This window comes from Tauraco erythrolophus, chromosome 2, assembly GCF_009769465.1.
Source record: "Tauraco erythrolophus isolate bTauEry1 chromosome 2, bTauEry1.pri, whole genome shotgun sequence".
In the NCBI taxonomy this organism is placed as follows: domain Eukaryota; kingdom Metazoa; phylum Chordata; class Aves; order Musophagiformes; family Musophagidae; genus Tauraco; species Tauraco erythrolophus.
Window position 1 is genome coordinate 58,677,472 of NC_141466.1, and position 288,358 is coordinate 58,965,829.

At 38.2% G+C, this 288,358-nt stretch overlaps 2 protein-coding genes across 4 annotated transcripts; one reads left to right on the plus strand and one right to left on the minus strand.

The window, feature by feature from the left end:
- Positions 1 to 26,596: 26,596 nt before the first annotated feature.
- On the minus strand, positions 26,597 to 216,472 carry NBAS (NBAS subunit of NRZ tethering complex). The gene is made up of 52 exons (XM_086631399.1): positions 216,344 to 216,472; positions 211,610 to 211,664; positions 210,944 to 210,980; positions 209,666 to 209,743; positions 208,524 to 208,571; positions 207,361 to 207,404; positions 206,805 to 206,938; positions 205,927 to 206,060; positions 205,712 to 205,810; positions 198,012 to 198,158; positions 197,145 to 197,202; positions 192,513 to 192,641; positions 188,486 to 188,549; positions 185,802 to 185,995; positions 184,448 to 184,705; positions 183,556 to 183,681; positions 182,251 to 182,402; positions 181,253 to 181,387; positions 180,916 to 180,994; positions 180,068 to 180,172; positions 179,633 to 179,769; positions 162,596 to 162,679; positions 161,788 to 161,941; positions 159,077 to 159,262; positions 157,888 to 158,061; positions 156,775 to 156,908; positions 155,984 to 156,046; positions 155,318 to 155,440; positions 154,457 to 154,559; positions 151,924 to 152,147; positions 148,322 to 148,434; positions 145,476 to 145,589; positions 138,377 to 138,490; positions 136,984 to 137,141; positions 134,904 to 134,996; positions 127,454 to 127,621; positions 126,746 to 126,859; positions 126,375 to 126,498; positions 121,076 to 121,152; positions 120,414 to 120,551; positions 104,014 to 104,243; positions 93,225 to 93,335; positions 87,497 to 87,747; positions 85,358 to 85,692; positions 76,546 to 76,764; positions 76,096 to 76,298; positions 68,743 to 68,832; positions 66,272 to 66,467; positions 48,872 to 49,011; positions 42,749 to 42,893; positions 36,306 to 36,434; positions 26,597 to 27,268 (listed from the first exon to the last, which is right to left on the minus strand). The coding sequence occupies exons 1-52, from the start codon at positions 216,449 to 216,451 to the stop codon at positions 26,993 to 26,995; spliced, it is 7,104 nt and encodes a 2,367-aa protein (XP_086487525.1). The 5' UTR covers positions 216,452 to 216,472; the 3' UTR covers positions 26,597 to 26,992.
- A 1,841-nt stretch (positions 216,473 to 218,313) lies between these two features.
- DDX1 (DEAD-box helicase 1) lies at positions 218,314 to 238,797 on the plus strand. 3 transcript variants are annotated; one of them, XM_086631400.1, is made up of 26 exons: positions 218,314 to 218,364; positions 220,221 to 220,272; positions 221,228 to 221,291; positions 222,005 to 222,034; positions 222,289 to 222,385; positions 223,897 to 223,944; positions 224,094 to 224,177; positions 225,103 to 225,186; positions 225,629 to 225,705; positions 226,982 to 227,054; positions 227,170 to 227,246; positions 228,058 to 228,172; positions 228,663 to 228,801; positions 229,817 to 229,877; positions 231,506 to 231,604; positions 232,308 to 232,397; positions 232,986 to 233,174; positions 234,269 to 234,320; positions 234,779 to 234,925; positions 235,668 to 235,759; positions 236,329 to 236,401; positions 236,852 to 236,924; positions 237,046 to 237,088; positions 237,282 to 237,377; positions 238,042 to 238,162; positions 238,473 to 238,797. In XM_086631400.1, exons 1-26 carry the CDS (start codon positions 218,349 to 218,351, stop codon positions 238,601 to 238,603), a joined length of 2,223 nt encoding a protein of 740 aa, XP_086487526.1. In that variant the 5' UTR covers positions 218,314 to 218,348; the 3' UTR covers positions 238,604 to 238,797. The 3 variants fall into 3 exon arrangements, with proteins under 3 accessions (XP_086487526.1, XP_086487527.1, XP_009986501.1); XM_086631401.1 differs by lacking the exon at positions 223,897 to 223,944; XM_009988199.2 differs by lacking the exon at positions 218,314 to 218,364 and having other exon boundaries at positions 220,220 to 220,272.
- Positions 238,798 to 288,358: the final 49,561 nt, after the last annotated feature.

Below are 288,358 nucleotides of genomic sequence, written 5' to 3' on the forward strand. Positions count from 1 at the left end.
AGTTTGATGCTACGGAATTGCTTCAGTGTCAAAGAAAAGGTCTCTTTCTACTAAATATTAACAAATGCATCTCTTGAAGTTATGGCAGTAATAGTTTCTTTCTGTGTCTTAGCTTGCATCTCAAAGTAAATCTTATATTCTGGATCTCTCTCAGTTATAAAACTGTAATAACACACCCTGATTTTAGTGAGCAATGAAATCTCTAAATGGAAACAAGCATGTAAATAAATCGCATGAGTACAGGTAATATAACATGAAAGCATGATGGTTTTTATTTCAGTTGATAAAATCATATCAAGTAGACAAAATAATTCAAGAAGTAGCTTTGAAAACTGTCCATGTAAATTATGATAGGAGAGGGATTGTGCTTGAAAAAGGAACACCTTCTGTCTGACTGTCATGGTTTGATGTGTGTGTGGGGGGTGGTTCTGGTGGCAGGAGAGGGGTTTTGCTCCCTGCGACCTCCCCGGTTTTGGATCCGGGTTAGGCTTAGTTCTGGCCACCGGATCAGACTGCCATCCCCCTCGGGGTTGAGCCAATAGGGCGCCTCTGCGAATTGCCCTATTTAAGTCAGGACAAAGGAAACGGAAAAGGTGCTTTGCCCAGGATCGAGCAGAGACAGGAGGAGGGCACTGCCCCCGCTCCCTGGCTCCCGGCCGGGCAGCTGCCTGCGTCGGGCCGGCGCCGCCCACGGAGGATGGCGGCAGCGGAGCCAGCTGGGGAACTCGGGGGCACCCCACTCCCAGGGTGCCCACTGGGCTGAGTTCACCTGGAGAGGACTGAGATCTGAGAGAAACAGCCGCATCGACAGCAGGTCAGTGAGGATGGAGAGGGAGGAGGTATGCGGGAGCCGAGTTTCCCCTGCGGCTGATGGTGAGATAGCAGGCGGCCCCCCTGCAACCAGGACAGCCTCGGTGGAGCAGAGACCCACTCGCAGCCCGTGGGGAGAAGATGCCTGAGCCTGAGGATGGTCGTGTTGGGGTGCACGACAAGGCAGAGAGGCATCTGGAGTCTGCGTGACGACCCACGCCGGAGCGAGTGGCTACAACTCCCTAAGTACCCGAGACTGTGGTAAAGCCCACACTGGGGCAATCTGTGGGGAAGGATTGTTTCCAGTGGGCTGGACTCACGCTGGAGAAGTCTGTGGATTTTTCCTCGTGGGTAGGGGATCCATTGGAGCAGGGGAAAAGGGTGTAAGGACTCCTTCTCCTTTAAGAAAGAAGCAGCAGTAACAGCACGGAATGAACTGACCTGCACTCCCCCAGTCCCTGCCCCCTGTGCTGCTGGAGGGAGGAGGTAGAGGCGGGAGGAAAAGGAAAGGGGGGGGGAAGGTGTCGGTTTTAAGATCTGGTTTTGTTTCTTTCTGTCCTCTCGAGTAATCAGTTTTTGTTTCCCTTTGTCCTTCTAAGTAATCATTAATAAACTCTTTTGCTTTGAGAAAGCCCTGTCTGGTTTGCCCGGGACCATGGTTGGTGGGTGCTCCCTCTGTTCTTGTCTCAACCCTCAGTCCCTTTGTTCTTTTTTCCCTCTCCTCTCTACTTTACTGGAGAAGGAGAGACTGTGTGAGTTTTAGTTGCTAGATCAGCCTAAAACCACGACACTGACTTTTCATGTGAGTAACAGTGCCTGGCAGTGTAGACTGAAGCCTACATGCCTAGATCTATACCTATGCACAGAAAGGCACTGAGTCTAAGACGGCATTCAATTAGATTTAGGATATAGAGGAAAGAAGTTTGGAAATCAGCTTGTCTAACAAGATGCTACTTGTTACTCCTTGCATTTACTGAAGAAACTTGTATCCTAGTTTTACTAAACGTTCATCATTTGTGAGAGAGAAGACCAATAAAAATATTAAAAGGTTAGAGAAATCACTTTTTTCTAACTATTTGTTCAAGTGGTTAATTACGTCTACTGTTAAAAACAAAATCTGCGTGACTAAGTCAAATCCTTTGAGGTATTGATATTTCTACCCTTCTCTGAAAAAATAAAACCTTTTCAGCACTCCCTGTTCTCTACTTAGAAGAGGTCTGTCCCCAACAACCAAGCCAGCTCATAGTCTTCTTTTACAGAGCCTTCAGCTGCTGAAGTCTCTCACCATAAGACATTTTTATAGTTATGAATCAGTTCTACCTTCTCACAAATTTTATTGCATTTGTGAAGACCTAAGTGACAAATCCATTGACTTAGCAATGCCAGACAAAGATTACCTTCTTATTCTACATACTACTATCCTTGTCCAGCATCCAAGGATCAAGTTAGCCTTTTTGACCACAGTACTTTGCACTGCAAGGTCCTGCCAATATGCTAACGAACTGCTTTCTAGGAACATCATCTTTTAATGTGACCTTATAAGTGGGATTTACCTCTGGATTATGACACCCAAACATTGCTCTCTACATAGATTTATATGTGCGAGTTAGAATCGTGATTCAGTTCAAGATGAAGATATCTACATTTAGATGCCATCATACAGATTTGCACAACAGCACTAGAAAGTTTATTCAGCAAGTATCACATTTACTGAGATATATGTCAGATTCTCAAAAGACACTTAAAATTTGAGACAATGTTTTCAAATACTTTTGTCTGCAAAAGAGAAATGCAGCACTGCATTTACCTGAAAAATCCCTCAAAACAAACGACTGACAATGCATATGACTTGCATTTAAAACTTCTTTTAAAGATACTATTCAAAGCAGTCTGTGGTAAAATAGCCTAGAAAAGAGGAGGGCAATTATTCCACCAGGTGACTCCACCAGCCAGAGTACTGTCACCACTTCATTGTTGGATGAAGGTTGGGGAGAAGCTGTCTTGTGAATCAAACCCTTCATTTCAATTAAGAATGGGGTGGATGATCTACTTGGGGATATGGTTTAATGGGGATTAGGGATGGTTGGACTCGATGATCTCTAAGGTCTTTTCCAACCTAGAAATCTATGAATCTATGAATCGTTCATAGAAGTGCCTGAAGAACACTGGAAACACTTCATCTAGTGAAAAATTGGACATTTTATGTGATAATACATATTATTAGAAACTTGATAAATTGAAGAAAACCTAAATATATTTCAGGTTTCTTATACCCATTGCAAAAAATATACTCTATGTAGAAGAAAACATTGCTGCCTTGCTTGACTTTATTGCGTGTAATCAACTCAGCCCTGGAAACAGGAACTTCCAGCCAAATGATTCTTTGTTCAACTTATTCATGGAAGACTGAGTCTGTCTAACACTTACTTTGTCTCCTTTCATGCTGCTATTTTAAGACACTTGTGGCTGTCCCAGATAGTTGCTGGCTGGCAGAATTAGTGCCCTCAAGGGAAGATGAACAATTCCAATTTTACAACCATTTTTGGCTGAAGCACCAGACTAGGACACTGCTTTTTTTCAGAAACAAGACTTTTAGTTTTAAATCATTCATATAACTGCTGGCTTGGCTCCAGGATTTTCTTTTCTTCACCTTCTTTGATTTGTGAGAAAGAATTGATGACCAAGAGGATCCCCTGGATATTCCTTTTGCAACATCCCTGAAGTCATGTAATTAGTTCCAGTATAAGATTTTTTTTCTTTCTACAGATGGCAACTTGAGCTTACAAATGTCCCTTGCACAATTTCATTTGCATGCACTCCAGACAAATATGCAATACAACAGTAAATCAGATTCTTGCTGAACACTTTTCCACTAGGCTCTCTTCATAGGGAATAGACTTTCTCTTCTTACTCTTCCAAGAGAATCTTTACTTAGATATATCTGTGCCTGGTCCACCTTACAGAAATACCAGGGAAGTTTTTAGGCAGACTCAACAGTAGTTTGGAATGGTGTCAGAGGTTTGGGGTTTTTTATTATTATGTATGTATTGTGCACTCAATATATGAACAGTGCATATATATGAACATCTGACCTGGGTGCTATTGGTAGCAAATACAAATAAGGAGTAAATGGTACATGTGCAATGCACATCTCCAGTAGCAATTTTTTCTTCTCCTGCAAAAGAATCCGTGGGACTGACTTCCCTTTTCTGTCTATCCTGCCTACCTTGAATTATTTCCTTGTGGCACAGACACCAGCAGATGACGTATTTGTGCAGAAAGCCAGTATAATGGACCTTCAGGCTCTGCTGGGACCTCCTGCTACAGCCACAGTCAGATAATTAATAAGAAGTCCCTGTCTTACGTGGTAGAGCTAAAGGGGAGCTTTTGGGCAGCACAGGCTCATTTACATGTAGCTTATACTCCATTTTAAAAGAATAAATCTGATTCTCTTAAACCTTTCTGAATCAGTAAATTTAAACTGCTGACAGCAAAAGTAATTGCTATATGTAGATTAAATCCAACAGTTTGTAAAGTTCAACTCCATTTCCCAGCTCCATTTTCCACAACGTAAGCATTCCTGCAGATCTACATGTCGTTGCACAGATGGTCTCTCCAAAAAAGACAACAACAAAAACTACTCATTGTTATACGTTTCTGGTGCCAAGACATACAGAAGGTTTATATGCCACTGCGGAAAGGTAAGACTGAAGTAAGGCTGTTTCTCAGGTAATAAAATAATCTTTTATTTCATCTCCTCTTTCACAAGGGTAGCTGTTACCCTGAATCTCACTAGGTGTTCAATGGACAATAAAAAGGAAACTTTCTTTCCAGAAGCATCAGCACTTTTAACTAGTTTGTTAAACTAAACACATTTCTCGTGACCATTCTTGCCTTCTCTAACCTGTCCAAACTCAGGTACATCAAGGCCGCAGCAATCTGAGGAGAGACATAGCTGATAGCTCTGTATTCAGAGGAGCTGAGACGGGTTATTTCTCCGCATGGGACATAGCCCTGTTGCTCAGGGACAGGCAGGCTTTAGTCTCAGTTATTAAAAGCTCTGATTTCAAAAGCACTCCTGTCAAGACAGCACATACTTTTACAAATCTAATCCTCATTCAAGTCTGAAATCGAGATAAGTATCTCCTGCTTAATGCAGCACTCTTATCTATTGGGACAGACGAGCTGTCCCAGTAAGTCTGAAGAGTTTTCGTGAACGTGAATAAACTGGTGTTACAACCCAGACTGGGAAGAGGTTTCAGAGCGTGCTTTCTGTGCTCCCATAGCTAAGTCTCGCAAACCCCTTGTTTCACCAGAACAGCCTCTGTGAGCACGGACATCCACTATGCAGCTGTCCTCTTCTTTAACATTTGCACACCTGGAAGCTTTTGGAGATGCTTACCATCACAGAGGCACACAGCCAAACTAGCTGTTGCGCTGAGGTGCCCAGCTGACAGGGAGAAAAGCTGGAGAGCATCACTTCAAGGTGCCAGATAGCTCTGGCCAGCCGAAGGCACTGCCTCCTTACCCCCAGCCGTGGACGCATCACTGGCAGCCTCTCAGCATGCTACTCAGCTTTCCTCTCCTCTTTCACCAAACCAATTAAACCAATTAACTTCTAACTGCTTTTGTTCCTCTCAAATCACACATACAGCTCTACAGCTATTCCACAATGCTCAGCGAGTCCCTGGAGTTTTCTGTATTTTGGTTTAACAGTTTTGTCAGGGCCTGCCTGTGATGAGACCCATCAGTACGTTGGCCACGTGATTTCTCCATATTGTGGGAAACGTGCTCATTGCATACAGAGCATCGTTCCTCCCTTGGCAGATGAGGCTGATGTTCTGTGCACACAGCAAGCGGCACTTATGGCAGCATAATTAAAAAAAAAAAATAGCCACAGAAAACTTTGTAGTACAGGTGAGTTCAGAGCGCAGGCAGAGATATGGTGACATCAAACAGTCACAAAGATCCCTGAAGATGTCAGTGGCCATTTTTAGCTGCTTTCATCTCCAATAACATCAGGACCAAAGTCCTTCTTGACACATTTTTCTGTGCTTCTACTCATACATTTTTTTTTTTTTAAATAAATCTGTAGAAGTATGTTCATATAAAGTAGTAGCGTGGCTATTTCAGAGCCTACTTTGTCAGCTTAAAACTACTATTTCTTTCATTTCCAGCAGAAAGCCTGAATTCTGCAAGCACTGTCGATAGGGTCCCTCTCCATTTAACAATAAAAATTCACCAGTAAGAAACCAAATGCTAAACTGTGACTTCTTTGTCACACAAACTCTAATTGTTCCTCCCTGGAAGAGGTAATTCATTGATCAACAACAGCAGGTTGAGGGGGCAGCAGGTGAGAAGGTGGCATTTATGGATGGTCGATCCACACTCATCTCTGTATTCTGTGACTCTTTCCAACCTGATGGCAGACAAAAAAAAAAAAACCACAAACACAAAGGCATGTCCCCCTCTGCAATATCTGCTAATCTAATGCTTATGGGTTTCGAGGATGCAAAAGGGAATATTCAATTAACATACTTTTATTATTTTTTCTGGCAAGTGTTGAACTTTTGAATCCTGTATTTAACACATTGTGGACGACAACCACTCATCGTTAGCTGCAGAGCTCCGTGCACTCTCTGAGCCACACTGTGCTCACGTCCTCAGCCTTGGCTACAGCCGTCCAACCTGACCGATGTAGTCAGTCTTCAGGAAAAGCTACACCCAAGACACTCATCTTTGCAGCAGACACGTCCCACCCAAGATCACTGGAAAGCTTATGGAGGGCATTGCAGTAGTCTCAGCGCTCCAAGAAAACTGTGATTTGTGCTTATGGACCACTAACTCTTACAAGTGTGTGTATATGTACATATACAACACACAGAGTAAAGATTTCTAATCAATCAAATATGTCAGTTGCATAACCAAGATCCAGAAAACTCCTATATTGGCCATAGTTTGTAGACAGTTTTCAGGTTTTCTTGTTTAAAGTCCTCTCCACAAAAATGTTCATAGGATATCTGTAATAAGACTTGTTCGGAACACTTTTTTTTCTCTGTTGGGTTACACTGATACACAGATAGACCCAAGGACGCACTTGAAGTGGCTGTGAATAAAAAACTGTGTCTATGGGGCAGGAAACACACACCAAAAATGGTAAAAACACACAGTATCATGTGCTTGAGGTGCTGAATCTTTTTACGTGTCACCAGGCAACATGAGAGGAGAATCAAGCTGGGCTTGCACATCCCAGGTTGGTTTGTGGGCTAGGAGAGAGCACTAACATTTTTTCTGTTTGTTTAGTGAAAAGTTCTGAGTTGGAAACTGGAGAGAGATTTGCCCTTGCACACCTTACGGCATCTGTAAAAACTGTTACCATCACCTACATTTCAGTCAGTTCCAGCTTTTTGTTCCAATGTTTGTAGGAATACAGAAATATACGTTATTATAAATAGCAACTAACAACACATTCAATGTTCAGAAACATCAGAGCTTATCTTTGCAGAAGTCAATGGATGCAACAGTTTTTTTCAACTGAAAGTTCAAGACATGATGAATATAAGAGAAAATGCATGGAGAATATTAAAGAACAATTTTTAATTATTTTATCTGTCCCAATAACAACCACTTTACTGTGTTAAAAGCCATTAAGTATCTCACTAAAAAGAAGAAGAGGAAAATCTTTAATTCAAAATCTTATCATCATTCCTGCAGGTAGAGAAAAGCAAATTGGAAAATGCCAGAAACATTACTAAATCTTAACTTCACATTAAGAGTGATGAAAATTGATCCTTCAAGTCTCCCTTACTTTTTTTTTTCCCCCAGAGTACACAGAGTATAATTTCTTCATGTAAAATACAAATTAGTCTATTTTAAAGTTTACAGGGAAAAAAATATCTACGAATTCATAAATATATCCAAGAACAGGAGACTGAAGTTCTGCCTTATTTCAAATAATTTTATGAAATTGGGCAGAAAACAAATTCTAAATAAATAAAATTAAAAAAAACACCCAAAATTTTAATAAAGCACTTTGTATCATTGATGATACGGCATTTGAATAATTCTTAATGTTGATACAAAAGCAACCAAAATTTTTTTGTAAACTTTTGGAATAAAGCTTATATTCATTTTTAAACTATTTTAAAAGATTATTTGAAAGAGTCATCAAAGCAACCCTTTTCAATGAAAAGTTTCTATTTCAATATTTCAAGCTAAGGTAAAAATATGGTTCAGCTAGCTAGCTTTGTCTGTCATCTGTCTAGATTTCAAAAAACTTCTACCAGGCCATCTTAAAAATCCCAGTTTCCCAGACAGTTCCTCTCTGTTGCTTTCTCTTGTAACTTGATTCTTCAAAGTCTGACATCAAGGTTTTTGTGGTGTGAGGGTTTTTTTTCCTTTTTGTTTGACTGGTGAAAATACTTCTCTTTTAGCTAAAACCTGCTTTTAGCTAAACTTAGCTAAAACCTGCTTTTCATGTTACTGGTACTTTAAATTATGTGTGTGTTTGTATCTTTGTTTAGCCGCATCATTATACATACACATATATATATAATTTTATGAGATTACAAAATTAGTTACAAATAAAACATAATAGGTTATTTATGTTTTTAATAGCATCAACATTTATTTTGTATTTTATCTTGTGGGAATGATAAAATAAATAAGCATAGCCAAATCGAAGCCACTGTCATTACAAGACCACAGCTTTTACCAGCCATAATACCATGGGTGTTAATATACTAGACTTTCAGCAGCAGAAAGGAGGTGGACGTGGACCTAAGTGATGAAGATTAATTTTCTCCTTGAATCCTCACTGATCATTTTGCTTTGTTAGACATTCAGATTCCACTGTAATGAAGGAAGGATGACAGAAGGATGACTACATTTTTTCAATACAATCTCTAATCAAGACCCCATCTCAAAGTAATAAAGACTTTACTTTCAGGAAAATAATGGAGGTATTTTTGTGAAAGTATTTCACAGCTTTGACAGCCAAACTTCTACTTGTCTACAATAAGTTGTTTAAACATTTTATTTAAAGGAATGCAATTATTTTTCAGGTTTCCTGAAGGATGGAGGAAGAACCAGAGAAATCTGAATGCGCTTAGATCATCAGAAATAATTGGACTGAGTATGAGCCATCAACTTAAGCATGTAATTGCAAAGATAACAAGAAAGCACAACTAATGAGATGAGATTACTAAATAGTCATAGCTGACTTATATTTTCATTCCAGGCAAAGGGATTGGACTTGCAACCAGACAAAGAGCATCAAGGTAATTAAATGCCTGTGATATCAGCTGCAAGTTTGCTTCTCCAAACCAACAGCGTTTTTACTAGAATCCAGCAAATCGCTAAGAACCAGGAATGAAACAGCTGGGGGCTGCAGAATCGTGTTGCCATGGAAACCACTGCAGGTGCATGGTCCAAGGAATAATAAACCCCTGATTTTTAGAGTTTATATATATATTAAAAAAAAAAAAAGGAAGAAAGGAAAAGAAAACACAGAGTGAAATAAATATCAGAAACCAAGGGCATTGCAAACACTTTTGAAAGGGGGACAGAATAGTATTGTTAAATGTGATCTGTCAGAAAGAACATTGCAAAGGATAAACGGATTTAGCTGAAAGATATCTCAGTGTATAAGTATGCCAGAAAAAGGAAGAAGAAAACAGAACTAAACAAAACAAAAATACAAACACCAGAGGGCACTGAAACAGAAATAAAATCTACTACAGGTCACTGAGTTCAGAAGAAACAGCAGAAGAAAAAGAACAGTTCAGATATTGATGTGAGAATCAGGACCTCTTGGATTGCCTAACATAGTTCTATTTTTTTGTGTCAAATATAATTTGAACATCAAATCTCCACCTATACAACACACAGACCAGCCTTTTCCAGAATAAGAGCTCATCTATGTACAGCATAAAGTAAGTCTGATGGATTTGATTTTAAAAGGTATTTAGAGTCCTGAAACTGTAGTTGGTGGGATTTGCTCAGCCCCCAACAGGCTGAGCACTTAATTTACATTCACGTCAGTGGAACTGAGGTACCCCAAGCCCACCTTGCCTGTCTGAGGACTAATGGCATCCTAAATTTTCTCTACAGTCAAGTGAGGGGGATGTGTAGCTCTAAGATTGACTCAACCAATGCAGATTTGAATTGTGTTTTTCTCTCAAGAGATGCCACAGGACGCATTATCAATGACATTTTTAAGTCTATATTTATCCATGTAGCTTCCTATTTGTAGAGTTTATGAGTAAAATGAAGAATGTGATGTAGAGTGATCTCACCCCAGGCTCAGAACACTCGTGCAAAAGAGAAGTGTCAGAAGACCATGATGTTTGCAATCCCATACATGGTGATGATTTCTCCATATGATAGCTACACACTGCTCTCCACAGAGCAACGAGAAGTAGGTTGTAGAGGTGGAAGATTCAGTTATCAAGAACACTGATGACAAGGTTTGTGATTCTAGTAAGAATCCTCTGGTGACTCTTTTGAATAGGGGGAGGGGGGAAAGGCAGTTTTATAAAGCATCTTAAGAGGAAATCCAGGGACACGACAACTGTTATGGCACAACGACATGCTGATAACCTAGAGAGAGGTTCTGGAGGCAAAATACATGGGGCACTAAAGACCAGGAACTGCATGACAGCATCCCCTGATTTTATCCCTTAGCGGATAAGCATCCAGAAGGTGAATCATAATGCAAAGCTGAAAAATTAGATTAAGTTATTAAAACCTGTGTACCTTCAAAGAAAGAATAGAACGAAGGATGGCAAAACTCAAATAGGAAAATATTTTGACTAGACTTGAACAAAGAGAGTATCCTTTAAATAGAACCCAAAAATTTGGGAAACTGAATGAAGTATACACATACAACTACACAGAGATTAGAAAACTTAAGTAACCAAACCAACAACAACCAAAAAAAACACCCCACAACACCAAAATCCAAAACTACAGCTATATTAGCCAGCATGCTTGGTTTTCATACATACATTCACTTAATCAGCATATTAAAAAATACAAGCTCTTCTCCTCCAAATCCATTATGTAGGGGTTCATCTCAAAAGGAACACTGCATAAAAATAAGATCGCTGTTTTTGAGTTACAAATGAAAGCCAAAAGAATTTTGCAGCTATAACAGAGATTGTTTAAGTACATCATCCTAAAGGTTGAAAAGATGGCCAAATTTTGCCCAAACAGAAACTAAGACTAGACAGCTGACAGCGATGAACCTTAAGGTTATGGAAGCTGCTAGAAATAAGATGTTTAGAATTGTGTCCAAACAAGGAAGTAGAAAAGAAACAAATTCTGGAAGAAAAATCAGGGCAAGCAAAAAAATGTTGAGGAAAATGTTGCTTAAGGCATCAAAACAAATAGTAACTATTATTTCAGAGGAGAAGTAGAAAGCCAGTAGAAAACCTGACAAGAGTGTCTCTAGAACAACTAGATGATCAAGGTGTAAAAGAAGTATTCAGAAAAGATACAGCTATAGCAGAAGAGCTATACAAGTTCCTTGTAGCTGCGCTTATCATGAAAGATATTCAAGTAGGGGACAGAGGTTTCATGGAACAACAGACCAGTAAGGCTAGTGTTTGTATCACACAAATGCACACTTGAAAACATTAAAAACAATGCAGTTAATAGACATACAGATAAATATCAAGTATTGGGGAAAATTACAGTATCTGAATAAATATCGAAGTTTTACTTATGTTGTTCAATTGATTTACACCCCAAGATTTTTTATTTTTCTCTGTAGAAAAACAAAATGATTTCTTCACAAGTAGATATCTACACAGTAGATGTCTAATATTGGGTGCCGGAAAATTGTCTTATCAATTAGATGGGAGACTAAAAGAGAGGGAAATTTAAAAAAAAAAAAAAAAAAGACATGAGTAAGTGGTGAGTTATCTCAATATAGGGTTGATCTTTGCAGTCTAGGAACTGATGGTAGGACTTTTATGGTACTTCAAACGATCTAGGCAAGATCATCATAACACAGCAGAATTTTCAGAGTACCAAAATCCTGAATGCGAAAAGCTGCAGGAGAATCTTGTAATACTGAACAACTGATGATATAACAGCCAGTAAAACTGAGTTCTGAGAAATATGAATCAATGTATCCATTCATAATTACGGACTGTGAATTAGACATTACTAATCAGGAAGAAGATTCCATTAGGGAGCACAAGAAATGGAAATTTGCTGCAACAAATTTGATCAGAAAAAAAAACAAAAAGAAAAATCAGAGGTAACTCACATGCAGAGATGTGGATTTCTATGTGTGACAGAGGCAAAAAGAATATTGGTGTGGTAGCCAAAAGCAAAGAGAGGAGCAAAACCAAGCGAGAGATATAATAGACAATTAATTTTATAAGAGAAAAAAAACCCAACAAATACAGCATTCTTTAACAAAGGAAAGTAAATAACAGATGATGAGAAGAACTGAAATATTCAGTGCCTTTTTGCTCCAATATTCCTAAGAAAAATTCAGCATGACTAGATACTCAACACAATCAGCATTTGTAACTGGCAATAGTAAAACAAGCCTAAGCAATAAAAGACTTTGCTAAAGATAAGTGAAATACAGTCAAGGCAGCTAAGTCTCATGAAAATTTACACTATGTATTTAAGAAATAAGCCAAAGTAACCTCCAAATCATTAATGATTATCTTCAAGAACTCAAGGAAGGTAAGAGATATTCCAGAGTTAAAAAGTACTTGCCTTTAAATGAAAAGAAGTAAAAATACATCAATCACTAAGGAACTGAAGATCAAACTTTGATATCTGAAAGTGGAAAAAATATGAAACAATTATTTTGTAAGCTAGTAGATGATACTAACATGACAAGCAATATAAAAACGGATGGTCTAAAATGCATGGTGTCACACTAATCAAATTCACTTCCCTGACAAGGCTACCAGACTAGTGGGAAGAAGTTTAACATATATGCCATGCCTTTAGTAAAGCTTCTGGCATTTGACATTTAAATAGGAAAATTAAAGATACATCGTTTAGACAAAGTTAATATTAAATGCCTGCACACCAATTGAAAATAATAAGAAAACAACAAGTTCATAGAATAATTACTAAAGTTACTTTTAGCCTGGAAAGGTGAGAGATGAAATGGAAGATCTGTCATAGGTTTTGAATTATACTTTGAATTTCCAGTAGTGATATGGTTGATAGAGCAGAAACAATTTGAGGATGCTGCAAATGCCTTAAAGATTCTCAAGGACATGGTTAAAGCCTCTTATCAATGAAATATCATGAAATTTAACAAAAAAGATAGTACACCTGAGGAAGAAGAATTAAAGTCATAAATACAAAAAAATGAGAATAACTGTTTACACAACATCAGTGCAGAAATGTAGTTGGGGTTACAGTAAAACACAAAGAAAATGATATGAGAACATGAGTACAGAGCAAAAATGATTCTGGACTGAAGGTAGAGAAGCATTGTGTGAAGGTCATGAAAAGTAGCTATTCCATTCTGCAAAGTGTTGAAAAGGCCATAACTATGGTACAATATTTCAAGTAAAATTTGACAAAACAAGGAGAAAGCAAAGGAGGTGTTCTAAAAAATGAGAGGGAGATAAAAGATATAATTATTTCCTTTTTTTTTTCTATTTGTTTAAACTAGAGAAGACTATTTTAAAAGTCTTTCAAAATATAAAAGGTCATAATAATGAAGGAGGCAGCATTGAGATATTCTCCAAAATGCTAATAGTTGATTTGAGAAAGGGATGGTTTTCCATTACAATTTTAGGAAAATTAAACAAAACAAAGCTTTCCAACATGATGACAGTCAAGTACTAGGACTAATTATCTGTGGAGAGTACCTAGTATAGCTTCTAATTTGGGCTTTATTATTGTCAAATCACTGCTTGAAACAGAGTGGCAGGGTAAATATCCAATAATGGGGAGCCTAGTTTCTGTCTGTTGTCCCTGGATTGACTTTCTCAGCATTGAAGATGTTTGACCCGGTTTCTCTTTAGGTAATGACTGGGATGAAAAAGGATTGATTTCTGCAGGGAATTTATTTGTACTACCTATCTGCAATTCTTACTTACAAGGGGCTGTGAGAGATATTTTTAAAATAACGAACTTTAAGGGCAAGAATTGGCTATATGCTAAATGCATCAGACTGAGTTCTTCCCACGATAACTCTGAAAATAGCACAGCAGCAGAATGGTAGTAGATACAGTGTGTCCCTTCCACGGGAGTTAAAAAGGGCACTGTCTTTCCCAGGTTTTGCATTCTTGATAGCAGATTTCATTACCTCAGCTAAGCATTTTGCACTGTTATGTCAAATAAGATACCACACTATCCATGAAAACTTGGATTTGAAGTCAGAGAAAATAATATCTCAAAGTCCAAGTGCAGCTATGAGGAAAAGGCTCATAGCAGAGACAGGTGCATCTTCATGATGCATAAGGATAAAATGATACTTAGTCTGAGCTAGAATTTTTAAAAGATATTAAAAAGGAAAAAGTTTTTCCCAAATTTTGCAAAAACAAATGAGGCAAAACAAAGGAACTGCTTTGTACTGGAAGCTGGGCTACATAGTTTCTAGAAAGATGACGATGATGATGGGGAAGGTAGGATAGCTAACAGGATTACAGAAATGGAAATATACACAGCTGAAGGAGGGCAAAAATCCAGGAAACTCCCTGCCCACAGGTCAAGGGGCTTCACATTCTGCATCGCAGAAATGTAACAGGACTACGACATGGACTTGTATGTTCGGTATCAAGGGGTTTTAAGAAATCTCTCCCATAGAAAATTATTCCCTGTTAGGGATAAGCCTCTATATTAGGTGCTTTCAGACAGATGGGAGGACTGGGGGCAGGAATATCAAGCATGTCTATTTTGGCTTCCATAGAGTAAAGAACTCTATAATGGGGCACAATCTGACACTGGGTGTCCTTTCTGCCTGCATTTTGGGAAACCAACCAAGTTAGAAGATCTCTAATCATAATAGCGTGGGGCTGCGCTTGAAAAGGCATTAACTCATAAGCCACATAGGTAGCCCAAAAGAAAAATCTGAATATAAGGCCCTGCGTCATCCTCTGTCCAAGGTCTCCCGACATTGGCCCAGCTGAAAAATCTCAGGAGAAAAATCTCATGGCAGTTAATATGCTGTTTGAAAGCCCTCTGGAGCCCCATTATAATGAGACCTCTAGCCTTTGTCTCTCTCCTAACCGTACTCTTCACCACCAGCATACTCAAGGGCCTGGCTGAGCCGCAGCCATGGGTCCTCAGGCGGTCCAAATGAAAAAGTTCTCCAGGGATAACTCTGTCTGCTGCCTACCTCTTCCCTGGGCAGCCTCTCCTTGGCTTCCCTCTAGCCACAGTTCCAGAAATGGGGTATTTCAGTGCTGCACCACTGCCCTACACACTTTGGGACCCAAGCCTCTCTCCCTCTAGCTGAGGCTCAGGTCTCTGCCGAGGATCATCCACACCTGTGACTTCAGACTTACAGAAATCACCAGATCTAGGCAGGAAAGGACAAGTCAGAACAGTGTTTTGTTAACCTGGCCATCTCCACAGGAACAGGAGACGCTATGTGCACCCTCTAAAAGATAAGCTTTAACTCATCTTTTCATTGGCAACCTAGATACAGAAGGTTGGACAAGCCCTATCACTTCGAACAGGTTAAGAAGAAGCACCATACGGAGTTAGTTTCAGGCCAGACAGAAATCACTGCCTAATGAAAGCACGGAGCTAATGCATCTGTGTAACACCATCTAATTATTGGCAGATAGATTATTTCACAGTATTCTCCCAGGCTGAGTCATAAAGGATTCACAAACACGCTTTAGGATACAATCTGTGAATTCATAGCACTGGGGTCTGAAGCTCTATTCATTTTATTCTGAACATCTGTAAAGGAGATTTTTGCTGCTATACACAGGGATATCTATGGCATTTACATATCACAGATTCTGATGCACTTCTATCACCATCTTGTCTCCCTCTTGCAAAAAATTAAAACAGCTTTAGCTAAGTAATCCAGGAGCAAAACAATAGCATGTATTGGGCTTTTAAATCCTTTTAGTCAAATGAATAGATTAATTAAAAATACTAGAAGCTCAGAAAAGTACCAGGTTTTGGTAAGCAGTCTAGAGAATAAAACTCATGCAAAAACAGCCCCTGGAATATTCGAAACCAGAAAAATCAGCAAAAATCTAAGCACGTCTGGAAGTAACTCAAATAGAAAAAACAGGCTATATTTGTCCATTTAATTTTCTGTCAAAAATGGCTGAAATAGTTCTAAAAAGAGCTACTTGCTTCCATTCTTTCAGGCCCATCATCTTTGAAGCCCTTATACGGTTTACACTGATGCTATGGTTAAAAGGCAAAGCAGAACAACTGAGCACCCATAAATGACATAACCACACTATCATTCAGAAATTAAAGGTTATGTTTACATAAAAATAATTTCTCTCTCTATAATCCATCTGCTCTCCACTTAATGCTTCAACTTCTTAAAACGAGGTTAAAAGATTAGCCAAAGGCCCTGCTCTTTCTTCTGGCAGATCTCTGGAGGGAGCATCCAGTGTCTGGCTAGGGTTACGTTTCCTAGGGCCTGCTCTAAAAGAGAGGAGCAGACTGGTCCAGCAGCAAAGTGTCTGAACAACCGCCTTCTTTTCACTCATAAACTCTACAAATAGGAAGCTACGTAGATAAGCGTAGTCTGAGTAAAAATGGCATTGATAAGGCATCCTGTAGAGTCACTGCAAAGAGAGAACACCATCCAAATCTTGTTTGGTTCAGTCAGTCTTAGAGCTACATAGCCTCGCCACTAGGCTGTAGGATTAAGTCGCTCCGAAGAGGATGTTTCCAAAAGTGACTACCAAAAATATGGTAATAAACTTACAGTTTTGATACAAAGAATTCAACTCAATTCAGGTTGCTTAAGTTTTGGTAATGTCACAGTATATGACTGTACATCCCTGGGTTTATAGAAGTAGTAACAACTGTTAAAATTCACCAGGCCAACGGGGAAAAATCTTGGCAGACTGCAAAAGAGCAAGCAACCACAACATCCTCCTGCCTCTACCCCACGGTTCGCTTTATATAGCTCATCATGCAAACCACTAACTGCAAACAGGCAAGGGAAATTTCATCCCATAAGGTCAACGTCTCAAAGCTGGAAAAGCTGCCAGCTCCAAGAACTGAAAGCTAACATGCTTGACACCAAACACTCCCAAAACATTGTTTTCCACACTAATGCCAAATACTATCCTTTAATAGAGGGGAGGGCTCTCAGGCCCAGGGTTAAGCTAATCCCATCAGCAAAGTAGGGCTTTGTGATGTTGGCTGTCAACCACCGTCTCCCACACATGGTGGTGAGACACTTCTCCATAATCTTCAGTGGCAGCTCTGTAAACACTGGAGGCTGTGTTACTCAAATTTTTCCTAGGGGTGCCAGGAATTATACCACACTTTTGCCCACAATTATGCTGCTGCTTTGACTGTGGATATTCCTCTGAGTTTGTAGATTTGAAATTTGGTGGAGCACATGGGTGTCTTAAGACTACAAAATCCAGCTTGCTGATATCTGCCCATGGCAGGGAGGTTGGAACTAGATGATCTTTGAGGTCCCTTCCAACTCTAACTATTCTATGATTCTATGATCTGTCCACCTGCAGATTTAATCTTTAATTATTGAACTGTGATCAAAACCAGAAGCTGAAACTAGCAGCTACATTAAGTAACATGGTAATGAAAAGAGATCCTCCCAAATAAGTTAGTTGGTACTAATTGGTTTTCTCTCAGGACAGATTACATCCATAGGACAATAGATCAGACTGGTATTGAAAGCCAAGAAGAATATTTACTGTGTATCATCAGAGGCCTCTCCCAACAGCACAGAAGAGCATCACACCCTTGATAAAAATCTCAAATGCCACAAAATACCATGAAAAACAAACAAGAAGGATGCAGAACATTGCCAGTGTCTTTGGTCACAGCAACAGCAGGGAATTTAACACAGATAGGTGATTTTACTCCCCTTTTCGTTCCTCTGTTGATAGTCCTAAGGACCTTGAGCCTTTTCCAATAGGTGCTGGATACATTGAGATCAGTGAGCATCTGAGCAAACAAGGAAACACTTTAGAAGGTGCTCCCTGCATTTCAGGCCTGAAGTTTAACAGACTGAGCTGCAGCTACTTGTACCTTGCTGTCTGTAGAAGAGTCTGACAGTTTTCAGGGGGGTTACTCTACCCTAAAGCCAAAACTAAGACATCAGCATAAGCATCACTTGTGTTCTCTTTCCTTACTTCTCCAACTTTTCAGCTTACAGGATGGAAAAAGCAACTTTTTAAGTCAATAACACTCACCACATTTAAAGCAGGATCCTGCAGTACAGAGACATTATCAGAAATACCAACTATTTTTAGAGGCCTCATGTGGGCAACCGAAAAGTATTTTATTAGCATTTCATGAAATTAGATGTAAATGTGTTAAAAAGCTCCTGCAGCTAGTAAAGTGCTAAGTGCAAAAGTTACTTTTCCTTTACCCTTTCCTTTTTCAATACTGCCAATTTTATACATAAATATGATTATGGAATGAGAAGAAAAAAAAAGGAACTACTCTTTCCGGCTTCAGAAAGGACTGATGGCTTTATGATGACTTCTGCAAACTAATCTACAAGTCAAAATCATGTCTTTTCCTCTGTTTTCACTCCTAAAATATTGTTTGACTCTTACTGAAATCTGAAGAAAAACCCTATTTTCCACATCCCTTCCTGAAAGGCACTGAGAAAAGAAGTTCCGAAATAGTGTCCTGTTCATTTCTAAATAGAGATGCTCTTAAAGCTGTCACTGATGCCTTCATTTTCTTTGAAAGAAAGAGTCAGATTGCCCAGATCCAGGGCATAAACAGAGCACTGACATTTAACCAGAGGCAGTGTATCCTTCCTAGCCTGTCTATTTTTCCCTGCTAATTGGCACATAAGACCAAACTTTTGTTTGAGCTAAGAATCATTAGATCAAGGTTGTGAAAGAAACAATCCCAATTTGGTGAACAAAATGAAAAAAAAAGACATCTTCAACCTGGTGTGGTTCATGTTGATAAGGCCAAGCAGATGTTGAGTAGAATCTATGCAAAGATTGTGCATGTGTTATTATGATGTCTTCACTGCTTATTTTCTCTAAGCACATCATCTTTAAAGCATTGTGTAAATATGCTATTGCAGGGTCATACAGGTGCAGTGCTTTCACAGTGTGAGTCTTTACTGAGGCCTCCAGGGACTACCACCATAAGAAATACTGTCCTCTAAAAGCAAAATGATCTGAAGAAATCAACAGTTAATTAAAAACCCTGGAGTTCTAATTACAAATGGTGGCTTGCAGTCCCCTTCATTTGTTTACCTTTGCTCATTGCTCATATCTATCAGCAAGATACATACTAAGCAAGATTCCTTTCCAGATCAAAGCCCTCACACTCTAAAATTGTATGTGTTACATAAAATAATTTAGAATATCTCACAATCAGTCTGATCTGTCTGGTGTGGTCATGCCAGTTGTTTTTCCATCATTATGAACAAAGAAAAAAACCTAACCATACCACTTAATGTTTACCTAGGAGTTTTCTTCCTCTGGAGATCTATCAAGTCATTGAAGAGATATAGATTATACCTGGATATGAAGCTAATGAAACCCCAAAACTTAAATCTTCAGATATCCTGAATCTTGAACCATCTCAAACTGGACTTTACTTCATATGGGAAGCCATATCTCACAATCACTTTTAGTTTTTTCATCCATTTATGTCTAGTAATTTTGAACAGTTTCAGCCAAAGACTGAAAAAATGCATCTTGGGAACATTTTTGTTACAGAACAGCTGCAGCACTTACAGCTCCAAAGTCCAAAATGTTCTAGGCTAGGTTTTGCTCCACTTTTCTCTGCAATGTCTTTACCAGAAATAACATTTAAAGCAGCACTATGACAAACATTCATTAAGAGCTTAAATGAATGGAACAGGTCACAAAAAAAACACTTTCAGGACTGGACCTGAAATTCCACTACGATTCCCTTTTCAAGATTATATAGGATATTGTCTATATATATTTCACATATAGATGATTGAAAGTTGCGTTCAGATACTGTTGTGTCTTTTTTCTTCTATAGCCAGAACCAGTGCAGATGGTACTACCAGATTAATTAAAATCACCCCTTGGTTTCATTTGCAGTTTGTCTTCTGCATTGTTCTCCCATTTAGACTAAACTCCTTCTGCTTATTTGTTTTCAAGCATTACTTTTTATTTTTAAACAGCATACATCTGCTTTGCTCATTAGAATAAATATTTCACATGCACATTACGTAGATAAAGATTCTCACAGAAAAAAGCTGTCATGCGGTTTTCTGTATCTGGGTTGCAAAGGACATTGGACTCAGAGCTCTGTGTGAAGCTGGTTTCCCTGTTACTGTAAGCAAGGGAAGCCTCGGAGGGCAGACCAAGAGGACATTCAGTGACAGAGTCAGCTCAGCTTGGCAGAAGATGCTGATTTCAGAGGGAAAAGAATAAACGTGAAGTAGAGAATTAAGTTTTAATGGTAATCACATTTTTTATGTTAAGATTTATATATACCGACTTTCACCACTAAGTCTTGTATCCAAGTCCAAGTGGAGACCAGCGACGAGTGGTGTTCCTCAGGTGTTGGTATTGGAGTCGCTGCTGTTTAACATCTTTGTTGGTGACATGAACAGTGGGATTGAGTGCATCTCCTCAGTAAATTTGCTGCCGACAAATTTGCTGACAAGCTGTGTGGCATGCTCAACACACTGGAGGGAAGGGCATTGGTTGAGAGACAGCAATGTGTGCTTGCAGCCCAGAAAGTCAACCGTATCCTGGGCTGCACCTAAAGAAGCGTGGCCAGCAGGTCGAGGGAGGTGATTCTGCCCCTCTACTCTGCTCTTGTGAGACGCCCACCTGGAATACTGCATTCGGCTCTGGAGTCCCCAACACAAGAAGGACATGGAGCTGCTGGAGCGAGCCCAGAGGAGAGACACAAAGATGATCCGAGGGCTGGAACACCTCTGCTATGAAGACAGGCTGAGAGAGTTGGGGCTGTTCAGCCTGGAGAAGGCTCCAGGGTGATCTTATAGCAGCCTTCCAGTACCTGAAGTGGGCCTACAAGAAAGCTGGAGAGGGACTTTTTACAAGGTTGTTTAGTGATGGGACAAGGTGTAATGGCTGAAAAACTGAAAGAGGGCAAATTTAGATTAGATATAAAGAAGAAAATCTTCACTCCGAGGGTGGTGAGGCACTGGAACAGGTTGCCCAGAAAACTTGTAGATGCCCCATCCCTGGAAGTGTTCAAGACCAGGTTGGATTAGGCTTTGAGCAACCTGATCTAGGGGAAGGTGTCCCTGCCCATGGCGGGGGGTTGGAACTAGATGATCTTTAAGGTCCCTTCCAACCCAAATCATTCTATGACTTAAAAATTTCCACTAACTGTCATGTATCTGGTATTGATAAGCGATATAGGAAGCTGGAATTTGGAAATGACATGGCTGTGCAACAGGGAAGCTGTTGGGGTCTCTGCCATCCCTTCCCAGGAAGCTTCAGAAAACAGTCTCTATTTTCAGGTAGAAATGCTGACCAGGTTTTCAGACCTAGCTATGACTGAGCTGGACAAACCCCAGACTTTATCTTCTGTTTGCACAGCTTATGTTTCCTATGAAGGTTCAGTCAACATGATAAAATACCCCGCTTTGTTCAAATAGCACAGTCATTAACATGAGCACCGAGCCATCCTCTTTGTTAGCCAATCCCAAAGCAAGTGAAAAAGCCTGACATATGAAATTTATTACTATAAGAAGAAATCAAAGCAAATAAGGTTTTCATGTTTCTGAATGTCACGGTAGTCAGGTTTAGAGAGGCATTTTTTTCCCTATAGTCTGTGCTGTTATAATTACTTACTGAAGATACTGGTTGGAGTTAAAAAGTAACTCTCCTAAGCACTAAGGAAAGATAAGACTCTGTACATCTGTTGCTAAAGTCTTCCTGCTCTACGATGGGATGCTCATTTACTCGTGAAACTCAGTACTTCATCTCTACATAGAGCAACAGAGCATCACTGAGGACAAACATGAAAGTTTAAGGCACTCAGCTTTTGTGGAGAATGGAACCACATCAGCAGTGGATTTAACCAAGCTAAAAGAGAGCACCTGTTTCTGACCATCCACAGGACCTTTATCTACTCTTCTGCTTTTATATGTATGCCTCATCTTCAGCAAAGTCAGCTAGCTGTTTTCAAGTGCAGGCAGTTGCTAAAGAGACTCAGGTTTACTATTTTCTCTGTCTACAAAAGGCGACCAACGATAGAGGTGTCAAAGAGCGCTGATGAAGACAAGTTTTGGAGAAAGAACGAGGGCTGGATGAGAAACTGTTGAAAGTCTTTGTGAAACATACTGTCTCGGTCATCAACTGGTAAACAGACTTCAATCTGTAACTATGATGATGTACATGAGAAAAATGTTCTTAGAATAAATGGTAAAAAACATATAAAGTAACGCAATCTCAGATGACTGCTGTCAATGTGTAAAGAGAACTCAGAGTCAAATCAAATAATCCTTCACATACACTACCTCAAGTGCTCAGTAACAGTTAAATAATCAAAATGAAAAACGCTTTTATACCACTAGATGAACCTTTGGTGTGTCTGCAACGTTTGATACAAGGCATGGCTCTGCTCCTCCCTTCCATGTCTCAAAAAATATACTGAAAGAGATACAGAGCTAAATAAAGAGGCTGACCAAAGGGTATCAAGAAATAACTAAGTATGCTAGGATTCAAGAGGTTGGAAAAGATACAACTAACACTGGGTGTATTAGAAGTCTGTAAAAACAGAGGGGTGAACAGTGATTTAATTTTTCAGGTTTTTTTTCTGATATAAGAAGTAGAGTCATCACTTGAAAACAAATGAAAGATGAAAACACATAAATAATGGACATGGCTCTCCTGATAGATAAGTTTATGACAAGCTGGGCATATAGATCAAGTCATACAACCTTGAAGTGAGACAAGTCTTGGGGTTTTACTGAAAATGTGCACTCTTTTTGAAAAATACTAGAATTTAGGAACTCAGAAATTTTTAAGTAGGAAATATAGCAGACATGGTAGGCAATGCTACAATAATAAATCGATTTGAAGGTGGAACACTTCTAGTTTTGTGTTCATTCCCTTCCTCCAGAAGCTCTATCATCAATCAGTAGGATAAGCCAGCAAGGTGTTAGATGTTACTTGCTGTGTGTTTTGCAGTGAAATATGACCCTAGGGAATTCCTTGCCTTGGCCCCCTTTTTCACTTACTTCAGTTGCTGTGGCTGTTTTGATGTTGCCCTGCCCTTGGATTTGCTCTTCATCTACAGCCTCCTTGTTTGGTACTGACCTGCTGACAGATGAAAGGTAAAATCTTCAGCTCCTACATGGTCTACTGTGATCCTCTGCTGCTGCATAGGCAACGCAATCTTTAGGAGGAGCCAGCTGGGCGGTGACTCACCACTGTTCTCAGGAGCAAACCACCCAAGGAGACACTTAGCACCCTGTTTTGTGGGTAACAGGGGCACAGCGACCGTCTGCATACCATTTAGTGAAATCTGACCTTGCACAGAATACTTGCCCAGTTTGCTGGGATTTGAAGAGGAAGTAGAGGTAAATACAAGAAACTTGGAAAATGATTGTGTTTTTGCAAGTGTAGGAATTCTTACCCATATGATGAAGGTATCCATATTCTATGGCCATTCTCTCAAAGCGTCTTTTCACAGTGCAGAATGTCAAAACCAATAAATCACAGAAAGAATCATTATACAAGGAAAATATCTGAATCAGATGTAGCCTCCCCACTCATCGAATTGCACTGTTTATAAATACAAAAGTGTCTACTCTGCATCTGTTGCAATGATGTACTGTATCCACTTGCTATTTCCAGAAATTGTGAGTTATGATCTTTCTTCCCTAATCTCTGGTTCTACTTATCCAAGAGAAAGGTGATATATTTCCTGCTTTGGTACATCTACCATGCAGCAAAAAGCTCCTCAAAGAAGCAAATGCTATCGGTGTTTTTCAGGCAAAGAGGATTAATTGCACTAGGATGTATTGCTCCTGGAGACACAACTGAACTCTTTAAAATTCATCTACTTTTGGAAGCACAAGCATCTCTAGAACAGGGTCTTGTTTTTGGTAAAAAAAACCCCATCAGATCTGAACAGATCCCAGCTGCAAATCAAACAAACTGATGAAAGTGAACAGTCTCAAGTGCCAGTTCAGCTCTTTTGTGATAGTTGTTTTGGGTTTTTTTTTGGTCTTAAGTACTATTAATAATACCAAGGTGAATTTTTTAACCTTAAAAACCCTTCCTCCTCCAGAAAAAAAAGAAAAAAACAAACCAAACCAAACCAACCAACCAACCAAAAAACCCACCCAAAGCAATACAATGACAGTTGCTAGTGTATCTTGGTCACTCTCAGAGCCACAAGCATTATCCTGCTGTACAGAAGATGCTAAAGGGCTGGCAGTGGGATATACATATCCTTGTTATGTGCATCTTCTTTCACCTTTTTTTTTACTTAAACTTTATTTGGAACATACACTAATGTAGGCTGATCATTTTGGATGTGTATACTAAAACCGTTCCTTATACATAGAAGTTTGGAATACAGATTAAATCAGGAGTAGTCCTGGCTGCAAGGAAAACATTCTTCATGGATTTGTAATGCCAGTGAAACGGAAAATGGACAGAAGATCAGTAACACTCATTAGAGCTTTATCTACAGGTCAGTTCTAAAGTGACACTAAACAGAAACTTTTCATGATGCTGAATGAAAATCTAGCACTGAGCTTACTGACCTGAGAACAAAACACGCAGACAGACCAAAAAGCTCCATCGTGAAGTACAGAAATATCTTCTACAGAATAATCCGAAGTTTTCTTGCTGGAGGTATATCTTGTGGTTTGCCTGCATCTACTGATTTCCAGCTACATTACCTTTTTTAAGTTTTTCCTTTCTTTTCTTTTCAGTTCCAATATATGTTGCTTTACTTGTCTGGGATTCTTGAGACTTCTAACACAAGAGAACAGAATTAAGGCAATATAGCTGAATTATACCAATTTGAATGTGATATGTATGTCCATATCCCACCATACAGGTGGGATAACCTTCCTGAAGCACAGCTGGGACCAACAAGCATAAAGAATAAGTTAACAATCCAAAGAATTAAAGCATTGTTAAAAATCTCCCTGAGAATCCCACGTAAGATAGGAAATAAGGCTAACATCTGAACAATTTTCACAGTCAGTAAAGGCTGATAAAACAAAGCTGTTCCTAAGTCAAAGACAATGTTAAAAAGAGTCAGTTTTGGTTCCACAAAATGTCATCACCCATTTCTAAATCCTTAAGTCTCGGAAAGAACTCAGTAATACAAATTTGTTATGAAACAGCTACTTCAAGCTTTTTATCCACTCTTCTTCCTTCTTTATGATTTAGGCTGACATTTAGGAAAAAGGAGAATTTTAGAACTTACTGTCTCAATAATAGTCAGCTTGTTACTATACTGTGTAATGAAGGGGCTGGCTATCCCAAAAAGCAGAAAGCTCAGATAAGAGTGTTATTACTGAAGCATAGAGCAACTGCACCTGAATTGGATCTCTCTGTTGCCAAATTTTGACTGAATATAACCAGTGTCAATGGAATCCATCACCAGTGTCTGTACTGAAGGCATGGTACAGACAGCTAAATTACCTATGAACTGCAATCACCACACTAGAACTGAGTGTTCTTTTGGGTTTTGTTTGTTTTGAGGAGGGAAGGCTACAGGGGGATACAACACCTACAAGCAGGTTATCAAGATGATGGAGCCAAGCTCTTTGCAGTATGCATGGTGGGAAGATGGAAGACAACTGGCGGAAGCTAAAATGAGAAAGGTTCAAACAAGAAGATAAATGTAAAAAGCTTCTCAACATGGGGATGGCCAAGCAGTGGGGCATTCATCCTTGGAGGCTTTCAAAACCTAACTGAATATAGCCCTGAGCAACCTGTTCCAACAATAAAAGAACCCTGCCTTGAGGAAGAGGTTTGACTGCATCACCTCCGGAGACTGCTTCCAACCTGTATTACCCTATGGATGCTATAGTGTGTAATGCTTCTGTACATGATTACATCAAAATTAGATCTGAATACAAGATTAGGCAAAAGATTTACAGATTAATTTTAACAACAAATTCCTATAAACACATGGAAACATCAAACACTTCTGGTAATGCAGTGAAATAAACAGACAGTCCCCTTGTTAAAAAAAAAAACAAACAACCAACTCTGAAAACAATCAGAAATACTTCACCTTATTAAGACAAAGACATTTGGAAATAAATACACTTATGTAACTTTTCAGAACTCAGGAAAAATGTAAGTAAAATACTTTGAAAGTGCATTCACAAAAGGTATCAACAAATGTTTAGGATTTGAGATGGGCTTTCTCAAATTGTGGAGAAAAATACCTCAAAGACTAGAACTGTCTGCAAGCAAAGAAAAGTTTGGCTTGTCCTTATGAATAAACATCACTAAGGAGAGACAGTAATTTCAGAAAAAGGGTCTGAAGAAAGAAAATATTTATCTGTCTAAAAGGAAGAAAGAAGAGAGACTACAATAAATGCAAAATATTTTACTTATCGCAAACAAAAGCTGTGGCAGCAACATTGCACAATACCAAATTTTAAAGTTTTGAAATTCTCAGAAATTACTCTTCATTGTGAATTTTTTTTCCTCCATATACCTTTACAATTATATTTTTACATTAGTTTTACGCTATGACAAGAGTAAATTACTTACAGAAATTAAGACAAATAGTATATAATCTGTCATCTTACTAATGTTTCGTTTGTATGTCACAGAGTGTAATCATTTAACACTTTTCTCTGATCTGAAAAGGACCATCAGATTCAATGCTTGCTAGTCATGTAACAGAATGATATGGTCCACACCAAACATTTTTTTAAACTATTACAAGTATATGTTAAGTCACTGTAACTGTGCTGTTTGTATTTTCTACAAAATGCAGGTAATAACTGACTTTGTTACTTCACTAGAACAACAATTTCTCCCTTCTGTGTAAGATCTCCAGTAAAAAGGCAGACAAATGCATAAATCCAACATTTTTAGATCCAATGCTGAATAGTCTGGAGGGCAGTCGTAAAAGTCCTGAGTGCAGGATGAGTCCCTCGATGAGACATCAAGAGGGACCCAGCCTCTGCGTTGAAACCTGCTTCTTTAAGTTGTTTCGCTATTTCCTCTACATCCCAGCCTCCTTCTCCCTGGTTAGCCAGTAAGTGGTCAATAAGGCGAGGATAGAAGGCAGTGGATATGCACTTCACCACTAACTTGGCATTGAGGAGCAAGGAAAGTATTTCAGCATCACAGCTAGAATCATCAACCTGTGAAGAAAGAAAAATCTGAGGTAATTAAAGATTAATTACCAGATACATTCATCAACCAAAACATGTCGTGGCTGTCATAACTGCACAGAGTGACCTTGAAAGCCAGATGGGTATTCTGTATGGATTGACAACAGGGATACATACTTTGCTTATGTTAGAATATGCAAAGGTGTATCTTTAATACTTTCTATCACGTTAATACAAACATCTGACCTGTACAAAGTTAAGGAATAAGGACATTTAACAACCTGGCTAGGATTACATGAAGAGCTTTATAGACTTTTCACAGGTTCTCAGCCCTAGTGCAGAATGGACCACACCATCTACCTCCATACCAAAAATGACACTCCGAGACAGGTCAGAGCAGAATATATTAAATGTTGGTAATTTTTATTAGTGTGATATGTTACATTTCATCTATTAATATAACAGGCAACATTCTCAGACTCAACCATATTTTCCAGAGTTTCAGCACTCACAGCAAAGATTATATTTTCAGAAGAATACAACTTCTATTTTGAAAGATTTGAAGTACAGAGCTGCTACCTCTGAGACATCTTTGATGCCTTAGAAAAATGTGGTGACTTGATATGCAAGAGCAGATATTCTCTTGAAAATCTTGTCTGTAGCTTTACAAAAAACACTACGGAATGCATTAAATTCTATTTCAGTTAATTTTGTGATGCCTTTCCTAGGTACCTTGAAATGCAGTGTTGTCTTAATCAGCTTAAGCGTCTTACCACTTCAAGAAGTGCAATAAAACAAATAGATACAACTGAAAAAAAAAACCAGCCAAAGAATGGGTAGACGATAGTCAGTTTTCAAAGACTGCATCTTATCAAGTTACAAATAAACTAATCAGATTTTGCTACATTTACAAAACAACTTCTCAGTTTAAAACAATCTGTCTGTTTAACCTCTCTTTCACGTTCCATAAAAATGATGTGCTATCATACGTGGCTGGTACCAAGGTACCAGCGAGTAATAAAGATCCTGTGATCCAGTGATTTGGTACCCTTGAAGACTAATTCAACTACTACTGTTGTATGACCACATGACGCGACTACTATATACCAAGAGATTTGGCACTGACACTTGACAGTTGAAATTAAGCAATGTTAAATCTAATTAGTATAAATAAACACTGAACCCTGATTCTTTTCAGGACACTATTTAAAGCTTCCTTGTCTCTTCATTTTAATTCAAGCTAAAACAGTGCATAGCTTTGCTTCCTCATGTTCATGTGCAATGGGCTGCATCCATCCCTTGCCCACACCACTGCCCATACAAGCACACTGCAACAGGCACTTTTACTTATAACCCAATTCTCTGTCCCATGAAGTTTCCACAGCTTGGTGTCGTCAGCAAAGGATCCCACTGTCTATGTCACTGACAAAGATGTTAAACAGCACTGGCCCCAATATCAACTCCTGAGGAACACCACTCGTCACTGGCCTCCACTTGGACATCAGGTTGTTGACCACAACTCTTTGAGTGCGACCATCGAATGGTTCATCTGTCAAGTCCATGTCTCTCCAATTTACAGACAAACCAATCTAGTAGATTCAGATTCAGAGTAAATAAAAGGAAATAGCTGGGTTTTTTTTACACTGTTGAACTCTCTGGCAAATGATACTGCAGACTGTAAAAGCTCATCCAAATTTAAGGACAACCAGGCCAAAACTGTTGAAGAAAACCACTGGCAGTTACTTAGTACACAAATACACACTGCTGAAAATACTTGGAAGTTTGGAGAGTAATATCTCAGAAAAAAAAGCCCACGCATTTTCCCTATCCTTACTGTTTGCTAGCCCTGTAATTCTTCCCTCTGTTGGAGCCGGGATACTGCTCCAGATGGACTTTTGATCCTCAAACTTTTGCCTTTTAAAAAATATTAATTCAAAATAACCTTAAGGGTTATTTTTGTTTGTCAATGATGTCAATCAAATTTGAAACGTTTAAATTAGCACAGATTGGCTGCAAGTATATACTTCCAGCATGCACACCAAACATTAGCCTACAGTAGCCACTAAGTCTCTAAACGGCCCTGTATTTTCTTTTTTAAAATCATTTTTTTGACAAGACTTGTAAACAACAGAGCAAAATCCAACAAGACAATTACTGAAAAGCAACCTTACTATCCTACTGTTAAAAAGTCAGTGCTTCTGGGCACACAGCAGGTTAGGATCTTATTAATGAGTCACTTCTGATCTGCCTGCATATGCAGAGTCCTTCCTATCCCAAGATCCTAACTAAATCTTAAAACACTGGTTCCAGCAAAGTATCTAGTTGATCCCAGAAACACTGTTCCAGTGATATGGGATGCAGCTGACTGCAGTTTCAGCAAGTCTCAGAGGTGCAGGTAGCTTCTGCACAAATGACTACAAAATCACTTTCCATATTGTGTGAACATGTGAATAAACTATAAATGACAATAATGACAAACTCAGTGTATATACAATGGAGAAAAATCATTATGCCTATCTAGACTTCCATGCTGAGGGTGTTAAATTTTTCATTAGTGTAAAACCTGTTACTTCAGGAAGGCTTAAATGGGAAAATATTTTTTTGTATCCTTCAGTAGGATTTGACAAAGCAGATTTAATGTGGTGCCTACACACAATGCACACGTGGACAAGTAGAAGAACTAACGGAGATAATTGTGCTAAGGAGAGGAAATAATGACTTATTTTCCTTGACTTACGTATCTATTTAGGCATTGTCTGAAATCTACATTCAAGATGTAGGAATCAAGTGGTACCTCTGATGACTAGCTCTCTCCTTTAGGCTGTGATGATCAATACCTTTCTCTGCTAGAGACATGCATATCCATCTAGAAAGCGAGACAGAATAGCAACAGAATTGCAACAGATGCACTCATAATTTCCACTGAAGCAATTCTACAGCACTCTGCTTCAAACAGGGCTTATATATTTTATGAAATGTCTCTTTAATGCAGGATTTATAAACGGATCTGCATCTACAAATGGAAAAGTTTCCATCAACGGAAGTGAGGATCTACTTGCATTCTGTTTCCACAAATCCTAACCTCTTTCTGCACATCTTCAGCAGGCTGGGAGAAGCCTTATCCCAGACTACTAAGCACTGCTCTTAGAGAGGACGTGGGATTCAGGCTGTTTCTCTAAGGCCCTTGGCGAAGGATCCGAACATGAAGCAGTTGTACAGCCTGTGCTCACCCCTGCGCTGACGGCTGTATTTCTGACTCAGAATGGCAGTTTGTGTCTTGCACTGAACTCGGTGCTGTCAGTGCATAATTAGTAAGGGTTAAGCACGCCTGCCTGGGGCTGTGCCATCAGCAAACTAACGTTAGGAACTGCAAATGGGCTCAGGCTTGAGGCACTCAGCTCCGCCAAGGCAGCAGGTCCCCTGGGCAAAAACAGAGACAGGGAGCCTGCAAATTTTAAGAAAGCTCTTGTGTGAAATCGGTGGAGGAAGATCAGTTTTGCCACAGGTGCCTTCTGATGGACTCAGAAGAGGAACTTGAGGCATCTAGAAGGCTTTACTGATACATCACTGAGGCCTCCATAAATTCATGCAACCATGAATGCAAGAATTTTGTGGATCTGCTCTCCAAAACCAAGGACACATAGTAGCATCCAGTATTTTTTCCACTTGCTAGTAGAGCCTACATGGACATTGCACCTATACTTGCTATGATGCTGCGTATCCAAAAAAAAAATAATCTCTCCTGCTGTGAGAATTTCAGATAAGCAAGAGCAGGTCAGTTGGTATCTTTTGCCTAACTAAGGGGCAAGTCAGGGTCTCGGCAATTCCCTGTCAGCATTATTTGTGCAGGTGTCTAGAGGTTCTGGTATTAGCAATAAGGCAATATTTCACCCATAACTTATGCATTATAAAATCTATGTGTTATGAAATATGGATACTAATGGAGGGATAAGAGCTTCTGATGACATAAAGCAGAAAAGAACTGAACTTGCTATTTCCCAGAGTATTAACTCTCCAATGCTACTGGAGGTAAAAATGCCTTTCATTTTACTCCTAAATGGAGTCTATAGCTATAGGGCAAATAAATAAAGGGAGAAGAAGACAGAGAGATATTAAAAAACCCTAGACAAATAAACTAGAGAGAGATATTTTACCATAATCACTGTTAGCTTATATACACATAATTTAACAACATTTCTTTTAGAAGTTAAACCACGCCAAGTGAGTAGCCATAAATGGCATAAGACACTGGAGAACACTGGAGCTTCCATTATTTCACACATTCTTTATGATTTTTCGTATTACATTTTTCAATAAATCATGTTGCAGAGGTAGTCTCAGTACGTCATTATTGAAAGTACAGTATGTAAACTGAGCTAAGTTATTACTTCAGATTAACAGAAAACATTTTTGAGTCCCAGTTTCTATTAAAGCCTTGGTTGAAGAAATATTTGCACTGATTATATTAATTCCCATTTGTTAGCTGTTTTAACAATGTAACTACCAACAGGCAATGGAATATTTACCTGCTCTGTTGGAAGTATAAAAATCAGTCTTAATCTTTGAAAGACAACCAACTGAACAGACAACACTGAAATTATTCTCAAAAAACAATCTGACTCGTACCGACAAACTCTAAGGCCTACTGGCAGTAATAAACTTATTTAAGTAAACTGATTTTTAAAATTATTCACACACCACACAACACAGAGGAAGAATAGTTATTTCTGTTATCCAAAAAAGACAAGTGGCAGTTTATAAAAAGATACACAATAAAAAGAGAGGTCTGCAATTTCCAAAAAGCTTACACAAAATCTTGGTTGTTTTATTACAAGCAAAAGCTACACAATTCCTAGTATCAGCACTTCAGCATCATCCTTAACTGTAAACATCCATAAAGCTGTCAGCAACATACAACAAATGGCTAACTAATACATCGTATCAGCAAGCAAGTGCTGTATTTTTCTCACAGCCATGTTTGTGAGCTGTGTTAGCACTATGTCAGGGAATCAATAGCTATGATTTCCCTTTGCCAGATGTTATTTGTCCTTTTCCTGTTTAATGTAAGCAGAAATGGGCTTCCTATGAAAATTCATTAAGAATTCTACAAAAAACCAGTCCAAATACGGGTTTTAAAAAGCAAAAAACAGGCATACAAAATTATAGTGAATAAACAACACTGACATAGCTACGCAATATATGCACTTTTGGTACACCACCAACTAATGCAATCATACGAGATGAATATAAAACAAGGAGTAAGAGTTAGTTTTCTAAACAATGTAAGAACAGCTTTTAAATTCAGCATGGTACTCTTTTGTACTAGTTGCTTTTCTAATGCTGCCAGTGAAATGTCACATTCAAGGTACTGAATAAACTCTATGCCTGATGTAATGAAGGCCATAGTTAAATTATCGTTGACTTAAGATGAAACATTAGACCAAAGCTAAATGCTTTGAAATTCTAGGTTATGCAGTGCTCTTACAGAACTATGTGCTCAAATGAGTACTGAATTTAGAAGGAAAAATTAGAAACAGCTTATCAAGCTGCCTCTTGCATAAGAAGGTCAAAAAGAGTATTATTTTAGCCATGAACAGGTGTACAAAGCACTTTATATTAGTAAGGAGATAATATAGTTCCTGGCCCTAAAACTTCAATATAATGTAATCAACCTAAAGTGTAGAAAATTGAAAGGCGTATCACACTAGACAGAAAAGGTCAATTAAGAGAGCAATACAATTAGCAGCTATTCAGAAAGCGCCACTGCACAGCACTGTGCTTTAAAAACAGTTAAATAAAACGGACACAAATTCCTGCTGGCGAGTTTCAGAGCTAGACACTTACACAGCAGCTTTCATGTATTAACAAAAAAGTCAATTTTAAAAGGTTAACAAGAACATACAGATGAGAAAGTGCATGCATATATCGGATCCCGATTGCTTTTCTATGAGATCATCTCGTTTAAAAACAGTTACAAAAAACCCTTGCTTCACAGACAGAAAAACTAAAATTGCAGGTGGTAAAAAAAAACCCTATCGAAATACGAATATACTATTGTTTTGGTGGTTAACATTTATAAAATTACATTTTGTGGATATGCTGGGTTTGCGTGAAGGAGTTCTGGTGGCAAGAGAGGGGATTTGCTCCCTGCGACTTCCCTGGTTTCAGAACCGGGTCAGACCCAGATCGGACCCTCATCCCTCTCAGGCTGGGGTTGAACCAATCGATGCCCTATTTAAGTTGGGACAAAGGAACCGGAAAAGGTGTTTTGCCTGGGAGTGAGGAGAGAAGGGAGGAGGGTGCTGCCCCCGCTTCCTGGCTCCTGGCCGGGTGCTGCGCACGCCGGGCCAGCACCACCCACTGAGGATGGCGGCGGCGGAGCCGCTGGGGAACTCGGGGAGCGCCCCGCTTCCGGTGTGCCCACTGGGCAGAGTTCACCCAGAGAGGACTGAGATCTGAGAGAAACGGCCACAGAGACACCAGGTCAGTGAAGATGGAATGGGAGGAGGTATGCCAAAGCTGAGTTTCCCCTGCAACCTTTGGTGAGACGGCAGGCAGCCCCGCTGCAGCCAGGACAGACTGGGTGGAGCAGAGACCCACTCGCAGCCCGTGGAGGAGCCCACGTCAGAGAAGAGATACCTGAGCCTGAGAGAGGTTGTGGAGCATGGGACGCACAACAAGGTAGAGAGGCATCTAAAGTCTGTAGGACCACCCACACCGGAGTGAGTGGCAACAGCTCCCTAAGAATCCAAGACTGTGGTAAAATCCCGCACTGGAGCAATCCGATGGGGAAGGATTGCATCCTGCGGGTAGGACTCACGCTGGAAAAGTTTGTGGATTTTCCTTGTGAGTAGGGGATCCACTGCAGCCAGGGAAAAGGGTGAAAGGACTCCTCCCCTCTTCTAAGAAAGGAGCGGCAGTAACAACATGGGATGAACTGAGCTGTCCCCCTGCGCCGCTGAGGGAGGAGGTAGAGCCGGAAAGAAAAGGAAAAGGCGAGGGAAGGTGTTGTTTTTTTAAGATCTGGCTTTTGTTTCTCTTTATCCTCTCAAGTAACTGTTAATAAATTGGATTGTTTTGTTCCCAAGTCGAGTCTGTTTTGCCCGGGACCATGGCTGATGGGTGTTCCCTCTGTTCTTGTCTCGACCCTCAGTCCTTTTATTATATTTTTCTCCTCTCCACTTTACTGAGGGGAGGAGTAAGAGAGCAGCTGTGTGGAGTTTAGTGCCAGAGCGGCCTAAACCATGACAGTGGAAAATTCAGAAAATTTGTGGCTCATTTGTACAAAGAAAAGGGAATAGGAACACTTTTATAAAAAACAGTGGTTCTTTGCTTAGAATGCAAAACTCAATTAGGAAATACTCCAAATTCATACTGGATACTAAATATGACATTGGAATTTTGATACAAGCAGATGTGTATTACATATTATATGCCCTGCCACCTTCTATGCAACCATTTTAAACGTTCATAGAGAACACGTTAAAAAAGCTAGTCCTTTTGAAGGAAAATTAGCAACATCTGAGATTGAGCATATGCTTCCAGATCTATTGCTTCGCTGACAGGTCTTCACCGCTGTCCTCTGGAGTCCTCCTGAAGGGCAAGGATTTATCTCCTTCTCAAGCTATCCAAAGGATGCAAAAAGAGGAACTGCTGGAATACAATGTGCAGCATAAGAAGGAAAGACACAGCACATGAGGAGGATTAAATAAGGAGGAGACTTAAGGGAAAATCCTGGGAAGAGCAGGATGCAGAACATCTTTCCTAGGGAACAGAGGACGGTGTGAGAGTAGGGGACGGGATTGCACCCTTTGTTGGAAGCTTTGTTGCAATTAATACAACTAGAGCAGAGAGGCTGCCCTAGAGGGCTCCTGCAGAAATGAGGGAAGGTTTGCCTACTTTGTGTGTCACAGAAAAAAGTTATAATATCAATCTGAATTCCTACAAATAACACTTTTAAGGCTTTTGTGTTTTGTTGATGCTTATTTTAAAAAGATATACACAGTTCCATATGTTTCCTTATGGGCAGTTTCATTTTGAACTAGCATATGGGAAATTTATCATCAATTATTACTTATATTGTAATACACAACCAAGAACTCCCTAAGATACGGTCCAGAATTTGGAAATATTAAAGATGTGGTTTTCTTACCTAAATATTCTAATTCTGGAAACATTCAATGCAGTTAATTCAGCCAGACAGGAAAGCCATTCCCTTTCATACAAAGGTCTCAGACAATACCTCCCTTCTCTTTTGTGGTAGAATGCTAGATTGTAGACCACAGCTAACATAAAATCCAAGACAGTCAGTTTGTACATGCACAAGCTCAATTAGGAGCTTGAAGAAGTTTTAAACTCAGCTCAGTTTTCAGAGAAAAAGATAAAAGATGTTATAATGCTTTTGTCTAGGAGACTAGCTTTCATCTTTTTAGGTGTTCCTTCTTAACTGAAAAGCAAATACAAAAGACAAAAAGAGTAATGTAACTTTATATAACAATTGAAAAATATACAGTAATGTCTTTCAGTTCTTGTCCAAAGAGAAAAAGACAGTATTGAAGTTTTTTCTCCAGACACTTCACTGTAGTATCGAATAAAACCTGTTTAGAATTCCCTGAAAGTCCCCAAACATACCATCTTGCATTTTAACCTTTCTACAACGAAACCAGTGGTGTAACAGCTCTCCACGTGTATATGAACAGACTGCCAAGTTTGTCAGAACCAAGCTAACTCAGCTGATGTACTATTATCATTACAAAAAAATCCCAAAGTGCTAGAATATGAACACAGAAATAACAATCTACTTCGTATAACAGAATAGTTTCTGTTCCACCACACTGACTTAAAATAGCATACTAGGTAATTTAATGAAAGTGCTATGAGTTTTAATCACCTCAAGCATGTATAAAAGATCTTACCAGCCCTACGTTAACTGCTCACTGTGGACACAATAGCTGCGGAAAATCTTAATAATGATAAGGGTTTCAATAGTCTCTGCTTACCATATGAACATAAAAGAGCTAATTTATTACCTCAAACTCTGAAAAGTGGTTAATTCAACTACTCATACCTTAGCAACAGCTGTTATCTGCTCCAGTGCCACAGCATGAAGATCTTGATCTTTGCTTTCTACCAGCAGTTTCAGGGATGGCAGCAGGAGGGACTGGTTAAGCAGCAACAAACATAATTCTTTTATACACTGAAAACACAAGTAAACTCATTCAGTGAGATCTCCGGATATACTAACATCATTGTTCACACTAAAATTCACGAAAATTCTATGTCAAATGAAAATGAAAACCAAACTTTTAAAACAAATTAACTCCCTTTTGGAAATAACCCTCTGGAAACTTAGCAGGACAAGTTTTTTTTTTAAAATGTAGAATACAGGGTTGTAAGTGCAACATTTGTTACTTTGAGACAAGGAAGTTACTGAATCATCGTTACAACCTGGAATTTTACTAAAAGAACAACAGAGCAAACACAGCTCTCTGTGGGACTAATATACTTGAGCTTACTGAAATACTGCAAAGTACAGGAAGAAACTTAACAGACACCGGTGACGTTTCTGTAACTCCATTATGCAATCATAAAAGTGGAACAAAATAAAGAGGAAATAACAGTACATACCAGAGTTCAACATCATAAAGCTCTGTTGCAAAATCTTTCCAAATTTTATACAAATCGTTACACACGACTAAAGCATAGCATGTTAATTTTTCTTCATTCATTTAATTTCTCATATTTTATGATATAGGACAAATTTAGCATCATAAATCATCTGCAAGAAGAAGCTGGCCAGAGAAATATCTTTAGAATAAAAGAAACAACAATCTACTGTGCATTTCCAAAGCTCTACCTTGGCCTTTTGTTGAAAATAAATACTTAAATAATTAAAATTCTCCTGCATGTAACTTGTGTTTTTGTTTTTCCTCAACATTGTAGTGATTTATTTATTGATACATCAAAAAGCACTTAGGCTAACAAATTTTGTTATAAACCAAATTATAACTTCCCGTTCTCTTTTTGTCATTTCCAAGAATTTTGGTCACTTGTCACAACCGCTTCCCTATGAGGCACAACGTCAGACATATTCCAGATTCCAGGAAAACTTACACTAAGTGCTCTGGGTACGATAGTCATCTTGAAAATGATATCCAGCTCTTAGAGGTGCTCTCTGTTTCACTCCAACATTTAGAGAGCAATTGTCAAAGGAGCTCATCAGCTAAATATTAAGTTGGAAGAATGCAAGTAATTTTTTTTCTTTTTTACATCTTTTGAAGCTTAATGACAAGTGTAACTATTTGATCACCGAAACACAACTACACTTTTAGCAGCAGCATGTTTTTAGTAGCTGTGAACCCAAAAGCCTAAAAATGATTTGAAGATGAAGAGATGTTAAATGCTTCAATTGTGACGTATGGCAGAGACACGTGGCCTTGCCTGGCACAGGGAGCTCTCTGGCTGCATGTTGCTCAGTCTTTTCTAAACGTACACCTTCAAGAAACACTACCACCTAGAAGGATATATTCTATCACACTGAGCTCGGAGTCACTGAGGCAAGGCTTGTTCTCTCACCCAGACTTATTCCTCTAAAATCGTGTTCTGTACTGCTACTGATGATGTTTTCAGTGAAAGGTATGATGTAAGATCAAGTAATAAGATGATCAAATAAATACATTACACTTTGCCTGATCAGTCATATGCTTATTAAACTTCTGATAATTTCATATTCCACTGAATTTCCTTTGAGCAGTATGCCTGGCATACGAGCAAACTTACTGAATGCAAAGAAAGCTTCACACTATATGTCGCCCTTTCTTGAAAAGGTGTATCCACAGCAATAAATGCAACTTATGATCAGAAAAATAAATTCTGAGAGTCGTAAGATACACAACCTGAACAAATCAGCAATTTTACCATGCCTGGTAACTTCTTCTGCCTGAAAGGCTCTCAACTAACCGGAGAAGTAGTGCAACAAGAAATGACCCATAATTATAAAAAGGCTCTCTAAAAGAACCTCAAATCATAGTTTGGGGTTGTGGGAAGAAGAAAAGGAAACTAAGTAAACTGTAAAACATAACTATGTACTGTACATTTGTAAAGCAACAGGGTAGGGATACAAAATGTGTAGAGGTTGAATCAGAGTTTGCTGTCTCAGCGAGCTACTTTAAAATACAGAAAAAAATGTATCTCTTAGCAAGCAGATGCAATAATACAGATATTTGCTGTTTCCAAAGCAATAACATTTAACTCAGATGATATGCCAGCATTTTGTTCTCTTCTTAGATGCCTCACTATTTTACTCTAGTACTGGTTACACATTCCAATGGGATGTGTTCTAAGACAATCTGCTTTGGTCACCACAAAAGCATAAAGGCCTCCACATTAAGAAAACACATGCTTAGCTATCCAATTAACTCCTGTTCATCTTACATTAGCAGACTTTGAAGCCAAAGGTCATTAGATTTCAGGTAGGTACCAGTCAGACGGCTTGAGTTAACTTTGTGAGCGATAACGTGTCTAGCAGGAATATTCACTCTTGCCTACAAAATTTATCATCTCTCTTGAAGAAGTATACAATCCAACAATCAATTTTACTTACTGTCAAAATATCATGCCTTATGCTAAAATTTGAAACGCTATAAGTTAAACTCAATTGATTCTCATTACATCTTTCTTTGCAAAAAGAGAGTTTTATTAGCTTCTGTTCCATCTAAAAATATCTGCACAATAAAATCATTCCCCTCTTGATGTCTGATAAGCTAATACATACACTGCACTCCTTCAGTCTTCCACTTCAAAGTATTCTCATCTGTGCACTAATTTTTGTAGGTTTTCTTTTTTGCCTCTCATTTTTCAGCATCCTCCATAGCAACTATGCTAACAGGGTGTTTTACTTTAATGCCAGTCTCACTAGTGGTTTATGGAGATCATAGAATCATAGAATGGGTACTTCTTATCCACTCTTCTTCACTTGATCTCTCTCAGAAGGTAAGACTCCACTGCCTCTGGTTTCCTGGTACACTTAGGATACAACATCATGATTAATGACATGCTAATACGAAAAAGCGAGTAACAAAAAGTTAAGAAAGTCAAAGTGTTAAATATCTTTTTTGCTTCAATTCTTATTAAAAGATCTCAGGCAAATGAACAATTGACAATAATAATGGGTGAGACTTCAGCATTTAAAATTCAGTCTCAAATAAAAAAGATATTTCTGGGGCTGAAAAATTCACCTGTGAACACCTAAAGAAATAATATAAATCAAGTTAAGGGACATCACCCTTGAGAACATGACAGGTTACAGGAGACTGGAAAAGAAAATAAAGTCTGTCTTTCAGACATGGAAGAAAGCAGGCATGCAAGGGGAAAAGTACTATGGACCTATGACACACTCCAAGTCCATGAAAACCATCAAAACATACACTGATAAAACAAAAACATTGTACAGAAAGTTGTTCCCAAAGGTCCCTGCAACAGGTTCTGTAGTAATAAATAAGGCCATCACTACGGCATATTTTAAGTTTAGCAACACTTTCAAAATATGACATGAAACACTGTCAGAGGCACCAGGGAAATAAGGTGTTGGATAGTGCGGTCCAACCTACAAAGCCTTGGAGTGGCCTCCATCCCTTTTCCCACAGGGACTGGACAACTTGCCAAGCAGATCAGAGGGGGTATGATGCTACCTGAGAGAGGGACAAGGGAAGCCCTACATCAGAATCTGGATTACCATGATTCAGCTGAAACTTCTGAAAGATAACTTTTGTCTTCTATCTAGTTATGCAGCTATCAATGGTTCACTGTAACACCAGTGAGCCATATAAAATGGATTTCATGGAAGTGTTTTGGGTTCAGTATTATTCTGTATTTTCATGGACAGCTTGAAGGGCTGGATGAGTACAAGCAGGCTTGTGTCTGGAGAGGCTGAAAGCAGACTGAAGGGCAGCATTTAAATTCAAAATTATCTGAACAAATCTATCAGAGACAACTGTGAATGAAGAAAAACTTATAAAGCAAACTCCTATATAAAAAATGGGAACAACTAGCTACGGAAATAGGAAAAAAGAGATCAACTGGCTGCTATATTTTTCTAGCAGATAAGCATCTTATGGCCACCAGGACCCCAGGGTGATTACAGATAAAAGACTAGATGCTTTCTCTCATTTAGGTGCTTATGTTAACTGACAAAGGATCCACAGGTTGATAGAAAAACATGAGATAGTCAGAGTAGTCACACTTTAACAGCTATTGAAGGGAGAAGGATTTGCCCCTTTCTAAAGAAATTAATCAGTGAGTGCAGGAGATGTTAGACAGTCCAAACACATGTGCATTCCAAGGAAATAAAACTATGCTTATTTTGACTAAGAGGAATGGAAAAAATCTACCCCCTGAATAATGCAAACAAACAAACAAACCAACCATACAGAGATATGAAAATTAAAGCTATGCAACTCCCTAAAAGACATTAAAAAAGAACCTGGCTGTAAAAAACTAGAGAGACCAGCAGTAGGTGGAATAAATGAACAGAGAAATCTTTCTGATTACATCCAAAGAAACAGCTTTTCTAATTTCTAGACCATCATGACTTGAAGTTAAACGTTTTTTCCATCACAACCTTTGGACATCATTCTAGGTCTCTGTTCTTAATCAGTGTATTTATTGAAATGTGAAGTCATCTAAACAGGTTAACTGTCAGTAATCAGATTTTCATCTTATTCAGCCATGCACTCTCAACTCTCTAATTTGTGCACTTAAGTACCATGGCTGTGCATACAAATTAGTTACTTAAGTTTATCCATGTCATCCCCCTCTTCACAGAGACTTAAGGCAACATAACCTGTGTTTGTACGTAACTGTACTATTACACATTTTAGTGCAACTCTTGTTCCTGTACAGCATTCTAGTCATAAAAAAAAAAGGTATTTTACATTGGTAAAGCTATTCTGAAGACCAGCGTATCTTCATACTGTATCTGTATATTCACACCTACACAGAAGGCTCTTCCAGCATCCTGTAGCTCAAAAAAGGCAGGCACCTTCAACCAAAGCTGCCATCCAATACTAAAATTGTGTATAAATAAGGACTTGTTATGGAATTCCAGAAAAAGTTTACTCAGTTAAGAGAACTGAGCAAACCATGACCCAGTCTTAAGCAGAACTCTTGGGAAACTGACTGCCGTACAACAGCGACCCTCGGTGGGATTTGCCTTCCTGCTTCATTGAGGTGAGTTAGAAAATTCTACTTTGAAAGTTTGACTCCTTCTGTGCATGAATAAGATCACAAGTTTACAAGCTATGACGTGCCACTCAATGGCTTGTAAAGAAAAGCTACCTATACTTACGCCAGTCCCAGGGATAGGGAAACCTGTCTTCCACCAAAATTTTTGATGGAATGAATTAATTAATAGATGTATTTACCATTTCAGCTTACTGACATCTTCTGGAACCATGTTTTACATAGATTTTGAACTCGACTCAGATCAGTCTGTTTGACTATTTAAAAAAAACCCCAACATTCCACTTGTCTGTATTTTAATCAGAATGAGCTATTTCTATTCTGCTTCTGGTCTTAACATCAGTCGTTTTCTGCAACAGACTGTGATTGCATGAAGATGATTATAAGGGATTAATCAGCCTACTAAAAATATGCACATGACTAAAGTCGTGTGAAGTTTATTAAGCATTTCTCAAATCTGTCTTCATTAGTATATAATGTTTACGTACAAAACACTTCAATACAAGAATCTCTTAAGTATGAAATTATTGAAGTATGCATACATAGTTAAGTAAGACAGAACATCATGATTATTACAAAGCAATTATCTATGTATTAGGTTTTTTCTCCATCAATACATTTTTCAAGGATTCCTCGCTGTATCTTCATGCATTTATCGGTGAGAAAATTACTGATTATTTAACTAACAGCTTTTGCCACACTAATGCCAATGACAACACATTATTAAAGCCTTTCTATAAATACTTCAAAGAATAATTTACACTGGAACAGATCTCTAAAGGTCAGCTAATCCAACTAGCCCCCACTCAAAGCAAGTCCAACAAGATCAAGTTGCCCATGACACGATCCAGTCAAGTTCTGAATACTTCCAAGGACAGAGATTCTGTGTCTCTTCCAGACATCCACTTATTCTAATGTTTCACCACTTCAATGGTGAAAAACATTTTCCTTGTATGTAATCAGAGTTTCTGATGACGTAACTTGTCTCTATTGCCTCTTGTCCTATCACTGAGCATCTCTGAGAAGAGGCTGGCTCCATCTCTACATGTTTCCTCATTCGCATATTTAGAGACAGCAATTTGATCTCCCTCAGTCATCTCTTTTAAGACAGAATGAAGTCAATTCTCTCAGCCTCTCTGCATTTATTGTGCTCCAGCCCCCTGATCATATTGTGAGATCTCCTTCAGGCTTGATTCAGTATGGCAACATCTTTCTTGTAGCTGGGATGCCAAAACAAGACTCATATCCACAATACCCAAAGTTAAAACTTACCTCAACAGGGAGCATGTGCTTTGTCTCATACAAAGAACGGCAGATTTTCAAAATTTCATTTCCTGTGTTTTCCTTTTCCTCAGGTGGGCATCTCTGTAGCATAACAGTCCCCAGTTTCACCCAGGGATTATCATTCATGCATGATCTGCCCAGAAAAACACAGAGATGTATATAGAATATAAATATACACACCCCCACCATTTTCTGTACGCAGCTTTGTTTTTTTTTTCCCAGGTGGGTTTGTGGTTTTTTTTTGTGAAGTAGAGTACAAACTCATGAAAGAGAGAGGAAAAAGTTTTGAGACAAGTTACTATCCTGATGCCATCATTCTTTCAATGCAACAAAGAAGTTTAAAGTACTTTGAATTATAACGTGCTATTATAACCCCTGAGGAATCATGTACCAGATAAAGATTTATCAAATTGGAATAGCATAGGAACAACTTCTCCTGGCTTTATACCGCCTGATTTCCCAAGCAGAATGGTATCGAGCAAGGGGTGACAGGAATCCAGCATTCCTAATTTTGCCTGCTTTGATCACATTCTAGCAGCATCTGTCCCTCAAGTAACTGTCTATTGCTTCTGAGTGGAGAAAACATTTCCAAGATTTTTATTTTAATTTTCAGGTCCAACAAGTACAATCCAAACTAAACTTTTTTTATAGCCCATTCAAACAAGGTAGAAGAGTGAAAGTACATGCATCTGTACTTGTTAGTAGATATAGATGTAGACACATTTGTTTTATATATTTAAAATGTTCCACACAGAACTTCACACAGTGTCACCATTACGCAGTCAGCAGACAGTAGATACAAGTAAATTTTATCATGCATGATGGCAAAGGCAACGTGTACTATAGAGTTTTGTGGCTGAAACATTCCTTGGCCTACAGCCGCTATTTGCTAGCTCACGGAGATGCCTGGCTGCTTTTGTTGGTGATGGGTGTACTTGCTAGGACTGGATGTGACAGAAACAGGTAGCAGACCAGCGCTTTTAAATGATAGCGTGAAGCGTAACCCTGGAACACATCCACACTGCCACTTTCCTAATGCGAATTAAGTTACTGCATTTCAATCCCCATCTACAATGAGCCAAAACCATGAAAAATCACAGCTTAAATCGTGATCATATTAAGCCACAGTAACACAACCAGTATGTTCATCTGTGCATAAACTTAGGAAGGAACAAAAGGTGGCTTAAAAACCACCCTATCAATCTCTTTGGCCATTAATCAGCATCCCAAAGATAGGGGTAACTTTTCATTTTAGCTTGAAGAAAAAAAAAAAAGGGAAAAAAAAGAAAAACAAAACAAACAAAAAAAATCACAGCAAGACCAAATTTGGCAGGTTGGTCTTACAATTTAGTGTCAATTAAGATACTCACTCAGCACATGTGGGAAGGAGTAGCAAAGTGCTGTCAGTGTTGCTTCTCAAATATATTATTTAGTAGCTATTGTTGAAAATAACACATTAAAATCACCATAAATGGAGTCTGTATGTTGGACTGATGTATACCAATAGGTCTGCCAACTCTGGAGAGGACAACCACCAATATCTAATATTTCATATATAAAAACTCTCTCCTGCTCATCTTCCATTTTCCAAAGTACACACTGTAAACAAATAAAACCAGCTCCACATGAAGCTGACATTATATCCTAACATGAAAACCAGACAGAGATGCTAGGAGTGGGTATTTCTGAATGAAAACTAAACAGAAGTCATTATTCCTTCTGACAACTTAATTGAGCATTTCCATTAGTCACGGTCACTGAGCAAAGGGCTACCACAAGTCTGGCTGGGAACAGCGGAGCTCCTCCTCTCCTCTCCTTCCAACCTGATGGGTCGAACCCAAAGATGCCAGCTTATTCAACAAGCAGAACATGATGCACTTAATCTATGAACACTCAGTAAGGTCAGAAGATGAAAAAAACCCTGCAACTCCATCTTTGACACTGGTTAAATTGATAGCTCCTGCTATGTGATCCATCTCTTGCTTAGAGGCATGGAGAGTCATAATGAATTTCCATTTTTATAGCTGCTGCCTCCAGAGAACATTAAGAAAACTTGTAAGAATTTCCCATTAGAAAAAGAAAACAAAAATCACACTACGAAACACAGAAGTTAGAAATAATCAGAAAGATGCAAGGCCACAAGGTTTAGTTATTTAAGTAAATTATCATATATATACTTTAAACATATAAAGCTTTTCTCAACATAATTCCTTTTAATTACTTCAAATAACTTGTGTGATCTATTAACGAATACTCATTGTCTGTCATCTCTATATAAAAACAAGATTCAGTTACCAAAAATCTGACACCTACAGCTAGTATTCCGTTTTCTTCTCGCCTGAATTTTACCTTAGTTCAGCTATGGTTAAAAAAACCTCAGTTACTTCCTAACATGAAGTGAACATGAAAAAAGTAATTCTTTCAAAAACTCAGCATGAATGCTTTTTTTTTTTTTTCGCCCAGAGTCAAAAGAGGGAAATTTTGGATTAAGTTAAAAACAGAAAGGTGAACTAAGCTATTGAGTTGCTAAAAGTTGGTCTTTTTGACTTCCAAAACACCTTATCAATATTTTAAAAAAATATAAAAAACTGCCTTTTTGCAGCAAGTTCCAAAGGACTGCAGAGCTTCAGGTACTGTCAATCATTTTTTAAAAAACCATCTTTATGAAGTGCTTAAAATGACATCTGAATGTAAGACACGCAGACGGAAAAGCATGCATGCATAACAAGGGTATGAAAATAAAATTTTAAAAAGTATACGGTTTTGAGTGCTGACTGAAACAACCGAGCTACTTCCTCTGTTTTCTCACAGTCAACATATCATATTATGATATGAAGAGAATCATATCTGCAGGTGAATAACGAGCATTATTCTAGCTGGAGTGTTTTAAAATACAAGAACTGAAAGAAAACATTAAAAAGAACAGATTTTTCATGAACAGATAGGTCATAAATTCTTTAAAAAAAAAAAGGCTACTAAAAAAACCCTAGACTTCAGTTCTTTTACTTCTTCCTTTTGAGCCTTTGCAGAATGTAAATTGTATTTTCTAGCTTTATATTCAACTATAAATATTAGATATTTACTTTTAGGCTGAGAACCAACATTCTTAGTATTCAGATGACTCAGACTTAAATTCCCCAGATCCTGCACATATCGTCACATTGGCAGTAAACAATCAGTTAGCAACAACCACCCTTTCCTGAAGCAGAGAAGGAAAAAGTAAGTAAATATTAAACAAAAATCTTAACACATATGGTTAACTAATTGGCTTAACTGCTCACAGTTTTCCTCTTCACCCAATAATTTCTTAATACAACTTGTTTTAAATTGAGATTGTTGCAAACCTCAATAACAAAACAGTTCCTGTTTCTTACTCCAACCCAGTCATCAAGGTAGATTTTTCAGGAACACAATTTCAGGAACATATACATATATACATAAAAAAAAAACCACCTTAGGCTAGGAAGCATATTTGAATGCTGTTAACATGGAGATATGCAACAGAGGCAGAAGAGGGAAGAATGAGCGATGCAAGAAGAGAAGAGAAGACCACAGAGCAGAACAGAACATGCTTGCAGTAGCCTTCCCAGAGATGTAGAGATGTGCGTATGACAGTGACCGTCAATGACAACAGGGAGGGAGAGAAGGGAAGGTTCGGGTAAAGGTGGAAAGTACCAAAGATTTTTTTGATTGTTGCTGGACTTCCTACTCACAGCACAGCCTCTGCTGCCTGGCTGCCGTGAATAATTCCAGGATTTACAAAGTCAAATAATACAAATCAATAAAAACCAAAATAATAAAAATGTAAACTATTCCAGCACGCTATATATAACAAGAGGCATTTGGGGGGGTGTGGAGGGGACAGGAATAAATCTGACAAGAGTTTATGATATTAATCCTGTCTCATATCAAGGAATAAAAAAAGAGAGCTGCACCTATGTTTTAAAACCAATCACAGTTGAGGTGGTGGGACTGAGGGTGGAAGGAGGACAGAAATTCATTTCAAGAGCACTATTAGCTGTTAAGACAGGTGATTTTAGTTCACTGAAATTCATTTTAATGACAGCACACTGATTATAAAAGTCAAAATTTGAGAACGTTTCTACACACCAAATATACCATTTCTGTAGACAAAAGAAAGAAATGCACATTTTAGTTTTATATAAAATGTGTAATTACATGGCCTAGATTTAAATTTAGGTTAAGTCCTTATAACAAGTACTTAATGCTTGTTCTTCAGACTTGTTAAAAAAACAGAACAAAAAACCAAAGCACCCCAAGGAATAAAAAAAAACAAACACAGAACTCCAAAATATATTTGACTAAGCCAATACAACTAAGAGGAAAAAAATATAATTTACAAAAAGGGCTCATAACTATGATCATGCTGTCTACCATTAAAATATCATGTAGGTTTTTTGAAAGCACTAGAAATGAGCTACGAAGGACTTTCAAGCCACCATGGGTATTCCTGCTGACACAGGATTTATAAAGTACTTAATCAGTCTTGCAAGCACTGTTAGTAACAGAAATGAAAGTGATAATAAAAAGGAAACAATGGAATATAAACACAGACAGAACCCAGGGAATGAAAACGCTCCCCTTTGATATATTATTCTATCAAGACAACTCTTAGTAGAGAAGGGAAAACTGAACCATCATTGACTTACTCAAACAAATAAATAAATAAATACATACATACATAATAAGTGAAACCAGACATGTAATATTCCTACTGAGAAAAGAAACAAGAGAAAAAGAGGGAAGGAGGCAGAAGGAGAACTACATCTCTACCACTTCTTTCAAGATGCAGCCTCAGTTGTCTTTTCCCCAAGCAAAACACTGCTAAGGCAGGGAAAAGAAAAGATTAGATGATTTTTTTCCACCCTTCAAGCTAGCAGAGAGAACTGAAGAATCAAACAACTGTGGCAGCCATACCCTGTGTCCACCACTCAAAAAAAAAAAGTCAAAAACTAAACCAAACAAAATTGTTTTCTATACTATCAACACAATTGCTTGCTCTGCTAATTAATTTTTCTTTTAATTTTTTGGTTGTCTAGAGTTTCAGGCAAACTCAAGAAAATCTAGCAAATCTGAATTACTCTTTATTTCTCCAGAGATAATGACTGTCAATTTAGTACTGAGTTTAGTAAACCAGTTTGGAGTCTGCACTGTACATCACATTTACAAGAGTCAAATGTTCTCCATAAAACCAGTATAAGTGGCTATTATTAGCGAAAGAGAAGGGGGCAATTTTCTCATGAAGGCATTCCAAAGTCTCCTGGCAAAGTAAAAGTAGCAGAGACAGTGAACAATAGTAATAAGAAAAATTATTAAATCAATCAATCAATAAATCTAATCACAGAACAAAATTTGCTGTTTGGTTTTATCATAAAGTCTCAAGACACCAGCTGGTCAGCCTCACCTTCCCAGTTCCTGGGAAGATGAAGCAAATCCTCCTGGAAACATTCAATAAATTCAATATTTCAATAAATACCTATTCTGACAGGTGCACTGCTTAAGTTTTAAATAATTATTTTCATTTTAAATTGTAGGGCTAGGATATGTCTGCCCCAGTATACATGCTCTACTTTTGGATACTTTATTCAGTGACAGAAATAATAGGTAGTAGATCTAGAAAAGAGAAGCAGCGTTGCTTGGTACCATTATCCTCATAGACCTCCTGCAGACTGTCTGCCATAGACATCTGAACATTAACTTTCAAAGGTTTCTCTGCAAGTTTAACTTTGAATAGAAAAAACAGTCAGAACTTTCTATTCCTCTTTATGGATTTTGTACAAACTGCCAAAAAAAAGAGCAAAACTCATAACTTGAACTTTAAGGTAGATAGAAAACACTCCTGTGCAATGGTTCAGGCAATAAAATGGTTTTCTGCCTCCTCCATGATGCTACATATGTATATATATTTTTCACAAGAAACTGATTGATTCAATTATGCTTTAAATAAATCATTTATTTTTCCCATGATGATCCTTTCCGAAGGTCATACTCCTCTTAGCCATGTTCGAATTCATTGACTGAAAACTACATATTATCAAACAAGCAGACTTAGAACTCTCTTGTTACATGATTGTTTGAAGAAATGCTCACCTGTTGCTCATGTCCATCGGTGGCCAAGCCTGAAGAAGTAAAACCAAGTGCTGAAACTCAGATGGACTGTGACTAGATTCCAGAAGTCCAAGGAAGAGATTATACCTCTTTTCTTCATTTTCAATATCTGTTATCTCTACCTGAAAAAAACAAACAACAAACCAACCAACAGATATTATTTTATTTTTAGGGTTTTTTTTTAAGATATCAATGATTTAAAAGCAATCAACTATCTGTGAAGGATGTCACTGTTGTAAAACAATGCAGGAACACAGTGAATGTAATTTTCCCAGAAACTCCTTGACTTACCTCTCATTTTCAATTACATCTGAATAAAACAGGAGAGCATAGAGACATTGGGGAATGACTTAGGTATATGTTCCTAAAACACTGTAACCCATCACAAGTACATTCATTGATTAGTTCAGAGGATCTTACCTCTGTGTTCTTCAAACAACCAGAAATGCCTTCAATTTCCTTTTCTCAATATATAGAATCATAGAATGGTTTTGGTTGGAAGGGACCTTAAAGATCATCTAGTTCTAATGTACAGTATGTTTATATAGAGATATATATACACACACAAATATGTATTTTTAAAGAACGGGTATACATAGTGCTTCCCTAATATATATTACTCTCACTCACCTATGAAAACTCAACAGTTTTATCTGAATTTACAGCATCTAATCTTTTCTCCCACAGGAAAGAGCCCTGAAAGATGATTGTAAATTAATTTACCCAGTGAAGAACATTTGCTGACAAGTACTGTAATATTTCTTTGTAGAGGTGTTTGAACCTAAGAAAAACAAAACCCCACACCTCATCAGCCAGCCACCAGACAACTCTTATCTCAGGAAAAGTGTTCATCTAAGTTTAAAACTTGCAGTTTCTTCCAGGACTTGAAATAACTTCAGTTGATGACATGTTCTTTTACAGATAATTACTGCTTGCAGTTTGCATGCTAAAAAAGTACAAGGTAAAAGGTCTGACTGTTGAAGGAAGGTTGCTATAAATGAGAACCAACTTGCTACTAAATGAGAAGCAGCTTCTGTTTAAAAGTTTGGCTATCACACTAGGAGGGCTTTCACAAATTGAATAGCTATTCGTTGTCTAACTGATATACAAAAGTTCTTGCAGTTTAAAAATAATTTGTTACAATAACAAGGTAGCCTCCTCTGCGTTATTAAGGTATTCTAACACTGAATTTTTATTCCAAAGCTTGAAAAGTTCCAGGATATCAAACACTTCAGTTTCATCTTATAATTCCACTGAAGATACACAGCATTAACTGTTAACTTTTCAGCTCCAGTAGTTCTAAGACATCAAACATGGACAAAGTTTTCCTTAGTTTTACAGCTACTCTAAAAGATTAAAGATCACATTCCTATCTTTTCAAAGTGACTCTGATACATCAAGGACAAATTTTTCAAAAGAGGTTGGAAAACAAAGATTACTGGTGTATTTACTGAGTTGCCTACATAATTTGTGACTTTAAAATATTTAGTGTTGAAAAACTGTTTGCTCTGTCTCCAGGGTACATCTGAAAGCACCGTATACTAAACCCTTTTAGACAGTGAAAAAATATTTCTGAGATCTGTCCATGTAAAATACTTTCCTGTACTGCAAATGTCACATAGCAGACATCAGTTAGCCAATAGTAATATCCCTAAATTCCATCTACACATGTCAATATAAAATACTATAATCTTCAATATTTAAATGACAAGGCTTTGAGAAGGGAGAAAAAGGTAAAAGGGACACAAAACATGCTACCCTCTAAGGATCAAAAATATTTAGCAATTTAGCAAATTATGTACTATCTAGACAACAGAAGCCTCGCATTGCTTCATCTGTCCCCAAACTCCTTTTTCAGACAACTAGCTCTTGAAATATTTAAACCAAGTAAGTAGCATTCTGGATGGGCCACTGAGTACATTTTAGTATAGTTGCACCACCAGCATGTTACTTCAAAACACAGACTAAATTTTCAGATCTTTCTAATGATAACCATAAGAATGGCAAGAAATGGCACAGAATATATTAACAGATGAGAAAAGCTGTCACAGAAATTGAGTCATTAGTAGCAGAGACTAGATGAGAGTAGGTCAGACATCCTATTCAACACGAACTGAATTCCAATAATTCTGCCTAATAATGCATCCTTACAAAATCGGGTTTATTATTTTTTTTAACTAGGTTAATTAATCTAACACTATAATGTTGTGTTTTGGATAGTTACATCCTTGCAACATGACTACCTATAACAAAACAGACATTAATATGATCAAAGTAAATCAGAAGAATTAATTTTCTATTCTTAAACATGGTGTGCATTTACATTTCTTTCTATAACGGCCCTTTTCAAGTTACCTACGTTTCCCACTAAGAGAAATAAAAATAAAATGAACTTTCTGTAGTGTTAATTAGTTATAGCTTTTAAGAAAACTATTGCAAATTCAGTTTTTATATGGCATTTTAAACGCATGTCACTTCCATTTACGGTGAAACAGGTGAGATTAGAAAGTAGTGACATCCTGTATTAATATGCACACCTTTTAAGAGGGCACGTAGAGATCTAAAGTTGTAGCACTAATGTTAATGAAAGAGCAACAAATGGAAAATACCAAAGTATTGACAGGTAGATGATAAGTATGATTACTTTCCAAAAAATGACTAGTGTTATCCTACCTTAAACTCCTCACCCCTCCATCTTTTACATCCTAGCTATTTTCCCTTCTTCAAAGTACCTTCTGCTGCCTCTATCAGTCATCCCTATACGCCACATACATCTGCGTTTCAAGTATGTTTTCGGCATTATTTCACTCCTGTGACAACGTAGTTGTTAAAATAACTTTTTCTTTGAAAATGAAAAGCCAAGATTCAGATGTAAACCCATGGTTTAACACCACAAATGCCTGACTGTGTGACAATAGTCACACAATCAACTGCATCAGGAACATTCTTCAAAAGTATTCCTGAGTTGAAAACATCACCAAACACACACTGATTCTGCAAAGATTGTGTACACACTTCACCTTGATACGTAGTCCCACTGGCTTAAATAAGATTGCACAATGTCTAAGATTGTACCTTCTGAGAAGCAGCTGTATTTAACTCCAATGTATATGCCTTTACACAATCAAGATGATTGACATCTATTTGCCCACTAGCATCACTAGAAAAATCCTAACAAGCAGAAGATCAACACCATGTATCAAAACCACAGATAATAAAACATTTAAAAATTTAATTTCAAGGAATTGTTATTTCTGCAAAACAATGAGACTGTTTGAAGTTAAATATCAGCAAAGTCGCAATATCATCTGCTATGAAGTAAATCAAAGCACTTGCCTTAACTTCTGCACTGCTTTGTAGTTTGAATGACAAGATACCTTGCCCTCTCTCTAATTCTTTCCTTATAATTCTCTAGAAATAGAAGTTACAATAGAATCACAAAAACAGTGATAGTTCCTTGCTACACAAAAGAGATACTTTGAAGCAGCAAATTGAAATGATTTTTTTTTTAACTTATACTTACAATATATATGTTTGTGTATATACATAAAGAACATAGGTTTTCCTCTGCGTTGTCTCCTCTTTGCAAGGCTGAGGGAGAGCATAGTGAGGAAGCAGCCACCTCACACAGCAGAAACAGAGCACGTTCTGTGTTAAAACGTAGAAATTTCATCTTAACAGAGGTGAAAGCTAGCTCAGATGAAGTTACCATGGTTAGTTAAGCCTGTTGTTTTGTTGTAGTAACACAGCAAAAAGATTAAAAATTCCACTTTTAACTGAACCTCTTCTTTGCAGTGACTCTGAATGATCTATTCAGATCACTCTGAATGTTGTAATGCAACAAGGCATTGCAGTTTTACCAGTATGACCATTTTTAAACCACAGTAATGAGATGCTATAACTCAGCTTCCCACCCCTTCCCTTTTTCCTATTTTTTTTTAAACAAAACCCAAAAACATCCTTCTAAAATATTCAAAGGCTATGAAAAGATAACCTGCCATGAACGGCTGAGAGTCATGATAGCACAAGTGCTTGCAGAGAAGAATGTTGTCACTAAACAGAATAATGAGGTCTATAGCAAGGCTGTAAAGAGTATACTTGAACTTCGGATGATCCCAAAAGAATATGAAAAAAAAAAAAAAAAAAAAGGCAAGGAAAAGGAAAGCACGGACTTTCAGTTTTAGCAACAGATTTGCTCAATTGTGTCTCAATTTTCCCTAGTTTCATGCCTTCTCTTTGGCAGTAGAACACAACTGGCTTCATGTTTTTCATTAAAATGAAAGGCTGCACAAATATTTACCACAATGGGAAAGTCAATTAGAGTAATTAATTTTAGAAATTATACTCATAACACATTATAAAATGAAATACAAATAAAGTAAAACCAAACCTTATGTTAAACTGTTAAATTACAGAATTTCATTATCAATGAGGGACTACATAATTTTAACATCAAGAATATGCAAACATCTGCATATGCTAACGTTCCTTAAAAAAAAAAAACAAACCAAGGAAATTTAAAAAGCAAAATACAGGCTACACAAACAGCACTGAGTGTTGCTTAAAACTGCGTTAGATACTACCAGCTGTCTGAACCAGAGCAAACTCCTCTTAATCTCATGTTCTCCTCTTCAGCACTTTGCTTTTACATCTTTTCCTAGTCTCTCCTGTTATTAGTTAGCAGTGGTTAGGATGGCCCATAAAGTAGTCCTGACTCATCCCATATTATTGCTGCTTAATAAAGGCAAAAATCAGTTCATATTTCTCAAGTATTAACCAAGACAGAAAATTAACCACATTTCTGAATGGGAGTGCAAACTACAGCCTCGGTATGTAGCAGCTATGATATGCCATAAGCTAAAAGTCAGACTCCCTTTTTATCTGAGATATACTATTTTATGTGTCTTTGCGCACCGCCAGACAATATACTTCATTGAATTACATGGTTGCAGCTATCAAAACAGCTATTTTTCCTTAAGTAGTTATGGTCTGCTTACAGTTGCACACACTTAACATAACGTATGTTGAATCCCCCGCCATCTTACAGGGACAATTGTGAAAGAAATGTGTTAAGAAACAGTGTTAAGAAAACTAAAACACTGCTGAAAAATTTATTGCTGCAGTCCACTTCTTTATCAAAAAAATGGCCAAAACATCTCAGTTCTGACATAATTTTGCTAGTAGGAAGTTACATCAGACAAGATTCCTACAAATATTTTAAAACATTTGGTTTTATGTAAAAAGCACATGAACTATTTGGGTATGGGTGCTTTTACTGCCAAAGTATAATGATAAAAGGAATCTGGCAGTTGGTTGAGACACTTGTAATCTCTTCAACAGTACATTATCTGAGCAAAAACATACCCTTTATCTGACTTCAGCCATCCTGAGCAAACTTGGAAAGCATGTTCTTTATATCCAGTGCTAAAATAAAAACTTAATGCACTTACAATCCTTCCTCAAATAAAACCCCAAACTGCTCTGCCCGAGGATAAAATCTTTCAAAGATTTATATAGTTCTCTTCCCTCACAGATAAGATCCTATTAGATGCCCAAAATCTTGAAATCACTTAACATGCTTTATCCACTTTCAATGCACAAAATTTTGACTCATCATCTTGTTCCACGAATTTCTTATTGCTTTATAGATACTCAGTCACGTGGCACACATGAAGGAGTCCAAATATGATAAGTTCCCTCAAAAGTTTGTTCTGTGGCTTTTAGAAACCTAGTGTTTTATAAAAACTGTACGATGATACACTTGAAGAATAATAAGGTTAAATAAAGCTGTGGACATCATACATGACTGATAAAAAAACCTTTGGCATGGCCGTCCACAGGATCAGTTGTTTAGTTCAGTACATTTTCTTACTCTTGAAAGTGAAGTTAGTTTAAAATCACTAGTGACAGCAACAGTTGAATGTTTATATATCTAAATTGTATCCCTGAGGCATAGATATCCACTATATTCTCCTATATATATATCCACTATATTCTCCTAATCCTAAAGGACAGAGACACCTGATAAGAGTAGTAAATGCTTTATTGCTAAAGCTCTATATTTTGAGAATCTGGCACTGATCAACTTGGCTGATAACTTAGAGAGTTTTGTTTGAGAAATGGAAATACCAATAAAAAGATCCAGCAATCCAATCCTCTCCTTCCATTGAGATAAAATACAAAACATTGGCCATTTACATACAAGAACGGTGAGCAGGAAAAGTAATGCAGACAGATGTCTTCCTCCTTCCACCCAATGAAATATGTTCTGCAAATTACATTTTTTACTCCCTTTGAGCATGGTGGAGTCATGGTTTTCATCAGCAGATTTTGTTAACTACTAATGTTCTAAAGAAATAATTGATAAAAGTGTTTGTAGACAAAGAATTGAAATGTGGAAATCAGAGCAATATTTTCCTTCATTATAATTGCTTGTTTACTGAGAAAAGCTACACTTGTGCTTAAAATCAACTCCTTATACTAAAGACAGAGACAGAGACATTTGTGGTTTCCAAGAGTTGTAACCAAAACTCTATCAATTTATGTGATTATAAAATTAATTTTATTACATCCAACTGTAAATGTAAATGTTTCAAAATATGTTCATGTTCCTCACTGCAGCATAAATTTGAATTAATATGGCATTGAAAATAGAAACACTAAGCAGGCATTTGAGTAGTCACTTATTCCTACAATACATTTTAATTTGTCAGGACTCCCTTGTAAAACGCACTACGTTTTTTTTTTTATCTTCCTCTCCTGCCCCTCCCTGCCCCCAAGTTCTAGTGGTAGAGAATTCATCTATGCTGCATTTTAAAATAATAGGCAGATCTGACATGAAATATTTTATTCAGATTGGAGACAGGGAATGCTGATGCTAAAATTTGCTTCCTCTCATTAAACAGGGCTTAACATTGTTTATAAGCAATGACTGAAAGGATTGATAACAATTTGATAGAATTTCTGTAATTGCCATTTTGGTGTGCTGTTCACGGCACAAAAATACAACAGTCTTGTCTTGAGGAGTTTACAATCTAATCAGCTAAATCAGCAACGAAAGTACTGCCCTTCCTACACAGACAGGGTTGGTCACTGAAGAACTTAATCTTCCCATTTTGTGGGTCAACCTGTAGTCCTTCGTGCCCTATTATGCTGGTATCTGTGCGGCTACTGCACAAACAAGGCTGTAGAGCTAAAAGCTTGTTACGAAGGACATATAAAATTACAAACTAAGCTTGTCTACACAGAGCTGTTGTCAGTTCCTATTTCTAACTAAACCCCTCTGACTACTCAGAGATGAGGAAAACACTGGAGTGAATTTCATATATGTTTTCCCTTTTCCTGTTCTTCCTTCTACGTCTGTGTTCTGGCCACTGTTGGACACAGGATGCTGGGCTGGATTGGACCTTGATCTGAACCGGTATTGACATTTTTATATACTCACACACCAATTAAAATTCACCTTATAAAACCAAACTGGGCCCACAATAATTTGTTACGTGCAGTTTCCAAGTGGAATTGAGGGAACATAGGGACTCAAGCAAGCTTACCATTTTCAATATGTGAAATGTGTACTGTCACAAGGTAGCTGAATAGGAGTCAATGAGGTCAAGCGAAAGTTGCTTCTCAAAGATACATTTTAGACACTTCACCTCTAACTTAGTATCTCCTTTAAAGTTCTTTCCCAGTATCTATGGAAATTCTGAAGTTTAAACAATAATGTTATATAGCACCTCTCACTCTATGTCCTAGCACCATATTGCCATGTACAGAGTTAAAGACAATTAAGAACACATTTATACAGAACTAGTTTTTATATACTTTAAATATTCATGATTTTTTTAGAATTAAATTCAAAAGATTTCTTAGAAAAAGGAATATTGCCAAATGATGACTACAAGGCACTGATGTAATCTGTTTCCTTATGGAGCATTAAGTCTTAGCACTGCACTTACTTCCTATTTTTGGAAAGCCTTTTTTGGAAAGCCAATAAAAACTTTTGAGAAAACCTATCAAAAGTGTGGTTTAGATTATAAAAGTGTTAGTTCACTCACACCACTGTTGGATAAGAAAAGTGCAATTTAAAAAGCTCATACATACAACTAAATTGTAAATCTGGCAAGTTGAAAGCTTTCCCGTGCACTAACTTCCATAAAAAAATTTTGTATGCCAATATGTGTTATTTGAGAAGTCTGTCTTTCCTTTAGCACAGATGAGTTTTACCTTCTCAAAAATGTATTCCAAATATATTCTCCTCATGGCAGAGGAAGCTGTCAGTTTTAAATGAGACTTTTTCATCTTACTTTCCCCATCTGACCAAGGTCATATGTGGATAATCCTACTTTCAATCCATTTTGGATCTTGGTAAATGGAAACGTATTACGTGGTAGTAAGTCACAGATGAGAGATGGTAACTTTTTAAAAATCATTCTACTGGATTCACAAATGTCCCCAAATAATGATGGAATTTAGTCCTATTTTATGAAAAAACACTGTAGGAAAAACATGTTCTAGTTTGGAGCCTGGACCAATGCTGTAGATTAAATTCCCTTTTTTGAAAGAAGCATTTTTGAAGCTATGCTTAGGCAGTTTTCCCACCTAATACAAAGGCAACAGCTTTATTAAGGAACATCCACCTAAAAAAACCCCAACAAATGAAAACCAACAAAAAACACTGGCCATGTTCAAATTACTGTTGATTTCCATTACTAGGGGGAATATAACCTGAGTCAGTGATGCAAAGGTCTACCTCACATCTCCCCTCCATTTGAGTTTAAGATCAACAAGGAGACAGGAATTCTTGGTGGAGCATTTTCCAAGCCGTGAACTCACAAAGAGAACACAGGCTGCTTTGGAAAAAACAGTCACTGCCTAACAGACCAGAAAGGAGTGCCTGCTATAAGAACAATCTTAGAGCAATCGATACAAAATTAAAACTGAAGCCCAGAGTTTTGCCTGACAAACTCTGTGCTCACAATCCATACCTTCTACTCCAAAGGAGGGAGAACCCTGAGGTCAGGCTTTCTTGCACTTTCCCCCAAAGCTGGGCTTCACATATTAAAAATTATTATGAATACGAGTACGGACCACACATGAAAGCCTGGTGCACACAGGGATGCGCATAATCTCACAGGTCAAACCCTGCTCAAAATGAAGCCAGTGAACAGGATAAGCAAGTTATGGGATTCAAGTTTAAAAACAAATCAATCAGAAGCCTACTGGTGATGAATTAAACAAAGGTTCAGCCACATGTTGAGTTGCGTGTCTTGTAGACATACCCAAGAACTTTTTTCTTCTGATTTATATATTGTTTAATTCTTTATCTGCTTGGTATGCAGATCACTAACACTAAGAAATGCATGTAGATTCAGTAAACACAAATGCATTGCCTAATGCATAAAAATGCATAACTCATGCAGAAAATCCATTCATTAGTATTCTACAGGAGACTATGTTCTAATCTGCAAATACATCTCAGCATAGAGAAAACCTCTGAAGACTGTACATAGATTTTGACAGAAAGATAAGAGTAAATAAAGAAATAATTACGCATTTGATAGATTTACATAGCTAGCAAGCTAAACCTGAAAGAGGCAGGATTAACACACGTAATTTAAAATGTATACGGACTAGGTGTCAGTTAGTAGGTAAAAATTAGGATCTATGTAAATCATAGCTAAAACTAACATCTGTGCAACACAAAGGACTTAAAAACATGGAAGTCATTTTACTTGTATGTGCCAGCAACTAATCGCTGTTTCGTATTTCATAATCTATGCATAATATAGACACTCTGCATTTAGAACAGAAAAGGGTGTTGGAAGATGCAGCCTGGAAATGACAAGATCTTAATCCTTAAATATTATTTTTAATTTTAAACTGTTAAAGTAGTATCAGTCATTTCCCCCACACCTTGTGCAAGTGGCTCTTCGATTTACCTTTTCCGATCATCGCTACCATCAAGAAGCAGTGCATGCACAAGCTCCCAGTATTCACCTGTATGTACAACCAGTGTCTTGATAATCAAAGTCTGCAATTCTTGCTAATAGAGGGAAAATGATTTTAAAAGCTGTTTTTATGTAAAAGAAAACTTGTCAAAATTAATCTTTCCAAAATGTCATACTGCAGATAAGCTAAACTCACAAAGTAAAAGATGCATTTTTAAACAGAACAATTCACAATAAACTAAGATACCTTCTTTTAGGAACAACAGGTTGTTGATGTTGACCCCAATTCTAAGTCATGTTTCAGTACTACTATTTTCAGTTAAAAAAAAAGAAAAGAAAAGAAAAACTTAAATTTTTAATGTAAAATTCCTGTATTTTTTATCCATATTTATGACCTAGACCAGCAGCACTTAAGGTAGTAACTGGATGGATACCACAAAATTATTTAAGCTGTTAAAACTGAAATAAACGAGTAGCTCTGTTGCAGCCATAAAAACAATCAGAAGAAGGTAGGGCAGCATCATGCAACTGTCACACTAAATGGCATTACGTAAGCACAGCAACTGGCCATTTTCCTTTTGACTTGATGTAGCGAAAGTCTTAGCAGTCACAGTCATCATAGCTGAGTCACTATGCAATAATAGCCACAATATGGAAAAAATCCCTCACTCTCTCAACCACCATGAACTATCAGAAACTACTATGAAGTAAGAACTATTTTAAGAATACCTGAGAGGGGTTTCTCAGATGATACAGAGTTCACAGACCTCTAAATAAAAAGCATCACCTAGCAAGATGGTTGATGGCATAAGATAAGACTGTTTGAAAAAAAAGGATGGCATTAACTGACCATCATAGTTATGAATATCAAATACTCATTTAAGATATTAACATAATAACACCTAAAGAAAAAGTTTTACAATTTATTTCTATTTTCAAAAGGCTTTTAACAACATCCCTGACTAGAAACCACTGAAGAACTTGATCTGCTAACAGGAACAAAACCAAAAAACCACAAACAAAAAGCCAGTTTATGATCAAATGGTAAAGGTAAAATGTAGAATTTCTCATGATTTTATGATTGCTCATTTGCTTATACAAACTAAATGATGTTTCTGGAGGACTCCAAGCATTGAACAGACAATACCACACACAAAGGAGATAGCTTATGTTCGTCAAGGACACTGTAGAAAGAAACCTCCGATTGACTTTAAAAAAATCTAGAGTAAGTAAATGACCATATGACGGCAAATAAAACGTAACAATGGTAAAGCCATCACATTTTAAAATATGGTATATTAGCCTCATCGAGTCAAAACAGGAACAAGAGCCTCACTGAATGAAATTCAGAGACCTCTGGGTAACGTACAGCTGAAGTCAAGAGAGCAATCAAGGTGTTGGGATGCATAAGCAGGGACTGTTAATGTCCACAAGTATATCACATTCACTTCTCCAATTACCTCCTTTCAGAAGGTATACTGCATATCACAGTGCACTCTGAGGTAGAGGGGAGAACAGTTACAGACGTAGATAACACTGTAGATAACATGACTGAAATTGTTTACTTAGATTGAGTAAACAACAGAATAAGGAAAAAAGTGATGAAGTACCTGAAACAGAGCAGGGACTTGGATTTTCTGCATGTTGCTGTCCTATAAAACATATAACACTATCACATACCAAATCATATAAAGAGGTAAAAATAAATATTAAAAAAAAAAATCCTTCTAAAGTTTCAAAACGCTTAGCACTCAATGCTGTATGGCGGACCAATGTCAAGTATTTAGCAAGAGACACTCAAGGATGAATCACAGTTCATCCACCAATTTCTTTGCAACGTAATAATAGAACTCTGAACACATCACTAATGAGCTCTTGATTTTCCTGAAACTGAAGACAGAAGCAGAATATGCAAGGTTTAAACCATTCTCCACTTATACCTTCATTACAAAAGACCTATTACAAAAAGTGAATTATCCCCCATGAATCTACTCCAGAGCATTCTTATCCTCCTCTGAAGCAACTGCTGCTATCCACAGAACACCATGGCACCCAGGGCTCACGTTTGAAACCATCATGTTCACTCCAGCTATACTGCTTTTCTTTCCACTTTGTCTTATCTATTTTACTTGCGTAGCTAATGGAAAATATTTCATTCGTATCTTAAAGTATTTAATTAATCATAGATGCTACAATTTACGTTCCTTGAAAAAAATACATTTCACATGTTCTCATATGGATAAATCGCATCTTCAAGGAACGGAAATTAGTGTTTTAAAATATTAATTAAACTTTAAATTAAATTTCTTAAACTTAATTTTTATGCATTACTGGTAGAGAAATAATGTCTCTAGAATTATAAACAATATCATAACAAATTTACTTAAAGTTGATAGGACCATAAATCTTTTTTCTAATTAAGCATTTTTCACAAATAAAAAAAGGCTGAGGATTAAACAGATACAGCTCCTTCACTTATATTTTGCCAGATCAAGCTAAATACACATCATTGTTACCTCATAAATGACTTCAACAAAATTACTTGGGAATTCTTAAATTCTTAAATCTCACTGTGCTTTCCAAATCCCTATGTTTAAATCTCTCTGACACCAGCAGAGGCAATGGGAAAAAGTTGAAAATCACGGGACATTATTTCCTTTGAGACCTTTCTTCATGAAGTCATATGAAGAGACATATCATGTAAACAGATTCATATTTTTCACATACTGGAGGAAGATAAACAAAAAAGCAATAGAGGCTTGACAGCCATGCCCAAGTTCTCAGAACGTCGTTATGTTAACGTAGACATTATTAAAGTTGCCGAGACACATAAAACTTGCATATGGCACATATAAATTGCCTATATGAAGTAAAGGCAAATGTATGTGGGAACTACACAACACCAACACAAATTAATCTGGCAATTTTTCCACTTTAGGCGGAAAAAAAAAACCACTTAAAATAAGAAAGGTGCCTTAGAATCTTAAATTCGTATTAGATATTCCTTCCAATTTTCAAAAACGCTTAGCTCTCAGCAGCTCTGTATACCCCTAGATCATGAAAAAAACGTAATATAACAATATGAGGGGAAAGGCTAAATGAGATTACCTTCTCTAAATGACAAAGCTATTTGCATTTAAGTGGCATGCAAATAGTAATTACATTTTGCATTTGCATAATAATGAAACAATCCTTTTAAGACAAGGTGTGTCTTACAGAAACTTTGCAATTACTAACTTCTTATCTTGAACTAACCGTTGGTTTACCTACAGAAGCTTTGTTAGTGCCGCTGTAACTTCCTGGGGCAAAACTCTTATGAGTGTAACTTATGCTTTGTAACTAGTCACTGAACTGAACGACTATGTACACACACATAACCTATTAGTTGGTACCTTATGTATGTTAGACAGTGCTGTGAGTCATTATAGACCATATTTTTATACATTATATGAAAACAAATGGATTTCCCATCTTAGATGGAGAAAGCTAAAATTTGATACAAACATTCTAAACCACCTTTTTCTCACCCTTCTCAACATTTTTTTAATATATAAAAAAGTCAGTATTTTGACCCATATTTTTCATGCACCAGTTAACTAGAAAATTACAGAACCTGAAGAGCTCAGATAAAATTCATCAAGGGGATTAAAACAACGCATGCCTCCTCCCTCCAGTAGTGTGGGATGCTGCTGGAATGTGAATTAAAGACTCTCAAGCCTTTGAAAAATGAGGACCCTTGAATTTTTAATTTTGTTAACTAATCATTAGAGAACTGGAAATTGCTGTGTTTCTGACTGTTTGATAGGTAGCTGCTTCCATAAAGTACATTTTTAATTTTGTAAGAGCTGGCCTGTTTCCCAGCAGCACATTGATTTGTGGGACCACTACTTACAGCACCCAGAGCATAATTAAATATTAAGTCCCTCCTTGATGTATGCAAAGTCTGACTAAGAGGATTAGTAGACACAGTGAGGGTGGTTTTCACACATTTTCTGGTAATTGAACACTGCAATATCATTAAACTTATCTTTACTCAATAGAAATCCACATTCATCCTTTACAATATCTGCTGTCCCTTTTTGTACCAAGGAATGGTAAAGGAAAAACAGAGATCCCCTAAAATCATGTAAGAAATGTCAAGCAAGTAAGGATAAAACAACCTGGAAGTAAGATGATTAACACGCTCTTGAAATATTTACAACTTCAAGTTCATTTAAAAAAAACCCACAAAAAAAACCAACCAAAAACCCAACCCAACCCAAACCTTTAAATGCACTCCTCTACAAGCTAAAAATAGCATTTGATCCACCCAAACCCTTCTTTTCTATTTATTTTTTTTTATCGTGATCAAAGGTTTTATTACATCACTGGATGAGAAAGGATAATCAAATTAATAAAGGTGCAGTGATGTTAGAGAAATTGATACCTACAGATGAAGCAGGCAGACTGACATAGCAGTTTGAGTACACATTCGAAAGACAGAATTCCTCGTGTCTACTTTCTGACCCTGCTTCATCCAGGATTACCCAGCAACCTGATAAAAGTTTTAAACTGTGCTTCAACATCCTCTTCCATAGAATGAGGTTGCTTTTGAAGGTCTTTGCACCTGACGCATTAATGTGCACGAGAAACTTGCCTAATCAATGTTTTGCCAAAAGCTCACACACAAATTTCTCTCTTCACTTTTCAGCAGTCATGCAACTTCTGAATTCTGCAGTGGTTTTGTTTCACTAAACCAGCACGACGGATTGTGAAATATATACAGAGAATACCATTTTCAAAATGCTATTTTATCACACTATTTTCCCTGTTTGTTAATTCACAAAATAATTAAATGTAATCAAATAAGGCCATCACTTGCTTTTTCCAGTATGAACTTGTAGACTAGCATTTGACACCAGCTGACTGGAATTAAAAAAAAATGGTTTAAGTAGTGGCTCACTCTTTTTTTTTTTATTGGCCATTTGCGAATAACTCCAAATATCAATGACTAGTACCTAAATGACGAACCAGTAACGCTTTTCTGTCTGAATCACACATTAGTGATCACCTAGCACAAAATATTTAATGAAAACAAAGGGTTCTCATCTATCATATTTAGCTTGAACTGACATGAAAATGAGAATATTTTTAAATGTTCCAACAGGACTCTTATAATTGCACTGTATAGCAGGAATTTGGGTGAAAACACCATGATTTATATATATGCACATATAAGCACAGCTTTCTCTACTGCTAAGCATGAAACATATTATATACAGATAATTGTGTATACAACACTAATATAAACTTTTATATAATTAGCTCTGAAAGGTTTGAGCGTATCTAGAACAGTACTTAAGCTTTTTACTACATGGCTTCTTGCACTACTTGCTTCCACATCAGCAAAAGAGTAGAGCACTGAAGTGATCAGCAAACGGACTGCTGCTCACAGTTAGTGCAAACTTCTTTCTTCACAAAAACCAGGTGTGTTTTCCTGCTCAAAGCAAGAAGTATTCTAAAAATACACCACTTCAGGAAACAGAAATTATTACCATACTATATGGAGAGACCTAAACAGGCTGGAAGATGGGGCCAACAATAATCGCACGAGGTTCAACAGCAGTGCTGCACCCAGGACAGCCAGGCTGGGGAGCAGCTCCGCTGAGAGGGCCTTGAGGGTCCTGAGAGCTACACGTGAGCCAGTAGCACATGCACTGCATTCAATTAATTCCTAAAACGTCATGAGAAAAAACTAAATGGATTCGAGTTTCATGTCGTAAATGTATATACATTTTGACTCACCAGATTATGGGAGAAAATAAAAGTAGATGGGATATTAGACATTTCTCAAACAAGTGTGGGACAAGAGTCTCGCAAGGTTTCTGTCAAATACAGGTTGTTTTCTGTCTTCTACAGACATGGCTGAAAGCTATTACCTATCTGTAACTTTTTTCTCAAAACATACTCTATTTGAATCTTTTAGACTTGAAATGCTTTTGGATTGGAAAGTGGGTCACAGGCAACACAAATACTGACAAAGAACCGAAAAATCCAATCATAGAGAGACACCTGAAGAGCAGCTGAGGAGTTAAGTGCTGGTATTATTGTGAATGCAAGAGCAAAAGTAATTTCTAAAGAAAACAAGAGATAAGCATTTTCTTTTAAGATTTTTATTATGATTATTCCCTTGGATGATCTCAGCACAGTGAGTCAAAACTGAGATATTGCTTTTGTTTTATCTGAATATAAAATGTTTTTGTGCATAGAATTTTTGAGAAAGTATTAGAAATATTTTACTTTAGTTCCATATGGTCTGGGGCGGGGAGGGGGGAGCATTTAGAAAATGGATGAAAAGTAACTCTGCTTCTGAATAATTCTTCATGCAGCAAGTGATACTCATGTGATTTCAAACCAGCACAAGCTTCAAAGACAAGACTACTTCTTCTTGTTAAGCCTTTAGTGTATTTTTATTGTACTCAGAAATGCAGAACCTCTAAAAATACGTACGTTGATATTAAGCACTTCACCAAAATAAGTAATGAAATAAAGCAGATAAAATATTAATGAACAACCAACAGGAGCCTTTATGTATATAAGGAGTTTTTAACATTCTACTTGACAAACTTGAGCATTTTCACTCCTGAGAATATTCACTGGGTAATCCTTATTAGTCTTAGAGCAACTTTTACATATACTTAAAAAAAATGAATGTTAGGGAAGTTAATCTGTCCTAGACTTGAAAACTTAAACTAGAAGCACTCTGTCTCTCTTAGTTGGAAACAAATAAATAGCTAAGAGTACCTTCTTTCACCAATGATTTTATCTTATTTTTTTCCTGACTTTACTCTGAAAAAGACTTAAAATTATCTCTCAGGCAGTTAAAGGTGTGAACAGTTTTTAAGCAACTACTGTCTTTCAGTTGTTAGACGCTGCCTAGTAAGAGACAATAGCAGACTAATTGTGACCAAATGCATTCCCTATCAATTAAGTCTTTCCATTCGAGAATGTTCTCAACCATGGAATAATACTTAAAGACCCCAGAAAAAAAAGAGACAGTGGCCAAAAATTCTCATTCTAATTCTGACTATAACACCACATCAGATAGAAGACAAAGAGAGAAGGTAAAATTGACAGAAAAAAATGATCAGAAAAGAAAGAATACACAATAACTTCAAAGTCAATGCTTGACATAGAGGAAAATCATTATTGCTTAATCAAGTTCAGTATCATGTACTCCTGATCCCAAACAAAAGCTGAGGAATTCATTAACTTTACATAACTATGCTTTTCAAAGAATCATAATGTATTAGAAACCTGATTCAAAAAGAAGGTAGGATTAGTTCCCATACCAACAGGATGCATTGCAACCATAAACTGCAAACCAGCATTTCGTCATATAATCCTTGTATAAAACCAGTCTTATGGTAACATTTATAGCAATCACTATTAATACCTTTGTTTCAGGCCAGCAAGCTCTCAGAACAGCTTGTGTTCTGAAGTACACAAGTAGCTTGCTATCCTCATCACTGAGATGGAAGGCTTGCTCCAAAACTTGCAATACTCTGATGCGAGGCTTCACTGCTAAAGAGTCATCACCACAGAAAGGTCTCAACCACTCCAGAAGGTCATCTGAAGAAACTACTTTCTCCCTGTAATGAAACAATGATGTGTTAAACAGTCTTTGGCAATCCTAATCAAAGTACTACGTGTATTTTCAAAGCTGTTAACATGTACACTCAATACATAACAAATACATAACACTGGAAATGGAAGAGCTCACCTCTGTGAGGCTGCAGAGAAACTAGCCCTCGTAAATTATGTGTCTAAAGCTAAATGGTGTAAGAACTTTCTTCGAATTTAAAATAATCACCTAATACCATTGAAATCCATCTATAGAGTTACATATTCTCCCACATACTACCTTGACTGCCAATTATATTGTAATGGTGCTGGATTTCAGCACCTGAAAATCCAAACCGTTCTATGGTGCCTGATCCTGAATGATGCCTGTATTTCCACGCCATCTGTCTTTATGGAAAATCGGCTTGACTGCTTGCATTTTAAGTATGACATTCTTATATCTGATGCTTATTCATCTTGTCTTATATTCTCTTTCTTTCCTTAACACATCCCTTCTTTATGCTCCACATACAAACATTAGTTTCTCCTGGTTGTAGTTCTAGCCATTTTCTTTTTTTCTGTACCATCTCTAGTCAGCTTGATTATTGTTATGTTCTAGTATGATGATGATTGCAGAATGCCCATAATCCTTTGAAAGAAAAAAAGAGATGTTAAAATATCTAAGTTTTGGGGGTTTTCCTGACTGGTTAGGTAGGAAAACTCTTAATTAAATAATTTGATTCAAAAAGGGTATTATATTGAATACATTCTAACTGTGTGAAAGCATTTACAGTACACAGATTACCACGAACTCACCAATCAGCTAGCAGTTGCAGAAAGAATAATCTGTTGTGTCCCTTAGAGGCTATAGATTAGCATGTGACAAATCAGTAAATGCTATTCTGCTATCTTTCAGCAGTTCTTTAAACTAAAGCTAATTTTTTTTTCTTAAAAAAAAAAATAAATCAAGACAGCGGTTCCAGGTGGAGTATGATTTATAGCTAATGCTCCCTTATTTGTCTTAACAAGACAGACGGGAAAGTAATATCAGACCGAAAACACCAATTTAACCTGTCTTGCTGCTCTGAAATAATAAACATTGACAGCTTAGGTTTTCATATTACAAGGATTTCAATTTTACTTAGGCTTTATATCGTCTAGATGATGCTGTTAGCTCAGAACTTGAGCTAAATTAGACCTGCCTCTGCCAAACAGGTGGCATTCAAACAGTAAATTAAAAGTCTGGGAATTAAGAAGACCTGCTGGAATATTTCAAGAGTTTTGTAGAGCTCACACCTGATATTCATATATGTTTTCCTGAGGGAAAGATTTATATTTTGTAAATTGAACAGCTGAGGTTTAAAGCAATAAATAAGAACCAGTATTTAAATGAATGTAAAGAATCTCTTGTAATCACAATGACTTCCACTCCAGCTTATTGTTTCAGCAGTTAAATGTTGATGAAGTATACAAATAAAAGACTCCAGAAAGAGCATCTCAGAATAAAATAGTACCGACTCTCCCTTTCTACCTTAAAATATTGCAAATGAGATTTACTGTGGATTTTAACATCAATTCAGTCTATGTCAGTATCTAATATTTAAATAATTGGATTACAATTGGTGAGTGGAGAAGCCTCCAAACAAAGTATAATTGTTTTTGTTGGCTATAAGAGAGTATGGGGTTTTATTACTATTATCATACATGAGTTCTTTGTTTGTATGAAAGAAAATGGATTTTGTTTTCCTTTCTTGTCTTTACTAGAAATGTAAAGGAAAAGGTCTGTGAGACATACAGACCATTATGTGACAGGAAATAAAGATATTCCCAAAAGAGGAGGGAAAAAAAAGGTGTTGAAGCATTATACAGCATTTGTGAAATTATTTCTGCACTATACCCTACAAATATTGACAAATGCAGATATCTAAATCAAGATACTTGAAAGTGAGTTATTATTATTTGTAATTCATCTACTAAACTGAAACAAAAGCAGTGAAATGCTCCTGGTGGATATACAATCTGCAGTAGTCACAAAAAAATCCCCAAACCCAACATTTTCTCAAATCACCATAATATTGACTTGCTTTGTTCCAAATGATCAAGTAAAGGATACTGTCAGGGGTCAGATTTTGAAGCTAATAAATTATAGCCTGTTCCAGAATAAAGTCTTAGAAAATTAAGTGCAAATCTGTTACACATATCCATGAAGAAAAATCGTCCATACTAAGTTATCATACCTTCGCTGCTTTCATGAAAAGTATCTTTCCAACTCTTAACCAAAAAATTCATACAGTAAGTTCTTACCCTTTCTCAACACTTGCATGCACTGCAGAAATGATGCCTTCTAGGATTTCAAGTGGATCTTTCACTGATGTAGATGAGCCACCATTTCCACTATTGAGGGAAGATATACGATTACCATAAAAATAATCCTTAATATCATACCTAATTCTATCCACCAGTAGGATTTACCTGAATTGTTCAATAATTATAGCAATTTTCCAGCTTCCCTGCTTAACTAGTACCTAAAATACTTAAGTGAAACTTGAAAGAAAAAGAATAATTAAAATTTAGCACTTCTAACACAGACTAGGTCAGCAAAATATCTACACATAATCTCATTACCTTAAAGAACTCATCAATATCAACTGAACAGATTAAAGGTTACACCATCTTTTCAAGTATCATCTTGCAGTATCACTACTGGTTTAAACAAACCTGATTCAAAAGACTCCTATGTGTTGATTCAGCAGATTTCTTTTCCCACCCCTCAGAAATTAATTTTCAGTTGAATCAACTAGGTTGATGCTTACCAGAACCAACAAAATTAAAAAGGAGGGAACATATAGTCAAGAATAGCACGTAGGAAGGGTGGATTAAGCCATCCATGAAACAGGATCCAATATGCATGTGTAGGAAGAGAAAAAGGTAAATCACATTGCCTATCAGACATTCCGGCTAAACAGCAATGTTCTTCCACAGGTCAAGAGGCAGTAAATATAGAGGGAGGAGGGGGAAATCACTCTGGTAGCTTTCATCTTTTCTATTTATTTTTATCTTAATAGGTGACCAGCACTTCAATGAACAATACTGCATTTAAAATCAACATGTGACTCCATTCAGAACAGATGCAAGACAATTCGTTGCATGATGGAACCTCTGTTTACCTCTGTTTTATATTGCTATACTGCACTCAAAAGTTCAAAGTAGGAATGGAAAGCTCGTAAAATTAGCGTTTTCCTCAAAAAATGGTATTACTTATGACTATGATAGAAATGTGATGGTTAATACCAATACCACCATATGGCAACTAAATAAATTTTAGAAGAGTGAAGTTTAAATCTAGATACTTTTCTAACTATCTTCAGATTAACTGGTAACAATCAAATCTCTGGTTTTGTAATTTATGGTACAGAAACATTCAGGATTTCAGATTCCCAAAGAGAGGCCATGTCTGTCCAAAAGATAAAATCTATTTTCACAGGGGAAAAAAAACGACAACAACCAAAAAAAGCCCACTACATGAAAGATTTCAAGAGGGTGGGGTGGGAAAGTGTATTTTTCACAGAAAAAGAGAAACAGAAATGAATGCTTCACTTAAAAAAAAAAAAAAAAAAAAAAGAAAGAAAAAGAAAAAACCCTTCTCATCTAGATCACACTGATACTGCGTAAGTGTGGATGTGGTAAAAAGACCAGCAGTATCCAAGTTATGTTTTTTCACAAGCTGCTACATGCATTAGAAGATGCTTTCAAGTTTGCTTTGAAATAAAAAAGCTAAAAAAGCTAAGTAAACTTAAGATACATTCCCAGAGTGAAGGTAGATACAAACCACTTAATGAATGTTCTCTTTACAGACCAAATTTAAATTTTTGAGTATTATTATGTTTTTGTGTTTTATTTTCAATTAAGTTTGCAACGAAAAGACATCGAAGGGCATTAACATGGCATATCCAAAGAAAACTAGAAGAATACTTATAAAGCTTCCATACTAAGAAGAGAATGATGGTTATCTGAAATAGAAAAGAACAGGACATGGACTACAGAAATGGGAGATCTTACTAGCTCTGCTTACCCTAAATTATCTTTAGTGTACATAAGCAACTTTCATATCAAAGGAGAACCATCAGCAAACTTCGTCTTTTGGGTACCCTCGATTTTGGAGATTGGTTCTGAACAGTCCTAGCACTTGCTCTTCAAAAGCCCATCATCTCTCTAATTAGAAATGAAAGTCTTTAGCTCCTGTCACAATCAGGCTCTAAGCACCTCTAAAAACTTGAGTCAAAGAAAAACATAAACTCAAAAGTTAATGGGCATGTCTAAAAACAGAAAACCACTGTTTCAGACATCTTTGAAGCCAGTTCTAAAGTACAGTGGATGTATGAAATTTATAGAAGGCTTTGAGTTTGTCATAGAGAGACAGGTACTATTCTATTAAGCAGGAGGACAGGAAAATTTAAACAGTAAGTTACAGTTATCTAGAATAAGAAAATATTTTAAAAAGAAATCTACAAAGATTGAAAGCTGGCATTTTTTTAAGCTTAATGTTGCCTTTACTGCCTAATGGTTAGAGAAACTAAAAAGAGATTACAGCTTATGAGATAAGTAATTGTGTCAAGTTTCCACAGATCGTTGCCTTGCATTTTTCTTTATGATTAATGATTAAAAATAAGCAGCTACTAACAGAAACAAATATAATTAATGAAGGATTAGTCTTCCACAGATTATATGCTATTTTATGCATGCTTTAAGCAATAGAACAGGATTCAGTGTTCAAATCAAAACTTCTAAGTATGAGCCTTGTGTAATTACACTGATAAAGGCTTATTTTGATTTCAGTTCAGCATCAGAAAAAAAGTGATGCATATTTAATCAACTTCCTCAAACACAATAAAGTACAAAGAACACTTGAAAGGAGAACAAATTAACTTCATCTACATCTTTTAACCTAGTTACAGTATTCATTGAAAATACTTGATATTGTCTTATTTCTTCAGCCTTATTTTCCTCTTTCTGTTTGTTTCCTCTAAATATCAGAAGGATAAGAATATAATATATTGTTGGTGTGATCATTCACAGCTGAGGAAAAAAGTCTTAATGCCAAACCATCATTTCCATCAGAAATACCATGAATTTATGATACCCCAGTTACAAAATAATTCTGTATAACATCTGCTCAAGTGAGATGAGATAGTAAAAAATTTGTGGTGTTTTCCTTCTAAGTTAGCTACTCAGTCTAAAAAAGCTGGTTTTACCTTCTTCACAGAACAGTGGCAATTAAACAAGAACTCAAGATTTCACCAAACCTTTCCTGCTTATTGCCAGGTGAATACTTTCAAAATTTCCTTAAATGCTACATCCATTTGGACATCTAAGATAAGAAATTTAGGAGCTGCAAATGAAAGAGGCCATAATGTCTTTAATAAGTTGTCTTCCCTGACTAACCATCCAGGAACATGCCTACAGTCACACATTATGGAAAGCCTCCAGCATACCATGTGAGTGAGCTTAAGTAATGGATTAAACTGAATCTTACATAAGTTTAATTAAACTATCATAATTACCAAAATATTTTTTTTTTCAGAAGTTCACGATTTCTACTGAAGAGGCAACTGATTTTTATTTATAGGAGTTGCTTCCATAGACAAACAAGCAAGTGCTCAATACATATGTCATACGCAGATATGCTCTGCTGGAAAGATTTTGTACATGTCATGTACAAAACATGTAAGAGTTTCTACTTTGAATTTCATGTGGCAGAACTAGAGAGTCAAAAGAGGCAATACTGCTCTTGAAATTACAATACAGGTACCTAATATTAGGCAAATAACTGCATGTTATATTTAACAAGAGGTCTATTTGTGAGAAGGTGTGAGAGTTTTTAAGCCTGTGATATTGTATGCTGTTGAAAAATGAAGCCAAAAAGTAACTTAATTAATCATTCATAAAGGTAATACTTTCTAGAAGGTTCTTCTGCAATAGTCAGTAAATATGCTAATAACAAAAGATATTTTACTGTATTTGAAGAGGAGTTGTACTTATGAAACTGTTGGAATCACAGAAGTGGTGGATTTATGCTTAACTTTCAGGTAAATTACTGGCACTACCATGATTTTGCAAATCCATACAGGCCTGCTTCACACTTACGGTTACAGTACTTTAATTACACTCCCTGTCACCATAGCTACAGAAAATCCAAGTTCAGTGTTAGAGCCTTACAAGTGCTACCTTGAAGGTTAACTGTCAAAGAAGGAATTTTCCAACATGATCTCTTTCAAAACCACTGTATAAAATACTGACATTGTATATCAAAGCTCCAATAAATAACCTGAAGAGTTTTCCCTTGAAACACTGCATTAGTAGTTTGTCATTCCAGGTACACAGGCAAGAATATTTGCATTAACTATATGGTTAATATGTTCTAATTTGTGTTACGGTCCAGCTTGAAATCTAACATCTGGGTGTAGGACAGAGATGCATTCAATTTTATTCACAGTAACAACATTAATACCAGCAGGCTAAAGATATGCTAAGCAATAACCTTTCTTTTAATTGCTCTTTATATTTAGAGTGATGCTACTTTACAGTATTATCCTCTTACTGAATTTCATGATAGGGGGGATATTATTTCAAGTATTTTCTATTTTACTTTTTGCTAGATTAGATTTTCGCTTCATGCTCTTTATCACTGTAGTAGATAAACTTTCCATAGATCATTATCTGTCCATGTATCATGAATCATATGAAATGATCTTCCCCCTAAAGAAGAGGGCATAAAAAAAAAAAAAAAAAAATTTCTACTGATCACATTAGGTCACATCACCCATCAAATGAGTTTATCTGAAGCCTCCGACTAATAATCTCATCTTTGCCACTACACTTTTCTCTACTGGAGGGACAGGAATTCTCTTCTTTATCGGAAAGTGCTGCATAGGAGTTATTGGTCATGGTCTCTGCCCCAAAACTTTAAATCAATCTGCAGACATTCCAGCCTTGCAATGCATAAAACAACAAATAATTCAGTTCACAGAAAAATGTTGATAAGAAGCAGAGTATAAAGGAGAATTTTGATATGTTTCTCATACTCTGCATGTTAATGAGACTCATTATAGCTGAAATAACTGGACTTTGTGAGCTTCGTATCCAGACGTATCACACTGCTATATTCCAGTCAGAAACAGCAGGACAGTGATTATCGAAAGCCAAATTATTCTTCATCAAATGGACTAACCCAGACAAGAAAGAAAATATTACTTATGTTGCTGTGCAAAAGCTCTACCATCATTGAGAATGCTACAAACACTCTCAAACTGAGTGACAGGAGAAACCAATTTTCTGCCAAAAAGGAGTGCAAACACTTTGACAGTTTCGTCGTTTAATCCCAGCCGGCAACTCAGCCCCAACCAGCTGCTCACTCACTACCCCCTGGTGGGAAGAGAGAGAGAATTGGAAGGGTAAAACTGAGGAAACTTGTGGGTTGAGATAAAGACAGTTTAATAGGCAAAGCAAAACCTGCGCACGCAAGCAGTGCAAAATAAGGAATTCGTTCACTACTTCCCATCGGCAGGCAGGTGTTCGGCCATCTCCAGGAAAGCAGGGCTCCATCAAGCATAACGGTTACTTGGGAAGACAAACTTTGGTTCTGTTGTTCTGACAGAGAACGTCAAGACAGACACACAGATTCCATTTGCACTAAGGCATGGGTCAAAATGCTGGTAATTCCTTGGCAGGAAAGAGGACATGTTGCTCTTATATAGCTAAAAAAATTCATGGACTTCAACATATCCTAAACCTCGTTAAAGAATGGCACCTTCACAGACTCCTTCAACCCTAACAAACCATTTTCAATGTACGCTTGTCTCATGGATTGTCATTTGAGCCCCCAAACCACATTCCCTATCAGTTCACCACCCTAATAAATATCTTCATTTTTGCTGTGGCAGGAAAAAGGTTGAATCTTAAAGGACATGCTGAAGTCCCACATTACATGGCAAAGGAATTTTATAATCACCATGGCTACAAAAGTGGTCAAATACCTTATCAAATCTTAACAGAGGGTGTTACGAATGGCAAGTTGAGCTAGAACTGAGTGCCAAATAAGGAAAGAGCACCTTTTTTCACTGAAAGGCTCTTCAAACAGTGTGCTTAGCTTTCCCTCCCCTGTGTCCACATCCTCACCATGTCTGTAAACATGTCCATAAGCAGGTATTTTTAAGTTCTATATTCCCAGAGATGACTACGTTCTCCCCAATGCCAGACAAACTGTAGCAGTTTCAGCCTCAAACTTGTGAAGAAAAGCCATGTCCCTTCTGGGTTAAAACACACGAAGTACAGAGGCTGTAGCTAATCACACAGGCAGGACTTCAATGCAGGACTCGTTTCCCTCACCCAAGACATGACTAGCACTGAACAAACACACCATGACTACGGTAGTTTTATACTGTTTCTCGCAAGTGTTAGCACTGTAATTTGGATGCAAGACAATAAAGAATATATTCAACTGAAAGATCACCGTACTGAAGTTAATGCAAACTTTAATCTCACTGTTAACAAGATGGTCAGCATCAACTGTATTTCACGTTCACTTGTATCATCCAGGTCTTGCCCAGATCTCAACAGAATTACTCAGGGATGTAGAAGTATAAATTGTGTGGAAAATAGCTATTTTGCATTTTCTCTTCTCCTAGCCTCTTTCTCCAAAATTTTAAAATAAGAAATGACTCAGTTTGCTGAGGTTGCATGAACAAGTTGGTTATATGGTTTGTGTCATGCCATGGAAAAGAAAACTGTTGAGGTTTGAGGCTATGAATCCCCAAAAAAGATGAAGACGAAGTCTTGCTTCTGGTACATTGTGTGGGATTGCTCATAGTATGATGGCACTAAGAACAGCAAGAAACAGTAACAATGACGACACTGAAAAAGTCGAGCAAAACATTCTCCTTCCTCACATTAGAAACCTGTTTCTCTCCAAGAAGTTAGCAGGTCGGGGTTTCTTTAGGGTATCATTGTTGCTTTTAAGTGCTGTAGAAGCATGAACCACTCACGCTTGCTGTTTAACTTGGAGGTAGGGTGTAACACAAAGGCAGATCAAAGAAGAGCAAAAACTGTGAAGCATTCTTTACAAAAATGGAAATTGTACTTCTTCTTGTAGAACTAGCTGTTGTGGCAATAGCCATTGCTAGGCCTGTACTGCCCAAACACCTCTATGAGGACCCACCATTTCCAACAAACATGCCTTTTGACTCTGTTTAAGAGGGAAGAATTGTGTGCAATTGTATATTTGCCAAAAATTCGCAAGTATGCATACGGAACAATACTGTAAATCCAATGTTTTCAACTGAAAAGCACCCTCCAGTGAATAGGATTAGTTCTGTGGCTTGCTTTGTTCAGATTGCCCAGGCTTCGCAAACTCAGAAAAATTTAACAGTCTTATACGAATATGAAATTATAGGTAAACAGGAGCATTAACAATGCAAGAAGTAATTTCCTGTTACTGCCCAATTTTCTGCAAAATCCAGAATTGGAAGCAAACAAGTACTCGCTACAAAAAAAACCCAACTGACCAACCCAACCTCAACCCAACCAACAAAAAAAAAAACAACAAAACAACCCAAAACCCAGAAGAAAGATTTTTGGGCTTAATTGTGGCAGTGTACTTACCTTAATATACATACAATTTTTTTAACAGCACACTGGACAATATCCTTGGGAGAAAGATCTAGATCTCCAACAGCCACTTGTAACAATTGTTGTATCATGTCCAGGGGTTGACCATCTATGCACATAGCTACTGCTTGGTCATAGATTTTTTCTTTCTCTGACCTTGACAAATCATATAAATAGCCATACTTCTGTAGTGCATCCTGTGAACAGAAAATTTTTGAACACAAATCAGTGTAGTCTTTATTTATAGGGCTGTATCAGAGTCTTTCTTTCTACCAAGACTTAACATCTACTATGAAAAAGAAAAGATTGACGGACGTGAACTTTCAAAAACAAGGTCAACAAAAACGAACGTACAAAACATTAATAAAATATGACAGAAGATTGATGTCCATCACTGCTAGTCGTGGTAACACTCAAAAGAAGCATCTGATCAGTAATCCTTACCTGATCGCTGTTTTTCAAATAAGTGATAAAACTATGAGTGAGTGTTTCCAGATGAGCAAGAGATTGCTGCAAGTGATTCAGAGTTTCTTCATAAGCAACAGACGGATTTTCGGTATCTTGCATGTCGTTCTCAGAAGTTTTTTTTCTTGATTTCTCAGAAAGATGTTTGACTGTGTTAATAGCCTTCTTAGTCACTTCTATCCTTGCTTCAACTGGCAGCTGAAAAAGATTACTCGATATTTAATCGCCCATCATCTGTACACTACTATTTGTACTACAGCAGTGCCTAGAGGTCAGGTGGCTCCGCTGCTCTAGAGCACAGCATAAAACTAAATGAAGTATTTTATGAGAAAAAACTTTCTTTCTTATTAGTAATTTATTTAAAAAGAATCAATATTCCATTACTTTCTTCTCTTGTCCTTCCTTTTATTGATGTTGAATCCAGCACATTTTAAACCATATGAAACTTATTTTCCCTAATAATATTTATGATTTTTGTAGATTGTCACCTTATAATCTTTGGTTTTAATTCTGCATTGAGAGAGATCTGGGGATTGTTTTACAAGATTAACTGAAAATTCAAAATGCTGAAAATTAACTTCAGGTTAGTTTTTTCAAGTTCAGATTACTGTTTAAAATATATCTCTAAGATCATAATTGTACACAAAAAAAACAGTAGGAGGTCTACAACTTTTAAATGAACCTATTTAAAGCACAAGTTATACAAACCAGCAAGTTACTATCTGAAAGAACTGTACAGTTAGATGTATCTAGCCATTAAACTGAAACAAGGAATCTTTTTTTTTTTTCCCTATTATACTTCCCATAAAGTTTGAATTTTTAAATAGAGTCATACACACACTGAATGAAGTTTTCCCTTACCCTTCCACCTAGCATGAAAGGGTCGTTCCAGTGTGTCAGAGTGGAATTTAGGACTTCAGAAAGGAGCCTGGGCAACAATCACAGATGCTCAAGCTTCCAAGAATATGTTAGAAAAGCATATAGATAGAAATGCTCTTTAGATAGACAGTACTTGCAGCAACCTGTTGTGCTTTTAAGTTAGGAGAGACATGGCTTCAGCTGTAAGTCCAAATTAAAGTCTGAAATATGATTTCAAAAATTCAAATACAATTTTTTTACTTTATAACTTCAAGTACAGATTTAAGCACACTTGCAATATACTTTCTAATGGGCAGGGGTCTCGCCTGCCTAAACCCACAGCATTAGGTATTTTCAACATCAAGTGTTTTACTTACTGGAATAGTGGACAAAGACATACAAACAATTTACATTTTCAAGTTGAAATACATAAGAAATAAGAAAACAAAGCTTGAATCTGTATGACACATTGGAAAAGAAAGAGGCTGAATTACCACAGGAAGAGAAAAATGAAAGTGCTATAGCATTGTTCATAAGAAAATCAATTTGATGTTTACATTGTGAATTAAACTATCTACTTATAAAGCCATACAAAGCTTAATAAGGATTAGTTAGCAGAACGTTTTACAGCTTATATGCTTCCTCCCTCCTCCCCCACCAAAATCACACAGTGAAAGATGTAGGGTTTACTCCTGTTTTCTTGTGCTGTTGCTGCAAACCACAACAATGGTCTACTGGACAATTTTAAAGACAAAAGGAAAATGGGCGGATATTACTGTAAGAGCTAAGAAAACTTGTCATTTAACAGGATAAATATAAAGGATATTTTACCATTCAGTTCCAAATGCAACTCAGTTCCATTCCCACCAAAAGTAATTAAGTAAGATTTTGATACTTTGAACAAGGTCTCAGTATCAGATTTTACTAGAAGCAAGGAAAAGGTGATACCCTTCACATCACATTAAAATTGAAGGACCACATATATGTTTATATATGCATTTTGTAAACATGATAGTAGATGAAAACAGCTACATCTTTCATTTTTCCCCTTCAATTGTACATTCTAATGTTCAAAATGCAATTAAGAGAGACGCAAAAAGCAAACAATTTAAGCAGTCCATCTAACAGCTATATTCTAGAGAACAATGTGAATATACTCCCAGTTTAGAAGTTACGATGCCGTAAGCACATACAGAATAAAGCATTAAAAAAAAAAAAAAACAGAATACAGGTTCTTCCCAAGACTATTTTAATTTTGTGTTCATATTTGCATAGTGTCAAAATGCAGCACTACAAACGTATAATTTCTCTGGCTATTTTATTCCAAAACATGAATGGCTATCCTCCGTACTTCTATTTAGCTTCAGTAATGAGATTTGGTATCATACCCAGTGATAAAAAAAAGGTAGCTTAGAGGCTAGTTCAACCTTTGTTTGCATGTGAAGTGAAGTTTCCTTTTTAAAAAGCTCTTACAGTTTAAAGAGATTTTTAATTCTATAGGCTATAATGTGTAATGAAAACTCCTAAAAATCTGTTTTCTTTTATCTTCAAATCAAGGAACATCGCATACTATTTCAGCTCAACAGATTTCACTCCTCAGGGTAAAAACTCATCTCAGAAGCCCATTTCCTCCAGAATATTTAAGTATTTCTTAATAACGTATTGTACAAGTAACACTCACTTACACATGAAGATGGTGACCCTGCTACTCTTATCACCAGTGATTAGCATGCAACTTTGTCATTATGGTAACAGCTCCTCTCCTTATAATGCCACAGGAACCTGGGATCCCAGCAACATTGAAACACAGAATGGTTGAGGTTGGAAGGAACCTCTAGAGGACATCTAGTCCAAACCCCCTGCTCAAACGGCCACCTAGAGCCAGTTGCTGAGGACCATGTTCAGGTGGCTTTTGAATACCTCCAATGTGGGAGACTCCACAACCTCTCTGTGAAACCTGTGCCAGTGATCAGTCACCCTCATAATGAAAAATGTTTCCTGATGCTCAGATGGAACAGTTTGGTCCAGTTTCTGTCTCTGCCACTAAATCCCAGCTTTACATATTCCACCAAGCAAATGTCATGTAGCCACAAGCCAACTAGATATACTAGAACAGAAAGTAAATTACACTAGTTAACTCAGAAGCAGGTTAAACGGTTAAGGAATGACAAAATCTGGTTCCCAGTTCCTACAGGGGGAGAGAAAAAGAAGAGGAAAAGCAAGAAAACGTGTGGATCAATATAAAGATAGCTTAATACATGAAGGAGAGAGGAAAAACAATGAACAAACCAAAACTAAGTGATGCAAAGGCAATCACTCACTACCTCCCACAAGCAGACCAATGCCCAGACAACATCCAAGAAGCAACCATCTTGGAAGACACCCTCTAACCCCCTGTTTGTTACTGCTAAGCATGACATCGTATGGCATAGAACGCACCTTTTGCCAGCCCAGGTCAGCTGTCCTGGCTGTGTCCCCTCCTCACTTTTAGACTACCTGCAGCTTCTCAGGGCTGGGGTGTTGAGAAAAAGAGAAAGCATTGACAGTGTGCAAGCAGTGCTCAGTAATAGCCAAAATACCGGTGTGTTATCAACACTATTTTAGTCACAAATCCACAGCAAAGCCCCACAGGAGCTGCTATGAAGGAAGTTAACTCCATCCCTGCCAGACCTAGTACAGCTCATCTGAGATGTGTAAAAGTTCTAATGCATGTAAGGAACTAGTTAAAGACAAGACATTATTCATGAAGATTCCTATTATGCAATCTTGAAGAAGATTTAATTATAATAACTATATTAATGGCAAGGCACAAGGAAGTATGTAAAAATGTACCGGTATCAGAAAAAGATACTGACAATACCCATGAAGAAAACAAGGTCATGCAAGACAAACCGACTGAGCTGGAGCACAGTGATAGAAAGTGATAAAAAGTGATAAAAAGAAGCCAAGTAATTCAAAAGGTAACATCTGAATGCAGTCATGCTAGGTAAGAACACTACTAACACACTTCTTGTACATCTTCAGGCAATGTTATGCCCTGCCTTTTTCCTTAGCATTTCATACAGTGTTAAGAAGTCAATCAGCCATACAAAAGAAACTGAATATTACTTTGAGCTTTTTTTAAACTGAGCTTTTTATACAATAATTAAAAATGACACTTAAAATCATTAACATGGAAAGAGAAAATTATGCAGGTTAATATCCAGTTGTAACAAGTTCCCATTCCACACTCGTTTAGTGTGTGGTCAAAATACGGACATCGTGTTCCTGCTTAAGCAACAAGAAAATGGTCAAAAAAGTATTACTGACTCAGAAAATGAGTCAAACTTTTAATTAAAACCATTAATTTGCAAGCAAAGTTCTTCCTTGGCATCAGAAGTTGAAAAAGAAACTATAAAGAATGGAACAGTAAACAAAAAATATCATCAGCCATAGTTTGAATGAACGTGGCCAAGCCTACAGAAGGCTGCAAGGAAGAGCCTGTGTTTAAGGAAAATTTCAAGTTCTCTTTATCTATAGAAGATCTAACTGATGATACCAATGTTTTTTATTCTACTTTGGCTGTCTAAAGCTGTAGTCTTTTCTTCCTAATCAACATATTGTGCTCATCCCCATTTGTAGTGAGTGTTCAATAATGAAAAAACAGCAATTAAAAAAGTAATTGTTTTCAGTTGTGGTTTTGTTTTTATTTTGTTGTGTTGGGCTCTTTCTTCAGAGTACTGTTAATCAACAAACGTCAGGGCAATGACCTATGAGCTCTGAAACAGATGGTTCTTTGAAGACATATCTAGTACAATGAACAAAATGCTGGCAACAAAGAATAAAAAAAAAAAAATCCCTAAATTACCCAAAATGCTTCACACAGATCACAAAAGGGAAATCATCAAGATAAAAAAGTTGCTATGATCATTATTATAATTAAGAATCTATGAAGTCAGCATTATTTAAAAGCAAACAGAGCTGCTGGAAAGAAAGATGACAGAAAAATTTGAACAGCTATTCAGAATTAAAAGCATTTCTGAGTAGAAGTGCCACAAGCAGGAACTCTCACTGCTTGCAGCAGTGAGCTGCTGTGGTCAAAGGAGAAATACTTCAGCCCCTCAGTGTGTGAGGTGGGTACTGACGAAGAGTAAAGGACTTCACCTGTTTCATTTACAACAAACAGAACAGGGATATTGCATCAATCGCCACCCTTTTCAACTGAAGATGGATGCTGATATAGTGGACCCAAAAAAGAGTTGTGATAATAATGGAAGAGCTGGGAAAAAGAGAAAACAAAACAACATCCCCCCTACACACACTAAAAAAAAACCCAAAACACAAAAAAAACCCACCACACACATTAAAAAAAAAAAAAAAAAAAAAAAAAGAGCAGAAAACTTCCCAAGGTCAGTTCATTCAGTTTATCAAAGTCAAGTTTAAGTGGCCTCTGCTGAATGTCTGACTGTGGAAGAAAACTTTGATGGCCACCTCTTCAGTACAGCAGGCAAAATGTCTATAGGTCGAATTTCAAAACTAGATAAATTCAGTTTAGCAAAAAAGCTGTTTTTAAAATATAGACAGTGAATAATTAGCCACTAGAGCAATCAAGGATTACTCTGGATTCACAAGTCACCTTTAACCCCTCCAAAATTATAAAACATCTCCTACGGGATATGCTGCAGATCAAAAAAATACTAAATTTTGGGAAGCAGTCTAATCTGTCTCATACAGAATATCCAGGACATTAGCCATGTTACCATGGGTCTATGATTTACTGAAGTCTCACTATGATGCATCTCTGCTCACACAGTTCCCACCACTCAATGTCACCATTTCTCTGAACCCTTAAGGCTGGGGAACTGAATCTCATCTTCTAGGTGGTCACTCATTTCTATTGATTGCAAGAAACATGGGAGAAAAGAATCTCTGAACTCTTAGAGATAAAAGCATCTAAAACCTTGTCACACCTTAAACTACAAGCCAGTATAACAAGGCTAGCTGCCCTTTCACAAAGGCAAACTCCCCATCCATTTCTCCAATTTAGACATTCTCTTAACTCCTTTGCCTAGTCAAGCACTGCTCATTCATCCACCTTTCCATTCAGTCATTGCTGGCCCAACTTACCAGAAAGTTAAAAAGCAGAGCTAGTGGAAGGGGACGGGTGAAGAAGAGGGCCCCATCGAAGCCCAGCACCTTCCTGTCTTTCTCAGTAAGAACAAGAAGTTGCAGAAGTCAGCACTAAATCCCCGCATTTTCATTCCCTTTTGCACAATTGCACATTCTGCTCCCAGGTTCTCTGCCACATCAAGGGACACGCACATAGAAGCAGCTTCCTATTGCTTTGCTGGGCCCTCATCTGCCTCTCCTTACTACTGTCGATATGTTGAAATAGTGGGAAATATTCTAATGTCTGCTTCCTAAGTTCCCACGTGGTGACAATAGAACCCTTGAAGTTCAATTCCTGTAACCTACACTGCTAGGTAACCTACCTCCCATTACCCCTCATCACTCAAGACTTTTCTTGATTGTTTCTGATCAAGATGGGCTTTTAGAAGGAGGTGCTGTTCCACAAGGATAATGATGGAGTGCATTTCATCACCTCCCTGGACTACTCTTTCTCTCTCTCCCTCTCCGTCTCTCTCTCTCCTTTATCTTCTTCCCCTTGAAATTTTGAGGTGGTGGGAGAGGGGCGGCGTGTGTGTGCAGCAGGTTGTTGTTTTTTTTTTTTCTGGTAAAAGGGGAAGGAGCCAATTCACTACTTGGTACTCCTAAAAAACCTACTTACGCTGTCTCACTTTAAGCTTCCTCTCAAGGTCCACTTTAAAGAACTCAACAAATCTTCTGTATATGAGAAAACTTATCTGTCTCGGTGACAGCACAGATCATTTTCATGATAATGACCGTGTTTTTTTGCAGTCCTTTACATCTATTAAATATCAGCATTTCCATGAAATACAGAAATGTGCATCTGGCAAACTGCTATAATAAAGTATACTTAGCCATAGAACTGGGCTGGGAAGAAAGTGCTGAATTAGGAATTAAAAGAGTGATCACATGACCAGTGCAGCCTCAAAACACAACAAAATTTAAACTAAAAGGTACAAACCAAAAGGTAGCTTTTACATATGAAGCATTTTTCAGATCAAACTTACAGAAAAGAGATCTCTGAGAAATAAGTTTTCAGGTTCTACAATGATAATTTTTCACTGTATGCTTCCACGTGAAATGGGATGGGATCCTGAGGCAAAACTAGTGGCAAGCCGGTTAAACAGCTGCTTCATTCCCAAACCCAACGCAGAGGACACACCAAATCAGCTGATTTGACCAACTGTTTCAAACACTTCGTGATTATCTTTCATGGCCAAAATGCTAACAGACTTCTGCTACGAAGTTCTGCTTGGCCAGCAACCACAATAATCCTGCCATTGATATTTCCCTCCTGCTACTCCTACTCATCTTAAGAGAGTAGAGAAACTGTATTAGAATCCTAAAGAGAAATAAACAAAGGAAAATAAGCAATGCATTTCGAAACAGATACACAGTGGAAGCTATCCATCGTCTCCCTGCATCATCCATCTGGAATGAATGAGAAATCATCTTGAAACGCCCAAGGTACATTAACAGCAAGAGTCTGAAGCAGTCACTAGTGGCAATATACGTGATCATATATATTTCCTTCTCATTAGACAACAGTCATCCCCTGGCTACCTCAGTCCAGGGTCAGGTCTGGCAATTGAGATCTCAGGACAAGTGTCGGTCTTACCCAATAAGCATGAAACGCTCTGTACAAGCTATGTGATAAAAAGGATCAAAACACCTAAACGAGACAGTAGTTCTGCTGAACAGGCCTAAGAGACAACTAATGGAACTAGTGATAAACTGTGATAAAGTATGACAGGTAGATCAAAGCATAGATATGGTGCTGACAAAGTTTTTCATTTTCCCAGGATTTCAGTGAATAGTAAGTATTTTTTCCACTAAATTCTGGTATAGATACAGGTTAGATGGGTTCTAATAAATTTATACTAGTATCGTGAGAACACTGAAACAATATCGCAGAATCATAGAATGGTTTGGGTTGGAAGGGACCTTAAAGATCATCTAGTATATCCAAATATCCAATGAGGGAACAAATTGAAATTTACCTCATTGAACGCAGTGAATGAACACCTCTGGAAAATGAGCACAGTCCAGAATAGAGAAGATAAAGACACAAAAAAACCCCACAAAACCCATTCCTCTTTATTATCTTTTAATTTCAGATGAAGTTAGTGAAGACATCTCAAGATCTTTTATTAAGGAAATAACTAAAAAATCTCATTTCTTTTTTGTGCTTGGCAGTAAAGATATATAACATAGCATGGGTAAAATTTTATATTAGAAATATCCTTGTAAGTAGGTTTCACTGGGCAAAAAGAAACTGCAGATCTGGTAATGTATGTTACGGACATGAAAGCATGTTCTTTCAATAACAGGCTTTCAGCCAGATGGAGATTATGACAGAGTTTATCATTTATATTATTACAGTGCCTAGAAACCATATGCATTGGCCCAGAACACTTCTCTGTGAAGCATCCTATTGAGAATGCAAACGCCTGGTACTAAACACAAGCCTGCGGCACAATGAATTTTCAGATGAGTACAAGTAAAATAAACAAATACACAAGAAGAATATCTTATTCTTTGCTGAACCAGAATACAGAGACTTAGGGGTTCCATCAAGAACTCTCTTATCCACAAATATAACTCCTCTAACTGAATAAAAATCTTTTTTTTTTTTTTTTACTAGCAGTCATAAGAATAAGAGATAGGCAGAGTAAGGTAGGTTTATGAATTTATCTTTAAAAACTGTGAAATGAAAAACGTAACAATTTGCTGAGACTTTCTCCTTGATACTATATTCAACTGTGCCTCACCTGAGGCCTGAAATTCTTCAAATATATCTGCTTACCTTTGTGACAGCTTTTGAAGAAAAGGTAATTTCATCAATAAAAGTGACAATATCATCTGGATCAAGCCTATCGAAGTACTTTGAACACATATCATATGCATGTAGCCATTCATCCACGGTTTCTGGTATCTTTTTAATGAGATGGTGATCACCATTCCAAAAGAGTTTTTGTAACCAGACAGCATAAATGGAGCTTGCTGACAGCATGCTGCCATCTTTTTTAGGAATTTTGGGAGCCAGTTTGGAAATAGATAAGATATTTTGACTTGTAAGGATGGGCTCCAGTGTTTCCAGAGGGTTTTCATTTTCATCTGTTAGCTTTTTGTAATTAAGACCTATTAACAGAAGGAGAAAGACGAAAACAAAATAAGAGTTATTTTTAGTTGTCTACTCAAATTCTACATTTATGTGTAAAACACTCAGCACTAAATCAGTATCTTCAGAATCTGAAAGACTCTACTCTGTCTCCTTTTAGAGTCACACATAATGACAGACTGGGCAGGAAGACAGATTTGTATACAAGTAGCACTGGGATTTTATGATTACCTCATGTGCGTGAAACGTCTCAAATTCCTGGAACATATTTTAACATTACATATACAAACTGAAAAAGTAGATTCTCGAAGAAAAAAAAAATAGAGAATGTATATAGAATCGTGCAGCTATTTTTTTAATTTGAAGCCTAGAAAACCTCATGCACCTCAAGACATAAGTCTTCCTTACTCAAAAACCACGTATTGTATTCTGATCATGTAACAATTGGTACTTGCTACCTATCTTGGCAAAAAATGCAAGGCACTAACCACAAGTAAACAAAGGAAGGTCAGCTAGAGACAGGACGTAGATCCATTTACATGAATATCTATATAATTCAAGAGTCCTGTTACTACTCTGGTTCCTACAGGAAGAAAACTCTTGTAAATTATTATAGCAATAACAAAACATTTCTAGCAACAATACTATTTTATTCTCTATGCATCTAATTCCTAAGACAACCAACTTCTATTGCCATGTGTTTCTTAATATACTTAGGGCCTGTAACCGCTGCAAAAACTTTGACGTTGTCCCTTGCCTGCTATCGATAAACTATGCTGAACACTGAGAACTTAATTATTAAGGGTGTAATACAATAGATTTTATTTTTGGTTGTACAAAGTGACGACTTTATGTTTGACGTATGGTCCTAGGACTTTTTTTCTGAGCAACATTTAAAATAAATTTAAAGGCCAACAGTAACTTGACAGATTTTTCTTTGACAAGCACTGTAGAACTCAAGTGTTTAAACACATTAATGAGAACTGAAGGCAATACCATCCCTCAAAAAAACTACTGCCTTTTTTTCTTCTTGCAATACATAAATTCATATCCACAATCTCCCCAAATTGTGCAGCAAAGTTAGTGGCTGATACACATGAGGTTCCAATATTGAACAATTAATTCATCTCCACAGCAGGTAATCCCATACAGTGTGTATTTTTCATTCTGAAACTGGAATTGGAGTTATTGAAATGAAATTCAAGATACTGCTAATATTTGACTAACAAGCAAATTGAAACTTGTTCAAAATTTCAGAGTGCTTTCCAGCAGATCATTTTTATAGGCATTGTCCGCTAACATAGGAGGACAAATAATGTAATTCTGCAAAATCAAAAGGTAATATCAAGGAAAAAACACAAAATAAAATTACTCTCTTTAAAACAAAAAACAAGCAAAATGTTTAAAGCTTCTGATACATTATGTAATTCAGACTTTTGAAAGGTAAACTGTCTTAAGTTCTTTGAGAATACTCATGTCAAACTTGCAGTGTTAAAAATTATGCTCTAGGAGGTCTGTATTTTTTCTTGAAAAATACACTATGAACCACTGCCAGTAATTTTAACTTGCATCACCAACAGAAATCTGTTCTTAAATACTTTTTGTTTGCTATGACAGAGTAAACTAAATTTCCAGTAATACAAAGAGAAGGAACTTACTTCTATGAACTGTGACTGACCTACTAAATTACTTGCATTCATCTGAAATGCTCATTGAAAAAAACACTACCTGGAGAGTATGAACTAGATAAACATAACCATGTCAACACTCACATTACAGAACAATAAACACAGCTATGAACAAAAGAAACAGGAACTCTCCTACCTGGTGCAACTGCTTTGAATTTTTTGAGGAGCCGGATGTGAGTTTCAGGTTTAACAGCATGCTTCCCCACTTCTGAGCAACCACAGCTTTCAAGGAGCGTAAAATAATAAAGCAATCGCTGGTGATCTCTACCTTCAATACTTGGGTAAACATATTTAACCATGTGTTCATGTAAGGTTTCAGGACTGTTTTTCAAAGTTTCAAAAAGACCAAGAGTTTGTGCTCTTTCTTCTATTTCCTGTGTTGACAATCTGCATTTAGAAAGAGTTTTGGCGTTATTAAAGGTCTGGGCATGCTATGAAACTCTTCAGTTATCATAGAATCACAGAATGGTTAGGGTTGGAAGGGACCTCAAAGATCATCTAGTTCCAACCCCCCTGCCATGGGCAGGGAAACCTTCCACTACACCAGGTTGCCCAAAGCCTCATCCAACCTGACCTTGAACACTTCCAGAGATGAGGCATCTACAACTTCTCTGGGCAACCTGTCACACTTGGGAGACAGGACAATACTTTCCTCTATTTAAGCAGTAATGTTCAACTTTCTAAGACGTTTTGAAAGAGTAAACACTCTTTCGTAAGTATTCAGGTAACTGTTATCCTCCATAAACATAAGCTAAGGAGCTCTTGTATTTCCTGATCTTGTTATCTGTTCACTTGGACATGAATTAAGAGTCATGAATACTGAAGTGGATTCAAAACAGCATTTCACGTTTCTAATTATAGCTATAAGTAAAAGTAGACATATGTCCAGAGTATATGTAAGGGAAGACTTTTTAAAAAAAAAAAATTGTGGTTGAGAAATTCTAGAAAAGCCTATTGCCCAATTAGAAGTTCTCCCAGTATATCATAGAATCATCAATGGTTTGGGTTGGAAGGGACCTCAAAAATCATCTAGTTCCAACCCCCCTGCCATGGGCAGGGACACCCTCCACTACACCAGGTTGCTCAAACCCTCATCCAACCCGGCCTTGAACACTTCCAGGGATGGGGCAGCCACAACTTCTCTGGGCAACCTGTTCCACTGCCTCACCACCCTCAGAGTGAAGAATTTATTCCTTATATCCAATCTAAATCTACCCTGTTTCAGTTTAAAGCCATTGCCGCTTGTCTTACCATTTCATGCCCTTCTAAAAAGTCCCTCTACAGCTTTCCTGTAGGCCCCCTTTAAGTACTGGAAGGCTGCAATAAGATCACCCTGGAGCCTTCTCCAGGCTGAACAGCCCCACTCTCCCCAGAGTCTAATCATACGCCATGTTAGGTAGTATGTTTCACTTGGAAATCTGATGCCTTCTAATCCCATTTGAATTCTTTAAACTTTTAAAATTAATTAAATGAGAATTTCAACATTAATTTCTCCTAAGTATAAATACCATACATAAGTTAGTGTTTCTCTTTGATATCCAAAGAAAATATGTCTCAGTTTCATTCCTAAAGATTACTTTCTTGTAGCAAATACCACAAACACAACCTTCTCTCAGTTTAAAATCAATCTCTGATTTCTAAGGGAGAGTAAGTTATTTTGAGTTATTTTTACATCTAGAACCTATCTCAGTTAGGTTGTTAACCTTGTAAGCATTATTTTAAATTTCTAAATCCTTGTTATTTGTTGTGTCCTACTATAAGAATGAAAATAAGAATGATACTAATGGAAATAAAGCATCATTCACTTTTTATATAAAACAAAACAGACAGTTTGGATTGAATTATTTCAAGAGTGTGATCCAAATATATTTTTCTGTCCACACCTAAAATTCAAACTAAAGGCTAGATGGACATTAAATTATACTGAGGTACTACAGAGGTTTACTGTGTGTTTTTGGGGTGCAGGAGTGGGGAAGGTGGAAGGGTTTGTTCAGAAAGATTCTGGAATAATAGATTCTGTGAGGGGTAAGCATAACATTTCCTGTGACTGAAATAATAAAAGGTATTTTCTAGATTTTTGGTAATCAAATTTGATCCTATTCTTCAAAAGAAACAATTACATTTCCACTGAATAAAAAAAATAATTCTAAACCATTTTCATCAGACTCAAAATCACGGCATAACAGAAAAACATGATGTTTATTTGTCATAAAGTAATCAAAGAAATAGTTAATACAGACTAAAGAAGTGCTTCTTTTGAGCTTCTCCCTACATAAAGTGGCTTACAGAAATACTACACATTTGGTTAAACCGATTAAGTCTTAGAATAAACTTCTTTTCCGTTCCAAATGAATGCATAATGAGGCATGCATTATTAATGACATAATCCCAAGACTAAAATACACTGTAATGGCCATATGCTGTCAATCAACTTTAAAATGAGATTATGATACAACAAAAACATGCTCAGCAGCATATTATGCTATTATACATCAATTTTCAAGACTTTTTCGAATTTCATCAGGGAATAGGTTGTTACTTTGTACTTCAGTGATTTCAGAATTCCATGAATACTAACTCATGGAGGACAAGAACAAAGAAAATGATAGAAAAATGTTGCAAAATACCTTAGGTAATATTCTAGTCCCAGAGAAGTCAGCTGGCTCTTTCACATTCACCCCAGTGTTGCCATGTTTATACTCTGACTGTCTATTTTGTTTAAAGCACTAAATAATTTAGCAGCCTCAAAATTTTGAGGGTACGACTTCTCTGTATTCCGGAGGAAGCAAAGAAAATCTCAGAAATGTTATTTCATCTTCTCAGATCTTGCACTAACATCAATCAGGCTTTGGGTTTTTTTAAGCTTCATGTTTTATAAAACATAGTAATGCTTTTTAATTAATAGTTAATGTTAAGAGAGGTACAAATACTGCTGCAAGCTAAAGCTGCTTTCACAATTTAAAATTTGAAACAAATTAGACTAATTTGATCATGTATGTCAGAACAGTAGCTAAGAGCTGCTGTATTACACAGGAGGCTCCACATCACTGTCATCTAAATGCACTATTCAGGCAAGTAGCTTTGCCGATCATCGAATGGGTTTATTCACCTTCCAGTGGGCAAAAAGTTCTTGTCTGACTGACAAGATGTCCAAGTTTGTTTGTGGTCTTTTTTGTTTTGTTTGTTTGTTTGTTTTTTTGTTTCTTTTTTCAAAAAAAGAAGCCCTAGAACCAACTCTGGAATAGAAAAGAAAAGCATTCATACAATCATAGAATGGTTTGGGTTGGAAGGGATCTCAAAGATCATCTAGTTCCAACCCCCACCATAGGCAGGGAAACCCTCCATTACACCAGGTTGCCCAAAGCCTCATCCAACCTGGCCTTGAACACTTCCAGGGATGAGGCATCCACAACTTCTCTGGGCAACCTGTTCCAGTACCTCACCACCCTCAATGTAAAAATTTTCTTCCTTATATCTCATCTAAATCTACCCTCTTTCAGTTTAAATCCGTTGCCCCTTGTCCTATCACTGCACGCCTTTGTAAAAAGTCCCTCTCCAGCTTTCCTGTAGGCCCCCTTTAAGTACTGGAAGGCAGCTATAAGATCACTCTGGAGCCTTCTCTTCTCCAGGCTGAACAGCCCCAACTCTCTCAGCCTGTCTTCAATGCAGAGGTGCTCCAGCCCTCGAATCATCTTTGTGGCCCTCCCCTGGACTTGCTCCAGTAGCTCCATGTCCTTCTGTCGTGGGTTAGGCTGAGTCCGGCAACCAAACCCACGCAGCTCTCCCAGTCCAGTAAAATGGAGAGGAGAGAAAAATGTAATAAAAGAGCTGAGGATCGAGACAGGAACAGAGGAGCACCCACCAACCACGGTCCCGGGCAAAAGAGGCTTTTTTCTTAATGCAAAACTATTTATTAACAGCTACCTAGAAAGAGAAAAGCACACAAAAACGGTTACTTAAGAGAATAACAAGAAAACAAGGCCAGGTCTTAAAAACAACACCACTCCCCCCCTCTTTGCCTCTTCTTCCCGGCTCTACCTCCTCCCCCCAGCGGCGCAGGGGGGCAGGGAATGGGGGAGTGCAGGTCAGTTCATTCCAAGTTGTTACTGCCGCTTCTCTTAAAGGAAAAGGAGTCCTTACACCATTGTCCCTTGCTCCAGTGGATCCCCTACTCACGGCGAAAGCGTGAATCCTGCCCGCTGGGGGGCAAATCCTTACCCCATCGGATTTGCCCCAAGTGCGGGCTTTACCAGTCCTGGGCTTTTAAGGAGCCGCAGCCACTCGCTCTGGCGTGGGTCATCAATAAACTTTAAATGTGCTCCGGCGTGGGTCGTCATGTCGACCTTAAATGCATCTCCGTACAGACTCTGAATGCGTAAAATGCGTAAAATGTGTCTCTACCTGTGCCCATGATTCACAATAGCCTCAGGCTCAGGCATCTCTTCCCGACGTGGGTCATCCACTGGTTGCGAGTGGGTCTCTGCTTGCTCCACCGAGGACTTGTTTGCAAAGGGCCTGCTGGCAAGGGGGACTCAGCCGCGGCACTCGTTGTTCCGTTCCATCTTCACTGACCTCTTATCTGTGTGGCCGTTTCTCTTAGATTTCAGTCCTGTCTGGGTGAACTCGGCCCGGTGGGCGCCCCGGCAGCGGGGCTCTCCCCGAGTTCCCCAAGCGGCTCCGCCGCCGCCATCCTCGACGGAGCGGGCCCGGGCCGGCCCGGGCCGCCGGCCCGGCTGGGAGCCGGGAGCGGGGGCCGTGCCCCCCCTCCCGTCTCCTTGCTCCTGGGCAAAGGCACACCTTTCCGGTTCCTTTGTCCGACGTAAATAGGGCAATTCGCAGAGGCGCCGATTGGCTCAAGCCCCGAGGGGGACAGGAGTCCGGTCTGATGGGCAGCTTCTGCCACCCGGACCTCCCCTCCCACTTCAAACCATAACACCTTCTTATGTTGGGAACTCCAGAGCTGAACACAGTATTCCAGGTGGGGTCTCATGAGAGCTGAGTAGAGGGGCAGAATCACTTCCCTCAACCTGCTGGCCACGCTCCTTTTGATGCAGCCCAGGATACGGTTGGCTTTCTGGGCTGCCAGTGCGCATTGCCAGCTCATGTTGAGCATCTCATCGACCAGCACTCCCAAATCCTTTTCCTCAGGGCTGCTCTCAATCCATTCTTTGCCCACCCTGTATTTCTGCGTGAGATTGCTCTGACCCACGTGCAGGACTTTGCACTTGGCCTTGTTGAACTTCGCAAGGTTCATACAGGTCAAGCTCTCCAGCCTGCCAAGGTCCCTCTGGATGGCATCCTTTCCCTCACACCTCCCACCAATGCCAGGTCTCGCCTGCTATAATCTTGTAACAATAATCTTTCTACAAAAAAATGAAACTGAGATGAAGAGATGAATAATGTGAATGGGAAGCTCCAATAGATGTATTTCCTTTGCTATTATGTAAAAGAAAGATCAACGAATAGCAAAACACTTTTATAAAATAAATAATTATATAAAAACTATCAAGGTACAGGACATATTCCAAGTGACTGTAAAAAAAACTACAAGATAAGTTGGTATTGGAAGAGAGTATTAAGTGTTCAAAGCCGTGGAAAACTAAACACTAAAACAAAGTCCTGAGATACTTACAAGAACAATAAAATGCGTATAGATTTTTATCCTTGCTTGTAACACCTATTTTCATGGCTGGTTACAAAAGTGTCACGTGGAAAAGATAAAAATTCCTAAACTATCACAACGCAAAAAATATGAAACGACAAAACAAACTCTACTTACCCTCCAATTTATTTAAATTCCCTGATACGTTAACACACATTTCTGTGTAACAGAATCCTATGTGTATTTGCAGAGGAGAACTTACCCACTGTCCGTGAATAAAAATTCCAGATGGGTCATATAAACTTCCCAAAGTGGAACATTGTATCGCTGAGCCAAAGAAACAGCAATCCTGTAAACGTTTTCTTCAAGTGTTCTTACAGAGGAGACACATGAAAGAAAATAAGGAAAAGTTACACTAAGCCCCTAGAGACATGACATGAACACAAATATTTATACTAGAAAAGTAATGATTTAATTTTTTTTTTCATAAACCAAGAAACTAGAATCAGTTAGATAAAAATACATGAAGTGTGTGTTCTTGTATTTGCTTACATTCAACCCTTCATTTAGGGGGGGGAGAGGGGAAAGGAGCAGGGCAGGGTGGAAAGAAATCAAACTACAGAGTTACTCCAAAGAATGGCATCTACTCCACATAACACTGTGGTTCTCAATGACAGTTTCTGCTTAACCTTTGTGCTAAAGCAAAAACCTCAGTTTTCATCTCATTTCAATCACAAAGCAATAAAGGATGTCGTGTCATGGCATTTATTTGATTTAGTTGCAACACCTTCAGTGTTTTAGCACCACTGGTATGTAGGTCCTCAAAGGTCGTCTTAGAACTTCATAGGCAGAAACGCTCTTAGTGTTTGCAGACTAAAGAAAGTGTGAAAATGTCCAGCTCCACTCTATAAATGTCCATGAAATATTAAAAGCTGTTTTTTTTATTACTGCATATCTCTTTAACACAACAACAAATGTAGAATCTGTTGAGTAATGAAAGCATGAAGTTAACTTCATGTTAATGTTTACTAATCTGCTAAAGCCAGTACGGCTCAAATAGACACTGGTGGGTTTTGGTTTTATGGTGGTATAGCAGCAATACAAAACTATTAAGGCTCATGCTGGATTTGTTGAGGCTTGGTTTTAGCGTTTCTTTCAGGACAATTTCAAGAAAAATACTATCTGATTATAATTGAATCCTAATAGACCTGTCATGAACAATATTTTAAAAAATGTATTTAATGTGAATACTGCTGACCCCATTGTTTTAGATTCTTTAATTAAAAAGTCACGTGGGACTAAGGAAAAAAGCTTTAAACAACATGAACTGCTACATTGAGACTATCAGTAAATTACTTCACAAAATTACAGTAACATCACTCTTCTACAAACTCATGTTAAAAAGAGTTTACTCCATAAACATGAGTGACTTTAGCGTATTATGCTTAACATCTTCCTTCAGCTCACTACATTGTTTTCTGTAATACTGGGGAGTGGGGCAGAGACTTTCCAGAGCAACAATAACTTTTAGTACAACATTTTCTATACTGTAATCATCATCCACATGTGGCAATAAAAGGAAAGCAGAACATTTCTCCCTTCCCAGATTAGAGATCAAATCCTCTCAGTTCTTTTTTTGTCATTTACAAACATAGATCTATTCCATATGTTGATCTATGCTAAACAAAGCTCACAGCTGTTTATGATTTTCTCTCCGCCCCTTGTGAACAGTTGACACTTCTATACACCTTAATTCTGATTTTTAGACACTCAATCTGACGTATCGTTACATTCCACTGTGATAGTTGCTGCAGATATTGCAGAATTAAAATAAGATCTAGGATACAGAGTAGAAAAGCAAAATGCCAAGAAAGAACATAACGCTGAAAAATCTTCACAACCAGCTATCAGAATAGCCTTTGCATTATAACTATTGCCCTAATAGTTAAAACCAAAACCAAACCAAACCACAAAGAAAAAACCAAAACAAAATAAACCACAAGAAAACCCACGTACAACCCTCTTGAAATGACTCTTAGTAACAAACCCTGAAAAATATTAGGCTTTTTACACTGAACAACGTATTTAAATTTAAGGAGGCAGAGCACAAGCTTTAAACCAAAAAGAAACAGATTTATAAATAAATAACAATATTTATTGAAATACATTTAAGAAGGAGGAAAACCAAAAAACTACAAAAAAAACCCCAAAACAACACACTATCCTGTCCCTTCTGTTCCAATGGCTGCAACACCTTTCCTGATTTTCCAGCACAGCAAGGCTTCCTGCACCCAACCTCTCAAAACTAGACTCAATACTTCAATACAAACAGAACTGTTTTTAACCCAGCCAGCAATGATGTACAAGAGGATGATGATCTAAACTTTTTCAAGAATACTCATTAAGAGTCATCTAATCTTTAGAGGCAGATGCTCTATTCTATTTTTCACCATTAAGAAGCACCATGACAACACCACATTGTAAATTCCAGATTAGTAGCCACAGTTTGTGCAAGTTGTCATTCAGCAGATAAAAGCAGATCTTTTTTTAATGAGGGATACATAACAGCTGTTGGCAAATCACAACACACATAAACTTACATTCCTTTGCACTTTCCAGAAATCATGTGATGTACTGTCCATAAGGAGATTACGAGTTAAAGTGAAGGTGAAGATTGATGCAAGAACTGCACAGCGAGTATGTCACTGGCTAAGGGGAAGAGAAGAGAGGATATTCATAGAATGGTTAGGGTTGGAAGGGACCTTAAAGATCATCTAGTTCCAACCCCCCTGCCACGGGCAGAGAAATCCTCCACTACACCAGGTTGCCCAAAGCCTCATCCAACCTGGCCTTGAACAATTCCAGGGATGGGGCATCCACAACTTCTCTGGGCAACCTGTTCCACTGTCTCACCACCCTCTGAGTGAAAAATTTCTTCCTTATATCTAATCGCAATCTCCCCTCTTTCAGTTTAAAGCCATTGCCCCTTGTCGTATCACTAAACAGTCTTGTAAAAAGTCCCTCTCCAGCTTTCCTGTAGGCCCACTTTAGGTACTGGAAAGCTGCTATAAGATCACCCCGGAGACTTCTCCAGGCTGAACAGCCCCAACTCTCTCAGCCTGTCTTCAATGCAGAGGCGCTCCAGCCCTCGGATCATCTTCATGGCCCTCCTCTGGACTTGCTCCAGCAGCTCCATGTCCTTCTTATGTTGAGGACTCCAGAGCTGAACACAGTATTCCAGGTGGCGTCTCATGAGAGCAGAGCAGAGGGGCAGAATCACCTCCCTTGACCTGCTGGCCACGCTTCTTTTGATGCAGTCCAGGATATGGTTTGCTTTCTGGGCTACCAGCGCACACTGCCGGCTCATGTTGAGCTTCTCATCCACCAGCACTCCCAAGTCCTTTTCCTCAGGGCTGTTCTCAATCCGTTCTCCACCCAGCCTGTACTTGTGCATGGGATTGCCCCGACCCACGTGCAGGACCTTGCACTTGGCCTTGTTGAACTTTATGAGGTTCTCACAGGCCCACCTCTGAAGCCTGTCAAGGTCCCTCTGGATGGCATCCCTTCCCTCCAACGCGTCCACAACACCACACAACTTGGTGTCATCTGCAGACTTGCTGAGGGTGCACTTGATCCCACTGCCCACATCTCCAACAAAGATGTTAAATAGCACTGGTCCCAGTACTGACCCCTGAGGAACACCACTCGTCACTGGCCTCCACGTGGACATTGAACCATTGACCACAACCCTTTGAATGCGATATTTGGGAAAACGTACCCTGGAGGCGATGAGGGTAACAGCACTATTCTGCAGGCTAGTCCTCAACACTAATCTCAATACTTTCATTTAGTTAAAAAAAAAAAAAAAAAAGTACAATATATTACTTTTCCTTGTATCATCAATTCAGATACAGAGTATCTTGACAGAAGGAAAAGATGACCTTTAGGAATGATCTAATAACTCTCTGCTTAAAAAGTAAATACTACAACAACTTCCAAAATTAACTGAGCAGTTCCGAAATGAATGATGGAGCTCCTGGAGAGAGACCAGGAAAGGGTCATGAAGATGACGAAGGGACTGGAGCATTGCTCCTATGAGGAAAGGCTGAGAGCTGGGACTGTTCAGTCTGGAGAAGAGATGGCTCAGGGGGGATCTCATCAAAGTAGTAAATACCTGATGGGAGAGTGCAGAGAGGATGGGGCCCAGTTCTTTACAGTGGTGTCCAGTGACAGAACCAGAGGTAATGGGCACAAACTGAAACCCAGGAGGTTCTATCCAAACATAGGAAACACTTTTGCACCATAAGGATGACAGAGCACTGGAACAGGTTGCTCAGGAAGGCTATGGAGTCTTCATGAGTCTTCATCCTTGGAGATATTCAAAAGCTGCCTGGACACGGTCCTTGACAACTGGCTCTGGGTGGCCGTGCTTGAGCAGGGGACTTGGGCAAGGTGGCCTCCGGAGGTCCCTTCCAACCTCATCCGTTCTGTGACTTTGACTCAGAGAAAGAGGAACATGATACGAATGCTTTAGCTGCACAATAACTCAGTCAATGATAGATATCAGGAGTGGCTCTTGCAGCTAGTGGGGTCCATTCCCCCCCAAACTTTACAAATCTGACTAAAACCCTATCTTTCTGCCTTAAGAGCAGCAGGCAAAGGCTGCATAAGGCACTGGAGCTTTAAGGAAATGATGTTGTATAAATGAAAGACAGTAACAAGGCATTCATTGTCAAGATAATACTGATAAGAACAAGTAGTTGTTACATCATGAAAAACTGAAGTGCCTTCACCCTGTAAACAGCCTTTTAACTTTCCTTTACACACTCCTTTTCGCGCCCAGCCCTGACTGCCAGAGAAGTCCCCACTGAAGGCTGCTCTGCAGGCACAGCCTGGATGTACCTCTTGCGTGCTGCTGCACCAAGACTGGTGCAAAAGCAAAGTCAGAAGCAGTTCTCGTAGATGGCTCTGAGCCACCCTGCCTGTGTGCTAGCACATGTGTCCAAAGTACCAAAAAAATATGCCTGTGCAGTGGCGTTCAGCTGGGATTTTGCTGACTATCTTCAAGCTCACAGAAATAATGTTTGGCAGTACAGAGCAATTAATTTTTTTTTCCTGTTGTGCTCTCTAAAACCTCTGTTGTATCACACATGTGCCTATGTTTACTCACAACCACCGTCTTCAACATTTTCTGTGGGCATCAATCATCTACAAAGCATTAGAACCACCACTGGATTCAACCACAATAAAGGGAAATGACATCCACTTTTCCAGTCATTCGTCCTCAAAAAACCACTTTTTTAAAAAATTAAAGAAAATCCAACTTGGAGAAGTGAAATTAATATTTAAGCCATGAGTCTTAATTTCCTCTCATCTTTGAAGCAGGAAAATGAGATGGAAGGCTACAGCTCTTTTTTTAAGTTTTGCAGCAGCAATGCATCAGGGAGAAAAGGCTGTGTCTACAGTGGCAACAGAGAAGAGCAGTACAGCAAAAGCACACACGATGGTTCAGAAGCTAATGTCACTAATAAGAGCTGAAGTATATTCAAAGTGGTTTTATACGGGATCTTCTGTTTTAGCCTTCTGGAAAGGGACGTAGTTCATGTGCACCAAAATAATTCTGAGAATCCAGTAGGGACAAGCTAAATTATGAAATTCAGATTGCTTGATAATTGCATAATTTTTCTAAAAATCTGAAATAAGTATTTTAGATTGGTGACACAAGACAAGGAAGAAATTGGTATTAAATCATTAAAATCAACTTCCGATTTCAACATTTTAACAGAAGCAGTGACAGAACAGAGCAGGTGAATAAAAAAAAGAAAGCCACCTGAAAGCTGGTCTCAAGTAAAAAAGTCATTTAGAAAGCTTATATACCATAGTTGGCCTGAAGCTACATAGGACTTCATAGAATCATAGAATGGTTAGGGCTGGAAGGGACCTTCAAAGGTCATCTAGTCCAACCCCCCCTGCAAGGAACAGGGATATCTCCAACTAGATCAGGTTGCTCAGGGCCTCATCCAACCTGGCCTTGAACGTCTCCAGGGATGGAGCATCCACCACCTCTCTGGGCAACCTGTTCCAGTGTTCTACAACTCTCATGGTAAAAAATTTTTTCCTAATATCCAACCTGAATCTACCTCCCTCTATTTTAAAACCATTACCCCTTGTCCTATCACAACTGGCCCTCCTGAACAGCCTCTCCCCATCTTTCCTGTAGGCCCCCTTGAGGTACTGGAAGACCGCTATAAGGTCACCCCGGAGCCTCCAATTCTCCAGGCTGAACAGCCCCAACTCTTTCAGCCTGTCCTCATAGGAAAGGTGCTCCAGCCCTCTTATCATCTTCGTGGCCCTCCTCTGGACCCTCTCCAACTGGTCCATGTCCTTCTTATGTTGGGGACTCCAGAACTGGACGCAATACTCCAAGTGAGGTCTCACGAGGGCAGAGTAGAGGGGGAGAATCACCTCCCTCGACCTGCTGGCCATGCTCCTCTTGATGCAGCCCAGGACGCGGTTGGCCTTCTGGGCTGCCAGAGCACATTGCCGGCTCATATTGAGCTTCTCGTCCACCAGTACTCCCAAGTCCTTCTCCTCAGGGCTGCTCTCGATCCATTCTCCGCCCAGTCTGTATTTGTGCCTGGGATTGCCACGACCCAGATGTAGGACCTTGCACTTGGCCTGGTTAAACTTCATGAGGTTGGTACGGGCCCACCTCTCCAGCCTGTCGAGGTCCCTCTGGATGGCATCCCTCCCTTCCAGCGTGTCGATGGCACCACACAGCTTGGTGTCATCGGCGAACTTGCTGAGGGTGCACTCCATGCCACTGTCCACGTCACCGACAAAGATGTTGAAGAGGGCAGGGCCCAACACGGACCCCTGAGGGACGCCACTCGTGACCAGTCTCCACTTGGACATCGAGCCGTTGACCACTACTCTCTGAGTGTGGCCATTGAGCCAATTCCTTATCCACCGAGTGGTCCATCCATCAAACCCATGCCTCTCTAGTTTAGAGAGAAGAATGTCGTGCGGGACAGTGTCAAAAGCTTTGCACAAGTCCAGGTAGATGACATCCGTTGGTCGACCCTTGTCCACCGATGCTGTCACCCCATCGTAAAAGGCCACCAAGTTGGTCAGGCACGATCTGCCTTTGGTGAAGCCATGTTGGCTGTCACCCACCACCTCCTTGCTCTCCATGTGCCTTAGCATGGTTCCCAGGAGAATCTGCTCCATGACCTTGCCAGGCACAGAGGTGAGGCTGACCGGCCTGTAGTTGCCCAGGTCCTCCTTGTTCCCCTTTTTAAATATGGGGGTTATGTTCCCTCTCTTCCAGTCATCGGGGACCTTGCCAGACCGCCACGACTTCTCAAATACAATGGCCAGTGGCTTGGCAACTTCATCTGCCAGTTCCTTCAGGACTCGCGGATGGATCTCATCAGGTCCCATGGACTTGTGCACCTTCAAGTTCCTCAGATGTTCCCGAACCTGCTCTTCAAGTACAGTGGGCGGTGGTTCATCCTCACAGTCCCTGCTAGTTCTTTCCACAGCTTGGGTGGTAAGACAAGAGGCTTTATCAGTGAAGACTGAGGCAAAAAAGTCATTGAGTACCTCAGCCTTCTCTATGTCCTGGGTAACCAGAGCACCAGTATCCTTCCGGAGGGGGCCTACATTCTCCTTGGACTTCCTTTTGTCCCCTACATACCTATAGAAGCATTTCTTATTGCTTTTTATATCCCTTGCCAAATTCAATTCTTTCAGGGCTTTAGCCTTCCTCACCTGATCCCTGGTCACTCGTACAGCTTCTCTGTATTCCTCCCAGGCTATCTGTCTCCGCTTCCACCCTCTATAGGCTAACCTCTTCATTTTCAGTTGGTCCAGGAGCTCCTTGCTCATCCACGCAGGCCTCCTGGTCTTTTTGCCCGACTTGTTCTTCGTCGGGATGCACCTCTGCTGAGCTTGGAGGAGGTGCTCCTTGAATGTGGACCAACTTTCCTGGGCCCCTTGTCCCTCCAGGGCCACCTCCCACGGCACGTTGCCCATGAGGTCCTTGAACAGGCCGAAGTCCGCCTTCTTGAAGTCTAGGGTACAGAGCTTGCTGAATGGTTTCCTTGCTGCCCCATGGATCTTGAACTCCACCGTGTCGTGGTCACTGCAGCCAAGGCTGTCCTTAAGTTTCACATCGCCCACCAGTCCCTCCCTGTTGGTGAGCACAAGGTCAAGCATGGCACCCCTCCTTGTCGGCTCCTCTATCACCTGCAGGAGGAAGTTGTCGTCCACGCATTCCAGGAACCTCCTGGACTGCCTGTGCCCTGCCGTATTGTCTCTCCAACAGATGTCAGGGTGGTTGAAGTCCCCCATGAGGACCAGGGCTTGTGACCGCGAGGCTGCTCCTATCTGGCTATAAAGCGTCTCATCTGCTTTGTCCTCCTGGCCAGGTGGTCTGTAACAGACCCCTACCGTAACATCCCCTATCCGTCCCCGTCCTCTAATCTTGACCCATAAGCTCTCTGTCAGCTCGTCCTCCGACCCCAGGCGAAGCTCCACGCACTCCAGCCGGTTGCTGACGTAGAGAGCGACACCCCCTCCTCGTCTCCCCTTCCTGTCCTTTCTAAAAAGCTTATACCCCTCCATGTTGACACTCCAGTCATAGGAGTCGTCCCACCACGTCTCCGTGATGCCAATAAGGTCGTAGCCCTGCTCATGTGCACGCATCTCCAGCTCATCCTGTTTATTTCCCATGCTGCGTGCGTTGGTGTACATACACTTTAGCTGGGCTCCCGACAAAGCCGACTCGCTGGCTGGAGCGACAGGGGTTCTCTTGGGTGGCAGCATAAGTTCATTTGAACATACCTGTGATCCTTCCTCAGCCTCTGGACCCTCGGTGCTGGCACTGGCGCCATGCTGACAGCGGTGGGCTGAACTGTGCTCCCCCTTCCCCAGCAATACTAGTTTAAAGCTTTTTGCACAAGTCTGGCAAGCCTTTGTCCAAGCACCTTCTTCCCTTTCTCGGTTAGGTGCACGCCATCTGCCCCTAGCAATCCAGGCTTCTCAAAATTTACCCCATGGTCAAAATACCCAAAGCCCTGGCTGTAGCACCAGTCCCTGAGCCATGAGTTAACCTGCCAGATACGTTTGGCCCTTGTAGATCCCTGCCCCACGACTGGAAGCACTGATGAGAACACTATCTGTGTTCACACTTCAGCTGATTACCCAAGAATTTCCGTTCAGTCTTGCTCTATTTTCCCTAGTTCCTTCCTAGATATGTTCTGGCTCTATTTTGCCTAAATAAATTGTAAACTGCATGAGAACTAAACTTGATTAAGTCTGTGAGGCACTCAGATCTTTAAATATTTGATAAATAATGCACAATAAGCTCTAATGACAATACATCAAATATGGAAGCTAAAACTAACAACAATTTAGGTAGTTTTAGCAAACAAATTGCTCATTCTAGTACAAAGCTGTTTTGTAAATAAGACACCATCTCTTCCAGGTGTTGTTCCTGCAAATAGCACTTCATAAAAGATTCAAAACATCAGGCATTTAATGATAATTCAAAAATAAGAAAAAATATGCTCCACAAATACATTAAGTTCGCACACTGTTTTCATTAGTAAATGCAGATTAAAAGTCAAGTGAGAAGATTAAAGCAAGGAAGCTGCAAGCTGAACAATTAATTGGGTCTTTGCAACTGCCTAATATGGAACTACCACTAACATCCACATGCTATGAAGACTTATTTTTACTAAGCCTTTTATATTGTTTCAATCTCTACTTACTGCAAGGAATTTTCTCTTCGTATTTACTTTATTTTTACAAAAGACGGTATCGAAAGACTTACATTCTCATCTAAGAGAATGTAAGTAAGCATGCTGCATCAAAAAAACCCAAAACTGTAATAATAGAAGGATTTTTGCATCGAAGTTCCTGTAGAGAATCATCAAGATGTAACATTCCCCTAGTAACATACTACTGATATGATATATGATCAATGAAATGATGATATATGATCAATGGAAAACACATACAAAACAGGTAACTTCAATGGAAACATTAAAAGACACTTACAAACTATTTTTATGAATGTAGTGCTAAAATCTATGCAGGTATAGATTTTATGGGTGCAAAGCAGCAGCTAGTTAGTGTTCAAAACCTGAGGTTATACTACTATTCTTATTTAGCATTTCATATCAATGTTTTTTACTAACAAATTTCTACTGGAACTGTAGCTATGAGCAGATACATAGGTGGAAGACTGTAAACATCTACATATGCTCTTCAAAACCTTTATGCATAGGTTAGTTTAAAATTAGGTTAAAAATTATAGTAAAAGCTTCTTATTACACAGAACTCTTCCTTTGATAGTCTAGCAGCTATTCAACTGGATTGTCTTCAAGTACCATCATGACTTGTTCACAGCTTAAAACACCTGCATGCAGATGTTAATTAAAGGTATTTAAAATGAAAAGACAGTCCTATATATTTTCTTTTTTTTCTATTCTGGATAACTGAAAGGTGAGACAAAAGCATTCTAAATATCAGAACATGTGTAGTGGAGGCTTCAGTAATTCCAAATGACTACAGGGTAAAAAATACTGTAATATACAGCAGTTGTAGCTAAATTATTAAAAATAAAATACATTTATTACTTTTTTCTTTTAAAAATATAGTTCATTACAAACTTTGATGCTTGGGCATATCCTAATAAGATTGCTAGGGGAGCTTTACAGGAGATGAAAGGAAGAGATCAGACCTCCACCTATGCTCTGATTTCACTCATCCCTGATTAACTTTAATATTAGCAGTTCATAAACAAAGAGTTATAGCTTCCACAAGAAGTTATCGATCCATTTATTTGAGCAACATTTCATTTAAGTGGAATAGTTGAACAGAAAAGGCTCCAATTGAAGCAGTATTACAGTGTAAATATCTAAAGCAATTGGTAACTTATCCCTTCTAAAGGTCAGCACTACTTTCAATTTACTTTCCTGATTTAAAGCTTAAAGTAATTCCATTTTAAAATAAAGAAAATAAACAAAATAGACATTACTTACTCTGCCAGTCCTAGTATTGTTTCTCTCTTGTACTGTCCATCTGCTGTAAACCTCTGCACATCCACTCCTTTGCCAAGTCCTTGCAGAATCTGAGCTTGAGTGAAATCCAGCAGTCGTTCATTGTAGTAATGCAGCTGATTTATCAAAGTAGCAATTTCTTCAGGCCAGTCTGTATAGCTATGCTGAGTAACATGCTTTGTGACCATCTGAATCAGCTCTTTTGGATCAGCCTGTGAAAATAATTGAAAACAAACTAAAAAACCCCACTGTAAATATCTGTGAAAAATTTACCATTTTGTAATTGATCCCAGTGTTCAGAATTAACATATTTTTTCCGTTTTTGAGAAGTTTTAAGTACAATAGAATTCCAAATTTTCTGTAAGGGCTATTCCACTACGACTTTAAAATTTGTCCTTTTAGAAGGTTTTAGACTATTCCATATGCTACAAACTTACCTAACCAAATAAATACTAACAAGTACTTCACTATGACTGAATTAATTTATTTTTAAAACTCTCATTTTAATTAATGTTGAACTCGGCAAACAATTGGTAAAACACTTCAACACATCAAAGAAAACTTACCAAATCTCTCCTTAATTATAAACACTACAAGTTACTTTACTCAAAAACAGAGACTCTACCTCAAAAGTAAGAATGGAAGCAATATTGCAAACTGTGTTTTTTTGTTACTGAATTACTGATACACTTCTATTATACAGAATTGACAAAAGGAATAGCTTAGCATTTTAAGTGCTAAGCCTGATACTTTCAAAGAACAACACACATTGCAGGATCTGCAAATTACACAGAAGAGGCATTGCCTATACCCTGAAACCTTCAAGTAATTAAATATTGATCACTCATGGATTACGACAACCTTTGCTTTCAAAATACCTTCATCACAAGTAAAACTTACTTTTCTGCCTTAGAAATTATGCATCAAGTGCATATTTAATCAACCACTAACTTCTGTAGTCAAAACTCCACATAGCAAAACAGTAATTCAGAACATTAAATAAATACAGTCTGCATGTTTGAAATGGAAAAGGACCATGTACTGTGGATTTCCTAATTATCTCAAGATCTGGACAGTGGCTACTTCTGGGCACTTCCACTTGAACCCAGCTGTCTATGACATGTCATCACTCAGCACACTCAATACTTTAATTTCTCTCTTCCGTGAAAAACGAGGCCACCAGCAGCACAATGTCCGCAAGGAAGCACCATGACTTCTGTGTATCACCCACTGAAGAAGGAGCACTGCCAAAAAAAGCCACCAAAAATACCTGGGGATGCCAACTGTAACTGAAATATTTTCTAAAAGAAACAGCTGATTTAACTGCTGTCATCTCAAGAATGCTGAATGTATGGGACAAATATACTTTGTTTTTATTACAGAATGATTCTGCTAAATTAGAAACTAAACTTATGAACATTAACTACAGTGCACAACACGGTAAAACACACATCACATGTTTGAACCTTGAGGCATGCTTGCGTTTTTCTATAACTTGCTGGTCATTTTAAATTGATTTTTTTTTCTTTTTTTCTTTCTGACACGCTGTTCACCAAGTTGTATTAAATGCTACAGGGCATCCTTTTTCCTCTCCATGTGATATTTTTCCAAATCCCTCTAAACATTGTAAACTCATTGATTTTATAAACAACATCAGTAGTTCTTTCAAGGTTACTTAGGAGATTGGTAACAGAATAATAAAATCTCAGAAAAGAGATAGGCAAGCAGAGCAGTGCCTCTACAATACAATTATATCAGCTGGAAACCAATCCACTGCTTATTATGTACCCTGGTATCTCATTTCAGGTGACACACTAGAAAACAGAGCATGGAGACAGGGAAAGTCAAAGCAAGATGAGGAAACCTGTTTAACATAATTGTCTAAATCCTTTGTACAGTCCACTGAGAAGGGCAAGTCTCTCTGACAACTTATGAGGGAAAATTTGCTCTCTTTTGCTAGGTTTCCCTTCTCTCCATTCAGAACGGCAGAATCCCACGACAGCACTCTTCTTCCAGTGTGCAGCCCACCAGACTGTTCATAAACTACACAAAGACAATCTTGAAAGTATTTTCAAACAAATATGGCACAACTCTTCCTTGAGAAATAGCTTCTGAAGATGAAAAGATAACATTTTTAATAAGTTTCCTGAATAGCACATAATTTTTCACCATGAGGCATAAATAAACTTTGACTATTTACAGTAACTTAAAATAATACTAAGACATGCAGATTAAAACCATTTTATTTTTGGTCCACTCTTGTCTTCAATACATTGGCCAATCATTACTTTTTAAATGTGCAAGTCCTTTTTAAAAACAAAAAACTGCCACTTTACTTCCAACCATAGCATTCTGACCAAGTTGTCACCCTCTCAAAATGACATCTATCACTACTGCCAACCTTCATTCCCGATGTGTTACATTTCCCTAAAAGCATCTGTGTGCAATCTTCCACGCTGCCTGTTTATGCTTCAAAGGAACCCCTTAAGGGTATCTAAACAGCTTAATCATTTTCCTGCTAATACTTTTGCCAAATAATACCTACGAATGTAATGAAAGTGTGCAGTTCTGCCAGGACTGGTCTCTATCACCCTGGTCAGTACTGTTTCGCTGTTTTTCTTATCTGAACCTCTTCTACCTCTTGTTTTAATAGTGAGTTGTAATAAATATAAAATAAAAAACCTGGATCAAGGACCACTATGTGATACAGTAGTACCACAACAAACAATAACGATGACAAACTGTTACAAGGAGGGAAAGAGAAGGAAGTAGAAGATAATCTGAAGAACCTGTTGTTTAAAGAATCAAAGTGGTCCTTGGATGTACATACGAAGAAGCAGAAACAAAAAAATTACTCTGATGTTTGTCACCAAGATAACTAATTTCCACTACTAAAGTTCATTTCTGGGTTTTGAAGTTCTGAATTATTTTACAAAAGGGATCGCTCCAACAAGTATCATGAGAATGATTTGAAGGATTTAAGAAACATATCATTCAGAAAGATACAAACAATGTCTTCAGAAGCAAAGTGTATTGAGTTTATTTTTGACAGAGTTAGAGTAATACAATCATACCCTGTATACTTTTATGTATATCCATACATGAGTAAGAAAAAACAGTGCATCGAACTCTTCAATCTAGGAAATAAAAGTAGGAGATGTGCTAGCTGCTAAATTATCATATATATATACACATTCCAAATAAAGAAAATACATGTTGTTTTTTCATTGCAAACAGTTGCCATGGATTGTGTTGAACTCTTTGCCACCAAATATCTTTCACACAAGTGTTGTCCTCTTTTACTCCTTACAAGACTTATGCCCTGAAATATCAGAACATGTGAAATCAAAACTTAGTTTAGAGAAAACACACAACCTGCTTCATGTAGAGCCTACACTGATATCTGATGTGAGACTTGGTTGCCTTCTCGGTTGCCCAGAGAAGTTGTGGGTGCCCCATCCCTGGAAGTGTTCAAGGCCAGGTTGGATGGGGCTTTGAGCAACCTGGTGTAGTGGAGGGTGTCCCTGCCCATGGCAGGGGGGTTGGAACCAGATGATCTTCGAGGTCCCTTCCAACCCAAACCATTCTATGATTCTATGATTCTACGACTTTCTAGAGTTTTTAATCTATCAAAAAGAATCTTTCCCAAGTTACTGTTGTTTGCAAAGCTCATCTACTGGAAACACGCACAATTTTCCTTCTCTCAGATTTGCCAATCTTTTTGTAGATTTAAGATGTTTTCTTAAATAACAATGTTGTTTGCACAGTGTCTACTAGCCAACCAATATAAGCTAAATGAAAAAATACAAACTCCAAAACTGTTTGGTATTAAGCTGCGTACAGTTTGTGTTTGGTAACTTTAAGTATTAATTCTTTCGCATCTTCAGATTTTTAATAATACATCTTTTTTAAAAGATAAGCACAAATACTTCTACATCCATTAAATAACTAATTAAACTGCACATGATACTTGTTCTAACAAATATTAATAAAGGTCATTATAGTTGTATTGTCAGTATTTAAAAAACTCTTCACAGTTTTTAAAGATCATAATAACCAGATAATAATAGTAGATGGCCATAAAGGAAATTAGCAAAGTCAGTAAAGGCTGACTCCTACTGCAGCATTCAGAGGGTTTACAAATTATTTGACTTTCTTAAAATAGTAACAGGCACTTTAAAAAGAAAAAAAATCTCTATAGCAATATGTGTAAATACAAATGAAATTTGACAGGCAAGATCAGTAAGAAGTCGTATACAACTTCTTCTCTTTCTAATACTATTTGTCAAAAAAACCCACCAAAAACCCCAAACCCCTACTTCACTGTTATCTCTGTTGGCTTTTCAGAGTCAGAAATTGTGCCTAGGTGTCCAATACCCTGCTTTGCCAGATAAATCTCCTCCAGTACTTCTTGACAGACATTTGAACGCATTTTCCTCTCTCAGATCATACAGGAAGCACGCACTGCTTCAGCGTAAAGCTAATTTAATTTCAAGGTATTAGATGTAATTTACTCAGCACTGATCAGAACAAGTAACTGTCAATATCACACCACCAGCGATTACCAGTAAGCCTCAGCTGGGGATCAGGGTCCACTCAGCTACATGTTTTAAACTAGCATTTCTCTTTGACCATTTTTGGGAGTTGCACCTGTGAAGCCCTTCAGAATCTTATATCACTGTGATACCATAAAAGCAACACTGTTTTTAAAAAAGACTAGGAGGTTTTGATTTTGGAATTTTTTCACCTTGATACCTGAAATAACCTTCAATTTGATTTTATTAATTTTTTTTACCTCCATGGCAAGTGGCTATTTCTTTTTTCTTTCAAATCTCTTCATAAGACTTAGTTTGGCCATACACATCAGGAAAAAAAAATGGAGTTGAGTCAGTTTTTTTCCTGTTTCTCTCTTGCTCAGGAAGTGGCAACAATTTTACAGCTATGGTAAGAGAGATAAACAATAAAAAGCTCTACTGTTGAACATGTTATTGAGATAATATTAGATCACTGTAACGCTATTTAGCTTGTTTACTTCTTTTAAGACTTCTTTTAATCTTTTCAATTTTTCTAAAAAGAAGTGTTATTCTTTTGCTAATGTTTTTAATATAAATTATCTTCACTCTGTAATACATAAATCACTAGGAACACTGATGAGAAAAGCTGCTTGGATCATCAAGGTTAATCCGTTCATAATCACCCTGAATGCATAACTGATGTTGTGGACCTTTATGGATTAAAGTTGCAAAGCATTTCCATCACCTTTGGACTGTCACCTTTTGGTAATGGTCAAAAGCTGCAACTGCAGTGAGCCACAGGATTCCGAATGAGAAGGCTGAGGACACAATCAGTTGTGTCCAGATCCTTGTAACACCAGATTTGTTCTAAACTTTTTAAATGAACCTAAGAAAGAGATCATGCTACAGAGGCAGACACATACACCAAGCCAAACTCTAATGGTCAGCAACACTAGGAGATGACAGCACATGAGCAAAGCAAGAGACACTGGGAGCAGGGTGTAAAATTCTTGCACTTTGATCGCTATCCTGCCTCAGTTGTTGCCCGTCTCCAGCGCTTCTAAGGGAATCAATCTACACCTCTAGAAAGCACTTCCATCTCATGGAGAAGAGGAGAGCTCTCCCTAATCCTTGTAGCAAGACGCATCAGAATAAAGTTGCACAAACTACCAAAAAAATGAAGTAGAGCTGAGCTGAGCAATAAATCCTCCATTATCAAGCATACAGGTAGGTCTCATACATTCAGACAACAGTAAAACATTTTTCTATTTCAGCTTTATAATCTTAAATGATCCATCAGAAGTTTTTGTAACATATTCTAACGTCTCAGGTATATTTAAGTATAACGATTTTAAAGCCTGTTCACACTCTTAAAAAAATGCCTGTCACCACAGCACCGTATATGGGTGATGCAAACAAGCAATTTCATACTGTACTGAAAAACATAGATTTGGATTTTGTAGATCTGGGAACACAGCCATGGACTCCAATTCCCTAGCTTCCCTTCTCACCTTCACCACAGATTCCATCCAAGTTTCTCTTTTTTTCCCAAGAGCTGAAACTGGATGTTTTAAAACTTTATTCCACATGAGTGGCTGTAGAAAACAGTAAGCGGCTCCTGGATCCCAGTCTAAAAGCCAGTACCATCAGCTCTCACTTAATCTGATCAAGTTTAAAACTCTCCCAAAATTAAACATTATATGGACATAACTTACAACATTTTATGCAAAATGCAGATTACACAGGTGACTGAGGCCTTCACAGTCCTAGTTTGCTTAGGTGTTTAAGGCGAGTCTTAACTTAAAAGGGTTGTTTGAATTTCTGGGGATATTAGTGAAAAGAATATAGGTATGTTTGCAGTGAAATTAGTATAGACTAATTCAAGACAAAAAACCAATCAAAACCAAAAGAGTTGGGGAATTACGAGAGGAACGTGAAAACGCAGGTAAACAATTTGTAAATTTGTTTTGTAAATTTTAAATTTGTAAACTTGCAATTTCAATGAAATTGGAACTAATTAGATTTGTTTCCAAAGTCCTGCTTTCTTCCACTATCAGGCGATACGGACCTACAGTAACAATTCAAACTGCAAATATACGATCATAAATGACATTTCACGCACATGTGTTTTGTCGCTTTACGAAGAGAAATACATTGGGAATACAAAATCTACAAAAAGCTGGAAAATTATAGTTTCAAAACTAGAGTCTAAAAGGAACAAACCATCTCTTTGTGTTGTTTTCTCCATGGATGTTTTGGGGTTTTTTAGTAGAAGAAATGTTCTATGTTTTGAATAAGCAATGCTGAAACTTAATAGTTGAAAACTGAAACACTCGGATAGGACGGCAACATACGCCACTACTGCTTCAAGACCGTTACGTTGGAAACTAACTTAATCTTATAAGGACAAAAAGTTGCCCAAGATGCTGGTATGATTAAAGATATAAAGTGGAATCCCAGGAAAATTTTCTGCTGACAAAACCCTAGAAGAGATTGAATAAGAAAGGATTGAGAGTTAAACTGCTAGTTTTGAATTATAAATCAGATGTTGCTAGCACAAAACCTTAAAATAGTATTATCTGTTGGTTTTATTTCTGCTTCAGAAATTACACTGAAGATGGTATTAGAATTGGGCTAAGCAGTGTATAGCATCTATTATGCAAAACTATGTTCTGTAGGAATTTTTTTAACCCTATTTGCAGAGGTACCACAATCACTGACTAGAATTATCAGAATACTCAAAACCAGGAAGAAAATGCAGTTAACTTTTGATTTCATCTGTACATTTTATTTTAAAGTCAGTCACCCATCACAAAATCAAGTCATATAGTCAGCCAAGGTATCTGCAGTACTTACAGACTATTGAATGTTATTATCTGCATATTAGTCTAGAAATTGCCTTGAATTTTTACTGAAGATATTTTCAGGTAAACTCTGAACAGATGAAACTTGGTTACAAAAGTTACACATGATCTTTTCACAGCCAGTAGCAGAAGAAACAATGACAACAAAGTGACTTTAAGGCAAAAAAAGCCACCAGGTCTAAGTTACAATACAGAAGCCAGTACTGCTGCAGGAAAAAAAAAAAAAAATGCAAGAGGTTGCTGAAAAAATGCAAGAAGTTATAAAACATAAAAATAGTTTGAGAAGTTGTCCAGGCAGCTGTTTCTAGAGTTCTGTTACACGACTTGTGTCTGAAGGGTTGAACAAATTGCTCTAGTGCTCTGTTTAAAATGTTGTGGGTTTTTTTTGCTTGCTATTTCAGCAAGAGTGAGGAATAATTCGTCCCAAGAGACAATGTTTTCATAGTTTCTTTTCTACCTCCTGTTCTTTTACAGACTCTCTCTCTTATTGGGTAACAATGATAAGTTGAGCTTAGGTAGAAAAACCTCATCTCATCATTTCACCTGGAAGTTGTTTTAGTGGAATTAACACATGATATACAAAAGGTTAAAGTGTCAACTGAGAGAACATCTCTGTAAATAGAAGATTACTACATAGTTTTGAGTGAAGTACTGACTAATTCATAGTACATAATTCATTTCCCATTTACAGTCAGCATTATTCTCAGTAAATAAAGTCACAGCTTAGGTAATTAGCCTAACCTTCTGTCTATCTTCCTTTTCTCTAAATAAAAAATAAAAATCACTGTGCTTTCTTTTTGAATAAATTATGTTAGCGTATATTCTTTTAGAATATGTCTTTAATTAATCTTGACCTATACAGCAGCAGCTGTAGTCAGATACAGATTCTGGGACAAGCATACACTCCTACTGTTAAATTTCATTGCAATATGATACAGTTTAAGTACAACACAGTATCCTTTTAATTTGTACAATTACTTGACTGGATACATACGAATATTTCTATATTTTAATAATTTAAAGCTTGAAAACTAAATATTCCAAGAGCTACATGACAAAACAAAACATATAATTTCCTCTTCCCTGACAGTTATTAAAAAAACAGAAGTCAAATATTTTTTCATCCTAATCCAGAAGTGCTGTTAGCACTTCTGATTAGAGGCATGAATTTCTCAGTGACCACATTCTCTTATGGTGATGTATATCATTAATAGCTTCTTAGGCTAAATTTATAAAGGGTAATCTAGTATTTATCCTCAACTCTCTAAGATGAAAAAAACAACCAACAACAAAACAAACAAAAATGCCCACCAACAACCAACCAAGCCACCAAAAACCAGAGATGGAGGAGCCAGCTCTCTCACTTGATGGGAATTTAGCATTGTCTGAAAAATTACCTCTATCGCCAACCCAGAGAGGTAAAAATTTGCTAAAATATTTTGTGTTGTATGATAAAGGGAAAATTTCAATCAGGCTGTTTGCAAAATTAATGATGCTTAGTCACTGGAGAAAATAGCTACAGAGCACAGAAAAGGAAAGTAAAAAGAATAAAAAGCCAATTGACTACAAGAAGATTGCTTCAAAAAGCTGTTGGTCACCTTTATACTGTTTCCCAGCGAGGAATAAAACCCTTTGGAAGAAGGAAAGCGTTAGTACTTATCCCAACTACCTCCCTTGCATGAAAAGCCACAAATATGTCTCCAGAGGAACAGAGGCAAGTTAGACCTCAAACCTCTGCTGAAATGAAAGGCTGGTTTGAAGATCCTCTTTTCTAAAGGAGTATTTCTGAACAGCTGGCTCAAGAACAACACTCGCTCTGCTTTCAGAAGTAGGACTTAACAGAATAACTTATATAACCCTTGAGAAATAAAAATAAGCAACACTGTAACCATCTCTTTTTCTTAAGCACATTTTATCTTGAAGAAATAAAACCAGGGGATGGGAACCAACCAAACAACTATTTAGCAATAGCTCTTTTCTGAGTCACCTAAATATTATTTAGTCCCAACTAAGAATGGTGATGCTTTGTACCGTTGTGTGCTTAACCAAGAAATATGAGGACCAGTGAAATGCTGGCTTATCTATATCAAACACACTTCAACCAAAACAACATAGTTGTCACAATCTGACTGAATTGTCACTAATTGCTCTATTACTATTTCAGGGATCATACTGGAAAATGTTCAAAAATGTCCATAAGGACTGATAGTTCAGAAGAGCTTACTTGAGCTTTAAGCCTTCAAACATAGTCATGTTTAGTGAGCTCTCAATTTCTGTTAGCTTAGATATTAATTCATCTAAAAAAATGTGTGTTTATTTGTTGAGACATCACTGAGGAATAAGCAAATCAATGAAGAAAACTCACAAAATGTGATAGGCCAAAGAGGAAATTAAAAGTGCTAAAAAGAACACGGAAAGTGTCTTATAAAGAACAGTAAAGCTAATAGCAAAAGGTTCTGAAAAGTCACTTCAAATCAAGGAGCCAGCTAGAGAAGTGGTAGGTAGGATCACTTGGTGACAAGGTGTGAAAGGGGCATTCATGGATAAATCCACAGCAGAGGAAATCAATGAGATCTTTGTGTCAGCCTTCACTGCTGAAGATGTGAAGAAGAGAGAGCAGAAGAGCTCGATGAGTTAAAAGAAAACATCTGGGAAGTGTCAGACCAATTAGGTAAGTTATGTGCTTGCACAGCACCATGACTAGATGGCTTTCACCCCTCTGTTCTCAAGGAACAAACATGCAATTACGTCAAATGGCAGGCTAAGGTGCATCAACATACATTATAAAAAAACCCACTGTGCCAGAGTGCAAGTCCCATCTGAAAAATGGATCTCAAGGGGATCCTCACAGGGATCACAGACCAGCCAGTCTGTTTTCCATCCCTGGCAAGACAGTAGACTCTTTAACAAAGAATAAGACCACTGAGAACGTGCATTAACGGAGTTTGGTGTGAAAGAGTCAGCATGGCCTCTGTAAGGGGAAATCCACTTTGCTAGCTTGCTGGAGGGCTATGAGGGTGTCAATGAGCACATAGACAAAGGGAATTCTGTGGCAAAACATATACAGATCTGCCAAAATTCTTTGAGAAGTTTCCCCACCAAAATTTAAGTCAGGAAACAAGTTGTCAAGGGATTAGAAGAAAGGTCCTTTTATGAACCGAAACCCAGTGAAAGGAGAGGTGAAAGTTTAGTGATCGCTTTTCAGTGATCCTTTAGTGGAAGGTTTTGAGACGACTTTTATTCAAAATCTCTCATCAGTGACCTGAAGAAGGGATGAGCAATAAACATTTAAGTTTTCTGATTATATTAAGCTCTTTGAATTATTCAGATGTCATGCTACATATCAAGACTTCAGTGTATTGCTTACCATAGTATTTCTAAGAAAGAAAAAAAAAAAAGAAAAAAAAAAAACACAAAGAAAACTTCTCCCAAGATCACTTCTTTGTCTGTCAGTAAACATCTAATTCATGGTGCCTTTCCTCACCACTCTCCCTCCCCCTGGTTCTCCTCCCCATCACAGACTCCACACACATGCAAGAAGTTCAGTGGGAGAGAGAATAGTGAAGGGTAGATTCAAGGGAGTTGTACTCTCAATTTTGCTTTTGGAACTATCAGACATGCACTGGACTTAGAAACAGAAGCATGTACCAAATGAGATAGATTTCCCTCCCCCTGCAAGTATTAATGAGTAATAGTATTTTAACACATACAAGCAAGCAGGCTGGTATATAAAAAGATAAGAAGTGCTCGGCACAAACAGCAGCATGAAAAGGAAGTGGAGCAACCTAAAGACCAGCAAAGAAACTTGAACCTGATGCAAAACATACAACAGAAAATTCAGCAAAGGAGAGAAACTACACTGCCAAAGGACATTTGCTAGTTTTCAACACAACTAAACAAACAGAAAGAAGGGCCAAAGAAGAGCCAATAGCTTGAATAAGGACTCAAAAAAGTAACAAAAGTAAAGAAGGTCATGTTTTAAGTCCATAATAAGTCAACAGTACAGAGCACTACCATTTTACCATCTACAGCAGACTTAGTGCTCGCCACTGAGTCTACGAATAAAAAAATTGAATGTCGAGACAGAGTGAAACAAGATCGTCTGTCACAGTCAGTCAGTACTGCACTCAGTATTAATAGACTCCAGTGAAACCTCATGTACACAAATCCGATTTGATATTAAAAATGTACATTTTATTTCTAGTAAGTTAAGTTCATAATTTAGGCATGTGACAGGATACTATTATTAAACACAAACCAACAAGCAACCATTTAATGAGGATTTGATTTCCAATGAGAGATTACCTCGTGTGTATAAACATAACTTCTAGCTGCAGTGCCATGTAATAAAGTTAAAGCCATTAGAGCTCATATAACACGGGTGATACATCTGGTAGCCCATAAGATCTGCCTCTCTTCCTCCTCCAGCACACGGCCTTCTTATATGGTATTGATTCCAGTTCAAATTAAGTCTTTATTTTCAACATCCTACATTCAGAATATTATCTAAAACTGTAGCATAAGACCATGGCTGGGAGTTCTGCTTCTCTGGCTTAACTGTAGTTATAATTAAGGTCAGCTTTATGCAAATAAGCAACAGAACTGCTGTGGGAGCCAGATCAAGCCTGCAGAATGAACTCTTGTAAGATCAACACAAATTTCTACATATTTAGTCCCAAGTTCAAAGCATTCTTCTTTTGACCTTTCTTTCATTAATGAAAAAAGAAGATAAACCACATATCAGCATATAACAATTTAAGAACTGTTCCATATACTGTTTTTCCCCTATGGGAAAGAAGATGAGAGATAATAAGACACACATGACAAATCTGTCACAGTCACTTAATGCACTTAAAGCCTACAGATGCCATTGCGGTGAGGGCAGTATAAAGACAAAGCCTAAATACAGTCCTGTGAAGGAAAATGTGAATAGACAGAAACAACGGTCTAACAATGACAGGAATAAAGAGAAACAGTACAGGAACTAAAACACACAACAGCTGTGATACAAACAGAGAGAGAAAACAAAATAAAACAAAACAAAAGCCTGCTTTGTAGACAGCTAGTTTATGTGAGGTGAAAGCAGACTTAATTCTGCCTCCTACAGAGAGATTGATAGAGCTTTCCCCAAGCAGCAAGCAACAGAAAAGGGAAGCAGGTTAAGTGCGTAGAGCACAAGTTCACTGTGTATATGCACCCTTTCACATAGTGACTCAAAAGCCAGTTATATCAGGCTGCTTAACTGTGGAACTGAACTCCCAGCTTCTTCACCAACTCTGGCCTGCATCAAAAGCATCACTAAGAAAAACCTCTAACATCGCTGTTTCAATATATTGCCAGTTGCAACTCACAAAAAGACAGGAATCAAATTCATTTTCTTGAATGAAGATAACAAGTAAAGGAATCAAATAAAAACCTAAGAATTTTCTGCTAACAGCAACTTTCCTCATCCGTTATTAATTGCAAAATCCCCATTTTCCTCTGCAACTTAGCAGTATTTGTTAGAACTCTCACTTGATCCTCCAAGAAAAAGCTTGCCCTTCTGCTAAGGTCCATAAAAACCACAGAAACAAAACCACCTCTTCAAAACCCCAGAAACATCTCAGCATTAGATTGTTAGCATGAGGACAGGAACATAACATATTAATTAACCTCAGGGTAATTAAACTTTTTCATTACTTTCTAGAGTAAATAATCTCCCAGATACATTTATTCTGGTCACTTATCAGATCACCAGGAGCGGACAAATGAGGAGATAAGCTATTAAAAGTAAAAATTATCCAGCAAATTTCTTGCTCAGCTGTACAGCTTTTCTTCTCATTTATCAAGCCCGGGAAGTAGTGAGCAGTGAATCAGAGCGGCAGTGGGGACACACTCTTCATGCTGGGCAAGCAAGGTTCAGCAGCAGCCAAAACACTGCTGTGTTATCAACGGTTCTAGCCACATATGCATAGCACAGCACCATAGGGGCTGCTACGAAGAAATTTAACCTCATCCTTGTCAGGCCCAATACCGACCTAAACCAAAAATAAATATAGCTTCTCAAAGGGTAATGAGTCTCCTCACATCAATGCTTTCCACAGCCAGTCCATTTCTGGAAATTTTGTTCTCTCCTTCTGTCTGTCATTATTCTTACAGGCCTTTATCTGTGGTTTTATTGGTTGCAGAGCTCCTTTAACACCTTCCTCAGGATAAAAAGCTAATATAGCTCAGATGCCCTAAACTATAACTATTATGTTGATATTATTATAACAACTAAAATTCAAAATTGTCTTGGGTACAAAACAAAAGTAGTACTTTACACCCAAATCCCTTTGTTTCTCCTTATATCAGAGTAATAACTTCATCAGAAATAGAAATTATCAAGCTGATTTCCTTTTGGACATCAACAGTACAAAAAAGTTAATGAGAATTTCTGGCAATTTATGATTCTGTTTTGATGTGCAGATATTAGCTATCAGCGTTTCACATCACAGAAAAAAAAAGTTTTTTAAAAAAAAAAAAATCAAGCCTTCCTTCAACAGACTGAATCATTCTTTCAAAATGTCTCTCCTGACAAGTCCTAAAAGTCCTTCTTAGCCAGCGGAAGAGGAACGCCCCCCCACCACTACTTCCCATTATCCTTACGACACATCTGTCATTTTCATTCTGAGAACATTTCTCCCATTATGCCAGAAGTGCTCATGTACTCTTTTGAAAGATTTATACAATGTTATTTTAAAGCAAATACAGGAAGCATAGTCTTCTCCATGCTCCTATACAGCTTCTTATAAATTCAGCTAGAGTTTTCAGACAGGATACTTGACTCAATGGACTAGAGAAATGTAGTTAGTTCTGTTAAACAGAAATATATGCTCTATGATCTTGAGGATCCACCTTCCAACAATGTGGCTGAAGTGCTAGATTTTGGTATTTACTGAATATGTAAAGGTTTAGAACACGGGGGGAAAAAGGATTGGTTATATACCTCCATCTACAAAAATACACTCAATTATCTTCTAAGAATAACACATAGCTTTAGTTAAAGGACTTAGGGACACGCTTCTGTTTTGAGAAACAGTCAGAAGATAAAGTTGATGCAAGACACTAGTGGCATGAGCTGGAACACAATCTACTACGGAATGACATCTACAACTGAGTTTATCAACTTCATAAAAGTTTGTCCCATAAAAGTTTAAGATCAATTCTCCCTCACCAAGCTCTTAAGAAACACAAATATAAAGACCATGGCTAGATCTATTCCCACAGATAGCAACTGGTAGGGTATTGAGGAAAGCAACTTGGAAGCAGAGGCACTTATTACCAGCATCTACGAGGTACATTTAAACAAACAGCTGTTTTGCAGTGGAATCAAAGCATCTAAGTCTGTTTTGGTTTTTTTTTGTGGTTAAAAAGATGTGTACTTATTTTGCTTAAAAGCATCTGTTTCTATTTGTCCTTTTCAACTTCAGTGACACTTCCTCACTGGATGCCCTAGGAATTAGTAACAACGAATATATTCTCCTGTGTTGTTTCCTTACTGGGCATTCAGACCTCTTTTTTTGTTGTTGTTTTTCTTTTTCTTGGTGTGCTGTTCACTCAGGATCTTCTCATACAGTTGTTTTCAAAAGCTACTGTTTAAGAGTAGTTCTTATACATAGCACATACTCTTTTTAGTAAACAACTTAGAATCCACTGCTTATCACAGTCACATACAATATTTTACCAAGATGGAATAAAAGATTTAGCCAAAGATTGTATCAGTTAACAGATAAACTACATGGTGCTATGGATAGGACTTTGCTTATTAAGCAGCAATTGGAGTAGAATAGTTCATTCTTTAACATCTCTGTCCTCATTCCTACGACTTACTCTTTCAAAAGGCGTCATATCTCTTTTTATAAAATAAAACGGTCTAAAGAAGCTAAACTTGAAAAAAAAAAATTATTGCATCAAAGGTGTCTTGCAGTATGTGGACCTATGCTCAGAGAAAGCTATTTAACAAACATAAATGAATTCCTCACAACCAATATATTTTTCAAGCCCCATGAATTTCAGTTGTGGGCTGTTTTCCTTTAACTTCTAAACAGAAGATGGCGGAATGCAAATTTCAGAAGAAATATGAACGGCTGTCTAATTGCAGAACTGGGTGAATACCAAAACAGGCTTTCCTCTGCAAATAAAGAGTCATTCTGCACATAGAAACAAATCTTCTCTCATGCCACACTGGTGATTAGTGATCTCTCTTCTCAGAAAACTTGTGACTAGAAGTGTTGTTTTAGCTGTAATGCAGAGCTAGGCTGAAAACCAAACAGTCCAGAGAGTTTCTACACAGGAGGAAAGAACTGGTGTAACTTCAGAAAAGCTCTCTTGGAGTGGCAAAGAAGAGTTTTTACTCAGGTGTCTTGGTAGGAATGGCAACTGGTGCCTTACTAAGGTCTGATATGTCACCTCTTCGATTAGTTCAGAGTTTACCATGTAACTGCTTTAATTGCAGGCGATGAAAGAGAAGCAAAGCCGTGCCGTTTCAAAAAGAGACACTTGTCAAAAGAAATCAACACATTCATCAATGAATGAGGAGGAATCTTCTAAACACTGTATGTAAACTAAAAAAAAAAAAAAAATCCCACACCTCATGGAAGGCTATGGAAACTTTTTGAAGAGCACCATTCTTGTTTAAATAGATACTTGACTCTTCCTAGGAAGTACTATAACGTATAAGTATTGCAAGATGACAGTATAGCCTATGCTTGTTACTGTTCAGTGTTTATAAGCTACTTTGAAGACTGACAGTGCTGTTACCTATAAATGAGTCTTGATATTGTGCTTCAAAAACTCTTCCACAATTTGTGAAGTACTTACCTGTTTACAGCACTGTAGAAGAATAATTACGTGTAACTTAACAGGCTGCTCACAGTGTAAGTCAGATCAGCTCCTTAACAGGCTTAACTTATGTAGTGGCTTTTTAGAACAGTTTTAATGCTGCACATTAATGAATATGATTTTAAAAAGAAAGAGTACTAACCCTGTAGAGAGGGTGGCATTTGTCCTTGAAACATGGTGCCAAACGAGCATAGATCTGCAGGCTATAGTAATAACTTGCCAGCTGGAGAGATAACGCAGAATGTAATTGCTTTTCAAAGCATTTGTTGGCATCTACCACCTAGGAGAAAAAGAGCATTAATTTAGATGAAAGAATTAGAAAGCATACAACATTAAGTGCACTAACTTTCTAAAAAGCTACTTGCTGTGATTTAGGAATAGCTCTGACTATGTTTTTATGGCACAGAAGTAAATCAGTAACCTACACACACACAAAGATAATTCTGCATTATGATGTTCTCCCCTCCTTGCACAAACATCTAACCAAATCAATTTTCCAACTACGCTGCTTCTATACCACAAAGTTGCTATCCATAATTCTGAGTTACATTAGAACTGTCAGTCAGGTGGCCCAACTACTATTTTAAGTAAGAAAATGAGTCTTTTCACCAGTGCCGTGCTCATAAGCCAATCGCATTTGTTCAGTTTCCTTTAAATGCACCAGCCCAATCTACAAAAATGTGTATTTAAACGAATTCAAAGACTTAGATTTTAAAATTCTGAGGAAATTACAATTTCTTACAGAATTTTGAATGAATAGTCTTTCCTGGCAAAAACATGCAAACAAAACCACTGTCAACATACCTGCGGCAGTGCAAGGAGATAGGCAAGAGACAAGGCTGTATCATTTGGTAAAGCATCGCTTGCCAGTTGTAGCAGAACTGCAACATATAGGGAATGGAAATTAAGCTTTGATTACTGACCCATCTAGCCTCAACAGTTAGCAAATGAAATGTTTTCAGTGTAACCACTTTTTATTAGACACTAGCTTGAAGCACTCTATACATACTTAATTAGACACTTATCAGTACAATCCAGAAACAGATAATATGTAATTAAACTGCAGCACAGCTTTACCTTGACTTCCAGGCAAAGCATTTGATGCATTAACCAAATAAAAATGAGACTATGCAGTAACAGATGCTAAACAAAGCCACTAAAACATCACCTGTACTGATTTACGACAAGTAAATCTTTTGCTTGTAAAATCAAGACAGCAATGCAAGTGTTCGAAGATACCAATCAGAGGAATGGTACAAAATGTCTTCCCTTCAAGCCTGAGCTCTAATTCACTTATCACTGAACACAACAAACCATATTAAAAACCTCTGTCTTAATCAGAAAGAAAGAAAAAAAAAATATAAAGATGCAAGTATTATATGAATTTTACATAAGATCAGTGAAACGCCAAAACCAGGTCCTGCCACATATTGCACACAGAAATTCAGCACAACAACATAGTCAAAATTAATGCATCGAAGAGTTATTATTCTGATTATCAAAAGATATGCTTCTGGTAAAACTGACATAAAAATTACCTGCTTTTCCTACATTACAGATACTAAACTTGTTTTTTTGTTTAAAAAACCCATTATGTTTTACATTACGCAAACAGGAGAACCAATACACAGACACAATACGAGTGCCCAAGATTTGTTAATTAGCAACAGGATCGCTTGTTCATGCAGTTATCTCTTCCTGTGCTAAAGTCAAGCATCACTGTGGTTGCTATGAAAGTTCCAACAAACAATTACAGAATAACGATTCTTCTGATACACTTAATATTCAGTTTTAGGGGTAGAGAATATAAATTCCTAGCTCCAGAGACAATTTGAAAAAAATCTTATAAAACCTGGACCAGAAATTGCATAAGGAATTTTAAGTATACCAGGAAAATAACATTGTGGTTTCCTTTTTTTTTTTTTACAGATGATATTATTCTTACCATCATCATCTCAATCACTAGAAGCCATCAACTAGCAATTTAGCTCTTTGTTTATTTTAAGAAAGTCTCAAATACCTATATTGCCACATTATGCAAACTACTCTTGAGGGCACGCTGGCAAGAAACCTGATTACTTTACACACACAGATCTCCAATGAATTCTTCATTCCAAAGAACGATTTATAAAAGGCTTACTGACCAATTACAATTTCCAGATTATCATTCATTTGCCATCAGCCTGAAGTGGATTTACACGCTGGACCTCAGCCAGATACAAAACCCAAATTTCTATGCAACAAGTCATCACAGAGGCTGACTACATGGCAATACGTCACAGTTACTGCAAATACAAGCCTACATACTCCTACAGCATCTATGCTCTGTGCTTCAAATGGCTTCTATCAATAGTTTCTTGCTGCTGACAGTTTATTACTGCTACATATGAAATAACCTTTATGCTGTCCAAGCAAAGATAATAGGACTCTAGAAATATCTAATATTAAAATATTGATGAATTAGTTTGCAAAACTGTTATTTCCTACTCTGAGCACAAGTAAAGCTACTTTACATGTCCTTAGAACCACTTCTAGTTAAACAAAAAAAAAAAACCTGAGAGGAGGGAAAAAAGAATTTGAGCCCTCTTCTCCATTTCTCTGGAAAATTAATGATCGTAAAGCCTCAGGAATACATAATAAATTGTGGGTTCTCTTCCAACCTAACATCCCCACATGACAACTGCCACACTAGCAAAAATTTATCTTCACTCTTCTGATAGCAATCATGACAAAGAACACAGCATCAATATAAGGCCAGAAAACAATATGACTTTATTCATGCCTTTGCATGAAGCTCAACACAAAGGCATCTCAGTTGCCAGAACGTACTTAAGACCACCTGCCTCCACTGTCACCCCTTCTAAGAAAAAAAAAATCCCCTGTACTGATTCAATAAACATAAATTTCTGTGTGCTTGTGTGCAGATAAGAGTTCATGCATCCATATACAGATGCATACTTTATAGATATACAAACACATGTGTATACACAAAGACTCTTTTCATACAGTTTTCTGTCTCCCAGTGAAGTCCTACAGGAATTCCCTGATGTCTAACAGGACCAAGTTCAAATGGCAGGCTATGGACACTAGCAGGGTGCCACTCTGTCCTCTCGTACATCTTCACAAAATTTACAGTAACTTAGTATCATTTCAGACCACTGCCAAATTTGAAATTTGCCAAAGGGATTAAATGTTACAGGGTTGGCAAACCAGGGAGCACAGGCAGTGACAAACAGCCAACGCTGTTGTCCCACAAGCAATATTTCCTTAGGGAAACACCAAAATAATATTGATTTTATAAATAATTTTTATCTCCAGTGTAGGTGTCTATGTCACAATCCTGTTTGGAAGGCAAAGTAGGGAAGATAATGGTTTATTTGTGAAAACTGGAATTTATGAACATCTAGGAAGCTTCAACTCTTTTTCCATGTTTTTTTCCCTGAAAAAAAATGCAAAAAATTGCTTCAAGTCTTCAATTGTTCCAAAATCTCACTAAACTGCAAAGTATATATTGCAGTTAAACAGCCATATCTGCAACAATTACAAAATCATGGAAAACATTAAGCTATTCAAGTTTAGTACCTAATCTGGTTAAAACGAAATGCAGCTGTCAACTGTAGTAAATTCCCATTCAGATCTCATCTTCAACCTCCCCATCAAATCCCTAAGGGCTATGGAGAAAGACAACTACAGTTAAACAGAGATGCACAACACTGCCTTGGTCACGCTAAGCCTGGATGCACTATAACGGCACAACTGAGGAAAGAGTGTTTTACTGGAATCAAAGTGATGGATGTTAACACTTCACTGGAAAATGCTCAGTCTAACACCTACATCCAGATAGAAAGGACAAGAAAAGTCCAAGTTCAAGACTTGTGACTCTACCAAACCCATAAAAGAAGAAGCAAGCATTATCTCAAGTTTCATCACGCACGCTGCCTCTGGGGAGGGTGTTTAGCGATTCCCTCACACCTGGACCATGACAGACTTTGAGGCTTACTTCAACTTCTCCTAAGACAATGTGCTAAGTACAAGTGGGGTTTCTTTGCTAAACTGCATCTTCTTCCAAGTTCGTTGATTCCTCTAATGGAGCTGAAACCTGCTGCTGTAGCTGTCCTAGAAGACAGCTAGAAGGAAACAAACAGGATTCCAACTCTAATTAATTTAATTAATTTAATTTAATCAAATTAAAACTGCTGTGTTAGTGTTAGTTACTAATATCATAGCTAGTAACTCATATTAACATTCCAGTTTCACATGGCAAAATCCTCCCAAAACCTTAGAGTAAGCCTGAAAATATGGGAAAAAAAAAACCCTCAATAATAAATGGAGTCCATATCTGAGCGATTTTTTTATTTTAAATTTTGGCAGTGTGCTATTAATATGCACATTTTCAAGCTCCACAATCCTGAAAGTGTTAACTAATCATAAGACCTTCCATTGGAATTGATCAAGTAAAGCATTAAGAAGGGGGAAGAGGTGGTATCCAATACCATTTATCCAGGGCTAAATGCATTACAATTAGCAATTTGCAATTCCATTCATTCACAGAAAGCTATGTTACACTTATTTGGTAAGAACACTGTCTACCAAAAAGTGTCATACAGCAGGATTGCTGAGTATAGAATAAATACAGCTCAATTTTCCAGAGGAAAACACAGACCTCAGTTCCATAGCACAGTTGAAAGGACTCATACGTGAAATTCAGATTCTATAGAGTAAGAGTGGCGGAAGAGAACGGAAGTATTAAAACGGTAAGAACAATAGTCTGCACACGTAAGAGGAGGAAGACAGAGGATCAAAAACCAAAGCCAGAATCTAAAATTTTTTTTCTTCAAGCAAAAGTCCCCAAAACTGAAATTTCCATCTCAAAGACAGCCACTGAATTGTAAACAAACAATTTCAATTACTCAAGTTGGAGCAGGAAGCGTTACCAAAGATCTGCCAACTAATATAATTTGCCCTAAGACAGAAATGAATACTTTTTAATGCCTGCTTCCCTCTGCTTTAAGACATATGCATCAGTTAGAAGCCTATGGGCTTCCAGCATGCAAGAGACCATAAGTACTGATTTAAAACTATTTTTGCATTAAGGGAGCATGAAAGGAACAAAATGTGAATACACCCCCATTTACACAAGCTGTTGCTGGCATTTTCTAATTTGCAATGTTATTATATTACAACTGTTCAGGTTATCTGTAGAAACATCACATATCTCAAACTACTGAATTGTACACTTGTAAGACAAACATGCTGTTTTTCACTAAACAGTTGAAATAAAACTGTGTGGCTTATGAAGAAAGTCTCACTTGAAACTTTTCTCATATTGCAAGTGATTTAATATACTCATTTCTCATGGCAGAACTTACAACAGAGTAAAATATAATACAGATATCTTCCTTCAAAAGACACTAACAGCATGTAAATATTTCAACAGTTTATTTCTTAAAACAGGAGGAGACAGCCAAACGCAAAAACAAACAATCATAGGTGGTCTTATGTGGGTTGTTGTTTTTTTAAAAAAGTGAAACTGTTTCAGTTAACAAATTATTAAGTATTATCTGTAAAACATAGAAATTTCGGAAGACAAAAAGTTCTAATGATTCCAGAAGCTGCAGTTGACCAATAATTAGCAAATAAAATACTGTAATGACCCTGCAATATTGAAATTTGTATACACAATGTCACAGAATCGGAACAAGTGAATACACAGGCACACAAACAAACAACATTATCATTGGGTTGTAAATTTCTATTTAAATACTTGTATATGGTAACATTCAGGAAACCTTCAAAAATTCTGCCCCTTACAATATTTTGTCAGCCTCCCAGTATCAGTTCCTGCTTATTTAAAGCCAACTTTCAGATTTCTAGTTTTTACTGAGCAACTCTTTTTAAAAACACTTCTCTTGCAAACTCTGCAGCTACTTCTATCAAGACTATTTACCAATATAAGATGATAAACCAGATCACAACTCATACAAAGTACCCAGACAAAACTTCAAATCGTTATGTGCTATTCTTCATATTCAAACTCATTCATAGGTTCTCCTTTATTTACTATATATAGTAAATATAGGAGTGAATATACACATATCCATACCTTCTGTAGTTGGAAGCAGGTCTTTTCCTTCGCTCTTTGTTTCTGTCAGTTTCTCTGTTCTCAGTAATACTTCTGCAAAGCTTTCCAAGGAATTGCTCTCGTATGTGCCATAGCTGATTTCAGACTAGAAGTAAAATAAGATAACTGACACATGCGCACGACACACTGTAGTTATATTTAGCTCACTTGAATCAGAGGCAATTATCTACCTCAGTTCCAGCATTTGCTTTCCTTTCTTTTTAATTCTGGATTTTTTCCTACTATTGCATAAAATTTCTAGTTACACAGATAATTCAAAATTCATATTATTACTTAATTACAAGATCTCAACAAAAACCCTAAAGTTTCAGAATTCTGAAACTGAAACTTACTTCTGCAACATATGGATCAGCAATTAGAGACTCATAAAATGGATGGCAGCCTTGTTTTTCCACAGTGGCATTTTCTGCTGACCCACTTTTTAATACATCTCCAAATTCTTGGCCCTGGGAAAAATAAGTACAGTTGAGCGTAGTTTTTAAAAACTTGTTAAAAAAATCTGTAACTGCTGTTCAGAAGGGAAGCAACTGTAAATGAAAATATCGTTGAATTCAGTGGGGAGCAAGATAGGAGTCGTCTCACATAAACCAAGGCTGAATTGAATTCAGTATTCTTAAAAAAGGAAAGAGAATCAATCCCAAAAGTAGTATCATAAAAACTAGTATCATAAACATTATAGGAAAGCCTCTGAAATAGAGAAGGTAGAAAAGAGAAACTGAAAAGGAACAGCTTTGAATACAAAATGACAGCATTTAAAGAGCAGACTTCACTGTGCTTTCTTCCCCAAAGTTCTGAAGTTCTGCCAAAGTTCAACTATGCCTTCTCACACTATACTAAAAAAAGGAGAAAACAGATTAGAAAGTAAGAAAAGGAAAGAGCTTTAGACCCCTTTTTCACTGGGGTTTGCTTGCAAACAATCCCATGATGTCTCTAGTTCGTTCATTGATTTGAGGTCTCCAGTTCTCAGAAAGGAGCCTAGTTTTTATACTAGTGTATCAGTGACTGTGTAAACATCTGCAGACACATCAGCAATCCCTTACATGTAATGGTCGAAGATAAGTTAACGATCTCTTCCACCACTGTCCGTCACTGACAGCATGCAGCATGGCTTTTGTAGTCATAGTTGTGTTAGACAACACCTTCATAGTTTTTGATGTCGTCCAGTACAACAAATCAGCAGACTGGCTAGAGGAGACGTTGGTTTCGTCCTGTGAGCATGTTCAAAACACAATGGCAAGTGTTAGACTCATGCTGTAATTAGGCTAATGACCTAAAGCCAAATGCAGGAGAGTTCAGACACACTATGTTAATAACAAATTTTAATGATCATTAATTTAAGCAGCAGCTGTCTAAAACCAAACAAAACACAAGTTAACAGTGATTTAGGAGTTTTGATCTGAAGTGAGTAGCATGATCAGCAGAACGTTTTGCCCCTTATTCAGTTATAATCTCGTTTCCACAGACACCAGCTGGTTTTAATTCCAGAGTTTATAATGGTAATGTTTTACATAATTGTTGAATGCTTCTGTTAAAATAAGAATCTCTCAAACAAATGAGGAGATTAAGCACGCCAAAATTAATCTTCAATAATTCAAGAAAGCTGATAGCAGAGACAATCTTGTATTTGTAGGGAGGTAGCATTAATTAAGTTGAATTCTCAGTAGGGGCAATGGTGAAGAGATGTAAACATTCATCACTAGGCCAAGTGAAAAAGCATCATCAAGACCTGAAATTCTGCAGTAAGCACCTACAAGGTACCAAATATAGCGAACCTAAAAGACTGCAAAAAAGAATCAAGACCTCAGCCTATTCTCAATCCCGAACTGCTTCCGCAGTACGTGCATGTAATGCCTACACAGTATCCTGCAAAACATCTTCACCCAGTCTCAGTAAACTCGCATGTAAGTCAATTCTTAAAAGCACAAGACATGTTCTACAAATGGAACGTTCTGCACCAGCTCTTCCTCAGGTAAAGCATTTAAATAACACCCAGAACATCTATGTTGGTTGATCTGTGCTATTCCAGTCCTGAAAGGTTTGTGTTAATTGCATGCTTTACAAAGCTTACATGTTAGACATAAAGATATAATTAGTAAGCTAATGTAACACAGCCTTCAGTAATAGAATATATAAATACTTTTTTTCTATACAGCAGACTTCGACAGCTTTTATCCAGTGTTTCTTCCTAACAACTCTATTATCTATTTCCCCATACGCGGAAGTGTAGTGAAATAGAACAATTCTACCTGTATAACCGAATGTGAGGTATTAGTTTACAACTTACTAATTCATGACAAAATTTAAGACAGCAGAGCAATAGGATGCCAAGTGAATTATGTCCCACTGTAACTTCAGTGACAAAACATGTTAGCTTCAATAAGGTAGAATTTCACTATAGACAAACTTCTTTTTAGTACCTTTTACTGTAGTATACAGTAAATCACTGCTTCAAGATGACCACTAAAGTAGCAGGTCCATCTTAAGTCTTTCTTTCCATTAAGGCTGCAGCACTTTTTTCAGTCTTTTCTGAAATTATATTCTGCATTTCGCAGATGCACCACTAAAGAACTGACTGGATAAACTGGAAATTTCAGCTATTACTTTGCGAAATCAAGAAAGAGCATGTCAAGTAAAACATGCCAGAATTTCTCCTCCTCTGAAAAGTAAAAATCAACTGAAAATCCTAGGTCTTGGCGGCTTAGGAGGATGGGGGAGAATTTCTCGTTTGTGCATTTTTTAAATAAACCACTCATGGTACTCAGTACAAAACCTTTTTTGTAATTTAGTACTCTGTATATAACCTTTAAAATAATTTCTCTCTCTGCCTCTGTTTTCAAGCAGATGCTGCAGGACATCTAACTGATTCTTCATGGGGAGAAAAATAAAACAAAACCAAACCAAAACAGAACCAGAAGAAAAAAGTCATGTGTGTCCCCCCCCCAAAGTTATCAACTGCATTTAAGCAAAACACAAGTTTTTAAAATAAACCTCCTTCAGCAGTGTGAAACTGAACGAGCTAACTTGTATGCTGTTGTGTATGCTTCTATAGCTCTACCACTATCAGATAAACTCTATTGATTTTTTCCAAAAAGAATTTCAATTCTGACAAGTAATTACAGTCTTTTCTGCACAAATAAGAGTTCCGTTTTCTGAAAAGCCATTCGTCTGTGTACCTGGAACAGCAACACTTTCAGGCTATAACTTTTTGCTATCCTGGATCAATCTCTCAAAGTAAATGATTTCTTAAAGATTGTTGGAGATTACATTTTAAGAAGATGACTTTAATTGTATTCTTTAATTGTATCTTCAGGAGAAAATTACAGTTTGGGGGTTTTGAGGGGTGCTTGGGGGAAATTATTTTCTTTTTTCTTCCTGATATCCTTTTATAAAAGTAAGCACTTCTTATTAAAACCAAAATAATATTAACAATTTAGTAATCCTAAATTAGCATATTAAAATTTTGTATGAATCTAAGTTGGTATAAAAAAAGTAGTCAACAAATTCTGAATTATCAAGATACTCTAAAATAACAGATGAAATATTTACATTTAGATATACACATATGCATATATACATATACATAGGTGTAATTCCAAAGAGTTTAATGCTAGGATAAATAACAAAGCCAACTATTTTTTAAATAAGCCACAGAAGAGAGAGTAATAAATTAGAACAACTGCAACACAGATTTTTTTTTCTTGCTCATTGATTACAGTTAGTCAAGATGCAAGAATCGAAACATGCAAAAACCGTACACTGTACACACCTTATGCATTAAGAGTCATAATGCATTAAGATTATGAAGGAAACAAGGAAACACAGTGAGGTGGAACAGATTCTGTTCATAGGACAGAACATCAAATGTTACCTTTCCTTTTTCTTTTTCCCTTTTTGGTATTCCCATTGGAAAATCGGAGTTTAAAATAGTCTTTTTACATAATTATTTATGTTCATTCTACATTTATGTTTTGTGCCTTGTAGGGTTTTGGTTTGAGGTTTTTTGTGTTGGGGTTTTTTTTGTGGTTTTGTTTTTGCTTTTGTTTTTCTTTTTGTAATGTATATTACAGCTAATGAACCACTCTGATTGAAAACTCCAGTCCTGCAAAGATAAACCAGGCCCCAGATGAGAGACTAGAGAAAAGATTCAGCTCAAGATGACAACACTAAAATTCACGTATCACCGAATGTCTAAGCTCTTATTAAGGATATAATATCACTGGAGCCTAAAAAGCAACCCAGCCTTAAGCATACACAATCCATTTGATTCAGCTGCTTAAACATAGACTTTGATAACTGTCTGAGATACATGGCAGTAACTAAGATACCTGCTTAACACTTGTAGATCTGACAGAGGACCTAGACTTTTTTGGCCACTAGCTAAAGGACGGGAGGATAACTTAAGGCATCCAAAATTGTTGATATCTATGATTAAGTAACTACATCAAGTACCTAACGGCCAATGAACTGCATTAATCTGTATGCACCACTGACTACAACAGGAGTTTAAACAGTGCACATATAGAGTTCCACGTTGAGATTTTTCTCCTCTGCACAAGAGTTCAGTGACACTGTAAATGAACACTATTCCTTCAGGAATTATAGCTATCTCTTCCTATGAGAAGAGTTCTAATTTAGATATGACAGAATTAAAACCAGTACGTTTACTAAACCACAAAACACAGCTGCAGTTAATCTCAAAATAGAAATAAAATTTAAAAACAAACAAACAAAACACAACTATTTGAAACAGCAGGTGGAGTATTATTTCTGCCCCGAGGTTCCAAAGACTCCAGGTAGAAGAGTTCCCAGCGCATGCCACATAAACACAACATTCCTTAATGATGTCTAACCAGCAGTGAAAAAAATATATGACATACCAACTTAAGGTACACAAATGTTTTAAAAGATCCTGTCTTTTCCCAGATCTAGTGCTTGGGAAAAACACAAAAGCAAAGATGCTAATGTTGTGTTCATCAACAATTTTCTTTAAGAAACATTTAAGAAAATCATTCCTATAATTTCACAGAATCATAGAACGGTTTGGTTGGAAGAGATCTCAAAGACCATCTAGTTTCAAGCCCCTTGCCATGGGCAGGGACACCTTCCACTACATCAGGCTGCTCAAAGCCTCATCCAGCCTGGCCTTGAACACTTCCAGGGATAGGGCATCCACAACTTCTCTGGGCAACCTCTTCCAGTGTCTCACCACACTTATTGTAAGAAATTTCTTCCTTATATCAAATCTAAATCTGCCCTCTTTCAATTTAAAGCCATTTCCCCTTGCCCTATCACTACACGCCCTTGTAAAAAGTCCCTCTCCAGCTTTCTTGCAGGCCCCCTTTAGGTACTGGAAAGCTGCTATATATTACACAAAGTCAGAGCTTATTTATAAGGCAATTGCTGGTTACTGTTTCTACTGTTTACGCACAACACAGCATCTTGTGACTAAGCATTATATTTTAATCTAATAATGTTAAAAAAAATATTCTGAAATGCTTTTCATGAATAAGATCTTAATTTTCTTGCTGTGGTATTTTGTTTCAGAAGCAGAAGAGTAATTCTTGAGGCATTCATAGCATACAACAAAGAGAAAAAAAAAAGGTGGGGATTGGGGAAATAAAACATTTTGCTTAAAAATAATCTGCTATGTTGGAATCATCATAGCTTCCAGAGGAACATTTCTCCAACAGATTCTGTGAGTTCAATCAACAGTGACAAGCTGTCACTAACGCAGTGAAACACATTCTTGTGCAAATGCATTAGCTCTTGTATAACAATTATGTGCCTCTATCAGCACAATCGGGAATTTCTTTCACAGTAGGAACCACCAAAAACTTGGAGAAAAGTTATACTGGAGTAAATATAACAGCCATGTTAAATGACACATTTCTATGCAATCTATGAAGGTATGTAGTCAGCTGCTATCAAGATTTCTGCAAGTTCCATGGGGAACAAAGTTTCAGAGGGAAAACTTAAAAAAGAAAAAACAAAAATGAAATGAGTTTAAGACACTTCTAGAGAAGAATTATTGTCAAATATGACCAGCTGGTTATGTAGTTTGGTATAATGAAAATAAAGGTAGTGGCAACTAATGATTCAATACTACATAAAGGTAAGAAGAGGTAGAAAAAGGTCACTAAAGCTTTGAAAGGAAAAATTGATGTACTTATAGATAGGTATTTTTAATGCAACATAGACAGGGATGCTCATATAAATGTAAAGTAGAAGAAGCTTAGTTGAGTCAAGATAAGAAAAATTAACTTTAGAACACCAATTTGAAAAGTGAGAAAGAAGAATATTTGCCAACTCCTTCAGAAAAGGATGATATAAGTTAATCAGGACATAAGTGGGGAAAAAAAAGGAGTAAAAAGACGGGGGAAAAAAATAAATCTTTGCTTTTTCTTTGAAGAAACTGAAATTCTGTGGAAAACAATAAAGTTGAAGCAGAAGGAATTAGCTGAAGCAGAACTATGGGAATTGTAGTTATGGGATTCAGTTAAGTCAGAGAAACTGAGTTATTGAATATATCACTCTTCTAACATTACAGATGTCTGTAACAAAAGAAGGGTTACGCAGTGACTAGAGTCTTGGCTGTGTTTCCTCCTGTGTCACTGCAAGAAATGAAAGAAGCTATAAATCCCTATTAAGTCAGCTGAGAGAGTAAACAAAGACAGAATTAGCAGATATACAGAATTCATTTCATAGTGTAACAGTCTGAAACACGACATGCCAAGAAGCTGTATTAAAACAGAAAGAAAATATTCAGTGTAGCAACACACAAACTTGCCAGGTCAACTGTTGGCCTACTTCCAATTCTAAACAGACAACCAACCACAACTAAGGGAGGGGGGCGGAAATGAAAGATATATTGGAGAAATTAAGAGTGGATAATATTCTGAATGTGAATTCCCCAGCATAATGAAAATTGCTTCAGACATCCAAAGTGAATTGACAATTAAGCTAATTACTGAGTTTACTCAACTCTGATAAACCCTTGAATAAGTTTCTGGTTCATTTATATGCATGTATAATTGTTCTGTCACAACATACAGTCAATAGTACAACAGCATATGAAACGTAAAGAATGACAAATGTGTTATATACATTAAAATATTGTAAACATACATATCCCTAGCCACATCAGAAAGTTTCACAGTTTTATTAACATTTCCTTAATAATCTTCCTCTCAGAAAGATTCGTTTACCAATTTCCAAAAAATAAAAAGCATTCAGGCCAATGAACAGACCTGTTCTTCGCATCAATGACTGTAGCAGATACATAAAGTTCTTAGCTCTCTTCCTCTGAATATTGTTTTCAGTGCTATTTTACTTTCCTGCCTGTTTACTTTATATATATGCAAATATGTATATGTATGTTGACATATGCATATATGTATACAGAGTGCCTACGGACATATAAAAAACATAAAATACAGACAGGTACAGAGAAGGTGCCAGTTCCCATTCCACTAACGTGAAGGAGAGGTATGGTTTTATATGACACATGGTATTAAATATACTAAAGGCAAAGACTATTGTATTCCATCTACAGCTGTCATTGGTAAAAATTCCGCACAATGACATTAAGGAGGATGCAATTCAGATACTTTTCTCAAAAAGCCAGACTATGCAACATGAACCACTTTTTTTTTTACTTTATTTCTCTATTCTATCCTGTATTTCTTTAATGCTTTTGCCTCCCACCCCTCCAAGATCTGTTTATCACCTATAGAAAAACTCAATTAAACATAGAACAGAGAAAAAAAAAAAATAAACATAGAATTTTCCACTCTGAAGAGGATGAAAAGAATTCCTTTCTTTCATAAATAGGTTATTATATCTTCTTTAAAGAGAGAAATATACTTGCAATTGTACATGTATACACTTATATTTGTTAAAATAGTAAACATGAAAAGTAGAAAACATAATAGTAGACTTTTTTCTTGCTGCCCTGCCTCTATTTCCCGCAAAACACTCAATGTTCCTTCTGATCTTAAACATACAAATAATTTCACATGCAAAATATGAAAGTTCTAAAATGGAAAGAAGTCATAAATTCCATGATGCACAGAACATGGAGAAAATTAAGTTGAATTCAAAACATTTAAATTAAGTACGTAGCTCAGCTTTATTTTCAATAACTTGCTTTGCAATTGGGACAGATGAAAAAATCAAACCAACATTAATGTATTTTATTTTGTTATGTTTTGTTGTGCTTTTCTCTTCTCCTGCCTCTGACTTCATACATTTTTTCTACAGTGCTAAGACTGTGTAGGAAGAAGCAACAAAAAAATCAGAAAAAGTATAAAAACATAAGCAAAGCCTTGAACTTAAAACAATTGAAGAATAGAAATTAGTAGATGTATTTAACGTTGTGCATTTTATCTAGTAAACAGGTAGATGTTGCTGAAAACTCAAATTCAGCTCTTCATCATAATGCAGAACGAAACCATTACTACTTTAAAAACTCTCTTTAACGCTTACCTCTGCATCCTTACTGATCAACGAAGAAGGTCCTGAGATACTTATATTCTCACTTCCTTCTGAAGGAAGAAACTGATAATTCACAGCCTGATAAAGAATCTATAAAACAAAATCAATATAATGTCTTACCAGTCATATAATCAAATGTAAGAATTATGACTGATGTCATAGGAAACCCAAGAAATTCTGAAATAAAAGTTTCCATGATAGGAAAATCAGGGGTGCAGGGGAAGACATGGAGAAGAATACATAGGTATCTTTGACGTCCTCTCTCTGTTTTACTTTCTAGACAAAATGACCTTCCCTCCTCCGTTATTTTTGTTCACTATTTCTCATGCAATGTAAGAATTTTTATTTTTTTTTTTTATATGCACCCTGCTGTACTATGTAGGCTAAAGAACTTCCATGAAAAACATCCATTATCTGACCTGTACCTCTGAGGTGTTGGGTAACTCTACAGAGGCAAGTGTTACACAAGATGATAGTTTTGTGAGCAGAATTTCCACAGGCCATAGAACTGATGAAGGTCCACAAAAGACACTTATACGTATATCATCTGGACACTCTGACCTTCTGATAAAGACTTTTTGCATATCTCTATCTATCTACATATGGAGTGCTTGGACTGAACATGTAGGACCATTAATTAACAGAGCTGGAAAGCTTCTGCTTAGTTTATGGAGAAAATAATTGCAGAAGAAACTGATTTGTTGCTACAAAAGATACTGCACTAACAAAGAAATCTGAGCAACAAATTCAGTCTCAAGTTTTGTGAATGAACAAGACAGAGAATCATTTCCCTTGGAGAAGTGGGATGCAAGAGGGTACTAACCGGTGGCTGAGCAGCTGCACTGCACTACAACTAACAGGACATGAAGCCTTTAGAAGGAATGAGACAGTGATACAGAGGCAGTGAATTTACAGAAAAATCTATCAAATTATAGCTTGTGTCAAAAAGTGTCAAAAAACAGTGTCAAAAGTTTGTTTGACTTCAAATTCTAATTCCAGGTATAGGCACATAAGAGAGGAAACAATTTATATCTATACTGTACAACTACCATTTCTGTAAAGATTCCACTTGCGTTTAAGCCAATAATTGTACCTACCTCTCTCAAATTTGAGTGCTTTCATGACGAAAAAAAAAGAGTTTCCAGGAGTCAGAGTTTTTTTTTCAAATCCTTTGTAGCATTTTATTCTGATATTATCCTATTACTGAAGTGGCCCAAACTGCCCCCATATGCTGCCTGTATTTCTCACACACATTGCTATACAAGCAATTTTATAACCAAAAAGGCTACGCCGTTGCAGCTGCCTTAATTAGACTGCATTTGTACTGCAGCTATTGCTCCCTTCTCCCTCGTTCTTCAGGCACAGAATCGAAGCCCTTTAAGAGGTTTGTACCACACAAAGATGAATCTATGCACATTGTGATCTCCTAGACAACTAAGACAAACAGGAATTCTTAAACAAGTAATAGTAGGTAGGCCCAGCCACAATTACACTGAATAGAAATTTAACCTTTTGACAACATAAATTACTGCACTGCAGTTTCAAATAAAACTTTTCTAAAGGTTTGCTATGTCATCTTGCCATAACTTGTATTTAAATGCCACAACTACATGTTCTCACATATATAATATGATCAGTTGAACATCTAAGATCTGATTCTATTAAGAAGTCAGTCCTTGCAAAGTTAATAAAGATGGTTCACACATAAAGCCTGTTGTAATTGTTAAAAGAAATCAGTAAGAAAATAATTTCATTTTACATTGGGTAAAGATCATAAAACTGTAAGAATACACATTTAATAGACATTTATGTGGGCATTTAATGAAGTTGTATTATAAGGTGTAAACAGGTGACAGAACTTGGAAAACAGTGAAAAAATTATTTAACTTCAAATATAAAGTTTAAATCAGGCAATAAATAAAGAAATCAAAAGTACTGAAGATAGAGAATACAATTCCCCTCCTACTTCAGAAGTCAAGTCATCATGTAAAAATGCTTAAACTTTAAGATGAGCACAAGTCCCCTTTACTTTGGTAAGCACCAAACTTACATTGAAAAAAGTTTCAGAAACTCCTACCTGGGTTTGCAAAGAACTGCTCACTCCCAGCAATGCCTCTATGGCGCTTGGGGGACAGTGTGTCAGAGCAAAAGCCATGAGCTCCTGACGCATACCCAAATCATGGTAGCCTTCGGATTGTCCAAGCTGACTGCATACTTCCCAGCTTTTAGAATAACCTACATGGGAACACAAAACATGCTTCTGAGGTTGGTAATCTTCAGAAGTGATAGGAGAATGCTGCATAATTCTTACTGGATGAGATAAAGGAGCACATGTGGTATTCCTGTTGACACTTAACATCCCCTGAAAAAGGAACCATAAAGGCTGCATGGAACAGAGATGTAACTCAACTTCAGACTGCTCCAGCAGCCACTTGGCTTAAGTAGTTTGTAGTTCCATGACTACGTGGAAGTTCAACAAGGCCAAGTGCAAGGTCCTGCACGTGGGTCAGGGCAATCCCAAGCACAAGTACAGGCAGGGCAAAGAATGGATTGAGAGCAGCTCTGAGGAAAAGGACTTGGGAGTGCTGGTGGATGAGAAGCTCAACATGAGCCGGCAATGTGCACTGGCAGCCCAGAAAGCCAACCGTATCCTGGACTGCATCCAAAGAAGCATGGCCAGCAGGTCAAGGGAAGGGATTCTGCCCCTCTACTCTGCTCTCCTGAGACCCCACCTGGAATACTGCATTCAGCTCTGGAGTCCCCAACACAAGAAGGGCATGGAGCTGCTGGAGTGAGTCCAGAGGAGGGCCACGAAGATGATTCGAGGGCTGAAGCACCTCTGCTATGAAGACAGGCTGAGAGAGTTGGGGCTGTTCAGCCTGGAGAAGAGAAGGCTCCGGGATGATCTTATAGCAGCTTTTCAGTACCTAAAGGGGGCCTACAGGAAAGCTGGGAAGGGAATTTATACAAGGGCATGCAGTGATAGGGCAAGGGGCAATGGATTTAAACTGAAAGAGGGGAGATTTAGATTAAATCTAAGGAAGAAATTCTTCTCTGAGGGTGGTGAGGCACTGGAACAGGTTGCCCAGATTGTGGATGCCCCATCCCTGGAAGTGTTCAAGGCCAGGTTGGATGAGGCTTTGAGCAACCTGGTGTAGTGGAGGGTGTCCCTGCCCATGGCAGGGAGGTTGGAACTCGATGATCTTTGAGGTCCCTTCTAACCCTAAACATTCTATGATTTTATGATTCTACATAGAGTTCCTCCTTCAAAACAACAGGATTTGTGCTATTTCATACCACTTGCCTTCTACATTTGACATGTTGATGTTACTTGACTTCCACGAACAAAATGCAACTGACTTTTTAATGAAGTGGACTCATCTGAAGTACCATACTTCACAGTAATCTGAGAGTCAGAACTCAGATTTGCACCACCATCACCCCGCGCCATTCTGATTTATTCACTTCACCTGTGGCCATGAGCTCTTGACAATGCATACTAGCTGCTTTGTAGTCCTGGAAACTGAGAGCTTGTTCCACTAAAAGGATTAAAACTTGACCTTTTCTCTCCATCTGATCATCTCCTGTAAGAAAAATCCAATATTTTAATAAATTAATTGGAATTAATGGTCAACTTAAGCTTGCTACTTTGTTTCTCAAGAAAACTATATGCCACAACATGAAAAGCCGTCTTGAAATTGAAGCAGAAATAAAATTACTTGCTTTTTCCTGAAGGAAACAATAAAAACAGTAAAGTGTTTTAAAAAACGTTGGCATCATACCTGTATAAAAAAAACTACACAGTATGTTATGTACAGAGTAAAAAAAAAAAAAAAAAAGTGTTTTGAAAACTCTATTTATATGATGGCCAAGACATAGACAAAAACTGATATTTAAGGTAAGGGATATATAAATCAAATTCTTGACATTGAAAAAAAAAAAAACTGTGAACTGTAACAGAATAAGAATTCTGAAATTTTTAATAGTTTTGTTACAGTATACAAAGCCTCAGTTTAAACTCCCACTTCACGTAGCCAAATAATTAATGAGATGTGGAAGACACAGGTATTTAAAAATCTCTACCCTCATAGATATAGCAAGCTATTTTTTCACACCATACATGCATCTTGGTCACCAGACCTTCTGGACAATGCCTCTTCCTCCAGTTATGAGTCAAAAGAAATAATTAAAATATTACTGATCTCTTCTGACTAAAGTTTCATCAAGAATCTCTGTAGAAAAATGTCCTGACCTTAATTTTAATACATCAGCATTTACAGATTAAAATCTAATCAGACAAGTCATCTCCTTTTTCAAAGCCAGTTACAGTCAATACAAATAACATTTATACCCGTCACCTTTTACAAGTAATCTATTTTTATTTTTTTAAGCTTTTTCCGATTTAGAATGAACACAAGAGAATGAAAGTTATTTACTTTACTGAAACCAAATGGTCCAGTAAAGTTTTGTGCTCAAAACAGTGTGTATGTCCATGCTCTATAGAAGAAGGTAACTAAACATACAAAGGAAAAAATCTCACACTATTCATTTTAATTTAAGAAAGAAGGACAGCAAGAAGCTAATAAAAATGAGTAGATTTTTTCAAAGCAAGCTTCTTACTCATGTTTCTGCCCTATTATTCAAAGCGATTTTACGCAGTCCTTGCTGTTACAGTCATTTGAAAAGGGCACTGGTTTATGAAATTGTATTACTACAACTTGTGAAAAGCAAATATTTCAGAAGGTTAAACATATCCGGTTCCAAAAACCATTTAAAGAGTACATGTTCTTAAATTGCATAGCTGTTATTTTTAACTTTACTTTGCAGATCCATCAACGCAGGCAAAGCAAATTTCTTTTTAAAGCTTTCTCAAAAGAAAAGATGTAGCAGTTGTGCCAGAATGACATTCAGGGAACTGAAGTTACCTTAATTATTGAACTCAATCAAGATTCCCCTAATCCCAGCACGTCATGACTAACTCAGCTGGGAGAAGAGGTTGGCTTCTCATCATTTTATCTTTTGGCCTCTTGCTCTATATATTGCCAGTGCAGTGTTGCAAATTAATCATATCCAGGGCTCTTCTGTTGCAAAATTTTGCCCTCTGGAACCTGGGAACTTCTCATCCGGGCAAAAGCAATTACAGATGACAAAGAGGTGCTTCTATCTACACAAGCTAAACGTGAACTGTCATTTCTATAAGCAAGAGATCCATACTTGCCACTCACCTTCCGACGTCCACTTCACCCTGACAGCTCTACTACTTACAGAGAGATTTGACTAAGTAGCAGACGCAAATAAAAGGCAAAAGAAATAATCAAACTATTGTCCCTCAGATTTCAGGTAGACAAAATAATCACTGCTATTTATTATTATTACTTAAAAATCAATGGGATTGGAGGGAAGAGAGAAGGAACACTTGGAGCAAGGAATAGTTTTCTTCTCAACTGTGCTTGAGCAGTCATATGCTGACAAGTCCTCCATTCCCAACGTTTTAGCTAATTAGTTTTGATGCAGCAGGATACATCTCCATCTGTTTTACAAAAGCACAAGCATAAAATGTAAGGATCATTTTCCTTCCCACCCATGACTACACTTGCTCATCTTACCTCCACTGTTCACTCATTTAAACTTCCATTATCTTGATGCACACTGTTATGCCACCCACAGAACAACCACCAGTTCTGACCTGACTAGTGAAAACCTTGCAATGTACACCCGAGCCCTTTTTCACATGGCTTTCATTGCCTAAACAGTGCAGTCACTTAAAATACTACCCGCTGCATATTAGCAGCACGGTCTTGTTCTTCTATTCAGAAATGAAAAAATTCACTACTTACTTCAGCTTCATGACACTTCACTTGAAGGCATTTTTAATAATGAAGTTTTATAAAAGTGAAACTTTTGAACTCTAAATTATTCCCCTTGACATTTTGACAGGTATTCAAGATTTAAAACCAAGAAAGTTTCAATGAGAAAAACCATTAAAATGGTGACTTTATTAGATTACAATGTAATTCTGCATTAATGTTAATCTCTGTCATCCAGTCTCAAACAAATCAAGTTCAGAAACTGGAAACGATATCTTAATTTTTGTGTCCCTTTTATTATTTGTGAAAGTTTGCGTGTGTTCTGCTCCTTTGGACTATTGCCCTCTTGTCATAAGGAAAAGGCATTTACATTCTAAGGGTGGCACCACTCAGGAAGATTTAAGTCTCTCAAGTTCTTAACATATTTCTTTGATATGATATTTAGCATTCAGATAGAAAGTGATACAAGCAAATGTGGCATTATACCTGAAAGAAGGTTGTAGTGAGGTGGGTGTCAGTCTCTTTTCCCAAGTAAAATGCAAGAGGACGAGAGGAAACGGTCGCAAGTTGCACGAGGGAAGGTTTAGGTTGGGTGTTAGGAAAAACTTCTTCACCGAAAGGGTTGTCAAGCATTGGAACAGGCTGCCAGAGAAGTGATTAAGTCACCATCCCTGGAGGTATTTAAAAGACGTGTAGATGTGGTGCTTTAGGGACATAGTTTAGCTAGGGACATAGTTTAGCGGTGGACTTGGCACTGTTAGGCTAATGGTTGGACTCCATGATCTTAAAAGCCTTTTCAAACCTAAATGATTCTATCAATCTATTACAAATGAAGACAGGAAAAATATGGAAGCTCAGAAATAACAGAAAATCATTTTTTCTTGATTTAATAAAAGATGTTCAAATACTTTTTAAAAGTTTGGATCCAATTTAGGTCATATAAAGGAAAAAAAAGCTTACTGAAACATTCTGAATAAGATGCATGCTGTGAGTGGACAAAACAGCATTATCCTGAGAGTATCCATGTCATAAAAAACTTTAAAAATGATATCAAAATTGTATGAATACTCCAGAAATTCCATGTCATCTACATTTAAGAGATCAGAAACCATCTCTATGGTTACTTCTACATGCATTAAGCAAGAAAGTCAGTGTTGAGGAAGGTGGATTTCAAAAATACCTTTTGACTTAGGAATGTGAGCAAAGTTTGAAATTACTAGAATTAACTTGTGGATATTAAATTAAATTAAATTTAAATTAATTAAATTAACATAAGAAAGTTGTGAGAAAAGAGAATAACGAACAGAAAACATTTTGAGAGAGCCTATCTCACAAAAAAGGAGCAATGCTCACTAGATCTTTTTGATATACAGTAACACCAGAAAGATGTTCTTAATTTCTGATATATAAGCGCTTTTTTTTAACACTTTTTTTGCTCTCTATTTTGCAAGCAAATAATTACATAAAGTGAATCCTTTCACATCCTTTCTTAACTGAGAGTGAGGATTAAGTGAGGATTAAGTGAGGATCATAAGACATAAAACAACTCCAGCTCTCTGAGCACATGTAGATTTTCAGGCTGTCATTCTGAGCACATTCTCCTCCACTCACTTCACCCATCTGTGAAATTAAGATAATACTTGTGTGCTTACTTTACAGAGGTAGTGACGTGAGGCTTAAGTAATGTTTATTGTCATTAATCAAATACTTTAAAGCAATTAAGAAGCCAGCTGACATATCATTACCTAAGCAACGTTTTAGGTTTGATAAGTATGAATATAAATTCTATTACTCACTTTCAGTGCTGCTCTCTAAACAAACCATATTCAGAGAACACAGCTCCCAAAGTTCCTTAAGGATGACCATGTGCACTGTACCCTTGTATGCATAGCAAATGCATTATTTTAGAATTAAAATTAATATTTATGCCCATAGTATTTTATAAGCTATATATTATATACAGTATAACATAGCATATACTATATATTCTATACACATATGCATAAAATTTGTATTGGCATAGATAGATGTAGCAAGCAGGTCTTTCATAGTAATAATCATATGGGGTGGGGTTGGGTGGAAGGGAGAGCAAAGAGAGGGAAATGCTGAAACAAATTCCTCCAGTTAGTAGGAAGAGCACAAGAAAGCACCCAGCTGGTAAATGCACACAGTGGATCAGCAATGGAAGGGACTGCGAATTTGAGCACGCATAACCAACACCAATAAGTATGTTCCACAAGACAACATCAGAACTTCTTTCACAGAAAAGGTGGCTCATAAATCAGGATAATTGTCTAAGTAGTGAAAACCAATTAGGGATAAAAAACAATTCGTTCTTCCAGCAGCTCTTTATCTAATTCTTCATTAAGTCAGTCCATAAAGCTCAGTCCCTAGGTTCTTTTTCAATATCCAGACTCATCCCAATATATCTCCATAAAACCATTTCCTTTGATCATAAGCTGTTAGAAATCAAGTTACCCTTTCCTAGTAGTTTTAAACCTGCTAACAAAGACTATCTGTGCCAAAACTGCAAGGAAGGTTTTCCTTTTCTAATATTCAGTTTAAAATAAAATATACTCATTCACAAATCTTGAAATCTGTATGCATGAGCTGCCCTTTTGGCTACAAACTAATTTGCGCAATAATACTAGCATTTGTTATCATTCTTATGGCTACCAAGTCCTGAAATAACTCTTTATCATATTAATAGTTGATTGTAACTCAATAACTTAAATCACGAATTGACAGACAGAGAAATACCGCTTCTACATGCCTTGCTTCAATTAATTTTTTTTATACCTACTATTAATTTTTATGAGACTCTTCCCTTACAGACTGTGATTAAGGTTATGCCAGCATTCCAATTAAAATCTATTTTTAAAGGTATTATTAATCTAGCTAGTAAAATTATATGCAACTTTAAATTCAGTGTAAGGTTACCTATTATAGCACTCACTGAAGATACACATAGCAGTAACTGAGGACTAAAGAGTGAAGCTCTACAGATGCTAATCTGTTGGAAAAATATTGCATTTGCATGCATGACTTAAAATAGCGATGACAATCATGCTTCCTTTGTATGCTTTTGAATACTCTTCTCGATACTTGTCAATGGGATGGAATGTCAGGCACAAAAAACACTGCAGTAATATTGGTATGCTGTTTACAGCTTTCAAGTCCAGAAAAACTTAAAAAAAAAAGATTAAAGAGATACTGAGTTTCTCAAAATGAAAGAAACCTGTTTTCCATAGCCCATCTCCTACAAATAAGTTTAGATAAAATTCACAACTATGGCATTCTCATACTGAATCCGGATCTTGCTTATAAATGAATATAGTGTACAGAAAATAGTATTTCTCTATAAGTAATACAACTAGTCATCTCTCAGTGACAGTGAAATGGTTTTTAATCACAAAAGCTTTCAACTACCTAATTTAAAAACAAACAAAATCAAAACAATGACAAAAAAAAAAACCACCACATAAACCCCAACCACGTCCACCACCACAGAAAGCCACTACGAGAAATGTTTCCTTGCCACTTTTTCCTTTCAAATAAACGTTATTCTATAATCAAAAGATACCCTTGAAAGTAACTGAGTTATTTGTTTATTTAGCATAAGAGACAAGAAAACCAAGTGTCAAAGTAGTGTTTTCCCTACCAAAATTCACTCCTCAAACATACTTTTATTACTACAATTCCATAATTACCACAGGAACACATTAGCATTATTCCAGAAGTTAACCGCTAAAGTGAGAGAGCCCAACACTCTCAGAATAAATCTGTAACTTGTAGCCTAATTAGTAGCTTTTAAAGCGTTCACCTGATTAAAAATTAACGACCTCACACACTCATCTTCTGGTTTTCTCTAGTCCAGTAACCACATGAAAGAGAAAATCAGGAGGCCATTTTATCATCTGGCTTTAAATATCTCTTTTAAATCTCTTTTTTCAGTGGTGTCTCAGTGAGTGTCATTGTGATGACAATACTAGCACACAGACATTACCATATCAATAAGCTCTAGGAATTCCCTAAAGTTCTCTACCTAATATATGTTGCCTCTCATCTTTCAGTCTCTGGAGATGGGAGCCACAAGTTTGTTCCTTTTTCAAAAGTATATACTGGGCACTTTAGATGCTGATCTACAACTAAGGCACTAGGACAACAGTATTGGACAAAATACTTTGTGGTTTTAGGCTTTGAAAAAAAATAATTTAATATCCTTAGGATTGAATCCTTGGAGATATTCAGCTCCTCCAATTAATACTCAAGCTAATGCATTATTTTTAGTAGACAAAGGAGATACACAAAGCATAGACAAAAGCTTAAGAGCTGAAGTATATGCATTACAGATTACTTTCCCCCCCTCTAACGTAAATGGACTATTATTAAATCAAACTACTTTATTTGACAGAAACAGTAATTACTAGAATTTTAGTAGTACCAATTAACTGTAAACCAAAATATTCTCAGCCACAGCTCCTCCAATTTGAAACGAGCTTTTACTCAAAATCCAGATAAGACAAGGCTGGTTTTATTTTAGTTATTAGTGGAACGTCAGAGCAGCTGACAATCTCAGTCGTTTCACAGGTAAAATATTTCATTCATGTAAAATATGTCATTCCTCCCCAATGACTGCTCTCCCAGATGACTTTTTAGTGATCTCCTTGAACACACATTCTAATGATCACCTCAAATGTCCTAAAAGCATAAACCAAATGCATGTTGCATTGCTACTCAGTGTCTTATTAACATAGCTTACCTGCAACCCTTAGCAAATTTGCAAGTCCCAGGAGCTTCGCAGACTGCTTATAATTTGTTGACAACTGAGCAAGACAATCCTTGATGAGACTAAGTCGATCCGAACACAAACGCACTGTTGAAAGAAGAATTGATGTTAGGGACTGTACAAATGAACCTTACTGCTCTATTTCTGGTTAACCATGTAGATGCAGAAAGAGTCCTAGGGAGTGTGAGAATGCAAACACATTCTGAAAACCAGCCCAAAGCTACTGGCATGCAGATCCTCAACTGTATCTGTAAACAGAAAGTTAAAATAACACTACAATATACCCAGCCCCAATCACTAGCAAGTGAGGCTGGGACTAACCTGAATGAAAACTTGTTTTTGTTTCAGGTTTTCAGATGCATTTTTAAATTTATATGACTAATCATATGTCTTTACAATTTTTTTTTTAAAATATCATTTTTGCAAGATTCGGAGAAAGACTGCTAAAATTAACTTTCATTCGGAATGTTGTAACTAAATAATATTTCATGCTACATTTTATGTTAGGGTGGACAGGATACATCACACAGACTAAAAGAAGTGTCGTAGGCAAAATATTCAGGCTGGTTTAATTTACGCTTATGTTTTCTGAGCAAGTGGAAGGACAGCCTGCAAATCACCAGGTTGTGTTAACCATAACCTGACAAGCTTATAATTAGTACTGTGTTTCAAAAAAGATTTTACCAAGAATTAAACAATTACTTTAATTGTATAATTTAATATCATGAATACGAATTTCAGTGCTCTTTTTAGCTAGTTAGCGGGTGGCCAACTTCAGGCTGCTGCTTTAAAAAGGTAACATTTTCATACCATGCGAGTTCTCAGAACACAGAGGAACACCATGCAGTTCTTCCACTTAACACTCAGTAAGACATTAATGCCTGCATGGGGGATAAACTCCACATCAGCATATTGGGCTTAAAACATATGATAATAGGCCTCTCAATGAGAGCAATTAAGTACTTGCATAATGCAAACTCATTATTAATAAAAGTTCTGGAAATCAAATTAAACTAAAATAAATTAAGAATGGAGGAGCCGGAAAAGGTTACACTTTTAGTTTCATTTTTAATATTCTATCACACACACATATTAGCATACAGCAGTAAAATATTTTCATACATTGACTGCATAAGGAAAATCTTTTGAAATACCTAACATAACTGAAAGTAATCTGAAATAATACCATGGGTCAAACACTTTTATTAAAGATGGACTTTTCTTCACCTTTTATGTTAATAAGGAGTCTCCAAACCAGATTTTATTAAAATACATCATAATAGTAGTTCCCAACCTTAACTGCTGAGTTTGATAAACATGCAAGTAGAGCGAGAAGGTCTACAGAAAACTAAACACAGAAGTGCAAATAAGTCTACTGCTAATTCTTACTGTGAGAATAAGTGATCCTTAATGTTATTTTAATGACATTCTATCAAAGTAACTGACCATTTAAAGGCTTTCATTAAAACTTTAAAATATAATTTTAATCATATTAGATTAACTCGATTTACATGAAAGACACTGAAGAAAGGATAAGTCAGGATCATTAATGAAATTACAGGCATGGTTTCACATATTCTAATTAATACAAATCAGTTGTATGACGCATAATATTAATGCAATATTATGTCTCCATGATTTTTTTTTTTAAAGAGATCCTTCATGTCCACACTGAAAAGATAAGAAAATACATGTGTTCTTTTTCACAGGCTGAACAAATTGACTAAAAAATAATTCTGCTGTAGAAGTCAACTGTGCAATATTGGAAGATCTAGAAACCATAGTTATTCTCAATCGGAAACGGGAAGATTCCTGAATATAACGTACGGAGCATGAGCTCACTTTGAAGGAATACTTGCAAAAGAAAAAAAAAAAAAAAACACAATAGAGAAGTAAAGTAACAACAGAAGTAACAACAGCCCCTGAGAACATCTGCTTCATTTTCCACAGACCCACAGGTGCTCTCCATAAATCTCAGTATTTACTTCTGGTGTTGTGCACAGAAAACACTACCATCAACACATTTCACTGGCACTCAGCGCTCTCTCTCAGTCAGTTTTTCGAGTGCTTTCAATACCAGTGTTCATGCAGTTTCACATAGTTGCCCACATACCATACGTTCAAGCTTCAATGAAAGCCAGGTAGATTTCGCTCAAAAGTAGGGTTTTTGTTAATAAAGCAGTGAACTTTTGTTAGTTTGGCACAATCTATACGCAATACAAATATACTGCAATATATTCCATTTTCCCCTTTATCTCATTGTCCATAATCACCCTTTCTTTCCAACTTCTGTCAAACAACTTTCCATACGATTGGAGTCAGAGCTACAAAACGGATTTAAAGTTTTACAATAAAAGTTCACTTCCATTGTCATTGGATTTTATGTACTTCAAAATGAAACACCCCAGTAGAGACGTTAAAACTGCCTATACATGAAATATCTCTCTCCCACTCGTTATTTTAAAGCTCATCAGCACATGAGCAAGTACAGATTATTTTGCCAATAAAAGGTGAGCTGAAACCACTTCTGCTGAAGTCACCAGGAGCTTCAGACACTCATTACTCTAATTATTAAAAAGTCTTGCTAAAAATAAATTCCAAAACACAGATTCCATACCTAGACATCCTTCTTATCTCACATAAACTGAAAAAAAGGTTTTTAAAAAATTATCTTTTGGTATGTGCCTGTAAGCCATTTGGAGGCAGGGAAGGGACTCTTGAGTTTACTCAAGCAACACTCATACAGTAGTAAACTATTTGTCATGCATATTTATGCATGTGATCCAATAAGTCTTATAAAGAATAAAAATATGCAGTACCTTGTAATGGTAATACTTTCACACCAAACTCTTCAAGGTAGCCAAGAGCACGAATAAGATCTAGCTCCTCCTGAATAGCACTCGGACAATCTACAATAAGTTGCAGGCAGCACCTAAATAGGAAGAAATAGGAAGGAAACAAATTTTTCATGGAACAAATTCGAAATTAAAATTATTGAAAAACTTCATCCATGAGTGAAAACAAAAAAAATACCACCCAGTAATTTACTGTGCTTATGAAATGTCAAAAGAGTCACTAGTCCTGTAACACATACTGTAAGTGTTTGGCACTATATTCCCGTTACGGCTGGCTAAACATTTTAATCGAATTCTATTCTTGGATTTCTGCAATCTTCTTCACCTAGTTGTGACAAGAACACTGCCTAAACCTTCTTGAATTTAGACCTGCAATGAATTTAATGAAAGATGTTGAAGGCATATGTACTTAAATATGTAATTATTTAGGGAAATATTTCTCATATCACTGTTGCATTTTGGTGTTGCCATATACTAGAATATAAAAGCAAAATTCTGTAAAAAATTGATTGGAAGTGAAATGTTAGAGGAGTTGTCACAATTTCAGTTTCCTCAACTAGGTTCAGCATACCAAATCAAAGCTGATTAAAAAAAAAAAAACAAAACACCCACACAAAACTGCTCTGAAGATTAATTAACACATACAATTATTAACTACATATTATAAAAAAACCCCATATGTTTTAAGAATATTATCTTGACATCATCAGCTTTTAGATAAAATTTTTAAATAAAACTTGCATTCAGGTACAGTATGTTCATATGTAGTTTTAGTAACACATTAAATAAAAAAAAACATGCAAAAATCATCTCAAGGATTTAAAATGAATTAATTCATCATGCATATTATATCAGGAAAGTATTTTATTTGTGTAATTTGTCACATGGCTTTTATCTCTACATGTTAATTAAGAAATAGAAATGTTTACATCAAAAATAAAATTGTATGGTGGCTACATTCCCATATGAACCTGTCACACTTTTCAGAAGCACTGACAAACATTTCAGGGTGAAGTGGAGAATAAAACAGGAGTGGAAGGAAAGACAACTAGCTAAAGATAAGACAAATATGTTTCGCCTAAAACAACTCATACAGGAAGGTTACTAGGAGACCTACACACTGTGATAATCACTCATGGAAATAAGTTAAAGTTACCATGAAAAAACTGATTGGAGAAAAGTCAGACAAGGAATAAAACATCTTACTAAACAGAACACATAACAGAGTCACACATTCATAGCAAGCATTCAAGTTATAAACTGCTTATTTTGAAATATCACTATAAATTTATAAGATAAAAGTTGATCACAGGACGCTTATAAGACATTGAAATCAGTGATTCCTTGTTTTTGCAGAGTCTGCTACGGAAAAGACTCTCAAGAGGAGATTGGGGAAAAAAAAAAAGTAAATAAACTCTAATTCTATGACAATATTAAATCACTTTTTCATAGTGAATATGGATTCAGAATACTTTGGGTTGCAAGCAACCTTTAAAGGTCATCTAGTTCCAAACCCCCTGTAATAAGCAGGAGCGTCTTCAACTAGACCAGGTTGCTAAATGCCCTGTCCAGCCTTACCCTGAATGTTTCCAGGGATGAGGCATCTGCAACTTCTCTGAGCAACCTGTTCCAATGTTTCACTGCCCTCATTGTACAAAATTTCTTCCTTATATCTAGTTTAAATCTACCGTCTTTTAGTTTAAAGCCATCACCTCTTGTCCTGGTGCTACATGCCCTGCTAAAGTTTGTACCCATCTTTCTTATAAGCCACCTTTCAGTACTGAAAGGCTGCAATGGTAAGGTCTCCTCCGAGCCTTCTCTTCACGCTGAACAACCTCAACTCTCTCAGCCTTTCCTCACAGGAGACATGTTTCAGCCCTCTGATCATTTTTGTGGCTCTCCTCTGGATCCACTCCATCAGGTCCATGTCCTTCCTGCACTGAGGACTCCAGAGCTGGATGCAGAACTCCAGACGGGGTCACACCAGAGCAGAGCAGAGGGGCAGAATCACCTCCTCAGACCTGCTGTCCACATTTCTTTAGACGCAGCCCAACATACAGCTGGCCTTCTGGGCTGCCAGCGCACTTTGTCTGCTCACGTCCAGTTCTCCATCCACCAGCACCCCCGAGTCTTCTTGGCAGGACTGCTCTCAATCCCTTCATTCTCCAGCCTCTATTGATGGCAAGGATGGACCCAATCCATGTGCAGGACCTTGCACTTGGCCTTGTTGAACCTCATGAGGTTCACATGGACCCACTTTTCGAGTTTGTCCCAGTCCCTCTGGACGGCATCCTGTCCCTCAGGCACGACAACCACATCACACAGCTTGGTGTCATCTGCAAAAATGCTGAGGGTGCACTTGATCCCACTGTCTATGACATTGATGAAGATATTAAAGAGTACTGGTCCCAGTACAGACCCCTGAAGGACACCACTTGTCACCAATCTCCATCTGGACATTGAGCCGTTGACCACTATCCCCCTGGATGCAATCATCCAACCAATTCCTCATCCACCAAACAGTCCACCCATCCAATCCTTATCTCTCCAATTTAGAGAGAAGGATGTTGTGCAGGACCGTGTCAAAGGCCATATTGAAGTCCAGACAGATGACATCCATGGCTCTTGATAAATTAGCACTTTATAAAGACATGTTTTCTTTTGTAGTTGAGACATAAGGATTTTTGTTTGGTTATGGGATTTTGTTTTGATTTTTGATGTTTGGTTTGTGGTTTGTTACAGGTTTTTTTCTTTCCAAGTTCCTTAAGGGAAAAGGAAAACTCATTTGGATTAACATATAACAACAACATCAATGAAACAGCAAATTCTTGGAATAAAAGGAAAAGGGTGAAAATATTAAGACATGCCTCATTTTAATTATTTAGGGTAAGCCAAGTCATCAATATTCTACATAGGTAATAAACAATTATTTTACCTATCTGCATCTAAGCTGTAAAAGAAAATACTTCCACATGTAAATTTACACAAGAGCATGCATCCACGCTGCAACCTCCAAAGCTGCTCTATCCCTGAATTGTTTTCTGAAGAATTATTTGGCTCGTTTCTTAATGTAACAGAGACAGATAGCCTCAAATGAACTCTTGGAATTGGGAAAAACCAATGTAAGAAAAGAAATGAATGAAACAGCAAAATACTGTTTTCTATTGTGATAGTAATTGGGCCCCATAACTGTGGTTCACTGCTGTAATGTGGAAAAAGTTCAAACGACACACACACAAAGCTTCTTATCCACAGAGAAAGACTTTCACGTTTCTTCTTCTTCAACTTGAATTGTGTAACAGATCATTCCAGCAACCATGGACAGCAATGGTGTACACACACACAAAGTAAGACGGGGAAAAAAAGAAATAAATAAAAATCTCACAAAAACAAAACAAAAAAAATAATCTTACAGAAGCCAAAGATATTGTTTCTATTTATCATGTAATTTTACATGAAGAGAAATAAACACACATAACATTCACTCTCTTTAACAGGGAAAACAAAATGCAAGTTTCAATTAAAAAAGCAATATGTATTAACATATAGGATAAGTGTAAATATACCTGGCCAAATCCATACAGCTATCAGTCAAACTTGTTGAGGAATTGAAATACTCTCTGCCAGCCGCCAAAACTAGTTCGATACTTTTTGCATAGCTGACTCGATACTGTGGCTTCCCTTTTGATGAGCTTGGTAGATCCACTGAACAAATACTGCAATGCATCATCTGCCCAGCCAAGTGGATGTTGTCTACACTGCTTGAGCATAAAAGGCTTTCTGTGAATATCTAAAAGAAAGAACAGTAATTTAATAATCTGCTGCAGCAGCTTCAAGTAAGCTTATCTCCACTGTATGGAACCAGTCCCTTTGAATAAAAGGATCTTTGAAGTCAAAAGAATATATTCAGTCCAAGCAGAAAACGTGACGTCTACGAAGGAGAGTATTTCCATGATTTATTTAAGCACAGCTAAAATTAACTAGTAGCTAGTTATTTCTACTTCCTGCAGAAAAAAAGCTTAAAAACTTCAGATACTTGCCTTTTTACAGTACGACTTAGAGATCAGAAATTATTTATACCTACATTCTGAGGTGTTAATAGGATGCAGGAATCTGCAAATGCAGTTCAGTAAGACCTTAAAACCAACAACACATAAGAAGAAATTCTGTATCCCTGAAGAAACTAAAAATATTTAGAACTGAGCATATAAGATGTTTTTTAAGTTTCAATCAAGGCTGTCTTCAAAGAATGTCTATTAATATAATGCTCCATCTGCCACAAAAAACCTAACTTATTTTCAGGTCAAAGTTTTGCCAACTTTAAGACACTCAATCTCAATTCCTTACAAAAATAATTTTTTTTTTTTTTTTAACACTATCAGTATTGTCCTTATGATGAGCAACATAGTCATTTAACCACTGCAGAAAACATCACAGCTGCAACAATATGGCCTTTATCAAAGGTTTTAGATTTTATAACAAATTAGAAATGAATCATGGAAGAGCTCAAGTTGAAACAGACCTCAAAAGATCATCTGGTCTTATTTTTCATGTGAAAGGGGGCATAGATGAGATTATCTAGCACCCTGTCCAATCACATCTTGAAATTAAAGTATTTCTCTACTACGAATAACCTCTCCATATCATCTCATGCTTTGGAAAGGAACACAGTTCGGTGTTTTTTAAAAAAATCATACAATTGGATCATCTATTATCTCACAATATATTAATCCTCAAGAAACAGTGAAAGATGCAAAGTATGATAGCTGACCCTTTTTCTTTAAAGATCACATACACGGAATTTACCTCTCTCAAAATTTATGAAGTCTGTCTTCAAGAGGACAGGATTCACTTTCCATGCAAGCAGAAAACAGTAAGCACTATGCCAAAAAAGATCCCAATACAAACCCAACATGCGATTGCAAATCCTTACTGCCTCATCAATTTCTCAATTTTGAAGTTATCAAAGTATAATTGCATACCACAGCACTACATTTCAAAGCATTCTCAGCATTCCTAGATCATTTTTCCAAAACCCTTTTCTGTGGCTTTTTAATCATATGGTGCAGAGGTTAAAAATAATTTAATATTAATGAAATCTTTAATATTTAATATTAATGAAAAACTTGTACTAAGATCAGGGCAAAGCAAATGCTATTATTTTCAGAGTGCTCTATTACTGTATTTTGTTTTAAATGCACGTACAAAATAATTCCAAGTACACTAAGCCTTAGCCTATCACAAAAACATGAACATTAAATGTATTGCAGTTCCCTTCGAGCAACTTCAAATTGTACAACTACAGAGAAAGAGTGACTTTTTTCTGTATAGGTCGAGTAGCATTGCTTTTCCCCTTCATTTTTTTTTTCTAATTTGCTTTCAAAATTTCTTCCAAGAGCTAATCAGATCGGTAGCCATAAGCAATTAAATCTGAAAACTAATAAAACACTCTTGAACTTTTAAAAATGGGACTATTTAAACACTGATTATAGTGGATATAGCACTGTTTCTGTAATAAACTGCAGTATATTGAACTGAAAATGTAGATAAACAATACACGTCACAGCAGATTCTACATCAGTCTAATAGCTGTCCTTTGCAAATATTCATGACATAGCTTTGAGGTTTATGCACATGCAGGGTTTTTTTTCCTTCAATGAAATTGGATTTCTCATCTCACATATTCTACTTCAACTGCAAGCAGTAGAAAGTCCATAATCCTATAATGATCTTGGATAATATTATTAACCAGAACTTCACGTTTAAGAAATGCTTGACTGAAGATAACATTTAGCCAGAAGACTATTTATTTCATTAGTTTTAAGTGTTTATTACTAAACACATTTGTACATAGAACTACGAAGTCTCAAGAAGTTGACTCAATTTAAAATAGTTGAATTGTAGTAACAGATATTCAGCATCTTTATTAGAGGGACTTTTGATGAAATGAATTAACATAGAAAGTTTCTGATTTGAATGAAAATACCGTAAAAGAGCCAGCTGACAACCAAGTAACATAGCACACGGAAATGCAACAACATGAAATGAGAATCTGTACCTTACTTGGGATATAAATCAGTATGAAAATGTAAGACTCACCTCATAGCAAGTATCTGAATGTAAGCATGTATATACTTTCTGCTGCATGTCTAACATATCCTGAAGCAATTCCTTCCAGTGCGTCTCACTGACTGATGGCTGCCTACAAACATTTTTAAAATTAAATATTCTTTTCCTCAACAAATTTAAAGAAAAGCAGTAGATAACACTATGGTCTGATCACCAAAATGTGAGTTTTCTCAAATGCTATTTCAATCTTTAATTGGACTTCCAACGAAAGTGATTTAAAGACAGAATGCTTTTAATATTAATTAACATTAAAAAAGTGACTGTGGGATAAAATTGTTTGACAACAATGCACCTACAGTTGGAAGACTAGTTAAATGAAGTAGTTCTTAAACAGAAAAATTGACAAATTATACTGGAAATATAAGAGGTGCAATCAATATGTAAAATCAATAAATTACCATATTACAAGAGCTCTTAAGAAAACATGCCCTGCCCCCCCCCCCCCCCCCCCCAAAAATAAGTGTTATTTTACAAATCCTACACTCTCAATAAAATTAAATAGTCTTAAAGGACCTCATTTACAATGTTAACTTTTATTGTTCATCATTTTGCAGTATTTTGCAGTCAGTATACCTTTTAGGCTTGTTTACTTGAACACAAACATACTCAAACTGGTTTGAACCAAGACAGCTTTTTAAATGTGCAGAATGCAGCCAAAACAGTAATCACGTTAATCATCAGTTAAACAAATGTGGTTTATGTAAATCGTGTTCAGTTTGAACACCATGGTTCTCTACTGCAACAGAACATGCATGCATGGTCTCTGACAATAAGTACTTGTTACCTTACTGTCCTTTCCCCCTTCTCTCCCACTCCCCTTTGGATACTAACTTGCGACCTGTGTGCCTCGTCAGTCTGATCATCAGCTTCCGTGCCTCCTCCACGTTGTCCTTTGTGTCTTTCACAAAGGAAACGGGTTTCTGAAGTCCATGTTTCTCCAACAGCTCTGACACACTGTAAATGCAGAGTCACCATTTTTGAATCCTGCACAGTTGTACAACTGCCTCGCTGCAGCAGTCTTAAACATACAGCAAATGCAAAGTCTCCATAAAGTCGGTAACAGTATGGATTAGCCAGAGTTAACACTATTTACTCAAAAAAAAAAAAAAATACTGCAGGGTAAAAGCATATCACTAATAACCTGATGACATATCTTCACGGCTTTTAGTTTTTGATCACTCAAGGCATTACAGAATATCAAGATCAAAAAAAAATCCCTGGGTATTTCAGAAGTAACCTTCCTCTTCCTCCAAAAGAAAAGAAAGAAAGAAAAAATACTTTTATGCCAAGGAAAATATCTGTGCAGTTTTATAACATTCGAATAGTTAAAACCATTCAAATGTTCTAAATTCCGAATATAAAAAACTTATAGATTATCTTGGTGAAAGCAGTAAAACTAAGACAAACATTCTTGCTGATTTTTGTCATAAGAAAGTTCTTGCCTATCTCTAGTGACTCCTGTAAGAATAAATTATTTATTTTAGCAAAATTAAATACCTAAGAATTTGTTCCAGTTCATCTACTTCATCATGAAGAGTATTAGTTTTATCTGTTTCAAGCCTGCAAAGATATTATACAATTAATATTAAATACATATATATACATACTTCCTGTAATTTCTTCATGTAATTCATATTACATAGATAAAAAGACAAGCAGTTTGAAACATTCCTTGATGAAAATCAAATATTTGTTTGCTTGAAAAGGTTAAAGCTGTTGGGTTCTTGCTGGAAGGCTAGCTAAAGTTGAGAGGGTCCCTCGGTCACGCTAGAACAGAGCTTTTCCTTCTTCCTTATGCTTTTCTCAGGCTCTCTCGTCCCTACATGTAGAAGACATTGAGAGAATAGTTTACATCTCCTCCTCATGCTTTCGCTTTCTCAAGAATTACTTGTCCTTCATATAGGTTTTCCATATAGAGACCTCTCTCACAGAGCCGTATTGCCTCTTATAAGCTACGTGCAAGACACCACTAACTGTAACAAGACCAACAACACCTGTAAGATAGCACTAACATTTGGTCTCAATTCACCAGGATATAAAAGTCTATGCAGAAGTCTTGCTCTAGACTGGTACTTTAAATCATGTTTTGTTGCATTATTTGGTAGGGTACCCATACAGCACAAGCATATATATACACACATAAGACTACGGCAACTCAGACAGGAACAGAATATTCCAGTAACATCATCTACCCTTTAGAGACTTGACAATTATTTTTAAAACTATTAATTCACAACTATATTTAACATATCTAAAATATTTACAAATAACTAGCTGAAGATGTTTACCCATATCCTCTTTGTGGAAGGCATTCCAAAATATCGTAACAGAGAGCGAGCTGGTCATCTCGTTCACAACTATAAATACATTCCAGTGCCATAATCATAAGCTGGTCTTGATCAGGAATCATTTTTTGCTGACACTAAAAAGAAAAGAAAAACATATTCTTTTTAGTTTTCCGTTTCTAATTAAAAAGTTAAGTTTCTTCTGAATATAAAAATATGTGCACTCCAAGTAAATAGTCCTTTGTTGTAATTAGAAGATCTCTTGCTAACTAAGTATCTGTTGAAGTTACAACCTGAAACACAACTCAGCTAGTTTCCTACGCTGCAGACACTTGAAAGAACAGTGACATCCCATTATACCCTTTTTGAATTTGAGAGGTAGAGAGGGTGCAGGGTGGAGGAAGGCAACTGCTACAAACATTTGCCAGATTTATTTAATATGTACAACAGAATCAATATATATAAAATAGCTGTGTTTCTCCTTCACTAGTTGATTCCTGTCCATACACTTTGAACATTCAACAGTATGCAAAAATGTGCTTATGTGACCTGGAATAATTATTTAAACTGTAGAAAAAGCATGAAATGCTCACATGGAAGGTAACTTCAACCCTTACTCACTGAACTCTTAGGTCCATCCTAATGGCCTCCATTTTTTCTTTACATTTATTATGGAAAGAGAGGGGCGGGGGGGGAGGAATAACTTGAAATCTACTGCTAGTAAAATTCTTCAGGAAAAAAAATATTAGCCAGATAATGAAACTCTTTCATATCCATTTTTTAAAAAGCAAATATGCCAGGAATTTATTTTAAACATGTCACCAGAAAATTACTTCAAAGAACAATCTTTACAATAATTTTTGTTCTACTAGGTCGAGATCATAATTACATTAGTATGTCAGTCTCATCAAGGACAGTTTAGTTGCATCTTAACTTATGCTGCAATACTTTTTAATTAATGTTTTCTAAAGCATAACAAATCCTGGGTCCAAGAGGAAGGGAAAGATCATAGAGATGATCTGATTTAGAAGATGAACTAACTCTACTTATGAATTCACCTCTTCAGGACAAGAATTTCCAAAGAAACCAGTAGAATCATCAGGGTTCTACACTTACAGCAGGTTTTGAATTCTGAAATATCTTCAGAGGTAGAGTCAGGTCTTCCTTTGCTAATGTTACTAAATATTCTTTAAAAAGTGAATTTGCCAGACCAGGAGACTGATTTTCACAGCGGTGGAGAAAAGGGATCATCCACTGATAAACATTCTTCACATACTTTTCATCAGAGGACTGGAAAGTGCAATGAGTTATAGAGAGGAAAAAAAGAACAAGTTCAGCTTCATTGTCCAAAACAAACAAGACAAACAGAACATATTTTGATCAATATAACTGAAACAGTATCTTCACCTATCACAAACAACAGCTGAAGCCTGACATTCACTACTGCTGCATAGATCACTACATCATGAAGCACTGAAACACGCCATCATCTTTCTGCTATCCAACGGCTTGGGGAAATCAAGCAGTATAGGAGTAAAGCCCATTACATGAGGAAAGCCTAGCTGTCTTCCCCCTGCAATTTCAGAATGAGTGAAAGATCGGCTGGCATTCATGTCAGAGAAGCGTTACTTTCAGTATGCAAGAACGCAGGACAGAAAATAAATTATGAGTGGTTGCATAAATCCTAACAAAATTCTGAAAATTCTGAGGAGCTTCAAGTGCATGGGTATTCTCCTCTGGTGCTTACATGTTCTTTCACTGAATTTCAGAGCCCTGTTCAATCTCTAGGTATTTTTCAACCTTTCCAAGAGGTCTTTTTCTATTCTGAAATGCCATGCACAGGCTGGACACAGAGAAATGAAAAACACACATATGTTGCAGAGGCAAATATTAAGATTTTTTTGCCAATATTTAAAGACATAAAAAAAAAAAAAACAACCAAGGAAAACATTCAATGTTGTTGTATCACCAACAGCTACAGGAAAGATCCTTTAGAATGGGCCAATGAAAAAGCAATTAACAGCTTTTAAAAGATTGGATTTATTAACGTTTAGTCCTGTGCTTAGGACAAAGCAGCATGTCAAGGAGAAAAACAAGCCATTTTAGCTTTTGTTAAAAACAAATAAACTAAAAGTAACATCACAACAAAAAAGGCACAGTAAAATGTTGAATTCTGGTTGAACTAAAGGTGGAGGCTCACCAGAAAAAAGTCAGCCACTAACACTATCTTTATATACATAGGATCCAGAGTAACCTGTATTAATGGAAATCAAGGTGTACTTACCGATTTATTCAAAATACTTACATTCTTCATCAACAGTCTCAACTTTTCAATGTCCTTCATCTCTACAAGTTCCTTCAAAGTTAAAGTTCGATCACCATCGGTCTCATAAACCACCGTCTCAAGAGTGACCAGATTGTCACAAAGCACCTGCAGACCAGGAATATTCCTTTCCATGCCAAGACGAACAAGGGACAGAGCGCAGTCCACCTGAAAAATAATTAAAACCTCTGCTGTTCTACTGCTTGCCAAAAAACAACTTCAAGTCCGATCTGTGTCCCGTTTGGGTGTCTGTTTTCTTTCCCTGTTCCTTTTCATAGATTCATAGATTTCTAGGTTGGAAAATACCTTAGAGATCATCAAGTCCAACCGTCCCTAATCCCCATTAAACCATATCGCTAAGTAGATCATCCACCCTTTTCTTAAACACATCCAGGGATGGGGACTCAACCACCTCCCTGGGCAGCCTATTCCAGTGGCTGACAACCCTTTCAGAGAAGAAATACTTCCTAACATCCAACCTGAATCTCCCCTGACTAAGCTTATACCCATTTCCTCTTGTTCTATCACCCAACACTAATGTAAAGAGCCCTTCCCCTACCTCCTCACCATCCCTTCTCAAGTATTTGTAGGCTGTAATCAGGTCTCCCCTCAGCCTCCTCTTTTCCAGGCTAAACAGCCCCAACTCCCTCAGCCGCTCCCCATAAGTTTTATTTTCCAGCCCCTTGACCAGTTTAGTCGCCCTTCTCTGGACTCGCTCCAGGAGCTCAATATCTCTCTTAAAGCGAGGGGCCCAAAACTGGACACAATATTCCAGGTGCGGCCTCACCAGTGCCGAGTACAGGGGCAGGATCACTTCCCTGTTCCTGCTGGTTACACTATTCTTGATACACGCCAGTATCCCATTGGCCTGTTTGGCCACCTGGGCACACTGCTGGCTCATATCAAGCCGGTAGTCAACCAACACCCCCAGGTCCTTCTCCGCCAGGCAGCTCTCCAGCCACTCTTCCCCGAGCCTATAGTGATGCTTGGGGTTTTTATACCCCAAGTGAAGGACTCTGCACTTGGCCTTATTAAAGCTCATGCCATTGGCCTCAGCCCAACGATCCAGTCTGTTCAAATCCCTCTGAAGGGCCTCCCTACCCTCGAGCAGATCGACACAGCCTCCCAGCTTGGTGTCGTCCGCAAATTTACTGAGGGTACATTCAATTCCCTCATCCAGGTCATTGATAAAGACGTTAAACAGAACTGGACCCAGCACTGAGCCCTGGGGAACCCCACTGGTGACCGGCCTCCAGCCGGATTTAGCCCCAGTTAGCACCACTCTTTGGGCCCGGCCATCCAGCCAGTTTTTAACCCAAAGGAGGGTGTGCCTATCCAGGCCAGCAGTTATCAGTTTCTCAACCAGAACACTATGAGAACACTTTTGCTTAATAGGCAATTCTAAGTTCCTACAAGTTCTTGTGGCCTGCATATTGCTAAATGCATTGCTCTTCTCAGCTTTATAAGGACCAAATAAAATGTTTAATCTTAGTGGATGATGTCATTATATGTCTTTTGACCCAGATGCATCCTATTGAGCATGTAAATTAGGAGAATACTATTTTTCATTCCTTCTGGATATCACACACAGAGATACATCACCTTATCGCATTGCATGGAATATAAAGGATTAGTTTAAACTAAGATAATTCAGTTAACTGACTGAAGCTATGCATACCTCCACATGTAACACGACTTTTCTAGCTGACCACGAATTAGTAATTTCAATTGTTGCATTTTATTTCACAGAAGATAATGACACTCTTTTTCCCTAGTGACTGAAAATACCTTTATATGAAAAATTCTATTTCAGTTTCAAAGAATGCAATATTGTCTGTACGTATTCAGAGAGGCAGACATAAGTCAGGAAGAGTAGAACGCAATTTCGTTTATTTGTTAGTAATTTAATTGATCCTTGAACGTTGTTTTTATTTCCATACCTACTGACAGGCTGTTAAGATCACAGGGAACTATGATTAAAGAGCCTTGGAGGACTGTAAACTGGAAGAATAAAAGAACTCACCCATCAGAATGAACTGATAGCAATATTTCCAGTCAACCTCCTTTTCATGCAGCCAAATTGGCTTGAGAAGCAATAAAATACCAAGCATGTCAGTGATGGGCTCTATTCTTACTCGCAATGCTTATCTCTACCACATAGAGCTTCAAACATTTTTAAAATATGAAGAAAATAAAGCAAAAATAAGCTGCATGGTAGACCCACAGACACACAATAAACTTTCCAGGAAGAAATTATGACAGTACTACATACTGGCATATGAATGACACCTTTGACTGCCGTATATCGATATATATGGCACAGTACCATAGGACAGACAATGAAAAACATGTTGCCTGACACCCTGTGCACTACATTCCCTTCCCTAGGTACAAACATAGAATGTAACATGAAACGTTTTTCAAGGGCTATGAAAGTGCTACTATCTGTTATGGTAAGCCAAGTGAAAGGTAATCTACTGGCTTCCTATTCATTCTTACGGATCAGTTATTTGGCTGAGTAAACTTCAAAGCAAGTACTCTGTAAAAGTAAAAACAAATACTTGAAAAGCCGTAATGAAGATTGAGACACAGTGTATGTTGCTGAGGGAAAAGCATCCCATCGATACACATAAAGACAGGATTCTGTTGGAGAAGGCTGACCAGCCTGAGCCAGCCTCCATCGCTATTCTCACCTGCATCGCATATTTTTCAATTTCCTGTGCTCTGCTCAAATACCAATCGGTAACGAGATCTACTGAAAGGTCTGTAGTCCTGTACTTCAGTAACTCAGGTTGTGTTTCATACAGAAATTCACCTTCATCTTGTAAGGTTGGTTCAACAATCATCCTTTTGAAAGAAAAAAAAAAAAGTAAGCATATATTTAAATATACAGTTGCTTGCATTTTTTTTTCACATCAGTCTTTTTCCTAAAACTCCTGGTTGTTCTGAAGGAAAAAAATCATATAACCAACCTAGCATTACACCAATGATTTGATGCCAATCACAGTAAGTGATAATTCTTGTCCGCAAAGTAACTAGTAAGAGATTCCAAACATGAGATAGGTCATGAAAGAATGAATCTTCTCTACTACAGAGGTATGCTCAACTTCTGCTTTCCATCTGTTCCTTACACAGCGAAAGGCACTTTTGTGATCTATTAATGCTGCTATGATAATGCTATGGTTAAGTAACAAGAGCATGCAACAGGGCATAAGGAAAAACAATGAAATAAATCAGGATTTCCAACAGTAACCTCGTCCCCGCTCAGAGGCATTTGCAAAATTTACACATCACATGATCACAATGAACATAATCCTGTAACATGAAGAAGTGTTCGCTTAGTCTCACTAAGAAAGCTGAATACACAAGCTAGTGTGCACAAAAAAAATAAAAAGTGAGTCTTACTAGGTACTTCCCAGATTTTGAGAATTAGTAAGTAAATTCTTTATCCGAAATGTACATAAATATAGAAAAAACTTTTTGCTTTTTCTATATACTTACCTGCATTCTGCTTTTTCACACCAGTCTTCTTCACGATGTTGCTGTTCATTCCAAGGAAGAATTTTCAATGTCCCCTGTTTGTAACTGTTATAACAGAAAAAGGAAACTTTAGACAATTTTTTTTTTTAAATTGTGATGGCACTCCATTAGTGGAATAAAAAGCATACACAAGTTTTTCAGTGAACTCATAATAAGCCTGCAATTCAATTACAGTATTAGTTCTTTATGATTTATCACTTCTTAAATGCAGCTATACAAGTGCAATTTTGCCTCTATGATATTATCTGTACAAACACATATTGTACCTATACCATTAAAGAGCGACTAAAAAAAAAAAATAGATTTTCTTACTGACTGTACCTTAAAAAAATAATGGAAAAAAAAACACTACATGCCTTAAGAATTTTTACTGCTTCACAGTAAGTATTCTGGCTTTATATACTGTCTTAGAAGACTGAAATGCGCAAAAACCTATGATCTCCACAGCATAAAAAAAAAATAATTCTTCAAATTTTAGCACAAATCCTTGTACCGCATCAAAACAGAACATGCCCTGCTGTACTGACCTTCTCAATTATGTTTAATGTGGTTTTCTCACTACAAACTTACACAGTGAAACATTCTCTAAATATTGAGGTTGGAGAAAAAAAATATCTGTTTAAAAGGCAGATTAAGAACACCATGGGTTATTACTAGAAGGATTAGTTATGGCTTGCTGCTGTAGGCTAGTTGTTTAAGCACCATAAAAGCAGAGAAAACCATGTCAAACTATGCAGAACATAAACTAAGAGCGAAGAGAAGAGCCATACAGGTCTTGGCATTTGTAGAAATAAGAAACAAATCATGTACAAAGTAAAGACATTAAAGTTTCAGCATACTGGAGCAATAAGCTGTTTTAAATCTCATTCATTTTCTCCTGCCCTGGTAATAAACAGGAAACAGTGGACAATCCATATCTATAAACTAACAACTGACACAATCTTCTCATCCCTTGAAGAGCAGCACTGTAACTCAGCAGCTTAGAAAGAAACATAATTCCAATAAACAAATCAATTTCACAATACAGTAAGAGTCAAAACAACAAACTAAAAATCAATAATTCCATCTCATTTAGCAACTGCCTTTAAATACATTTCACAAAGCGAGGCATGTCCATACTAACTGCCCTGCCGTGTACACACACGCATTTCTCCCAGGTCAGCCACTGTTCCTTTCCCTCCTCTATGCACTAACAATAACACCTCGTGTTTTTATCCATAGCAATTTCAACCCTCCAAATGAAACATGCAGCAGAAATCTAGAAATAAATTGGCAGAGAGAGATTTGAAGGCTATAAAATAAAAGTCAAAAGAAAGGAGGGAAGAAGATGGAAAACTGCTAATTCCTGTGTCTCAGCTAAAGCAATATCTGCATTCAATTCCAGTTCAGATGGACAAAACACTCCACAATTATCTTTATAATTAGGCACCATGTAGTAACATCTGAAAAATAATTAATAAAGAAAACTCCAAATTATTATTTACGGTATAAGCACTAGGAATAAAGTCATCTTCTGATTTTGGAAAGATTCATCATCAGCCCACGGATTCTGGGGATTGGCGGGGGGGACCCGTTTGTTTGTTTGAGTCTCAGATAACATAATTTATAAATTATTTTTAAATATTAATATTTAAAACCGAGTTCATAAACTAAATTTATAAGGTCATATTTCAAATGTCATACATTACAATGTTCTTGTATTATGTTATTATACAATGGAAGGCCCAGTTTGTAGTGAAAAGGTTCTTTATCAGTTGAAATGTTAAATAACAGAAAAGGCAAAGTGTGCTTAACATTCTCTTCCAAAATATAAAATCAAGACAGCACGAGCAGGTCTTCATGTTACAACCAATAACACTCTCCTTTTCTATGTTCTATTAAACATAAAAGGAGATTGCACAAAATTTTATTGTCCGTCATAATTTCTTTTCATAGTAAAATTTTTCCATCCAATTCTCAGTAGGCTTAAGAACACATTTCGCGGGGGGGGGAGGACTGTTTGTTTAGGTTTTGTTTTGTTTGGGCGGGTGTGCCTTTTAGGTTTTTGTTTGTTTTATTTTTTAAGTGTTAACACACCTTCTTACTCGGGGAGGAGTGGGGAGAAAACAAGAGCTTTTACACAGCAAAGGACAGACAAGGGTTTCACTTTAAAAGCTGTTTCCAACCACGTCTGCAAAATTGTAGCATAACTACCACAAGAGAGTAACAGTAAGAGGAGATTTTTCAGGTAACAACTCTGATTTCACATTACAGATAGCTTTTTTCCCCCCAACAGTAGCTACACATACAAATACCTTAACTAGTGTTCTGCCTCCAAGAATTGCAATGCTAAGATCTTGTTATTTTACAGTATTAAGAAAAAAAAAATCTCATATACAGTACGGGCCCATAAGACTTGACTACATCAAACCCAATTATTTTAACATTCTTTTATTCCTAAACATCAGGGGTAAAAAGAAATTCAGTCGTTGGCAAGGACCAGTTGCCGGTGGAAGCTCTCGAAAAGGAGCCTGAGGACTTGGGCCGTTTCAGAAGTTGAAGAATCACAAAGCCAAGCTGAAAGGAGCACTCACACCACATCTTGCCCTTCCCTTAGTCTCCTCCCTGTAGCTCCACTAAGCACAGCACGAACACTACCGGGTAATCTGTAAAACAAAGTCAGCCCCTCTCTGTCAGTCTCTCTCTCACCTACTCCTTATTAAGTGAGGCAGCATATTAAAGAGAACACAAACTGTGCCCGTACCCCTCTCTTCCAAAATCTGGCTTTTGCATGAGTCTCTGAAACACCTAACTGATGGAGCAGCAATGGGGGGGACACATGACAAATAAGTGTATCAAGCTCCATTAGAAAATTGCAGCAGTGTCATGGTTTGATGTGGAGGGGGGGGTGGTTCTGGTGGCAGGAGAGGGATTTTGCTCCCTGCGACCTCCCCGGTTTTGGATCCGGGTTAGGCTTAGTTCTGGCCACCGGATCAGACTGCCATCCCCCTCGGGGTTGAGCCAATAGGGCGCCTCTGCGAATTGCCCTATTTAAGTCAGGACAAGGGAACCGGAAAAGGTGCTTCGCCCAGGATCGACCAGAGAAGGGAGGAGGGCACTGCCCCCGCTCCCTGGCTCCCGGCCGGGCGGCTGCCTGCGTCGGGCCGGCGCCGCCCACGGAGAATGGCGGCGGCGGAGCCAGCTGGGGAACTCGGGGGCACCCCACTCCCAGGGTGCCCACTGGGCTGAGTTCACCTGGAGAGGACTGAGATCTGAGAGAAACAGCCGCATCGACAGCAGGTCAGTGAGGATGGAGCGGGAGGAGGTGTGCCGGAGCCGAGTTTCCCCTGCAGCTGATGGTGAGATAGCAGGCTGCCCCCCTGCAACCAGGACGGCCTCGGTGGAGCAGCGACCCACTCGCAGCCCGTGGGGAGAAGATGCCTGAGCCCGAGGATGGTCGTGTTGGGGGCACGGCAAGGCAGAAAGGCATCTGGAGTCTTCGTGACGACCCACGCCGGAGCGAGTGGCTACAGCTCCCTAAGTACCCGAGACTGTGGTAAAGCCCACACCGGAGCAATCTGTGGGGAAGGATTGTTTCCAGTGGGCTGGACTCACGTTGGAGAAATTTGTGGATTTTTTTCCTCGTGGGTAGGGGATCCATTGGAGCAGGGGAAAAGGGTGTAAGGACTCCTTCTCCTTTAAGAAAGAAGCAGCAGTAACAGCACGGAATGAACTGACCTGCACTCCCCCAGTCCCTGCCCCCTGTGCTGCTGGGGGGAGGAGGTAGAGCCGGGAGGAAAAGGAAGGTGCAGGGGGGGGGGGAAGGTGTCGGTTTTAAGATCTGGTTTTGTTTCTTTCTGTCCTCTCAAGTAATTGGTTTTTATTTCCCTTTGTCCTTCTAAGTAATCATTAATAAACTGTTTTGCTTTGAGAAAAGCGCTGCCTGTTTTGCCCAGGACCATGGTTGGTGGGTGCTCCCTCTGTTCTTGCCTCAACCCTCAGTCCTTTTGGTTTTTTTTTTTTTCCCTCTCCTCTCTACTTTATTGGAGAAGGAGAGACTGTGTGAGTTTTAGTTGCTGGATCAGCCTAAAACCACGACAGTCCTTTTGGCGCCCAACGTGGGGCTCGAGGAATTTGAGATAAGAATAGTGACTGGGAGAGGTAACGGGCAAAACATGGACTTCACAGTGCTGAAAAACAGAAGGACCTTGGGAAACTTTGATTGTTGTGACTGGTGAAGGGACAAGGGGTGGATTGTTTGTAAAATGTGTGTTCTTCTTCTTCTTCGATGTTGTTGTTGATACTGTGTTCTTTTTCTGTAACTCTGTGTTCTCTTTCTGTAACTAAAGTTGTGCCTAAATATGGAATTCGCAGAGGCGAGGGGTGGAATGTCATGGTTTGATGTGGAGGGGGGGGTGGTTCTGGTGGCAGGAGAGGGATTTTGCTCCCTGCGACCTCCCCGGTTTTGGATCCGGGTTAGGCTTAGTTCTGGCCACCGGATCAGACTGCCATCCCCCTCGGGGTTGAGCCAATAGGGCGCCTCTGCGAATTGCCCTATTTAAGTCAGGACAAGGGAACCGGAAAAGGTGCTTCGCCCAGGATCGACCAGAGAAGGGAGGAGGGCACTGCCCCCGCTCCCTGGCTCCCGGCCGGGCGGCTGCCTGCGTCGGGCCGGCGCCGCCCACGGAGAATGGCGGCGGCGGAGCCAGCTGGGGAACTCGGGGGCACCCCACTCCCAGGGTGCCCACTGGGCTGAGTTCACCTGGAGAGGACTGAGATCTGAGAGAAACAGCCGCATCGACAGCAGGTCAGTGAGGATGGAGCGGGAGGAGGTGTGCCGGAGCCGAGTTTCCCCTGCAGCTGATGGTGAGATAGCAGGCTGCCCCCCTGCAACCAGGACGGCCTCGGTGGAGCAGCGACCCACTCGCAGCCCGTGGGGAGAAGATGCCTGAGCCCGAGGATGGTCGTGTTGGGGGCACGGCAAGGCAGAAAGGCATCTGGAGTCTTCGTGACGACCCACGCCGGAGCGAGTGGCTACAGCTCCCTAAGTACCCGAGACTGTGGTAAAGCCCACACCGGAGCAATCTGTGGGGAAGGATTGTTTCCAGTGGGCTGGACTCACGTTGGAGAAATTTGTGGATTTTTTTCCTCGTGGGTAGGGGATCCATTGGAGCAGGGGAAAAGGGTGTAAGGACTCCTTCTCCTTTAAGAAAGAAGCAGCAGTAACAGCACGGAATGAACTGACCTGCACTCCCCCAGTCCCTGCCCCCTGTGCTGCTGGGGGGAGGAGGTAGAGCCGGGAGGAAAAGGAAGGTGCAGGGGGGGGGGAAGGTGTCGGTTTTAAGATCTGGTTTTGTTTCTTTCTGTCCTCTCAAGTAATTGGTTTTTATTTCCCTTTGTCCTTCTAAGTAATCATTAATAAACTGTTTTGCTTTGAGAAAAGCGCTGCCTGTTTTGCCCAGGACCATGGTTGGTGGGTGCTCCCTCTGTTCTTGCCTCAACCCTCAGTCCTTTTGGTTTTTTTTTTTTTCCCTCTCCTCTCTACTTTATTGGAGAAGGAGAGACTGTGTGAGTTTTAGTTGCTGGATCAGCCTAAAACCACGACAAGCAGATACCCATTTATTGTATTTCCTCTGAAAGCAAATTCCCGTTCCAAGTAGTCACTTGCAGACTGTTCACCGCTCTCTCAAGTAAGAACATCCCATCTGAGGGAGTCTTCCCATGTAATCTCAGAGCCTCAGAAGAAATTTTTCGGCAAATTGCTTTGGTTTGGCTACTCTTCCACTGATTGTTTTTGTTGTTATTGAGAGAAGAAAGAAGTAATGCAAAACAGTAAGGAAAGAGGTGCACGCATTTAATAGGTATTTAAATTTCAGAATTTCCCTTTTTTGGTTAAGAAATTACTAAAAGAGAAAATCACTAGAAATAAGCAAAGACAGCAGAAGTTTAGAACACAAATTTAAAGCCACCGATACATGAATATAGGATCTGAATAACAAGGAACCGAGATATTTCAAAATTCACATATACACTCCTAATGCTACTATCGCTTGGTATGAGACCTGAAGAAAAAAAAAGAATGAAAAATTAAAAATCTACTGATCCAAGCCTTTACTGCCAAATACTACATTGAACACATTCTTCTCAATTAAGCTGCCACAACCTGCATACTTGCCATGGACATGGCAAAGTTACATTCTGGAATTACAGCTCCAATTAAGAAATTGTTTCTTATCAGATTCAGTAGCACAAAAGGTTTACAATTAAATTTGGCAAAACTTGCAAGTATTCTTAACTGATCTGAATATCAAGATGAATTATATGTTTCTCTACCTCCAATTATTCTTAACATAGTTGAGTCACTTTCCTGACCCTGATAAACTACATTAGAAACTAAGCAGTTTAATTTTTATGCAAGCAAGACTTATCCACCCAGACTAAAATCAAAAGTTACTAGAAATCACCTCTTTTCACAGACTGATGCAATTGCCTATATAGCCCTTCTCCCCACCTGACTTCAGAAAATAATCTGTATTTCCCTCTCCCCACTTAAAAGTAGGTATTTTCTTCCCTATTCCTGTAACACAAAACATACCTGAGTTTGCCTTTAAATTCCAACTGCTTCACATATTTTTTAAAAATACTCCATTCAAAATGATCTCTCCAACACCCTACTATGTCTTATAGTTTCAACTAAAGTTGAAAGTTTATTGCTTAAAAAAATGCTTGCTGAGAAAGATCTCTCCGAATTTGAGTTTCCAGGCTTTGCTTCCCCTTTTCCCCTCACCTCCAAAATCCATCAAGCGAGGAAGCAATGTGCAGCTCTACCTCCCTCTGCCTACCTTACTCAACAGGGTATGATGGAAAAAAGTTGGAAAGTACAGAGAAGAGATACGTGAATGACTAAGGGTAAGAAGTGTGTGATCATGTCTCCTCTGAAAGTCGGAGCAGACTGAAGAATCCTAGAAGAAAGAAAACAACCAATATGCTAAGACTGATATAAAGCTGTTCACTTTTTTGTCTTGCTGAGATAGGAAATAACATTTCACTCCTTTTACTTCCTTCAACACTGTAAGCACTGATGAGAACAGCAGGGCCTCATTTAAAATAAACATCAGCAGATATGTTTTACATTACAGCAGCTACTCGCTACATGACATAGAATATTTAAAAAAGGTGTATTGGGATTCAAAAATGGAAAGAATTCTTGTAATAAAGTGTCATGAAAGACTACTATGTCCAGAAAATATCTAGTTCAGGAATATTTGAGCCACCTATTATAGACACTATAGAAACTTCAGGTAAATATTGCAATGTGCTGCTTGCCTGTAGCTATATTTTCTTTTTCCTTAGCAACTGCCTTCTGGTCAAATCTACCAAGACCAATGTCATGTTTCAGCACCAGATTTTGTAGGAATGAAACCTACAGTTGTCCAAGCACATCAATTCAAGAATCACTAAAAGCATACTTCAAAAGTTTTTCATAAAAGTTTATTAACAGACCTCACTACAAAATACTAAAGAGGAGAAGATTTTTTCAGTTCATGGGAAAGAATCATCATGCATTGCTATCTTGACTGGAAAACGTCTACTCCATCTTTTTTCCCTTCTCACAGCAGAAAAATTAAGAGTTAAACACTTTAAGTCAGGTATGGATAAGCCATAGAAAATTCTTTTAAAGGTATTTTCTGCTCTGGCTCAATGTGCCATTTGAAAAGTATTCAAGTTCATAGGAATAAGTTGAGAGAGGAATTTTCAATTTTTAAAGCTCTCGCCAAGATTCAAGCAGCACTCAGTAACTCTCTCCTCTAAATGCTTTTAAAAAAAAAAAAAAAAACCAAACCAAAAAACAACAGCAAGAAAAAAATACAACTGCAAAATACCTCATCCTAGTAGATATCAGCAATTACAGAAAGTCAGTCTTAAAGGATATGTTTCTTGCTAAGTTCACAAAAAAAACAGCAAAACCCACACCACTCAGAACTGACTGCTAACTTCATTCACCTTCTCTACAACGCTAAAAAAATTCACAACTTCCTCCTGCCTCTTACATGACTGCAACCAACTACCCTTACTTCATCTCCTCATTCTAAAGAGTTTAGAAAAACTCTTTGTATTTGAATTCAAATACAAGGACTGGAATAAATCAGTCTCAACACTAGCAAGGGATGGGAGATCCCTGTACCAGAGTCCTTTAAAAAGGCAAAGAAATTATTAAAATGCTGTATTTATCTCAACATTTCTCACTAGTTTTTTGTTAACTGAGAGTTATGTTTTAGCAGAGACTTTTTTCCCCTGAAATTTCCGTATCAGTAACTCCAATGACTCATGCAGAAACAGCGAGCAACAAAACTTCGGAAAAGTAGCTGTTAAAACGGAAGCAGGTCAGCTGAGAAAGATTTCTGACATCAAAACATCACTGCATTCTGCAAACTCAAAAACGTAATTACAGATGAGACAGGGTCTCCGTTTTCCTACCATGCTTTTGTTTACGTGTGCAACAAATCCAGCTGAACTGAGGCACATCAGAAACCCCACATGTGCCCTGCACACAGTACGTCAGTCGGACTGGGCTGGAAGTGGCGAATTTAGCACACACGGGTAGTTTGCCTTAAGTGCAACACACAGTCTGTGCCACTGCATCCAGAATCCATTAGCCTCTCCGCTTATACTCCACAAATCTGGGGTTTCATTCTAGAAGCCGAAATCCCACAGAGGTCAGAGACAGTAACGCAGGCTTGACCCGCACGTACGCAGCGGGCACTGACCCGAAACTCCAGATATGGGGACAGATCACTGCAGGCACTAAGGCAGGTGGCCTTCTTTTCCAATTAAAAGAAACTATCAGCGGTGCCATACCATAGCTCTACACAAATATTAGTAAAGGGGTTTTATTTGTATTTTAATCCTGAGCCACTGCCTCCCCCTACCCTTTCCCCTCCTCTTTTCTTTTCAACAGTGGAATAAATATGATTGGAGCCCAGTAAATTGACAGATTATGGAGGTATTCAACTCTATTTCTTCAAAAAGAGCTGACTTTCCCTGTACTGCTCTTTTCACTCTATTGTTTATGTTGGCTTGACAATTCTTCCCATTCTTAGCTTTGACAAAAGAGGTCTATGCTATTGTCGTTCCTGTATCCTACCAACTGCATTTATTCAAACACGTAGATTATTTTTCTCTGCAAGGACAGGCTTTCAAAAGAGGAAGGTCTAATTCAGTTTTAAGGTCAGAGTCCAATTCTTTCTATAACCAATAGCAACTCTGTGGGGTTTTTTTTTTTTCCCTTCAACCATTTCATACAGCAGGTCTGTCTCCAAGACTCATCAAGTTGAGGATTAGAAAATTTTTTTCAAATCTTCTTCCCTTGTAAACTTGTGCACATCGAATCCAGACTGCAGGGCAAAAGGCAATCTGCCTCACTGCATTTATGAAATAATATCTTTCTGCTGAAAGACACAAACAATTTTAAGAGTAGGTTTGGAGTTTTTTCTAAAAATATTTTGGGAGTAGATCAAACTTTGCTTTTTCTTTTTTTTTTAAAAAATCATGTCTCTGTCTGAAAAAAATAATAAGGTTATAAACAATAATTCTGCATTTGAAAGTTTATGTGTTACATACTGGGATAGTTCTGAATATAACACATTTAAGATAGATACCAAATATTGATCTGTTAGAGGCTAGAAAGCTAGGCACAAAAGATACTGAACTATATGCACTGAGCACCTCTGCTATGAAGATATGTTGACAGAGTTGGGGTTGTTCACTCTGGAGAAGGCTCCAGGAACATCTTCTAGCAGCTTTCCAGTACCTAAAAGAGGCCAACAAGAAAGCTGGAGAGGGACTTTTTACAAGGGCATGTAGTGATAGGACAAGGGGCAATGGATTTAAACTGAAAGAGGGGAGATTTTGATTAGATATAAGGAAGAAATTCTTCACCTTGAGGGTGGTGAGGCACAGGAATGGGTTGCCCAGAGAAGTTGTGGATGCCTAAACCCTGGAAGTGTTCAAGGCCAGGCTGGATGAGGCTTTGAGCAACCTGGTGTAGTGGAAGGTGTCCCTGCCCATGTCAGGGGGGTTGGAACTGGACGATCTTTGAGGTTCCTTCCAATCCTAACCATTCTATCATTCTATAAAATAAGGTAGTCTTTCCGTCAAATGGTTTTGTTATCCACTCAAAATGTTTTTGAAGAATGTGCTGGATTCTAATTTTAATAAATTTGAGATAATTTTGGAAATGTCTGTTTTGTGTATATAGGAATATAAAATCCTGAATCTTCAATATTCTTTTCCCCCTGATGACACTTGAATTTAGTATTTCCATATTTTACTATAAGTACACTGTAAATTATTTTAAATTCACATTCAACTTAGCACTTCCATAATCCCATTACATACAGATATGGAGGCATTAAAAGTAGGCTAAAAACAATATATATAGCTGTATATAATACAGGATCTGCAAGGGAAGTTTTATAAAGTATTCTTTTTTCATTTAATTCAGAAACTTATTTCTCCAAAGTCTGTATCTTCTCAGACAGCAATGGGGAAATCAATGTCAGTTTCTGTTGCTCTGCAATTCTTATGGCTCTGAAACAGTTTATTACATCACAAATATTCTGTAACTGAGGATGAAATATAATACAAAATGAATCCCAGATACATAGTCTTAAACTGCTGTACATACTGCATTTTTCATATTGCATGAAAAGGCCTTCATTTTCAAGGAACATCCACAGAACATGAGAAGTTCATCAAGACTTCAGTACAGCTGGTGCCTAAAACACAGTGCCAAAAACACCCCACACTTTGGGAAAACTGATCCACATAAACCAGTGGAAAAGGTATCCCAGCTGCTTTTGGCTGCCATAGTTAACTATCCTTCAGAATTCCTGCTGTGTGCATTTCGATGACAGGTCTTTTGGAGCAACTCGGCCACCAGAGGACAAAGTTATATCTGATTTCGGATAAACAAATCAAGCTATGTTTTAATGATGTGGTTATCCTTTAACAGGATTTGAGGAGAGGAGAACCTTTTTTTTTCCCCCTCCTAAAACAACCTGGAATAATTGGATGGAATAATCTAAAAGGTTGCTACTGGCCCACCTGAAACCTTCTCCTGGCTGTGCACACCCAGCTCCCTCGGCCTTCAAGTCCTCCAGTCCCCAGTCACCTTGGTGGCCCTCTGCTGAGCTCACTCCAGTTCACTGACGTCTTCTTCCCTGTACTGGGGGCTGGCATTCTAGATGCAGTCAATTCTAGTGCAGTAGTCCGATTGCTCCATCCCCTGGCTATGCTCCTGTTCATGTAGGCCAAGGTGCTGCTGCCAGGACATACTGCTTTCTCACGTCTTGCTTGTGCCCATCAGGACCTCTAGGTCCTTTTCAGCAGAGCTGCTTCCCTGCCAGTCCTAGCCTCCGTACATGCAAAGATTTCTTCATTCACAGGTGCAGGACTTGGCGTTTGTCCTCCTTGAACTCCCCAAGGCTCCTGCTGGCCTATTCCTGCAGCCTGTTTAGGTTCCTCTGAATGGCAGCTCAGCTCCAGCGCAGCAGCTCCTGTAAAACTTCCCTCCTTCCTTGGTGACAGCTCATGTTCTCCACAGGGGTTCAAGCTCTCATTCTCCTCTTCGAAAACTTCTCACAACTAATACCTACAGTACTTTTGCCAGTTCGCTTTCTGCAGTAGCCTTCTGGCTGCAGTGAGCAGCTCCTGCTGCTTTCCCAGATCCTCACGCAGGCCAGTTTGCGGAAGAGCTTCTCTTCCAAACCACTACTTTAACTTTTACATGGACCACAAGAACCTTCCCTGCTCCTACTAGAAGTCAATCCAGACAGGAACACAAGTGCAATCATGACAAGTTAATCTTTTCCTCAAAGGGTTTTTTTTACTACTTCATCGTAGAAGGTAAGGTCTGAGATTTTTTTTTTTCCTCCAAACAATTCCTTGAAATAATATTAGCTACATTGACCTCTCTACTTCTAAACTGGTTTTCATCTTTCCCTTAATGGAATATAAAATTTAGGCTCTTCTTATTTATTTCACTGTAGCCCTATACAAATGAATTCAAACAAACAAACAAAAAGAACTGACCATGGGATTAATTCTTTTAACATGAACATTTCTGAACTTCACTAAAAACAAAAGCGGTTCGGCTTCAGAAAAGAAGAAAAACTAACACAAAAGAAAGAGGACAATATATTAAGACAGTTCTGCAGACATTCAGCCATCAAAACTATTTACATACACATCCTAAGAAGAAAAGAGATGAAGCTGTAAGAGCTTTATTGAAACTGCAGTGCCACAGGCAATAACTAAAAACCTAGTTCGGGAGAAGATACCATTATGAAAAGGCAAAGTTAATCTCTTAGTTTAATTGTGTAGTGTTATCTAGTCATAGATAAGAGTCTACTACGTGGAAATTTTCAGGTTTTAACAGCCTCACTAAGATTTTAGAAGATATTTCCACTTCTACCCCAGTTCATGAGGTAAACGGAGTTCATCCATAACTCCTTAGTAAAAATTCACTTTAAGACACAACTGAAAACCAGTATTTGAGAAAGTTAAGGAGTGAAAAAGCAGAAACATATAAAAAGTTGCTATCTTAGAGGGAAGATTTTTACTACTGGTGTAATGTGTAATATAGCAGACTTATGGCTGTTGAGGGAACCATACATTTGAATTTCCCAACTTCTGTGAGCTTAAAATGTGAGCGGTAATGTTGCAATGTAGCAGTTAACTGTAGTAAAAAGGATAAGAAAATTAAAAGAAACGGAAAAAGACTCTGGTTATGTATTTATAATAGTAGTAAAGCATTATTTTCTACTGAGATCACCTTTAAAAACCTGAGGGCAACAGTCTTAACTATAGACTAAGAAGACTAGCTTTAGCTATTAAAACAGAGATTAGAAAGAACTATCATATCCTTTGAATACCTAAACTTTTATCACCTTCACTCTAGTTGTCTTAACAGATGAAGCTTGTGCATATGATCAATCTTTGAGAAGGAGCATGAATCCCAATGACTAAGACAGAAGAGATTCAGGAAGCACCGTTATAAAAAGCTGAGAAATATCACAAAAAGTAGTAGGAAAACATTACAGTAACAATTCTGCAAAAACATATTACTGAGTCATGTCAGCCTACCACAATACCAATTTGAAGACGTAAGGCATGTAGAGCCACTGATGCATCTTAGTATTTCAGATTCCTTCTCAAATCCAGGAGCCGTAGAGCTTATAGCTCACAGTCCTTCTTGAGAGTCTCATGAATACATAAAACCTCTGCTCAGACATTACAAACCCCCTCCTGAACAGTTCCAAGATCGACCTCTAAAGATGCTAAGCTATAAAACATGTGCCAAAAACAAGAAACAAAAGGACATCTATCACAACGCTATTTGCAAGCAGATACAAGGAAAAAAAAAAGTATATATTTGCTAAAAATTTGTCCCAGAAGACAGGAAAAAAAAAAATCCTTCTACCTTTTTTTCCCCCCCCATTTACTATGGCAACTCTTCCTTGACTGATAAGACCTTAAAACTTTTGAGACATCAGCCCCTAAATGCCATCCTAATGTAAATTACATGTGCCAGTAACAAGAAAAACAACTGCTTTATGCCTGTAGAATTCACTACTTTCACCAGGTACTTAGAATTTACTATCTGCAGTTGAACTGGAGGCTCCAGATGAAACGAAATGGCAGTTACAATGCAAACTTTACAAAAACATTTTTAACAGGTATCGAAATTCTTCAGCTACAGCACTTCTGTGCGCATTCATGTTGGTGGTGGTGTATGGCAAGCCATTGTGTTTCAACAGTTTTGCTTTGGCAATAGCTAGAGGTGCCTATTTGTCCCACATCACCCCCTCCATGCACAAACAAGGCAGCACCTCCTATACAATCAAGTTTTTCCTCAGCCAGATTCCCCTATAGATGCAGGAACTAAGGGAACACAGAGCAATGTGGTGAATTTCTGTAAGGATAGGCGTCACCTCAGAGAGCTCCAGCTGGGAACCAGCCCTGTTATCGTTGAAAGCACTCCATAAACACAGGTGCAATATAGACAACTCCCAGCAGTACTTTATCCTATACACACGCAGGGTCATATATGAACACCTAAAACACAAACTACAGGTTTTTTTTTCCTTCCTCCAAAATCTTTTCTCCTCCCTGCAGCATGCTGCTCAGTAAGAGGTCTGAGCTGCAGGAGTCCAGGCAGCAAAGCCATCAACAAGGCATGAACAAGATGTTCTCCAAGCAAGGTCACCGGGGCAGGCTGAACTCTTAACATGGGCTCTGTCATACAGTTGGTCCATGTTGGTGGTCTCATCACATGCACCAGAGCAAACAATTACGCTATTGGAATCTCTTGGTACAGACAATTACAGACTTGAATTTTCTATAAAACATGAGCTAAAAGAAATCACAAAAGAGATCTGTCTTTTTTGCAGCTGAAAGTAAAAAAAATCCTTCTAATACCCTATTTCATAACTGCAACACTGTGAAATTTAAAAAGCAAAACCAGACTAACTTGTTTCCTGACTCAGAATCCTTTATAAGATTTGTCTAAAGTCAAAGTTCATGAGGAATCACCGAATCATTCCCATCCCTTATCCCAAGACCACTGTAATTACAAGCTGCATAAGCTGAAGATCACTTAAGTCGTAAGGCTACAGACATTTTTTTTACCAATTAAAACATTGGAGTTTATATTTTTGCAATGCTTTTCTTCTGTTCAGAAGTTTATTAACTACAGTCAGCACCTGCAACTTTTTAGTATTATGTGGGAATGATACAGTTTCTTAAGTTGTATCACAACCTTGTTCAATCAGTCAATTTAAGCCAAATTACTTCTCTATACAACAGAGTATGCAGACATGAACTAGACAGCACATTCATTTAGACTGGATTTCGTAACAACAACTAAATATCTACAGAATGCCAGTAATTCTATTCATACTAACAACTCATTTGAAAAATAAATACTAGAACTAAAAGGCCAAATAAACTCACTTAAAATGAACAAGAACTTCGATTCTCTTTGATTCACATGGATATATTTGATTTACAGAAACAAGAATTGCCAGAAGTTGACGCTATTCAGACTGGGGGAAGAGACTCATCCCATTTAAAAAAAAAAAAAAAACTTTCTAAATTAAATTAATTAGAAAATGTTACTCTGTACAACTCAAGTTTATTTCATTAGTATATTACTCTTCTTAATCGATATTTTCATCAATTCATATTTAATTCTATGAGATTAATAAAATACAGTTTAGAGTGTATTTAGAGTGTATTTAGCAATACTATATAAGTAATCAGTTTTAGAAAAAGGTTAAATCAACTAATACACAATATATTTTTACAAGTATATGTGATTTGCATGTATAGGATTTGCTCTCATCCCCATTTTGTAGTTGTCCAAAGACAAACATTTCAAAGACATGTATTATCTATTCTGCAACCTGGGGGAAAAAAAAAAAATTATGAACCTGCACAACCTGCACACACCTCATCCTAGCACTGGAAAGTTCTGTCTGCCACAGGAATAAAGATTCAAACTACATACTTCCATTTTTCAACAGCAGATAAAACTAAGTTCTTAACCCATAACTTCACATCTTTACTACTAGATCATTGGTGAAATGTTTTATTTTAACTGACATTTTGTCTCCTGGCACATAAGTTTTAGTTACTTCAACCAACTGACCAACCACAACATCAAAATAAAAATCCAAAACCAACAATACAACCCTTCAGAAAGAAAGGGAACCTGTTATGAACACCAACAAAGTATCATAACCACATTTAAGAAGACCCTTCTTCTCTCTCTTTCACAATATAAATCTTATCAAAACAAAAGAGAAAAATTGCAATATATTTTACCAATTTTATAAATACTGTAATAATTTCTCTTCATGGCCCTGTTACCTAATAACAGGATAAAAGAAATGTTTTCATGCTATAACCAAATAACTAAATGTTTTTAATATTGCCAACACAATAGAAAGGGTACTGGCTAAGTATTAGCTATCATGACATAAAGACTAACTTCTGCTCAGGAAGGACAAACTGGTAAGTATTATAAACCAGGAAAAATGTAAGGGGAACAATCTGACAAATAAAAAAAAAATATCTTCTACACAGACAATTATCCAAATGGGACCATTGAAAACTTTGAAGTGAAAAAAAAACTGAACTATAATGCTAGAAGACTACCAAAAAAACCACAACTACCTACTCCAAAAACTATACCTCTGAAGTAAGGCTTCAAAGTCCTATTGTAAAATATTAAAAAATGGAATCTCTCCAATTCTTTATGGGAACTGAACAATATGCTTCAAAACTAACTTCATAATCAAAGTGTTTGGAAGAAACATTCTAGAAGCAAAAAATTATTTTAATTAAGACACAGAACATTATTAGGATGTTCAAGGAAGACTCTCTTCTGAAAATTTATTGAAATGTTAGCTTACTGAAATTGACAGTAAGCTAACATTTTAAGCTGAAATGAGAGAGTAGGAAAGTCTGTATTTCTACCTTAGCAAGCTATGTAAGAATCAGTAACAAAAAGATAAATGATTTTTAAGCTACTGACTGCTTAGGTATTCAATTTCAAAATAAATCCAGAAAAAAGTAATGTCTGCTAGGGAGCTAAACACTTGTATTAATAATTTCCTAACGCTGGTTGTTATTGCAAACCAATTAGAGACTTGTATTCACACCTGTGAAAATCTGGGCAGTTTCGGGTCAGAAAAGGCCCTGCCTCTCTCATGTGTAAGGGAGGCAAGAACATTGAAAGTCCCTACTTCCCTGATAATAAACAGAAGAGACCAAAAAGCTTCGATGAATGGCACAAGGTAAAATAGAAAATGAAGACTAGCCAAGCACATAAAGACAAAGCTGCTCTCTTGATTCCAGGTAACAATCAACAGCAGATTGCTGTATATGGTAACCAAGTATTAACCTAAAAAATCTTTTTTTTTTTTCAGTTAATGTCCGTTGATACATTCTTACCGAGCTTCAGGCAACAATAAAGCATATTCATGTGGGGAAGTAGTCTCTGGAAAATTGGAGAGAATTGCCTGTCTGTGTGGCAGTAAAGCTGATCCATGGAAAGTAAACAAAATTTCCAGGGCTCCGACATTGCTTTCCTGAAGAGCAAAACAGTAAGTTGCAGAACTAGCTTAAGAATGATTTAGACTGAAAATAAGCACGAAATGTGAGTTTAGGTCATGCAACAAGTATTCATTTTAGAATTTTTTGTTTAGCAATAAAGAAAATTAGCTAAGGGTCACTGCATTTATTTATTCACAATCAAATAAACATACCCTCCATCTCTTAAATTCCCATTGAGATTTAACCAAGTTCAAAGGGGGGAAAAAAAACGTACTTAAGTGAAAGCAGCAATACCAAAACAAAATTACATTCTAGTAAAATAAATATTAATACCCGAGCATAAGTTCTTGCTGAAAGTACAATATTCTGATTTCTGAACTTCTTGAAGAATTCACCATCATAGTGCTGTTCAGCTGCATGAGGCCCTCCAAGGATTTCCTTTAAAAATAAAAAAAATCAAATTAAAAAAAAAAATCTTATAAAAGATTGTTTTGTAAGCAAGATTTACAAAAGCATCAAAAAGCCTACATGGTTCTTTACATTAGGATGGCTAAGTATGAGATATATGTGGAAAAGCATGCTGCTGTTTTTTATTGGTTTCAGTATGAAAAAAAGATGCATTTTTGATTGATAAGCTAAGACAATTCTCTGCCTTAATTAGGGTTTAGACAACATTAGTTACAGAGATGTTGCAAAAGTCCTAACGTAAATAGTGCCAACTGCAAAGTTAAAAGTTAAAGGAAACTAAGCAAAATACAGTTTGACACTCCAAAAACTTTCACTTGGATAAGCTCATGGAAGAAAAATATTCATTACAGAATCTGAATAGAACTGCTAGTTAGACTGACAGAGGGAAATAACAGTAATTCTAACACCAACTCCACCTCCTATGTTCTTGCATAACTTAGTTCCCTGCAGGCACAAGATGTTCAAAGCCAGCTTCTGCCCAGCTGTACCTCCCAACACTAGAAGCCAGCTATTTGCAACAGTGAAGCAGGAGAAACACAGTGGCTTGAACAGAAAACAGCTTACATTTCTCAAGTGAGAGACCACAGTATTTCAAGAAGACTATGAACATTAATACTACAACAAAAAAAGATGATGTTGTGACACAAAAGTTACAGGAATACCCATGGAATGAGAACTCAAAAGAACTGTGGCCAGTTAACAAGTTTCCTCACCTTGTAGGTTTCAAGGCGATCAAGGTAAGTTAACAGCTTCAGCCGGCTACGGCAGAGTTCTTTTTGTTCCAGTGACAGCCTGTGTTCAAAACAGGAATTTTCATGTTTACAATTGATATTGTTCGTCATGTGCATATGAAGACAATGACTTTGTGCACTGGAATATATCAAGAAATTCAGTAAAATGAGAACTTTGACAAAAAAATAATGCCAATTAAAATTTAAACCACTTTCCTACTAGGAATAACGTACCTAAGAGGTAATTACAGTTCTTGCAACTGTGTAGTTAAAATAAACCTATAAATCTGAACAAAACATAGCCTAACATTCCATTTACTTTGAGAAGTTTACTGATAATAGCAGTTCTTGATGCTTCCTGGCCTCTTTTTCCTTTCTAGTATCCATTTCCTCATCTGGTGACAAAAAGTCTTCATAGGGAATTTCAATGTCCACCTCACCCGGTAAGATAAATCTAGAAGACAAAACCAACAACATAATCAATGTTGATATAAACAAACAAAAAGATGTAATTAACTAATTTTTAATAAACCTATTAACATAGCTTTCCATTTATGTTTTGACTAAAAATCTAAACTTATATAGAAAATTATAATACTGAGTTTTGCTGTTGTAAAGCAGCAGGAACTCGTCACAAGCCAAGAGGCAACATGTGTTTCTATTCCCTCCCTTAAAAAAAAACAAACAAGAAAAAAAAAACAACCAACCAACCACACAGCTGTGATGGTTGATAAAGGTTTCTAAATTCCACAGATAGCAATGGGATTGGGAGCAGCTCTACAGCATACAATGGTAACAGATGACTGCACGAAGAAAGAACAGTCTCTTCTATTTCTACCACCAGGAACTGAGTACCAAAGAGAATTTTCTCTGCATATATTTCCCCACTGACCTACTGTGTTTTGCTTTATTCCCTTCCCCACCTGAACACCAGATGATGATTACAAAAATTAAGACATACAACAAAACGCATTAGTTGTGGCTTCCAGAATAGGAAACAGAAATATTCTCATAGAAAAATCATGACATCAGAAGTCCTCTATGATGAAGAAAATAAAAGGCATCCAGAGAAGTGGAAAACGCAGTACAAAATAAACAGAAATTTTACCTTGTAAAAGGTAAAATGAGAATAGGTACCTTGTGGACATCTTTAGAATAGTTTGATTCAAAATATTACCTCTTTTTATGACCCATAAAGCATCTTAACATTTTCATTAATGGTTCATTAAAAAATTTCACCAAATTATTAGAAAAGACTTCATAAACCATTCTTTAAAAATAAAAAAAAAAACAAAAACCAATATACTCTTCCCAAACCTGCCGCCATCTTCTCCTTTTCCTATGGCCACAAGAGCCTCCAAGTCTGTGCCTTTCAAGCCATATTGCAGCAGCTTCTTAGCAGCATCCACATTCTCTGGAACTCTTTCCAAGCACTCATGAAGAACCCATGCACGCTTCTTAATTTTGCTCTGTCCAAGAACAAGAGCATAGACACAATGTTATATGCTTCAATACAAAGCAATGAAACCAGAGATGTTAAAATCTTCTAATGTGTTTCTTCCACTTAAGAAAATGTCAAGTTAATCTGATGACTGACAATGTGAACCAACAAAAGAGGTGAAAATGCAAAAACCGTAATTCCCTCAGAGGATATGTGGCAGAAAAGGGGACAGAAATGTCAAATGATTTGGCAGATATTTCACAACGACTGGAACAGAAGTTATTATTTGTATTCCCTAATTAGTATCACTCCTCTTTACACTAAATAAAATGTGATGATTTTGGGCTAAACCCACCGTTGTTATAAACTGAGCGTACTCCACAATAGCACTATAGTCATTTTCAGTATCAATCTCTTCACATGCCACTAGGATTCTGTGACAGAAACGACATATCAGGGTCACAAAGTATTATTGGCCTTATCTGCTGATCTTCAGTTGAGATTACATAGCATACGAAGAATGGCTACTTGTAAAAATCTTATTTTGAAATTCAATTAATACTTGACATGGAAAAACAAAAATTACATTATATTTCTCTTGATCTCTTGGAAGACTTTACACTATAGCATAATAAGCATTGTCGAAGATGCATAACCTAGTCTGCTGCATTTGAAATCTGTCTTCCGAGCCAAAAAAAACCACGTCATATTCTACTGAAAATCTCCAGTTACAAGTAGCAAAGTTCACTGTAAACTTTGTTACGCAAACTTTGCTATATAGCTACTGATAGCAACTTCACCTTCCCATTTTAATTTTCTAAAATACTTGGAAGTTAGTTAAATGCTTTATATTTCCAGTTATTATTATTCATTTGCCAGGCAACAATGTACTGCTGCATCTGAGGGAGAGATTACACTACAGAAAGTATACTGCTTTAACAGAAATTAGAAGATACTTGAAAGGAAAGATTGCCATTAAATTCCAAGGTCTCTAGATCAGGCCTTCAGTTAAATTAACAGGATGACTTGCACATGACATGAAATGGAATTTGCAGGACAGGTCTCCAAATTGCTACCAATTTACATTGCATAAATTAGAACACAACTGAGAATTCAACTTCTGTAAAGATGAAGCAGTCATTCTGATAAGAAAGCCCAAAAGTCAAAAAAAACAAACCCACCAAGTAGTCTTGAATTGAAGCGACGTTAACAGCTGACTTCCTCCACTGTCTTTGATACACAAGATCAGAATCAAGGCCATATGCTTGAGCCAAAGACAAAGCTTCCCCATATTCTTCATTATCAATCTAAAAAGCAAAGACATGAAAATCGAAGTCATCTGATTTCCATATTAAACAATCAGTTATTAATTCTGTGTTGAAACAGGTAGAAGGATAATTACTGTGGTATACCTAAGTAGGTAGGAAAGAGAATGGCTCAAGATAGACAGGTAAGACCCAGATCTGATGGACACCTCTAGAAAATCAGAGATTTTTCCTCAAGAAAAAGGAAGAAGTTATTTAGGTAACCAGTATGACATCAGAACTCCCTGGCATCTCTAACAGTTACAAAGTGGGCTAGTTTACCATCAGAACAATTGAAATGGCCTAGACAAAGTACTGCCTATATCAGTCTTAAAAACGAAGAAGTATCTGTTTACTAAGAGTGAGTCATAAGGCCTAATTTGTATGTATGCCTGAAAAAAACCCATGCAACTACATTTACATCAGAGTGTAAGTTAACCCATTCCCTGGCCAATAACAAGCTCAACTGATTCCATTCAATACAGTTGCCATTTCTTGTACACACTCACATGAGTACACTTCCAAGTGTGGCCAAGCTAATGACGCACAGTGTCTCTTCAGTGACCTGCAAACATCATCTCATTCAAATTACTGTAATGCCAGTTTTAAACATTGATCTCTTTGATTAGGTAACACAGTACACTGTCAACTAAAAGATCTTTAGAAACACGTGCCCAAATCCTTCTGTTAACATAGCAAGAATTAAAAGCAAAAGTTCTTTCTAAATAAAGCTGATTATGAGAGGTACGACCTTTCCTTCTATACTTACTTTTCTCTGGTACAGCTCCTCTGGAGTTGTGGATCTCAAACTGACAAGGCGGAAATTCTTTGTAATAGTACGTGGACGTTTCCGTGGAGGTGCAAATCGTTCCATTTCGGTCACAAAGTACAGGCCTTGCTTTAGGTAGCTGAAGTATCTGTCCTTAGCAGAAGTTTCATCATCTGAGTCAGAGTCATCTTCTCCCTCATCTTCATCACCAGGCCTGCTCTCCAAGCGTAATCTTTTTGGAACGAGTTTTATCTCACACTGCACAGAAAATATGAAGCATCCACCTAGTACACTTTGACTAGTTTGGTGAGAATTGAGTACGTCTCCATTTCCAGTACTTCAAATTTCAGAACCAACATCCTTCCTCCCCTTCCCCTTTAAACCCCTTTTTTTCTCAGCTTGCTTAACAAGCTCCACAAAGCATGACTGGGTCTGTCTCCTAGATCTGAGGCTTCATCCCTTACCTACTGAAGCAAGAGTGAAGGTTTCTTAATAGTAACCCGCTATTACAGGTAATGTCCTACACCATCCCAGACAGGACAGAACTATGGAGACATCTTTGTACACTGTTCTACAGCTTACTGCAGTGTACAGCACTGTTTTCAACTCTTCGCTATTCGAAGCAAGGTTTTCAGTTCAAGGCAAATGTAATCTCAGATTACAGCCTTAGCCTGTAATACGCTTGTCACAGGTGGTATCTTATTTCCAGAATAATGAATCTTTCCAAAAACATATATGCCAGCTTTGATATGTATTGAGATATTCTGATAAATATTATTTTAAACTTCTGTTTAAGATGTTTAAGACCTATTTCAGCGTAACCCTCAGGAAAGAGTAATCTTCTTAGTCACAAAGAAAATTTCTAGTTAACTTCATTATGTTCTACTCCTTCCTGGAATCCTACTAAAGATGAACAAAAAACATCTCTTACATGGCTTTGTCTTAATTTAAACGTGTTCCTCATTTCTTTTAAATATACTCCCTCTGTAAGAGGCATCTGTTTCAAAATGGGAGAGAGATGCTTACAGTATTCTTCAAATGCACTAAACATACAAAGCAGTGAAAACTGTCGATACAAATTGCTTCCTGCAGCAAGATTCCTCGCGTTCAGACTCAGCCTTCTAGGAGTTTTGCTTCTACTCTCCAGAAGTTATTTGGCAGTCAAGATTTTATTAAGACAGTTAAGTTGAAGCAAGTTCAGAATTTTGCTGAGCTTGGAAACAGAATCACTTTTTCTATCAGCAATTTTTTTTTTTCACCACACCACACACATAATACCCCTAAGATTAACTATACAAAAGCAAACCGCTTCTACCGAATTCCAAAACGATATCTGCTTGTACACATTCCTCACCTCCAGACTTAGAAATCCTCCATCGTGAGCTGAAGTGACCTGAGGAGAACTCTCAAACCATTCACATGACTTTCCAAGCAAGTTTCTTAGCGTCTTCGCTGATGACACAGTCAATGCACCAGAGCAGCGAGCCAGGATGACAGAATTATCTGCCCACCAATTTACGTCTATCAATGGGTAATAGGCTTCTTTATCTAAAATAAATACACAAATAATTAAGAATGCACCATACAAAGAAAGATAACTTTAAAAACCAAGTAAGAACAGAAGAGACTTCAATTACTAAGAGATTTCATCTGATAGCCTAATTTAACAAACATTTATTATTGCATATGCTTCCTTGGTTCACTTAGTTTGTATTTTAGATCAATTATATTTTACTAAATCAGTTCTCCATTAAACAAAGCTGTTGAGGAGAAAAGAACTACCCCTTAATAGGAACTGGCTGGATGGTCACACTCAGAGTTGTGGTCAATGGTGGTTCAATGTCCAAGTGGAGGCCAGTGACGAGTGGTGTTCCTCAGGGGTCAGTACTGGGACCAGTGCTGGTCAACATCTTTGTTGGTGACATGGACAGTGGGATCGAGTGCACCCTCAGAAAGTCTGCAGATGACACCAAGCTGTGTGGTGTTGTGGACACACTGGAGGGAAGGGATGCCATCCAGAGGGACCTTGACAGGCTGGAGAGGTGGGCCTGTGAGAACCTCATGAAGTTCAACAAGGCCAAGTGCAAGGTCCTGCACGTGGGTCGAGGCAATCCCAAGCACAACTACAGGCTGGGCGGAGAATGGATTGAGAGCAGCTCTGAGGAAAAGGACTTGGGAGTGCTGCTGGATGAGAAGCTCAACATGAGCCGGCAATGTGCGCTGGCAGCCCAGAAAGCCAACCGTATCCTGGGCTGTATCAAAAGGAGCGTGGCCAGCAGGTCGAGGGAGGTGATTCTGCCCCTCTACTCTGCTCTCGTGAGACCCCACCTGGAATACTGCATTCAGCTCTGGAGTCCCCAACATAAGAAAGACATGGAGCTACTGGAACGAGTCCAGAGGAGGGCCATGAAGATGATCTGAGGGCTGGAGCACCTCTGCTATGAAGGCAGGCTGAGAGAGTTGGGGATGTTCAGCCTGAAGAAGAGAAGGCTCCATGGTGATCTTATAGCAGCCTTCCAGTACCTAAAGGGGGCCTACAGGAAAGCTGAAGAGGGACTTTTTGCAAGGGCATGTAGTGATAGGACAAGGGGCAATGGCTTTAAACTGAAAGAGGGCAGATTTAGATTAGGTATAAGGAAGAAATTTTTCACTCAGAGGGTGGTGAGGCACTGGAACAGGTTGCCCAGAGACGTTGTGGGTGGCCCATCCCTTTGGGCAACCTGGTGTAGTGGAGGGTGTCCCTGCCCATGGCAGGGGGGTTGGAAATAGACGATCTTTGACGTCCCTTCCAACCCAAACCATTCTATGATTCCATGATTAATTGTGGATGTAGTTATTTTTTAATATTATTTGGAAAAAGAATTCACAGTAAACTGATTTACTTGCACAAAATATGACAAATTTTAGATATTTTATAAAGATCTGCTTCAGTACTTCCCAGGCTATCCTTGACCAAGTGTCCCTGGCAACAAACGTCATACTGATGAAAATCAGAAAAGGTTACACTGCTTTTGAGGACAAGTGACATCTATGAACAAGGCTCCTGAAACAGCCTAAAAGATGAGGTTGTTAAGGACATTAAACAAAACAAACCAAACAATAAAAAGTCACCACAACTGAGGATGGAAGCTGTGTCATTTCTAAAACTGCCGTGATTATGGTAACTGGATGTTGGGACAAAATGTTCAGAGAGTTAGCGCTAGAGTTGTTCACTACAGTGTCATTTCCCACCTCTCTGATGAAAACAATCATTCCACAAACAGTACTGAGAAACACACAGCTTATCACTCTTCTGCCACTTCAGTACTCAGCAGCCTACCCATGAAGGTCAGATGAATTAACCGAGTCAGAATCACCAAGAAAAACACTATAAAGAAACAGGGATCTTTTAATAATATAGATATATACAAGCAGTAGTGAATGGATCATGGAACAGCTATTGATCTCTGCACTCTTGGAAGAGCCAGGCAATAACCAGGTGATAAACAGCTGCACACAGTGCCCGAATTTTGGGAAAAGGATAGAGAGACTGACACGAGGCAAATCCAGTCAGAATAAACAAAGCCATTTTGTCTTAGAATTTTAAACTAATCTCTTCAAATTACATTCGCTTTCAAGATTTATTAGACATTCATAGAAAGAAATGGAAAAGTTTAGTTTTTAGACTGTGGACTCAAATAATGCGTTACCTACAATATTATGATGTAATAGCTTCTGATACAAGCTGAGATGTCTCCTGAATGTTCAGCATTCTACAGTGCCATAATTACATGATTAATAATAAATGAAGTCCTGTACTAACTGAAAGATCCTCTTATTTATGGTTATGGCTACAAAAGTATTCCTAAGAGAGGATTTAAAAAAAACCTACTGTGACACTAATTTAGCTATGCCATGCTACAAGTTCAAATCATACATAGAATTTTGGCAACTATTCTAATTGAGATTCAATTAAGCCATTTCAGATCTCTGTATATTTTGTATAAATAATTTTAACTACACAGTGGTATAAAATAATGATCTAACCACATCACATACCTTTTATTTTCTTTCTTTTTTCACTAGAGAGTCTCCAGTCTGGGTTGATGTCATCATAACCCGGCTTAAAAAAAAAAAATCGCAAGAGAAAAAAAAAAATCACAAGTAAGTCTTCATAACATAGACAATCCGCATATTTACTCTGTTGCTGACCCACTCATTTTTCAATGAAAATGCTCCCACATAAATTCAAACTTTTCCTGAATATAAAACACAGAGCTGCTGTAATGATATAGTATTTTTCTCTAAACAGTTAAATTAAAACAAAAACATAGCAAAATAGACGATGGATTCCTCAAACACCGTATTAAAAAACAGGAATACCATTAGACCTGCCTTAGTCAGCACTAAACAGTAATCATAACCTAAAGATTTCTGCATAAAGGCTTTCCAGCACACAGAAGCCCACCAAGTGTTTGTTTTTTGTGTCTATACATAGAACTGCAGACATACAAAAGAAGAATCTCTAAAATAGTCCTGCTGTTTGCTCTGTGTAGTGCTGCTGAGTAGCAGCCTAGTACAGTGCTATGTGTATTGATTGTGGTCATTTTCATAGTTATAAAGCCCCTTTCAAGAATAGTGCAGTGAGAGAAGCAGCATTATTTAATAACGTACTGCAGCATTTAGAACTGATAAGCTCTTGCTGTGTTGTTTTTTTAAACTTTATTTGGTAAACTTAAAATACATGGGAACTACACAAACAAAGATGACAGCAAACCTGCTGCTAGCTGCAGGTAGATTACATAGTTCAGACAGCCAAAGCAGTTTTGGGTCAAGCAGAAGGTGATTTTCAGGCTTATTTTTTTAACAAAAAGAGAGGGATCTAATAATTAAAAATAAATATAGAGCCACTTTAACTTACTTTAACAAACATGTTTGGGTCACAATGAAGTAGGAGTCTCACACATTATGAAAAATATTTATTATATGTGAACACCAATTTCATCTATAGAAATCATTCTGAAAACAGTCAAGTACTGTAATACTCCTTTATATCACCCTCGCTAGATGATAAAGTCCTGAAAACTAGTCCGAAATACATATTCATTATTGTTAAAAAAAGAATAAAAAATAGAACAATTCATTGTAAACATTCTTGAGCAAAATCTGTATTCTCACAAAAATCTGAAATGCACGTTAAAAACACAGAGATACACAGAGATAGATAGATAGATACATACATACAGATAGACATGCGTACATACACACATACACACATAACACTTGTCAACATCAGAGCAGGATTTTTTTGTTTAGTTGGTTTTTGTTTTTTAAAAGGACTTCCCTAAATAAGCTTGGAGCTACATTTCTGTGGTGGTTTGACCCCAGTTGGCAGCTAAGCACCACGCCCCTCCCCAGTGAGACAAAGGAGGGTGTAGGAAGAGTAAAAGCAAGAACAGTTGTGAGTTAAGACTAAGATAGTTTAAGAAGCAAAGGAAAGCAGAATAAAAGAGAAAAACGAAGTGATACAAAGGCAAGCATTCACTACCACCCACAAGGAAACCGATGCCCATCCAGTCTCTGAGCCATGGCTTCCTACCCAAAATTTCCCCCTGCTCTGTCTTTATTGTTGAAGATAACATTATATGACATGGAATATCCCTTTGGTCAGCTGGGGTCAGCTGTCCAGGCTGTGCCCCCTCCCAGGTTGCTGGGCATCCTCAAACTACTCATTGGAGGAGAAGAGTGAGAAACAGAAAATACCATGGCACAGCGCAAGCACTCCTGAGTAATAGCTAAAACACTGGTGCGTTATTGTCATGGTTTGATGGGGGGGGGGGTGCGGGTTCTGGTGGCAGGAGAGGGGCTTTGCTCCCTGTGACCTCCCTGGTTTTGGAACCGGGCTAGACTTGGTTCTGGCCACCAGATCGGACTCCCATCCCCATTGGGGTTGAGCCAATCAGCGCCTCTTGAGGATTGCCCTATTTAAGTCAGGACAAAGAAACCAGAAAAGGTGCTTTGCCCAGGAGCGAGGAGAGAAGGAAGGAGGACACTGCCCCCGCTCCCTGGCTCCTGGCCGGGCAGCTGCCTGCATCAGGCCAGCGCCAACTGAGGATGGTGGCGGCAGAGCCGGCTGGGGAACTTGGGGAGCACCCCACTCCTGGGGTGCCCACTGGGCTGAGTTCACCCAGAGAGGACTGAGATCTGAGAGAAACAGCCGCATCGACAGCAGGTCAGTGAGGATGGAGCGGGAGGAGGTGTGCCGGAGCTGAGTTTTCCCCTGCAGCTGGTGGCGAGATGGCAGGCGGCCCCCTGCAACCAGGACGGCCTCGGTGGTGTAGAGACCCGCTCGCAGCCCGTGCGGAGAAGATGCCTGAGCCTGAGGACAGTCGTGTTGGGACGCACGACAAGGCAGAGAGGTATCTGGAGTCTGTGTGACGACCCACACCAGAGTGAGTGGCTACAACTCCCTAAGAATCCGAGACTGTGGTAAAGCCCACACTGGGGCAATCCGATGGAGTAGGATTGCATCCTGTGGGCTAAACTCACGCTGGAGAAGTTTGTGGATTTTTCCTCTTGGGTAGGGGATCCACAGGAGCAGGCAAAAAAGGTGTAAGGACTCCTTCTCCTTTAAGAAAGAAGCAGCAGTAACAGCACGGGATGAACTGACCTGCACTCCCCCAGTCCCTGCACCGCTGCAGGGAGGAGGAAGGTGTCAGTTTTAAGATCTGGCTTTGTTTCTTTTTATCCTCTCAAGTAACCGGTTTTGTTTCCCTTTGTTCTTTTAAGTAACCGTTAATAAATTGTTTTGCTTTGAGAAAGCTAAGTCTGTTTTACCCGGGACCATGGTTGGTGGGTGCTCCCTCTGTTCTTGTCTCAACCCTCAGTCCCTTTATTATATTTTTCTCCTCTCCACTTTACTGAGAAGGAGCGACTGTGTGAGTTTTAATTGCTGGATCAGCCTAAAACCACGACAGTTACCAACACTCTTTCGGTCACAAATCCAAAACACAGCACCATGTGGGCTGCTATAAAGAACATGAACTCCATTCCTGCCAGACCCAGAATAATTTCATAGTCAGTACAGCCTAACCAGCTTACCTGTAAGAACCAAAAGTTATGTTACACAAGACCACACTCATGTTTCCAAGTCAGGAGTCTTGCTCTTGCTGTCAAATCAAAAAGGTAACAGTGCACCAGCAGTGTTCAGTATGGTAACACACCACCACTATCTCTATAAGTATTTATTGATTTAAATCTTTCCTATAGTAAAAGTTTTTAGCCTACCTTTTTTGTAATCTTTCTTGAAAACCTTCATTTAATTCATTGCCACCATGATACCGAAAGGAAGACGTCTGCCTTCATTTTGTCCTCTTTATTATCAGAGAAACCCGTGCCTATGTTTAATGTCAGGAAGTGCTTTGTTGTAGACCTTCTACTACCTACTGCACAATGCATAGACTGCAGATAAATTCAATAGAGTGTGGGAAAAGCTATCTGTGTTTCATACGAATGTATAAACCTGAAGAATTTAAAACATTCTACAAAAACTGTGAATTTTGGAACCTTCTGGAATTTTCTTTGAAAACTAGTTAGCTTTCAGTTCCCAGTGTTTAAATTCACCCTAGTCACGTAAAAGTTTGCCAGTGTCTGGATAGTTCCTCACTTAAGTTCCCCTACTCATTTTTGCAAACAGTTCCTGTAGAAAGCATTGAGAAAGTAATAGATGAACACTTTAGACATACAGCAGAATTTGGTTTCAACCATTCAAACAAAATTACCTGTGTTGGTCTCCCCACCTACATTTTAAAAATAGCATTTCAGTTTACATGTACCAGTGTTACCCACTTGGCATCAAAACGCCTCATGAAAAATTCATTCCAACACAATTGGTTCATTTCTTAATTTTTAAGTTTAAGGCTTACAGTTAAAACATAGGTTATTGTAAAAATAAATATAGCGCTCTTGGAAAAATATGGACTTGACTGGAAAGACAGCATGTAGCTACTCTCATCTCCTAGGAAAACACATCTCCAGAGGATTAAAACATATGCTGTCAATTTCTAAATATCTACATCCTTCTTACCTGATCAGTTTGGTCCCATTCTCCTTGTTGTCTGAGAGATGGAATAGACCAGATTGTCAGTTTTCCTGAGAAATGAATAGCTGCCAGAAGAGCTCCATCAGGAGAAAGATTCATCTTGAAAACTCCATCCTGCCAAATAATATGTCAGCAAAGTAAGACAAACAAATAAACAACCCAGCACTCCTCAAGTAATAAAAAAAAAAAAAAACAAAAAACCACAGAAAAATGTAAAACCCAAAACTATTTTTTCTACTTTAGGAAAAAAAAAAATTGTACACTCTTCCATCCTGAAAATGTAATATGCTTTAAATTTGAAAAAAAAAAAACCAAAACACCCTAAACAACTAAAGAAAGAACACTATCATAACACTAACAAATGTTTAGGAACATGAACTTCTGTATCACACTGTCATAGAGCAAACAAAATGTGAAGTGTGGCATTCCTAGGAGAACATTGCAGAGAGCAACGCAGAGCTAGTTGGAGGAAAAACTGCAGGTTGTTCTCAAATCATCTGTTCAGACAAAACACTCAGCAACCTCAGTTTTCTACTGTCTTGCCTCTCAAGTCCACCCAAGGACGAGTGCTACCCAAACCAGCTTAGTACAGCTCTTCCTCCCTGGAAACAAACTTTTTGCTGGGTGTCGTTAAAAACAAAGGGGATATGAGAGATACGCAGTTGAGATCTTGAAGGACCACCTTGTTCATTACAGGACACTGAGTGTGAATTTAAGAATCCCTTAGGTAACAATAAAATAAACAGCAATACAGCAAAGATCAGGTTAAGTCCACAGAGAAGTAGTAATTCAACATCCGTAACTAAATTTCATCAAGGCTACAAAAATTCTCCTGGATGAAGTTTTCCTTCAGCTCTGGATATCTTAAGAGACAAAATGTACTTCAAATAAAATACTTCCTTAAGAATTCACAAAAATCTTACACAATTGTAGCTGGATCTATACACTATTTTCATGAGACAAGATCCTCTAAATATATATTTAATTTTTCGAGTCAAACTTAGTGTCACTGGCAATGCATAGCAGTTTCTGAAAATACAATTTATATTTATTTCCTCCATCCTCAACACAACTTCTATGTTTTCAGAAAGATCATTAGGTTCTCAGAGAGTCTAGTCTTCACCTAAGGACAGAAGGATATAGATTCCCAAAATTTCTATTGTTTATAAAATCCCATTTTGTTAGCGCAGTTGGCTTTTAAAAACTTCCTAATAAAGACTCAACCTACAGTAATGTTAGAACTATTCAAGTCTGCAGCTATTCAATTTTTAAGCCAGCACCTCCCGTCTTGGAAAACACCCCAAACACACAACATAAAGTACAGAAAAGTTACTAGGTGTCTATACGATTAAGAAGTTTGAATGGAGTTCCTACAGCACACGAGCTAGGGATCATCTGAAGATACCAATATTCTTTTAGAGTTGGCTTGTTTGTTTGGGTTTGTGGGGGTTTTATTATTTTATTATTTAAATTATTTTATTATTTTTATTTACTTTATTTCTTAGGCTGTTTTAAGTTCTAGCTATGCCACAGAAGCAATGATGATCAAGTAATCTGCTGACTGTTGTACAGTGGTTTGCAGCTACTGAGAGCACTGCTTAAATCCAAGCTTTAAATGTCTTTTTAATTGAAAAGGAGAGCACTATTAAGGTTTTTTTAAACCAATTATGATTTTTTTTCTAATATAAATAATTCTTAAGTATTCTCTGATTATATTCTTAAGCAGTTAGAGTACCGTAATCTCCATTAGAGTTTGCCAGGGAATTGTATATGCATACTAATGGCAATTCTCTTTTTACAACTCAAGTTGCATGCAGAGAGTACAAAGAACAAGAGCCTGTGAAAGGACTTAGAAACGTATAGGTAAAACACATAACCCTTTCAGATAAACGGTTAGTGGCGTATATCATGAATCTTAACAAGGGTTAAAACATTTACTCAGTAGTCAGTCATAACTCTGTTGCTGCTAAATTTAAATGTCGTGTGGCCATGAACACATTCAAATTTATCGCCTGAGCATTGTTATCTACAGAGACTAACCAGTCCTTCGGCAAAGCAGGCAACACTCATCAACGTAAGGGAACTGCAGAACAAGACACTGAAAACCTCAGCAGGTTGGCACTTCACATTTCATAAGTGTCATTTAAGTTGGCGAAACTGAGAATCAAATCCCAATATAGCTAGCACTAATATGCAAGTCCTCTAGATGCTGTGCCTGTCATACCTTAACAGTTGTCCATTTCCCACTAAGAATATGAACTATACCTCACATATCTTTGTTGGTGACATGGACAATGGGATCGAGTGCACCCTCAGAAAGTTTGTAGATGACACCAAGTTGTGTGGTGTTGTGGACACGCTGGAGGGAAGGGATGCCATCCAGAGGGACCTTGACAGGCTTCAGAGGTGGGCCTGTGAGAACCTCATGAAGTTCAACAAGGCCAAGTGCAAGGTCCTGCACGTGGGTCGGGGCAATCCCAAGCACAAATACAAGCTGGGCGGAGAATGGATTGAGAGCAGCTCTGAGGAAAAGGACTTGGGAGTGCTGCTGGATGAGAAGCTCAACATGAGCCGGCAATGTGCGCTGGCAGCCCAGAAAGCCAACCGTATCCTGGGCTGCATCAAAAGAAGCGTGGCCAGCAGGTCGAGGGAGGTGATTCTACCCCTCTACTCTGCTCTCATGAGACCCCACCTGGAATACTGTGCTCAGCTCTGGAGTCTCTAACAAAAGAAGGACATGGAGCTGCTGCAGCGAGTCCAGAGGAGGGCCACAAAGATGATCTGAGGGCTGGAGCACCTCTCCTATGGAGACAAGCTAAGAGAGTTAGGGCTGTTCAGCCTGGAGAAGAGAAGGCTCCAGGGCGATCTTATAGCAGCCTTCCAGTACTTAAAGGGGGCCTACAGGAAAGCTTGAGAGGGGCTTTTTACAAGGGTGTGTAGTGATAGGACAAGGGGCAATGGCTTTAAATTGAAAGAGGGCAGATTTAGATTAGATATAAGGAAGAAATTTTTCACTCAGAGGGTGGTGAGGCACTGGAACAGGTTGCCCAGAGAAGTTGTGGATGCCCCATCCCTAGAGGTGTTCAAAGCCAGGTTGGATGAGGCTTTGGGCAACCTGGTGTAGTGGAGGGTTTCCCTGCCCATGGCAGGGGCGTTGGAACTCGATGATCTTTGAGGTCCCTTCCAACTCTAACCATTCTATGATTCTACGATTCTATTTAAAGCATAATCTCCGAAATCGGATTAAAACATTCACAGATGAACAACAATCTTTGCTTTTCTCTGTAAATTTAGCACTGGCAAGCATACTGAGGTTGAAGTTTAGTACAGTTACATTCAGTACTAGCCTTCCAGTGAAAAAAGTTTACTTCAGCCTTCTCTTTTATATTTTCAGTGAAGGAAGTAAAATCTCTCCCCATTCCACCCTTGAGAGAAATTCAGAAAGATTTGTTTTTCCCTTCCAATCAAGCATGCAATTTCTTCTTTTAACCAGTCATTTAAACATCCTAAAAATCTATTAAGGCCATTTCCAAAGTCTGTATGACTTCAGACCTGCCATTTTTCCTCTCAGGAGGACACAGTGAAGGTGGTAGACAGATTCTTTACTGTTCTTTTCTTATAAAGCAAAAGAAGGGAGAATAAATTTTTTCACAAGAAGGGAAATGGGGATAAAAAAAGAATCAAACAAAGGCTACACACAAGTAGAAGACAAGAGATAGGAGAAGGTGGTGCAGTACTGCATGGGTAGCTCCTAAGGCATGTAGAAGAAAGCCACAAGCACTGCATGCAAAGCCTTGGCAATACAGAAAACACACACCTACACCTCAGCATGACACTCAGATTTAACATTCCCTCATTCAGTGGAGAGGAGAATACAAGACCCATACCCAGAGTTGTTAAGAGCAAGTCAGTTTCATTAGGTTTGCATGTGTCTTGGTAGTAGTAGTTTTACCCACAATAAACCTTTAGAGCTACTTAGCAAAACGTTTCCATTGTATCTCAATAACAGACAGTAAAAATGAAGTCTTTGTGTCTGCACTATTTAAGCCACGAATGGCTTTTAAATTCACTAACTTTTTCTTCCCCACAGCATATGAAAATTTTGGGCTGTAATGTGAGGGGTTTTTTGTTTGTTTTCTAGTGGGACTGAGGCAGTGCAAAAAGGTGAGGTTTGGAGTTCCTCTTATTTCTCTCTTGGGCATATACTTGAGAAACATAGCCACAATCTAATCTCTCCTTGTAGAACATATAACACCTAACATATGTTCATTACATTTATTAACAAATAACTAGGTGGCTTTTTACACCTTCCTTTTTGTATAAGAGTTTACATTTCATACTGAACCCTGTATCTCTAGACCTGTTCCTGTCAGTATGCTGAAAACCCCAAGATTCAAGCTTCAGTACACGAACTAATTGGATTTTTGAAAAAGACAAATAAATGGCAAGCTACTCCATTTAAAGCTGAAAGCTTATTATTTTTTATAAGTCTTACAGAAATATTAATTCTTAAGTTGCATAAATTAAATGCTACTTTCAAATCAGTCTCTCAGGCAGTCATCAATGGACAATTAAGTCAGTAAAACACATTTCTGAGCTAGACCTAGACTTTAATACCTGTTCCGTTCCCCGTCTGCTGTAAAATCTTAAATTCATAATCCTGAATAATCCTTTTCTCTGTGCCTGTAAGAATAGAAACATATCATATAATGAAAGACAATCTCATACACTGATGCACCAAAAACCGAGTTGTATCTAAAGCACTAAAACAACTCTGCAGGATTCTTTCAACTTCCATAAGGGCCCATTTTAAAATAACGCAAGGATAATAAAATGCAGTTTGTATAACTTTGTTCATTTTGTTAGGTCTGCATCACGCCACAGTAAAGTACTACCCACTTGCAACAAAATTAACAGCTTACTTTTAATACTAAGCAATATCTATATAAGAGTAAATGCTGGAATTTATCCTAGTATACTGTAACTTGATTTCAGTATATCCATACAGTAGCTGCTATCAAATCAAACATTTACTTCTATCAGAAACAAAAGAAATCAAGAGTCAGACTTACACAGAAATATTTATTTCAGGTGTGCTGCCTTTTTTCATTAAGTAAAAACCAGACAAAAATAACTGGATTTTTTCCAAAGACAGGTAACATACCCTATAACACAATTAAGGAATTTGTATATTTCCTTACTATAATTTTTTTATCATTTCTTGCTGTTTTGTTGTGTTGTTTTGTGTTTTTTTTTTTAAATCACAAGTGATAATCAAGAACTTAAAACTTCAAATCATATTACAGAAAAAGCATAAATAGACAGACATTGGGGGGAGAAGAGATAACTTCTTAAAAGTTCACATCACAGCTGACAAAATAGCAAAATATTGCATTATATTCTTCTTTGAAGAAGAGATTGATACTGAACTTCCAGTTAGATAATTCTGCCAGTGACAATATTCATCCAGTAAAATGAGGAAACATACTTACTGTTCTAATGTCATCTTCATAGCTAGTGACCTGTTTATAATGGGGAGAGCCTGACAGAACTCTCCAAGCAGATATCCCACAACCAGCTGCTTTAGATACTCCATCTTCATCTGTTTCACAGCCTCCTACAAGCAGAAGTCTGTAAAATATATAAAAGCATATTATGGTTTCATATTCTGCCACATAATTAATTTTTTTTTAATTGGCCAGAACTATAGCTGTTTGCTTGCAGTAACAAAAACACTAAGTATATTAAGATACCGAACAGCTTCAATAAGCCTGGTCTGTGAATAAACACCCTGAAGTTTAAAGAGACTCAAATATTACTTGAGTAACACTTGTTATCTGTGGCATTTACTCCTATCCATTCTCATATCTAGCTTTCCAAATACGGCATAATTCCCAAAATTTAAAATAAACTATGTCTGGCTACAGATTTGAGTTTTTCCCCTACTCTCAAAGAATGATAACAATTGCAGCTTAAGCTTATGAAAAGTTCTGGTCGTTCAGTTTAAGCATTAGGTTTCCATGTATTCAGATCTGATACAAAAGCTACTCCTCTTTTACTAAGGAACCAAATGCATCAAGGTTTTTCAATCTTGTTTTCTAAAGCCACTCTACCAATTATAAGCATCCATATAATTTCATTACACACAGTAGATGATATTTTAAAAACTCTGAGTGAACTCTTACAATTATTGCTGATTACCACTAAAATGTATCAATATCTCTTCCTCTGAAGCCCTTCACCTTATTAATAAGCAGTTTTATATTTAACTGATGATTACTTTGATGAAAACTTTGAGAACAGATGTTTACATTTGTTTAGAAGCATCATTTTAGTGAACAACCCATCAAAAAGTAAAGCATCTGCAAAAAAGGCACAGACTGGAAAAGCCAGAAGTTCAGCCCTGAGAACACTCCTTCATCAATTTTTGAAGTCTGCATTACTCTTGAAACGCTCTACCACCTAGTGGCTGATGCTCACATAGCTCTCAGCTGTGATTTGAGTGTATTTCAAAACATTTCCTGCAAGAGTCAACTGAAAGAAAAAAGAAAAATAAAATCCTTCCATGTTTAATCCTCTTATTTAAGAGTTCAGTGAAACTTACTTAACATTCCTAGGTCTCATGCTATGCACAAACATACAGCAAGATGACTCCTACCATGGATGCTTACAGTCCGTTAAGTTTCTTAAGAGTTTTAGTTATTTTGTGGAGTTATTTTGTAAAGAGTTGCCTAAGACAGGAAAACAGAAATCACTTTCGCCATTTCCCACAAAAACAGCAACAGGAGTCTCTCAGTCTACCATCACAATTAACACGAAAATGGATAATTTTGCATTTGTTCTTATGATCAGAAAGTAAAGCACAACACAGCTAAGCCACTTTAAAGATGCCACTTTAACCCAAAATACTAGTAAGAGGGCTTTGTTATGCACATGATACTAAGCACAAGCTCGATCTGAGGATGTCTCTGTACCAGGACTCTCAAAGACTATAGCAGTTGGTTAAAAATAACAATAATGGAAAGGTAGACATTGAAAATCAGAATATTTAAGCAATTTCATACTCTCACAACTGAGGAAATCAGAAGCAAAAAGCAAGACAACATAGCAAGTTTAATTTCATTCAATTTTGGGACAGCAACAAATACCAGAAAGTACTTGAGCAGTTTACTATTCTTTGATAAGAAAGTTACTTTAACTGAGGAAGGCTTGGAGAGAACATCAATCCTTCAGGAACATGGAAAATAACAACACATGAAGTACAGCCACTAATAAACAACGCAGTTCTCAGAACTACACAAAATATTTTAATATCAGATTTTCTGCTGATTGCTAGGAGAAAAATGGACTTGGGAACAGAAAAATTTTCAGAGTAAATGTCATACTGTTGTTGTTTAACTTGACACACTGCCACTGATCAAACAATGTAAATTGTTTGATCCTCCCCCAATTCATACAAAAGCCATCTATTAGACATTACATGGTTCTTCTGAGGAACTTCAGTAAGAAACAAGGAAGTAGTAAGCTTTCAAATATCTTGCAGCACACATCTGTATCAAAAAAAAAAAAAAAAACAAACCACCCAAACCCCTAAATTTTCAGCAGAGACACAGCACACCACATGAAATTCCTTGTAACAGTACTGATAGGTTTTAGGGTAAAATACTTTATCTACCCCGCTGTACATCATGCAGCTTATATTCATTTTAGCTAGTCAAGAATGAACATGTTTGGGTACCCCAACATCTCAGTACAGTCTCTAATATCATGAAATCACATCTTAAAACACTGAAAAGATGTTGGCAAGATCAATGTTATACAGATCATTATGCATAAAGTGATAAACTCCCTAACTTTTTTTTAGCAAAGAAAGCAAGTGTGATGTCTCGTTCACAGCCTTTCATGAGGAAAAGCTCTACAAAAAAAAAAAAAAATTAAAAATCAGTAAACAAGAACTTCATGAAATCTCTACAACACAGCTGTGAATTCCTAATAACCAAAAGCCAACTGGCACAATCCTCTGGAAGTTTAATTTCTCTATTGTCTTGTCCATCCATAGACACCTAAATTCTTCCATAAGCTCCAACTTCCATTGCAACTTGCCACTGAATTAAAAAATTTCAACAGTAGCAGTGACTAAAACTCAATTACAATTGACCACACTGTGCCAGAGGTGACTAAGACAAATAGTAACACAAAGACCAAGAGAAGAATCATGAATAATAGTGACAGCAGTCACTCCAAAACTTCCTGAACTAGCTCTCAAAAACTCCATCAAGATAAATCTTTTCAAAGAAATTTCGAAAAAACTGTCACACACAGTGCAACATATCTATAATTCAGAAGTATCTTTTAGGATAAATGAAACTAAATGACAGCTGGAATGAAGACGTCGTATCAGTTTAGACACACACAAACACACAACCTCAAGACAAAAAAGCCTTCTCCCAGGACTGCAGAGAAATTCATCATGGCAGCACACACTTAAAATTTTAAAAAGCTTTTCAGAGAGCAAAACGCAACAGCAGGGACAGAAACTATTAAGATGAGTAACATAGCTGGCACCAAAAGAAAATGAAAGGTACTCTTGAGAGCCTCAGCAAAGATCTGGCCTTATTTACCAATTATTTTTTCAAGACTAGACAGGAGATGACTCCAAAATAACAAGTTGACAGGTAGACTGGGAACAGCAACAGGAGAGGTTTTTCTCGTGTTTACTTTTTTTTTTTCCTTTAACTTAGTCACAGCCTGAAGAAGAAGATACCATGCCAGCCTCTGTTTGTCCCAGTAATGTGAAAAACTACTTTTCCTGGCCAAATACCTGGGTTCTTAAATCACACTATATCAGCTGTTGTTTTGTGCCATTCCAGATGGGCCATAAAGCAATGTTAAGTTAATATGTGACACTTAATAGTAACTACCTAGAAGGGAAAGATTTGTCTATTACGTCATTATGAACATCAAGATCAATGCAATATCCTTTAATACTTAAAATGTTAAAATCTTAAATATTCCTGCATATGTTTTCTACACAGAGCAGAGCTAGCATGCAGCAGTTTGTGCAGCAGTTTCTATGCTCCATTTCTGGATCCTCCTAACCTTCTACATACTTCTGGGATCATCAGAGAACTCCTGTGAAGTCTCTGAGGAACTTCACGATGCCTGCCATTGCCAGGGAGATCTAGCTAGCAAGCTCTAGAAGCTTTTAACAAGATCTGCCAGCTGTTCCTAGTCAAAGCGTGCTTTGAGATTTTGTTCCAGCCAACTCCAGATTAGTAAGGGTCAGCAACCCTTCAACAGATCCTAAAAAAATACCTACATAAGCGCCAGGCCTAGAGCACAGCCAACGGATACCGCATTTTGGATGGCTGTTTGCAGAAAATGGGACCAGAAACTCTCTCTGTGTATGTTCTCAGCAACTGTGATGATGCACCACCAGGCTCAGTCCCCAGCACCCACTGGAGCGACCCCAGCACATAAAGGACTTAACTCAGTCCACACTCCTAAGGGATGATACAGGTGTGCAAGTCTTGGAATGCAGGGACATAGAATCATAAAACGGTTAGGGTTGGAAAGGACCTTCAAGATCATCTAGTTCCAACCCCCCTGTCACAGGCAGGGACACTTTCCAGCAGATCAGGTTGCCCAAAGCCTCATCCAACCTGGCCTTGAACACCTCCAGGGATGGGGCATCCACAATTCCTCTGGGCAACCTGTTCCAGTGCCTCACCACTCTCATTGTACAAAATTTCTTCCATATATCTAATCTAAATCTCCCCTCTTTCAGTTTAAATCCATCGCCCCTTGTCCTGTCACTACCCGCCCTTGTCAAAAGTCTCTCTCCAGCTTTCCTGTAGGCCCCCTTTAAGTACTGGAAGGCTGCTGTAAGATCTTTCCAGAGCCTTCTCTTCTCCAGGCTGAAGAGCCCCAACTCTCTCAGCCTGTCTTCGTAGGAGAGGTGTTCCAGCCCTCGGATCATCTTCGTGACCCTCCTCTGGACTCGCTCCAGCAGCTCCATGTCCTTCTTGTGTTGGGGGCCCCAGAGCTGAACACAGTATTCCAGGTGGCGTCTCATCAGAGCAGAGGGGCACAATCACCTCCCTCGACCTGATGGCCACGGCTCCAAGCAACCTGCTCTAGTTGACCCTGCTGTGAAGGGGAACAGATAAGGTGATCATCAGAGGTTACTCTAGTTTCAAAAAAACAGCTGTCCTTGCAGTATGCAGTACCGCAACTGTACTCTATTTCAAAGCTTTCTACAAGGTTGGGCTGAAGATAACTAGTATAATATTGGTCTTGGAACAGCAAGTTCAGCTAAGGCATCCAAGAAAAAACAGACTTCTTGCATAATTTTTCACCCATCAGTTTTGGTATAACAAACAAATTCCAACTGAATCTAAAACCTTTCATCTCCTATAGTCATCACAAATTTTAAGCTCCAATATCCAACATTTTCTGTAGCAATTGCAGATAACCCTGAAGTAAGACATTCAGCTCCAGATTAAGATACTCCAAATAAGCAGGTGTTGAACCTTCCGTCAGAGCCTACAGAGAGCTCACACTGAAGCAGACATTTACGTTTCATCAGCTAAAGTACACCATAAATTCCATCACAGATGAAGGCTGAATCACATGAGAACACCAACATTAGGCATCTAAATTAAGGTATGTAACACTTTTCAACAGCAGTGAAAATCATTAATAGACTTTTTCCCAAAGCTATTGTTTCAAGTTTTCCTACAGATTCAGATACATTCCCTACTGAAATATTCTCTTTGCAATTATTGTACATCTAGCTGAAAAAATTAGGTGTATTAAGTCCTTAAGTGCTATTTTATTGCACTGTAATAGGTAACGAGCAAATACATAGAAATATAGAGTGCAGAAAGTCAAGGCTTACAAGCAGTGGAGACAGACCAGTATAACTTCAACATGTGAAACTAAATGAAATGCAAGAAAGCATAAAGCGACAAAGCTGAACTTACGTTACGTGATGAAAGTTCACATTATCAAAAATGAAAACTTCAAAGTGTTCATATGTATCTACAATTTTCGCTAATACACAATATAAGAAAACTGCCTCCCTTCAACTCCTGGGGCTTTTTTAGATAACAAGACAACTTCAGCAAGAGGCTCTGCTACTGAATTTAGAGTGCTCTACTGTCAAATTTAGAAGTTTTCTACCAAAGAGTAAATTCAAAACAGAAAAGACTTGCTTACATGAAGGACAAAATATCAGTTCTTTTTGTTTTCCATCCATGTTGTCCAATTGTGCATTCTTCCAAGTATCAATTTTTCAAATTTACAAAGCAAGTCAAGTGACTGCACATAGCAGGAGATACACTACGATCACAGGGGACTCCACCTGACTATTTTTATTTTCATGGAATGTACCATAGTATCTCCTGGTAAAAACAAGTACTTCCTGAATGCGTATGCCACACACACTACACAAACTTATTACTTCAGCAGCAGATATAACCACATCTTTTTATGTAACGAAAAGGCATTTCTCTCCCTAGAAAATATGAAATACAGACAACAACAAAAAAAAATATGCCAACCATAAGCTTCCATAAAAAGCTAACTTTAATTACTAATATTCTGAATAGCCTGTTCTAAGCACAAATCAGCATTGTCTCCTGCTCTTTTACTTCACACTAATATCAAGTTTTAAAAATGTTAATCTAAGACTTCATAAGAATAGTAGGAAAATCAAAGCTATTACTTCTCTTGGAGGAGGTGTGAGGAACGAAAGAAAACAAAACTTGAATTTTTTGCCTTTTTTTTTCCCCTACTCCTCTTTTAAATCTCTAAATTAGCACACACAAAGCAGCGTCCATGCTATTTGGTTGACAACTACGGCAGCTGATCTTCTAAGCATTTTCTTGTTCATGAGTTCATCAATTATAAGAGTTTAACAGTTCTGACATCATTTGCTCAGAAACACATCAAAAAGCACACCCACCTATTATAATTGTTAGAATAATTATTTGACTATACTTTGAACATGAACCAATATTCTTTACAACACTCACTGTTATAATCAACCTACTTCCTAATATTAGGAGTAGAAGAGAGAACTTTGGAAACAAGTGTCAAGAACCATTAACCCTGGTTTGATCAAAGGAAAGAATGAGTAAGTTCTGTTGTCTGGTCAGATAGTGCTAAGCACACCTATTACCTCAAAATTCCAGATTTAGTATACTGAGCATTAATTATGTAGAATTACTAGATATGAACTCGGTAGAAAGCAGAAACCATACTCAAACTTAATCTCTCAAAGTAGTAAGCCAGGTGAACATTACTTCTCATTAATAACTATTTCTTTTCCTAAGATAAACAGGACAGCTCACTCAACATAGAAGAATGAGAATAAGTTTCTAAACAGCGAGTTTCTTCTAGTATTCTATGGTCAAGCTTAATTTCCATTTAAAACAGTACAGTGATATAACACATTACGCTGACAAATTCAAACCTAGCAGATCTAGTAGAAGAAAAATGTCTAGAAGGAAGTTTAGCTCCTATAACTGAAGAGAAATAGAAAAATAAGTTGCTGAGTTTATCTTGCTATGTAACAAGTAGATATTAAAAAGTCCGACACATTTTTAACATAAATAATTGGCTAACTAGGACCTATTCCAGCTACATCTGGTTCAAGAGCAGGCAGTAAATTAGTCCATCTTTCAAGTCTGGTACCTGTACCCAACACATTACTTACAGAGAAAACACATCACAAGACAACTCCAAATACCAAAGCCTGGCAGCTCCAGTCAGAACACTAGGGAAAATGGGCTGGCCAACAAGTCCAGCAATCAAATCCAGACAGAAAAAAAAACAATTAATCAAACAAATTTATACATCAGCCTTTACCTCCATCAAATTCAGAAACGTTTTTTGAACCTATTCCTGACATTCTAACACCTGTTGCCGATGCAAGGTACTCAAACAGTAAAAGTCACAACTTTATTTTCATTATTCCACTAGTAAAAGGAGATCACCAACCAGGGCTTCTTTCACAGGTACAATGATACATGACTTGTTATTACTGATTCACTAAATACCAATATTAGAATAGATTTTACATTTTTCTCCCCCTCCTTATCCAACACACTTCAATGTTAATTTTGCCACTTTTGTTCATCATTTCCACATTATTGGCAGGTAGGAAACAGAACACTTACCTGTGACCAGGATGATAAATTACAGTAGTTATTCCATGGGCATAATGAGTGCTAAAGCTGAAACTATGACTTTCTTGAAAGCTTTGATTTGTTCCAACACTACATATGGGGAAAAGAATACATACATTATTTCAGATCTATTGTCTTTGAAGAGCAGAAAGAATTCCTTTGAAGTTTACTGTGTCGTCTCAAAGCAAGTCAAAATTTATACTTACCTTACAAGATAACTTCTCAGTTCTCCACGATAATTAATGACAAGCAGTTCAGCTGACCATTGGGCACTTGCTTTATATTCTAGAAAGATCAATCCAGCAATAGCATAACTCAGATCCCCTGGAAAACTTGCTGTCTTTACCCAAAAATGCAGACAGACATTGAGAGAGAAAGAGAATTAAAAAAAAAAAAAAATCTTGGTTGTTGAAAGAACTAGGAAGTTAAACTTAGTATATTGTATAAAAACGTATTAAAAAATACTTTCATCGTTTCTACGCTTCCTTTTGTCTTGATTTTAAAGAAATCTTATTACTATAAAATCTGCAAAGACAATAAGGAAATACACTTGAGAAACTTCCCAAGTCAGTTTAATACAACATTGAACATGCAAAATATAAAATACATTGTGTAGGACAATCCAACTGCAATTATCTATTCTCATACCAAAAAAAAAAAAAAACCTTCATATTGCTCTATCAGCAGTATTTCCTGATTTATAAGTGACTCCGTATATAAACTGAAGATTTGTAATCTACTACTGCAAATTGTAATTATTTGCACACATGCTAATTAGGTGATTCTGTACTTTCACAATCTGATGTACCTGCAGATCTATCACAATTCTAAGAAAAAGAAAAGAAAGATGAATATTCTGACAAGATTCAACAGCACAAAGGATATGCTTTGCAAGTGCTACACATGACTTCAGTTTAACTGTAATATATCCATCATATGATAAGCACTTCATGGTACGTTTGTGCATGGTATTAATACTGGAAGCCTTTATACCAAGGTAAGCCATGATTGAAATGAGTGGAAATCACCTTTTATTCTTTAAGAAGTTCTACTATATTCATATTCAATCTAAGAGAGCACTTACCGGTGTAATGACCAAAAGCTCACTACCCATTAAGTCAAACACTCTCACTGTTCCAGTGCTTTCAGCATAAGCAAGTAACGTACAATCATGACTCCACGCCACTCGTCTCCACTGAGGGTTAGGATCCTTTGGCACTATAAAAAAAAGAATAAAGTTATTAAAAAGTGAAATATAAACATAACACTTTAAACAGGAAAAAAAAATCAACTGCATTCAAAAAAATGCAGGGTGCCTACCATCATTATAAGCTTATCTCAGAGGAGGGAAGAAAATAAAAAAAAACCCCACACACCACCTCCAACACCTGCTATGTCTCCAAAACCTACTAATTTTAACTATCATTTCATTCCAGATTTAGGTTTTATAAGTTAATCTTGAGCAAAAGAAGAGGGTAATGGAGCTAGTCACAAAGCCAAATTATTAACAGATTCTTCTCAGCGCTTTTAAGAAGTTACAACATTATCAATAAAGTAAACCGACATCACCACTTAGCACTGCATGAATAATAAACAATGATGACACTAAGTAATGATGTAGAGGTTGCCATATTGTATACCTTGACATTTTCCAACTATGGATCCAAAGTCATCTTTAGCAGACCTGTAGAAAAAAACTCATATGGATTTAAATATGAAAAAAACCACTATTTGATTTTCCAGAAAAAAGCAGAACACTATACGAATACTTTAAGTGCACAATTCGAAGGCCTGCATATACTTAACTTCTTGTTCCAAAAGGCAGATAGTAGCCTTCACCCTTAGGCAGCTACAGTAACAAACAACAGTATTTTAGAAACCCGCCTCCGAACGCATAAATACTAATACTAGTATTAGTACTAGTATTCAGCATGTAACTTTAAGAAAGGAAAAAAAAAACACTAGTCAGTATTCTCTAGGTGACAATTCTGGAAACAATGCAAGAATATAGTTACATTAATACAGTTGAAACACAAGATTTATTTTATAGTCTATAAGCTGACATTTATGGTGTTCACACCACTTCTGATTGAACAATTTTCATACACTTGCTTCTTTTACATATAAATAGAAGGTATGACCTTCTAGCAAATGGATTTTTGCGAAGCAAGTAAACACATTCAATCAAGATCCATTCTACAGCTAAATGCGTTCTTGAGCTGGTAAGGAGAGCTTGTTTTCAGAGAACAGAAGAAAAAGGGAAAGCATCAGTCTTTATGGAAATCCACATTACTTGTAGAATAAGGTGAAGTATTATGCATGCCAGTATTATACTCTACAGAGAAGCAGAATACTAGCTCCTTGTCCCATTTATTAGGGGAGAATTTCTATTCTCTCGTGATGACTTTAAAAGGGAGCAGAAAGGCAAAGGTTAGAAAGACCGTGATTTGAGTTTAGTATTTTGAAGCATCTTGATTGGGGTTTGTTCACATCTTGAAAAAAGAGAGAGAGAGAGATACTTATATACATTTATTTATAACATTAATAATTGGGGGGGGGATGTTTTGAGGGGAGGTGGTTTTTTTTATGGGGAATGGCCAAGAAGTAAGAAGAAATAGAAGGCTTCTGCTTTTTAAGTCAGTGATAAGATATGTTAAGATTGTTCCATAGATTGCTATCCCAATATAAAACATTAAAAAAAAAAACTAGAAAAATATTTTAAAATGTGGTTAGCAAATGACTAGAAACACTTTCTCAGAAATCCACAACTGTAGTCATGAAGCAACAGATAATACTAAGGTACCTGATTTCTACACATTGGTCTTGAACAACTGCCAACAGTTTACCATTGCTGAAAGAGAAAAATAAAGGTGTGAAAAGTTCATTTAAAGTCCAGTCCTTATGGAACGCGCAGCAGAGCTCTAAGTGCTTTTCTGCAAGGTTAGATATTAATTTCCTCTTTCATGAACCAAAACAAATTGGGATATATCAATTTTTATGCAAAAACAGGAAAAAAAAAATCAGTGCTATATTAACACTCCCTTCACATCGCTGAAATTCTTTTCTAGTAGCACTAAGAAAACAAAAACAATATCTAAAATCTTGCTGCATGAGAGGTCAGAATAAATGTTGCTTATGGGTAATTTTATAACAGCAATATCTGAAACTATGTACTGCTTTATCTGGAATAAAGAACTATCATACTTCAGTAAGTTACGCCATATCCTCAGGAGCAGGTCTCCTGTCTTTGTACCTAACATACAACACTGCAACCGGCATGTTGTGCATCAAAAGGGATCACCATTTCCCTCAAAGTACCACCATCTCTCTCAACAGTACAGAGCTCTTGCTGAACCACTGATCATATTCAGTGACAATACATAACACACTAAAACATTCCATACTACTTTCATGTCATTGAACCCTTTTTCTGTACATATTTATGTTTGTTTTTAAAAGCCAGTGATCTCACTGATGCTGCTAAAATTAATGCAGAACAGCTCTTTCTAGCCTTGGAACTTTCACTTCTCCTCTACACATACAGTAGTAGATAAGTCTTGAGGGTATGCATTCACTTTCCACAAACTTTAAAATAAGCAATGTATATTATATATGCTACCAAGTTATAGGTCTTTAACTGATCAAACTCAAGTCCTGAATCTGATCCAAAGAGAAGGATTGCACTGCAAGCCACTTTGCCTCAAAAGCTAGAAGGACATTCAGACCTGAGTGAGAGATGCACTAAATGAAGTGAAGCAGCGTGGAAATCCCCAGGTACCAGACTGACCTTTCGTTCCCAAGGCTCCCTGTGAAAGCCTCCAGTATTTCTCTTGACCAAAAAGAACAACATAACTTCAGCGCAATAGGAACTCAGCATTTTTACCAATGGGGATGGTGAAGGGAGGAGAAGAAGCATTAACAGGAAGAAGCATGTAAGCTGGTTACCTTGCAAGTACTAGGTGCCAATTGATCTGCTTACTAACTAGACGAACCAGTCCAGTGGGAAGAGAAAACTTTGCAGGGCTGAAATAACAAAAACATTAGGCTAAATCAGAACTTGCACCTAACAAAAGCAGTACCCGAGATGCACATGACACCCAGCTTAGCTTTAAGGCAACCATCAATCACCTGGGAGGTTTTAGCAACTAAACATGAATCAACACTGCACCCTGCCAACAATGAAGGCTAACAACATCCTTGTTTGTATAAACAGAATCATATCCACATATTAAGGGAACTGGTTATTTACTCACGACTCTTTATTTTCTCAGCAGCAGCCAGTTTTGAGCTCCCCCACTACAAAAAGTACACCAATAAAACGGAGGACAACCAAGATGGTCAGGGGACTGGAGCACTTGCCCTACACGCAGGCCTACACGCTTCAAGGGATGAAACAGCAGCTGACACCTAGGCTGTGACCAACAAGATGGGAGCCACTAAGGTGCATGGCAGGAGCACAAGAAACTATGATCAACCTAAAACAAAGGAGGTTCCAAGCTGACATAGGGAAGAGAATTCCTCACCATGAAGACAGTCAGGCACTGGAGCAGGCTGCCCAGAGAGGCTTTGGGATCTCCATCCTTGAAGGTTTTCAAGATTCATCTGGAGAGAGCCCTGAAGAATCTAGTTTGAATTCAACGTTCTCCCTGCTTTTAGCAGGACTTTAAACTAGAGGTCTTCTGAGCTCCCTTCCCAGCCACTTTTATTAAATATATTAAAATAGCAACTAGAATCAATTATAAAAGCTAGAAATCAGACTTTAAATGTGACTACTGGGGCAGGGGAATAAGTTAATTCTGTCTGCAACTGAATCCTTACAACCAGACTTAAACGATGGTATGGAACCCACAAATACCACTCAAAGTGAAAAAAAAAAGGCAGGAGGGGGAACACAATAAGGTAGAACATCAGCAATAGAGAAAACAGCATTGCCTGCTGAATTCAAGTATAGTATTGTTTCACAGGGAGCGACATTAATGTTCCTTTCCATACATCTCAAAAACAACAGAATACCCTGGAAAGGTAGAACTGGTATCTTCAAATTCTCCAGGAACACTATATTTATCCCAATACGTATCTGGGACCATTTAAGTGCCTTTTGAATCAGAAGTTAAATTTACAAATCGCATGAGTGTTGCTCATTAAACTGTTACTGTCATTAAAATAACTCTCCATCAAATTAAAAAGCTATAAAAATATTACCATTATTTTAATCAAACCTACCTGTACCAGATGTATCGGAGCACAAACAATGCAGGACCTACAACAAAAAAAAAGGCAGAAATTATATATCCAGCATTTTAAAAATATTCTCCAGCTTACTGCACACAGAATCTCAGAAATTCTCACAAAAAAAAAAAAGGTAATAAGGGAAAAACACTCTATCTTTGGCCGGTGAATACTTACATTACAGTAAAAGCAAAAGGCAGATCAAAAAAATCACTACACATCTTTGTAAATTGTAAGAGAAATTCCTACTGGATGAAAATGCAATTTACTGCATAAACCAAGTCCTGAATGGCAATGTAAGATGACCATAATGTAAAGCTTCCTTGTAGAAGTCTCTAATTGGCAAACGGCCCAATATAAGAGCTGCTAGAGAAAAAAAAAAAACTCAAGAACATTTTGCAAAGCACAACAGAGCTTTTAAACTTCTTAGATGTATGGCTTAGAAGTTTGTCCCAATAAGCTAGCAGAAGCAAGAAAGCTCATAAAAATGACATAAAAATAACACAGCAATATCGATAATCAGAAAATATCTTCCTGAAAACACATCCTGCACTCTATTCCCATTACGTTAGTCACCCTAAAGAGGAGAAATCGTAAATTTTACAAGCAATCCACACAGCATTCTTATGAGTCATGAACATAAGAACAAGTCATATTTACCTGTAATTGCTCTAGTGATGATAAATGATGCACCATGTTTTCTGTTGCCTCTTGGCTGCAATTAGAGCAATAATGGTCAAACACTATGTTATACATTTCAACTTAAATTTAACATTCATACATATATTCGCTGATGAAATTTAAGTTGCCTGCTAGCCTACGAGTTCCTTATGTATTTTCTATTACTTGCAACTTCATATAGTGAGTAATTTAACTGCGTAAGCTAAAACAGGCTATAAAGCCAAATATTTTAAGTGCCAAGCTGTAATAAACAAAACATAGCACAGATTGTCTATTGATTCAGCTCTGCCTTGATCTTTGGATAGTAACAAAAGACATTGGCTTCTGACTATGTTATCCTGCAAGGTATTATAAATCATTCTTTCTATGCCAAACGAATTGAACAGATTGAACTGTAGTGCACAAAAGTCGAAGCAATTCGTGTTCAACATACTACACTAATAGAAACTACATAAAGACTGCTCATGAAAGTTTCAGAAATATTTAGAAGAACAAAATAACTTCAGAAGTAAAACTCTTTACCTCGATTTGTACCAGGTAACACAGCCATTCAGGTCACCACCCCTACTCACGCAGCCTTTCCAAGAATCTTGCCCTACTTAACAGGAGGCAGGGGGAACACTATGCTCACTATATAAATGAAAGCACTCTCCAAACACAGAAAAAAAGAAATACAAAACAACACAGGATGTATATTCTTAACTATAAGAAGAGGTAAAATTATTTGCCAACAAGGAAGTAAGAAAAAGGGATTAAACTAAGAAGACAAGAAACATAACCAATAAGGAAGGCATTCCACGCAAATCTTCAAAATAAGCAGTCATGCTTGCAGTTTTCTAGTGAAAAAATATTAGAGCATCACAAACTGAGCATTAAAGTAGGTAATGAATTAATTTCCTCCTCCCTTCAGTATAGAATACATAGAGCAGATCATTAATTGTTAACTGAAATATTCAGACCTCTCACTCCCAGTTATAGAGCAGCAAACACTGAAAGACACACAAATGAACCAAAATTCCAGAGTATGCCCATATAGAAGAAAAAAAATAATAATTCTTTTCAATACTTAGTGTCCACTCCTGAGCCTAAATACAGGCTCCTATTCCACACATCTTCAACCCTTCACAAAGCTGGTTTAGTATTATATTCCGAAGACCTGAATTTTACTTTTTACAATATATTCCTATCACCTCAGCAACAGCAACGGCTACCAGATCTGCTATATTTCTTTTTTAGTTCATTCCCATTTGGGAAAACAACTTCAAGTTCTCCTTCAGTAGAGCATTCCAGAAATAAAACCTAAGTAACTTCATCATTGACGAGACACCCACTTAGTTTTGGATTTTTTTGCACACCCAGCAAGCTGAGGCAGGGGAGCAGAGCGAGGGGGGAGAGGGAGGAGGGTATTGGAAAAATCTCAAAACAATAGATGGCAACGAAAAAACTCCTCAGAATCAATCGATACAGTCAATACATTTCACAATACGGACAGCAGATGTCTACTGGAAAAAAGGAAAAGTTTAGTCTACCTGTATTTTCACAAGTGATTCCACGAGTCGTCCTCTGCAATCTCCTCCACAACCACTGCCTCGTTCATTATTTTCACTGGTCAACTACTCAGTTATTCCTTTTATTCTCGTTCTATACTTTTGGGTTCCCAAACAGTGCAATATATACAATCGCATCACTACACTGAATACAGACTGCTTGATTTCCACACCACTGTCTTCTCTGGCATTGTCAGTTTCTTGCATGTGTTCTTTAAAAATATGTTATTTCCCCCCTCCCAAAAGAAAAAATTATTCTTGAGAAATTCAACACAGGTGAATGAGAATACTAAGAAGAACCAAAATTAAAGCTCATTTTGAGTTCCAACTTAAGAAATTCAGGCCACCATCACAGGGTTCATCTTCCAAGGACCATAATTACAATTAAATTGCAATTAAAAATGTATCATCCCAAATTAGATATAACAGAAAAATAAAACCAAGTCAATAGACACCTGTGACAAGTTTGTTTTAAGGCCCTGCTTTGTATCCTAGATGACTGCATAGGAAGACATTTGATTTCCCAGTGCAGCATTCAACTTCCTTTCCCCTTCTGCTGTCCCTCATCTCACTCATCCCAAACCATTCAGTTCTACAAGAAGTAAGGCAGGCAGTGTTTTGTGACTTTTTCTGAACAGTGTGAATAAACCAGGATTAAAGAAACAGATATTCCAAAGGGAAAGTCACAATCACCCAAATACTATCACTGTTAAGGCAACTCAAGGCAAAAACTGAATCATGCTGATGATTTGCTTGCCTATGTATGTCAGTGTAAAATCAATTTCCCACTAAAACTACAAAAAGAATATCAGAAGCGTCCTTGGCTACTGACAGTCTTCAAGGACGTAAATCCAGACAAACTACATAGCGTAGTATTTTCAAGTCTTCCTATTTCTGCCATTCAGAATGGGAACTATCTTGAAAAATAAAGAAACTAAGCAAGAAATACCAAGTTTAAAATAGCCTGTACCATTTGCTTAAGTTGACAAGCAGAATTCTTGCTGCCACTAACAGGAGGTCTCACACTTAACTCAGCCTTGATACCTACATGAGTACTTGAGCGACCAGCTACGAACAGGAGATGAAACAACACAACTTTTTCTCAGACTGATCAGTTCTTTGATCAAGTTACCACACACAACTTCAAGAAGAGTAACGGCAGTGGAAGAGAAGGGATACTTGTTGGAAGTGTACCCCCTTAACGCAGCCGTAGAACCACAGTCTTGTGCCACCACACCTAACTCCTCCTCATGGTTTGCAGACATGTAAATCGCTTTTGTATGTTACCAGAAACAAATGCTATTTACCGTCTCTTAAAACACAGTTAAATAAAAATAGGTGCAACTGCCTGCTCATCTATATGAACAATCTATAAAGTTAGTAGTTGGTAACATTGCAATCGTGTTTTCCAAACACTTATGCCTGTTGCTGCAACTGCAGATTTACAGATAAAGAGAAACTGTGCTGGGTTTGGCTGGGATAATTTTCTTCGAAGTAGCTAGTATGGAGCTATGTTTTGGATTCGTGACAAAAAAGTGTCCATAATACAGCAATGTTATAGTTACTGCTGAGCAGTGCTTACACACTTTTTATGCTCCTCACACCACCCCACCAGTGGGTGGGGAAGTTAGGAGGGGATGCAGCTGGAACAGCTGACTCCAACTGATCAAAGGGATATTCCACATCATATGATGTCATGCTCAGCAATATAAAGCTGCGGGAAGAAGAAGGAAGTGGGAACGTTCAGAGTGATGGCATTTGTCTTCCAAAGTAACTGACCATGTGTGATGGAGCCCTGCTTTCCTACAGATGAGAAGTAGTGGATGAATTCCTTGCTTTGCCCATGCGAACAGCTTTTGTTATACCTATTGAACTGTCTTTATCTCAACACATGAGTTTTCTCACTTTTACCCTTCCGATTCTCTCCGCCATCCCACTGGGGGGTAGTGAGCAAGCAACTGTGTAGTGCTTAGTTGCCAGCCAGAGTTAAACCACAACAGAAACAAAATAAAAGTGTCTTTCTGACAAATAAAATGGTATTTTTATGAGAATGGCTTTAGTGCAGAATGAACACGTACATTCTTCCACCTATGACGTTTTTACATCTCCTCTGTTCAGAGGTTCCCATTAAGCACAAAACCTTGTTCAAATACTTCCATAATCTACTTTTAGTGGGAAGTGCATTAACAAGTGCAGTGGACTTGAAGGCCACTACAAGAAAGAAATAACACCACATTGCTCGCATCCGCTATGTCCAAATCAGACAAGAGTAAACACAGAAGCAGGTAGCCCAACACACTGCAGGGGAAAAGAAGAAAAAAAAAAAAAGAAAAGATGAAAGAGCTTCTCAGCTTTTCCACTGACCCACAAAAAAGAACAGATAGAAGCAAGCAAAACCTTTTAATACAAGAATGATGTTTTCCCATCTTTTAAGCTTTGACATTCATTTGTATGCCTTGTAGACACGAAATGATACGTTTCTTTCTTTTAACCCTCTCCTGAAAATACATGTGCAATCATTCTGATATACAAATCTAGAGAGGGATCCAGTTTTCCTCATGTAAGGTAAGCTCGATAAGGACTTTGTTTTCAGCAGGACAGCTTCCATCGCTCTCAGTACATCTGCTGCTGGAGATGAGACCTGGACTTACAGAATCATAGAATGGTTAGGGTTGGAAGGGACCTCAAAAATCATCTAGTTCCAACCCCCTACCATGGGCAGGGACACCTTCCACTACACCAGGTTGCTCAAAGCCTCATCCAACCTGACTTCATCACAGCTTCCCTCGTATCAGCTCTACAGTAAAACTTGGTACACATTGTTCACAGATAAGGAGCAAAAAAGACTTCCAGGCATCCCAGGCGGCACAAACACGAGCGACAACGCGGAAATTAAACGACAGGGGACCATGACAGGCGCAGGATGAGCGCAGGGACACGTTTAGCGCTCGCCCCCGCTGCCCTCCCCGCTCCTGTGCCCGTCAGGAACGGGGCGGGCAGGCCAGCGAGCCTCCCTGGAGGCTGCAGCCCGTCCCACGGCGCTCGGGGCCGGCGGCCTCCTCCCGCCTAGGGCTGCCCAGCCCCGGGGCAACGCGGCGCACACCCGCCCGCGCCGACGTGGCCGGTCCCCTCCCCCGCAGCCCGGCCGTGCCGCAGCCACACGCACCTGCACCTCCGTCTCCGGAGGCCACTCGGCGTTAACCAGCAGGTCGTACAGGATATTCTCCTCCCCGTCGTCCTCCTCCTCCTCCTTCTCCTCGCCGGCACCGACCATTCCCTCCTCTCTCGGCGCCGCTTCGCCGCGCTCCCCGGCGGCGGCGGCGGCGGCCATGCTCGCCCGTTCCCCACCCACCCGGCGCCGCAGCGGCGACGGTGCCTGGCGGAGGCCAAACCAGTGACGCCCGGCAGCTCCGCGGAGTGGGCGGCCCTTAACCCCTTCGGCGCTGCCGCCTCTCTTCTCTGAGCCCTGAAAGGGCACCTGCTCCGGGGGAAGCTCGAAGGGGACGGGCGAGGAGCCCTCACTGCTTGAATTTAGTAGCTCTTAGTCTTGTAGGCAGCTGTGCCGCCTGGAATGAGGTTAAACTGAAAATCACATTCTGAAACTAGGAATTGAGGACAACGTGGAAGCTGCGTGGGTTACTTTAGAAATGCTGCAGGAAGAAACAACTACTGAGAAAAAAATGCTTTCTGGCTGTCTCTTTAGTTAATAACATTTCTTTAGCTGTATTTAACAATGTAAAGCAATGATAAATAGTGTAACATCGTAAGTTTCAAAGAATTGCAGGAGATTTGTAGTAAATTACACTCTCGGTTGCATACAAACAAGCAGCACTATGTATTGATATCGAGGTCTGCTTACAAACATATTTTCTCAGAATCATGGTTGAGTCTGTAGATTATTCGTATCTGTCTTTAAAAATTATTAGATTTGTCGTTTATCCAAAAGCAAGTAAAATAACAACTGACAGATACAGCAAATAATAGTGAAAGGAAGGAAGCACAGCAGATACTCCCAAAGGAATTACTAAATATATAAGAAGCCATCATGATACAAACAGCCTGGTACTAAAGATATAAAATATCTGCTGTATTTTCCTCTGTACAACATCTGATTTCTACAGTGTAAGTTAACAGTCAGTAGGGCTCAGTGAGTGTTTTGAAAAAGGTCTTGAAACAAACCTCCAGGACAAAACCAGTACTCAAATTGCAACACAGTAGTCAAGAGAAGTATGCTGTCAGAGATGTTGTCATTTATCTGGCCTTTGAACCAGATGTGTCTGTATCTGAGGACTGCTTTAGAAAAGATTAAAGTTGTGTTTCACTATGGAAAACAGTAGGTAATATTTTATACTGCGCCTTCCACTTAGCAGACAAATACACCATTCATTAGTGGTGTAACTGTAGAAGCTGCATTTTTTTCATTTGCGATCTAATTTTATATTTATAATGACACCTCAGAGATTCTTGCCTTTAACTTCACTAGAAGTTACCCTAGAAAAAGATTGTGCTGAATTTGAGGAAACTTCCGTAAAAACTGGAGAAGAATGTAACCCCATTAATATATGTAGAAAAAAAATTAATTGGCACGTTTTCTGTGTGTGAAGGTTCTTTTGTTCATATGAAACTCAGAATACTTTCTGCCAAACCTATTTATTGTAGAAAACTATGCAAATGTGAATTACACCAATGAAATGATGACAGTGCAGTATGCAAACACAAAGCCGATTGATTCTCCTTGTAAACACACACTTCGCGTTTAAAACATAAGATATTCCGAGTGTAAGGTAGATGATAGGTTTTTGTGACTTTACTACCTGTGTGAAGCTGCAGCTACCAGGCCCCGCACCACGGACAAAACCGAGATTTGATTTGGAGGACAAAAAAAAAAAAAAACACTACACGCCGGGCTTCCAAAAAAGTGGTAGACTCGTGAGCAGGTGACCTGAACGTACCCTAAAAATCCGAAAACAGAACAAGAACAATTCCTCCTTCGATTTTGCCCTTGGCGTAGTAGCCGTAGGGCCACCTCTGCTCCCGCGTCGCCGTGCCCGAGGCGGACACGCCGGGGCCGGAACGCGGGGCACGGCGGCTCCTGCCCCCGACCCGGCGCCATAAAGCCGCGGACGAGCGCAGCGCATGCGTCCCGCGGGTGGTGGTGGTTGGCGGCGGAGATGGCGGCGTTTTCGGGTACGTGGTGCTGGGCCGGGCCGGGCCGGGGGGGTGCCTGCTTGTGCCGCCGGCAGCAAAACACTGAGAGAGTATCTCGCCTCTGGACCTGCTGGCGCCTTGTTGGGGCGGCGGCTCCCGGTGTGCCCGCGGCGGGCGGGCCCCGTCCGCAGCTCCTCGGGCCTGCCCGGGCGGCGGGCCCCGGCGGTGCGGGGCTTACCACGTAGCATGGTTAAGGGCCGAGATGCCTGTGGGGATGTAGGTGCTTTTCCCGGCTGCTTGGGCTTTTGTAAGCCTTCGGAAGTGATTATCAACATGGATTTGGTGGGTTTAGTGCGTATGTGGTGTGTACGCGACCGGCAAACGGGGCTGCTTGAAAGCCCGACTCATTCCTCAGGCTGACTGGGCTCTGTAATGGGAGGCTCGTCGTAACCGCTCTGCGTATTGCAGTGGATAATAACTGGTTTTTATAGGAGTAGCTCTGCTCCATAGTATGGTTTGAAACACGTGTGTAAACTGTAATGTAAAAACTTGCTGCCGAAGGAGTAAATGTCACTCTGTGTGTGTGTGTGTCCCCCTCCCCCAGGCACGTATGTGCACACACAGGTGACCGGTCAGCATTAGGGTACTGTAAAGTTTTAATGCATATGAGGTTTTTAATTAACCGAATTCTTTATATCTAATCATGAGGGAAAATGCTGAAGCCTCTTCCATTGATCTAGAGGTGAGTGTAGATGCTAGAGAGCAGGATTAATTTGGTTGTAGTAGAGAAAAATGTCATACTGCCATCGTTTGAATAAACCTTTGTACTGTATATTAAATTAAACTATGTGAACTGGAAGTATATTAAAAATGGAAAGAATAACATAGGGACTTATCTATAATTTGCAATCAATAGCTATTTTTATTGCTATGGGAATAGCTTTTTGCTTATGTAAATTGTCTAATTTTGTAGGAGTACAGACTGACACTTGAATACAGACTAACACTTGAAAATATTAAAGCCTTCTGAAATCATTACAAATAAAACATGTTTTCTTATAGCATTTGTATTATAGCAAATGGAAGAATAATTTTTGGTTGCACACATCTATATATGTTAGCCTAGCTCTCTGTGTGTGTACCTGTGTGTGATATATGCTTTCCTCTTGCCTTTTTTGAATAGTTGCAGATTTCTTTTTATTTTCTTTCTTAAATAGAGAGAATTTAATTATCAATATGCAAACATTATTATGTGCCTTCCTATTTAACTTGTGTCTGAGGTGCAAGCATCAGACCTTGATATGGATTTGCCAGAAGGGATATCTAAGGAAAAAACCTTTTGAAGTTGGATGTGATTAGTAACTGTATGGAAATCAAAGCATTGTCTAGTTAATATATGTGCTGTAAATGTGTAAGGCGAGATTTAGTGAAAAGAAGCATCTCAGTTTTGAGTCCTTAAATGGCACACGTTATTTTCTTTTTTTGAAAATTGTTTGCATCTCAACTGGAGAGAGAGTCAGGATATTTGTGATTAACAAAGTCTCCCCTGTTGTTTGCATGGGCAGTTTTCTTAAAGTGCAAAGATAAGTACTTTAACCTTGAACTGGTGCTCGGTTCCCAGTGTGTTTGCTTTGCTGCTATGTCAGCACCTGACCCTATGCTTAGTATGTGCCTGACCTACTCTGCTGTGAGTGGGGACAGCTGTCAAAACTGTGTGTGGGCAGGGGAGAATGTTTCTTATCTATCACATGAGTTCAATAGACAAGGCTGCATGTGCTGTTGCCAAAAATAATGTTGTTTTTTTATTTTTGTCTCTAGTCAGAAGGGTTGACACTTGGAAATGTTTTGGGCTGTGTTGAGGTAAATAACACTGCTCCTTTTTTCTTGTTTTACAGAAATGGGTGTTATGCCTGAGATAGCTCAAGCAGTGGAGGAGATGGACTGGCTGTAAGTAGGAACGTGTTTGGGCCTGGCAAAATTTAATTTGCCTTTCAGTGATAGATGACACACTTCTTAAAATACCTCTACTGTCACATTAAAACAAAGCAGATATGTGCCTTTCTTTAACTGTCATTGCATCTCATGCACTTCTTTTTAGTGTGAATGGCTGAAGAACACAAATTTTCACTGCAGTGGTAACACTTAAGCTTGGACAGACAAAGCATGATGGCTTATACTTCAGCGTCATGTTTGATAAAAGCCTCTGTGCTTCTGGTCTGTTGTGTATTGTGGCGTTATTGGATGAAATGCTGTCACATAATTGATGCTAGTTTAGTAAATGTTTTGCAGACTGAATTTGTGTGTCAGTCCTCTGCAAAAGTTATTCTTCCTGGTATTAGTTACTTGTTTGGCTAAAATATTTGACTTCAGAGCTTGTTTTGAATTGTCGTTCAGAACGTTGTCAGTATGGACAATCTTAATGTTTGTAGTTCTTTTCTCATACGAATGGTGTTGATTAGCTGTGATTGTCTGAAAATTCTGGTTACATTTAGTTATCTTTATTTTCTTTTCCAGCTTTGAATAGGAATCTTGTAAATGAGGGGTGTGTAAGTGGCTTTAAAAGTGAAACTCAAGTGGACAAAGGAAAACAGGGAATATATAATTAATCTGTTTCTTTTATAATTTAGCATAGTGATGTGAGATGTAGCCTTCTTGTCAGGGTGCAGCCGAGTCCAGTGCATCCACTAGTCACTTCCTGTCAAGGTACACCTCCTATTCCAAGCTCTGCCTGTAAATGGCATCCTTTTCAATTCCTTAGCTGCAAGCCAGGAAGAGTAATATTTGCCTGCTATTTAGCGTCTCGCAGATGACAGTGTTTTTTGTGAGCTCCTATATAAGCAAAATTCCTTTTTTTTTTTCCTACCAGTAACATCGATTTGTGTTAATGTGTTCTTTTGTGTAGTCTTCCTACAGATATCCAAGCAGAATCCATCCCACTGATCCTGGGAGGTGGTGACGTACTTATGGTATGTATGCAGGATAGCCTTGTTCCTAGAAAGTCTGTGTCTTCTAATTGTTTATGTGGTCAATTCCCTTCTTTCCAGAAGACTTAATTATCTTATCCTTTCCTATAGAAAATATATTCTTCAGCTAAAAACCTCTTTGAGTTCCTGGTGTGTTTCCAACTGTTCTTGCAGATGGGATTCATTCTTTTTAGGCTTTGTTGTTTGACTACTTGACAGGCAGCACTGACACATGAATGAGAGCTATATGATTTCATCTACTCTCTTTTTTGTTGTAAATACTTGACACAGATCTGCATGGAACATGACTGATACTGCCTAAACAAATGCTTCAGTGTTGATAACCTTGAAGATACCAGATCAGAATGCCTTGTTCATCATGTCTTTTGTGGATCTGTATGTTCTTGGTTCTATAACCAGAGCAACGCTTCCTGTAATCTTCTGTAGGGCCTCCAGAAATCAGACATATATAAATAGTTTATCTGGGGGACTCTCAGAGCTTTTGGTTTGTTGCTTTTTTTGAAGTACTGTAAAGGTTTTCTGTGTTTGTATTCACATCTAATTTGTGTGAAGCGATGGCATTACTCTCTAAGATCTTCTGTATTACGCAGAAGTAAAAGTAAGCTTAGTTTATACTTTATTAAAATAGAACTGTAGAACAGCTCTTACAGTGTGAGTTGCACTCTGGTTAAACTCTTAAATTTTTCTTCCTGTAGGCTGCTGAAACGGGAAGTGGAAAAACTGGTGTAAGTAATCAAATTTTAATTAGCAGAAAGTAAAAGTCTACAAGCGGTGAGAGTGTGTTTGTATGTATGTGTGTATACAGAGAGAACGTGTATATGTTTGTGTATGTATTTAAGCAGTATTATTAATAGGCGTTACAAACATTTAGGCGGGCATGTTTTAAAGTGTTTCTAGCCTTGGCACCTGAAACCCAGGCTGACTGTATATCTGGAAACATCTGTATAAATTGTGGAATGAAAATAACTTTCTGGTTTAGGCTTTCAGCATTCCAGTTATCCAGATTGTTTATGAAACACTGAAGGACCAGATGGAAGGCAAGAAAGGGAAAGCAACTATCAAAACCGGTGGGGCAGGTAAGTTTTTCTGTCGCACTCCTCAAGTTTGGAACACTGTTAATTCATGTTGATTCATTACTTCCCGAAGTAAAGTTGAGCTAACTTGACATTAGATAGGTGTTTTTTCCTTGACTTGGGATAATGAAAGCAGAGTATCATCACCTCAGATTTTACAAAACAGTGAATATAAATTTACTGGTGGAGTCATGGAAAGAACTGGGGTGTGTTTGACTGCAGTCTTTTAGTAATGCTCGTTGTCTTCAGTTTAAGGCTGGCTGATCCACACCACACACTTCAGTGTTCTTCTGAAAGCCATACTAGTTTAATGCCTTGCAAGATGTGACATGGTAGCAGTGTCCAGCTTAAAGGAGTTAAAATAAATCATCCAATTGCAGGGATAGATGAGACATTAGCAGTGACACCACACAGTTGATTTTGGCCTCTTAAGTGAGCTTGAGCAGAAAGCTCTTCTAGGCTTAAACTTTTTTTGCGTGTGACTGGGGTAGCACTGTAGTGTGCCTTTCAGTTCTGCTGTGCTGAATAAAGCTGTTGCATTCCTCTCGGCGCCTAGCTACATTTGGAAGCTCGATAACAACATCTTGAGTTGCTGCAGATTTGAACTATTAAACATTGAACTGAGCAGGAAATGCATAGGGCCAGAACTTGCTGATGCAGAATGGATTGTAACCATGATAATATCCTCACAGTATTTCAGGATCTATTATATGTCCATTTAAATAAGCTTCCAACTTGAAAGCTAGTAACCGGGTCCAGTCTGTGGTATTTATAGATTGAGATTCACATGACAGTAGCTGCACAAACACTCTGAAAATTTTACACAAGTTCGCATCTTTCAGCTTCATTATAACTACTGCTACAGAGGTGACTGTACAGTCAACTTCACGTTGTTTCAAGGAGTTTTGTTTTTTTTTAATGTAAATACACTCAGTAATCCTAATTGAAATAGCATCTAGTTTTACAAAAAAATCCTTATATTGTGGGACCTCTGGACTTTATTGCAACATATTGTTGGGCGTTTGAGAAATGAAGTCAGAAACTTTATGTGCTATATATGCATATATTTTAGCTCTTCAGTAATGGCATTAACTGGTACCCTGAAAAATATCTTAATGGAAACTTGGAACAGAAATAGCAAATACATTTCAAATTTATTGCTTTTAATGTAGTTTTGGATGTTTCCTAGCTGAACTTGATTGTGGTTGTGTGGAACTCTTGCTTATTTTATAAGTGTCTTAATTGTTTTTGGTTGTATTTTTGAGTAACTTACTCTGTTAAGGGGAGCAAAGATTAATCTAAACTTTCATAGAATACCTTTATCTTATGCATCTGTGCCCCTCCTTCAAGTTGTAGGCCTTCATTTTGACCTTGTATGAATTGCATTGGAACAAAGCTATCTCCCCAGAAAATTAAGCCAAACACTCTAGAGCCAATGTGAACTTGTAATTTTGAGTTTTTCAGGCTTTCCTGGTTGGTTTAATGCTTTTTCTGTTGCTGTCTTTCAAACCTAGTGCTCAATAAATGGCAGATGAACCCATATGATAGAGGATCAGCTTTTGGTGAGTTGTCCTAATGCTGCTTTAAATTTTTGCTTGAAAATGTTCGCTTGGTGGAAAAAAAAGAATAAACTAGAAGAAAGCTTGCATGAAAACTTCTTTTAAAAGCAGTTAAGCAATTTCTTTAACTAAAACTGTCTTGTAATTTTCAGCAATTGGGTCAGATGGTTTGTGTTGTCAAAGCAGAGAGGTTAAAGAATGGCATGGATGCAGAGCAACTAGAGGTGTGACTAAAGGTAGGTCTAAAATTACGTATTTTGGAGACTCTTCTAGAGGTTTCAACTGAAATGTCTGCTTGTCATCAATTGTTGATGTAGGTGGTTTCATTTCAGACGTACTATCTATCTGAGCTAATGTGCCATTACTCAATTTACTGCTAGCTCAAGACTTCGGAATGACAAATACCTCTGTTCCGCTCTCCTTGTGTTGTAAATTGCCTTTCCTCTGATAGGGGATGAAGTTGGAGAATCATAACTAATATTCATTAGAACATAGTTTATTAAGGTGCTATTAATAGGAAATAGCTACTCAGACGGTACTTTCAGTTGCTTCCTCGCACACTTCACACGGGCACGTGTGTGCACGCATTTCATGGTTACGAGGTTGGAGCAACAGTTGAGGGGCCAACTCCAACTCTTTACTTGGAAGCAGAGTCATTGTGATACTCCAGTGGTTCTGAGTGGGTGTTCAGAAAAACCCTCAATCTTGTTTCATCAGATGTGCAGATAATCTTTTAGTCTGTCTGTATGTAGCAGGCAGTTGGACATGGTTCAAGTTACACAACCAGTTTTCGATGCTAGTGCATACTTGTGGTCTTACATTGATTTGGCAGACCCCTGGTGTTCTGAGTGTATCAGTTCTTTTGGATTCAGTAGAACCACTGGTCTCTCCAGCTTACCACTCCTTTGGAGGCTTTCACACACTACCTCTTAGCATCTACTTTTTCTCTCTTTTGCCTGCTGTTCTCCAATAATCTGTTTCTTCATTACATACATAGATACCTACAGAACCTTTTCACACTAACACAATAGATGATTTTAGGACACTTTCAACAGGGGTCGAAACGTTAGAATTGTATGGTCTTGGAAGTAGCCAAACTGAACCACCTTGATAAAATTGAAATTTAGGTGTTGTTTTTGATCCTTTCTTTTTCTTTTAAAGGGAAATACTACTATGAAGTTTCCTGTCATGACCAAGGCTTGTGCAGAGTTGGTTGGTCAACTATGCAGGCTTCACTAGATTTGGGTGAGTTTCCTTCAACAGAACAATCTTATAGACAGTTTTCATAGTCGCATGGAATGACTGGAGTCTTGTTCTAGTCTTGCAAAGCATGGGCTTCTTGGGAAGGATAGTGATATAGGGGAGTTTAAACCTTTTTGTACAAGTTTTGTTTTTCCTGGAAGAGGAATTCTGCTTAGGTCATGAAAATTTTTTTTCCTATTGTGACTTTTTCCCTTTTATTTCAATTTTTTAATTAAGATGACTAGAGACTAGTAAAATCAATAAATGTGCTGGCACAAAAATACTAGTTTCACATATATCAAAGCTAGAAGTCTTTAGTTAGCACTGTCTATTTTTTTTTTTTTTTTGCATGGTAGTGTTAGAGGTTTCAATTGCTGATACAAAGAGGGGAAAAAGATAACTTGTTAACCAGAAGAGAAAAACCTATACTTTGTCTTATCTTCAGGCACTGATAAATTTGGCTTTGGCTTCGGTGGCACTGGTAAGAAATCTCACAACAAGCAATTTGACAGCTACGGTGAGGTAAGCTTGAATTCCTTACTGGTAGATTAAAAGTTTCACATGTTGATTCTGCCCTGTAATGATCAACTATCTTTTGTAAAAGTGCCAACTTTTAAAGGAAGTTAACTAGGCAAAAGTACCATGAAAAATTTAAGCATTTTTGGATAAAAGCATATTAACAGATTTAATGAAAGCAGTTATCAGCTTGAAGTTTATGATGGTGGCTAGACTGCAAATATATTGACTCTTATTTAGAAGGTAAACCTTCTCTGTGTGTTACAGGTTGGAGGTTAACTGATCTCTTGGATTTATTTCTGACTTATTTCAGTCTTAACTTGAACACCACCAACCTGTTTGTACACCTTCGTGAATGTCTTAAGTGAGGGCATCGTATCCTGTTTGCTAGTAGTTAAAGTAGAAGTAATCACACAACTCTTCATATGTTATTAGCATTTGAGCATGTGTCTTGACATGCAGTTAGTCATGCTCTATTTCTGGCTATTAGGTTGAGTTTGCCATTAGAGCTGTTACCTTAATGCACAGTTCAGAAAATGTCTGCCAGGAATATCTGTGGTGGGTTTTGTGTAGTGTGCCAGTTGAGTTCAGATGCTTAAGCATAATTTAAGTAAAAATGAATAATAGAACAGAAACTGAAGTCTCTTTGTGGTATTAATGAACTCTCGATGCCATGAAACTTGCAACTTTTATGACTATTGTATTGTAGCTTTTTTATAGTAGTGACTTCTGAGCTGTTGAATTAGAAGCACTTTATAATACAGAGATTTTATTGAACATCTTTACAATGAACAAATTTCAAGATATTTAAAGGAAATACTTAAGTATACATAACATGCATATAGTACCTTCTGGAAGAATTAGTCTTTTTATGTAGTCAAAAATATAGATTTTTGTTACTGTGTTTGGTGCTCTAAGCTTAGATTTACATTGGCCAATAAGTCCATGATTAGTGCGCTTTTCCATAATGCAGAATACTTCCAGGTAAATGACTTAAATTTACCATTGTCAAAGTGTTTATTTTAAAGTAAATTTAAAGCAACAATAAGTGTTTACATATCTAAGATAAATTGGGCAGTTTACTGAAGATTTGTAATCGCATGAATATATGCATACTATTTACAGCAGTATTATTAGAATAAACTGAACTTACTTCTCTCAAAAATGAGCATTTAGTAGGGAGAAGTGGGAAAACTGTAAAAGTTGACAGAATGTAAGAACTAAATTTTCTTAATACACTGAACACTAAAACCTCAGCTTCACAAACTGCTTTTTATTATAGGAATTCACTATGCATGATACAATTGGATGTTATCTAGACATAGATAAAGGACAAATAAAATTTTCCAAAAATGGTAAGTTTCATTCACTTCCTCTTTTGGAATTTTATTGGGATGCTTGTATTGGAGGAGGAGCAGGGAGAGGAATACGCCCACATGTGGAGTCTGACTGAACTAACTGTACTTTCAGGGAAGGACCTTGGCCTTGCATTTGAAATCCCACCACACATAAGGAACCAAGCGCTTTTTGCAGCTTGTGTGCTGAAGGTAACTTAGGAGTGTCACATGTGTAAGATCACGAAAATAGTTCCAGTTTTGGTAACTAACTACTTAAGTATACTTTGCATAGCCATCTACAATTACTGTAACTGTGCTTGTACGCTCTGTTTCCTTTGGTCTACTAGTATTTCACCACTGGAGTGGTCACCACAGTGTGTTCGCTTTGACAAGTACCATTCAAGTTAAATGTCAAATGTTTAAATTCAAATTTAAATACTTAAACTTGCATATAAGGGTAAAATGGCATGGATAGCTGATTCCTAATACCAGTGTTATCTTTCCAGTATTGAACTTCAATATAATATAATTGAACAGATGTAAGAAAATAACTTGAAAGTACTGAAATTCCTGTTCATTTATTCTCAACTCTAACACTGTAGTAGTGTAGTAAATGTCTTTCTGGAGTTAGTATCTCTGGGATGATCTGTTACCAAGTAAAGGTGGTCAGAGAAATGTACAAGTCCCCAAAAAATGTAGTTGGTTTTTGATTATTTTTTTCAAATTGTGGATTGTCATTGAAAATGAATTGAACATAAAAGTTAAAAAAAGGTTTCCGTGTATCTGTAAATGTAGGAATGTTTTGATGTAGAAGAAAAGAATTTTAAGAGCTAGAACTACACATAAAACGTCTGGCATGTTTTAGTCTACTTAGGAAAGGGGAATTTGTAAGGTGGGAGAAAACACCACCTTCGCCTCCTCATCCATCTGGTTTCTCATGGGGAAATTAATTTTGGAATTGTTTCTCATTTTACATGATCTCTTGTATCTGTGTGTATGACACAACTTTGTTGAAATCTAGAATGCTGAGTTGAAATTCAATTTTGGTGAAGAAGATTTCAAGTTTCCACCAAAAGATGGCTATATTGGTCTTTGCAAGGCTCCTGATGGCAGCGTTGTGAAATCACAGCACTCGGGTAGGTTAGATTTTTAAACTTCTCTCAGTTCTATATTCACATTGCGTTAGAGCATATCTTGATCACTTTAATTGCTTCATTACTGCTGTGTTCAAGGTCTTGCAGTGATCTTTTAAAGTATTCCAAGTTTTCTTCATCTTAAACCACAAATAGTCTAACATTTTGAATTTAGAAGTGCATCAGATAAAAAGAGAAGGTCATCTAAGTTAATCAACAGTGTTATCTTAAAAATAAGTGTGTGTGTTTAAACTCTGCGATAAAATTAAGTGCATTGCATGGCCAGTATACCCAGTGTCATAGCAAGATTGCCTTGTAATCTCTGAATATTAACTGAAGTTATTCATAATAGGGTGAGCAATAACTTCACCTTTTAATGGAGCATTTAGAATCGTGAGGTTTTAGATTATTACTAGAAAATCCAAGCTCGTTTCCAGTGAAAAATTCTGGGATAGGAATGTAGTTTGTCTTAATGGTATATTTTTTCACTTAGGAAATGCACAAGTGGTTCAAACACAGAACCTTCCAAATGCTCCAAAAGCATTGATTGTAGAACCGTCAAGAGAGCTGGCAGAACAAACTTTGAACAACGTGAAGCAGTTCAAAAAATATGTCGACAATCCCAAATTAAGGTAACTGTGCATCTGTTGTAAGTGTGTTTATGGTATTGTCTGTGAACATGACTTTGTGGGGAGATGGAGAGTGTTCCACTTTGTAGCTAAGTGGACTTTAGTCTGCAGTGCTGCTAATAATAGCCTCAGTAGTATTGGCTGTCAACTGACCTTCCGACTTTTCAGCTACAGTCAGACCAGTTCGGGTTGGGGTTTTTTCTGTCTTTTCTATGGACTACTTCTTTGTAGTATGACAAATCAATTTGTTTTTTTATTCAGATTACCAAAAGTGTATGATACTTAATGCTGTTTAATCAAAGCGCATCTGCTTACTGCCCTTCTTTTCTGAGCATATTCCTGTGCCCCTCATTTCCCCCTGCCCTCATTTGGTTTGTTTTTCATCTCCAGCAAACACTTATGTACAAGGTCTGCTCTGTTTACATTAGCGTGCTCACAGGACAAATGTTGCAGCCATTAGCATGGAGATGCAATTCTGAAAAATGAATTGTCTACAAGCTGCTTTGGTCTAAAGTTGTTTCTCTTTTGACTGTGCTTGTAAAACTCAAACAAGTGTCTCCATGTTCTAAACTGCAGTCAATTTACAAGAGTGCTTTTACTAGAATTGAAGAGGAGTAGCAATGGGGAGAGGCAAGCTATGATGTAAGATTCATTTAGTTTACTGTTATTTGTATTTCTAGCTTTCAAGAACACACGAAACTTACCAAACTTATGTTTGAGATTTTGAAGGGTTATATTCTCTTTTAAGATTAATTGGTGTTTAATACAACAGCAATGATGTAATCAAATTCAAATACAATTCAGTAACGAAACTTTCACTTCTTGAAATAGAATACAATACACTATTAGAGGACCGATTTTAAAATTATTGTTTTCCTAGTGTTTTATTTTTAAAATTACTGTTTAGAGCTGTTAATCATCAACTCCTAATAAAAGAATCAATCTTTGCCCAGATGTTTAATACCTCTTCTGAATATAATAAATTAGCAAATGTCAAAATATGTTGATATAATTTTAGGGAACTGTTGATTATTGGTGGGGTTGCTGCAAGAGATCAACTCTCTGTACTGGAACAAGGAGTAAGTTGTATTTTTGTTCATATGATGTAATAGTTTGGTTTCTGAATAACTCATGATGTTGCTAGAGAATTGTTGTGGTTTAGGCCAGCTGGCAACTAAACTCCACACAGCCACTCACTCACCCTCCTCCACCCCCAGGGGATGGGGAAGAGAATTAAAGGGGAAAAGGGAAAGAGACCTGTGTGTTGAGATAAGAACAATTTAATCCTACTACTACTAATATATGAATATATACATATGTATAATAATAATAATATACACAAACAAGTGATGCGCAGTGTAATTGCTCGCCACCCCTTGGCCAAGGCCCATCTTGTCTCAGACTAATGATCATTAAACAGATAAGTCCTGACACTGCAATCCCAGATGAGCGAGAGCAAGATAGCACTCAGAGTGAGAGCGCTGGAAAAGCTAAGGCCCTTCTTTTCCAGTTAACCCTCATTTTTATACTGGACATGACGCTTCTTGATACGGAATACTTCATTGGCCCAGTTTGGCCCTCAATCCTAAGTCTAAGGACTAAATCCTAAGAACAACTAACTCTATTCCAGCTGAAACCAGGGCAAGAATAACAATGGCATTTCTTCTAACTCCTGTAAACCTGATAAAAAGAAATTGTGCAGTTGATAGCAAACACACGTTGCACTGATATAGCATTTGTTGCTTTACTTCCATGGCAATTGTTAATACAAATGCAAATTCTGTTGAAGCCTGAGCACTTCTGAAAATTTTAACGTAAAGGTGTAGTTTTTACCATTTGTCGTTAACTAACAAGACGGAGACAGTTTTCCTCTTAACTTCTGTTTCATGTTTATATGAGTAAAACTGGTCTGAAATTATCAGGGTCAACCTACACCACAAACCACTCCTACGTACAAGGAGCTGGTCTAGCTTCAGCAGCGTGGGATGTGCAATCAATTCAGTCATATTATAGGGATAGCATAGTCATTTTTTTTATTTAAGACTCACTTTTGAAAGTGTGACCACATCACTATTGATAAGTTCTTCAGTGATTCCGGCTGCCAAAATAGAATTTTTCTCCAAAGCAGGCTTGAACTGGAAGATTGGTAGACTTTCTTGTGAATTCATGATGGTGAACCCTTCCATCTGGCAAATTCTTAAGTTATTTCTATAGTTGATAGACTTGATTGTATACTTCCACAGTGAGAAAAGTTGAATTTATTTTATCCCTGTTGAAGAACAAATCTGTTTGTTGGCTTGAGATAACAAAGTTACACAGCTTAAGAAGTGCAGTGGGGGTGGGGGAGAAGGGAGCAGGGGCACAATGTTTCCCAAAGAAAGGGAAATCTGCTTAAGGCAGATTCTGCTAATGAAATGGCTGTAGAACTGAAATGCAGGTTGCCCAGAGAGGTTCTGGGATCTGTCTCGTTGAAGATACTGAAAATTTTATTGGGCGACTACCTAAAGCAAATTGGAAAGTGTCTTTGATTTGCATGTGATGGTGGGAGTGGAGACCAGATGTCAAGAGATTCCTCCAACTCCAGAATCCCATGATATGAATAGAAAACAGGGCATCACACTAGTAATTGTCTCATAATTTTAAATTTAGACAAAGCTGGTAATGACTCTAGTTATGGGACCGATTCATACTCTTACGTATTTCATAGGTGGATATTGTCGTTGGAACTCCTGGAAGACTGGATGACCTGGTCTCAACGGGAAAGCTTAATTTATCTCAAGTTAGATTCCTGGTTCTGGATGAAGCTGTACGTAGAGAACTAAGTGATACTTAAGTTCTGTTCTTATATGCAATTTGGCACTTACTAAAAGAGTCAGTGAAACATTATTGTTATATTGCATTTGGTACTTCAGTGAGACAACGGTTGGCTAGCTGTAGGCTGTTATAGGTTAATCTTGTTGTTTGTAACTGTAGTAACGTGTTGGGGTTTTTTTTCCTCCTTGTAGCCTCTCTGGTAAAGCTATCTGGATTTTTTCTGATAGAGAAATATATTTCAGGCTGTATTTACAAGGTAGTGAATTCCATCCCTGTCAGCATACAGGGAACTGGAAAGGCCGAAGAAGAGAGAAGCATTTTTGATTACCCAGCAAGTCTTGAAGCCAATGAATGTTTTAGTCAATATACTGTGAAATTAGTACTCCTCCCCGATCTGTTAGAGTATAACTGAATATTCACAAAGATGGAATGCCTTAAGGAATTAGCTGGGAGAAGCTGCTGAGACAGATATTCAATTTCTTGTGAAGCACAGCAGCTGTACTTGTAAATACTCCACATTTTTACTTTTTTTCCTCCTTAGTAATAGTATCCCAGCCAGGCATCGACCTGTCCAGCTAATTAAAAGAGAGAACTTCCGAGACTACAAGTGTATTCCTTATTTAACTCAAGTGTATAGACAGAGAAGTGAGAAATAAAAATTGCAGCTTGCTTTCTTTTCTCTTATTCCCATGTAGGATGGCCTTCTCCTCCAAGGTTATTCGGATTTCATAAACAGGATCCACAGTCAAATTCCTCAGATAACTTCAGATGGAAAGAGACTTCAGGTATAAAATTTGTTCCTGGTTTGTGGGGTTTTTTTGTGGTGGTTTTGGTGTTTGTTTATTTTGAGTTTTTTGTGTGGTGTGCACTGCACTGCTTTCAATTGTTGACTGTTACACGGCATGGAGTATGCTTCTTTGAAGTAGTGTTTTTTATACCTTTTGTCCAAAACTAACACTTGTTCATTGGATTCAGTAATTGCCTGTGAATATGTGTGTTTTAGGATCCTAGATCTTGAAGCCCAGGGCTTAGCAGTATTTGAGTTAGAAATAAACATATCTGAAAAATGAAGGACTACATGCATTGTGATTTCTAATACTCTGATAATCTTTATTCATCAGTTCTCAGTAATTATGCTTTCTTCCTCTTAAATGATTGGGGTTTTGTAAGAGAATAGTTAAGTTACTTAGCTTGTGTCTTGACTCTCATCAGCTGGGTAGTGGTTTCAGTGATGAGAAAAGCCAGTCAGAGACTCCTCCTGCTGTGCTACTTTATGCTATTCAACTATATAACGTTCTTCCAGTTCTGCTCTGACCTTTTTTGCTAGGACAATCTGATTTTCAATGGTATCTATGTGGCTTTTTTCTTCTCAGGTGATTGTGTGCTCTGCAACACTACATTCTTTTGATGTGAAAAAACTATCTGAAAAGATCATGCATTTTCCCACCTGGGTTGATTTGAAAGGAGAAGATTCCGTCCCTGAAACTGTACACCATGTAGTTGTGCCTGTAAATCCAAAAGCTGACAAACTCTGGGAAAGGCTCGGCAAGAATCACATCAGAGTAAGTGGTCTATCAGTGAGAATTAAGGTTAATTGTTTATGTTTACTTATTTAACCTTGAGAATTGGGGCCTAATGTTGTAGGATCTTTACCAGCTATTGAAACAGCTTAGTGTATCTTAAATGGTTTGTTCTGTGGTAGTCAGCGTCATGATATTGGTGATGTTGTAACACTGTTCTATGTTTCTGCACAGCTTAGTCTTACCAACATGATTGAGAAAGATCTTGATAGAGTAACTTTCTGGTTTATACTAGAGACCAGTGGCACTGCACTGCTTTTTTACTCATTTCACAGCTAACGGTCTGTGGCCTAACTGTAGTTAGTACTTGTCTTTTCTGATTGATCAGGAGGAAATAAACCTTCAAGCACAGATCATTCTGTAAAGTAGTTTTGTCTCTAACCTGTGTGAGATGAGCAATTTTTAGAGGAATGGATTTCATCTCAGACTGCATTTGAGACTCTAGTTTAAATTCTATATTAACCTGACATCTGTTCATGTGAGGTGGTGGTGTTTGTTGTTGAAGTCTTTAGTTTTCGAGTTCTAAGTAACCTAGGACTGTATTTCATTCTCAGCAACTCTTATGCAGTTACAATCAGTAGGTTTTATTAACCCCTGATTACCTCTGGAACCTCTCTTTGTAAGGTCCATTAGAGCCTTTTCATTAAATCTTAGCATGGAATTATTTCTCTTGGGTTTAGGCTTATATCTGATTCAGCCTAGCATATGGAAAAGATAAGGAACAACTGTGTGTGTATGATTTAGCCATATTTAAAGAACTTTGTTTCCAGGTTTGGTGGTTGGTTGTTGGTTTGTTGGGGTTTTTTTTTATTCATCACTTTGTTCAGAGGTGATTTCTATCCAGTGGCTATGTATATAATTTTATTGTCCTTTTTTATGAACAAATTTTGTGTACTTAGCTCAAGACTTTTCTTTAGCTAAAAGTAGATTAACTTGTCTGATGCAAGAACAGAATGCTAAGATTACTTTTAAACTTTATTTAATTTTTTGCTAATTTTAAGTTAATAGAGTTAAGTATTTCCTCTGTGAAGTATGGACTACTGACTTGAGAGGTTATTTGTTTGATTTTTGCCTAGACTGATGAAGTACATGCAAAAGACAATACACGACCTGGCGCTAACACTCCAGGTAATCATCAACACTAGTTAAGTAATAGCTTGTGAAATAATGCTTTGTAAATGTTATGAAGTAAAGCTAAATTATAGTAGATACTGCCCTTGAGTCCTGTTCCTCCAAATTTTTATTGATACGTTTTAGTAGTTGTGAAGAGAAATGTGTTTCTGTAATTAGGGGGGGAGAGAAAAAGACTTGAATGTATATTTTGTGGGTATGTAAACAACAAGTGTTTGTTGATGTGTATAAGTAACCCGAAACTCCTGAGTAGTTTTGTTCTTTCTGTATTATATTACCTTGGAGCAGGGGAGCATGGCAGGGAGAAGTAAAAACTGAAAGTCTAGCTCACTTGCTCTGCTAATAAATGTTTAACTGTCTATTGAAAGGCTAGAGAAAACTTTTAAGTGTATGTTGTTCAAAGACTTCACGTTTTTAAACAATTCTAGTGAAATAACTTCTTTACTTTTACTTAGAAATGTGGTCTGAGGCTATTAAAATTCTAAAAGGAGAGTACACTGTTCGGGCAATCAAAGAGCACAAGATGGACCAAGCCATTATTTTCTGCAGGACTAAAATAGATTGTGATAATATGGAGCAGTACTTCATCCAACAGGGCGGAGGTAATATTTTTCATTAAAACCTTATTCTGCTCACTTTCCTGTTGATTTCAAAGCCAAAATTGGCTGATAGAGGTCACTGATATTCAGACAGCACAGATACTCAGCACAAATAAAACTTTGCTTAAGTTTTTTGACATACTGACTGTCATAAGTCAGGCTTTGATAGCAGGGAACTGCAGGGGTTGCCCATTGGAGGAGGAGGTAATGAACTGCCCTTACCTGTTCCAGACAGCTCTGAAATGACTGGAAACAATCCATCATGCACCAAAATTTGAACCAATGAGATGAACGTATGGTAGCTCTAAAATGGATGTAAGAAAACGTGATAGTTGCTAGGGGCAGGAGGTACAGAAAGAAATGTGTATGTACAAAAGTACACACATAAGGAGATGTGAAGGAGAAATGTGAGAGAAAACATGGGGACACTCAAAGGGGATGTGTGAGGAGAAAGGTGAAGACACATGTTTGGAGAAACAAGGAAAGCTTAGACTAGGAAGGAGCGAGGAGACGTGTGCACAGACCTCCTGTGGGGATAGCAGAGGAAAGGTGTTTGTTTAACTTTGTCTTGTTTTTTTCCCAATGCCTGTATCAGTAATTAGAAGATTATGTTAATTGGTAATAAATTAAGTGAAATTCCTGTGAGTTGAAACTTTTGCCCACGAAGTGTACTTTTTTCCAATTTTATATGGCATCGTGTCAGAACTTCATATATGATATTATTAATACATAACCACTCTTTCAGGCCCTGATAGGAAGGGACATCAGTTCTCATGTGTCTGTCTGCATGGTGACAGAAAACCTCAAGAAAGAAAGCAAAACCTCGACAGATTTAAGGTGATGCAGCAGATTATTGAAGGCTTTTCCCTCACTTCATGATATCTGAAATCATATATTAATTTGTGGTGCTAGTTCTCCGTTTAAATTAAGTTGTCTTCCAATGCTCTGTGACCCACTTCCTATTCTGAGACACAATTTCTGTAGGTGAAAATCTATACTATTGGTCAATATGACCTTTGAGTTTTCATTGAGAGGATAGGTGGGCTTACTTTTAAATAAAACCGAAATTTAAGCTCTGTAACAGATTACATTGGGTTTTTTGAAGTCTTTGGTTCTTGAATATTAAAAAATATATATATTTAAATATTAGACAGCTTTGTTTTGATTAAGCCATTTCTTAATTTATACTTGACATATGCTGTTGGGGAAGGAAATAAGGATGTAAATTGACGAAGCTATTCCTGTTCAAAAAGCTTTGTTACACTGTGGAAGAGCTTTATTTGAAGTGTTCCTAAGCGTATAGAGACACTTCAAGGTGAAGTAAATGCGAAGGACTACTGTTTCATTGCCTGGGATTTTGTTTGGTTTATTTAGCACAAGACTTCTTTACAACTATGTTTTCGCAGAGAGGAGATGTCCGTTTCTTGATCTGCACAGATGTTGCTGCTAGAGGAATCGATATTCATGGTGTTCCATATGGTAAGAACACAACTTCTGCACTAAGCTATTGAATTGCATACAGCTTCAATATATTTGCAGTCCTGTCAACTAGTTAAAACAGACATATGACTAACAGCTTCATTTTAAAAAGCTGTAGATGTTAAAAGACTTGAACTAGGCAACTTTTAATTTGATTGCTCACCATACCTTCTCAAATACCTGACAATGTTTTGCATTGTTGGGGATTCTTGTTTGTTTTTCCACTCTTGTCAAAAAGTAATCATGCAGAAAGCAGTTTTATAGTGGAATAAGTGTAGGTATTGCAGATAATGACACCTGTAACTACTGTAATAGAGCATAAAGTATGTGCTAAGAAGAGGGATAGCAGCAATCAAAATGATGTTTATTTTAGGTGTCTAGTCTGTGACCTTAGCTCTTATATTTTTAAAAAAAATCTTACTCTCTGTGGATTGTGTGTATCTTATACAGTTATCAATGTCACACTTCCTGATGAGAAACAGAACTATGTTCATCGAATTGGGAGAGTAGGCAGAGCTGAGAGGTATGTATGTGTTCAGAGCAGTTGCTACGTTTTCTTCATTATTTTTGTTGTTGTTTCATAAGTTGGCAATAATTATTGAAATACTCTTTTTTTCTCTCTCCCTTCTCCCCTAATATTTCAGGATGGGTTTGGCAATCTCCCTTGTGGCAAAAGAGAAAGAAAAGGTAATTATACTCCAAGGCAAAACAGCTGATAGCTGATTTTTAATATCCTGCATTGGAAAACTGCTTGTTCGTTTTTGTTTAATTGAAAGGAAATGTAAATAAGTAGCTGAATTCTTATTCATGCTATAATAAATCAAAATGAATGTACTAAACTATTCCACAAAGTTTAGAAGTTTTTTTCCTTTATTTCTAGGTTTGGTACCATGTATGCAGTAGTCGTGGAAAAGGCTGTTATAACACTAGATTGAAGGAAGAAGGAGGTTGTACCATATGGTACAATGAGATGCAGGTAAACGTTTTGCTTAACCAGAATGTTCTAATTCCTCTAAAAGACCATGGGATCTATAAGTAATTTCTTTAATTATAAAAAGCTTACTTTAACATTCCCAGCTAATTCTGTTGGAGTCTTATTTTCAGCTTCTCTGTAGTCTTCCTAAACAAGTGCTGTTAAGAGTTCCAAGTTGTTGGTTACACATTTTTGTGTAGATGGTTTGTTGCAAAATTGTAAGTTATTTAAAACTGTTGTTCCTCTAACCTGGAAATAGTGTGTCACTTAAATCCCAATGAAAAAGCACTTACATACCAAGTATGAATGCTTGTTGAATTCGCAGTGCTTCTCTTCTTTCTGCATTAAAGAAGGGTGAATGATATATCATCTGTGGTAAAAGAAGGTTGGACTGTGAGCTCTTTATTATAGTAAAGTAGCCCCACTCATGTGAGTAGGGTAGTAGGTGAAATGAAGGCTTCTAGATAGAGTGAAACATACTGAGATTGGAAATGAACTTCTATAGTCCATTTGAGCAAAAAACGTGTTAGTCTTTGGTGTCTGTGACCAAATTGTTTTCTATGTACAGTTCTTGTTGAAACTACTTGAATGTGACTGTTCAGAACGCTTGTCTGACTAAAGTCTTGGACCTTAAGAGTACTTTAAGACTTTTTTTGTTTGTTTTCAGTTGCTGGGAGAGATTGAAGAACACTTAAACTGCACTATTGCCCAAGTTGAACCAGACATAAAAGTACCAGTAGATGATTTTGATGGGAAAGTTACATATGGGCAGAAAAGAGCTCTGGGTGGTAAGCAATGGGCTACTCTTGAGTTACTTTGCTAAGCAATGCTCGATTTCTTGGTTGACTTCGGTGTAACTACAGAATGATAATCTTAAAAAACCTGCTAGTTCTTGCTGTATTCTGCATTTGTTACATGCAGTCTGTGGGTTGCAAGTGACCGAAGCACGTGTATGCCTGTGGTTTTTCGCTTGTGTCTTTTTTTAACAGGTTAACAAAGTTAATTTAACTTTCTGAGTGAACGTCTGTGGTTGCGCATTATTAGTTCTACTGAAAAATGGCTTTGAACACATCATTTAGACTGGGTCTCTTTTGGCAGGTGGACTGTATAAAGGCCATGTGGATATTCTGGCACCTACAGTACAAGAGTTGGCTGCCCTTGAAAAGGAGGCTCAGACATCTTTCCTGCATCTTGGCTATCTTCCTAACCAGCTGTTCAGAACGTTCTGATTGCGCCATGCTTGAGACAAGGCTTGAGTTAATAAATGCTCTAACCTGCAAATACAAAAATCCCATACTGTCTCTGAGTAGCAGTAGTTAGAAGAGGATTAAAATTAAATATACTTCTTGCATGATGAACAGCGTGTTCAGCGTTGTTAACTCTGTGTTAGCTGTTATCTTGATAAAATAAAATAAGTCAAAAATGAAATGGTGTTTTTTGCTGTTCTTTGATTTGCCTTGAGGATTAATTTGCAGAATCGTTCTTAGCATAGCTTTTTGATTTTTTGAAAATACAAGTATGGTCAAACAAATCTGGAAGGAGAGTGTAATTATTTTTTTTGCAGAATATATGATAAAATTACTTCACTAGCTGTGTACTGTTATTTTTAATACTGGGCTTTTAAAAGATGCATCCATATTCAGACGGTTGTTAATACTTAAGATATCGAGGAAGAAAAAAAAGCTTCCTGAAGTATATATTTGAAGCTCTTAGTTATCTTAAAACTGTAAATCTAGGCTGATAACTGCATTTTGATTCTGTAATACCAGACTTCTTAAAGTTCGTGTCTCAAATTTCAAAAATTGGTCTTGTACAAAGAATTCTACAATACTCTGAGTTCATAGGACAGTAACATGCTGGTATCAAAGTAGTTCATAAATCTTCAGGAGAAGCTTTTTCATGCAGCAGTATAGGTTGAAGTACTCAATGCCTCTGGTGCTGCTTTCAGGAAGGTTGAATTTGTTCAGATGAAGTTACTGTTGTCTGATTTGAATTTTTTTTTAGCTTCGTTTTTTCTCTAGAGACTCCTCTAATGACACTTAGAAATTTCAGTGACTTTGCTTGCTAAACAAAATATGAATGTTCCTTGGGAATTCCTGACAACCCAGAATGAAAGTAACCTTTTGCTTTCCTCCTGAAGACTTCTAGTCATAAAACATTTAATCTTCTTGCAGAAAACAGTGAAAACCAGATTAAACTCGGGTTGAGCAAAGAAACAATTTTTTTTTGTGTGGTGTTACCTGGAGAGGGAAAACTGAGAGTCCTAGTTATAATAAAATACATCAATTTCTCATCAAGTTAAATTTAAATATTAAATTTACTGTGACTACGTGGTGTTATCTGATCCTAAACTTTTATGGTGTCCTTCCTTTAGTACCTTTTATATGCTTTAAAACGAGGCCAAGGGGAGGGCAGGGCACACAGGATGCTGATCATTAGAACTTGGAAGAAAAGTTCTACCATTTGTTCTACTAGTCTTCTAGTCAGACAAGAGTGATGAAATCTATTGACCATAAATCAATCAAAATTAATTTATTACAGTGCTTAAAATAATTTTCAGGTACAGGAGAAAACAGATCGTGCATGTTTGCAAATTAAAGCTGAGAGCGAAAACAGTTTTCATCTCGTTTAAAGTGGACGTGTATCTTTAATTGGGGATCAGTTTTAAATTGGGAAAAATGTTGAGTACATGGGATCAAACTCTTACTAGTGTCAATCTTTTTGTTAGAGTGTAACTTTTATTCTAAATCTGCGGCATGTTCAAAGTGCTGATATCTTTCAGGATTAGCTATTGTCTATCTGGACTCCAGTGAATGAATACAAATTATGACTATTTAGCATGACTTTTTTCAGTCCTAAAAATGAAAGTCGTCTTAGGCATGCCAATAATTATTTAAAATTTGTATTTCCTTGGTGTAGGAGCTGAAATTACTAAAATGGCCTTATGTATACTTGGTTTCAGGAGGATTTTGCTGATGTGCCTTCAAACACTGCAGCATGAGAGAGGTACAGGGGGAAAGAGTTTCTGGTTGAGAAACTTTAAAGGTTGACTGAGATGTCAGGAGCTTAACTGTATCCTGTGTTAAAAACCAGAAGATCTCTGCTGCCCTAATGAGGAATCTCTAGGAAGAGTATTTAGATGAGAATGGCAAATAAACTACTTGCAATTTTTTGGAGGGATCTGGTCTGGGTTTTTTATATTACTTTACTGCTGTCTTAAAACACTAAAAGGATGAACTTTCTGGAGAACATCACATTTCTTCAGAAAGCAAGTAAGGTTATTTAAAAAGAAAAAAAATAAAAAAAACAAGCAGCTAAATGGAATTGTACCAAATTCAGACAATTGCCCCTGGATGTTCACTGTCTTTTATTGTTTTTATTTCAGAATGCATGTGCCTTTACACCTAGTAAAAGTAAGTGATAAGCCATATGTAGCTAGATATGCATGATTCCAATTAAAAGCTTTATCTGCCTTTCTTGAACCAAGCACTGGCTTGCTCTCATGTCCACAGTCAAGATACGAAGATGCTTTCACACTGGAAGTTAGCAGGTGTGTAAGAACAGAATTTCTTAGGACCAGGTGTACATCTTGTTCTTGAGAATAATCTGAGTGATGTGCAGAAAAACTCAAACAACAAAACAAAAACAAAAAACCCACAAACTTTCCTGTTGAAATTAAGTACCTAATTGTGTATCTTCATACATAATGTGTATATACATGCAGGCTGTTCTATGTATGGATACTACACGTGTGTGACTGGGGAGTGGATATTCTTCCAAATGTGCTTTTTGCTGGTTTTTTGTTAGCCGACTAACTGCTGAGTGCCTCTTGGTGGTGCTGATGTTTCATGTATGGCTGTTGGTATCGCCGCCTACTGCGTCCAACTGGGTCAATTACCTTCTCCCTGATCTTTTTTTTCTTCTTCGAAACAAACAAACTCCTAAACAACAAAAAAAGAAACTAAAGCTGCCAGAACTGTTTGCATGGAGCACAAACGCACAATGAAGGGCCATTGCTTCACTGGCTGACTTCTTGTCTCAGCTTGAAAAAACATGCAGTTTAAGCTGTTAGGATGGCTAATCCACTAACTTCTGTTTTAAATGTCTTGTTCCTTGTCTGGATACAAGGCTAATTCTTGCTACTGTACATGTCAAAACTCTGTTTATTTTTCTTCTCAGTGTTGATTTCTCGGGCTGGCTAACTGAAAACAGCATTAAAAAAAAAAAAAAATAGGCTTGCATAAGTGCCCCTGGCAGTATTTGTTACAATTTACTGGCTTTAGAATTCTGTAAGCAAATCCATGTAGGCATGCTTGCTGTGCTTCAGCTTTTCCGATCAAAAGGAGAAAATATTGGAAATTCAAGATTAGGCTGAGTAAAACGAATAAAATAAAAATCCTAGTTTAAAGCTTTTTTTTTCTAGCTATATTTTAATAATAGCTGTGAATTTGGATTAGGGGGAGATTAGTGTTCATTTTTGAGTTTATCACTTGCTTGGAGCACCCTTTTTCAACAGCTTTGTGTTTTTGACTAATTTGCTTTAGTACAATGTCTTGAGAGAATTCTCCTTCTTATTGGATGATTAGCTCTTCATTTGAGTATTTCTAACTACTGGTAGTAATCTTTCTTTGTTTTCCTTTACACTCCTATAAAGGTTCCTTTTATGGAAGGGAAAAGGATACAGATGGTGTTTGCCACTCAGCGGCCAAACTGCTGAGCTGGGGCCCCCTTTTAGTACACTCCAAAGGCAGGAGTTCACCGGTCGCTTAGGCTTTAAGTAAGGTTCTGTTTTGCTACTGTGAAAGCGGACAAAATTGCTGCTGGCAACACAAGCTTATGCTCCAGTCTTCTCATGTTTATGGAATCGCACATACAAATAAACTCGCCTGGTCTGTTTGAAGGGGTAATTGGCCTGTGGTCACTTCCATATGTGAATATCTGTATAACGCAATGAGCTGGGCTTCTGCTTAAGCCAGTTAGCAAAATAACTGCATCTCAAGTAGGTTAGGTAAATGTTAGAAAGGGGGAAAAAATGGGGTGGTGAGTGCAAAGGGGCGAACTTTACCACGGAGTGTGTTCCCTCCTGCCCTGTACCTCAGTTTGTAGATAGGGAAAAGTGTACAAGCTAGAGACACTCAAAGAAACCTGTTATAATTGCAGTTACACCAACACTTGCCAATACACAAAATGAAGATAGGCAAGGGATGATGAAGAAGAAAACCTATGGCTTGTGTAAGGAATCCTCTTAATAGTAATCCTCCTAATAATAATACTAATTACAATACTTCCATTAATAATAATAGTTCTTCAGCAAGTTACTTGGAAGCAAAGTTGCTGCTTTGCAGAGTTGCTACTAATTACAGATACAAAAACGTTCTGTGAATAATGAGCAAGTTTTTAGTCACTTCTTTATAAGATGTTAAAAAAAAAAAACCACTTTACTGTCTTGCAATGCATTTTGTCCTGATTTCTTACAAATGTGGCTGGATCCACAGATGGAGAAACTGAGGTAAAGGGATGCAGTAATCTGCTGAATGTCAGGTGAGACTGGCAAGAATTTCTGTAATTTCTTTGCAGCAATGGTATATTAAAGGCTGTTTCATGATACTCAGCACATGAACTAAATAGTCTTTCATAATAGTTGTTATTATTGGAGAACATAAAAGGTACATTCATGAAGCATATCCTATGTCTGCTGAGCACTGCTGCTTACTGGAGTGCCTAAGGCATATAGAAGAATATTTCTCTTGTCCTGAAGGGATTTGCTTGATCTAATATTTGTCAGAAAAATTAAAAGGACAAACAGCTAACTGATGTGCGGAGAACAGATTGCTGGAATTCATTTGATTCTAGTTAATGTGGAGCTAATACCATTGTGGGTGACAGGATATGCTGCCGCTTCAGACAGACACAGGTCTCCCTCCTGTGGGTGCCACGTTGTACCTGCCAGTGCTGTACAGAAAATTCAAGTAGCCTGAAGCATCTAAACAACATCAAGAGTTTACATTTAGGGAACTTGAACCATCCTATGTATATAAGTTTAGTTCAAAAATTTTTAGCATCTATGGAAATGCCATTATTACTCATAAACTATGTAGTCACTGCAATCTCGCTTTGTTTGCATCTTCTGACCCAGTAAAAGTACTGGAGAGTTGTAGAATTGTCCAGTGGGGACTTTCTTCTGTTTGCTGCTGATTGTTGAATACAGAAAAGTCAAAATGGGTGATTTGGATGGTATCGGATAAAGCCATCCTTCTACAGATCTTTGTTGGAGAACCAGCATCTTTTTAGGTATGGCTTTGACTGTCATAAAATTAGTTCAAATGGTTGTATGAGTTATGAAGAATAACATGAAGGATAACAAAAAACAATAGAAATTATATCTAAATTGCTTTTGTCAGCGTTTGTGACTGTCTGGTATATTATCAATATTACATACGGCTATCTGTTATTTAGTTTTTAAGCAACGTGTTCTATTGTAATAACTTCTGTGAATTTTTGGTTATGATATTTAGTTTCTTTGAGCAATAATGGTATGTTTAATTAAAGTGCTTCAAAATAGGAAGTAGAGAATCTGTTAGTATACAGTAGTATAGAATTATGCTTTAGCAGCCCTGTACCAAATGTAATAATAGGTTTGAGGGTTTTTTTATTGAGTTTTAACCTTTTCTGAAAAAGCACTGAAATTGCACTTTTGCTGGTATGTATGTACGAACAATTTTTTCTGATGACTTAAAAATAGCCTTTATAGCTAAAGAAGGAAAAAGTTTGTTGTTAATCTTTCCCTGTTAAACTAGTCTTTTTTTAATATAATGCCTATAGTATTCCTCCATGTATTTTACTTACCTCGTTTAATCACGTAGGTAACTTATGTAAACGCTATGCTCCAGGATGCGGTCTCCTTAATAAAGCAGGAAATCCCTGGGAAACTGTCCAAATAAACACTGCACAGGCTACCGCAACAGTCAGAAATACGGGTTTATATATGAAATGTTTTCATCAAGCCTATATAATACACCCTTAAAAATCATCTTTTTTTCCTAAGACGACATCCAATAAAGTGACCTTTTGTCAGACCATGTGTGTACCCAGTTGCCTCTCCTGTTACCCTACTGATGAAAAGTGAGTTAACTTTAACATCAACAGAATTGTTCGCATGGTGGCTTTCAGTTTACAACTCTTGAAAATCAACCAGGGGCTGGAGGGGAAATGTGTTGGAGTAGGACAGGGAAGAAATGTAAGCCGCCTAAAATTAAAGAAGGAACACAAATCAAATCCTGACTGAGACTTAAATTGCCAGTTTGAAAATAATCTTCTAAATAAGTGTTTCCATAAGTGACATGATGTGAGGTAATTAAGTTTGTGATGCCCAAATAAGCTGTGGTTTTAAGGTTATGAGCTTCAGAGATCAGTGTCTTACAATCTTAGACATATGTGATAATCTTGACTATGCAAATCAATATGCAACAAATATAAAAACCTCTTTACTCTCTTGCATACTGCTATTGTCTAGAGCAAATTAAAATAATGTGGTTTGATACACCATGATGAAGAAATCCTCTCACTGAAGCATCTGTGTCTCAGCAAGATGTCAGTCTCTGCAGCTCGTTCAGAAATTCCAACCTCAGCTATGTTCTGGTTCAGATTAGGTTTGTACTGAAGAAAACAGAGTGTAACAAAAGTAAGCAGGAAGCAATTCCACCCCCCAAACGAGGCCATTCCAGTTTTTGTAAGTGTTTAATAAGAAGCTTAAGAAATTGCCAACTCAGGTAGAACTTCTGGGATGTTATTCTCTCTCCTTTAATATAGTGATGCTCTGTTGTGCAAAGTGTTACATCCAACAGCAGTGCTTTCTCAGGCACTATTTACCAAACTCGAGTCTCTAACTCCTTTATTTGAAGAAGAAATCCCCAACTCCACTAGAGTATTTCCTGCATTAAACTAATTAACCTTCACAGAGAAATTAGGTCTTGTAGAGGTGGTTATGTTTCCTAAGAGAGCAACGGCAGCACTCTCGTCTGTGTTTGATGTGGAGAAAGAAAGTTTTTAAGAAGAATGAGTTAATTTCCAAAGGTGCTGCTGCTATAAGAAACAATTTCCAGCATTACACGTGCTCTTTGCTCATCTTTGCTATATAATGAGATTCTTTTTGTTGTATCAGCAGTAAGCGTTCACATTACATTTGCCAGACAGGCTTTCAAAAGTTTTATTCTGCAAAGTTTTTATAGCAAAAGGTGTTATATACTGGGCAACCCCCAGTATCAATACAGGCTGGGGGATGAAGGAATTGAGAGCAGCCTTGTCGAGAAGGACTTAGGGGTGCTGATTGATGAGAAGCTCAATATGAGCTGGCAATGTGCACTTGCAGCCCAGAAAGCCAACTGTTTTCTGGGCTGCATCCAAAGCAGTGTGGCCAGCAGGTCGAGGGAGGTGATTCTGCCCCTCTACTCTGCTCTCATGAGACCCCACCCAGAATACTGCATTCAGCTCTGGGGTCCCCAACACAAGAAGGACATGGACCTGTTGGTCCAGAGGAGGATCATGAAGATGACCCGGGGGCTGGGGCACCTCTCCTATGAAGACAGGCTGAGAGAGTTAGAGTTGTTCAGCCTGGAGAAGAGAAGGCTCTGGGTAGACCTTTAGTAGCCTTCCAGTACCTAAAGGGGACTTATAAGAAAGATGAGGACAAACTTTTTAGCATGGCCTCTTGCAATAAGACAAGGGGTAGTGGTTTTAAACTGAAAGAGGGTAGATGCATAGTTACTATGAGAAAGAAATTTTTTACAATGGGGGTGGTGAAACACTGAAACAGGTTGCCCAGAGAGGTGGTAAATGCCCCATCTCTGGAAACATTCAAGGTTGGACGTGGCTCTGAGCAATCTGATCTAGTTAAAGAGATCTCTGCTCATTGCAGGAGGGTTGGACTAGATGATCTTTAAAGATTCCTTCCAACCCAAACTATTTTATGAGTATTCATATATCATTTTATGGAACCAATATCAGGAATTGGCTTTAGTTTTAATAATCAGTTCCCTTAAGAAAAACAAAAAGAAGAGGGGGATGGGACACCGCGATGGGCAAGAGTAGCCCAGCTAGGGCTTAGTCTGATGCAGCCATGTGAAATAAATTTCACCTGGAGTGCTGTTTACATAGTCTATGTGGTATATGCGAGCACTCCCTTTTCCTCCAATGTCTATGGAATTGCCATCTTTCAGCCTTTCCTTTGGATAACAGGTCATATTTCCTCGCCATTCATTCATCTGCATGTGCCAGGTGCTGTGTTGTTACCCTCCTGTTCCTGTGGCATGGGGGATGTGTGCCAGGGAGGAGGGAAGGTGCCTGGGGACCAGCGCAGCGGGGTACGGCAGGACAACGTTCCTCCAAGGAAACTTGCTAATGTGTGACCTCATAAAGAGACACAATTAAGAAGAGTAACAGACTACTGTAAATCATTCTGGATTTGATGGGGCAGAAAAATTGGGGAATCACATGGCACGGTCTGCTTCGTTCTTCTAAAATCCTTGTATTGCCGCTTTGGTGGGTGAGTGCTTTCCCAAAGCGAAGTGATGCCTTCTGATCCCTGTCAAGAGCGGCTCCTTTTCCTCTCTGCCTCTCCAAGGAGAGAATTTTACGAGCTGTTAGACTCAAAAACATTCTTTTAAATGAGCAAGTAAGAAAGTTGAGGAAGACAAGTAGAGAGCTTAATGAAGAAAGGAATGAATTAAAGATGATCCTAGATTTCTCTAAGTAGCCACTCTATCCACCACAAAACTCATTTTTTATGCCAGTGGAAATTATTGTTTTGTGTGAGAAAGTTCTGGACCTAAACTGTCCTTTAGGTACACTGGTTTCTTTGAGAAACTGAGTGGATCAAGATACTTTTTCATGGAGTGCTTCACGTAACAAACGAGATCGTTATGGCCAAATGAACCCGCGGAGCTGAGCAAACATGCTGAACTCTGAATTTGTTGGAAGTGAGTATAAACAGATTTCATGCCCTGAGAGGTAATTCCTGAATGGTAGCAAAGATGGGTAATTATTGCTAAATTTACCAGCATAATTGAAGTCCTGTAGTCAATTATAGGTGATAACACTACTTGTGCACACTGACAAGAACTTATGGGAATATCTAAATTGCGGGTTAGCTGGCTGCCCGTGTGTGCAGTTGCAGCTGATATAGGTTGCCCTGTATTTGGAAGACTCCTTAAATTCCCACTTGTGCTAAGGAGCGGTCTGCCACATGGCCAAGGACTAACGCATGGACTGTATTTTGATTTATGCTTTTTCTGATAGCAAAGGTCAGATTTGTGCAGTTTGTACATTGTAAAGGTCTACAACAAAGCCGTAAGGTTGATCTACTTATTTATTTTTTTATTTCCTTCTCCAAATAATTTGTGTTCCTGAGTGCTTAAGTTTGGGAGTTAACACACAGTGGTAAAAGATGTTATTTTGGAATATTTTCACACTTAAATATTTGTGAGACCTTATGCTTTTTTTTTTTTAATGGATGACTATATGTTGGTGAAAATCTTTTTTTTTTTTTGCTCCTTTCCTCTTTAACCAGGGCTTAATTATAACATGTAGGTGTCGTGAAAGAAGTGCGTGTGTCAGTACCAAGGAAAATAATATTTTCAAGGTCAAACTCCAAATAAAATTTTCAAGAACAACTTGGATTCATAAGATTCTTTAGCCCTGAACTGAAGCTCATTACAGTTCAAGTGCTGAAGCAGAGATCAAAACAAGAAGCTGCAGGCAACTACATTCAGAACCTCATTGCTTTGACTTATGTTCTTGAAGATATTACTATTCCAGTAAATATTGCCTCTGACACTTCTGGTTTTCCACACTTTCCCTTGGTCTCTGGTTCAAAAGGAACAGCTGAGGGCAGAGTGAGGAAGTGGTGTTTTATTGTGCATCCAGACTGATAGATTAGGAACAAGAGATCAGCCTGGATGGGTCCAAACCGGATCAATCATGCTTCATGCCAAATAAAAAATCTCCCAGACAGGTGGGGTGAAATTGAAGGAATGCTGATTTTTATTAACTAAGTGCACATTGATATGTCCTTAAAAAAAAGTGGGAGGATGTAGTCTGTTTGTATTGCCTCTAAGACTCCCAAATAGATTACATGCTTGACTGCTACCATATGTTAGCTGGGAATGACATTGCAGCCTGTCTGGGAGAGGGACCCTCATGAAGAATTATAGCCACTGCTCTCCTTTAGGCACCATTTTCAGCTGTTGTACTGGATTTGACTTTTAATTATAGCCATCTAGATTTGCAACAGTTTTCAAAATGGCAAATTTAAAAAATTGCTTTTAGATAGTTTAGTTGTCCTTAACATTACCTTGCTGTCTTTTTATTTGAGTGAAAGTGTTCCTTAGATAAGGAATTGTAGCCGAACAAAACCCTTCTCTTGCTGAGATGCTGAGGGAGAGCAGTAAAGCAGCAAGAATCCAGTGGCCTTTCTACATGAGCACTGGAGAGAAACACAGGAATAGCTCTTCAAACATTTATTTCAAATGGAAAGACCCAGTTGTCCTGGTTTTAGCTGGGACAGAGTTAGCTCTTCTTTTTAGCAGGTAGAAGAGCTCCGTGTTTTGGTTTTACTCAGAGGCTCGCTCTGAGAAGAATGTTGATAGCAATCTGATGTTTGTGGTTGGACGTGAGACTCCAAGGACTTTTCAGTGTGCCGGAGTGCAGAAGCACGGCAGGATAAGGGGGGAGCATAGCCAGGACAAGGGGGACACGATTCCCCTTGTGATTTGTGGTGGAACTGAAGATTGAGGGCCAAACTGGCCAAGTATTCCACCTCATTGGCAATAATAGACTTCGGAGACGATGATACACCACTATCCGTAGGTAATCTGGTCACCTACCTCCGATGATATGATGATAATACTTCTATACGAACCTGTGTTGCAGCTGTGGAAAAGCTGTCTGAGGAGGTCCGAGAATTAAGAGAAAAAGCAGATTTCCCGCCACCTGAACGTTCTAGAATTTCAGCCTAGAATTACCCTCCTCCAGAGAGACAAGACACAGGTCACAGGGTGAGCTGTGGTTCTACCTGCGTGATCATGGAGAAGACATGAGAAGGTGGGATGGAAAACCCACCTCCACTTTAGAGGCAAGGGTACACCAGTTGGGAGGAAGAACCAACAGAAATAGAATTTTCTCCAATTCCTCCAGGACAGCTGTTGCCCCAGTCTACAGTGAGCAGTCCACTAGTCAAAATGGGAGGGCTGATCCTCCTAGCCACCCTGACTCTAATCCTGCTGATTCCTCTGATGAATATGATAACAGGCACTAGAGGGGCCCTGCCTCCAGCCAGGTGGAGGAAAGGGACAATCGAGTTTACTGGACTGTGTGGATTCGGTGGCCTGGCACATCATAATCCAAAAAGTATAAGGCTCTAGTGGACAATGGTGCCCAATGCACCTTGATACTGTCGAACTTTAGAGGGGCAGAATCCATCTGTATTTCTGGAGTGACAGGGGGGTCTCAACAACTGACTGTGTTAGAGGCTGAAGTGAGCCTAACTGGAGAGCAGTGGCAAAAACACCCTATTGTAACTGGCCCAGAAGCACCGTGCATCCTTGGCATAGATTATCTTAAGAGAGGGTATTACAAGGACCCAAAAGGGTATCAGTGGGCTTTTGGCATAGCTGCAATAGAGACAGAAGAAGGCAGACAGCTGTCTACTTTGCCTGGTCTCTCAACAGACCCTTCTGCTGTGGGGTTACTGAGGGTCGAAGAACAACAGGTGCCAATTGCTACTACAACAGTGCACTGACGGCAATATCGTATCGACCGAGACTCTCTAATTCCTATCCATAAGTTGATTCGTCAACTGGAGAGTCAAGGAGTCATCACGAAGACCCGCTCACCTTTTAACAGCCCTATATGGCCTGTACGTAAGTCCAATGGCGAGCCAGGCGGGAGTCAAACCTACAACCCCGGCTGTGTGGGTTCGGTTGCTGGAGCAGCCTAACCCACAACACCAGTATATATGACTGCTTTTTTAAAAGTCTTTGCATGCCACTGTACTTCATACATGGGTGGCATTTGGATCATGCAGGTACCCCAAAAGGGATGTGTAATACTGGTGATTTGTACTGTTCTTCTACAAATACAGGGTGCTTTTAATGATGCTAATGACAATCAATTTTAAATGCTTGTGTCTTTAACAGTGTCTTTTTAGCGGAAAATTTAAGTCACAGAAGTCTAGACGGTACTAATATGCTGATGACCAAAAGTGATCATTCTTTAACTCAAATTGCTTGCTGTGTTGCTAAAAAACTACCTAAAAAGCTTTATTCCGTAACATGCACTTCGACTTTCTGAAACAGGACAGAAAATCCCAAATTCTCAGGTTTAAAAATTAAGTGATAAAATTAAAAAAAATAAATCACTCCTGCAAGCAATACTCTCTAAAGATCTCCATCTTGAAATCTAATTTGCAAAGGTGATACTAGGACCACGCATACCTCATGTTTCTATGTTCATACATTCATAGATTTCTAGGTTGGAAAAGACCTTAGAGATCATTGAGTCCAACCATCCCTAATCCCCATTAAACCATATCCTCAAGTAGATCATCCACCCTATTCTTAAACACATCCAGGGATGGGGACTCAACCACCTCTCTGGGCAGCCTATTCCAGTGGCTGACAACCCTTTCAGAGAAGAAATACTTCCTAACATCCAACCTGAATCTCCCCTGACTAAGCTTATGCCCGTTTCCCCTTGTTCTATCACCCATCACTAATGTAAAGAGCCCCTCCCCCACCTCCCCACCATCCCTTCTCAAGTATTTATAGGCCGTAATCAGGTCTCCCCTCAGCCTCCTCTTCTCCAGGCTAAACAGCCCCAACTCCCTCAGCCGCTCCTCATAAGTTTTATTTTCCAGCCCCTTGACCAGTTTAGTCGCCCTTCTTTGGACTCGCTCCAGGAGCTCAATATCTCTCTTAAAGCGAGGGGCCCAAAACTGGACACAATATTCCAGGTGCGGCCTCACCAGTGCCGAGTACAGGGGCAGGATCACTTCCCTGCTCCTGCTGGTCCTATGTTAAGCTCCTATGAAGTTGAAACTGAGTGAGGGTTTTTCCCTATCTATAAATTTAGTCTTTCCATGAAATGTGAGTTCACAGAATACCAAAAAATTCAATTCATAGGTATGAATCCTCTTGTATGCCAAGGAAGCTATTACTTTCATATGCTTTTATGCTTTTCGCAGTGTAGGATAATGATGCTGTATGTATTAAAACTTAAATATTTTATAGATGCAATCAAAACCACATTTAAATAAAGTTAAGGGTCTGACTAAAATGTAAAAGGAAAGAAATTTAAAACTTAGATAGGAAATTTTGTTCTATATTATATTCTTCAGGATTTTCAGGGCCACTATTGAGGGCTACTGAGTAGGCTGCTTTGTCCAGCTGCAAGTGGTTAAAGCATTAGACAAGGTGTAGGAGAATGAAAGGCACATCCTCCCTTCTGCGTAGAAGACTCAAGATCCTTATCTTGTATGGCCCAAGAGACTACACCACCTGGTCAGCTTTAGGCTAGTTTTGGGTGAGAATACTTTCACCTCTCTGCACAATTGTGCAGAATAGAGTTCAAGATTCATTGATCTGAGGGAGAAGCTAGAAAGAAAAGGAAAGACTCTATAAACAATAAGTTACTCAAAGTTATTTTTTCAATTTTTTCAGTTTTAGCTTATTACTAGTTCAACCTTTGCAACTTCAGCTGACAAAAATGGGAGCCTGTTAAATCTTCATCTGGGCTGAAAAGCCCTCTTTACTCAATTTTGTTCCTTAAATAAATACCTAAAGAACATGGTATGGTCATGTCTTTGCTTTCTTTGCCATAAATTATTTAACTGAGCTCTCAAGTACCTCAAAAAGTAGGTTTTCTAATCCTCACATCATTCTCGTGACTTCTATTCAAACTCTTAATTCCACAGGATGGTTCTTTACCTCTGGGTACCAGCACTGGGCAGTGCTCCAAATTCAGCAGCACAATTTCCAAGCACAGATTTTCCAAGCACCTCCCTTTCTCTTTGAATGTACTCTTTCTGTACCTAGTGCCTGTATTTGCCCTTTTAAGTAGAGAATTGTACTGGAAGCTTGAGCTCAGCTGATCATTCACTGATACTTCTCTCTCTCTCTCTCTCTTACTCTTTCTTTCTCTCTTTCTTTCTCTCTCTGTCTTCCATCCCCCCTGCCCTCTCTTTTTAATTCCAGAGGCTGAGTTTGCAACCTCAAAGAAGTGATTATTCTCAGAGTACTACTATACTCGTCATTCTCTTCATTATTTACTAATCCTGATGTATTCATATACATATGTGAGGTATATATTCTAGGGTTTTGGTACAAATAACTTGTGGGGATCCAAGAAACTCCTACCTTCTCAATGATGCATGTCTCTTTGCAGTTATGTTTGGAGACTTGTCAGTCATATAGTTTTACTGATATGTGCTATGCTGTATTTGTGTCACCATAGTTTCTTAGTTAATATATAAATAAATCAAGGAGCGCCAAATCAATGCTGTAAAAACATCTAAATATATGAATTCGCCATTATTCTCTTTTTAACTAAACTTGTAATTTCATCATAAAAGATATCAATCTATCTTGATGCAAACCCACGTTGGTTTGCATTAATTATATTACCCTCCTTTTATTTGTTAATCAAGTCCTGTATCAGTGATCTATTTTGCTTAGGATCAACATCAGTGTGACAGGCCTATAATTACCAGGTCATCTTATTTGTCTTTTAAAATATTGACACAACATTCAGCTCTTTGCAATGTTTCTAGTGTTCCACTATGTATTGAAAATCAGTATTAATGGCCCAGAGAATTCCTTTGCAAGCCGTCTCTGAAATCTTTAAATTTATTTGGACACACCGATGCCTGCTTTTAGGATCTACTTTTTAGTATCTTCCTGATCTACTATTGAAAGGATAAGTATTTTGTCATTATCAGCAGCTGCATATACATGTTTCATAAATCTATTTTTGAAATATTTGGGAAACACTTCTACCTTTTCACTGCTTTTACTGATATTTTTTCCTGTTACAGATCTTTTCTTAATCTTTTGATAAAGATTTTCTGATTCCCAGTCTTGCTTCCTCACAGGATCAAGAAAAACTTTGTTCCTGTGTTTGACATCCATTTGCCACAGAAATCACTGGAACTTCCCAGGCTTAGCACTACGGCAGCAGTGTCAGAGGACAAGAGTGAAAGAGGATGAAGTTTTGAGGTAAACTTTATAATTATGGTGTTACAGGCTCACCTGGAGGCCACAGACAAGACTTGAGTCTCTGTATGGTTTCAGCATCGGATAACATGCAGTCGAAGTATCAGATAAGGGGCCCCTAATAGAGCTGAAAAGGGGACACAAAGTGCCCAGTGACACAACAGTTTTCGTTAGTGTAATGGGGAGGACAAACATGTTTGACAGCCTGCGTTGAAGTGTTGCATAAGCCCTGTAGCATCGTTTTAAGATAAATGTAACCTGTGAACTCTTAAACCCACTGCTGTCTGTCGAACCTGATGTTCATTTGCTGAATAAGAAAAATATCAGAAAAGCAAATATTTCCGTTAAATTCTCCAGGATAAAAAAGCCTCTTTAAAACTGAGTAATGAGCAATAAATGTGATAGAGGGGACGCTTGATGGGCTCGCAGCCTTGGTTCCGTGAACAGCTCCATTGTCAATTGTACCCATTTCTCTTAACGTCACTCCTGGTGCTCCCGAGCTGCAGGTCTCCTCGCCGGCAGGGTCCCGCCATGCATAAACACCATCAAGCTGCTGCTCAGTAGTGGTAAAACCAGGGAAGGCTTCCTGCATTGCTGATGGCCTGGAAAAGGAATGCTTTTGAAATGGGCTGCAGCATTTGCTGCTTTACTTGATTGTTTCCATCTCTGTATCCACCCCTGTTTCAACACAGTGTGAGCTTGCTGTGGGCAAAGGTGAGTGTCTGAAAAACGAAAAAAACAAAATCTCATACGATCTTTTATACAAAATGGATGCTATCTTTAATTTCCAAAGCAAAAGCCCAGGTTGAGTGCACCTAGCTTCAGACAGAAGATTGCGCCCATCCTTTATTTCTTTGTGGCAGTAACTTACTCACTCTGTTGGCTACATCTTACCAGCTGGATTAACAGATTTATTTTTTTTTCCCGGTCTTTCCCCCAGTCTCTTTTTGTTAAGACTGTGGAGTTACATTCAATTAAAGGTAAACCTAAGAAGCCAATGCATCCTATTGCTCAACTTCCAATCCTTTGTAATCCTTGTACAAAACACTATAAAATGTTGTGTTAAAACAAGGCAACAAAAGGTTAGGATTTTACAGAAATACATACAATTCAGCATCTGACTTGGGTAACTTCATAATGAAAATAAACCCCATTATTTCATGACAATGTACTTTGTTTTTCTAAGGGGCTAGGCCCAAAGCCTGCTACAGCCGGGGGAGGTCAGAGGAGAGAGGCATTCCTTGTTCTGGCAATAAAATCTCTAAAGACATGATACTTACATAGCATCTAATCATATTAATAATCATGGAAAGCTCAATTTCAGTACAGGAAATAAACAAACAAATACTCTTTATACATTGCTTTTCGTGAAGTGAAATCACATTAAAAAGCATAGATAAATGGACACTACCAGGGAAAGACCTTATGAAGGAAAATACATTCCTATAAAACTGTTAAAAATCACTTTTTAAGATTTTAAACTCCTGTCCTTACATGCTTTTCAATCTCACAAAAATCTATAAAAGATGTATAAATTAAATATAGAAATCACAGATCACAATGTTTTTTCTTTCCTTGTCTTTTAACACAGGAATAAAATTACTTTCGCAGAGAATGAAATGAACTTTCATCCTGTCATTCTGTGTCCTGCCAAAGGATATAGCCTTTTGTTCCAGGGTGATGTCCTGGTCCAGAACAGAGAGTCAGCCCCAGGTACACAGAGTTTTGATGTGACTGTAATATAAGACAACAAAAAAACATGTAAGATAGATAGACAAAAATCAGAGAAAGAGTGGCGGCATGATAGCAGTGTAAGTTGAAGAGGGGCGTTCCAGCTGTTGCTGCTGACGTTGTGGAATTCACCACCATAGAAAACAGAGGAAAATTTAAGATATCGTAAAGAGCATATGGATATATAGGGTGTCTGTATATGAATAATAAACACACATCCAAGGATGTGATTGTTAACAATAGCAAAAACATTGTGATGGAAAAAAAAATCTGTTTTCTATGGGATTAGAGGAGTCTATACTTTATTCATTTAAGACAGTAGCTGTGCTCATATCCTTGCAACCATGGAAAAGAGAATGCTTGTTTTGGGAAACTGATGATAGGGCTGTTATATGTTTCTTGCAAAGGCTTAAAAGAGAGGTAATGAAAAGTAAAGAAAACACAGGAAACAATTCGTCAGGAAAAGCATCTTACTACCAATAAAATTCCATATACAGTTAAGGTTGCTGCTTTTTATCCACGAAGCCCTAAATCTAGTCTTTCTTCCAGCAGTCTCTCTCTTGTGTGTTATCACCACATTTGCAAATGTCAGTGAGGCTTGAATTGTAACCTTCATATGACAGAGAACGAATTTCCAAAACTTTGTACTAAATAGTCTGTTATTGTTTAAATATGAAGGTGTGTTACAGATCACATTTTGTTTTTTGGACATCTGAGAGGTGGGAGATGAGACAGTATGGTATGGATAGAGCCTGAGATACAGTGGATATTGATATTTATTAATAACAGATAAATATTTAAACTTTCAAAGATTGTGACAGCTTGTATAGAAGGTAGCATCAGACTTTTGTGTTTTGTTATTGAAATAAATATTAATAACCATTGCAAAAATTTTCCATCTTGTTGTCGTAGTTACAGCTAACAAGCCCACACAGCTCCTCTGTCAACTTTTTCCATGTATTTCCCCAAAATTACTGTTACTTGTTTATTTTATTCCAAGTTCTTTAGTCCAATAAGAAACTAGTAATTTTTACGTACTTTTATCAGTGTATAAACTGTAAAACTATCATGAGCAACCATGGTTCGCAACCAGCCATTTGGTTTCCAAGGATATCATGAAGTACTAAATTTGATCCTTTCATTAATGATATATCCATGTTCTGTAAACCGCAGAGACATGGTGTGCTGGGCTCACATGGAGAGTCACTGCTGGAACTCTAGTCATTCTGTTCCAAAACCATATGCCACTAATGCCTCGAAATTTCCTATTGATAACAATAATAGTCATATTGTTGTATGATACTGACTTTGTTGTTTAACTTAGTTTTATAGTTGCATCAACCATTTGAGTTGCTCGGATTACCTCCTCTCACTCTAAACAGACAAACAGGTGATAGTAAGCAGAGACTCATTAATCTGGTTTATTAAAAAAATTCAACCACTTGGCCTGCATTCCCTGTCTCATTAAATTGGATTACAATATCCAAGATCTCATGGCTTATGGTTGGATATTTAATACGCTCTTTGATTACCCATGTACGTCATGCTGCCAGAATTCACATATTGTGATCGGCATTTTTGAATGGCTTAAATTGTCACCCTCAATTCTGTTTTCTACACTGGCTAAAAAAAAAAAAAATAAAATCAAGGAAATAGGAAGCAAATTCTAACAGCATGATTGGTGTTTCCTGAACCGGGAAATAATGATACCAATTAACAATCTTTTTTTTTTTTTTTCCTTTTCTTCCCACTTTAAAGTATCCAAATGCACAAACAGGAGTCATGCCAGGTTAACCAATTGGCTGTTAATGAAACCTCTGTGTGAAGACCCTCCCTAATCTACTCAACCCTCCAGAGATCAAACAGAGGCTTAACAGAGCAGAGCAGGTTATATGTGATGGATGTGTGTGTATAAATCACTTCCTCAAAGCTAAATTGTTCCAATTCACTCAGTGGCAACAAACTGCAAAGGTTCTCACAGACGTGTAACACTCCCTCCTCCTCCTCTGTGAGGATTATTGGCTGATAGAAAACTCCTGGGAACCCAGGTAATATAGTAACAGGGTGAAAAGCAGCAAGTCAAGTAGGGAATGAAAGCAAGCACATAAAAGAAATAATAATGATTTTTTGTCTTCTGATAAGCATTTTGTTGGCCTGGAGGTAATCCATACTGTTGCTACAACTTTTGATGTTGTGTAGACAGCTTTGCTTAGGTGTTCTTAAAGCAGATAACATTAAAAGAGACATAATTGCAAAAGAAGGATGTAATAATTGTTTAAGGAATGACTTGTAAAAATATGGAATAAAATTCACCTGTGATTCACAAGATCCAAAAGTACGCTTCTGACAACTGTCAACTCCATATTTTTTCTGGTTCGCTTTTGTTATTCAGATAAAGTAAATTTTTGGAATCTGATGATGTAAAGAACAGTTGTCTTTGTACTTATTAATGTCTCTCCTGTACCTGCCTTCTCAGATATCCTTTTAGGAACTAATCTTATTGTTCCTACAGAAGAAGAGTTCACTGCATGCACATTGCACTGAGATCAAAACCATCTCACTTATTTTAAGAGAGAAATTATGCTCTTCATTATTATTTCACTGGTTTCAGTAGAACCTATTAATGTAACCCGGAGCTGTATTCCATTAGAGGGAATTTTTAAATGACTGCACAAATAAAATTCAATTCAGTGTTTTTATATATTCCTTATGTTTCCTTTTTAAAATTATTCTTCGCATGTTTATTACTTGTGTCTTTCACTCTGCTTTTTACCCTACTGTATTATTGTTATGCACATTTTCTTCCTTTTCCTAACACTCTGCTACAATTATTTTTGACATTCTCCATGCTCAAAGAAAAGACTCCTGACAGAACAATCTGCTTATCAATTCTCCTTATTGAAGCATGGATATTCCTGGATAGTTGATGTCCATTAGGAGTTTCCTCTGAATACACACTATAGAGTAAAGGAAGGTTGAGTAAGTCATGAGTGTAAGTAAGGAGTGAAAGGCTCTGACTCTTTCCCCTGTTCTGTATTTTAAGTTTACTATTTACACTGAAGACAGTGAAGCTGAATATGCACATTTCAAGACCATAGTCATAGATCCAAATGTAGTAAGTTACATCCTTGTTCAGAGACAGAATATTTGTAGATGAGTTTAATGGAGAACAAGTTCCTTGACTACTAAAAGTTATTAACAATGAAAAAAAATCCCGACCAACCAAACAAAAAACCAACAAACCGCCCCCCAAAACTAAATAGGTCATTACTAGGATAAAAGAAGTACCTTCAGAACACTAAACTTCAGGTCATTCCAGTCTACCATACTGATAGGGGTGAAATTCATCTCACATCTCTCAATGACTACAAACTGGTCACCATTACTTCCCTTCTTACAGGTACTCTTACATGTGTCTGTAGCATGATTTGTCTCACTCTATAGTTGATGTCTTTGTGTTAAGATGAATCACACATCTTTTCTCCTTTGATTATGTAGGGCATGTGATTAGTTGAAATGCTGAAATCTACATATGGACATCTACATAAGTCTGCAACATAGCCTTCTACACATGTCTGTACTGATATATAGGCATATATATTTAGTCAGAAAAATTCTACTCAAAGCAATATATTCAGCAGCCCCATTTTTTCCCTAAAGCCCTCTACATGTAAATTTCTAAAAATATTCAACGTATAAGATTTCAATTTCAGAGTGGCATGTACAACCAGACAAGCTTTGAGACTTGAGTCAAATATCTTTTGTAACAGCTGAGCTTAGCAACAAAAAAGCCTCAGTCTTGTTTTTATAATGGACATACTGACAAATCCTCTGTGTTATAATAAGTGTATAGATGAATAAAATAAATTACAATTGAAAGCCAACCAATGTCACTTCCTTCCCTACATTGTCAAAAACATAAGTGTGTCTTTGTACAAAACAAGAATTGGTTTGGCTCAATTTATTGTGCGGGTAAGTCCAAATCTTTGATCAAATCCCTGCTTAGTCTTAATGTCAACTTTTGCTCCTAACTTTGAAGATTTCATTCCAGAGGTTCAGACGAGTCAGTCCAGAGCACTATGTACTTCTCACACTTGATCAGCTGGGTCATCTATATCTAGCGGAAAGGGTGATGGTGGTGGGAAGTCAAACAACAGTGCAAAATAATTGCTCTTTCTCTTTTTATATAGAAAAAAAGAATTTTGTTGAAATAGCTGAGTCTTCAAAAGGCCATTTTGCAAAACAGAAATACACTTAAAAGCATATAATCTTTAGCTGGAGGCCAGACTGAGTATGTTTCTGATTATGCTGGTGACCCTCACCCTGAAATCCCTTTGTAGAAATGCCTTTATTCTAGACAACATACTGACTAGCAAATGATCTAACAGATTTCACAGCACATAAATTAAGACCTAATAAATTATTTCAAATTCAGACTTCTTAATTACAGAATCAGTGAAGCATTCAATTTACAATTGCAATTATCTAAACAATTAATAAATACAAATAAAATAAAGCATCACAGAGAAATTTTTCATAGCTATTTACTATGGAGAAGACATGCTAAAATTTTAAGCTAAAACTGTTGAGGACTGGTTAAAACCTGTTATTCATGGTTGATCTAGACACAAGAACAGGAGCGTTTCGTTATGTTAGCTTAGCTGAGTGTAAATGCTCTGATATTAACCTCTGTTACTGATTAGTTTTTATACTTATTTAGAAATGTTCAATACTCTATTAATTTTACAGTGTAGTAATGTAATTAATTTAGCAGGAAAGGTTTTGGAAATACAGAATATATATTATATATATTAAATATAAAAATCTGATAAATTTATTGAAATTTATACATGAGGAAAGAACAATTGTACAGTTAGGAAATGTGCTTTGTTTATAGGTGTGGCTATGGCTGTATGTGGATGGCTCCAACAGATATCAATGTAAATGTTATACTTCCCGTATAAATCTAACAGTGGGAATGCACATCATCTATAAAAACAAAGAACAGCGCTCTCCTTGCACATAACAGTGTTTCAAAAATACCCCCCTTTTGTCTGTTTTTTCCCCGTGACCAGTAGCAAAGATCAAATAGAGAAAAACCTCAGAAAAAATCTCAGTTGCTGCTATCAATTAATTTATTTCAGATATTGAGGTATCTGCAATGAGAAAATTAAGACAGGATATAAACAAATGACAAAGGAATCTGCATTGCAGGTAGATATAAGGTGCTTCTGTGCCAGTACTTCGTATTGTCTCAAGTGTCGCTAGCAAACAATAATCCACAGCTTCCCCAGTAATCTGTGCCTCTGTGATTTCTTAGTTTTCACTGCATCCAGTGCAGGGGATTTCACTTATTTCTGCGCTGCCATCAGAACAAAATACGTGAAAATGTTAAAATGTGGTACTGAGCTTGTAGGAAAGGTCCCTGCTGCTCACCAGTGACCCCGAGCAGCAGAAGGTTGTTCATCAGGCAATTTAATGGTGCTGTCTTCTTGGTGAGTGTGTCAAAAAAAGGGAAGGTGGAAACAAGAATGTAACTGCTGTTGTTTATTGGCTGCCACTGGTAGGTGCTTTCCAAGTCAGATGATACATTAATTTAAGAAGACGTTGGGGACTCAGAAACTGTGAGGTTAGTTGTTTTGCTAACAAATACGGTTAAGATCTCATTTTAGAGTGCTCAGGAGCTTTCAAGACTTCAGTGACTTCCATTCAAATAATGGGCTCAAGCTTTATGAGGGATCTAGCCCATCTGGACCACTGAAATCATCATCTAATGATTTTGTATTATTCCTTTGGAGGAAGTTTTTAAATTCTGTTAATTTTTATTGGCTAAGATGAAAAGTCAGTTCTTTCCAGAACCTGTGGCTTGAGTCTGAGATGACATGTTGGGACTGTGAGTCAGTTACGAGCTTGTTACAGAGTTTCAGGGTCTAGTTAAAGAACTAGGGCTGATGAGGAAGGTTCAGCAATTGCTGCCTGTAAGGCTAAAGGAGCTCTTGCCATTGCTCTTTCTCATACTATTGGGATTTTCTCAGGTCACAGCCTTCTGAGTGATATAATAATCTGTTCAGCTGACAAAAATAGTGAAAATGCATCTATTTAAATTGGTGATGGTCCAGCAAACTAATCTTCCACATCTCAAATACAACATTCTTGTTTGTGCAAAGTCTGTATGTTTTTGTAAGCACAGATTGCTCCATTCAATATCTGAAATAACAAATTGTCTTATACTATAAATAGAATGGTAAACTGCATGTTCATCCTTGACATCCTTGACATGGTCCCTAACTATGTTAATCCTTCTTGCTATGTACAAATCACATCTGAAATATTCCACAGGAATATAAGAAATCTCATACTGTTCAGAATAATGGCCAACATGACCTCATACTCTACTGATAGTGGCAATAGGACACTGAACATCAGCTGTATTCACGCATCTTCTTTTCATCAGCCACCCCAGATTCTCTCCCTCCCACTTTTCTTTAGTGGTAGGTGGTAGGTTTTTCTTGCTGCTGAATTTAGCACTGCTTGTTACAAGGGCAGAAGGAGTTCTACAGAGCATTTATTGGAAAAGAAATGTGAGTTTTGTAGCACAACATCTTTCTGATGGGAAAACTTTCCACTGAATTAACATCTGTGCTTTCTTGAAGACCGTATTGACTTCAAAGTTCATTTGATTCAATCTATTTAAGCAGCACTTTCCCTCATGTAGCTGTATGTATTTTTCATTCCTCATGATAGCAACTCCTAGTCACACCATATCATATTCATATCATCTCAATCCTGTGATCCTCACTGAGTCAAAGCTTAATCCTGGAGTTGATGAAAGTTTAACTTCACTAATAAGAGTACTTCTGAGGTTTGTCCCTTTGTCATTTGTAGCTTTTCATGTATTGCTGCAATATACATTCATTTCCCTTTCTACCCTTAGCCTACACTGGAAACCGTTCACGTATTTTACAGAATGCCAAGAAAACAGTCATAAATCATGTATTAGCAACTGGATAACACAGTCTTCTGAGCTGGTTAGATTTTCTCTGCCAAATATATTCCACTCTTTTTAATCCAGTGTGCTAGGAAAAAACCCCATCAAGCTGCTATACATGTTGCTTTTTCATTTTAATTGCTACCATTTTATAAGCAATGCATGCGGGTTCTAATTTCACAAAGAACTTACTGTACATTCATTTGCAATATCAAATTCCATGTCTTGGTGGAAATTATATTTGCAATAATGCTTTGTATCATAAAACTGCAGCGTGTTATTTATTATACAGTCTTAATCTTATTACATTCAGTTGTTGAACTTGGTTTTAGCAGACTGAAACTGCAAGAGAAGAATTCATGGTAAAAGCCAAGGAGAACCAGGGTTGTTAGGGATAATTCACTGCTTATTCAAGTCATAAGTAGAAGATGGGCACTCTCCTGAGCTGCCTCTCAGGAAAGGGAATGAAAACCTCATCTTTGATTGAATCCAAAAAGACTTTACTGAATAAACTAATAGTAGTAGTGACAGTGGTTGTTCAGCATCTCTGAAAATGGGTTCTTCCAAACCTCCAGTTATGAGTGCAGTATGGAAGCACTGAAAAATTGATTGCCAAATCTGTCAGTCTAGACCTTTGGGAGTAATTTGTGCTGTGTAGACACTTCTGTCGGTGGATAGCTGAACAGGTAGAGTTGCAACATAGACTTCTCATTTGCGAGTCAGTAATTTTTCTGGAAGACTGAGCATTGCTATTTTCATTGACAATCATTTGTGAAAATATAACAAAGATTTCATTATTGTTGTTAGAAAACTGTGTTGACTAGTGCACATTATTAGTGGCTTTTTCATACCAATTAAAAGCTTAAGAGTTGTTCCTGCCACAACACTGACTCATTTTCTCCTAGGAGCATATATTTGGTTTTCATTAAACATCCAGAAAGGCTATAAAATAGGAGAAAATCAAAATCAATCTCAAGAGACTCTTCTACCTGAATTACTAGGCAGTCCAGTACACAGTTTGAGTAAGAAAATGAAACAATGAACCTAAAAGACGAACTCCTGACCTCAGGTCCTCTGAATTTTCTGTGTTACAGAATCTTTGCTTGAATTTCACATCTAAGTTTCATTCCAGTAGCCTGTGCTATGAACCAGATGCTGCCTCTAAACCCAATGCATTTTTAAGGAAGCTGAGGGGAGATATTTATAAACACGTTTAATCAAGCACACCAACAGACTAAGGTGTAAAATGTAGAGCTATATTTGTTTTGAAAAAGTAACAGCTATATCTACTTTGCCACTCTTACATAACAATGTAATTGAACAGTAAAGTTTGCCTATTAAAAACCAACATATACACTGGAGAAATTGTTATGTCCTTAGATTGACTTAGCCTCTAACTGCCTGTGACTGACTATGTTTCCTTCTTTTAAAATGGCATACACAGACATGATTATCATGTTGATTTTAAGGATCCAATCATACATTTCTCACACATCTGAAATGCCCATTGAAAACAACAAGAGCTTTGTATTTGCAAGGAATGCAGGAATCAAGACTTTGTAGTTGTTGCTCTGCTTTTTCTTTTTTGTTTTTTTAATGTTTTAAATATGTCCTAATAAGGTTGCTTTACCATCAGCTGACTTTATGATTTATTTGTATTCTTTTTCACTGAAGGCATCAGTACCAGAATAACAAGAATGCTCAGATAAATACATTCTCTGCATTAACTTCGCTGTCCCTAACAGAGTTAAACAAGGAAGATAACTGAGTATAGATTTACTGATATAACTGTATAGTATAGATACTGATGTAACTGTGGAAAAGAAAAGCAATCCTAAACCCCTAAAAACTACCAAAAATATCTAGTATACAATTTGATCTTCTGCTTATGTTATTTTGTTTCAATTCACAGTAAAGTAACATTTCTGCTTCACTAGCACCTGCTGTGTATCACTGCAAATCTTCGCATTCAGCAGCACAGGTGCCTTGAGGAAAAGAGAATATACTATTTGGAACATAACAGACAACTATGTTTGAATTTATTGATATCATAATGCCTTCTGAAAATGTGAACTGTTTAAGCAAATAATCCTTTCATGCTTATTCTAGAAAACCATATTTTCATTCCCAGAAAATTACACGCAGCAATGGCTGTCAACACTGGTGATTTGTCAACCGTGGCATTCAAAGAGATGAGAGCTTTGGTTTCTTGTATAGAAACTGGAAAAAAAAAAGGTCTCTGCTACCCAACTAAAAAGCGCTTGTGAAAATAGTCTGAAAAGAAAACAAACAAATACCTATTGCAGCATACTTTAAGGTCATCCTCAAACTCATCTAGACTGTTGCACATAATGTTTTTCTCCAGTCACTCTTTTGTCAAGACACCAGGAACGGACAGTTTCATGTCTACGTTTGGGCACCTGAGTAGCTCAGTACCCAAGAAGTGCTATGCAAAAATCTATTAAGAAAGCGGTTTTCCCACAGCCTCCTGTGCTGCTGAGAGCCCACGTCCCTGCAGGATGAGTGTGAGAACCTGTTGCAGACTGGAGTGGTGACTGGGACACATCATAGCCAGGCTCTGTGCAAACCAAAGGAATTTGCTCAAGCCACTTAGGTTCTCCAACGTCCTTTCCTTACAGGCATCAGGCTTATTGCTAGGCACAGTTTCGGGCCCCTTGCTTTAAGAGAGATATTGAGCTCCTGGAGCGGGTCCAGAGAAGGACGATTAAACTGGTCAAGGGGCTGGAAAATAAAACTTATGGGGACTGGCTAAGGGAGCTGGGGCTGTTTAGCCTGGAGAAGAGGAGGCTGAGGGGAGACTTGATTACAGCCTACAGATACTTGAGAAGGGATGGTGGGGAGGTAGGGGAAGGGCTCTTTACATTAGTGATGGGTGATAGGACAAAAGGAAATGGGTATAAGCTTAGTCAGGGGGGATTCAGGTTGGATGATAGAAAGAATTTTCTCTCTGAAAGGGTTGTCAGCCACTGGAATAGGCTGCCCAGGGAGGTGGTTGAGTCCCCATCCCTGGATGTGTTTAAGAAAAGGGTGGATGAACTACTTAGGGATATGGTTTAATGGGAGATTAGGGATGGTTGGACTGGATGATCTCTAAGGTCTTTTCCAATCTAGAAAATCTATGAATCTATGAATGTATGTGTGGGATATTTAGCTCGTTTTGCTGGATTTGGCTGGGATAGAGTTAATTTTCTTCATGGGAGCTAGTGTGGGGCTATGTTTTGGATTTGTGCTGGAAACAATCCTGATAATACAGGGATGTTTGCATTATTGCTGAGCAGTGCTGACACAGCTTCAAGGCATTTTCTACTTCTCAACCCACCCTACCAGTGAGTAGGCTGGGGGTGGACAAGGAGTTGAGAGGGAACACAGACAGCTGACCCCAACGGACCAAAGCAATATCCCATGCCATAAGATGTCATGCTCACCAATATGAAACTGGGGAAAGAAGGAGGAAGGGGGAGACATTTGGAATAATGGCATTTGTCTTCTCAAGTCACTGTTACACATGACGTAGCCCTGCTTTCCTGGAGATGACTGACCACCTGCCTGCCGATGGGAAGCAGTCAACAAATTCCATTTTTTGCTTCACTTGCATGTGTGGCTTTTGCTTTACCTGTTAAACTGTCTTTATCTCAACTCATGAGTTCTCTCACTTTTACTCTTCCGATTCTCTCCCCCATCCCAACGGTGAGGAGTGAGGGAGAGGTGGGTGGGGCTGAGTTGCCAGCTGGAGTTAAAACATGACACTTGTAGAGGTATTGCCAGTAATTTTAGACATGATTGTAATAATGTACCAAGAACCCCAAAACTAAATGCACTAGTATGTCCATTTTTTGCTCTGCTGTCTGCCCCAGAAGTGCTCTCCTGGGCCATTAGCACTAGCCCTGTGTAAGGACAGCAGGGCTACTTATGCTGCAGGTTTCCACGACTTGAGGTAAGCAGGGGATTCTGTGGCATCAGCCTGCTGTAGGCATTGCCTGTGGGAGACCATCTCTTGAGAGGGAGGAGATTAATTTCTCTTACCTCCCAGGCTATCATGAGACTTCACGTAAACACAGTCTGTTGTTCCACACTCCAAGCAAGATTCATGACACCTTTAGAAGTCCATGATATAGATGATTACCTCTGGGCTACCCACACTGGTTCTTTTTCTAGTCCACAGAGACAGGCATTTCCAGCAAGCAATTAATCACTTTCTAATCTTTGGGTGAATCACATCCTATTTTATTATCTGACTAGCTCAGGTGCAAATGTCTGTGTTTGGCCAGAGGTTACCCACCTTTTTGGGGCTAGCTGAAGTGACAACTTCAAATGGCTTCTGAGCAAATAATTGCTGTCATCCTGTGCACTTTTGGAGGAATAGGTGGTAAAAAGAAGGGGTGATGTGACCTTTCCTCTCCATCAATACCCTCAGATGCTACATGTAGGCTCAGGATCTTTTGAAAAAAGTAAAGGCTGCACTACCCTCCCAGTCAGATACCAGCAAGATCCATATCATTACATTTGCAACTATTTTGTCACATTAAATATATGTAAAATACCTTTTTTTTTTCAGATGCTTTGATTCCATCTGCATTCTTATAACTCTGATGCCCACTGATCACCCTTCACAGCTCTGGCTTATTCGATATGCAGTTTCAGGCTTTTTTTTGTGTGCATCAAGATTCTGTGATGGCTAAAAATGTTGGCAAATTTTGCCAGAACAGAAAATTGAAGAGAAAATCAAAGACGACATTTCCAAGACACTTTCTCCAAGTGGCTTCAAAGTTTTCTCCAAATGTGTTATTCTGTTCTGCATTATTAAAATAACTTCAAAATGCAAAGAAATATCTTGTCTAATACCAACTGGTGTCTGTAGTGCTACTGGTGTACTGATACGTGTAAAATATTTAAATAGTTCTAGAATGCCATTAGTTAAAAACTCGCTTGGTTTCTCTACTTGTTTCTTTTTGGGTGCAATGCAATACTGATGCTGTCAGTTAATACAGAAAGTCGCATCAGCAGCTGGATAAGAGTTCATCACAAATAACAGCACTGTTGGAAAGAATGACTCTTGTAATCTACGTAGGTTGTTTTCTATAATATATTTTTATTGCAAAACCAAATAATTTTCCCTCAGCATCTGTTAAACAATAGATTACTCCTAATGTAAAATTACCACAAGGTACCTATTTATGTACTGCTGCCCTTTAAAATCATATAACTAATGGTTACGACTGCAACTTTATACTGACCTTTTTCTTTTTTCCAGATGAAACCATCATAATTACATAATTTAAAGCACTTTCTTCAAATTGCAGCTTGTTACCTATCTTTCGCAATAACACATTTTAAAATTATAATAATTCAGCGCTTTTAAATCTGATACTCTCCACCCTGCTAGCACAAAGGCTCTGTGCTAGATGTCAGTGGCATTCCATGCAGGCACAGGAATCTCCATTAATGAACCTGAAGCAGATGAGGGTCATCGTTAATGTTTGACTGTGTATTTACAGAGGGCAGTTTGATGGGGAGTATAGGCAAAAGTAATAGATCTCCCACTTTGCTGCCTTAGCCATAAACACTGCTTGAGAACAAGTGGCTTGTGTTTGGGTATACGCTTAGATGGATTTCTATCAAGCACTGAATTTCCATAGGCACATGAAATTTAAAAACTGTTTTTCCTTTTTTTCCTGAATAACGCTTGTTTGAACTTGATGCAACGCAAATTGGATCACAAGCATGTCACTCACCAGCAGCAGGAAAGGAGCACTGAGCAGCCACACCAGCAAGGAGACATCTGATTGTAAAACTACCACACTGCCATCTCAGATACGTATCCGCACCAACTAGTTTCAAAGGACAGGGAATTAAGCAGGGAATCAGTCCATTGACCTCAGTTGGCTTTAGATCAATGCCACCTCTTTGGTGCCCTTTATTGTCTGTCTTATAACATTTTTGCAGTAAGAGTGGTGCAAAAATATTCACTGGAACTGCATCTAGAACTAGTGGCAGTGTGCCATTTGTAAAGACACTAGGAGATTTGTATTTTTTTCCTACTGAATATTATTGCTTCTGAAATTAGACCTTATTTATGCTGGATAAAATCAAACATGTCATGGAGCACAAGGCTGGACAACAAGGTGATAAATACGCTTGAATCCCACCTACGTTTTTCTTTTCATCGTGAGTGCCAGCAGCCAAGTAGGGTGATGGAGAGCTGTGTCAGTGCAGACAGTGGCACAGGCAGTTCACAAATAAATGCTGTTGGTTTCACGTGGTGGTGGTGAGCACTGAGCTGGGGGTGAGGGGGGAGAACGTGACTGTGTGTGTTCATGGGGTTGGAAGGGCCATCATGTTTCACAGATTCCCAACAACAAATTCTGACAAGTGAAAAATGTTTGATTTTAAGAAGTCACACAGCTCGCCTTTTTTAAACACTTTCAGTATTTATTTAACCTAGTAAATAGGTTTATTAGCAAGGTTCCATTCTTTGTAGTTTAGGTAATGGATTTACCATATGTTTATGCTTTAAGGACTTGTGTAAGACTGCTAACACCTATTTCTCCACCTCCTGTCTCAGGGGTTAAGACCTTGGTATGTTGCCAGTTTACTGCTGTGGTCCCTTCCCCTTGTATAATTACAGTCATTCCCAGAGTGAAGGAAATTCCCTGAGCTTTTGCTCTAACTAGCCACAATGTTTCACTACAAAAAGGCACTTCTTTAAAAGAAGAAAAGTAATAAAACTTTCACATTATTAACTTTTTCCCTTTTAAAAGAGGCTGAAAAATGCCATTGTACCACATTAAAGACCTGTACATAAGACTCACCATTGGCTAATGAGCCTTGTTGTACAATCTACCACATGCAACTGCCTTCAAGTGCTGCTTTTAACTTAACCTTGATGTAGTGCCAGGAATGTGCAAAGGATATACTTTGATGGTGGCGGCAGTCTACTTCCCCCCGCTCCTCTCCTTTTCCATATTGATGCACTTTGAAATATCTGTAAGATCTAAATTTTACTGTTGTTTAACAGAGCAACTGGTTTATATCCCATAAAGGAGGAATGAGTAATTATCTGTCCTATAGAAATAAGCAAGTAGATCAGTTATTTATAATAGAAATGATAAGAAGCTGTTGATACTTTGTATTTGCACAGCGACTTTCTTCCTGCAGATACAAAGCACTTCGTAAGCATCCTCACAACTCCCCTGTGAAGAAAGTATCATGATCTCTACTTTGTCATTAACGAAACTAGTTCAGTGACTTTCCAGAAGATGACACAGAATATCAGTATCAGAAACAGGATCTGAAGAATTTTTACTTGCAATTCCCTCTTTGATTATGACTCATTTCCTCCCATCACTGGAGGGAACTATTTTGGAAGTAGCGCTACTGGAATTTGTTTAAATTTCATGTTATGACCAAATGTGGTCTCCATAGAAACACGTATTTGATTTATATAATAATATTTATAACACAGTTAATATTCTGAAGACATTTTGGAATCAATTATCTGACAGTACTCTTTCCTTGAATAAAATGACTGTGATATTGAAATCAAATCCTAAACTTTACATGAAGTCTATTTGTAGACATGTTAATTTTCTTGAGCATTATAGAGTTGATTAACTTATTTTTTATCTGTTATTTCCTTGATTGCATACTAAAAACATACAGGAGCTGTTATCTAAATGTTTTAATTTTCCATCATTTGAGAAGTTTGTGAATGAAAAGAGTGCCTGATATTCTCGAAACAAGACATGAAAGGTCATCCACAGAGAGTATATTTAAGGGGGAAATAGATGGCAGAAAACGAACAGCAAGAGGCCAACAATGTTTTGCTAAATGCATCCCAAAAGTCAAGACAAAAAATATTATTTTGACTTGGGTATGAAAAGCTTGGAAAGTCTTCACAAGAAAATTCAGAGCCTGGTGGAAATGGAAATTGAAATTCCTTTTATTTTGTGCTGTGCTTCCTGCATCCATTGTGCATGCCAAACAATTCTCCATTTTCTTTAGATTGGAACACAAAAGATCCAGGGTGATATTTTGAGTAGGTAAAGTCTTAAAAGGAGTAAAACTGGGACCATGTTGTAGCATCTGAAAATACCACTCTAAGTGTACAAAAGTAATCAAAAATATCTGGGAAGCTGTGGGGTTATCCAGAACACTTAATCAGGATCTTCTATGAATTTTTAAGTTGATGGGTCAGGATGACTGGTAGAATTGCTAAAACTGAAGACTCCTTTAAGTAAAGACTGAATGAAATCTTTCAAAAAATGTGAAGGTTATTAAAAATAAGGTTAATTTCCATTTCATCCTTTTCAAAGTCAGGAAAGAAAGTATTTTCCACCATGACATCTCATGCCATCTTCTGACAAAGTGGCAGGAGAACTAGTGCTCAATTTTGCAAATTATCAGGTGGCAGGAGTGCAATAAAGAGATTGAATGAAAGTAAAGTGAAAAACAAAGATTACAAAAGGGCATATGTATATTTTTTTTTTTTTTTACTTTTTATTACTGCAAACTAATCATTCACTCTCATTGTCTTGAGTTTTTGTCAATTGAGTTCTCTCTCTTTCTAGAATAGCCTTCTAAAGGAGAATATTCCATTTTCCAAATGTAATTTTAATTTCTTTAAAATGTTACCAGTCATTATGAGCAATTTAGACCACTTCACAATATAGAGGATTGACTATAACTGGTTGAGCTGAGGTAAGATTTTTTTTTAAAACAAATACATTTGAGTAGTTTTCATTTCTTAATTTGGAAGAGAAGGCTCTGGGGTGATCTTATAGCAGTCTGCCAGTACCTGAAGGGGGTCTACTGGAAAGCTGGAGAGGGACTTTTTACAAGGGCGTGTAGTGATAGGACAAGGGGCAATGGCTTTAAACTGAAAGAGGGTAGATTTAGATTAGATATATGGAAGAAATTCTTCACTCTGAGGGTGGTGAGGCACTGGAACAGGTTGCCCAGAGAAGTTGTAAATGCCCCATCCCTGGAAGTGTTCAAGGCCAGGTTGGATGAGGCTTTGGGCAACCTGGTGTAGTGGAAAGTGTCTTTGCCCATGGCAGGAGGGTTGGAACTAGATGATCTTTGAGGTCCCTTCCACCCCAAACCGTCCTATGATTCTAAGTTTTGAAAGTATTTATGAAATGTTATCTGAAAGATTTAAGTTAAGGTATTTTAATGAAAGTCGTGTGGTTATGGTTTTATTCCCTGGTCAATCAAACCTTTTGCTTTCTTTAAAAAGAAAAAAAGATTTTAAAAAGACACACATTTAAGAAAAAGTGCCAATTTTTGCAAAAATACTGTGGTTTATTTCATATTTTGAAAGAAAAAAAAATCAACTTTAAAATATCAAAAAGCCCTGCTATGTGATAACTTGAGACTCAAAATGAGTATTCTCTGATCAATGAATAATGATAGTAGATGTAAGTTGAAAGATGATAGTAGAGGCATGAGAGAAGCAAGTACAGGTTCAAGGGAGAGCTGGACGGGTAAAGGTTAAAAACTGAGAAGCTTGAGACTCAGGCAGGGCAGGACTTAAAATGTGTAAAATAAAAAATTTCTCTAGTCAATTTGTCTTCACCATGCATCCAACTTCTTATAGTTATGTCATGGTTTGATGTGTGAGGGGGGGATTCTAGTGGCAGGAGAGGGGCTTTGCTCCCTGTGACCTCCCTGGTTTTGGAACCGGGTCAGACCTGGTTCTGGCCACCAGATCGGACTGCCATCCCCCTCAGGCTTGAGCCAATCGGTGACTCTGCGAATTGCCCTATTTAAGCTGGGACAAAGGAACCGGAAAACAGAACTGCTTTGCCCAGGAGCGAGAAGAGAAGGGAGGAGGGCACTGCCCCCGCTCCCTGGCTCCTGGCCGGGCGGTTGCCTGTGTCGGGCCAGCGCCGCCCACTGAGGATGGCGGCGGCAGAGCCAGCTGGGCAACTCGGGGAGCACCTCACTCCCGGGGTGCCCGCTGGGCTGAGTTCACCTGGAGAGGACTGAGATCTGAAACAGCCGCATCGACAGCAGGTCAGTGAGGATGGAGCGGGAGGAGGTGTGCCGGAGCCAAGTTTCCCCTGCAGCTGGTGGTGAGACGGCAGGCGGCCCCCCTGCAACCAGGACGGCCTCGGTGGAGTAGAGACCCACTCACAGCCTGTGGAGACGAGATGCCTGAGCCTGAGGACAGTCGTGTTGGGACGCATGACAAGGTAGAAAGGCATCTGGAGTCTGTGTGACAACCCACGCCGGAGCGAGTGGCTACAACTTCCTGAGTATCCGAGACTGTGGTAAAGCCCACACTGGGGCAAATCCGATGGGGAAGGATTGCATCTCGCGGGTAGGACTCACGCTGGAGAAGTTTGTGGATTTTTTCCTCGTGAGTAGAGGATCCACTGGAGCAGGGGAAAAGGGTGTAAGGACTCCTCCTCCTTTAAGAAAGAAGCAGCAGTAACAGCACAGAATGAACTGACCTGCACTCCCCCAGTCCCTGCCCCCTGTGCTGCTGGGGGGAGGAGGTAGAGCCGGGAGGAAAAGCAAAAAAGAGGGCGGGGGGGGGGGGGAGGAAGGTGTCGGTTTTAAGATCTGGCTTTTTTTTCTTTTTATCTTCTCACGTAACCAGTTTTGTTTCCCTTTGTCCTTTTAAGTAACCGTTAGTAAATTGTTTTGCTTTAAGAAATCCAAGTCTGTTTTGCCCAGGACCATAGTTGGTGGGTGCTCCCTCTGTTCTTATCTCAACCCTCAGTCCCTTTATTATATTTTTCTCCTCTCCACTTTACTGGAGAAGGAGCGACTGTGTGAGTTTTAGTTGCTGGATTGGCCTAAAACCACAACGAGTTATTATACACACCTGGACAGTTTGGATAATTACAAAAGAGAGTTATGTTGAAACCAAACAACTTGATGTTATTAGGAGCAGAAACCCTTAAAAGATGGAAATATATAAATATGTCGAAGAACACAGTATTAACATTTCTTGAAAATTTTCCTTTGTGTGTATGTAATGTAATTTTTGATGGGGATTTGAATACGAATCCGTATGAGCTCTGCCTGTGTTCCATACAGTCTGCTTACGAAGGCGGAATTGGTTTATTTTCTGTTAGTCCCCCCAAATGACAGAGAATCCCTGCTAACATTCTTCCTTGCACCGTGTTTGCTAATTAACTCTTCAAGAGTTAGTCAAACATGATTTGCTTTGTTAATATCTTTATGGAGAAGGGGTCACGCATTTCCATGTGATCATGTTATTTTTCCCATATATATATATATGGGAAACATATATGTATATATATATAAAGAGGGGAGATTTAGATTAGATGTATGGAAGAAATTTTTCGCTCAGAAGATGGTGAGGCACTGGAACAGGTTGCCCAGAGAAGTTGTAGATGCCCCATCCCTGAAAGTGTTCAAGGCCAGGTTGGATGAGGCTTTGGGCAACCTGGTGTAGTGGAGGGTTTCCTTGCCCATGGCAGGGGGCTTGGAACTAGATGATCTTTAAGGTCCCTTCCAATCCTAACCATTCCATGACTCTGTGATTCTATGATCCTATGATTCTATGTTATCTTTTTGAGACAGAATTTCACGTTATTCAATTTATGATATACTATGGCACCAATCATTCTTATCCAGCTGGGCTGAGTTGAGATAATGAACTACTAATTAACCACTCAACTCAAGGTACCTATCCTGCCCACAAGAGGCAAGCCATTTCCTCCTGGCTGTGGAAGATGCAACAGCGTCCCTGGTGCCGCAGCCCAGGCTGGTGAGCAACAACTGGTGACCCCGACGTGATACATCCATGAGACCCTGGGAAGCCCCGACTCCCTTGCCGAGCCGAGAGCCTGAGCCTAAGGAGCCCGAGCCAAAAGAGCCGGAGCCAGAGCTGGAGCCGGGAGCTCGAGCGAGAGTCCTTCGGAGAAGAAGGTAAAGCCGCAAGCCCCGACGTGGTATTCGCGGAAGTGAAGCGTGCTGGAGTTGGATGAATGGGCCGGGTCTCTGCTCACCCATAAAGCCTTTGTGAAAACAAAAAACGGTAAAACAAAAAGGGGGAATTATGGCACTAATCATTCTTATCCAGCTGGACTGAGTTGAGCTAATGAACTACTAATTAACAACTCAACTCAAGGTACCTATCCTGCCTACAAGAGGCAGGCCATTTCCTCCTGGATGTGGAGGATGCAACAGCGTCCCTGGTGCCGCAGCCCAGGCTGGTGAGCAACAATATACTTAAATAAAAATATTTTCTTACTGATTGAGGAATTCTGGGGTTTCCCAGAACCCTATGATTTTTGTGGCCTTTGGTTAAACAATGGAATTGTTTTTCTTGCTTTGCAAGAAACAACTTTGCGATCAGAATTTGATAGTCTTGCTTTGCAATGAAAAAAGATGTACAAATGACTGCTGTTATATCCTCCACCTCAGGGAAGAGAAACCTCTACTGAAGAGTGACCAGACAGTTTATTTGAGCTGTAGACACATAGGAATAAGTGGTTGGACATGCATGAGGAGACTCCTATACAGTGGTCAGCCAATTACTGTTTCTGTGAGAAAAAAAAATGTATTTAGCTACTATTTAATAGCTTATATGGGTATTATCCTCCAGCCAGTCAGGCTTGTGAATTTATGGGTTATAAGCACTTTAACAAAATCTAAATCCTCTGATATTTTGGTTTACTGATGTTTGTAGGAGTGACTGTAACTCCACAGGTTGCTGCAGCTTTCAGTTCGATATTCAGGCCTTGATGTTATGTGGTTCTAAACTTGTTGAAGTTGCTTCAGTGAAGCCTACAGGAAAGCTGGAGAGGGACTATTTACAAGAGTGTGTAGTGATAGGACAAGGGACAATGGATTTAAACTGAAAGAGAGCAGATTTAGGTTAGATATAAGAAAGAAATTCTTTACATTGAGGGTGGTGAGGTATTGGGACAGGTTGCCCGGAGAGGTTGTGGATGCTCCATCCCTGGAGGTGTTCACAGCCAGGTTGGATGAGGCTTTGGGCAACCTGGTGTAGTGGAGGATTTCCCTGACCATGTCAGCGGGTTTGGAACTAGATGATCTTTGAGGTCCCTTCCAACCCTAACCATTCTATGATTCTATGAAGAACTATAATGTATTAAATAATTTGTCTGGAAAGCATGTTGCTGCTATATGAATGGAAACTCTGGAAACTAGTAAATAACTAATAGCAACATTTCTTTTTTTAGAGGATGCTCTCCTTGTGTAAGGACTATCAGGCTGAAAAGATGGAGAAAAATAAGAAAGAACTTGGATATCAAAGATTTTTCTCTATTTCAGCTTCCAAAGGTCGTTGATTGGTTCACTGAAACTAGTAAATTTCTTACTTATAAACTCCTCCTTACATGAGTCTCTGAAAACAAGACATTAAAAATGACACGATTTTATGTTCTGCATTGGTGTCTGCCGGCCTGCTACCACTGCAGTGCATCGTTTTGTAAGTGTAATCCTGAACAGGCTGTCTCACTCTTGCGCTGTACTACAGAGTACCTTTGTAGTGCACTGAATGGTAACTTTGACTGTAAATGGTAAAGTGAAAAACTGGAAATTAGCTGAAGCCTCTGACGTACAGTATAAACATCATGCTGGGTAGTATAGGAGGAGACTGGAGAGAACTGACATTAGAAAGGACCTCTGGAGATCATCAAATCCAAGCTCCCTGCTCAACACAGGTTCATCTTGAGAAGTTTACTGAGGGCCATGTCCTGTTGTCTTATGAATATCTCCAAGAATCGAGACTTCACAACCTCCCTTAGCAATCTGTTCCAGTGTTTGACAATTCACATGATAAAAATATTCTTCTCATGTTTAAACACAAATAACACAGTTTATGCCCATTGTTGCTTGTCCTTTCACTGGGCACCACTGAGAAGAGTCTTCCCTTCATATAGGCCTCAATGAGATCCTCTCCTGAGCCTTCTATTCAAGCTCAACAGCCCCAATTCTTTCGGCCTATCCTCATAGAAGAGATGCTCTAGTCCCTTTATCAGCTCTCTGCTGTGCTCTCTCCAGTATGTCCATGTCTCTCTTGTACTGGGGAGCCCTGAACTGGACGCAGCACTTCAGGTGTGTCTCACCAGTGTGGAGCAGAGGGGAAGGATCACCTCCCTCAACCTGCTGGCAATGTTTTTCCTCATGCAGTCCAGGATGCTCTTGGCCTTCTTTGCTGCAAGGGCACATTGCTGGCTCATGTTCAACTTGCTGTCCACCAGGACCCCCAGGTCCTTCTCTACAAATTTGCCTTCCATCCAGTCAGCCCCCACCTTGCTGAATATGGTTACTCCTTCGTAAAGGGAGGACCTGGCACTTCCCTTTCTTGAACTTCATGATATTCCTGTCCATTTGTCCAGTCTGCTGAGATAGACATTGTGTATCAGCCACTCATCCTAATTCTGTATCATCTGCAAATTCTGTTCCACCCTCCAGGTTATTAATAATTATACTAAACAATATTGGTCCCAGCATTGTCCCCTGGGGCACACCACTGGTGACTGGTCCCCAGCTCAACTTTGTGCCACTGACCACAAATTTAAATGGTATTGGAAACACACATTGTAAATACCAAATTTGAAAGAAAGAATCCTTGTACAATGGGCACAGAGAAAAAAAGGAGAAAAATTACTTTAAAATGCCAGACATTCTCTCTGCAATGACAGTCTGATGCTGAAATATTTTGACAACATCTGACAACATCCTGAAAGTGTGCTCATGATCTATAAGCAATCACAGAAACCTTTGGAGTTAATGGGTGTGCTTACCACATTAGGTAGGAATAAATCATAGAACAGTTAAATATGCATTGGACTGTAAGGGAAGTTGTGATTGGGAAAAATCTAAAAGAGGACAGAAGAGCTGTCCTTGATCTATTCTCTTGCCTGGACATACATTGGTGGAGTTGTGCATGACCACATGTGATGGAAGGAGGTGACAGGAGGTCACAAGAGAAGAGGACAGTGTATCTGGAACTACAAGGAGTCCAGGAGTGAAAGAGGTTTTTTCTTGGGGAAAAAAGCAAGTAGAAGGGAGCATGACTATCAAGACAGTAAGTGTGATTTTCTGAATGAGGATACTGTATAATGCTAATTGCTCCTGTTGAATTCAGAGACTCAGGAACAGTTTGTTTTTCTACAAATAAGCTTGCAACCAATATTATGATCTCACTTTACAGAAAAATGGCAACTGTATGTTTACTTGCAGTGGATTATTCACTGGCACTGTGTTGTACAGACTGACCGAATGCAGTCCTTGCTAAATGAAGTGTAAACACGCACACTCTGACTGACCCTCCTTAGGGAGGGAGGCAAGGAGAGTGCACAGCAACCTCCCCACTCTGGCTTTCAGGAGAGCAGTCTTTGACCTCTTCAGGGATCTACTTGGTAGAGTACCACCGGAGAAAGCCCTGAAGGGAAGAGAGGCTCAAGAAAGCTAGTTAATATTCAAGGATCACCTCCTACAAGCTCAGGAGTTGTGCATCCCAACAATGAGGAAATTGGGCAGAAATGCCAGGAGGCCTGCATGGATGAACAAGGAGCTCCTGGACAAACTCAGACACAAAAAGAAGGCCTACAGAGGGTGCATGCAAGGACAGGTAGCCTGGGAAGAATACAGAGCGATTGTCTGAGCAACCAGAAATCAGGTTAGGAAAGCTAAAGCCCTGATAGAGTTAAATCTGGCCAGGGACATCAAGGGCAACAAGAAAAACTTCTATAGATAAGTCAGTGAAAAAAAAGAGAACAAGGGAAAACGTGAGCCCTCTCCGGAAGGAATTGGGAGACCTGGCTACCCAGGATATGAAGAAGGCTGAAGTACTTAATGACTTCTTTGCCTCAGTCTTCACTGGCAAGAGCTCCAGCTGCACAGCCCAAGTCACAGAAGGCAAAGGCAGGGACTGGGAGAATGATGAACTGCCCACTGTAGGAGAAGATCAGGTCTGAGACCATCTAAAGAACCTGAAGGTGGACAAGTCCATGGGACCTCATGAGATGCATCTGCGGGTCCTGAGGGAACTGGCAGATGAATTTGCTGAGCCGCTGTCCATTATATTTGAGAAGTCGTGGCAGTCTGATGAAGTTCCCACTGACTGGAAAAGGGGAAACATAGCCCCCACCTTTAAAATGGGAAAAAAAGGAAGACCTAGGGAACTACAGGCCAGTCAGTCTCACCTCTGTGTCCAGCAAGATCATGGAGCTCATTCTCCTGGAAACTATGCTAAGGCATATGGAAGAGAAGGGGGTGATTGGTGACAGCCAACATGGCTTCACTAAGGGCAAAACATGCCTGAATAATTTGGTGGTCTTCTACGATGGGGTTACAACATTGGTGAATAAGGACATGGAGCTGCTGGAGCGGGTCCAGAGGAGGGCCACGAAGATGATCCAAGGGCTGGAACACCTCCGCTATGAAGACAGGCTGAGAGAGTTGGGGCTGTTCAGCCTGGAGAAGAGAAGGCTCCAGGGTGATCTTATTGCAGCCTTCCAGTACTTAAAGGGGGCCTACAGGAAAGCTGGAGAGGGACTTTTTACAAGGGTGTGTAGTGATAGGACAAGAGGCAATGGATTTAAACTGAAAGAGGGCAGATTTAGATTAGATATAAGGAAGAAATTTTTCACTCAGAGGGTGGTGAGGCAGTGGAACAGGTTGCCCAGAGAAGTTGTGGCTGCCCTGTCCCTGTAAGTGTTCAAGGCCAGGTTGGATGAGGCTTTGGGCAACCTGGTGTAGTGGAGGGTTTCCCTGCCCATGGCAGGGGGGTTGGAAGTCCATGATCTTTGAGATCCCTTGCAACCCTAACCATTCTATGCTTCTATGCTTCTATGATTCTATGATTCTAAACTGACATCATCTACCTGGACTTATTCAAAGCATTTGACACTGTCCCACACGACATCCTTGTCTCTAAACCGGAGAGACACAGATTTGGTGGATGGACCACTCGGTGGATAAGGAATTGGCTGGATGATTGCACTCAAAGAGATGTGGTCAAAGGTTGAAGTGGAGACCAGTGACGAGTGGTGTTCCTCAGGGGTCAGTAACATCTTTGTCAACAACATGGGCAGTAGGATCGAGTGCACCCTCAGCAAGTTTGCTGACAACACCAAGCTGTGTGGTGTTGTGGATGCACTGGAGGGAAGGATTGCCATCCAGAGGGACCTTGACAGGCTGGAGAGGTGGGCCTGTGAGAACCTCATGAAGTTCAACAAGGTCAAGTGCAAGGTCCTGCACGTGGGTCGGGGCAATCCTAAGCACAAGTACAGGCTGGGCGGAGAACGGATTGAGAGCAGCCCAGAGGAAAAGGACTTGGAAGTGGTGATTGATGAGAAGCTCAACATGAGCCGGAAATGTGTACTGGCAGCCCAGAAAGCCAACCGTATCCTGGACTGCTCTCATGAGACCCCACCTGGAATACTGCATTCAGCCCTGGAGTCCTCAACACAAGAAGGACATGGAGCTGCTGGAGTGAGTCCAGAGGAGGGCCATGAAGATGATCCGAGGGCTGGAGCACCTCAGCTATGAAGACAGGCTGAGAGACTTGGGACTGTTCAGCCTAGAGAAGAGAAGGCTCTAGGGTGATCTTATGGAAGTCCTCCAGCACCTGAAGGAGGCCTACAAGAAAGCTGGAGAGGGACTTTTCACAAGGGTATATAGTGACAAGACAAGGGGCAATGGCTTTAAACTGAAAGAGGGTAGATTTAGATTAGATATAAGGAAGAAATTTTTTACTCTGAGGGTGGCGAGGCAGTGGAACATGTTGCCCAGAGAAGTTGTGGATGTTGCATCCCTGGAAGTGTTCAAGGCCAGGTTGGATGAGGCTTTGAGTAACTTGGTGTAGTGGAAAGTGTCCCTGCCCATGGCAGGGGGGTTGGAACTAGATGATTTTTGAGGTCCCTTCCAACTCAAACTATTCTATGATTCTATGATTCTATGTTTACCTAATAGACAATCTCAATAGAGGTGAAGTGAGTACTGTGAAGAAAAGGGCTCAAGAACTGGAATTTTACTCAGTGTTATTGTTAATTTTACCAAGTTCTTGCACTGTCAAGGGCCACCCCTGATCAGAATGCAGGGATGACATCATCTTTCCAGTCATGCAGATATATTGTACATAATTTCACTGGATTTTGCCTCCTCCAGTCTTGACATTATTTTTTGGCACAAGCAAGGACCATTCACTGCTGGCAGAAAGGAAAACAAGATTCAGTCTGCGTGGTCAAAACTGGAACGGAGCACAAAGACAGATAGGGTCTGTCCTTCATAGTATATTTTAGAACTAAGGAAAAACTACTGAGAGCTACTGAACATCCACCAGCACTTAGAGCCCTTTGAGACAAGAATCCACATTACAAACTCTATCACTGCAGCGTCTGCGATGTCAGGATTACTTCAATAATTCATGTCCTTACACTCTGTATCCTGTTATAAATATTGAAAAAATTCCATTTAATCCCGTGTTTACCTTTTGCTTTAGCTTTTTCCTTTTGTCATCATTCTGTGGATTAACACTTACACAGTTGTCTTGTATGCACAAGCTCCCCAGATTTTCTATTATACGCAAGGATAGCTTGTTTACACAGAGTTTTCCAATTCACTTTTACAAGATGTCAGCAGACTGAGTTGTGATCTCTTGACTTATGCCAGAAGAATGGGGATTTAATTATTAGACGAAAGGTAAAGGTGTAGTGATTTTGTATCTCTTTACTTTTGGGCCCACCAAGGAGGATGAAAAAGATTCCACGCACCTTTTCGGTTTGCCAGACTGTCTGCTTAAATGTGATTTTACAGATAATGACAGTAATAGCTCACACAGCACATTTGTATCTGTGTTTAAGAGCTATGTAAAGCAATTTGAGCTGTTACACAGTGCCAAATACTCTCCTTAACCCACAGTTTCTCTCATCATAATCTAAGCTGTTCAGGTTCTTGCAATAACAGAGTAAAAACGGCTTTGACTAGGGAGGGATGGATGCAGCAGGGGTTGCACTCTTAGCCTGCTGAAGATAAATTAGCTGGAGAAATTATATCCTCTTGGGTTTTGTTGCTTAAATTTCAGACTTTGCAGGTCTTGCCAGCCAAGTTACCTTGGGATTCACTGGAGAGTGATGTTCAGTATAAGGTGCTCAGCTCATCTCCTGCCTTCCTCCATAGTTCTCCCTTGCACAAAGCATTTTGTGCTCTATATGATATAGGCATAATTTCTGTCTTGCTACTTTAGCTTATAATATCAGATAGTAGCAGAGCTTTTGAGATTGATGACAATAAGACAGTTCTTGAGATCTTGAAGGCTGTGACTCCAGGCAGGTCACTGAAAAGATTAGTGAAAAACATGCTTGAGAGATTTTGAAATTCTGTTTAAAAATGGATTTTTGTGGGAAAATTGGTTTGCAAGATCTACTCCTGCTTTACATAATGGGTACATAATGGGTCTTGTAGCTGAGTCCTATTTCTTCTTTATAATCTACAAGACTCAAACTCCTTTTTATGTGAAAGCACAGTCCTATAAAGCAGATGGTGGGAGACAGAATTAGTGCACAGGAATTTTGAAAGGATTGTACTTCAGGGGGTCATACCTCTCTCTCAGCTTACTGAGGGATTTGAAATCACTCTGTAGGTATAATATTAATAGTAAGCATTGATCATATAGATTTTTGATGTTCCACTTCATGCTTTCTAGCTATTGTGTTACTTAAAGAATTATGGGTGAACAGTAGTTTGAAATACTTCAAATAACAGCTATTTCACACCATTTTTAACTGACAGTCGAAGAAAAAAGTCTTGCAAAAGTATCCTGGCAACAGGGCTTATAGCATCAGCGTAATTTTTGTACATGTATTAGCATGCTGTGGAACATCACTGTGTTCAGAGAAGAGAGCTGCAAATAGGTTTTTTATCCTGAAGTGGCAGTTTTCCTGAACTGTATCAGTAATGATTAACTAGCCATCCAAGCCAGGGTATTTGTGTGAAAAAGGCAATAAAAGCCAAATAAAATCAGGTTGCATAAGCACTTTGCAAGACTTTACCATTATTTGCATTAAAAAGCTCTCCCTATTTTAGAATCAGCAATCCTCAGCCACGGGACTGTTAATCCGAACCCTCCACTTTCAGATATTCATATGATGCTGCAGCGCTTTAAAACGCTTAAGAGTGATTTAGGAATACTTATAAGAAACATTCAGAGGTGAAACTTGCACCTTTGTGAAGGAGGTGGTAATTTTCACAGAGCCCTTCCATTGGGAAAGAATAATAGTTTGATCCCAACCAACACTGCTTATTTAGCCACGGGCAAAGTAAACAGCAGCCTACAATGACAGACTGCCTGAGATGGCAGATGAGGACATGCAGTGCATTGCTCGAATAGCCAGTCTCTGCCTCCTACCTGCACAGCCTTCTGCTCTTTCAGTGCTGTCACTGAGCAAGGGATTGTGTTTTTTCAGCAACAAGAGAGAAGCAGCGGGAGTAGGAAGCATAACTTGCCTGGGATCTTCCCAGCTTTCTGGCCTGGCTCTGATCCTTCCCCTCCAAAGAGCCTTGTCCTCATTTCTTCTGTCAAAATGTCAGTTTTGTGTACACTGTCAGGAAGCCTTGAAAACAAGGAAGAAAGTGCCCCATGTGTGGAATCAGTTTCAAAAAGCAGAGTGCCAGGGAGTGCCACAGGATCTGCTAAGGACTCTACTGATTTTTAAGTGAAGAAGATTCAATTGCAGTGGCAATAGGTAGTGATATGAAGCACGAAAAGACTTTGGATATATCCAAGCATCTCTTAAATGTTTCTATAGGGCTTCAATAGGCCCAAATTTGTGACGTAATTCAGAACAGAAAGGGAAAAAAATGAAAAAAAAGGATGTGATATGCAACTGCTGTAACTATGTGAAATACTTGGAATAGAATCTCTGACAGTGTTGAACCAAACAAACAATATAGAGTGTGTGTGCATGTGTGTGTACGCTGTTCCAGTAGAATTAATTCCAGGTCAAGTACAATCTACACATGCTCCTTACTTCAGCCATGACGGGAATAATATATTTACACATACCCAACATAAAATAAAACCAACATAAACACCGTATTGTATACTCTCGGTAATTCAGCAGGGTTGTGATTCTGTGATGATGCATGATTCAAGCTGAATTTGTACTGCAGGTGATTTGAAAGTGCTTGGATCCAGTGCTAATAAATGTAGGAGCACACAGACTGTACAGTCAGAAAACTTGAGCTCTATGGACTACTTGATTAAAACCTGAGATTTCTGGGGCAGGATGAGTGAACTTGAAGGGTGAATCTTCCATAAAGTGCTTCATTGGTTTACCTTATGAGTCAAAAACTCACGTCCTGCCTCCACAGAAGTATCTGCTGACAGCAACTTCTTTGTGCTTTTGTATCTGTCGCTACAACAGATGTTATGATAAGGAAGATTATGGATCGTGCAAAAGCTTAGAATCTTTAGTTAAGCTTCTAATTTTTGACTGAGGTTCTGGGTGGCTTGAGCATCTCTTCTTCCTTAGTAAACCAGAGATAATTATATATCATCTATGAAGCGTTTGAGCATGAAGGTGTCCAGGATTGTATACGTATGCAGAGAGCATCAAAAGTGGATATGTTCTTTGCGTCTTCACCCAACCCAAGAATAACAGAATTTACTGAGCAAAAAATAATTTATATAGGATGGATTGACAGCGGTTTGTGTAACCAACAAGATGAAAACTCTGAGCTCTTGCCATTAATTAACCCTGAGCATTTTATCAGTAATAAGCTTGTAAAGTTTCAGATGGGGTAAGCATGTCCTAAGTCTTTAAAATTACTGTAAATGCAGTTGGTTAAAAGTTCTTCTTCCCACTCTGCCCTATAATAATAGTATGTAATTTTGACTGCAGCACAGCGTACTGCAGGTGGTGACAGTATTTCAGTGGCAGATGAACTTCTTCCTACTGAACTGGATTCTCAGGTGAAACAGAGCTTTTGATGACTTGAGGCTTTTGGAGTTTTGAGCCCCATGGCATTTTGGCAGAATCTCTGTACGTGAGGAGTGCTTGAAGAAGAAGCAGACAGCAAAAAGCAGACTGTGCTAGCTTTTTGCATTGATTCACTAGGCATTTCTGCATTGCAGCTGTGAATGAGAAATTGAAATAATATTATAGGCTTGAGGATCTAATGTCAATGATCTTTAAGATGTTTCTTGTAGATGTAGAGCAATAGCATTAATTTCATGTATCATATATCACAGCAGCTTGTTTTAGCCACAAGTTTACTTATTTTAATTTTTTTTAAAAAGCTACATATTGCCTTTTACATAAAAATTAAGGTGACTAAAACTAATTCTGTCTAGTTAATCTAATGCTAAAAGCAGAAACTAAAAACATCAGGGGAAAATAGTTGTAAGCAACAGGATTTAGTTATACAAGTACACATTTATATTTTTGAAAATATTTTTGTGTGTGTTTTCTGTATCAGTAAAGAACTAATCAAGATAATAGTTTTAATAGCATAAAGAAAATGGTGCTTAGCAAGCTGAGCAATTCGACTGCCACCCCCCATCCACCTGTCCTGTTACTGTGATGACAGTGTAAAAGGGGACAAAAGAAGCTGTCGACAAAGAAATATTCCCATTGAACACCTGAAGCACTTTTTATGGAAGACAAAGACAGATGAAAGAGGGAGACAGGTAAGGTAGAAGGCTAGGAAGAGAGCTTTGCTTAAAATAGGACGAAGCTTGTGAGAATGAAGGATCAGAGGGCAAGACAGAAAATGAGAATTGTCATCAAAAGATCGACTCCCTTTCGTATTCTGAAGAGGACCACAGGAAATTTCCTGAGGGCAGAGGTAGCAAAATATTGAAAGGCAATTATAGCTGTTTTAAGTGGACAGGGCTCCTCTAGGCCTACACAAATTACATCCTTCAGTCTGAAGAGGAAGTAGTGAAAGAAGAAAAAAGAAAAACCTTGGCAAGAGTTTTGAAATTTTGCCAAGGATAGCAGTGTCCCCTGAGAAAGGGACAGATGGCTAACTCAATTCCTGACACTACGAAATTAGTAGGAGCAACATGCCCATAATGTCAACTCTTGCTATGAGGAAGATTTTGGGATAATCAGCAAGGTTTTTCAATCATTTTCATCACTGTTGTGTACATATTCTTATGCTTCCTAGAAAACAGGATGGACTAAGTGATCTCTTGGCATCTTCTTAAGTGTTGCATTTTTAATTTCTCTGATTTAAAATAACTTGGCAATGTCAGCTGTACTGAGAGAAGAAAATGAATTTTGAAATAATTTTCCTTCATCCTGTCATAGATACAGACCTATAAAACAACTCTGCTGGGGGAAAAAACATGAAAAACAAAGATGATATTATGTGAGTTATCATACTGTATATAGCAAAGACAAAATAATAGTATGTTGGAAGTCATTCAGATGGACTCTGCAGCATGGAGAGAGGGCGGAGGCAGAGAGGACCAACAGTCTTAACATTTTCTACACATTCCCCTATTAACTGTTGCTTCAATTATGTTTCTGTTTTGAAATGCATATAACAAGGTACTTAACTCCTACAGAAATTTTTACTCCCTCAGACCCAGCTGAAAATATAGCTTAGTTTATATTCTGGTATTTAGCATCACTAAACAATAATATTCAGGATAAGGTAGGAGACTTTTGTAAAAACCTCTTCTTGTCAAAGGAATTACTCTTAAGCATCAATTAAGATTCCTTTCACTTAATGGAATGAAATATTTCATTCATTGTGCCTGACAAATCATTGTGCAAAAACTACTTCTACTTCTGAAGATTGTATTTGATCACTTTATCTCATGTTTCCTGTCCTGTGAAGAAAGTAAACAGACTTGAAAAAGAAAGACTAACAGGTAAAGATGTAGTATAAAAAAAAACAGCTTTTAGTGACTGGACAAGCATAAATGCTACAACGCACAAATGATTACATTTCCCAAAATACCTTTACATGTACAGCCTCTTAGTTCAGTTATGGACAATTGATTTTTGGTAATTATTTTGGAAAGTAATGGTCTCGTAAAAATGAGGAAGCAGGAAAATACATTGAACTTTATCCTCTTGCATTAATATACAGTGAGGTTATTTACTGCTAGTAAGTAGAAGACATTGAAAGTTCTTTTCAGGAAAGAAAGTGATATCTCACAACTGGGATATTTTTTACATGTTTTATTTTGTTTTCTGATATCATGTCATAGCAACGTTGTTGAATCAAGTAATTAATATTAAATATGTTCATTTACAGATATTTTTTTTTACTTTGCTAGGAGGATAAAAACTTACTAAACTTACCTTCTTTTCCAGACAATGGCCTAACTTCACCAAGAAAGCTGCAGAATATGGTTTCTATCCAATCAAGTGTTAGAATAACTGTTCCTTTCAAGGAGGAAACTGCCTACTCCGGCGGAAACTGTAAGTTTAAAACTTCTCAGAATGACAAGAACAGAATGTGGCTCTTGCACTCCCTCTTGTCTGAATACTATAATCTGGTTTTGTTACATAAAAACTAGGTAGCAACACCTCTTCTGGTCATGTTTTAAAGGGTGAGCTATAGATGTGATCCATTACTTTAGATGGTATCTGATATTTCTCTGGAGAGAATCCTTATCTTTGGTTTCAGACACATCGAGAGGTCTCTTGGAGCTGGCCTAAAGAGCTCAAAGCAGGCTGGAATTTCCAAAACTGGGATTTCTAAGTAGCTTCTTGCTCAGCATGTGAGGTTTCTCACTGCCTTTCTGAAGTCTGTGACTTTTCGCAGTCATCATATAAAGGAGGGAAAGAATCTAGTCCTATGTCCTTAATTCAACAACTTAAATGGTGCAATGCCTACTTTGTACCATTCTAAGTTTCTTTTATTCAAATTACACTTTAGCTGTAGAAAGAAGTACATTAAATCATCTGTGAACAAGAACTCTATGAAGCTGTTGGATCATTAATGAGATAATCAGTACTCTGGGATTTGCAATACTCCAGGCTTTGTAATTCTGACAGCAGTCTGTCATAGAATCATAGAATGGTTAGGGTTGGAAGGGATCTTAAAGATCATCTAGTTCCAACCCCCCTGCCGTGGGCAGAGAAATCCTCCACTACACCAGGTTGCCCAAAGCCTCATCCAACCTGACCTTGAACACTTCCAGGGATGGGGCATCCACAACTTCTCTGGGCAACCTGTTCCACTGCCTCACCACCCTCAATGTAAAAAATTTCTTCCTTATGTCTAATCGAAATCTCCCCTCCTTCAGTTTGAATCCATTGCCCTTTGTCCTATCACTACATGCCCTTGTAAAAAGTCCCTCTCCAGCTTTCCTGTAGGCTCCCTTTAAGTACTGGAAAGCTGCTATAAGATCACCCCGGAGACTTCTCTTCTCCAGGCTGAACAGCCCCAACTCTCTCAGCCTGTCTTCATAGCGGAGGTGTTCCAGCCCTCGGATCATCTTCGTGGCCCTCCTCTGGACCCGCTCCAGTAGCTCCATGTCCTTCTTATGTTGAGGACTCCAGAGCTGAACACAGTATTCCAGGTGGGGTCTCACGAGAGCTGAGCAGAGGGGCAGAATCACTTCCCTTGACCTGCTGGCCACATTTGTTTTGATACAGCCCAGGATACGATTTGCTTTCTGGGCTGCCAGCGCACATTGCCGGCTCATGTTGATCTTCTCATCCACCAGCACTCCCAAGTTCTTTTCCTCAGGGCTGCTCTCAATCCATTCTCTGCCCAGCCTGTACTTGTGCTTGGGATTGCCCCAACTCACATGCAGGACCTTGCACTTGGCCTTGTTGAACTTCATGAGGTTCTCACAGGCCCACCTCTCCAGCCTGTCAAGGTCCCTCTGGATGGCATCCCTTCCCTCCAGCGTGTCCACAACACCACACAACTTGGTGTCATCTGCAAACTTGCTGAGGGTATACTCAATCCCACTGCCCATGTCTCCAACAAAGATGTTAAATAGCACTGTCTATGTCCATCAGTCTTCCTGGTAACTGTTCTGTAAGTATAGAACT

What these genes read in the sequence shown, in the direction of transcription:
- DDX1 (XM_086631400.1), top strand. An exon ending in AAAACCTCGACAGATTTAAG is followed by an intron (nt 235,760 to 236,328) that starts GTGATGCAGCAG and finishes ATGTTTTCGCAG; the next exon opens with AGAGGAGATGTCCGTTTCTT. An exon ending in TATGGTACAATGAGATGCAG is followed by an intron (nt 237,378 to 238,041) that starts GTAAACGTTTTG and finishes GTTTGTTTTCAG; the next exon opens with TTGCTGGGAGAGATTGAAGA.
- NBAS (XM_086631399.1), bottom strand. Translation starts at nt 216,451, where the DNA reads ATGGTCGGTGCCGGCGAGGAGAAGGAGGAGGAGGAGGACGACGGGGAG. An exon ending in TTGAAAAATATGCGATGCAG is followed by an intron (nt 159,263 to 161,787) that starts GTGAGAATAGCG and finishes ATTATTTTTCAG; the next exon opens with GTGGACTGCGCTCTGTCCCT. An exon ending in GAAAGTATTACCATTACAAG is followed by an intron (nt 145,590 to 148,321) that starts GTACTGCATATT and finishes TTCTTTCAACAG; the next exon opens with TGCGTTTGTGTTCGGATCGA.